Source organism: Anomaloglossus baeobatrachus, chromosome 6 (genome assembly GCF_048569485.1).
Source record: "Anomaloglossus baeobatrachus isolate aAnoBae1 chromosome 6, aAnoBae1.hap1, whole genome shotgun sequence".
Taxonomy (NCBI): domain Eukaryota; kingdom Metazoa; phylum Chordata; class Amphibia; order Anura; family Aromobatidae; genus Anomaloglossus; species Anomaloglossus baeobatrachus.
The window spans coordinates 1,571,779-1,860,136 of NC_134358.1; the positions used below are offsets into that span (position 1 = coordinate 1,571,779).

The 288,358-nt window shown below is 52.8% G+C and overlaps 2 protein-coding genes across 2 annotated transcripts in view; one reads left to right on the forward strand and one right to left on the reverse strand.

The window, feature by feature from the left end:
- Positions 1-11,824: 11,824 nt before the first annotated feature.
- RHPN1 (rhophilin Rho GTPase binding protein 1) lies at positions 11,825-108,146 on the forward strand. Its single transcript, XM_075315971.1, has 15 exons — positions 11,825-11,869; positions 21,442-21,557; positions 50,388-50,516; positions 52,933-53,008; positions 53,108-53,185; positions 57,470-57,594; positions 57,742-57,908; positions 57,987-58,174; positions 59,052-59,208; positions 90,564-90,683; positions 95,536-95,730; positions 97,453-97,529; positions 99,170-99,316; positions 99,406-99,564; positions 106,929-108,146. The coding sequence occupies exons 1-15, from the start codon at positions 11,825-11,827 to the stop codon at positions 107,133-107,135; spliced, it is 1,986 nt and encodes a 661-aa protein (XP_075172086.1). The 3' UTR covers positions 107,136-108,146.
- Positions 108,147-156,275: 48,129 nt separating this feature from the next.
- Positions 156,276-288,358, reverse strand: part of LOC142316900 (1-phosphatidylinositol 4,5-bisphosphate phosphodiesterase gamma-1-like) — a 157,246-nt gene continuing 25,163 nt past the window's right edge. Inside the window, 22 exon segments of the mRNA XM_075352668.1 lie at positions 156,276-156,699; positions 156,895-157,078; positions 159,839-159,928; positions 160,374-160,467; positions 160,469-160,536; positions 167,724-167,838; positions 168,071-168,219; positions 171,228-171,452; positions 191,584-191,680; positions 231,561-231,724; positions 231,803-231,887; positions 231,971-232,067; positions 236,512-236,615; positions 236,695-236,772; positions 236,898-237,081; positions 244,603-244,722; positions 246,584-246,784; positions 253,998-254,185; positions 261,532-261,639; positions 262,066-262,185; positions 263,721-263,889; positions 263,966-264,086. Coding sequence (XP_075208783.1) covers positions 156,648-156,699; positions 156,895-157,078; positions 159,839-159,928; positions 160,374-160,467; positions 160,469-160,536; positions 167,724-167,838; positions 168,071-168,219; positions 171,228-171,452; positions 191,584-191,680; positions 231,561-231,724; positions 231,803-231,887; positions 231,971-232,067; positions 236,512-236,615; positions 236,695-236,772; positions 236,898-237,081; positions 244,603-244,722; positions 246,584-246,784; positions 253,998-254,185; positions 261,532-261,639; positions 262,066-262,185; positions 263,721-263,889; positions 263,966-264,086 — 2,813 coding nt within the window. The 3' untranslated portion in view covers positions 156,276-156,647.

Sequence of the window (288,358 nt, forward strand, 5' to 3'; positions counted from 1 at the left end):
TATAGAGCAGCACGGGGGCTCAGTGGTCAGTACTGTACTGTATATAGAGCAGCACGGGGGCTCAGTGGTCAGTACTGTACTGTATATAGAGCAGCACGGGGGCTCAGTGGTCAGTACTGTACTGTATATAGAGCAGCACGGGGGCTCAGTGGTCAGCACTGTACTGTATATAGAGCAGCACGGGGGCTCAGTGGTCAGTACTGTACTGTATATAGAGCAGCACGGGGGCTGAGTGGTCAGTACTGTACTGTATATAGAGCAGCACGGGGGCTCAGTGGTCAGTACTGTACTGTATATAGAGCAGCACGGGGGCTCAGTGGTCAGTACTGTACTGTATATAGAGCAGCACGGGGGCTCAGTGGTCAGTACTGTACTGTATATAGAGCAGCACGGGGGCTCAGTGGTCAGCACTGTACTGTATATAGAGCAGCACGGGGGCTCAGTGGTCAGTACTGTACTGTATATAGAGCAGCACGGGGGCTCAGTGGTCAGTACTGTACTGTATATAGAGCAGCACGGGGGCTCAGTGGTCAGTACTGTACTGTATATAGAGCAGCACGGGCAGCACGGGGGCTCAGTGGTCAGTACTGTACTGTATATAGAGCAGCACGGGGGGGTCAGTACTGTACTTGTATATAGAGCAGCACGGGGGCTCAGTGGTCAGTACTGTACTGTATATAGAGCAGCACGGGGGCTCAGTGGTCAGCACTTGTACTGTATATAGAGCAGCACGGGGGCTCAGTGGTCAGACTGTACTGTACTGTATATAGAGCAGCACGGGGGGCTCAGTGGTCAGTACTGTACTGTATATAGAGCAGCACGGGGGCTCAGTGGTCAGTACTGTACTGTATATAGAGCAGCACGGGGGCTCAGTGGTCAGCTACTGTACTGTATATAGAGCAGCACGGGGGCTCAGTGGTCAGTACTGTACTGTATATAGAGCAGCACGGGGGCTCAGTGGTCAGCACTGTACTGTATATAGAGCAGCACGGGGGCTCAGTGGTCAGCTACTGTACTGTATAGAGCAGCACGGGGCTCAGTGGTCAGTACTGTACTGATAGAGCAGCACGGGGGCTCAGTGGTCAGTACTGTACTGTATATAGAGCAGCACGGGGGCTCAGTGGTCAGTACTGTACTGTATATAGAGCAGCACGGGGGCTCAGTGGTCAGTACTGTACTGTATATAGAGCAGCACGGGGGCTCAGTGGTCAGCACTGTACTGTATATAGAGCAGCACGGGGGCTCAGTGGTCAGTACTGTACTGTATATAGAGCAGCACGGGGGCTCAGTGGTCAGCACTGTACTGTATATAGAGCAGCACGGGGGCTCAGTGGTCAGTACTGTACTGTATATAGAGCAGCACGGTGGCTCAGTGGTCAGTACTGTACTGTATATAGAGCAGCACGGGGGCTCAGTGGTCAGTACTGTACTGTATATAGAGCAGCACGGGGGCTCAGTGGTCAGTACTGTACTGTATATAGAGCAGCACGGGGGCTCAGTGGTCAGCACTGTACTGTATATAGAGCAGCACGGGGGCTCAGTGGTCAGCACTGTACTGTATATAGAGCAGCACGGGGCTCAGTGGTCAGTACTGTACTGTATATAGAGCAGCACGGGGGCTCAGTGGTCAGTACTGTACTGTATATAGAGCAGCACGGGGGCTCAGTGGTCAGTACTGTACTGTATATAGAGCAGCACGGGGGCTCAGTGGTCAGTACTGTACTGTATATAGAGCAGCACGGGGGCTCAGTGGTCAGCTACTGTACTGTATATAGAGCAGCACGGGGGCTCAGTGGTCAGTACTGTACTGTATATAGAGCAGCACGGGGCTCAGTGGTCAGCTACTGTACTGTATATAGAGCAGCACGGGGGCTCAGTGGTCAGTACTGTACTGTATATAGAGCAGCACGGGGGCTCAGTGGTCAGTACTGTACTGTATATAGAGCAGCACGGGGGCTCAGTGGTCAGTACTGTACTGTATATAGAGCAGCACGGGGGCTCAGTGGTCAGTACTGTACTGTATATAGAGCAGCACGGGGGCTCAGTGGTCAGTACTGTACTGTATATAGAGCAGCACGGGGGCTCAGTGGTCAGTACTGTACTGTATATAGAGCAGCACGGGGGCTCAGTGGTCAGCTACTGTACTGTATATAGAGCAGCACGGGGGCTCAGTGGTCAGTACTGTACTGTATATAGAGCAGCACGGGGGCTCAGTGGTCAGTACTGTACTGTATATAGAGCAGCACGGGGGCTCAGTGGTCAGTACTGTACTGTATATAGAGCAGCACGGGGGCTCAGTGGTCAGTACTGTACTGTATATAGAGCAGCACGGGGGCTCAGTGGTCAGTACTGTACTGTATATAGAGCAGCACGGTGGCTCAGTGGTCAGTACTGTACTGTATATAGAGCAGCACGGGGGCTCAGTGGTCAGTACTGTACTGTATATAGAGCAGCACGGGGGCTCAGTGGTCAGTACTGTACTGTATATAGAGCAGCACGGGGGCTCAGTGGTCAGTACTGTACTGTATATAGAGCAGCACGGGGCTCAGTGGTCAGTACTGTACTGTATATAGAGCAGCACGGGGGCTCAGTGGTCAGTACTGTACTGTATATAGAGCAGCACGGGGGCTCAGTGGTCAGTACTGTACTGTATATAGAGCAGCACGGGGGCTCAGTGGTCAGTACTGTACTGTATATAGAGCAGCACGGGGGCTCAGTGGTCAGTACTGTACTGTATATAGAGCAGCACGGGGGCTCAGTGGTCAGTACTGTACTGTATATAGAGCAGCACGGGGGCTCAGTGGTCAGTACTGTACTGTATATAGAGCAGCACGGGGGCTCAGTGGTCAGTACTGTACTGTATATAGAGCAGCACGGGGGCTCAGTGGTCAGCTACTGTACTGTATATAGAGCAGCACGGGGGCTCAGTGGTCAGTACTGTACTGTATATAGAGCAGCACGGGGGCTCAGTGGTCAGTACTGTACTGTATATAGAGCAGCACGGGGGCTCAGTGGTCAGTACTGTACTGTATATAGAGCAGCACGGGGGCTCAGTGGTCAGTACTGTACTGTATATAGAGCAGCACGGGGGCTCAGTGGTCAGTACTGTACTGTATATAGAGCAGCACGGGGGCTCAGTGGTCAGTACTGTACTGTATATAGAGCAGCACGGGGGCTCAGTGGTCAGTACTGTACTGTATATAGAGCAGCACGGGGGCTCAGTGGTCAGTACTGTACTGTATATAGAGCAGCACGGGGCTCAGTGGTCAGTACTGTACTGTATATAGAGCAGCACGGGGGCTCAGTGGTCAGTACTGTACTGTATATAGAGCAGCACGGGGGCTCAGTGGTCAGTACTGTACTGTATATAGAGCAGCACGGGGGCTCAGTGGTCAGTACTGTACTGTATATAGAGCAGCACGGGGGCTCAGTGGTCAGCTACTGTACTGTATATAGAGCAGCACGGGGGCTCAGTGGTCAGTACTGTACTGTATATAGAGCAGCACGGGGGCTCAGTGGTCAGTACTGTACTGTATATAGAGCAGCACGGGGCTCAGTGGTCAGTACTGTACTGTATATAGAGCAGCACGGGGGCTCAGTGGTCAGTACTGTACTGTATATAGAGCAGCACGGGGGCTCAGTGGTCAGTACTGTACTGTATATAGAGCAGCACGGGGGCTCAGTGGTCAGTACTGTACTGTATATAGAGCACGGGGCTCAGTGGTCAGTACTGTACTGTATATAGAGCAGCACGGGGGCTCAGTGGTCAGTACTGTACTGTATATAGAGCAGCACGGGGCGGGTCAGCACTGTACTGTATATAGAGCAGCACGGGGGCTCAGTGGTCAGTACTGTACTGTATATAGAGCAGCACGGAGGCTCAGTGGTCAGTACTGTACTGTATATAGAGCAGCACGGGGGCTCAGTGGTCAGTACTGTACTGTATATAGAGCAGCACGGGGGCTCAGTGGTCAGTACTGTACTGTATATAGAGCAGCACGGGGGCGGTCAGTACTGTACTGTATATAGAGCAGCACGGGGGCTCAGTGGTCAGTACTGTACTGTATATAGAGCAGCACGGGGCTCAGTGGTCAGTCACTGTACTGTATATAGAGCAGCACGGGGGCTCAGTGGTCAGTACTGTACTGTATATAGAGCAGCACGGGGGCTCAGTGGTCAGTACTGTACTGTATATAGAGCAGCACGGGGGCTCAGTGGTCAGTACTGTACTGTATATAGAGCAGCACGGGGGCTCAGTGGTCAGTACTGTACTGTATATAGAGCAGCACGGGGGCTCAGTGGTCAGTACTGTACTGTATATAGAGCAGCACGGGGGCTCAGTGGTCAGTACTGTACTGTATATAGAGCAGCACGGGGGCTCAGTGGTCAGTACTGTACTGTATATAGAGCAGCACGGGGGCTCAGTGGTCAGTACTGTACTGTATATAGAGCAGCACGGGGGCTCAGTGGTCAGTACTGTACTGTATATAGAGCAGCACGGGGGCTCAGTGGTCAGCACTGTACTGTATATAGAGCAGCACGGGGGCTCAGTGGTCAGTACTGTACTGTATATAGAGCAGCACGGGGGCTCAGTGGTCAGTACTGTACTGTATATAGAGCAGCACGGGGGCTCAGTGGTCAGTACTGTACTGTATATAGAGCAGCACGGGGGCTCAGTGGTCAGTACTGTACTGTATATAGAGCAGCACGGGGGCTCAGTGGTCAGTACTGTACTGTATATAGAGCAGCACGGGGGCTCAGTGGTCAGTCACTGTACTGTATATAGAGCAGCACGGGGGCTCAGTGGTCAGCACTGTACTGTATATAGAGCAGCACGGGGGCTCAGTGGTCAGTACTGTACTGTATATAGAGCAGCACGGGGCTCAGTGGTCAGTACTGTACTGTATATAGAGCAGCACGGGGGCTCAGTGGTCAGTACTGTACTGTATATAGAGCAGCACGGGGGCTCAGTGGTCAGTACTGTACTGTATATAGAGCAGCACGGGGCTCAGTGGTCAGTACTGTACTGTATATAGAGCAGCACGGGGGCTCAGTGGTCAGTACTGTACTGTATATAGAGCAGCACGGGGGCTCAGTGGTCAGCACTGTACTGTATATAGAGCAGCACGGGGGCTCAGTGGTCAGCACTGTACTGTATATAGAGCAGCACGGGGGCTCAGTGGTCAGTACTGTACTGTATATAGAGCAGCACGGGGGCTCAGTGGTCAGTACTGTACTGTATATAGAGCAGCACGGGGGCTCAGTGGTCAGTACTGTACTGTATATAGAGCAGCACGGGGGCTCAGTGGTCAGTACTGTACTGTATATAGAGCAGCACGGGGGCTCAGTGGTCAGTACTGTACTGTATATAGAGCAGCACGGGGGCTCAGTGGTCAGTACTGTACTGTATATAGAGCAGCACGGGGGCTCAGTGGTCAGTACTGTACTGTATATAGAGCAGCACGGGGGCTCAGTGGTCAGCACTGTACTGTATATAGAGCAGCACGGGGCTCAGTGGTCAGTACTGTACTGTATATAGAGCAGCACGGGGGCTCAGTGGTCAGTACTGTACTGTATATAGAGCAGCACGGGGGCTCAGTGGTCAGTACTGTACTGTATATAGAGCAGCACGGGGGCTCAGTGGTCAGTACTGTACTGTATATAGAGCAGCACGGGGGCTCAGTGGTCAGTACTGTACTGTATATAGAGCAGCACGGGGCTCAGTGGTCAGTACTGTACTGTATATAGAGCAGCACGGGGGCTCAGTGGTCAGTACTGTACTGTATATAGAGCAGCACGGGGGCTCAGTGGTCAGTACTGTACTGTATATAGAGCAGCACGGGGGCTCAGTGGTCAGTACTGTACTGTATATAGAGCAGCACGGGGGCTCAGTGGTCAGTACTGTACTGTATATAGAGCAGCACGGGGGCTCAGTGGTCAGTACTGTACTGTATATAGAGCAGCACGGGGGCTCAGTGGTCAGTACTGTACTGTATATAGAGCAGCACGGGGGCTCAGTGGTCAGTACTGTACTGTATATAGAGCAGCACGGGGGCTCAGTGGTCAGTACTGTACTGTATATAGAGCAGCACGGGGGCTCAGTGGTCAGTACTGTACTGTATATAGAGCAGCACGGGGGCTCAGTGGTCAGCTACTGTACTGTATATAGAGCAGCACGGGGGCTCAGTGGTCAGGACTGTACTGTATATAGAGCAGCACGGGGGCTCAGTGGTCAGTACTGTACTGTATATAGAGCAGCACGGGGCTCAGTGGTCAGTACTGTACTGTATATAGAGCAGCACGAGGGCTCAGTGGTCAGCACTGTACTGTATATAGAGCAGCACGAGGGCTCAGTGGTCAGTACTGTACTGTATATAGAGCAGCACGGGGGCTCAGTGGTCAGCACTGTACTGTATATAGAGCAGCACGGGGGCTCAGTGGTCAGCACTGTACTGTATATAGAGCAGCACGGGGGCTCAGTGGTCAGTACTGTACTGTATATAGAGCAGCACGGTGGCTCAGTGGTCAGTACTGTACTGTATATAGAGCAGCACGGGGGCTCAGTGGTCAGTACTGTACTGTATATAGAGCAGCACGGGGGCTCAGTGGTCAGTACTGTACTGTATATAGAGCAGCACGGGGGCTCAGTGGTCAGTACTGTACTGTATATAGAGCAGCACGGGGGCTCAGTGGTCAGCACTGTACTGTATATAGAGCAGCACGGGGGCTCAGTGGTCAGCACTGTACTGTATATAGAGCAGCACGGGGGCTCAGTGGTCAGCACTGTACTGTATATAGAGCAGCACGGGGCTCAGTGGTCAGCACTGTACTGTATATAGAGCAGCACGGGGGCTCAGTGGTCAGTACTGTACTGTATATAGAGCAGCACGGGGGCTCAGTGGTCAGCACTGTACTGTATATAGAGCAGCACGGGGGCTCGAGTGGTCAGTACTGTACTGTATATAGAGCAGCACGGGGGCTCAGTGGTCAGTACTGTACTGTATATAGAGCAGCACGGGGGCTCAGTGGTCAGCACTGTACTGTATATAGAGCAGCACGGGGGCTCAGTGGTCAGCACTGTACTGTATATAGAGCAGCACGGGGGCTGAGTGGTCAGCACTGTACTGTATATAGAGCAGCACGGGGGCTCAGTGGTCAGCACTGTACTGTATATAGAGCAGCACGGGGGCTCAGTGGTCAGCACTGTACTGTATATAGAGCAGCACGGGGGCTCAGTGGTCAGCACTGTACTGTATATAGAGCAGCACGGGGGCTCAGTGGTCAGCACTGTACTGTATATAGAGCAGCACGGGGGCTCAGTGGTCAGTACTGTACTGTATATAGAGCAGCACGGGGGCTCAGTGGTCAGCACTGTACTGTATACAGAGCAGCACGGTGGCTCAGTGGTCAGCACTGTATTGTATATAGAGCAGCACGGTGGCTCAGTGGTCAGCACTGTACTGTATATAGAGCAGCACGGGGGCTCAGTGGTCAGTACTGTACTGTATATAGAGCAGCACGGGGGCTCAGTGGTCAGTACTGTACTGTATATAGAGCAGCACGGGGGCTCAGTGGTCAGTACTGTACTGTATATAGAGCAGCACGGGGGCTCAGTGGTCAGTACTGTACTGTATATAGAGCAGCACGGGGGCTGAGTGGTCAGTACTGTACTGTATATAGAGCAGCACGGTGGCTCAGTGGTCAGTACTGTACTGTATATAGAGCAGCACGGGGGCTCAGTGGTCAGTACTGTACTGTATATAGAGCAGCACGGTGGCTCAGTGGTCAGTACTGTACTGTATATAGAGCAGCACGGGGGCTCAGTGGTCACTACTGTACTGTATATAGAGCAGCACGGGGGCTCAGTGGTCACTACTGTACTGTATATAGAGCAGCACGGGGGCTCAGTGGTCAGTACTGTACTGTATATAGAGCAGCACGGGGGCTCAGTGGTCAGTACTGTACTGTATATAGAGCAGCACGGGGGCTCAGTGGTCAGTACTGTACTGTATATAGAGCAGCACGGGGGCTCAGTGGTCAGTACTGTACTGTATATAGAGCAGCACGGTGGCTCAGTGGTCAGCACTGTACTGTATATAGAGCAGCACGGTGGCTCAGTGGTCAGTACTGTACTGTATATAGAGCAGCACGGGGGCTCAGTGGTCAGTACTGTACTGTATATAGAGCAACACGGGGGCTCAGTGGTCAGTACTGTACTGTATATAGAGCAGCACGGGGGCTCAGTGGTCAGTACTGTACTGTATATAGAGCAGCACGGGGGCTCAGTGGTCAGTACTGTACTGTATATAGAGCAGCACGGGGGCTCAGTGGTCAGTACTGTACTGTATATAGAGCAGCACGGGGGCTCAGTGGTCAGTACTGTACTGTATATAGAGCAGCACGGGGGCTCAGTGGTCAGTACTGTACTGTATATAGAGCAGCACGGGGGCTCAGTGGTCAGCACTGTACTGTATATAGAGCAGCACGGGGGCTGAGTGGTCAGTACTGTACTGTATATAGAGCAGCACGGGGGCTCAGTGGTCAGTACTGTACTGTATATAGAGCACACGGGGGCTCAGTGGTCACTACTGTACTGTATATAGAGCAGCACGGGGGCTCAGTGGTCAGTACTGTACTGTATATAGAGCAGCACGGGGGCTCAGTTGGTCAGTACTGTACTGTATATAGAGCAGCACGGGGGCTCAGTGGTCAGTACTGTACTGTATATAGAGCAGCACGGGGGCTCAGTGGTCAGTACTGTACTGTATATAGAGCAGCACGGGGGCTCAGTGGTCAGTACTGTACTGTATATAGAGCAGCACGGGGGCTCAGTGGTCAGTACTGTACTGTATATAGAGCAGCACGGGGGCTCAGTGGTCAGTACTGTACTGTATATAGAGCAGCACGGGGCTCAGTGGTCAGTACTGTACTGTATATAGAGCAGCACGGTGGCTCAGTGGTCAGCACTGTACTGTATATAGAGCAGCACGGGGGCTCAGTGGTCAGCACTGTACTGTATATAGAGCAGCACGGGGTCTCAGTGGTCAGTACTGTACTGTATATAGAGCAGCACGGGGGCTCAGTGGTCAGTACTGTACTGTATATAGAGCAGCACGGGGGCTCAGTGGTCAGTACTGTACTGTATATAGAGCAGCACGGGGGCTCAGTGGTCAGCACTGTACTGTATATAGAGCAGCACGGGGGCTCAGTGGTCAGCACTGTACTGTATATAGAGCAGCACGGGGGCTCAGTGGTCAGTACTGTACTGTATATAGAGCAGCACGGTGGCTCAGTGGTCAGTACTGTACTGTATATAGAGCAGCACGGGGGCTCAGTGGTCAGTACTGTACTGTATATAGAGCAGCACGGGGGCTCAGTGGTCAGTACTGTACTGTATATAGAGCAGCACGGGGGCTCAGTGGTCAGCACTGTACTGTATATAGAGCAGCACGGTGGCTCAGTGGTCAGTACTGTACTGTATATAGAGCAGCACGGGGGCTCAGTGGTCAGTACTGTACTGTATATAGAGCAACACGGGGGCTCAGTGGTCAGTACTGTACTGTATATAGAGCAGCACGGGGGCTCAGTGGTCAGTACTGTACTGTATATAGAGCAGCACGGGGGCTCAGTGGTCAGTACTGTACTGTATATAGAGCAGCACGGGGGCTCAGTGGTCAGTACTGTACTGTATATAGAGCAGCACGGGGGCTCAGTGGTCAGTACTGTACTGTATATAGAGCAGCACGGGGGCTCAGTGGTCAGTACTGTACTGTATATAGAGCAGCACGGGGGCTCAGTGGTCAGTACTGTACTGTATATAGAGCAGCACGGGGGCTCAGTGGTCACTACTGTACTGTATATAGAGCAGCACGGGGGCTAAGTGGTCAGCACTGTACTGTATATAGAGCAGCACGGGGGCTCAGTGGTCAGTACTGTACTGTATATAGAGCAGCACGGGGGCTCAGTGGTCAGTACTGTACTGTATATAGAGCAGCACGGGGGCTCAGTGGTCAGTACTGTACTGTATATAGAGCAGCACGGGGGCTCAGTGGTCAGTACTGTACTGTATATAGAGCAGCACGGGGGCTCAGTGGTCACTACTGTACTGTATATAGAGCAGCACGGGGGCTCAGTGGTCAGCACTGTACTGTATATAGAGCAGCACGGGGGCTCAGTGGTCAGCACTGTACTATACTGTATATGTGTGTGTGTGTGTGTGTGTGTGTGTATTTTCTTCTACCTATGCCTCTGCTCTCTGGTGTAGTTGGGCCCCCCCCGGCCGTACACTGACCGCACTGTGTAATATCTCTTCTATCTCCGGTGTAGTTGGGGCCCCCCCGGCCGTACACTGACCGCACTGTGTAATATCTCTTCTATCTCCGGTGTAGTTGGGGCCCCCCCGGCCGTACACTGACCGCGCTGTGTAATATCTCTTCTATCTCTGGTGTAGTTGGGGCCCCCCGGCCGTACACTGACCGCGCTATGTAATATCTCTTCTATCTCTGGTGTAGTTGGGGCCCCCCGGCCGTACACTGACCGCGCTGTGTAATATCTCTTCTATCTCCGGTGTAGTTGGGGCCCCCCGGCCGTACACTGACCGCGCTGTGTAATATCTCTTCTATCTCTGGTGTAGTTGGGGCCCCCCGGCCGTACACTGACCGCGCTATGTAATATCTCTTCTATCTCTGGTGTAGTTGGGGCCCCCCGGCCGTACACTGACCGCGCTGTGTAATCTTTCTCTTGTATGGGCTGGTGATGCAGTGCGGGGTTTATATTCTTGGGTTGGATCCATCGGCCGGTTCTTCCTCATCTGTAGAGTTTGTTTTTTCTCCGTGTTTGTTTCCTCCGATTTCCTCTCACACCCCAAAGACGGATGGGAATGTAGACTGTGAGCCCCGATGGGGACCGTGATGATCTGTAAGGGGCAGTAGAATATGATGGAGCTATATAGGCTATATAGGGTTTCTCGCTCTCGCGCCCTCGTTTTGTCGCTCTCGCGCCCTCGTTTTGTCGCTCTCGCGCCCTCGTTTTGTCGCTCTCGCGCCCTCGTTTTGTCGCTCTCGCGCCCTCGTTTTGTCACTCTCGCGCCCTCGTTTTGTCACTCTCGCGCCCTCGTTTTGTCACTCTCGCGCCCTCGTTTGTTCGCTCTCGCGCCCTCGTTTGTTCGCTCTCGCGCCCTCGTTTTGTCGCTCTCGCGCCCTCGTTTTGTCGCTCTCGCGCCCTCGTTTTGTCGCTCTCGCGCCCTCGTTTTCTCGCTCTCGCGCCCTCGTTTTGTCGCTCTCGCGCCCTCGTTTTCTCGCTCTCGCGCCCTCGTTTTCTCGCTCTCGCGCCCTCGTTTTCTCGCTCTCGCGCCCTCGTTTTCTCGCTCTCGCGCCCTCGTTTTCTCGCTCTCGCGCCCTCGTTTTCTCGCTCTCGCGCCCTCGTTTTCTCGCTCTCGCGTCCCCTCATTTTGCCCGTGTTTCCCCCTGTTTTCGGCAGACTCTCCTGGTCAGCGCTTGTCTTCGGCTGCGTCCACCATCAGTGTCAGCAGTGTTGGTTGCTTGTGTCGTCGCTGCGTTGTACAGTGGATGGATTCTAGCGATCCCGTGCCCTCTGTGCTTGTATTTTGCGCAGCAGACACTGACCTGCGCAGCGTCTTTCCAGAGCGCAGCATGACAATTGTTCTCTGCAGTCGCTTGCATCCTCCATAAGGAGAACAGAAGCGAGAGACCGCAGCGCACCGAGCCCTGATCGTGGGCACAGGCAGCTGCGGTCTCCTGCAGATGAGACGCGGCCCCGGAGGTCAGGACCCGCTGCTTCCAGGACATGCCCTTACGTGGCGTTCATGGAGATGTTTTATCATTTGTGTTTTATTATTTTGGCCCTTTTGGTAATTATCCTGCGGTCTCTGCCCCCATAGATGTGGTGCTCTGTTATCCTGCGGTCTCTGCCCCCATAGATGTGGTGCTCTGTTATCCCGCGGTCTCTGTCCCCATAGATGTGGTGCTCTGTTATCCCGCGGTCTCTGCCCCCATAGATGTGGTGCTCTGTTATCCCGTGGTCTCTGTCCCCATAGATGTGGTGCTCTGTTATCCTGCGGTCTCTGCCCCCATAGATGTGGTGCTCTGTTATCCCGTGGTCTCTGTCCCCATAGATGTGGTGCTCTGTTATCCCGCGGTCTCTGCCCCCATAGATGTGGTGCTCTGTTATCCTGCGGTCTCTGTCCCCATAGGTGTGGTGCTTTGTTATCCCGCGGTCTCTGTCCCCATAGATGTGGTGCTCTGTTATCCTGCGGTCTCTGTCCCCATAGATGTGGTGCTCTGTTATCCCGCGGTCTCTGTCCCCATAGATGTGGTGCTCTGTTATACCGCGGTCTCTGCCCCCATAGATGTGGTGCTCTGTTATACCACGGTCTCTGCCCCCATAGATGTGGTGCTCTGTTATCCCGTGGTCTCTGTCCCCATAGATGTGGTGCTCTGTTATCCCGCGGTCTCTGCCCCCATAGGTGTGGTGCTCTGTTATCCCGCGGTCTCTGTCCCCATAGATGTGGTGCTCTGTTATCCCGTGGTCTCTGCCCCCATAGATGTGGTGCTCTGTTATCCCGCAGTCTCTGCCCCCATAGATGTGGTGCTCTGTTATCCTGCGGTCTCTGCCCCCATAGATGTGGTGCTCTGTTATCCTGCGGTCTCTGCCCCCATAGGTGTGGTGCTTTGTTATCCTGCGGTCTCTGCCCCCATAGATGTGGTGCTCTGTTATCTCGTGGTCTCTGCCCCCATAGATGTGGTGCTCTGTTATCCTGCGGTCTCTGCCCCCATAGATGTGGTGCTCTGTTATCCCGTGGTCTCTGCCCCCATAGATGTGGTGCTCTGTTATCCCGTGGTCTCTGCCCCCATAGATGTGGTGCTCTGTTATCCCGCGGTCTCTGTCCCCATAGATGTGGTGCTCTGTTATCCTGCGGTCTCTGCCCCCATAGATGTGGTGCTCTGTTATCCCGCGGTCTCTGCCCCCATAGATGTGGTGCTTTGTTATCCCGCGGTCTCTGCCTTCATAGGTGTGGTGCTCTGTTATCCCGTGGTCTCTGCCTTCATAGGTGTGGTGCTCTGTTATCCCGCGGTCTCTGCCCCCATAGATGTGGTGCTTTGTTATCCCGCGGTCTCTGCCTTCATAGGTGTGGTGCTCTGTTATCCCGTGGTCTCTGCCTTCATAGATGTGGTGCTCTGTTATCCCGCGGTCTCTGTCCCCATAGATGTGGTGCTCTGTTATCCCGCGGTCTCTGCCCCCATAGATGTGGTGCTTTGTTATCCCGCGGTCTCTGTCCCCATAGATGTGGTGCTCTGTTATCCCGCGGTCTCTGCCCCCATAGATGTGGTGCTCTGTTATCCCGCGGTCTCTGTCCCCATAGATGTGGTGCTCTGTTATCCCGCGGTCTCTGTCCCCATAGATGTGGTGCTCTGTTATCCCGCGGTCTCTGCCCCCATAGGTGTGGTGCTTTGTTATCCCGCGGTCTCTGTCCCCATAGGTGTGGTGCTTTGTTATCCCGCGGTCTCTGTCCCCATAGATGTGGTGCTCTGTTATCCCGCGGTCTCTGCCCCCATAGGTGTGGTGCTCTGTTATCCCGCGGTCTCTGCCCCCATAGGTGTGGTGCTCTGTTATCCTGCGGTCTCTGCCCCCATAGGTGTGGTGCTCTGTTATCCCGCGGTCTCTGCCCCCATAGGTGTGGTGCTCTGTTATCCTGCGGTCTCTGCCCCCATAGATGTGGTGCTCTGTTATCCTGCGGTCTCTGCCCCCATAGGTGTGGTGCTTTGTTATCCTGCGGTCTCTGCCCCCATAGATGTGGTGCTCTGTTATCTCGTGGTCTCTGTCCCCATAGATGTGGTGCTCTGTTATCCCGCGGTCTCTGTCCCCATAGATGTGGTGCTCTGTTATCCCGCGGTCTCTGTCCCCATAGATGTGGTGCTCTGTTATACCGTGGTCTCTGCCCCCATAGATGTGGTGCTCTGTTATCCCGCGGTCTCTGCCCCCATAGATGTGGTGCTCTGTTATCCCGCGGTCTCTGCCCCCATAGATGTGGTGCTCTGTTATCCCGCGGTCTCTGCCCCCATAGATGTGGTGCTCTGTTATCCTGCGGTCTCTGTCCCCATAGATGTGGTGCTCTGTTATCCCGTGGTCTCTGCCTTCATAGATGTGGTGCTTTGTTATCCCGCGGTCTCTGCCCCCATAGATGTGGTGCTCTGTTATCCCGCGGTCTCTGCCCCCATAGATGTGGTGCTCTGTTATCCCGCGGTCTCTGCCCCCATAGATGTGGTGCTCTGTTATCCCGCGGTCTCTGTCCCCATAGATGTGGTGCTCTGTTATCCCGCGGTCTCTGTCCCCATAGATGTGGTGCTCTGTTATCCTGCGGTCTCTGCCCCCATAGATGTGGTGCTCTGTTATCCCGTGGTATCTGTCCCCATAGATGTGGTGCTCTGTTATCCTGCGGTCTCTGTCCCCATAGGTGTGGTGCTCTGTTATCCTGCGGTCTCTGTCCCCATAGGTGTGGTGCTCTGTTATCCTGCGGTCTCTGCCCCCATAGATGTGGTGCTCTGTTATCCCGCGGTCTCTGCCCCCATAGATGTGGTGCTCTGTTATCCCGCGGTCTCTGCCCCCATAGATGTGGTGCTCTGTTATCCCGCGGTCTCTGTCCCCATAGGTGTGGTGCTCTGTTATCCTGCGGTCTCTGCCCCCATAGATGTGGTGCTCTGTTATCCCGCGGTCTCTGCCCCCATAGATGTGGTGCTCTGTTATCCCGCGGTCTCTGCCCCCATAGATGTGGTGCTCTGTTATCTCGCGGTCTCTGCCCCCATAGATGTGGTGCTCTGTTATCCCGCGGTCTCTGCCCCCATAGATGTGGTGCTCTGTTATCCCGCGGTCTCTGTCCCCATAGATGTGGTGCTTTGTTATCCCGCAGTCTCTGCCCCCATAGATGTGGTGCTCTGTTATCCCGCGGTCTCTGTCCCCATAGATGTGGTGCTCTGTTATCCCGCGGTCTCTGTCCCCATAGATGTGGTGCTCTGTTATCCTGCGGTCTCTGTCCCCATAGATGTGGTGCTCTGTTATCCCGTGGTCTCTGCCTTCATAGATGTGGTGCTCTGTTATCCCGTGGTCTCTGTCCCCATAGATGTGGTGCTCTGTTATCCTGCGGTCTCTGCCCCCATAGATGTGGTGCTCTGTTATCCCGCGGTCTCTGTTCCCATAGATGTGGTGCTCTGTTATCCCGCGGTCTCTGTCCCCATAGATGTGGTGGTCTGTTATCCCGTGGTATCTGTCCCCATAGGTGTGGTGCTCTGTTATCCCGCGGTCTCTGTCCCCATAGGTGTGGTGCTCTGTTATCCTGCGGTCTCTGTCCCCATAGATGTGGTGCTCTGTTATCCCGCGGTCTCTGCCCCCATAGATGTGGTGCTTTGTTATCCCGCGGTCTCTGCCCCCATAGATGTGGTGCTCTGTTATCCCGCGGTCTCTGCCCCCATAGATGTGGTGCTTTGTTATCCCGCGGTCTCTGTCCCCATAGATGTGGTGCTCTGTTATCCCGCGGTCTCTGCCCCCATAGATGTGGTGCTTTGTTATCCCGCGGTCTCTGTCCCCATAGATGTGGTGCTCTGTTATCCCGCGGTCTCTGTCCCCATAGATGTGGTGCTCTGTTATCCCGCGGTCTCTGTCCCCATAGATGTGGTGCTCTGTTATCCTGCGGTCTCTGTCCCCATAGATGTGGTGCTCTGTTATCCTGCGGTCTCTGCCCCCATAGATGTGGTGCTCTGTTATCCTGCGGTCTCTGTCCCCATAGATGTGGTGCTCTGTTATCCTGCGGTCTCTGTCCCCATAGATGTGGTGCTCTGTTATCCCGTGGTCTCTGTCCCCATAGATGTGGTGCTTTGTTATCCCGCGGTCTCTGCCCCCATAGATGTGGTGCTCTGTTATCCCGCGGTCTCTGTCCCCATAGATGTGGTGCTCTGTTATCCTGCGGTCTCTGTCCCCATAGATGTGGTGCTCTGTTATCCCGCGGTCTCTGTCCCCATAGATGTGGTGCTCTGTTATCCTGCGGTCTCTGCCCCCATAGATGTGGTGCTCTGTTATCCCGCGGTCTCTGTCCCCATAGATGTGGTGCTCTGTTATCCCGCGGTCTCTGTCCCCATAGATGTGGTGCTCTGTTATCCTGCGGTCTCTGCCCCCATAGATGTGGTGCTCTGTTATCCTGCGGTCTCTGCCCCCATAGATGTGGTGCTCTGTTATCTCGTGGTCTCTGCCCCCATAGATGTGGTGCTCTGTTATCCCGCGGTCTCTGCCCCCATAGATGTGGTGCTCTGTTATCCTGCGGTCTCTGTCCCCATAGATGTGGTGCTCTGTTATCCCGCGGTCTCTGCCCCCATAGATGTGGTGCTCTGTTATCCCGCGTTCTCTGCCCCCATAGGTGTGGTGCTTTGTTATCCTGCGGTCTCTGTCCCCATAGGTGGGGTGCTCTGTTATCCCGCGGTCTCTGTCCCCATAGATGTGGTGCTCTGTTATCCCGTGTTCTCTGCCCCCATAGGTGGGGTGCTCTGTTATCCCGCGGTCTCTGCCCCCATAGGTGGGGTGCTCTGTTATCCCGCGGTCTCTGCCCCCATAGGTGTGGTGCTCTGTTATCCCGCGGTCTCTGCCCCCATAGGTGTGGTGCTTTGTTATCCTGCGGTCTCTGTCCCCATAGGTGGGGTGCTCTGTTATCCCGCGTTCTCTGCCCCCATAGGTGTGGTGCTTTGTTATCCTGCGGTCTCTGTCCCCATAGGTGGGGTGCTCTGTTATCCCGCGGTCTCTGTCCCCATAGATGTGGTGCTCTGTTATCCCGTGTTCTCTGCCCCCATAGGTGGGGTGCTCTGTTATCCCGCGGTCTCTGCCCCCATAGGTGGGGTGCTCTGTTATCCCGCGGTCTCTGCCCCCATAGGTGTGGTGCTCTGTTATCCCGCGGTCTCTGCCCCCATAGGTGTGGTGCTTTGTTATCCTGCGGTCTCTGTCCCCATAGGTGGGGTGCTCTGTTATCCCGCGGTCTCTGCCCCCATAGGTGTGGTGCTCTGTTATCCCGCGTTCTCTGCCCCCATAGATGTGGTGCTCTGTTATCCCGCGGTCTCTGCCCCCATAGGTGTGGTGCTTTGTTATCCTGCGGTCTCTGTCCCCATAGGTGGGGTGCTCTGTTATCCCGTGTTCTCTGCCCCCATAGGTGGGGTGCTCTGTTATCCCGCGGTCTCTGCCCCCATAGGTGGGGTGCTCTGTTATCCCGCGGTCTCTGTCCCCATAGATGTGGTGCTCTGTTATCCCGCGGTCTCTGCCCCCATAGATGTGGTGCTTTGTTATCCCGCGGTCTCTGTCCCCATAGGTGTGGTGCTTTGTTATCCCGCGGTCTCTGCCCCCATAGGTGTGGTGCTTTGTTATCCTGTGGTGACCTTGTTTGTTCCTTATTTTCGGCAGCCCCCACATTCCCGTGTGTGCAGCCCCCGCCTCTGCCACCCGCCCCCTCTGACTTTGATGTGAGGGCCCTGCTGTCCTCTGCTTTTGTTCTCGTCCACACAAAATCCCAACATCTCAGCCCCCAATTATGTGACCCAATCCCCCGCTCCCGTCACCGACCCCCCCCCCCCCGGAGAGAGGCCTCTGTGCCCAGATTCCGATGGGCGAGTTCTGGACCCCCCCGATCTGTAAAGTCTGGATTGTAATGTTCTCACTTCTTCATAAAGATATTAATATACAGTGCCTTGCGAAAGTATTCACCCCCTTTGAATTTTTCAGCCTTTTCCCACATTTCAGGCTTCATAAAGATAAAATGTGAATGTTCTGGTGAAGAATCTACAACAAGTGACACAATTGTGAAGAGGAAGGAAATTTATTGCTTATTTTACACTTTTATAAAAATAAATACCTGTAAATTGTGGCGTGCAATATTATTCACCCCCTTTAGGTTAATACTTTGCAGCGCCCCCTTTTGCTGTGATTACAGCTGCAGTCTCTTGGGGTCTGTGTCTATCAGTCTTGCACATGGAGAGGTGAAATTCTCGCCCATTCTTTGTAAACAGCTGGAGCTGAGTGAGGTTGGATGGAGGCGTTTGTGAACAGCAGTTTTCAGCTCTTTCCACAGATTCTCGATTGGGTTCAGGTCTGGACTGTGACTTGGCCATTCTAACACCTGGATACGGTTATTTGTGAACCATTCCATTGTAGATGTTGCTTTATGTTTGGGATCATTGTCTTGTTGGAAGACAAATCTCCGTCCCCGTCTCAGGTCTTTTGCAGACTCCAACAGGTTTTCTTCCAGAATGGTCCTGTATTTGGCTTCATCCATCTTCTCATCAATTTTACCATCTTCCCTGTCCCTGCTGAAGAAAAGCAGGTCCAAACCATGATGCTGCCTCCACCATGTTTGACAGTGGGAATGGTGTGTTCAGGGCGATGAGCTGTGTTGCTTTTATACCTTCTTCCACATGTTTGGTGTCTCTGGTGGCTTGTGGAAACTTTACACAACACTTGTTATAGATATCATTGAGAAATGGCTTCTTTTTGCCACTCTCCCATAAAGGCCAGATTTGTGCAGTGTACAGTGGCTGATTGTTGTGCTATGGACAGACTCTCCCACCTCAGCTGTAGATCTCTGCAGATCATCCAGAGGGATCATGGGCCTCTTGGCTGCGTCTCTGATCAGTCTTCTCCTTGTGTGAGATGACAGTTTGGATGGAGGCCGGGTCTTGGTAGATTTGCAGTGTATGATGCTCCTTCCATTACAATATGATCGCTTGCACAGGGCTCCTTGGGATGTTTAAAGTTGTGGAAATCTTTTTGTAACCAAATCCGGCTTTAAACTTCTCCACAACAGTATCCTGGACCTGCCTGTTGTGTTCCTTGGTCTTCATGATGCTCTCTGCGCTTTACACAGAACCTGAGGCTATCACAGAGCAGGGGCATTATACGGAGACTTGTTACACACAGGGGCTTATATTTATCATCATCAGTCATTTAGGACAACATTGCATCATTCAGAGACCCTCAATCACCTTCTGGAGGGAGTTTCTGCACTGACAGTAAAGGGGGTGAATAATATTGCACGCCCCAATTTACAGGTATTTATTTCTTATAAAAGTGTAAAATAAGCAATAAATTTCCTTCCTCTTCACAATTGTGTCACTTGTTGTAGATTCTTCACCAGAACATTCACATTTTATCTTTATGTTTGAAGCCTGAAATGTGGCAAAAGGGTGAAAAATTCAAGGGGCTGAATACTTTCACAAGGCATGTCTCCTCCATCCTCAGTATTCAGTGACCGCCCGTCTCCTCCGTCCTCCGTATCCAGTGACCGCCCGTCTCCTCCGTCCTCAGTATTCAGTGACCACCCGTCTCCACCGTCCTCAGTATTCAGTGACCACCCGTCTCCTCCATCCTCAGTATTCAGTGACCGTCCGTCTCCTCCATCCTCAGTATTCAGTGACCGTCCGTCTCCTCCGTCCTCAGTATTCAGTGACCACCCGTCTCCACCGTCCTCAGTATTCAGTGACCACCCGTCTCCTCCATCCTCAGTATTCAGTGACCGTCCGTCTCCACCGTCCTCAGTATTCAGTGACCACCCGTCTCCTCCATCCTCAGTATTCAGTGACCGCCCGTCTCCACCGTCCTCAGTATTCAGTGACCGTCCGTCTCCTCCATCCTCAGTATTCAGTGACCACCCGTCTCCACCGTCCTCAGTATTCAGTGACCGTCCGTCTCCTCCATCCTCAGTATTCAGTGACCGCCCGTCTCCTCCATCCTCAGTATTCAGTGACCGCCCGTCTCCTCCATCCTCAGTATTCAGTGACCGTCCGTCTCCTCCATCCTCAGTATTCAGTGACCGCCCGTCTCCTCCGTCCTCAGTATCCAGTAACCGCCCGTCTCCTCCGTCCTCAGTATCCAGTGACCTCCCGTCTCCTCCGTCCTCAGTACTCAGTGACCTCCCGTCTCCTCCGTCCTCAGTATCCAGTGACCGCCCGTCTCCTCCGTCCTCAGTACTCAGTGACCTCCCGTCTCCTCCGTCCTCAGTATCCAGTGACCGCCCGTCTCCTCCGTCCTCAGTATCCAGTGACCGCCCGTCTCCTCCGTCCTCAGTATTCAGTGACCGCCCGTCTCCTCCGTCCTCAGTATTCAGTGACCGCCCGTCTCCTCCGTCCTCAGTATTCGGTGACCGCCCGTCTCCTCCGTCCTCAGTATTCGGTGACCGCCCGTCTCCTCCGTCCTCAGTATTCGGTGACCGCCCGTCTCCTCAGTATTCAGTGACTGCCCATCTCATCCGTCCTCAGTATTCGGTGACCGCCCGTCTCCTCAGTATTCAGTGACTGCCCATCTCCTCCGTCCTCAGTATTCGGTGACTGCCCGTCTCCTCAGTATTCAGTGACTGCCCATCTCCTCCGTCCTCAGTATTCAGTGACCGCCCGTCTCCTCCGTCCTCAGTATTCGGTGACCGCCCGTCTCCTCAGTATTCAGTGACTGCCCATCTCCTCCGTCCTCAGTATTCAGTGACCGCCCGTCTCCTCCGTCCTCAGTATTCGGTGACCGCCCGTCTCCTCAGTATTCAGTGACCGCCCGTCTCCTCCGTCCTCAGTATTCGGTGACCGCCCGTCTCCTCCGTCCTCAGTATTCGGTGACCGCCCGTCTCCTCAGTATTCAGTGACCGCCCGTCTCCTCCGTCCTCAGTATTCGGTGACCGCCCGTCTCCTCCGTCCTCAGTATTCAGTGACCGCCCGTCTCCTCCGTCCTCAGTATTCGGTGACCGCCCGTCTCCTCAGTATTCAGTGACTGCCCATCTCCTCCGTCCTCAGTATTCGGTGACCGCCCGTCTCCTCAGTATTCAGTGACTGCCCATCTCCTCCGTCCTCAGTATTCGGTGACTGCCCGTCTCCTCAGTATTCAGTGACTGCCCATCTCCTCCGTCCTCAGTATTCAGTGACCGCCCGTCTCCTCCGTCCTCAGTATTCGGTGACCGCCCGTCTCCTCAGTATTCAGTGACTGCCCATCTCCTCCGTCCTCAGTATTCAGTGACCGCCCGTCTCCTCCGTCCTCAGTATTCGGTGACCGCCCGTCTCCTCAGTATTCAGTGACCGCCCGTCTCCTCCGTCCTCAGTATTCGGTGACTGCCCGTCTCCTCCGTCCTCAGTATTCAGTGACCGCCCATCTCCTCAGTATCCAGTGACCGCCCGTCTCCTCCGTCCTCAGTATCCAGTGACCGCCCGTCTCCTCCATCCTCAGTATCCAGTGACCGCCCGTCTCCTCCGTCCTCAGTATTCAGTGACCGCCCGTCTCCTCCGTCCTCAGTATTCAGTGACCGCCCGTCTCCTCAGTGTTCGGTCAGTCTGGGCAGCAGTGAGGGGGGGCACATACTTTGTACATGCTTGTGTCTGTGGAGGTCTCCCCGATATTCAGTGCCCCCCGCTTGTGTCTCGGCAGGGATGTGACCCGTTTGCACAGACGCAGCGCAGTAAGCTCCAGCACCGCCGCGCCAGGATCAACCAGCAGATCAACAAGGAGATGAGGATGAGAGCCGGAGCCGAGAACCTCTTCCGGTCAGTGGGGGGCGCCGCGAGGACGAGCAGAGACACCGGGGTCTGAGCCGAGCGCGGGAGGGGGGAGAAGAGAGGGAGGATGATCATTTTACTTCCTCCTCATCCTCCTCACCAGTGATCTCTCATCATCCGCCTCATGCAATGCTGCGCCTGCGCGGGCCCAATGTTTCAGCCTCCTGCCCCCCCCAAGTAGATGATGTTTGGTGGTGACAGGAGGGGGGCACATGGCTCTGGAGGGAGGGAGGGGACAGGGCTCCGGGGGGAGAGAGGCGGGGGGGGTGCAGGGCTCTGGAGGGAGAGAGGCGGGGGGGGTGCAGGGCTCTGGAGGGAGAGAGGCGGGGGGGGTGCAGGGCTCTGGAGGGAGAGAGGCGGGGGGGGTGCAGGGCTCTGGGGGGAGAGAGGCGGGGGGGGTGCAGGGCTCTGGGGGGAGAGAGGCGGGGGGTGCAGGGCTCTGGAGGGAGAGAGGCGGGGGGGGTGCAGGGCTCTGGAGGGAGAGAGGCGGGGGGGTGCAGGGCTCTGGAGGGAGAGAGGCGGGGGGGGTGCAGGGCTCTGGGGGGAGAGAGGCGGGGGGGTGCAGGGCTCTGGGGGGAGAGAGGCGGGGGGGTGCAGGGCTCTGGAGGGAGAGAGGCGGGGGGGTGCAGGGCTCTGGGGGGGAGAGAGGCGGGGGGGTGCAGGGCTCTGGGGGGAGAGAGGCGGGGGGGTGCAGGGCCCTGGGGGGAGAGAGGCGGGGGGGGTGCAGGGCTCTGGGGGAGAGAAGCGGGGGGTACAGGGCTCTGGGGGGAGAGAGGCGGGGGGGGTGCAGGGCTCTGGGGGGAGAGAGGCGGGGGGGTGCAGGGCTCTGGGGGGAGAGAGGCGGGGGGGTGCAGGGCTCTGGGGGAGAGAGGCGGGGGGGGTGCAAAGCTCTGGGGGAGAGAGGCGGGGGGGTGCAGGCGGGGGGGTGCAGGGCTCTGGAGGGAGAGAGGCGGGGGGGTGCAGGGCTCTGGGGGGAGAGAGGCGGGGGGGTGCAGGGCTCTGGGGGGAGAGAGGCGGGGGGGTGCAGGGCTCTGGAGGGAGAGAGGCGGGGGGGTGCAGGGCTCTGGGGGGAGAGAGGCGGGGGGGTGCAGGGCTCTGGGGGGAGAGAGGCGGGGGGGGTGCAGGGCTCTGGGGGGGAGAGAGGCGGGGGGGTGCAGGGCTCTCGTCTCCCGTATTCCTCTTATTCCGTTACATAGCTCCATATAACATCTCTCTTATCCCTATAATCCCAAAATAAATCACCTGATCCCATCAATCGCAGCTCAGAGCCACATCCGGATCCAGAGCCGCACTGACACACTGCGACGGAAGACAGGAGCACACAGTACACCACACCGGCAGTCCCATGTAACACCACAGATAACACAGTGATATCTCTGAGTACAGATAATGTAGTAGATGTCACCTGCAGTCCTATGTAACACCACAGATAACACAGTGATATCTCTGAGTACAGATAATGCAGTGATGTCACCTGCAGTCCTATGTAACACCACAGATAACACAGTGATATCTCTGAGTACAGATAATGTAGTAGATGTCTCCTGCAGTCCTATGTAACACCACAGATAACACAGTGAGATCTCTGAGTACAGATAATGTAGTAGATGTCACCTGCAGTCCTATGTAACACCACAGATAACACAGTGATATCTCTGAGTACAGATAATGTAGTAGATGACACCTGCAGTCCTATGTAACACCACAGATAACACAGTAATATCTCTGAGTACAGATAATGTAGTAGATGTCACCTGCAGTCCTATGTAACACCACAGATAACACAGTGATATCTCTGAGTACAGATAATGTAGTAGATGTCACCTGCAGTCCTATGTAACACCTCAGATAACACAGTGATATCTCTGAGTACAGATAATGTAGTAGATGTCACCTGCAGTCCTATGTAACACCACAGACAACACAGTGATATCTCTGAGTACAGATAATGTAGTAGATGTCACCTGCAGTCCTATGTAACACCACAGATAACACAGTGATATCTCTGAGTACAGATAATGTAGTAGATGTCACCTGCAGTCCTATGTAACACCACAGATAACACAGTGATATCTCTGAGTACAGATAATGTAGCAGATGTCACCTGCAGTCCTATGTAACATCACATATAACACAGTGATATCTCTGAGTACAGATAATGTAGTAGATGTCACCTGCAGTCCTATGTAACACCTCAGATAACACAGTGATATCTCTGAGTACAGATAATGTAGTAGATGTCACCTGCAGTCCTATGTAACACCACAGATAACACAGTGATATCTGAGTACAGATAATGTAGTAGATGTCACCTGCAGTCCTATGTAACACCACAGATAACACAGTGATATCTCTGAGTACAGATAATGTAGTAGATGTCACCTGCAGTCCTATGTAACACCACAGATAACACAGTGATATCTCTGAGTACAGATAATGTAGTAGATGTCACCTGCAGTCCTATGTAACACCACAGATAACACAGTGATATCTCTGAGCACAGATAATGTAGTAGATGTCACCTGCAGTCCTATGTAACACCACAGATAACACAGTGATATCTCTGAGCACAGATAATGTAGTAGATGTCACCTGCAGTCCTATGTAACACCACAGATAACACAGTGATATCTCTCTGAGTACAGATAATGTAGTAGATAACACCTGCAGTCCTATGTAACACCACAGATAACACAGTGATATCTCTCTGAGTACAGATAATGTAGTAGATGTCACCTGCAGTCCTATGTAACACCACAGATAACACAGTGATATCTCTCTGAGTACAGATAATGTAGTAGATGTCACCTGCAGTCCCATGTAACACCACAGATAACACAGTGATATCTCTGAGTACAGATAATGTAGTAGATGTCACCTGCAGTCCTATGTAACACCACAGATAACACAGTGATATCTCTGGGTACAGATAATGTAGTAGATGTCACCTGCAGTCCTATGTAACACCACAGATAACACAGTGATATCTCTGGGTACAGATAATGTAGTAGATGTCACCTGCAGTCCTATGTAACACCACAGATAACACAGTGATATCTCTGAGTACAGATAATGTAGTAGATGTCACCTGCAGTCCCATGTAACACCACAGATAGCACAGTGATATCTCTGAGTACAGATAATGTAGTAGATGTCACCTGCAGTCCTATGTAACACCACAGATAACACAGTGATATCTCTGAGTACAGATAATGTAGTAGATGTCACCTGCAGTCCTATGTAACACCTCAGATAACACAGTGATATCTCTGAGTACAGATAATGTAGTAGATGTCACCTGCAGTCCTATGTAACACCACAGATAACACAGTGATATCTCTGAGTACAGATAATGTAGTAGAGGTCACCTGCAGTCCTATGTAACACCACAGATAACAGTGATATCTCTGAGTACAGATAATGTAGTAGATGTCTCCTGCAGTCCTATGTAACACCACAGATAACACAGTGATATCTCTATGAGTACAGATAATGTAGTAGATGTCACCTGCAGTCCTATGTAACACCACAGATAACACAGTGATATCTCTATAAGTACAGATAATGTAGTAGATGTCACCTGCAGTCCTATGTAACACCACAGATAACACAGTGATATCTCTGAGTACAGATAATGTAGTAGATGTCACCTGCAGTCCTATGTAACTCCACAGATAACACAGTGATATCTCTGAGTACAGATAATGTAGTAGATGTCGCCTGCAGTCCTATGTAACACCACAGATAACACAGTGATATCTCTGAGTACAGATAATGTAGTAGATGTCACCTGCAGTCCTATGTAACACCACAGATAACACAGTGATATCTGAGTACAGATAATGTAGTAGATGTCACCTGCAGTCCTATGTAACACCACAGATAACACAGTGATATCTCTGAGTACAGATAATGTAGTAGATGTCACCTGCAGTCCTATGTAACACCACAGATAACACAGTGATATCTCTGAGTACAGATAATGTAGTAGATGTCACCTGCAGTCCTATGTAACACCACAGATAACACAGTGATATATCTGAGTACAGATAATGCAGTAGATGTCACCTGCAGTCCTATGTAACACCACAGATAACACAGTGATATCTCTGAGTACAGATAATGTGGTAGATGTCACCTGCAGTCCTATGTAACACCACAGATGACACAGTGATATCTCTGAGTACAGATAATGTAGTAGATGTCACCTGCAGTCCTATGTAACACCACAGATAACAGTGATATCTCTGAGTACAGATAATGTGGTAGATGTCACCTGCAGTCCTATGTAACACCACAGATGACACAGTGATATCTCTGAGTACAGATAATGTAGTAGATGTCACCTGCAGTCCTATGTAACACCACAGATAACACAGTGATATCTCTGAGTACAGATAATGTAGTAGATGTCACCTGCAGTCCTATGTAACACCACAGATAACACAGTGATATCTCTGAGTACAGATAATGTAGTAGATGTCACCTGCAGTCCTATGTAACACCACAGATAACACAGTGATATCTCTGGGTACAGATAATGTAGTAGATGTCACCTGCAGTCCTATGTAACACCACAGATAACACAGTGATATCTCTGAGTACAGATAATGCAGTAGATGTCACCTGCAGTCCTATGTAACACCACAGATAACACAGTGATATCTCTGAGTACAGATAATGTAGTAGATGTCACCTGCAGTCCTATGTAACACCACAGATAACACAGTGATATCTCTGGGTACAGATAATGTAGTAGATGTCACCTGCAGTCCTATGTAACACCACAGATAACACAGTGATATCTCTGAGTACAGATAATGTAGTAGATGTCACCTGCAGTCCTATGTAACACCACAGATAACACAGTGATATCTCTGAGTACAGATAATGTAGTAGATGTCACCTGCAGTCCTATGTAACACCACAGATAGCACAGTGATATCTCTGAGTACAGATAATGTAGTAGATGTCTCCTGCAGTCCTATGTAACACCACAGATAACACAGTGATATCTCTCTGAGTACAGATAATGTAGTAGATGTCACCTGCAGTCCTATGTAACACCACAGATAACACAGTGATATCTCTGAGTACAGATAATGTAGTAGATGTCACCTGCAGTCCTATGTAACACCACAGATAACACAGTGATATCTCTGAGTACAGATAATGTAGTAGATGTCACCTGCAGTCCTATGTAACACCACAGATAACACAGTGATATCTCTGAGTACAGATAATGTGGTAGATGTCACCTGCAGTCCTATGTAACACCACAGATGACACAGTGATATCTCTGAGTACAGATAATGTAGTAGATGTCACCTGCAGTCCTATGTAACACCACAGATAACACAGTGATATCTCTGAGTGCAGATAATGCAGTAGATGTCACCTGCAGTCCTATGTAACACCACAGATAACACAGTGATATCTCTGAGTACAGATAATGTAGTAGATGTCTCCTGCAGTCCTATGTAACACCACAGATAACACAGGGATATCTCTGAGTACAGATAATGTAGTAGATGTCTCCTGCAGTCCTATGTAACACCACAGATAACACAGGGATATCTCTGAGTACAGATAATGTAGTAGATGTCACATGCAGTCCTATGTAACACCACAGATAACAGTGATATCTCTGAGTACAGATAATGTAGTAGATGTCACCTGCAGTCCTATGTAACACCACAGATAACACAGTGATATCTCTGAGTACAGATAATGTAGTAGATGTCACCTGCAGTCCTATGTAACACCACAGATAACACAGTGATATCTCTGAGTACAGATAATGCAGTAGATGTCACCTGCAGTCCTATGTAACACCACAGATAACACAGTGATATCTCTGAGTACAGATAATGTAGTAGATGTCACCTGCAGTCCTATGTAACACCACAGATAACACAGTGATATCTGAGTACAGATAATGTAGTAGATGTCACCTGCAGTCCTATGTAACACCACAGATAGCACAGTGATATCTCTGAGTACAGATAATGTAGTAGATGTCACCTGCAGTCCTATGTAACACCACAGATAACACAGTGATATCTCTGAGTACAGATAATGTAGTGGATGTCACCTGCAGTCCTATGTAACACCACAGATAGCACAGTGATATCTCTGAGTACAGATAATGTAGTAGATGTCACCTGCAGTCCTATGTAACACCACAGATAACACAGTGATATCTCTGAGTACAGATAATGTAGTAGATGTCACCTGCAGTCCTATGTAACACCACAGATAACAGTGATATCTCTGAGTACAGATAATGTAGGAGATGTCACCTGCAGTCCTATGTAACACCACAGATAACACAGTGATATCTCTGAGTACAGATAATGTAGGAGATGTCACCTGCAGTCCTATGTAACACCGCAGATAACACAGTGATATATCTGAGTACAGATAATGTAGTAGATGTCACCGGCAGTCCCATGTAACACCACAGATCACACAGTGATATCTCTGAGTATAGATAATGTAGTAGATGTCACCTGCAGTCCTATGTAACACCACAGATAACACAGTGATATCTCTCTGAGTACAGATAATGTAGTAGATGTCACCTGCAGTCCTATGTAACACCACAGATAACACAGTGATATCTCGGAGTACAGATAATGTAGTAGATGTCACCTGCAGTCCTATGTAACACCACAGATAACAGTGATATCTCTGAGTACAGATAATGTAGTAGATGTCACCTGCAGTCCTATGTAACTCCACAGATAACACAGTGATATCTCTGAGAACAGATAATGTAGTAGATGTCACCTGCAGTCCTATGTAACACCACAGATAACACAGTGATATCTCTGAGTACAGATAATGTAGTAGATGTCACCTGCAGTCCTATGTAACACCACAGATAACACAGTGATATCTCTGAGTACAGATAATGTAGTAGATGTCACCTGCAGTCCTATGTAACACCACAGATAACACAGTGATATCTCTGAGTACAGATAATGCAGTAGATGTCACCTGCAGTCCTATGTAACACCACAGATAACACAGTGATATCTCTGAGTACAGATAATGTAGTAGATGTCACCTGCAGTCCCATGTAACACCACAGATAACACAGTGATATCTCTGAGTACAGATAATGTAGTAGATGTCACCTGCAGTCCTATGTAACACCACAGATAACAGTGATATCTCTGAGTACAGATAATGTAGTAGATGTCACCTGCAGTCCTATGTAACACCACAGATAACACAGTGATATCTCTGAGTACAGATAATGTAGTAGATGTCACCTGCAGTCCTATGTAACACCACAGATAACACAGTGATATATATGAGTACAGATAATGTAGTAGATGTCACCTGCAGTCCTATGTAACACCACAGATAACAGTGATATATCTGAGTACAGATAATGTAGTAGATGTCACCTGCAGTCCTATGTAACACCACAGATAACACAGTGATATCTCTGAGTACAGATAATGTAGTAGATGTCACCTGCAGTCCTATGTAACACTACAGATAACACAGTGATATCTCTGAGTACAGATAATGTAGTAGATGACACCTGCAGTCCTATGTAACACAACAGATAACACAGTGATATCTCTGAGTACAGATAATGTAGTAGAGGTCACCTGCAGTCCCATGTAACACCACAGATAACACAGTGATATCTCTGAGTACAGATAATGTAGTAGATGTCACCTGCAGTCCTATGTAACACCACAGATAACACAGTGATATCTATGAGTACAGATAATGTAGTAGATGTCACCTGCAGTCCTATGTAACACCACAGATAACACAGTGATATCTCTGAGTACAGATAATGTAGTAGATGTCACCTGCAGTCCTATGTAACACCACAGATAACAGTGATATCTCTGAGTACAGATAATGTAGTAGATGTCACCTGCAGTCCTATGTAACACCACAGATGACACAGTGATATCTCTGAGTACAGATAATGTAGTAGATGTCTCCTGCAGTCCTATGTAACACCACAGATAACACAGTGATATCTGAGTACAGATAATGTAGTAGCTGTCACCTGCAGTCCTATGTAACACCACAGATAACACAGTGATATCTCTGAGTACAGATAATGTAGTAGATGTCACCTGCAGTCCTATGTAACACCACAGATAACACAGTGATATCTCTGAGTACAGATAATGTAGTAGATGTCACCTGCAGTCCTATGTAACACCACAGATAACACAGTGATATCTCTGAGTACAGATAATGTAGTAGATGTCACCTGCAGTCCCATGTAACACCACAGATAGCACAGTGATATCTCTGAGTACAGATAATGTAGTAGATGTCACCTGCAGTCCTATGTAACACCACAGATAACACAGTGATATCTCTGAGTACAGATAATGTAGTAGATGTCACCTGCAGTCCTATGTAACACCACAGATAACAGTGATATCTCTGAGTACAGATAATGTAGTAGATGTCACCTGCAGTCCTATGTAACACCACAGATAACACAGTGATATCTCTGAGTACAGATAATGTAGTAGATGTCACCTGCAGTCCTATGTAACACCACAGATAACACAGTGATATCTCTGAGTACAGATGATGTAGTAGATGTCACCTGCAGTCCTATGTAACACCACAGATAACACAGTGATATCTCTGAGTACAGATAATGTAGTAGATGCCACCTGCAGTCCTATGTAACACCACAGATAACACAGTGATATCTCTCTGAGTACAGATAATGTAGTAGATGTCACCTGCAGTCCTATGTAACACCACAGATAACACAGTGATATCTCTCTGAGTACAGATAATGTAGTAGATGTCTCCTGCAGTCCCATGTAACACCACAGATAACAGTGATATCTCTGAGTACAGATAATTAAGTAGATGTCTCCTGCAGTCCTATGTAACACCACAGATAACACAGTGATATCTGAGTACAGATAATGTAGTAGATGTCACCTGCAGTCCCATGTAACACCACAGATAACACAGTGATATCTCTGAGTACAGATAATGTAGTAGATGTCACCTGCAGTCCTATGTAACACCACAGATAACACAGTGATATCTCTGAGTACAGATAATGTAGTAGATGTCACCTGCAGTCCTATGTAACACCACAGATAACACAGTGATATCTCTGAGTACAGATAATGTAGTGATGTCACCTGCAGTCCTATGTAACACCACAGATAACACAGTGATATCTCTGAGTACAGATAATGTAGTAGATGTCACCTGCAGTCCTATGTAACACCACAGATAACACAGTGATATCTCTCTGAGTACAGATAATGTAGTAGATGTCACCTGCAGTCCTATGTAACACCACAGATAACACAGTGATATCTCTCTGAGTACAGATAATGTAGTAGATGTCACCTGCAGTCCTATGTAACACCACAGATAACACAGTGATATCTCTGAGTACAGATAATGCAGTAGATGTCACCTGCAGTCCTATGTAACACCACAGATAACACAGTGATATCTCTGAGTACAGATAATGTAGTGATGTCACCTGCAGTCCTATGTAACACCACAGATAACACAGTGATATCTCTGAGTACAGATAATGTAGTAGATGTCACCTGCAGTCCTATGTAACACCACAGATAACACAGTGATATCTCTGAGTACAGATAATGTAGTAGATGTCACCTGCAGTCCTATGTAACACCACAGATAACACAGTGATATCTCTGAGTACAGATAATGTAGTAGATGTCACCTGCAGTCCTATGTAACATCACAGATAACACAGTGATATCTCTGAGTACAGATAATGCAGTAGATGTCACCTGCAGTCCTATGTAACACCACAGATAACAGTGATATCTGAGTACAGATAATGTAGTAGATGTCTCCTGCAGTCCTATGTAACACCACAGATAACACAGTGATATCTGAGTACAGATAATGTAGTAGATGTCACCTGCAGTCCCATGTAACACCACAGATAACAGTGATATATCTGAGTACAGATAATGTAGTAGATGTCACCTGCAGTCCTATGTAACACCACAGATAACACAGTGATATCTCTGAGTACAGATAATGTAGTAGATGTCACCTGCAGTCCTATGTAACACCACAGATAACACAGTGATATCTCTCTAAGTACAGATAATGTAGTAGATGTCACCTGCAGTCCTATGTAACACCACAGATAACACAGGGATATCTCTCTGAGTACAGATAATGTAGTAGATGTCACCTGCAGTCCTATGTAACACCACAGATAATACAGTGATATCTCTGAGTACAGATAATGTAGTGGATGTCACCTGCAGTCCTATGTAACACCACAGATAACACAGTGATATCTCTGAGTACAGATAATGTAGTAGATGTCACCTGCAGTCCTATGTAACACCACAGATAACACAGTAATATCTCTGAGTACAGATAATGTAGTGGATGTCACCTGCAGTCCTATGTAACACCACAGATAACACAGTGATATCTCTGAGTACAGATAATGTAGTAGATGTCACCTGCAGTCCTATGTAACACCACAGATAACACAGTGATATCTCTGAGTACAGATAATGTAGTAGAGGTCCCCTGCAGTCCTATGTAACACCTCAGATAACACAGTGATATCTCTGAGTACAGATAATGTAGTAGATGTCACCTGCAGTCCTATGTAACACCACAGATAACAGTGATATCTCTGAGTACAGATAATGTAGTAGATGTCCCCTGCAGTCCTATGTAACACCACAGATAACACAGTGATATCTCTGAGTACAGATAATGTAGTAGAGGTCCCCTGCAGTCCTATGTAACACCACAGATAACACAGTGATATCTCTCTGAGTACAGATAATGTAGTAGAGGTCACCTGCAGTCCCATGTAACTCCACAGATAACACAGTGATATCTCTGAGTACAGATAATGTAGTAGATGTCACCTGCAGTCCTATGTAACACCACAGATAACAGTGATATCTCTGAGTACAGATAATGTAGTAGATGTCACCTGCAGTCCTATGTAACACCACAGATAACACAGTGATATCTCTGAGTACAGATAATGTAGTAGATGTCACCTGCAGTCCTATGTAACACCACAGATAACACAGTGATATCTCTGAGTACAGATAATGTAGTAGATGTCACCTGCAGTCCTATGTAACACCACAGATAACACCGTGATATCTCTGAGCACAGATAATGTAGTGGATGTCACCTGCAGTCCTATGTAACACCACAGATAACACAGTGATATCTCTGGGTACAGATAATGTAGTAGATGTCACCTGCAGTCCTATGTAACACCACAGATAACACAGTGATATCTCTGAGTACAGATAATGTAGTAGATGTCACCTGCAGTCCTATGTAACACCACAGATAACACCGTGATATCTCTGAGCACAGATAATGTAGTGGATGTCACCTGCAGTCCTATGTAACACCACAGATAACACAGTGATATCTCTGAGTACAGATAATGTAGTAGATGTCACCTGCAGTCCTATGTAACACCACAGATAGCACAGTGATATCTCTGAGTACAGATAATGTAGTAGATGTCTCCTGCAGTCCTATGTAACACCACAGATAACACAGTGATATCTCTGAGTACAGATAATGCAGTAGATGTCACCTGCAGTCCCATGTAACACCACAGATAACAGTGATATCTCTGAGTACAGATAATGTAGTAGATGTCACCTGCAGTCCTATGTAACACCACAGATAACACAGTGATATCTCTGAGTACAGATAATGTAGTAGATGTCTCCTGCAGTCCTATGTAACACCACAGATAACAGTGATATCTCTGAGTACAGATAATGTAGTAGATGTCACCTGCAGTCCTATGTAACACCACAGATAACACAGTGATATCTCTGAGTACAGATAATGTAGTAGATGTCACCTGCAGTCCTATGTAACACCACAGATAACACAGTGATATCTCTGAGTACAGATAATGTAGTAGATGTCACCTGCAGTCCTATGTAACACCACAGATAACACAGTGATATCTCTGAGTACAGATAATGTAGTAGGTGTCACCTGCAGTCCTATGTAACACCACAGATAACACAGTGATATCTCTGAGTACAGATAATGTAGTAGATGTCACCTGCAGTCCTATGTAACACCACAGATAACAGTGATATCTCTGAGTACAGATAATGTAGTAGATGTCACCTGCAGTCCTATGTAACACCACAGATAACACAGTGATATCTCTGAGTACAGATAATGTAGGAGATGTCACCTGCAGTCCTATGTAACTCCACAGATAACACAGTGATATCTCTGAGTACAGATAATGTAGTAGATGTCACCTGCAGTCCTATGTAACACCACAGATAACACAGTGATATCTCTGAGTACAGATAATGTAGTAGATGTCACCTGCAGTCCTATGTAACACCACAGATAACACAGTGATATCTCTGAGTACAGATAATGTAGTAGATGTCACCTGCAGTCCCATGTAACACCACAGATAACACCGTGATATCTCTGAGTACAGATAATGTAGTAGATGTCACCTGCAGTCCTATGTAACACCACAGATAACAGTGATATCTCTGAGTACAGATAATGTAGTAGATGTCACCTGCAGTCCTATGTAACACCACAGATAACACAGTGATATCTCTGAGTACAGATAATGTAGGAGATGTCACCTGCAGTCCTATGTAACTCCACAGATAACACAGTGATATCTCTGAGTACAGATAATGTAGTAGATGTCACCTGCAGTCCTATGTAACACCACAGATAACACAGTGATATCTCTGAGTACAGATAATGTAGTAGATGTCACCTGCAGTCCTATGTAACACCACAGATAACACAGTGATATCTCTGAGTACAGATAATGTAGTAGATGTCACCTGCAGTCCCATGTAACACCACAGATAACACAGTGATATCTCTGAGTACAGATAATGTAGTAGATGTCACCTGCAGTCCTATGTAACACCACAGATAACACAGTGATATCTCTGAGTACAGATAATGTAGTAGATGTCACCTGCAGTCCTATGTAACACCACAGATAACACAGTGATATCTCTGAGTACAGATAATGCAGTAGATGTCACCTGCAGTCCTATGTAACACCACAGATAACACAGTGATCTCTGAGTACAGATAATGTAGTAGATGTCACCTGCAGTCCTATGTAACACCACAGATAACAGTGATATCTCTGAGTACAGATAATTTAGTAGATGTCACCTGCAGTCCTATGTAACACCACAGATAACAGTGATATCTCTGAGTACAGATAATGTAGTAGATGTCTCCTGCAGTCCTATGTAACACCACAGATAACACAGTGATATCTGAGTACAGATAATGTAGTAGATGTCACCTGCAGTCCCATGTAACACCACAGATAACACAGTGATATCTCTGAGTACAGATAATGTAGTAGGTGTCACCTGCAGTCCTATGTAACACCACAGATAACACAGTGATATCTCTGAGTACAGATAATGTAGTAGATGTCACCTGCAGTCCTATGTAACACCACAGATAACACAGTGATATCTCTGAGTACAGATAATGTAGTAGATGTCACCTGCAGTCCCATGTAACACCACAGATAACACCGTGATATCTCTGAGCACAGATAATGTAGTAGATGTCACCTGCAGTCCTATGTAACACCACAGATAACACAGTGATATCTCTGAGTACAGATAATGTAGTAGATGTCACCTGCAGTCCTATGTAACACCACAGATAACAGTGATATCTCTGAGTACAGATAATGTAGTAGATGTCACCTGCAGTCCTATGTAACACCACAGATAACAGTGATATCTCTGAGTACAGATAATGTAGTAGATGTCTCCTGCAGTCCTATGTAACACCACAGATAACACAGTGATATCTGAGTACAGATAATGTAGTAGATGTCACCTGCAGTCCCATGTAACACCACAGATAACAGTGATATATCTGAGTACAGATAATGTAGTAGATGTCACCTGCAGTCCTATGTAACACCACAGATAACACAGTGATATCTCTGAGTACAGATAATGTAGTAGATGTCACCTGCAGTCCTATGTAACACCACAGATAACACAGTGATATCTCTGAGTACAGATAATGTAGTAGAGGTCACCTGCAGTCCCATGTAACACCACAGATAACAGTGATATCTCTGAGTACAGATAATGTAGTAGATGTCACCTGCAGTCCTATGTAACACCACAGATAACACAGTGATATCTCTCTGAGAACAGATAATGTAGTAGATGTCACCTGCAGTCCTATGTAACACCACAGATAACTGATATCTCTGAGTACAGATAATGTAGTAGATGTCTCCTGCAGTCCTATGTAACACCACAGATAACAGTGATATCTCTGAGTACAGATAATGTAGTAGATGTCACCTGCAGTCCTATGTAACACCACAGATAACAGTGATATATCTGAGTACAGATAATGTAGTAGATGTCACCTGCAGTCCTATGTAACACCACAGATAACACAGTGATATCTCTGAGTACAGATAATGTAGTAGATGTCACCTGCAGTCCTATGTAACACCACAGATAACACAGTGATATCTCTGAGTACAGATAATGTAGTAGATGTCACCTGCAGTCCTATGTAACACCACAGATAACACAGTGATAGCTCTGAGTACAGATAATGTAGTAGATGTCACCTGCAGTCCCATGTAACAGCTCAGCTAGTCTGGCTGTGCTCCCCTTTGTTCTGTGACCCCTGGGTCCGGGCCGCGCTGCGGTGTCGTTCCTTTGTGTCTGTCATGCGGTGGCTGATATTTCATATCTGACATTAAACATTCAGCAGTCGCATGGAGGACAATGGTCGGAGCGCCGTCTGTCAGTGTGCATTGTGCGCACAGATGACTCCGGGACATCGGTCATGTCCGCGCTCGGGGCCTTTGTGTGTGTGAATGGTGCCCCCCGCGGTCTTATCTGCAGCCGCAGCTGTCCTGACCTGTGACGGTGTGATGGAGGTGTCTGCAGAGCATCGCGCACAATGTGAGATAAGCTGCAGACGCTTACACCTATAATGCTCACCACGGAGAAAGGAAGCGAGGCGGAAAGATGGAAGTCACCGGGCGGAGGCGTCACTGATCTGCACGGGGGGAAACATGGTCACCCCATCATCAACCTCCCATGTGTCCTCGTGCAGAAATCCCGGCACCTCCAGTTTCGGCCGCCGTCACTGAGGATACGAGGGGCTGCTGATAAGTCTTTACCCAGAAGGGCACGAGCTAGGCTGATGAGGCTTTCCACTTATTCCACACTCTCCACTGATGACATCACACTTCTTACATCTAGTAAAAAGGCTTGTGCCTCCCCCCGGCCTCCGCAGCAGCCTTGCATCAGACGTGGGGTGACATTTGGTGCCTTGAGGTGTTTCTTCAGGTTTGGGCACAGATGATAGTCGGAGGGCGCTAGATCTGGTGAATAGGGTGGGTGGTCACCAGCTGGAAGCCCGGCTCTGCCAGTGTTGCCGTGGTCACTTGTGCAGTGTGAGCGGAGGCGTTGTCTTGTAGGATAAGATTCCTTTGGACAACTTGCCGCACCTTTCGGCCTTCAGAGCTGTAATACCTTGCATTGATGGTGGAACCCTTTTGAAGGTAGTCCACTAGCGGCACACCCTCCTCACCCCAGAACACAGACGCCAGCACCTTAGTGGCTGATTTTTGCCCCCTGAACTTCTTTGGACGAGGTGAACCCCTGCGCCTCCAGTCGTTTGACTGCTCCTTGTTTTCAGGGTCATACAAATAAATGCCGGTCTCATCCATAGTGACCGGTCGCTCCAGGAGGTTCTTATCAGTCCGGAAACGCTGACAAATGGAGCGGGGAGGTTGTCACTCGCTGCTTCTCTGATCTGTGGTCAGACATTTGTGGATCCACTTTGCAGAAGCTTCCTCATGTCCAAATGTTCATGGAGAATGACACAAACACGATCCCGGGAAATCCCCCTGATGTCTGCTATTGCATTACCTGGAATTGGTGGATTCTCCAGTATGAGTTTGTGCGCAGCATCAACGATCTCCGGAACAACGACCACTTTCGGGCGTCCAGGACGTTCCTCATCATTGGGGCTGAGGGGCCCAGTTTACATTTGGTGACCCAGTTCTTATCTGTGGAATATGAAGGGCATTGATCCCCCAATGTCTGCGACATATCACCATAAATATCCACCGCGGACTTTCCTTGCAAAGACTCCGCCATATTGTTTTCCCGCGTGTGCAGAACACTGTTGCCATAAGCAACAAACAAAATTTTGAAAACAAATATTAGACACAATGTTTTTTTGTGATGTAACATTCGTTACCATAGAAACAAAAAAGACCACAAGGCCAAAGACTTATCAGCAGCCCCTCGTATTACTAGTTGTCTGAGGAAGGTTCTGCCACTGAATGCGCAAATTATCAAGATCCTCTGACGGCAGCTCCGGTGTCATCACCGACCAATGACGTCCTCTATGTGCTCGATGCAGACACCGTGGCCCCGGGAGACGAGTCCGGAGACGCTGCAGCCACGGGAGACTAGTCCAGAGACACCGCGGCCCCAGGAGACGAGTCCAGAGACACCGCGGCCCCAGGAGACGAGTCCGGAGACGCCGCGGCCCCGGGAGACGAGTCCGGAGACGCCGCGGCCCCGGGAGACGAGTCCGGAGACGCCGCGGCCCCGGGAGACGAGTCCAGAGACGCTGCGGCCCCGGGAGACGAGTCCGGAGACTCCGCGGCCCCGGGAGACGAGTCCGGAGACGCCGCGGGCCCCGGGAGACGAGTCCAGAGACGCTGCAGCCCCGGGAGACGAGTCCGGAGACGCCGCGGCTCCCGGAGACGAGTCCAGAGACGCTGCGGCCCCGGGAGACGAGTCCGGAGACGCCGCGGCCCCGGGAGACGAGTCCGGAGACGCCGCGGCTCCCGGAGACGAGTCCAGAGACGCTGCAGCCCCGGGAGACGAGTCCGGAGACGCCGCGGCCCCCGGGAGACGAGTCCGGAGACACCGCGGCCCCGGGAGACTAGTCCGAAGGCACCGCAACCCCGGAAGACGAGTCCGGAGACACCGCGGCCCCAGGAGACGAGTCCGGAGACACCGCGGCCCCGGGAGACGAGTCCGGAGACACCGCGGCCCCGGGAGACTAGTCCGAAGGCACCGCAACCCCGGAAGACGAGTCCGGAGACACCGCGGCCCCGGGAGACGAGTCCGGACGCTCAGCTGCCACGGGAGACGAGTCCAGAGACACCGCGGCCCCGGGAGACGAGTCCGGAGACACCGCGGCCCCCAGAGACAAGTCCGGACGCTCAGCTGCCACGGGAGACGAGTCCAGAGACACCGCGGCCCCGGGAGACGAGTCCGGAGACACCGCGGCCCCCGGGAGTCGAGTCCGGAGACACCGCGGGCCCGGGAGATGAGTCCGGAGACGCAGCTGCCCCGGGAGGAGAGTTTGGAGACACCGCGGCCCCGGTAGACGAGTCCGGAGACACCGCGGCCCCCAGAGACAAGTCCGGACGCTCAGCTGCCACGGGAGACGAGGCCGGAGACGCAGCTGCCCCTGGAGACGTGTGAGGAACACGTGGCCTGGGGTTGTGCTGGTGAAACCCATTTCCTGGGACACTTCGGAGAAATGACCGCACCTCTGGCTCCAGTCCCTACAGCACCGGGCAGTCAGTGACCTGGAACGAAGAGCAGAGGGGTGCCGCTGCCACATATCATGTCACACACACATGACGACAGGTGCCACGTTCCCTCATATAAGCCTTTTATCACTGCGCTGCCCACGTGGATTCCAGACCGTTTTCCGACTATCATTGTATCCAAGATGAAAGCAAACTCATTGCTGTAGAGGACAGACCAGCCTCCTTTCCTACCTGCCTCCATTCCTACCTGCCTCCATTCCTACCTGCCTCCATTCCTACCGGCCTCTATTCCTACTGCCTCCATTCCTGCCAGCCTCCATTCCTGCCAGCCTCCATTCCTACCGGCCTCCATTCCCACCAGCCTCCATTCCTACCGGCCTCCATTCCTACCGACCTCCATTCCTGCCAGCCTCCATTCCCACCAGCCTCCATTCCTGTCCTGCTCTGCACCATGGTGACCTTTGTGATCAGTGGTGTGAGGTCAGTAGACCCCTGTAGCTGGACGTCCGGCTCGTAGCCCGCTGTCGGCAGCCTCTGGTGGATTGTGTAGACCCTGTGTGACGCCTCAGGCTCGGTGTGTGACGTCCAATGTCTCTTGCAGCTCAGAACGGGTTAATCCTGGAACCAGCAGTGCAGCCATTTCTCCAAATTGACGCAGGAGCCGTCCCAACATGAGCGCTCCAGGCCACGCAGTCATCATGCTATTGTGAGCAGCCTGCGTGGCCCACACCGGCTCCCGTGGCTGCAGTGTTTCTAGACTTCTCTCCCGTAGCTGCAGAACCTTTGAACTGCTCCAGTGGCTGCAGTGTCTCCAGATTTGACTGCTAATGTATTGTTTCCAGACTTCTCTCCCATATCTGCAGCGTCTCCGGACTTGTCTCCCGTGGCTACAGCACCTCCAGGCTTATCTCCTGTGGCTGCAGCGTCTCCGGACTCGTCTCCAGTGGCTGCAGCGTCTCCGGACTTGTCTCCAGTGGCTGCAGCGTCTCCGGACTTGTCTCCAGTGGCTGCAGCGTCTCCGGACTTGTCTCCCATGGCTGCCGCGTCTCCAGACTTTTCTCCCGTGGCTGCAGCGTCTCCGGACTAGTCTCCAGTGGCTGCAGCGTCTCCAGACTTCTCTCCCATATCTGCAGCGTCTCCGGACTTGTCTCCAGTGGCTGTAGTGTCTCCAGACTTGTCTCCAGTGGCTGCAGCGTCTCCGGACTTGTCTCCAGTGGCTGTAGTGTCTCCAGACTTGTCTCCAGTGGCTGCAGCGTCTCCGGACTCGTCTCCAGTGGCTGCAGCGTCTCCAGACTCGTCTCCAGTGGCTGTAGTGTCTCCAGACTTGTCTCCAGTGGCTGCAGCGTCTCCGGACTTGTCTCCCATGGCTGCCGCGTCTCCAGACTTTTCTCCCGTGGCTGCAGCGTCTCCGGACTAGTCTCCAGTGGCTGCAGCGTCTCCAGACTTCTCTCCCATATCTGCAGCGTCTCCGGACTTGTCTCCAGTGGCTGTAGTGTCTCCAGACTTGTCTCCAGTGGCTGCAGCGTCTCCGGACTTGTCTCCAGTGGCTGTAGTGTCTCCAGACTTGTCTCCAGTGGCTGCAGCGTCTCCGGACTCGATCCAGTGGCTGCAGCGTCTCCGGACTCGTCTCCAGTGGCTGCAGTGTCTCCGGACTCGTCTCCAGTGGCTGCCGCGTCTCCAGACTTTTCTCCCGTGGCTGCAGCGTCTCCGGACTAGTCTCCAGCACGTAGAGGACGTCATTGGTCGATGATTGCACAGGAGCTGCCGGCAGAGGATCTTGATGATTTGTACACGCAGCGGCAGAAGCTTCCTCAGACGACCATTGATAACCTCAGTGCAGGCGGCCGAGGCTGGAGGTGCCGGGATTTCTGCACGAGGCTCAGACTCCGGAGGTTTTGATGATGGGGTGTCCATGTTTCCCCAGTTGCAGATCGGTGACGCCTGTGTCCGGGGATTTCCATCTTTCCGTTCCTCTTCCTTCTCTCGGTGCTGATGAGTAGAGATGTAAATGTCTGCAGCTTATCTCACCTTGTGTGCGATGCTCTGCGGCTCCAGGGGATATGGTGCTGATGGGGCGGGGGATGGGGGCTCCTGCAGGGTCCCGGCACATGTACAGGGGGATATGGTGCTGATGACCAGATAAGCTGCAGACATTTACATATCTCACCTTGTGTGCGATGCTCTGCGGCTCCGGACCCCGAATGTCTCCATTTACTTGTGATCTCTGTGATTGGCCGATAATATCGCTGCCGACAGTAGAAGCCAAAGTCAGGAAATTACTGGACGTGCCGTCCACGACGTGTACGAGGGGGGAGATAGCGCTGACGGGACGGAGGATGGGGGACAGCCGGGGGGAGATGGCGCTGACGGGATAGAGGATGGGGGACAGCCGGGGGGAGATGGTGCTGACAGGACGGAGGATGGGGACAGCCGGGGGGAGATGGTGCTGACAGGACGGAGGATGGGGGACAGCCGGGGGGAGATGGGGCTGACGGGATAGAGGATGGGGGACAGCCGGGGGGAGATGGTGCTGACAGGACGGAGGATGGGGACAGCCGGGGGGAGATGGTGCTGACAGGACGGAGGATGGGGACAGCCGGGGGGAGATGGGGCTGACGGGATAGAGGATGGGGGACAGCCGGGGGGAGATGGTGCTGACAGGACGGAGGATGGGGGACAGCCGGGGGGAGATGGCGCTGACGGGATAGAGGATGGGGGACAGCCGGGGGGAGATGGGGCTGACGGGATGGAGGATGGGGGACAGCCGGGGGGAGATGGCGCTGACGGGATAGAGGATGGGGGACAGCCGGGGGGAGATGGTGCTGACGGGACGGAGGATGGGGGACAGCCGGGGGGAGATGGTGCTGACGGGATAGAGGATGGGAGACAGCCGGGGGGAGATGGTGCTGACAGGACGGAGGATGGGGACAGCCGGGGGGAGATGGGGCTGATGGGATAGAGGATGGGGGACAGCCGGTGGGAGATGGCGCTGACGGGATAGAGGATGGGGGACAGCCGGGGGGAGATGGCGCTGACGGGATAGAGGATGGGGGACAGCCGGGGGGAGATGGCGCTGACGGGATAGAGGATGGGGGACAGCCGGGGGGAGATGGTGCTGACAGGACGGAGGATGGGGACAGCCGGGGGGAGATGGGGCTGATGGGATAGAGGATGGGGGACAGCCGGTGGGAGATGGTGCTGACAGGACGGAGGATGGGGACAGCCGGGGGGAGATGGGGCTGATGGGACGGAGGATGGGGACAGCCGGGGGGAGATGGTGCTGACAGGACGGAGGATGGGGACAGCCGGGGGGAGATGGGGCTGATGGGACGGAGGATGGGGACAGCCGGGGGGAGATGGTGCTGACAGGACGGAGGATGGGGACAGCCGGGGGGAGATGGGGCTGATGGGACGGAGGATGGGGACAGCCGGGGGGAGATGGTGCTGACAGGACGGAGGATGGGGACAGCCGGGGGGAGATGGGGCTGATGGGATAGAGGATGGGGGACAGCCGGGGGAGATGGTGCTGACAGGACGGAGGATGGGGACAGCCGGGGGGAGATGGGGCTGATGGGATAGAGGATGGGGGACAGCCGGGGGGAGATGGTGCTGACAGGACGGAGGATGGGGACAGCCGGGGGGGAGATGGGGCTGATGGGACGGAGGATGGGGACAGCCGGTGGGAGATGACACTGACAGGATGGAGGATGGGGACAGCCAGGGGGAGATGGCGCTGACGGGATAGAGGATGGGGGACAGCCGGGGGGAGATGGCGCTGACGGGATAGAGGATGGGGACAGCCGGGGGGAGATGGCGCTGACGGGATAGAGGATGGGGGACAGCCAGGAGGAGATGGTGCTGACGGGAAGGAGGATGGGGACAGCCGGGGGGAGATGGCGCTGACGGGATAGAGGATGGGGACAGCCGGGGGGAGATGGGGCTGACGGGACGGAGGATGGGGGACAGCCGGGGGAGATGGGGCTGACGGGACGGAGGATGGGGGACAGCCGGGGGGAGATGGGGCTGACGGGACGGAGGATGGGGGACAGCCGGGGGGAGATGGGGCTGACGGGACGGAGGATGGGGGACAGCCGGGGGGAGATGGTGCTGACGGGACGGAGGATGGGGGACAGCCGGGGGGAGATGGCGCTGACGGGATAGAGGATGGGGACAGCCGGGGGGAGATGGTGCTGACGGGACGGAGGATGGGGGACAGCCGGGAGGAGATGGCGCTGACGGGATAGAGGATGGGGACAGCCGGGGGGAGATGGTGCTGACGGGATAGAGGATGGGGGACAGCCGGGGGGAGATGGTGCTGACGGGATAGAGGATGGGGGACAGCCGGGGGGAGATGGTGCTGACGGGATAGAGGATGGGGGACAGCCGGGGGGAGATGGTGCTGACGGGATAGAGGATGGGGGACAGCCGGGGGGAGATGGCGCTGACGGGAAGGAGGATGGGGACAGCCGGGGGGAGATGGTGCTGACGGGACGGAGGATGGGGGACAGCCGGGGGGAGATGGCGCTGACGGGATAGAGGATGGGGGACAGCCGGGGGGAGATGGGGCTGACGGGACGGAGGATGGGGGACAGCCGGGGGGAGATGGCGCTGACGGGATAGAGGATGGGGGACAGCCGGGGGGAGATGGGGCTGACGGGACGGAGGATGGGGGACAACCGGGGGGAGATGGTGCTGACGGGACGGAGGATGGGGGACAGCCGGGGGGAGATGGCGCTGACGGGATAGAGGATGGGGACAGCCGGGGGGAGATGGTGCTGACGGGATAGAGGATGGGGACAGCCGGGGGGAGATGGTGCTGACGGGACGGAGGATGGGGGACAGCCGGGAGGAGATGGCGCTGACGGGATAGAGGATGGGGACAGCCGGGGGGAGATGGTGCTGACGGGATAGAGGATGGGGACAGCCGGGGGGAGATGGTGCTGACGGGATAGAGGATGGGGGACAGCCGGGGGGAGATGGTGCTGACGGGATAGAGGATGGGGGACAGCCGGGGGGAGATGGTGCTGATGGGATAGAGGATGGGGGACAGCCGGGGGGAGATGGTGCTGACGGGATGGAGGATGGGGGACAGCCGGGGGGAGATGGTGCTGATGGGATAGAGGATGGGGGACAGCCGGGGGGAGATGGTGCTGACGGGATAGAGGATGGGGACAGCCGGGGGGAGATGGTGCTGACGGGATAGAGGATGGGGGACAGCCGGGGGAGATGGTGCTGACGGGATAGAGGATGGGGACAGCCGGGGGGAGATGGTGCTGACGGGATAGAGGATGGGGGACAGCCGGGGGGAGATGGTGCTGACGGGATAGAGGATGGGGGACAGCCGGGGGGAGATGGTGCTGACGGGATAGAGGATGGGGGACAGCCGGGGGGAGATGGTGCTGATGGGATAGAGGATGGGGGACAGCCGGGGGGAGATGGTGCTGACGGGATGGAGGATGGGGGACAGCCGGGGGGAGATGGTGCTGATGGGATAGAGGATGGGGGACAGCCGGGGGGAGATGGTGCTGATGGGATAGAGGATGGGGGACAGCCGGGGGGAGATGGTGCTGACGGGATGGAGGATGGGGGACAGCCGGGGGGAGATGGTGCTGATGGGATAGAGGATGGGGGACAGCCGGGGGGAGATGGCGCTGACGGGATAGAGGATGGGGACAGCCGGGGGGAGATGGTGCTGACGGGACGGAGGATGGGGGACAGCCGGGAGGAGATGGCGCTGACGGGATAGAGGATGGGGGACAGCCGGGGGGAGATGGTGCTGACGGGATAGAGGATGGGGGACAGCCGGGGGGAGATGGTGCTGACGGGATAGAGGATGGGGGACAGCCGGGGGGAGATGGTGCTGACGGGATAGAGGATGGGGGACAGCCGGGGGGAGATGGTGCTGACGGGATAGAGGATGGGGGACAGCCGGGGGGAGATGGCGCTGACGGGAAGGAGGATGGGGACAGCCGGGGGGAGATGGTGCTGACGGGACGGAGGATGGGGGACAGCCGGGGGGAGATGGCGCTGACGGGATAGAGGATGGGGGACAGCCGGGGGGAGATGGGGCTGACGGGACGGAGGATGGGGGACAGCCGGGGGGAGATGGCGCTGACGGGATAGAGGATGGGGGACAGCCGGGGGGAGATGGGGCTGACGGGACGGAGGATGGGGGACAACCGGGGGGAGATGGTGCTGACGGGACGGAGGATGGGGGACAGCCGGGGGGAGATGGCGCTGACGGGATAGAGGATGGGGACAGCCGGGGGGAGATGGTGCTGACGGGATAGAGGATGGGGACAGCCGGGGGGAGATGGTGCTGACGGGACGGAGGATGGGGGACAGCCGGGAGGAGATGGCGCTGACGGGATAGAGGATGGGGACAGCCGGGGGGAGATGGTGCTGACGGGATAGAGGATGGGGACAGCCGGGGGGAGATGGTGCTGACGGGATAGAGGATGGGGGACAGCCGGGGGGAGATGGTGCTGACGGGATAGAGGATGGGGGACAGCCGGGGGGAGATGGTGCTGATGGGATAGAGGATGGGGGACAGCCGGGGGGAGATGGTGCTGACGGGATGGAGGATGGGGGACAGCCGGGGGGAGATGGTGCTGATGGGATAGAGGATGGGGGACAGCCGGGGGGAGATGGTGCTGACGGGATAGAGGATGGGGACAGCCGGGGGGAGATGGTGCTGACGGGATAGAGGATGGGGGACAGCCGGGGGAGATGGTGCTGACGGGATAGAGGATGGGGACAGCCGGGGGGAGATGGTGCTGACGGGATAGAGGATGGGGGACAGCCGGGGGGAGATGGTGCTGACGGGATAGAGGATGGGGGACAGCCGGGGGGAGATGGTGCTGACGGGATAGAGGATGGGGGACAGCCGGGGGGAGATGGTGCTGATGGGATAGAGGATGGGGGACAGCCGGGGGGAGATGGTGCTGACGGGATGGAGGATGGGGGACAGCCGGGGGGAGATGGTGCTGATGGGATAGAGGATGGGGGACAGCCGGGGGGAGATGGTGCTGATGGGATAGAGGATGGGGGACAGCCGGGGGGAGATGGTGCTGACGGGATGGAGGATGGGGGACAGCCGGGGGGAGATGGTGCTGATGGGATAGAGGATGGGGGACAGCCGGGGGGAGATGGCGCTGACGGGATAGAGGATGGGGACAGCCGGGGGGAGATGGTGCTGACGGGATAGAGGATGGGGACAGCCGGGGGGAGATAGTGCTGACGGGATAGAGGATGGGGGACAGCCGGGGGGAGATGGTGCTGACGGGATAGAGGATGGGGGACAGCCGGGGGGAGATGGTGCTGACGGGATAGAGGATGGGGGACAGCCGGGGGGAGATGGTGCTGATGGGATAGAGGATGGGGGACAGCCGGGGGGAGATGGTGCTGACGGGATGGAGGATGGGGGACAGCCGGGGGGAGATGGTGCTGATGGGATAGAGGATGGGGGACAGCCGGGGGGAGATGGTGCTGACGGGATAGAGGATGGGGACAGCCGGGGGGAGATGGTGCTGACGGGATAGAGGATGGGGGACAGCCGGGGGAGATGGCGCTGACGGGATAGAGGATGGGGACAGCCGGGGGGAAATGGCGCTGACGGGATAGAGGATGGGGGCTCCTGGCACATACTGATGCGGTGTGCAGCGGTGCTGGGGGCTTCAGAGCAGGGGGGCAGCGTCACTGCCCCTTTGATGATATCGCGGGTGCGGATATTTCCAGGCTGATCGCCGGCTCTTCCTGTTTTGGGAGAAATCCTTTATTTTCTGTCAGCGCTGGAAATCCGATAACACGAGCCCCTCCCCCGACATACGAGGACGGGGGACCCCACATAGCAGAACATCCCACACTGTACTACAGCCCCCATCATTTACCCCCCCCCGACATACGAGGACGGGGGACCCCACATAGCAGAACGTCCCACCCTGTACTACAGCCCCCATCATTTACCCCCCCCCCGACATACGAGGACGGGGGACCCCACATAGCAGAACGTCCCACCCTGTACTACAGCCCCCATCATTTACCCCCCCCGACATACGAGGACGGGGGACCCCACATAGCAGAACGTCCCACCCTGTACTACAGCCCCCATCATTTACCCCCCCCGACATACGAGGACGGGGGACCCCACATAGCAGAACATCCCACCCTGTACTACAGCCCCCATCATTTACCCCCCCCCGACATACGAGGACGGGGGACCCCACATAGCAGAACGTCCCACCCTGTACTACAGCCCCCATCATTTACCCCCCCCGACATACGAGGACGGGGGACCCCACATAGCAGAACGTCCCACCCTGTACTACAGCCCCCATCATTTACCCCCCCCCCGACATACGAGGACGGGGGACCCCACATAGCAGAACATCCCACCCTGTACTACAGCCCCCATCATTTACCCCCCCGACATACGAGGACGGGGGACCCCACATAGCAGAACATCCCACCCTGTACTACAGCCCCCATCATTTACCCCCCCCCGACATACGAGGACGGGGGACCCCACATAGCAGAACATCCCACCCTGTACTACAGCCCCCATCATTTACCCCCCCGACATACGAGGACGGGGGACCCCACATAGCAGAACATCCCACCCTGTACTACAGCCCCCATCATTTACCCCCCCCCCCCCCGACATACGAGGGCGGGGGACCCCACATAGCAGAACATCCCACCCTGTACTACAGCCCCCATCATTTACCCCCCCCCCCCCCGACATACGAGGGCGGGGGACCCCACATAGCAGAACATCTCACCCTGCACTACAGCCCCCATCATTTACCCCCCTCCCCCCGGTCACCTTGCGAACCTCTGTTCTAAAAGTAAAGGGGGTTAGGAGTGCAGTGATTGTGGCTCCGGAGATGACTGGAGGAGTGCAGTGATTGTGGCTCCGGAGGTGACTGGAGGAATGCAGTGATTGTGGCTCCGGAGGTGACTGGAGGAATGCAGTGATTGTGGCTCCGGAGGTGACTGGAGGAGTGCAGTGATTGTGGCTCCGGAGGTGACTGGAGGAGTGCAGTGATTGTGGCTCCGGAGGTGACTGGAGGAATGCAGTGATTGTGGCTCCGGAGGTGACTGAAGGAGTGCAGTGATTATGGCTCCGGAGGTGACTGGAGGACTGCAGTGATTGTGGCTCCGGAGGTGACTGGAGGAGTGCAGTGATTGTGGCTCCGGAGGTGACTGAAGGAGTGCAGTGATTATGGCTCCGGAGGTGACTGGAGGACTGCAGTGATTGTGGCTCCGGAGGTGACTGGAGGAGTGCAGTGATTTGCAGCTTTGGAGGTGACTGGAGGAGTGCAGTGATTGTGGCTCCGGAGGTGACTGGAGGAGTGCAGTGATTTGCAGCTTTGGAGGTGACTGGAGGAATGCAGTGATTGTGGCTCCGGAGGTGACTGGAGGAGTGCAGTGATTGTGGCTCCGGAGGTGACTGGAGGAGTGCAGTGATTGTGGCTCTGAAGGTGACTGGAGGAGTGCAGTGATTGCAGTTTTGGAGGTGACTGGAGGAGTGCAGTGATTGTGGCTCCGGAGGTGACTGGAGGAGTGCAGTGATTGTGGCTCCGGAGGTGACTGGAGGAGTGCAGTGATTGTGGCTCCGGAGGTGACCGGAGGAATGCAGTGATTGTGGCTCCGGAGGTGACTGGAGGAGTGCAGTGATTGTGGCTCTGGAGGTGACTGGAGGAGTGCAGTGATTGTGGCTCCGGAGGTGACTGGAGGAGTGCAGTGATTGTGGCTCCGGAGGTGACTGGAGGAGTGCAGTGATTGTGGCTCCGGAGGTGACTGGAGGAATGCAGTGATTGTGGCTCCGGAGGTGACTGGAGGAGTGCAGTGATTGTGGCTCCGGAGGTGACTGGAGGAGTGCAGTGATTGTGGCTCCGGAGGTGACTGAAGGAGTGCAGTGATTGTGGCTCCGGAGGTGACTGGAGGAGTGCAGTGATTATGGCTCCGGAGGTGACTGGAGGAGTGCAGTGATTGCGGCTCTGGAGGTGACTGGAGGAGTGCAGTGATTGCAGCTCCGGAGGTGACTGGAGGAGTGCAGTGATTGTGGCTCCGGAGGTGACTGGAGGAGTGCAGTGATTGTGGCTCCTGAGGTGACCGGAGGAATGCAGTGATTGTGGCTCCGGAGGTGACCGGAGGAATGCAGTGATTGTGGCTCCGGAGGTGACCGGAGGAGTGCAGTGATTGTGGCTCTGGAGGTGACTGGAGGAGTGCAGTGATTGTGGCTCCGGAGGTGACTGGAGGAGTGCAGTGATTGTGGCTCCGGAGGTGACTGGAGGAGTGCAGTGATTGTGGCTCCGGAGGTGACCGGAGGAATGCAGTGATTGTGGCTCCGGAGGTGACCGGAGGAATGCAGTGATTGTGGCTCCGGAGGTGACTGGAGGAGTGCAGTGATTGTGGCTCTGGAGGTGACTGGAGGAGTGCAGTGATTGTGGCTCCGGAGGTGACTGGAGGAGTGCAGTGATTGTGGCTCCGGAGGTGACTGGAGGAGTGCAGTGATTGCGGCTCCGGAGGTGACTGGAGGAGTGCAGTGATTGCGGCTCTGGAGGTGACTGGAGGAGTGCAGTGATTGTGGCTCCGGAGGTGACTGGAGGAGTGCAGTGATTGTGGCTCCGGAGGTGACTGGAGGAGTGCAGTGATTGTGGCTCCGGAGGTGACTGGAGGAGTGCAGTGATTGTGGCTCCGGAGGTGACTGGAGGAGTGCAGTGATTGTGGCTCCGGAGGTGACCGGAGGAATGCAGTGATTGTGGCTCCGGAGGTGACCGGAGGAATGCAGTGATTGAGGCTCCGGAGGTGACTGGAGGAGTGCAGTGATTGCGGCTCTGGAGGTGACTGGAGGAGTGCAGTGATTGCAGCTCCGGAGGTGACCGGAGGAATGCAGTGATTGTGGCTCCGGAGGTGACCGGAGGAATGCAGTGATTGAGGCTCCGGAGGTGACTGGAGGAGTGCAGTGATTGCGGCTCTGGAGGTGACTGGAGGAGTGCAGTGATTGCAGCTCCGGAGGTGACTGGAGGGTAACACCGGCTGAAAGGGCAAATGTTTTTGTCTGATTTATTTTTCCTGGTTTTTCGTTGCATATTTCTTGATATTTGCGCCATCGGATCAGGCTTCTGATTGGCCGGCACACAGGGGGCGTGGCTTCCAGTGGCGCTCTTGTTACCGTGCCGTTATCGTTCCAGGGCCACCACCAATCACAAGGTGAAGGAGACGGTGGCGCTGGAGCTCAGCTACGTCAACTCCACCCTGCAGCTGCTGAAAGAGGAGCTGGAGGAGCTGAACAGCGCGGTGGAGGTCTACCAGAACGACAGGTACCGGGACCACCACAGCCCACTGCATGACTATAGGGGGTCCTCCGTGTATGGGGGTCCTCTATGTACGGGGGGGTCCTCTATGCACGGGGGTCCTCCATGCAGGGGGTCCTCCATGCAGGGGGTCCTCCATGTACGGGGGTCCTCCATGTACGGGGGTCCTCCATGTACGGGGGTCCTCCATGTATGGGGGGTCCTCCATGCACGGGGGTCCTCCATGTACGGGGATCCTCCATGTACGGGGGTCCTCCATGTATGGGGGTCCTCCATGTACGGGGCTCCTCCTCCATGTACGGGGCTCCTCCTCCATGCACGGGGCTCCTCCATGCACGGGGGTCCTCCATGTACGGGGGTCCTCCATGCACGGGGGTCCTCCATGCACGGGGGTCCTCCATGCACGGGGGTCCTCCATGCACGGGTCTCCTCCATGCACGGGGCTCCTCCATGCACGGGGGGTCCTCCATGTACGAGGGTCCTCCATGCATGGGGTTCTCCTCCATGCACGGGGGGTCCTCCATGTACGGGGGTCCTCCATGCACGGGGGGTCCTCCATGCACGGGGGGTCCTCCATGTACGGGGGGTCCTCCATGTACGGGGGGTCCTCCATGTACGGGGGGTCCTCCATGTACGGGGGTCCTCCATGTACGGGGGGTCCTCCATGTACGGGGGTCCTCCATGTACGAGGGTCCTCCATGCACGGGGGTCCTCCATGCACGGGGCTCCTCCATGCACGGGGCTCCTCCATGTACGGGGGTCCTCCATGTACGGGGAGTCCTCCATGTACGGGGAGTCCTCCATGTACGAGGGTCCTCCATGCACGGGGGTCCTCCATGTACGGGGGTCCTCCATGTACGGGGGTCCTCCATGTACGGGGGTCCTCCATGTATGGGGGGTCCTCCATGCACGGGGGTCCTCCATGTACGGGGATCCTCCATGTACGGGGGTCCTCCATGTACGGGGCTCCTCCTCCATGTACGGGGCTCCTCCTCCATGCACGGGGCTCCTCCATGCACGGGGGTCCTCCATGTACGGGGGTCCTCCATGCACGGGGGTCCTCCATGCACGGGGGTCCTCCATGCACGGGGGTCCTCCATGCACGGGTCTCCTCCATGCACGGGGCTCCTCCATGCACGGGGGGTCCTCCATGTACGAGGGTCCTCCATGCATGGGGTTCTCCTCCATGCACGGGGGGTCCTCCATGTACGGGGGTCCTCCATGCACGGGGGGTCCTCCATGTACGGGGGGTCCTCCATGTACGGGGGGTCCTCCATGTACGGGGGGTCCTCCATGTACGGGGGTCCTCCATGTACGGGGGGTCCTCCATGTACGGGGGTCCTCCATGTACGAGGGTCCTCCATGCACGGGGGTCCTCCATGCACGGGGCTCCTCCATGTACGGGGGTCCTCCATGTACGGGGAGTCCTCCATGTACGGGGAGTCCTCCATGTACGAGGGTCCTCCATGCACGGGGGTCCTCCATGTATAGGAGTCCTCCATGTACGGGGGTCCTCCATGTACGGGGGTCCTCCATGTACGGGGGTCCTCCATGTACGGGGGTCCTCCATGTACGAGGATCCTCCATGCACGGGGGTCCTCCATGCACGGGGCTCCTCCATGCACGGGGCTCCTCCATGCACGGGGCTCCTCCATGCACGGGGGTGCTCCATGCACGGGGGTCCTCCATGCACGGGGGTCCTCCATGTACGGGGAGTCCTCCATGTACGAGGGTCCTCCATGCACGGGGGTCCTCCATGCACGGGGGTCCTCCATGCACGGGGGTCCTCCATGTACGGGGGTCCTCCATGTACGGGGGTCCTCCATGTACGAGGGTCCTCCATGTACGGGGGTCCTCCATGCACGGGGGTCCTCCATGTACGGGGGTCCTCCATGCATGGGGTTCTCCTCCATGCACGGGCGTCCTCCATGTACGGGGGTCCTCCATGTATAGGAGTCCTCCATGTACGGGGGTCCTCCATGTACGAGGGCTCCTCCATGTACGGGGGTCCTCCATGTACGGGGGCTCCTCCATGTACGGGGGCTCCTCCATGCACGGGGCTCCTCCATGTACGGGGGTCCTCCATGCACGGGGCTCCTCCATGCACGGGGGGTCCTCCATGTACGAGGGTCCTCCATGCACGGGGGGTCCTCCATGTACGAGGGTCCTCCATGCATGGGGTTCTCCTCCATGCACGGGGGGTCCTCCATGTACGAGGGTCCTCCATGCACGGGGGTCCTCCATGTATAGGAGTCCTCCATGTACGGGGGTCCTCCATGTACGAGGGCTCCTCCATGTACGGGGGTCCTCCATGTACGGGGGCTCCTCCATGCACGGGGCTCCTCCATGTACGGGGGTCCTCCATGTACGGGGGGGTCTGTCCTGCTCATCGTGGTGATTTCTGCTCCGGGTTGTGTTGCAGCGAGGTGATCAGCGTGCCCATGATCCCACTCGGCTTAAAGGAGACAAAAGATCTGGACCTGATGGACCCCCTGAAGGTGAGAGCCCCCCGGACTCCTCCACCAGCGGCCACTGCTGCTCTCCCAGAATGCAGTGCGGCAGGGGGCCCCTCTGATAACCGTTTCCTCTCTCCGCAGGACTTCATCGTGGATCACTATGGGGAGGACGCCGGCCCCTACGAGAAGGAGATCAATGAATTCATGGACCTGCGACAGGTGAGGACCAAAGAGAACACCCCGAAATCTGACCCAAGACCACACCTCCAGACCACTACAGTGTGACTTGTAACCTCCAGAGCTGCACTCACTATGCTGCTGTTACATCGTGTCTTATCCTCCAGAGCTGCACTCACTATGCTGCTGTTACATCATGTCTTATCCTCCAGAGCTGCACTCACTATGCTGCTGTTACATCATGTCTTATCCTCCAGAGCTGCACTCACTTTGCTGCTGTTACATCGTGTCTTATCCTCCAGAGCTGCACTCACTATGCTGATGTTACATCGTGTCTTATCCTCCAGAGCTGCACTCACTATGCTGCTGTTACATCGTGTCTTATCCTCCAGAGCTGCACTCACTATGCTGCTGTTACATCGTGTCTTATCCTCCAGAGCTGCACTCACTATGCTGCTGTTACATCGTGTCTTATCCTCCAGAGCTGCACTCACTATGCTGCTGTTACATCGTGTCTTATCCTCCAGAGCTGCACTCACTATGCTGATGTTACATCGTGTCTTATCCTCCAGAGCTGCACTCACTATGCTGCTGTTACATCATGTCTTATCCCCCAGTCACCACCACAGCTGCACTCACTATTCTGCTGTTACATCATGTCTAATCCCCCAGTCACCTCCAGAGCTGCACTCACTATGCTGCTGTTACATCGTGTCTTATCCTCCAGAGCTGCACTCACTATGCTGCTGTTACATCGTGTCTTATCCTCCAGAGCTGCACTCACTATGCTCCTGTTATATCGTGTCTTATCCTCCAGAGCTGCACTCACTATGCTGCTGTTACATCATGTCTTATCCTCCAGAGCTGCACTCACTATGCTGCTGTTACATCGTGTCTTATCCTCCAGAGCTGCACTCACTATGCTGATGTTACATCGTGTCTTATCCTCCAGAGCTGCACTCACTATGCTGCTGTTACATCGTGTCTTATCCTCCAGAGCTGCACTCACTATGCTGCTGTTACATCGTGTCTTATCCTCCAGAGCTGCACTCACTATGCTGCTGTTACATCGTGTCTTATCCTCCAGAGCTGCACTCACTATGCTGCTGTTACATCGTGTCTTATCCTCCAGAGCTGCACTCACTATGCTGATGTTACATCGTGTCTTATCCTCCAGAGCTGCACTCACTATGCTGCTGTTACATCATGTCTTATCCCCCAGTCACCACCACAGCTGCACTCACTATTCTGCTGTTACATCATGTCTAATCCCCCAGTCACCTCCAGAGCTGCACTCACTATGCTGCTGTTACATCGTGTCTTATCCTCCAGAGCTGCACTCACTATGCTGCTGTTACATCGTGTCTTATCCTCCAGAGCTGCACTCACTATGCTGCTGTTACATCGTGTCTTATCCTCCAGAGCTGCACTCACTATGCTGCTGTTACATCGTGTCTTATCCTCCAGAGCTGCACTCACTATGCTGCTGTTACATCGTGTCTTATCCTCCAGAGCTGCACTCACTATGCTGCTGTTACATCGTGTCTTATCCTCCAGAGCTGCACTAAAATTCTGCTGTTACATCATGTCTTATCCCCCAGTCACCTCCAGAGCTGCACTCACTATTCTGCTATTACATCGTGTCTTATCCTCCAGAGCTGCACTCACTATTCTGCTGTTACATCATGTCTTATCCCCCAGTCACCTCCAGAGCTGCACTCACTATTCTGCTGTTACATAGTGTCTTATCCCCCAGTCACCTCCAGAGCTGCACTCACTATGCTGCTGTTACATCGTGTCTTATCCTCCAGAGCTGCACTGACTATTCTGCTGTTACATTGTGTCTTATCCCCCAGTCACCTCCAGAGCTGCACTGACTATTCTGCTGTTACATCATGTTTTATCCCCCAGTCACCTCCAGAGCTGCACTCACTATGCTGCTGTTACATCGTGTCTTATCCTCCAGAGCTGCAGTCACTATTCTGCTGTTACATTGTGTCTTATCCTCCAGTCACCTCCAGAGCTGCACTTACTATTCTGCTGTTACATCATGTCTTATCCCCCAGTCATCTCCAGAGCTGCACTCACTATTCTGCTATTACATCATGTCATCCTCCAGTCATCTCCAGAGCTGCACTCACTATTCTGCTGTTACATCGTGTCTTATCCTCCAGAGCTGCACTGACTATTCTGCTGTTACATTGTGTCTTATCCCCCAGTCACCTCCAGAGCTGCACTGACTATTCTGCTGTTACATCATGTTTTATCCCCCAGTCACCTCCAGAGCTGCACTCACTATGCTGCTGTTACATCGTGTCTTATCCTCCAGAGCTGCAGTCACTATTCTGCTGTTACATTGTGTCTTATCCTCCAGTCACCTCCAGAGCTGCACTTACTATTCTGCTGTTACATCATGTCTTATCCCCCAGTCATCTCCAGAGCTGCACTCACTATTCTGCTATTACATCATGTCATCCTCCAGTCATCTCCAGAGCTGCACTCACTATTCTGCTGTCACATCGTGTCTTATCCTCCAGAGCTGCAGTCACTATTCTGCTGTTACATCGTGTCTTATCCTCCAGAGCTGCACTCACTAGTCTGCTGTTACATCATGTTTTATCCCCCAGTCACCTCCAGAGCTGCACTGAAATTCTGCTGTTACATCATGTCTTATCCCCCAGTCACCTCCAGAGCTGCACTCACTATTCTGCTGTTACATCGTGTCTTATCCTCCAGAGCTGCACTCACTATGCTGCTGTTACATCGTGTCTTATCCTCCAGAGCTGCACTCACTATTCTACTGTTACATCATGTCTTATCCCCCAGTCACCTCCAGAGCTGCACTCACTATTCTGCTATTACATCGTGTCTTATCCTCCAGAGCTGCACTCACTATGCTGCTGTTACATCGTGTCTTATCCTCCAGAGCTGCACTGAAATTCTGCTGTTACATCATGTCTTATCCCCCAGTCACCTCCAGAGCTGCACTCACTATGCTGCTGTTACATCGTGTCTTATCCTCCAGAGCAGCAGTCACTATTCTGCTGTTACATTGTGTCTTATCCTCCAGTCACCTCCAGAGCTGCACTTACTATTCTGCTGTTACATCATGTCTTATCCCCCAGTCATCTCCAGAGCTGTACTCACTATTCTGCTATTACATCATGTCATCCTCCAGTCATCTCCAGAACTGCACTCACTATTCTGCTGTCACATCGTGTCTTATCCTCCAGAGCTGCAGTCACTATTGTGCTGTTACATCGTGTCTTATCCTCCAGAGCTGCACTGAAATTCTGCTGTTACATCATGTCTTATCCCCCAGTCACCTCCAGAGCTGCACTCACTATGCTGCTGTTACATCGTGTCTTATCCTCCAGAGCAGCAGTCACTATTCTGCTGTTACATTGTGTCTTATCCTCCAGTCACCTCCAGAGCTGCACTTACTATTCTGCTGTTACATCATGTCTTATCCCCCAGTCATCTCCAGAGCTGTACTCACTATTCTGCTATTACATCATGTCATCCTCCAGTCATCTCCAGAACTGCACTCACTATTCTGCTGTCACATCGTGTCTTATCCTCCAGAGCTGCAGTCACTATTGTGCTGTTACATCGTGTCTTATCCTCCAGTCACCTCCAGAGCTGCACTCACTATTCTGCTGTTACATTGTGTCTTATCCTCCAGTCACCTCCAGAGCTGCACTCACTATTCTGCTGTTACATCGCGTCTTATCCTCCAGTCACCTCCCGAGCTGTAGTCACTATTCTGCTGTTACATTGTGTCTGATCCACCAGTGACCTCCAGAGCTGCACTCACTATTCTGTTGTTACATCATGTCTTATTCTCCAGAGCTGCTGTCACTATTCTGCTGTTACATCGTGTCTTATCCTCCAGTCACCTCCAGAGCTGCACTCACTATTCTGCTGTTACATCATGTCTTATTTTCCAGAGCTGCACTCACTATTCTGCTTTTACATTGTGTTTTGTCCTCTAGTTACCTCCAGAGCTGCAGTCACTATTCTGCTGTTACATTGTGTCTTATCCTCCAGTCACCTCCAGAGCTGCACTCACTATTCTGCTGTTACATCATGTCTTATTCTCCAGAGCTGCACTCACTATTCTGCTTTTTACATTCTGTTTTGTCCTCTAGTTACCTCCAGAGCTGCAGTCACTATTCTGCTGTTACATCGTGTCTTATCCTCCAGTCACCTCCAGAGCTGCACTCACTATGCTGCTGTTACATCATGTCTTATCCTCCAGAGCTGCACTCACAATTCTGCTGTTGTAATTCGGAGCTTTCTTGTGTGCGGCCCCCTGTTCTTTAGGCAATGAGGACCCCGAGTCGCAGTGAGTCCGGGCTGGAGCTGTTGATGGAGTACTACAATCAGCTGTACTTCCTGGAGCAGCGCTTCTTCCCCTCGCACCGCTCGCTGGGCGTCTTCTTCCACTGGTCAGTATGTGGTCATAGCGGTCCGGGTCAGCAGCGGTCCTGATCATCACTGGGGCTGTAGGATGTGGCGCCGCTGTCTGTACTCCGCACACAGTGCTATGGACCTATGCAGAGCGCTCCGTACCTGACTGCTGGCGTTTCGTGCAGGTACGACTCTCTCACGGGCGTTCCCTCCTGTCAGCGGGCGCTGGCGTTTGAGAAGGGGAGCGTGCTGTTCAATATGGGAGCCCTGTACACCCAGATCGGGGCGAGGCAGGACCGCCAGACGCTGCCGGGGGTGAAGACGGCCATCGATGCCTTCCAGAAGGCGGCAGGTGCGTGCTGTGCTGCCCGTGCTCGGCTCCCTGTGCCCGGTCCGGGGGATTCTTATCACCACTTCTCTTACTCTTCAGGATGCTTCAACTTCTTAAAGGAAAACTTCACCAACGCCCCGAGCCTGGACATGAGCGCGGCCTCGCTGCACATGCTGGAGCGCCTGATGGTGGCGCAGGTGCAGGAGGGCGTCTTCCAGAAGCTCCTCCTGGAGAGCGCACAGCACACCTTCACCTCCCACCTGCAGATGGCACAGGAGGCCGCCCGGGTGAGTGCCCCCTACTGGAGGGTGAGTGCCCCCTGCTGGATAGTCCGGGGGTAGGTGAGGAGGCAGCGAGGGTGAGTGCCCCCTGCTGGAGGGTGAGTGCCCCCTGCTGGAGCATCCGGGGGTAGGTGAGATGTCAAGAGGTACCACCTCTGCGTAGCCGGCTAAGTTCACACATCCTGTGTTTTGCATCAGTCACAATCCGTAGCCTTGAGGAATTACGGAATCCTGCAAAATATTTTGCAGGAATCCTGTATTTCCCCATAGACTTCTATTAGTGACGGATTGCGACTGATGACCCTGCGTTGCATCCGCTGCGTCGCGGTCCGTCGTTTTTGACTGACCGCCGAGCGGGGAGCAACGCAGAATGTAACGTTTTTCGGGCCGTCAAAATTAACGCGCCGCGCAGGAATCCGTCGCCATCCGTCAAGCTTGTAATGCATGTCTATGGTGCTGGATTCCGTCGTAATCCGTCTTACAACGGAATCCAGCGCAGGATTCCGTCATGCTCTACTGAGCATGCCCAGCATGCTTGGCACGCCCACTGGGCTGTCCCAAACACAAACGGATCATGACTGATCCGTCAAAAAACGGACGCACAGCGGATGTAACGGACGCAACTGATCCGTTTTTTCACAGGATTCCTGTGAAAGGAATCCTGTGAAAAACACATCAGTTGCATCAGTTGACATCTTGAAAATGACTGATCCGTTGCTGACGGACCTGACGGATTGAAAACACAGGATGTGTGAACTTAGCCTTATCTGCCAGGACCCCCTCTGCTAGTGCCCCCCTCCCGCTGCTCCGGGTCCCCTCTGCTAGTGCCCCCCTATTATATTGCCCCTTCCTGTGGTGACGGTCTCTTTCCTGTCTTCTGCAGGTGGAGGACGTGTACTCGCTCGTATACAGGACCATGCTGCATCCGCCGGTGCAGGATTATGTCCCCTTCTCATGGACGACCATGGTCCGTGTCAAAGCCGAACACTTCAAAGCACTTTCCCATTACCACGCGGCCAGCGCCCTGTGCGACCACTCCAGTGAGTACACACCCGCAGCATGCACCGCCCGACACTACATACAGGAGCTCCCCCTAGTGGTGGCTGCAGACAGGATCTTATCATGTATCTCTGTATACAGGGAGCTCCCCCTAGTGGTGGCTGCAGACAGGATCTTATCATGTATCTCTGTATACAGGGAGCTCCCCCTAGTGGTGGCTGCAGACAGGATCTTATCATGTATCTCTGTATACAGGGAGCTCCCCCTAGTGGTGGCTGCAGACAGGATCTTATCATGTATCTCTGTATACAGGGAGCTCCCCCTAGTGGTGGCTGCAGACAGAATCTTATCATGTATCTCTGTATACAGGGAGCTCCCCCTAGTGGTGACTGCAGACAGGATCTTATCATGTATCTCTGTATACAGGGGGCTCCCCCTAGTGGTGGCTGCAGACAGGATCTTATCATGTATCTCTGTATACAGGGATCTCCCCCTAGTGGTGGCTGCAGACAGGCTCTTATCATGTATCTCTGTATACAGGGAGCTCCCCCTAGTGGTGGCTGCAGACAGGATCTTATCATGTATCTCTGTATACAGGGAGCTCCCCCTAGTGGTGACTGCAGACAGGATCTTATCATGTATCTCTGTATACAGGGAGCTCCCCCTAGTGGTGGCTGCAGACAGGACCTTATCATGTATCTCTGTATACAGGGAGCTCCCCCTAGTGGTGGCTGCAGACAGGATCTTATCATGTATCTCTGTATAGAGGGAGCTCCCCCTAGTGGTGGCTGCAGACAGGATCTTATCATGTATCTCTGTATACAGGGAGCTCCCCCTAGTGGTGGCTGCAGACAGGATTTTATCATGTATCTCTGTATACAGGGAGCTCCCCCTAGTGGTGGCTGCAGACAGGATCTTATCATGTATCTCTGTATACAGGGAGCTCCCCCTAGTGGTGGCTGCAGACAGGATCTTATCATGTATCTCTGTATACAGGGAGCTCCCCCTAGTGGTGGCTGCAGACAGGATCTTATCATGTATCTCTGTATACAGGGAGCTCCCCCTAGTGGTGGCTGCAGACAGGATCTTATCATGTATCTCTGTATACAGGGAGCTCCCCCTAGTGGTGGCTGCAGACAGGATCTTATCATGTATCTCTGTATACAGGGAGCTCCACCTAGTGGTGACTGCAGACAGGATCTTATCATGTATCTCTGTATACAGGGGGCTCCCCCTAGTGGTGGCTGCAGACAGGATCTTATCATGTATCTCTGTATACAGGGATCTCCCCCTAGTGGTGGCTGCAGACAGGCTCTTATCATGTATCTCTGTATACAGGGAGCTCCCCCTAGTGGTGGCTGCAGACAGGATCTTATCATGTATTTCTGTATACAGGGAGCTCCCCCTAGTGGTGGCTGCAGACAGGATTTTATCATGTATCTCTGTATACAGGGAGCTCCCCCTAGTGGTGGCTGCAGACAGGATCTTATCATGTATCTCTGTATACAGGGAGCTCCCCCTAGTGGTGGCTGCAGACAGGATCTTATCATGTATCTCTGTATACAGGGAGCTCCCCCTAGTGGTGGCTGCAGACAGGATCTTATCATGTATCTCTGTATACAGGGAGCTCCCCCTAGTGGTGGCTGCAGACAGGATCTTATCATGTATCTCTGTATACAGGGAGCTCCCCCTAGTGGTGGCTGCAGACAGGATCTTATCATGTATCTCTGTATACAGGGAGCTCCACCTAGTGGTGACTGCAGACAGGATCTTATCATGTATCTCTGTATACAGGGGGCTCCCCCTAGTGGTGGCTGCAGACAGGATCTTATCATGTATCTCTGTATACAGGGAGCTCCCCCTAGTGGTGGCTGCAGACAGGACCTTATCATGTATCTCTGTATACAGGGAGCTCCCCCTAGTGGTGGCTGCAGACAGGATCTTATCATGTATCTGTATACAGTGAGCTCCCCCTAGTGGTGGCTGCAGACAGGATCTTATCATGTATCTCTGTATACAGGGAGCTCCCCCTAGTGGTGGCTGCAGACAGGATCTTATCATGTATCTCTGTATACAGGGAGCTCCCCCTAGTGGTGGCTGCAGACAGGATCTTATCATGTATCTCTGTATACAGGGAGCTCCCCCTAGTGGTGGCTGCAGACAGGATCTTATCATGTATCTCTGTATACAGGGAGCTCCCCCTAGTGGTGGCTGCAGACAGGATCTTATCATGTATCTCTGTATACAGGGAGCTCCCCCTAGTGGTGACTGCAGACAGGATCTTATCATGTATCTCTGTATACAGGGAGCTCCCCCTAGTGGTGGCTGCAGACAGGATCTTATCATGTATCTGTGTATACAGGGAGCTCCCCCTAGTGGTGGCTGCAGACAGGATCTTATCATGTATCTGTATACAGGGAGCTCCCCCTAGTGGTGACTGCAGACAGGATCTTATCATGTATCTCTGTATACAGGGAGCTCCCCCTAGTGGTGGCTGCAGACAGGATCTTATCATGTATCTCTGTATACAGGGAGCTCCCCCTAGTGGTGACTGCAGACAGGATCTTATCATGTATCTCTGTATACAGGGAGCTCCTCCTAGTGGTGGCTGCAGACAGGATATTATCATGTATCTCTGTATACAGGGAGCTCCCCCTAGTGGTGGCTGCAGACAGGATCTTATCATGTATCTCTGTATACAGGGAGCTCCCCCTAGTGGTGACTGCAGACAGGATCTTATGTATCTCTGTATACAGGGAGCTCCCCCTAGTGGTGACTGCAGACAGGATCTAATCATGTATCTCTGTATACAGGGAGCTCCCCCTAGTGGTGGCTGCAGACAGGATCTTATCATGTATCTGTATACAGGGAGCTCCCCCTAGTGGTGACTGCAGACAGGATCTTATCATGTATCTCTGTATACAGGGGGCTCCCCCTAGTGGTGGCTGCAGACAGAATCTTATCATGTATCTCTGTATACAGGGAGCTCCCCCTAGTGGTGGCTGCAGACAGGATCTTATCATGTATCTCTGTATACAGGGAGCTCCCCCTAGTGGTGGCTGCAGACAGGATCTTATCATGTATCTCTGTATACAGGGAGCTCCCCCTAGTGGTGGCTACAGACAGGATCTTATCATGTATCTCTGTATACAGGGAGATCCCCCTAGTGGTGGCTGCAGACAGGATCTTATCATGTGTCTCTGTATACAGGGAGCTCCTCCTAGTGGTGGCTGCAGACAGGATATTATCATGTATCTCTGTATACAGGGAGCTCCCCCTAGTGGTGACTGCAGACAGGATCTTATCATGTATCTCTGTATACAGGGAGCTCCCCCTAGTGGTGGCTGCAGACAGGATCTTATCATGTATCTCTGTATACAGGGAGCTCCCCCTAGTGGTGGCTGCAGACAGGATCTTATCATGTATCTCTGTATACAGGGAGCTCCCCCTAGTGGTGACTGCAGACAGGATCTTATCATGTATCTCTGTATATAGGGAGCTCCCCCTAGTGGTGGCTGCAGACAGGATCTTATCATGTATCTCTGTATACAGGGAGCTCCCCCTAGTGGTGGCTGCAGACAGGATCTTATCATGTATCTCTGTATACAGGGAGCTCCCCCTAGTGGTGACTGCAGACATGATCTTATCATGTATATCTGTATACAGGGAGCTCCCCCTAGTGGTGGCTGCAGACAGGATCTTATCATGTATCTCTGTATACAGGGAGCTCCCCCTAGTGGTGACTGCAGAGAGGATCCTATCATGTATCTCTGTATACAGGGAGCTCCCCCTAGTGGTGGCTGCAGGCAGGATCTTATCGTGTATCTCTGTATACAGGGAGCTCCTCCTAGTGGAGGCTGCAGGCAGGATCTTATCATGTATCTCTGTATACAGGGAGCTCCCCCTAGTGGTGGCTGCAGACAGGATCTTATCATGTATCTCTGTATACAGGGAGCTCCCCCTAGTGGTGGCTGCAGACAGGATCTTATCGTGTATCTCTGTATACAGGGAGCTCCCCCTAGTGGTGGCTGCAGACAGGATCTTATCGTGTATCTCTGTATACAGGGGGCTCCCCCTAGTGGTGGCTGCAGACAGGATCTTATCATGTATCTCTGTATACAGGGAGCTCTCCCTAGTGGTGGCTGCAGACAGGATCTTATCGTGTATCTCTGTATACAGGGAGCTCCTCCTAGTGGAGGCTGCAGGCAGGATCTTATCATGTATCTCTGTATACAGGGAGCTCCCCCTAGTGGTGGCTGCAGACAGGATCTTATCATGTATCTCTGTATACAGGGAGCTCCCCCTAGTGGTGGCTGCAGACAGGATCTTATCGTGTATCTCTGTATACAGGGAGCTCCCCCTAGTGGTGGCTGCAGACAGGATCTTATCATGTATCTCTGTATACAGGGAGCTCCCCCTAGTGGTGGCTGCAGACAGGATCTTATCGTGTATCTCTGTATACAGGGAGCTCTCCCTAGTGGTGGCTGCAGACAGGATCTTATCATGTATCTCTGTATACAGGGAGCTCCCCCTAGTGGTGACTGCAGACAGGATCTTATCCTGTATCTCTGTACACAGGGAGCTCCCCCTAGTGGTGACTGCAGACAGGATCTTATCATGTATCTGTATATACAGGTAGCTCCCCCTAGTGGTGACTGCAGACAGGATCTTATCATGTATCTCTGTATACAGGGAGCTCCCCCTAGCGGTGACTGCAGACAGGATCTTATCATGTATCTCTGTATACAGGGAGCTCTCCCTAGTCGTGGCTGCAGACAGGATCTTATCTTGTATCTCTGTATACAGGGAGCTCCCCCTAGTGGTGGCTGCAGACAGGATCTTATCATGTACCTGTATACAGGGAGCTCCCCCTAGTGGTGACTGCAGACAGGATCTTATCATGTATCTCTGTATACAGGGGGCTCCCCCTAGTGGTGGCTGCAGACAGGATCTGATCATGTATCTCTGTATACAGGGAGCTCCCCCTAGTGGTGACTGCAGACAGGATGTTATCATGTATCTCTGTATACAGGGAGCTCCCCCTAGTGGTGGCTGCAGACAGGATCTTATCATGTATCTCTGTATACAGGGAGCTCCCCCTAGTGGTGGCTGCAGACAGAATGTTATCATGTATCTCTGTATACAGGGAGCTCCCCCTAGTGGTGACTGCAGACAGGATCTTGTCATGTATCTCTGTATACAGGGAGCTCCCCTTAGTGGTGGCTGCAGACAGGATCTTATCATGTATCTCTGTATACAGGGAGCTCCCCCTAGTGGTGGCTACAGACAGGATCTTATCATGTATCTCTGTATACAGGGAGCTCCCCCTAGTGGTGGCTGCAGACAGGATCTTATCATGTATCTCTGTATACAGGGAGCTCCCCCTAGTGGTGACTGCAGACAGGATCTTATCATGTATCTGTATACAGGGAGCTCCCCCTAGTGGTGACTGCAGACAGGATCTTATCATGTATCTCTGTATACAGGGAGCTCCCCCTAGTGGTGGCTGCAGACAGGATCTTATCATGTATCTCTGTATACAGGGAGCTCCCCCTAGTGGTGACTGCAGACAGGATCTTATCATGTATCTCTGTATACAGGGAGCTCCTCCTAGTGGTGGCTGCAGACAGGATATTATCATGTATCTCTGTATACAGGGGGCTCCCCCTAGTGGTGGCTGCAGACAGGATCTTATCATGTATCTCTGTATACAGGGAGCTCCCCCTAGTGGTGACTGCAGACAGGATCTTATCATATATCTCTGTATACAGGGAGCTCCCCCTAGTGGTGACTGCAGACAGGATCTTATCATGTATCTCTGTATACAGGGAGCTCCCCCTAGTGGTGGCTGCAGACAGGATCTTATCATGTATCTGTGTATACAGGGAGCTCCCCCTAGTGGTGGCTGCAGACAGGATCTTATCATGTATCTCTGTATACAGGGAGCTCCCCCTAGTGGTGGCTGCAGACAGAATCTTATCATGTATCTCTGTATACAGGGAGCTCCCCCTAGTGGTGGCTGCAGACAGGATCTTATCATGTATCTCTGTATACAGGGAGCTCCCCCTAGTGGTGGCTGCAGACAGGATCTTATCATGTATCTCTGTATACAGGGAGCTCCCCCTAGTGGTGGCTACAGACAGGATCTTATCATGTATCTCTGTATACAGGGAGATCCCCCTAGTGGTGGCTGCAGACAGGATCTTATCATGTATCTCTGTATACAGGGAGCTCCCCCTAGTGGTGGCTGCAGACAGGATCTTATCATGTGTCTCTGTATACAGGGAGCTCCCCCTAGTGGTGGCTGCAGACAGGATCTTATCATGTATCTCTGTATACAGGGAGCTCCCCCTAGTGGTGGCTGCAGACAGGACCTTATCATGTATCTCTGTATACAGGGAGCTCCCCCTAGTGGTGGCTGCAGACAGGATCTTATCATGTATCTCTGTATACAGGGAGCTCCCTCTAGTGGTGGCTGCAGACAGGATCTTATCATGTATCTCTGTATACAGGGAGCTCCCCCTAGAGGTGACTGCAGACAGGATCTTATCATGTATCTCTGTATACAGGGAGCTCCCCCTAGTGGTGGCTGCAGACAGGATCTTATCATGTATCTCTGTATACAGGGAGCTCCCCCTAGTGGTGACTACAGACAGGATCCTATCATGTATCTCTGTATACAGGGAGCTCCCCCTAGTGGCGGCTGCAGACAGGGTCTTATCATGTATCTCTGTATACAGGGAGCTCCCCCTAGTGGTGGCTGCAGACAGGATCTTATCATGTATCTCTGTATACAGGGAGCGCCCCCTAGTGGTGGCTGCAGACAGGATCTTATCCTGTATCTCTGTATACAGGGAGCTCCCCCTAGTGGTGGCTGCAGACAGGATCTTATCATGTATATCTGTATACAGGGAGCTCTCCCTAGTGGTGGCTGCAGACAGGATCTTATCATGTATCTCTGTATACAGGGAGCTCCCTCTAGTGGTGGCTGCAGACAGGATCTTATCATGTATCTGTATACAGGGAGCTCCCCCTAGTGGCGACTGCAGACAGGATCCTATCATGTATCTCTGTATACAGGGAGCTCCCCCTAGTGGCGGCTGCAGACAGGATCTTATCATGTATCTCTGTATACAGGGAGCTCTCCCTAGTGGTGGCTGCAGACAGGATCTTATCATGTATCTCTGTATACAGGGAGCTCCCCCTAGTGGTGGCTGCAGACAGGATCTTATCATGTATCTCTGTATACAGGGAGCTTCCCCTAGTGGTGGCTGCAGACAGGATCTTATCATGTATCTCTGTATACAGGGAGCTCCCCCTAGTGGTGGCTGCAGACAGGATCTTATCATGTATCTCTGTATACAGGGAGCTCCCCCTAGTGGTGGCTGCAGACAGGATCTTATCATGTATCTCTGTATACAGGGAGCTCCCCCTAGTGGTGACTGCAGACAGGATGTTATCATGTATCTCTGTATACAGGGAGCTCCCCCTAGTGGTGACTGCAGACAGGATGTTATCATGTATCTCTGTATACAGGGAGCTCCCCCTAGTGGTGACTGCAGACAGGATCTTATCATGTATCTCTGTATACAGGGAGCTCCCCCTAGTGGTGGCTGCAGACAGGATCTTATCATGTATCTCTGTATACAGGGAGCTTCCCCTAGTGGTGGCTGCAGACAGGATCTTATCATGTATCTCTGTATACAGGGAGCTCCCCCTAGTGGTGGCTGCAGACATGATCTTATCATGTATCTCTGTATACAGGGAGCTCCCCCTAGTGGTGGCTGCAGACAGGATCTTATCATGTATCTCTGTATACAGGGAGCTCCCCCTAGTGGTGACTGCAGAGAGGATCTTATCATGTATCTCTGTATACGGGGAGCTCCCCCTAGTGGTGACTGCAGACAGGATCTTATCATGTATCTCTGTATACAGGGAGCTCCCCCTAGTGGTGGCTGCAGACAGGATCTTATCATGTATCTCTGTATACAGGGAGCTCCCCCTAGTGGTGACTGCAGACAGGATCTTATCATGTATCTCTGTATACAGGGAGCTCCCCCTAGTGGTGGCTGCAGACAGGATCTTATCATGTATCTCTGTATACAGGGAGCTCCCCCTAGTGGTGACTGCAGAGAGGATCCTATCATGTATCTCTATATACAGGGAGCTCCCCCTAGTGGTGGCTGCAGACAGGATCTTATCATTTATCTCTGTATACAGGGAGCTCCCCCTAGTGGTGGCTGCAGACAGGATCTTATCATTTATCTCTGTATACAGGGAGCTCCCCCTAGTGGTGGCTGCAGACAGGATCTTATCATGTATCTCTGTATACAGGGAGCTCCCCCTAGTGGTGACTGCAGACAGGATCTTATCATGTATCTCTGTATACAGGGAGCTCCCTCTAGTGGAGGCTACAGACAGGATCTTATCATGTATCTCTGTATACAGGGAGCTCCCCCTAGTGGTGACTGCAGACAGGGTCTTATCATGTATCTCTGTATACAGGGAGCTCCCCCTAGTGGTGGCTGCAGACAGGAAATTATCATGTATCTCTGTATACAGGGATCTCCCCCTAGTGGTGACTGCAGACAGGATCTTATCATGTATCTCTGTATACAGGGATCTCCCCCTAGTGGTGGCTGCAGACAGGATCTTATCATGTACCTCTGTATACAGGGAGCTCCCCCTAGTGGTGACTGCAGACAGGATCTTATCATGTATCTCTGTATACAGGGAGCGCCCCCTAGTGGTGACTGCAGACAGGATCTTATCATGTATCTCTGTATACAGGGAGCTCCCCCTAGTGGTGACTGCAGACAGAATCTTATCATGTATCTCTGTATACAGGGAGCTCCCCCTAGTGGTGACTGCAGACAGGATCTTATCATGTATCTCTGTATACAGGGAGCTCCCCCTAGTGGAGGCTACAGACAGGATCTTATCATGTATCTCTGTATACAGGGAGCTCCCCCTAGTGGTGACTGCAGACAGGGTCTTATCATGCATCTCTGTATACAGGGAGCTCCCCCTAGTGGTGACTGCAGACAGAATCTTATCATGTATCTCTGTATACAGGGAGCTCCCCCTAGTGGTGACTGCAGACAGGATCTTATCATGTATCTCTGTATACAGGGATCCCCCCCTAGTGGAGGCTGCAGACAGGATCTTATCATGTATCTCTGTATACAGGGAGCTCCCCCTAGTGGTGGCTGCAGACAGGATCTTATCATGTATCTCTGCATACAGGGAGCTCCCCCTAGTGGTGGCTGCAGACAGGATCTTATCATGTATCTCTGTATACAGGGAGCTCCCCCTAGTGGTGGCTGCAGACAGGGTCTTATCATGTATCTCTGTATACAGGGAGCTCCCCCTAGTGGTGGCTGCAGACAGGAGCTTATCATGTATCTCTGTATACAGGGAGCTCCCCCTAGTGGTGGCTGCAGACAGGATCTTATCATGTATCTCTGTATACAGGGAGCTCCCCCTAGTGGTGGCTGCAGACAGGGTCTTATCATGTATCTCTGTATACAGGGAGCTCCCCCTAGTGGTGGCTACAGACAGGAGCTTATCATGTATCTCTGTATACAGGGAGCTCCCCCTAGTGGTGGCTGCAGACAGGATCTTATCATGTATCTCTGTATACAGGGAGCTCCCCCTAGTGGTGGCTGCAGACAGGATCTTATCATTTATCTCTGTATACAGGGAGCTCCCCCTAGTGGTGACTGCAGACAGGATCTTATCATTTATCTCTGTATACAGGGAGCTCCCCCTAGTGGTGGCTGCAGACAGGATCTTATCATTTATCTCTGTATACAGGGAGCTCCCCCTAGTGGTGGCTGCAGACAGGATCTTATCATTTATCTCTGTATACAGGGAGCTCCCCCTAGTGGTGGCTGCAGACAGGATCTTATCATGTATCTCTGTATACAGGGATCCCCCCTAGTGGTGACTGCAGACAGGATCTTATCATGTATCTCTGTATACATGGAGCTCCCCCTAGTGGAGGCTGCAGACAGGCTCTTATCATGTATCTCTGTATACAAGGAGCTCCCCCTAGTGGTGGCTGCAGACAGGATCTTATCATGTATCTCTGCATACAGGGAGCTCCCCCTAGTGGTGGCTGCAGACAGGATCTTATCATGTATCTCTGTATACAGGGAGCTCCCCCTAGTGGTGGCTGCAGACAGGATCTTATCATGTATCTCTGTATACAGGGAGCTCCCCCTAGTGGTGGCTGCAGACAGGAGCTTATCATGTATCTCTGTATACAGGGAGCTCCCCCAGTGGTGACTGCAGACAGGATCTTATCATGTATCTCTGTATACAGGGAGCTCCCCCTAGTGGTGGCTGCAGACAGGATCTTATCATGTATCTCTGTATACAGGGAGCTCCCCCTAGTGGAGGCTGCAGACAGGATCTTATCATGTATCTCTGTATACAGGGTGCTCCTCCTAGTGGTGACTGCAGACAGGATCTTATCCTGTATCTCTGTATACAGGGAGCTCCCCCTAGTGGTGACTGCAGATAGGATCTTATCATATATCTCTGTATACAGGGAGCTCCCCCTAGTGGTGGCTGCAGACAGGATCTTATCATGTATCTCTGTATACAGGGAGCTCCCCCTAGTGGTGGCTGCAGACAGGATCTTATCATGTATCTCTGTATACAGGGACCTCCCCCCTAGTGGTGACTGCAGACAGGAGCTTATCATGTATCTCTGTATACAGGGAGCTCCCCCTAGTGGTGACTGCAGACAGGATCTTATCATGTATCTCTGTATACAGGGAGCTCCCCCTAGTGGTGGCTGCAGACAGGATCTTATCATGTATCTCTGTATACAGGAAGCTCCCCCTAGTGGTGGCTGCAGACAGGTTATTATCATGTATCTCTGTATACAGGGAGCTCCCCCTAGTGGTGACTGCAGACAGGATCTTATCATGTATCTCTGTATACAGGGAGCTCCCCCTAGTGGAGACTGCAGACAGGATCTTATCATGTATCTCTGTATACAGGGAGCTCCCCCTAGTGGTGGCTGCAGACAGGATCTTATCATGTATCTCTGTATACAGGGAGCTCCCCCTAGTGGTGGCTGCAGACAGGCTCTTATCATGTATCTCTGTATACAGGGAGCTCCCCCTAGTGGAGACTGCAGACAGGATCTTATCATGTATCTCTGTATACAGGGAGCTCCCCCTAGTGGTGGCTGCAGACAGGATCTTATCATGTATCTCTGTATACAGGGAGCTCCCCCTAGTGGTGGCTGCAGACAGGATCTTATCATGTATCTCTGTATACAGGGAGCTCCCCCTAGTGGTGGCTGCAGACAGGATCTTATCATGTATCTGTATACAGGGAGCTCCCCCTAGTGGTGGCTGCAGACAGGATCTTATCATGTATATCTGTATACAGGGAGCTCCCCCTAGTGGTGGCTGCAGACAGGATCTTATCATGTATTTCTGTATACAGGGAGCTCCCCCTAGTGGTGACTGCAGACAGGATCTTATCATGTATCTCTGTATACAGGGAGCTCCCCCTAGTGGTGACTACAGACAGGATCTTATCATGTATCTCTGTATACAGGGAGCTCCCCCTAGTGGTGACTGCACACAGGACCTTATCATGTATCTCTGTATACAGGGAGCTCCCCCTAGTGGTGACTGCAGACAGGATCTTATCATGTATCTCTGTATACAGGGAGCTCCCCCTAGTGGTGACTACAGACAGGATCTTATCATGTATCTCTGTATACAGGGAGCTCCCCCTAGTGGTGACTACAGACAGGATCCTATCATGTATCTCTGTATACAGGGAGCTCCCCCTAGTGGCGGCTGCAGACAGGGTCTTATCATGTATCTCTGTATACAGGGAGCTCCCCCTAGTGGTGGCTGCAGACAGGATCTTATCATGTATCTCTGTATACAGGGAGCGCCCCCTAGTGGTGGCTGCAGACAGGATCTTATCATGTATATCTGTATACAGGGAGCTCTCCCTAGTGGTGGCTGCAGACAGGATCTTATCATGTATCTCTGTATACAGGGAGCTCCCTCTAGTGGTGGCTGCAGACAGGATCTTATCATGTATCTGTATACAGGGAGCTCCCCCTAGTGGCGACTGCAGACAGGATCCTATCATGTATCTCTGTATACAGGGAGCTCCCCCTAGTGGCGGCTGCAGACAGGATCTTATCATGTATCTCTGTATACAGGGAGCTCTCCCTAGTGGTGGCTGCAGACAGGATCTTATCATGTATCTCTGTATACAGGGAGCTCCCCCTAGTGGTGGCTGCAGACAGGATCTTATCATGTATCTCTGTATACAGGGAGCTTCCCCTAGTGGTGGCTGCAGACAGGATCTTATCATGTATCTCTGTATACAGGGAGCTCCCCCTAGTGGTGGCTGCAGACAGGATCTTATCATGTATCTCTGTATACAGGGAGCTCCCCCTAGTGGTGGCTGCAGACAGGATCTTATCATGTATCTCTGTATACAGGGAGCTCCCCCTAGTGGTGACTGCAGACAGGATGTTATCATGTATCTCTGTATACAGGGAGCTCCCCCTAGTGGTGACTGCAGACAGGATCTTATCATGTATCTCTGTATACAGGGAGCTCCCCCTAGTGGTGGCTGCAGACAGGATCTTATCATTTATCTCTGTATACAGGGAGCTTCCCCTAGTGGTGGCTGCAGACAGGATCTTATCATGTATCTCTGTATACAGGGAGCTCCCCCTAGTGGTGGCTGCAGACATGATCTTATCATGTATCTCTGTATACAGGGAGCTCCCCCTAGTGGTGGCTGCAGACAGGATCTTATCATGTATCTCTGTATACAGGGAGCTCCCCCTAGTGGTGACTGCAGAGAGGATCTTATCATGTATCTCTGTATACGGGGAGCTCCCCCTAGTGGTGACTGCAGACAGGATCTTATCATGTATCTCTGTATACAGGGAGCTCCCCCTAGTGGTGGCTGCAGACAGGATCTTATCATGTATCTCTGTATACAGGGAGCTCCCCCTAGTGGTGACTGCAGACAGGATCTTATCATGTATCTCTGTATACAGGGAGCTCCCCCTAGTGGTGGCTGCAGACAGGATCTTATCATGTATCTCTGTATACAGGGAGCTCCCCCTAGTGGTGACTGCAGAGAGGATCTTATCATGTATCTCTGTATACAGGGAGCTCCCCCTAGTGGTGACTGCAGACAGGATCTTATCATGTATCGCTGTATACAGGGAGCTCCCCCTAGTGGTGACTGCAGAGAGGATCTTATCATGTATCTCTGTATACAGGGAGCTCCCCCTAGTGGTGACTGCAGACAGGATCTTATCATGTATCTCTGTATACAGGGAGCTCCCTCTAGTGGAGGCTACAGACAGGATCTTATCATGTATCTCTGTATACAGGGAGCTCCCCCTAGTGGTGACTGCAGACAGGGTCTTATCATGTATCTCTGTATACAGGGAGCTCCCCCTAGTGGTGGCTGCAGACAGGAAATTATCATGTATCTCTGTATACAGGGAGCTCCCCCTAGTGGTGACTGCAGACAGGATCTTATCATGTACCTCTGTATACAGGGAGCTCCCCCTAGTGGTGACTGCAGACAGGATCTTATCATGTATCTCTGTATACAGGGAGCTCCCCCTAGTGGTGGCTGCAAAGAGGATCTTATCATGTAGCTCTGTATACAGGGAGCTCCCCCTAGTGGTGACTGCAGACAGGATCTTATCATGTATCTCTGTATACAGGGAGCTCCCCCTAGTGGTGACTGCAGACAGGATCTTATCATGTATCTCTGTATACAGGGAGCTCCCCCTAGTGGTGACTGCAGACAGAATCTTATCATGCATCTCTGTATACAGGGAGCTCCCCCTAGTGGTGACTGCAGACAGGATCTTATCATGTATCTCTGTATACAGGGAGCTCCCCCTAGTGGAGGCTACAGACAGGATCTTATCATGTATCTCTGTATACAGGGAGCTCCCCCTAGTGGTGACTGCAGACAGGGTCTTATCATGCATCTCTGTATACAGGGAGCTCCCCCTAGTGGTGACTGCAGACAGAATCTTATCATGTATCTCTGTATACAGGGAGCTCCCCCTAGTGGTGACTGCAGACAGGATCTTATCATGTATCTCTGTATACAGGGATCCCCCCCTAGTGGAGGCTGCAGACAGGATCTTATCATGTATCTCTGTATACAGGGAGCTCCCCCTAGTGGTGGCTGCAGACAGGATCTTATCATGTATCTCTGCATACAGGGAGCTCCCCCTAGTGGTGGCTGCAGACAGGATCTTATCATATATCTCTGTATACAGGGAGCTCCCCATAGTGGTGACTGCAGACAGGATCTTATCATGTATCTCTGTATACAGGGAGCTCCCCCTAGTGGTGGCTGCAGACAGGGTCTTATCATGTATCTCTGTATACAGGGAGCTCCCCCTAGTGGTGGCTGCAGACAGGAGCTTATCATGTATCTCTGTATACAGGGAGCTCCCCCTAGTGGTGGCTGCAGACAGGATCTTATCATGTATCTCTGTATACAGGGAGCTCCCCCTAGTGGTGGCTGCAGACAGGGTCTTATCATGTATCTCTGTATACAGGGAGCTCCCCCTAGTGGTGGCTACAGACAGGAGCTTATCATGTATCTCTGTATACAGGGTGCTCCCCCTAGTGGTGGCTGCAGACAGGATCTTATCATGTATCTCTGTATACAGGGAGCTCCCCCTAGTGGTGGCTGCAGACAGGATCTTATCATTTATCTCTGTATACAGGGAGCTCCCCCTAGTGGTGACTGCAGTCAGGATCTTATCATTTATCTCTGTATACAGGGAGCTCCCCCTAGTGGTGGCTGCAGACAGGATCTTATCATTTATCTCTGTATACAGGGAGCTCCCCCTAGTGGTGGCTGCAGACAGGATCTTATCATTTATCTCTGTATACAGGGAGCTCCCCCTAGTGGTGGCTGCAGACAGGATCTTATCATGTATCTCTGTATACAGGGATCCCCCCCTAGTGGTGACTGCAGACAGGATCTTATCATGTATCTCTGTATACATGGAGCTCCCCCTAGTGGAGGCTGCAGACAGGCTCTTATCATGTATCTCTGTATACAAGGAGCTCCCCCTAGTGGTGGCTGCAGACAGGATCTTATCATGTATCTCTGCATACAGGGAGCTCCCCCTAGTGGTGGCTGCAGACAGGATCTTATCATGTATCTCTGTATACAGGGAGCTCCCCCTAGTGGTGGCTGCAGACAGGATCTTATCATGTATCTCTGTATACAGGGAGCTCCCCCTAGTGGAGGCTGCAGACAGGATCTTATCATGTATCTCTGTATACAGGGTGCTCCTCCTAGTGGTGACTGCAGACAGGATCTTATCCTGTATCTCTGTATACAGGGAGCTCCCCCTAGTGGTGACTGCAGATAGGATCTTATCATATATCTCTGTATACAGGGAGCTCCCCCAGTGGTGACTGCAGACAGGATCTTATCATGTATCTCTGTATACAGGGAGCTCCCCCTAGTGGAGGCTGCAGACAGGATCTTATCATGTATCTCTGTATACAGGGTGCTCCTCCTAGTGGTGACTGCAGACAGGATCTTATCCTGTATCTCTGTATACAGGGAGCTCCCCCTAGTGGTGACTGCAGATAGGATCTTATCATATATCTCTGTATACAGGGAGCTCCCCCTAGTGGTGGCTGCAGACAGGATCTTATCATGTATCTCTGTATACAGGGAGCTCCCCCTAGTGGTGGCTGCAGACAGGATCTTATCCTGTATCTCTGTATACAGGGACCTCCCCCCTAGTGGTGACTGCAGACAGGAGCTTATCATGTATCTCTGTATACAGGGAGCTCCCCCTAGTGGTGACTGCAGACAGGATCTTATCATGTATCTCTGTATACAGGGAGCTCCCCCTAGTGGTGGCTGCAGACAGGATCTTATCATGTATCTCTGTATACAGGAAGCTCCCCCTAGTGGTGGCTGCAGACAGGTTATTATCATGTATCTCTGTATACAGGGAGCTCCCCCTAGTGGTGACTGCAGACAGGATCTTATCATGTATCTCTGTATACAGGGAGCTCCCCCTAGTGGAGACTGCAGACAGGATCTTATCATGTATCTCTGTATACAGGGAGCTCCCCCTAGTGGTGGCTGCAGACAGGATCTTATCATGTATCTCTGTATACAGGGAGCTCCCCCTAGTGGTGGCTGCAGACAGGCTCTTATCATGTATCTCTGTATACAGGGAGCTCCCCCTAGTGGAGACTGCAGACAGGATCTTATCATGTATCTCTGTATACAGGGAGCTCCCCCTAGTGGTGGCTGCAGACAGGATCTTATCATGTATCTCTGTATACAGGGAGCTCCCCCTAGTGGTGGCTGCAGACAGGATCTTATCATGTATCTCTGTATACAGGGAGCTCCCCCTAGTGGTGGCTGCAGACAGGATCTTATCATGTATCTGTATACAGGGAGCTCCCCCTAGTGGTGGCTGCAGACAGGATCTTATCATGTATATCTGTATACAGGGAGCTCCCCCTAGTGGTGGCTGCAGACAGGATCTTATGTATCCCTGTATACAGGGAGCTCCCCCTAGTGGTGGCTGCAGACAGGATCTTATCATGTATTTCTGTATACAGGGAGCTCCCCCTAGTGGTGACTGCAGACAGGATCTTATCATGTATCTCTGTATACAGGGAGCTCCCCCTAGTGGTGACTACAGACAGGATCTTATCATGTATCTCTGTATACAGGGAGCTCCCCCTAGTGGTGACTGCACACAGGACCTTATCATGTATCTCTGTATACAGGGAGCTCCCCCTAGTGGAGGCTGCAGACAGGATCTTATCATGTACCTCTGTATACAGGGAGCTCCCCCTAGTGGTGACTGCAGACAGGATCTTATCATGTATCTCTGTATACAGGGAGATCCCCCTAGTGGAGGCTGCAGACAGGATCTTGTCATGTATCTCTGTATACAGGGAGCTCCCCCTAGTGGTGGCTGCAGACAGGATCTTATCATGTATCTCTGTATACAGGGAGCTCCCCCTAGTGGTGGCTGCAGACAGGATCTTATCATGTATCTCTGTATACAGGGAGCTCTCCCTAGTGGTGGCTGCAGACAGAATCTTATCATGTATCTCTGTATACAGGGAGCTCCCCCTAGTGGTGACTGCAGACAGGATCTTATCTTGTATCTCTGTATACAGGGAGCTCCCCCTAGTGGTAGCTGCAGACAGGATCTTATCATGTATCTCTGTATACAGGGAGCTCCCCCTAGTGGTGACTGCAGATAGGATCTTATCATGTATCTCTGTATACAGGGAGCTCCCCCTAGTGGTGGCTGCAGACAGGATCTTATCGTGTATCTCTGTATACAGGGAGCTCCCCCTAGTGGTGGCTGCAGACAGGATCTTATCATGTATCTGTATACAGGGAGCTCCCCCTAGTGGTGGCTGCAGTCAGGATCTTATCATGTATCTCTGTATACAGGGAGCCCCCCCTAGTGGTGGCTGCAGACAGGATCTTATCATGTATCTCTGTATACAGGGAGCTCCCCCTAGTGGTGGCTGCAGACAGGATCTTATCCTGTATCTCTATACAGGGACCTCCCCCCTAGTGGTGACTGCAGACAGGAGCTTATCATGTATCTCTGTATACAGGGAGCTCCCCCTAGTGGTGACTGCAGACAGGATCTTATCATGTATCTCTGTATACAGGGAGCCCCCCTAGTGGTGACTGCAGACAGGATCTTATCATGTATCTGTATACAGGGAGCTCCCCCTAGTGGTGGCTGCAGACAGGATCTTATCATGTATCTCTGTATACAGGGAGCCCCCCCTAGTGGTGGCTGCAGACAGGATCTTATCATGTATCTCTGTATACAGGGAGCTCCCCCTAGTGGTGGCTGCAGACAGGATCTTATCCTGTATCTCTATACAGGGACCTCCCCCCTAGTGGTGACTGCAGACAGGAGCTTATCATGTATCTCTGTATACAGGGAGCTCCCCCTAGTGGTGACTGCAGACAGGATCTTATCATGTATCTCTGTATACAGGGAGCTCCCCCTAGTGGTGGCTGCAGACAGGATCTTATCATGTATCTCTGTATACAGGGAGCTCCCCCTAGTGGTGGCTGCAGACAGGATCTTATCATGTATCTCTGTATACAGGAAGCTCCCCCTAGTGGTGGCTGCAGACAGGTTATTATCATGTATCTCTGTATACAGGGAGCTCCCCCTAGTGGAGACTGCAGACAGGATCTTATCATGTATCTCTGTATACAGGGAGCTCCCCCTAGTGGAGACTGCAGACAGGATCTTATCATGTATCTCTGTATACAGGGAGCTCCCCCTAGTGGAGACTGCAGACAGGATCTTATCATGTATCTCTGTATACAGGGAGCTCCCCCTAGTGGTGGCTGCAGACAGGATCTTATCATGTATCTCTGTATACAGGGAGCTCCCCCTAGTGGTGGCTGCAGACAGGATCTTATCATGTATCTCTGTATACAGGGAGCTCCCCCTAGTGGTGGCTGCAGACAGGATCTTATCATGTATCTGTATACAGGGAGCTCCCCCTAGTGGTGGCTGCAGACAGGATCTTATCATGTATATCTGTATACAGGGAGCTCCCCCTAGTGGTGGCTGCAGACAGGATCTTATGTATCCCTGTATACAGGGAGCTCCCCCTAGTGGTGGCTGCAGACAGGATCTTATCATGTATCTCTGTATACAGGGAGCTCCCCCTAGTGGTGACTGCAGACAGTATCTTATCATGTATCTCTGTATACAGGGAGCTCCCCCTAGTGGTGACTACAGACAGGATCTTATCATGTATCTCTGTATACAGGGAGCTCCCCCTAGTGGTGACTGCACACAGGACCTTATCATGTATCTCTGTATACAGGGAGCTCCCCCTAGTGGTGACTGCAGACAGGATCTTATCATGTATCTCTGTATACAGGGAGCTCCCCCTAGTGGTGACTACAGACAGGATCTTATCATGTATCTCTGTATACAGGGAGCTCCCCCTAGTGGTGGCTGCAGACAGGATCTTATCATGTATCTCTGTATACAGGGAGCTCCCCCTAGTGGTGACTGCACACAGGACCTTATCATGTATCTCTGTATACAGGGAGCTCCCCCTAGTGGAGGCTGCAGACAGGATCTTATCATGTGCCTCTGTATACAGGGAGCTCCCCCTAGTGGTGACTGCAGACAGGATCTTATCATGTATCTCTGTATACAGGGAGCTCCCCCTAGTGGAGGCTGCAGACAGGATCTTGTCATGTATCTCTGTATACAGGGAGCTCCCCCTAGTGGTGGCTGCAGACAGGATCTTATAATGTATCTCTGTATACAGGGAGCTCCCCCTAGTGGTGGCTGCAGACAGGATCTTATCATGTATCTCTGTATACAGGGAGCTCCCCCTAGTAGAGGCTGCAGACAGGATCTTATCATGTATCTCTGTATACAGGGAGCTCCCCCTAGTGGTGACTGCAGACAGGATCTTATCATGTATCTCTGTATACAGGGAGCTCCCCCTAGTGGTGGCTGCAGACGGAATCTTATCATGTATCTCTGTATACAGGGAGCTCCCCCTAGTGGTGACTGCAGACAGGATCTTATCTTGTATCTCTGTATACAGGGAGCTCCCCCTAGTGGTGGCTGCAGACAGGAGCTTATCATGTATCTGTATACAGGGAGCTCCCCCTAGTGGTGACTGCAGATAGGATCTTATCATGTATCTCTGTATACAGGGAGCTCCCCCTAGTGGTGGCTGCAGACAGGATCTTATCGTGTATCTCTGTATACAGGGAGCTCCCCCTAGTGGTGGCTGCAGACAGGATCTTATCATGTATCTCTGCATACAGGGAGCTCCACCTAGTGGTGACTGCAGACAGGATCTTATCATGTATCTGTATACAGGGAGCTCCCCCTAGTGGTGGCTGCAGACAGGATCTTATCATGTATCTCTGTATACAGGGAGCCCCCCCTAGTGGTGGCTGCAGACAGGATCTTATCATGTATCTCTTTATACAGGAAGCTCCCCCTAGTGGTGGCTGCAGACAGGATCTTATCATGTATCTCTGTATACAGGGAGCTCCCCCTAGTGGTGGCTGCAGACAGGATCTTATCATGTATCTCTGTATACAGGGAGCTCCCCCTAGTGGTGGCTGCAGACAGGATCTTATCATGTATCTCTGTATACAGGAATCTCCCCCAAGTGGAGGCTGCAGGCAGGATCTTATCATGTATCTCTGTATACAGGGAGCTCCCCCTAGTGGTGGCTGCAGACAGGATCTTATCATATATCTCTGTATACAGGGAGCTCCCCCTAGTGATGGCTGCAGACAGGATCTTATCATGTATCTCTGTATACAGGGAGCTCCCCCTAGTGGTGGCTGCAGACAGGATCTTATCATGTATCTCTGTATACAGGGAGCTCCCCCTAGTGGTGACTGCAGACAGGATCTTATCATGTATTTCTGTATACAGGGAGCTCCACCTAGTGGTGACTGCAGACAGGATCTTATCATGTATCTGTATACAGGGAGCTCCCCCTAGTGGTGGCTGCAGACAGGATGTTATCATGTATCTCTGTATACAGGGAGCTCCCCCTAGTGGTAGCTGCAGACAGGATCTTATCATGTATCTCTGTATACAGGGAGCTGCCCCTAGTGGTGACTGCAGACAGGGTCTTATCATGTATCTCTGTATACAGGGAGCTCCCCCTAGTGGTGGCTGCAGACAGGATCTTATCATGTATCTCTGTATACAGGGAGCTCCCCCTAGTGGTGGCTGCAGACAGGATCTTAACATGTATCTGTATACAGGGAGCTCCCCCTACTGGTGACTGCAGACAGGATCTTATCATGTATCTGTATACAGGGAGCTCCCCCTAGTGGTGGCTGCAGACAGGATCTTATCATGTATCTCTGTATACAGGGAGCTCCCCCTAGTGGTGGCTGCAGACAGGATCTTATCATGTATCTCTGTATACAGGGAGCTCCCCCTAGTGGTGGCTGCAGACAGGATCTTATCATGTATCTCTGTATACAGGGTGCTCCCCCTAGTGGTGGCTGCAGACAGGATCTTATCATGTATCTCTGTATACAGGGAGCTCCCCCTAGTGGTGGCTGCAGACAGGATCTTATCATGTATCTCTGTACACAGGGAGCTCCCCCTAGTGGTGACTGCAGACAGGATCTTATCATGTATCTCTGTATACAGGGTGCTCCCCCTAGTGGTTGCTGCAGACAGGATCTTATCATGTATCTCTGTATACAGGGAGCTCCCCCTAGTGGTGACTGCAGACAGGATCTTATCATGTATCTCTGTATACAGGGTGCTCCCCCTAGTGGTGGCTGCAGACAGGATCTTATCATGTATCTCTGTATACAGGGAGCTCCCCCTAGTGGTGGCTGCAGACAGGATCTTATCATGTATCTCTGTACACAGGGAGCTCCCCCTAGTGGTTGCTGCAGACAGGATCTTATCATGTATCTCTGTATACAGGGAGCTCCCCCTAGTGGTGACTGCAGACAGGATCTTATCATGTATCTCTGTATACAGGGAGCTCCCCCTAGTGGTGACTGCAGACAGGATCTTATCATGTATCTCTGTATACAGGGAGCTCCCCCTAGTGGTGGGTGCAGACAGGATCTTATCATGTTTCTCTGTATACAGGGAGCTCCCCCTAGTGGTGGCTGCAGACAGGATCTTATCATGTATCTCTGTATACAGGGAGCTCCCCCTAGTGGTGGCTGCAGACAGGATCTTATCATGTATCTCTGTATACAGGGAGCTCCCCCTAGTGGTGGCTGCAGACAGGATCTTATCATGTATCTCTGTATACAGGGAGCTCCCCCTAGTGGTGACTGCAGACAGGATCTTATCATGTATCTGTATACAGGGAGCTCCCCCTAGTGGTGGCTGCAGACAGGATCTTATCATGTTTCTCTGTATACAGGGAGCTCCCCCTAGTGGTGGCTGCAGACAGGATCTTATCATGTATCTCTGTATACAGGGAGCTCCCCCTAGTAGTGGCTGCAGACAGGATCTTATCATGTATCTCTGTATACAGGGCGCTCCCCCTAGTGGTGGCTGCAGACAGGATCTTATCATGTATCTCTGTATACAGGGAGCTCCCCCTAGTGGTGGCTGCAGACAGGATCTTATCATGTATCTCTGTATACAGGGAGCTCCCCCTAGTGGTGGCTGCAGACAGGATCTTATCATGTATCTCTGTATACAGGGAGCTCCCCCTAGTGGTGGCTGCAGACAGGATCTTATCATGGATCTCTGTATACAGGGAGCTCCCCCTAGTGGTGGCTGCAGACAGGATATTATCATGTATCTCTGTATACAGGTAGCTCCCCCTAGTGGTGGCTGCAGACAGGATCTTATCATGTATCTCTGTATACAGGGAGCTCCCCCTAGTGGTGGCTGCAGACAGGATCTTATCATGTATCTCTGTATACATGGAGCTCCCCCTAGTGGAGGCTACAGACAGGATCTTATCATGTATCTCTGTATACAGGGAGCTCCCCCTAGTGGTGACTGCAGACAGGATCTTATCATATATCTCTGTATACAGGGAGCTCCCCCTAGTGATGACTGCAGATAGGATCTTATCATGTATCTCTGTATACAGGGAGCTCCCCCTAGTGGAGGCTACAGACAGGATCTTATCATGTATCTCTGTATACAGGGAGCTCCCCCTAGTGGTGACTGCAGACAGGGTCTTATCATGTATCTCTGTATACAGGGAGCTCCCCCTAGTGGTGACTGCAGACAGGATCTTATCATGTATCTCTGTATACAGGGAGCCCCCCCTAGTGGAGGCTGCAGACAGGATGTTATCATGTATCTCTGTATACTGAGAGCTCCCCCTAGTGGTGGCTGCAGACAGGATCTTATCATGTATCTCTGAATACAGGGAGCTCCCCCTAATGGTGGCTGCAGACAGGATCTTATGTATCTCTGTATACAGGGAGCTCCCCCTAGTGGTGGCTGCAGACAGGATCTTATCATGTATCTCTGTATACAGGGAGCTCCCCCTAGTGGTGACTGCATTTCAGGATCTTATCATGTATCTCTATATACAGGGAGCTCCCACTAGTGGTGGCTGCAGACAGGATCTTATCATGTATCTCTGTATACAGGGAGCTCCCCCTAGTGGTGACTGCATTTCAGGATCTTATCATGTATCTCTATATACAGGGAGCTCCCACTAGTGGTGGCTGCAGACAGGATCTTATCATGTATCTCTGTATACAGGGAGCTCCCCCTAGTGGAGGCTGCAGACAGGATCTTATCATGTATCTCTGTATACAGGGAGCTCTCCCTAGTGGTGGCTGCAGACAGGATCTTATCATGTATCTCTATATACAGGGAGCTCCCCCTAGTGGTGGCTGCAGACAGGATCTTATCATGTATCTCTGTATACAGGGAGCTCCCCCTAGTGGAGGCTGCAGACAGGCTCTTATCATGTATCTCTGTATACAGGGAGCTCCCCCTAGTGGTGGCTGCAGACAGGATCTTATCATGTATCTCTGTATACAGGGAGCTCCCCCTAGTGGTGGCTGCATACAGGATCTTATCATGTATCTCTGTATACAGGGAGCTCCCCCTAATGGTGGCTGCAGACAGGATCTTACCATGTATCTCTGTATACAGGGAGCTCCCCCTAATGGTGGCTGCAGACAGGATCTTATCATGTATCTCTGTATACAGGGAGCTCCCCCTAGTGGTGGCTGCAGACAGGATCTTACCATGTATCTCTGTATACAGGGAGCTCCCCCTAGTGGTGACTGCAGACAGGATCTTATGTATCTCTGTATACAGGGAGCTCCCCCTAGTGGTGGCTGCAGACAGGATCTTATCATGTATCTCTGTATACAGGGTGCTCCCCCTAGTGGTGGCTGCAGACAGGATCTTATCATGTATCTCTGTATACAGGGAGCTCCCCCTAGTGGTGGCTGCAGACAGGATCTTATCATGTATCTCTGTATACAGGGAGCTCCCCCTAGTGGTGACTGCAGACAGGATCTTATAATGTATCTCTGTATACAGGGAGCTCCCTCTAGTGGTGGCTGTAGACAGGATCTTATCATGTATCTCTGTATACAGGGAGCTTCCCCTAGTGGTGGCTGCAGACAGGATCTTATCATGTATCTCTGTATACAGGGAGCTCCCCCTAGTGGTGGCTGCAGATAGGATCTTATCATGTATCTCTGTATACAGGGAGCTCCCCCTAGTGGTGGCTGTAGACAGGATCTTATCATGTATCTCTGTATACAGGGAGCTCCCCCTAGTGGTGGCTGCAGATAGGATCTTATCATGTATCTCTGTATACAGGGAGCTCCCCCTAGTGGTGGCTGCAGACAGGATCTTATCATGTATCTCTGTATACAGGGAGCTCCCCCTAGTGGTGGCTGCAGACAGGATCTTATCATGTATCTGTATACAGGGAGCTCCCCCTAGTGGTGGCTGCAGACAGAATCTTATCATGTATCTCTGTATACAGGGAGCTCCCCCTAGTGGTGGCTGCAGACAGGATCTTATCATGTATCTGTATACAGGGAGCTCCCCCTAGTGGTGGCTGCAGACAGGATCTTATCATGTATCTCTGTATACAGGGAGCTCCCCCTAGTGGTGGCTGCAGACAGGATCTTATCATATATCTCTGTATACAGGGAGCTCCCCCTAGTGGTGGCTGCAGACAGGATCTTATCATGTATCTCTGTATACAGGGAGCTCCCCCTAGTGGTGGCTGCAGACAGGATCTTATCATGTATCTCTGTATACAGGGAGCTCCCCCTAGTGGTGGCTGCAGACAGGATCTTATCATGTATCTCTGTATACAGGGAGCTCCCCCTAGTGGTGGCTGCAGACAGGATCTTATCATGTATCTCTGTATACAGGGGGCTCCCCCTAGTGGTGGCTGCAGACAGGATCTTATCATGTATCTCTGTATACAGGGAGCTCCCCCTAGTGGTGGCTGCAGACAGGATCTTATCATGTATCTCTGTATACAGGGTGCTCCCCCTAGTGGTGGCTGCAGACAGGATCTTATCATGTATCTCTGTATACAGGGAGCTCCACCTAGTGGTGACTGCAGACAGGATCTTATCATGTATCTCTGTATACAGGGGGCTCCCCCTAGTGGTGGCTGCAGACAGGATCTTATCATGTATCTCTGTATACAGGGAGCTCCCCCTAGTGGTGGCTGCAGACAGGATCTTATCATGTATCTCTGTATACAGGGTGCTCCCCCTAGTGGTGGCTGCAGACAGGATCTTATCATGTATCTCTGTATACAGGGAGCTCCACCTAGTGGTGACTGCAGACAGGATCTTATCATGTATCTCTGTATACAGGGAGCTCCCCCTAGTGGTGACTGCAGACAGGATCTTATCATGTATCTGTATACAGGGAGCTCCCCCTAGTGGTGGCTGCAGACAGGATCTTATCATGTATCTCTGTATACAGGGAGCTCCCCCTAGTGGTGACTGCAGACAGGGTCTTATCATGTATCTCTGTATACAGGGAGCTCCCCCTAGTGGTGACTGCAGACAGGATCTTATCATGTATCTGTATACAGGGAGCTCCCCCTAGTGGTGGCTGCAGACAGGATCTTATCATGTATCTCTGTATACAGGGTGCTCCCCCTAGTGGTGGCTGCAGACAGGATCTTATCATGTATCTCTGTATACAGGGAGCTCCCCCTAGTGGTGGCTGCAGACAGGATCTTATCATGTATCTCTGTACACAGGGAGCTCCCCCTAGTGGTGGCTGCAGACAGGATCTTATCATGTATCTCTGTATACAAGGAGCTCCCCCTAGTGGTGGCTGCAGACAGGATCTTATCATGTATCTCTGTATACAGGGAGCTCCCCCTAGTGGTGGCTGCAGACAGGATCTTATCATGTATCTCTGTATACAGGGAGCTCCCCCTAGTGGTGGCTGCAGACAGGATCTTATCATGTATCTCTGTATACAGGGAGCTCCCCCTAGTGGTGGCTGCAGACAGGATCTTATCATGTATCTCTGTATACAGTGATCTCCCCCTAGTGGTGGCTGCAGACAGGATCTTATCATGTATCTCTGTATACAGGGAGCTCCCCCTAGTTGTGACTGCAGACAGGATCTTATCATGTACCTCTGTATACAGGGAGCTCCCCCTAGTTGTGGCTGCAGACAGGATCTTATCATGTATCTCTGTATACAGGGCGCTCCCCCTAGTGGTGGCTGCAGACAGGATCTTATCATGTATCTCTGTATACAGGGAGCTCCCCCTAGTGGTGGCTGCAGACAGGATCTTATCATGGATCTCTGTATACAGGGAGCTCCCCCTAGTGGTGACTGCTGACAGGATCTTATCATGTATCTCTGTATACAGGGAGCTCCCCCTAGTGGTGGCTGCAGACAGGATATTATCATGTATCTCTGTATACAGGGAGCTCCCCCTAGTGGTGACTGCAGACAGGATCTTATCATGTATCTCTGTATACAGGTAGCTCCCCCTAGTGGTGGCTGCAGACAGGATCTTATCATGTATCTCTGTATACAGGGAGCTCCCCCTAGTGGTGGCTGCAGACAGGATCTTATCATGTATCTCTGTATACAGGGAGCTCCCCCTAGTGGTGACTGCAGACAGGATCTTATCATGTATCTCTGTATACAGGGAGCTCCCCCTAGTGGTGACTGCAGACAGGATCTTATCATATATCTCTGTATACAGGGAGCTCCCCCTAGTGGAGGCTACAGACAGGATCTTATCATGTATCTCTGTATACAGGGAGCTCCCCCTAGTGGTGACTGCAGACAGGGTCTTATCATGTATCTCTGTATACAGGGAGCTCCCCCTAGTGGTGACTGCAGACATGATCTTATCATGTATCTCTGTATACTGAGAGCTCCCCCTAGTGGTGGCTGCAGACAGGATCTTATCATGTATCTCTGTATACAGGGAGCTCCCCCTAGTGGTGGCTGCAGACAGGATCTTATCATGTATCTCTGTATACAGGGAGCTCCCCCTAGTGGTGGCTGCAGACAGGATCTTATCATGTATCTCTGTATACAGGGAGCTCCCCCTAGTGGTGGCTGCAGACAGGATCTTATCATGTATCTCTGTATACAGTGATCTCCCCCTAGTGGTGGCTGCAGACAGGATCTTATCATGTATCTCTGTATACAGGGAGCTCCCCCTAGTTGTGACTGCAGACAGGATCTTATCATGTACCTCTGTATACAGGGAGCTCCCCCTAGTTGTGGCTGCAGACAGGATCTTATCATGTATCTCTGTATACAGGGCGCTCCCCCTAGTGGTGGCTGCAGACAGGATCTTATCATGTATCTCTGTATACAGGGAGCTCCCCCTAGTGGTGGCTGCAGACAGGATCTTATCATGGATCTCTGTATACAGGGAGCTCCCCCTAGTGGTGACTGCTGACAAGATCTTATCATGTATCTCTGTATACAGGGAGCTCCCCCTAGTGGTGGCTGCAGACAGGATATTATCATGTATCTCTGTATACAGGGAGCTCCCCCTAGTGGTGACTGCAGACAGGATCTTATCATGTATCTCTGTATACAGGTAGCTCCCCCTAGTGGTGGCTGCAGACAGGATCTTATCATGTATCTCTGTATACAGGGAGCTCCCCCTAGTGGTGGCTGCAGACAGGATCTTATCATGTATCTCTGTATACAGGGAGCTCCCCCTAGTGGTGACTGCAGACAGGATCTTATCATGTATCTCTGTATACAGGGAGCTCCCCCTAGTGGTGACTGCAGACAGGATCTTATCATATATCTCTGTATACAGGGAGCTCCCCCTAGTGGAGGCTACAGACAGGATCTTATCATGTATCTCTGTATACAGGGAGCTCCCCCTAGTGGTGACTGCAGACAGGGTCTTATCATGTATCTCTGTATACAGGGAGCTCCCCCTAGTGGTGACTGCAGACATGATCTTATCATGTATCTCTGTATACAGGGAGCCCCCCCTAGTGGAGGCTGCAGACAGGATGTTATCATGTATCTCTGTATACTGAGAGCTCCCCCTAGTGGTGGCTGCAGACAGGATCTTATCATGTATCTCTGTATACAGGGAGCTCCCCCTAGTGGAGGCTTCAGACAGGATCTTGTCATGTATCTCTGTATACAGGGAGCTCCCCCTAGTGGTGGCTGCAGACAGGATCTTATCATGTATCTCTGAATACAGGGAGCTCCCCCTAGTGGTGGCTGCAGACAGGATCTTATCATGTATCTCTGTATACAGGGAGCTCCCCCTAGTGGTGACTGCAGACAGGATCTTATCATGTATCTCTGTATACAGGGAGCTCCCCCTAGTGGTGGCTGCAGACAGGATCTTATCATGTATCTCTGTACACAGGGAGCTCCCCCTAATGGTGGCTGCAGACAGGATCTTATGTATCTCTGTATACAGGGAGCTCCCCCTAGTGGTGACTGCAGACAGGATCTTATCATGTATCTCTGTATACAGGGAGCTCCCCCTAGTGGTGGCTGCAGACAGGATCCTATCATGTATCTCTGAATACAGGGAGCTCCCCCTAGTGGTGGCTGCAGACAGGATCTTATCATGTATCTCTGAATACAGGGAGCTCCCCCTAGTGGTGACTGCTGACAGGATCTTATGTATCTCTGTATACAGGGAGCTCCCCCTAGTGGTGACTGCAGACAGGATCTTATCATGTATCTCTGTATACAGGGAGCTCTCCCTAGTGGTGGCTGCAGACAGGATCTTATCATGTATCTCTATATACAGGGAGCTCCCCCTAGTGGTGGCTGCAGACAGGATCTTATCATGTATGTCTGTATACAGGGAGCTTCCCCTAGTGGTGGCTGCAGACAGGATCTTATCATGTATCTCTGTATACAGGGAGCTCCCCCTAATGGTGGCTGCAGACAGGATCTTATGTATCTCTGTATACAGGGAGCTCCCCCTAGTGGTGGCTGCAGAGAGGATCTTGTCATGTATCTCTGTATACAGGGAGCTCCCCCTAGTGGTGGCTGCAGACAGGATCTTATCATGTATCTCTGTATACAGGGAGCTTCCCCTAGTGGTGGCTGCAGACAGGATCTTATCATGTATCTCTGTATACAGGGGGCTCCCCCTAGTGGTGGCTGTAGACAGGATCTTATCATGTATCTCTGTATACAGGGAGCTCCCCCTAGTGGTGGCTGCAGACAGGATCTTATCATGTATCTGTGTATACAGGGAGCTCCCCCTAGTGGTGGCTGCAGACAGGATCTTATCATGTATCTCTGTATACAGGGAGCTCCCCCTAGTGGTGGCTGCAGACAGGATCTTATCATGTATCTCTGTATACAGGGAGCTCCCCCTAGTGGTGGCTGCAGACAGGATCTTATCATGTATCTCTGTATACAGGGAGCTCCCCCTAGTGGTGGCTGCAGACAGGATCTTATCATGTATCTCTGTATACAGGGAGCTCCCCCTAGTGGTGGCTGCAGACAGGATCTTATCATGTATCTCTGTATACAGGGAGCTCCCCCTAGTGGTGGCTGCAGACAGGATCTTATCATGTATCTCTGTATACAGGGAGCTCCCCCTAGTGGTGACTGCAGACAGGATCTTATCATGTATCTCTGTATACAGGGAGCTCCCCCTAGTGGTGGCTGTAGACAGGATCTTATCATGTATCTCTGTATACAGGGAGCTCCCCCTAGTGGTGGCTGCAGACAGGATCTTATCATGTATCTCTATATACAGGGAGCTTCCCCTAGTGGTGGCTGCAGACAGGATCTTATCATGTATCTCTGTATACAGGGAGCTCCCCCTAGTGGTGGCTGCAGACAGGATCTTATCATGTATCTCTGTATACAGGGAGCTTCCCCTAGTGGTGACTGCAGACAGGATCTTATCATGTATCTCTGTATACAGGGAGCTCCCCCTAGTGGTGACTGCAGACAGGATCTTATCATGTATCTCTGTATACAGGGAGCTCCCTCTAGTGGTGGCTACAGACAGGATCTTATCATGTATCTCTGTATACAGGGAGCTCCCCCTAGTGGTGGCTGCAGACAGGATCTTATCATATATCTCTGTATACAGGGAGCTCCCCCTAGTGGTGACTGCAGACAGGATCTTATCATGTATCTCTGTATACAGGGATCCCCCCCTAGTGGAGGCTGCAGACAGGATCTTATCATGTATCTCTGTATACATGGAGCTCCCCCTAGTGGTGACAGCACACAGGATCTTATCATGGATCTCTGTATACAGGGAGCTCCCCCTAGTGGTGACTACAGACAGGATCTTATCATGTATCTCTGTATACAGGGAGCTCCCCCTAGTGGTGACTGCAGACAGGATCTTATCATGTATCTCTGTATACAGGGAGCTCCCCCTAGTGGTGGCTGCAGACAGGATCTTATCATGTATATCTGTATACAGGGAGCTCTCCCTAGTGGTGGCTGCAGACAGGATCTTATCATGTATCTCTATATACAGGGAGCTCCCCCTAGTGGTGGCTGCAGACAGGATCTTATCATGTATCTCTGTATACAGGGAGCTCCCCCTAGTGGTGACTGCAGACAGGATCTTATCATGTATCTCTGTATACAGGAAGCTCCCCCTAGTGGTGACTGCAGACAGTATCTTATCATGTATCTCTGTATACAGGGAGCTCCCCCTAGTGGTGGCTGCAGACAGGATCTTATCATGTATCTCTGTATACAGGGAGCTCCCCCTAGTGGTGACTGCAGACAGGATCTTATCATGTATCTCTGAATACAGGGAGCTCCCCCTAGTGGTGGCTGCAGACAGGATATTATCATGTATCTCTGTATACAGGGAGCTCCCCCTAGTGGTGGCTGCAGGCAGGATCTTATCCTGTATCTCTGTATACAGGGAGCTCCCCCTAGTGGTGGCTGCAGGCAGGATCTTATCATGTATCTCTGTATACAGGGAGCTCCCCCTAGTGGTGACTGCAGACAGGATCTTATCATGTATCTCTGTATATAGGGAGCTCCCCCTAGTGGTGGCTGCAGACAGGATCTTGTACTTCTGTTATGTGGGGGTGCTGTGATGGGAGTAGTGATTTTCTCAGTGGTCTTCTTGGAGGAGTAAAGCCTTTTGTTACAGAGCTCAGCATTACGGGGGATATTACAGGGGATATTACGGGGGATATTTCGGAGACTCCTGTGTTACTGAGCTGCGGCACAATAACCCCCATTATTTCCTGATCCTGAGCCGCAGGGTAAATCCCGGATTATCAGCTGCAATCTGTTTATGTGAATTTCTTTTGCCGTGTTATATAATACAGATCTCGGGTGGTCCTCGGGGGTCTCCGATGTTGGGGGATGGAGGGCGCGTTCTACTGTCGTGTTTTGTTTCAGCTGCCCCGGGACTCGAACTAATAGAACACGAGAAGGTTTTCCTGCAGTTCCACGCCTCGCCACCAGAGGGCGCCACCATCAGCCGCCTGCTGCAGGACCAGGAGGAGCGACGGAAGCTGGGTAACACCTGGTGCCGCCCGCTGCTATGTATAGATATATATACAGTATATACCCACACCTGGTGCCGCCCGCTGCTATGTATAGATATATATACAGTATATACCCACACCTGGTGCCGCCCGCTGCTATGTATAGATATATATACAGTATATACCCACACCTGGTGCCGCCCGCTGCTATGTATAGATATATATATACAGTATATACCCACACCTGGTGCTGCCCGCTGCTATGTATAGATATATATATATATACAGTATATACCCACACCTGGTGCCGCCCGCTGCTATGTATAGATATATATACAGTATATACCCACACCTGGTGCCGCCCGCTGCTATGTATAGATATATATACAGTATATACCCACACCTGGTGCCGCCCGCTGCTATGTATAGATAGATATATATACAGTATATACCCACACCTGGTGCCGCCCGCTGCTATGTATAGATAGATATATATACAGTATATACCCACACCTGGTGCTGCCCGCTGCTATGTATAGATAGATATATATACAGTATATACCCACACCTGGTGCCGCCCGCTGCTATGTATAGATATATATACAGTATATACCCACACCTGGTGCCGCCCGCTGCTATGTATAGATAGATATATATACAGTATATACCCACACCTGGTGCTGCCCGCTGCTATGTATAGATAGATATATATACAGTATATACCCACACCTGGTGCCGCCCGCTGCTATGTATAGATATATATACAGTATATACCCACACCTGGTGCCGCCCGCTGCTATGTATAGATAGATATATATACAGTATATACCCACACCTGGTGCCGCCCGCTGCTATGTATAGATAGATATATATACAGTATATACCCACACCTGGTGCTGCCCGCTGCTATGTATAGATAGATATATATACAGTATATACCCACACCTGGTGCCGCCCGCTGCTATGTATAGATATATATATACAGTATATACCCACACCTGGTGCTGCCCGCTGCTATGTATAGATATATATATATACAGTATATACCCACACCTGGTGCTGCCCGCTGCTATGTATAGATAGATATATACAGTATATACCCACACCTGGTGCCGCCCGCTGCTATGTATAGATATATATATACACAGTATATACCCACACCTGGTGCTGCCCGCTGCTATATATAGATATATATATACAGTATTTACCCACACCTGGTGCTGCCCGCTGCTATGTATAGATATATATATACAGTATATACCCACACCTGGTGCTGCCCGCTGCTATGTATAGATAGATATATATACAGTATATACCCACACCTGGTGCTGCTCGCTGCTATGTATAGATATATATATATATACAGTATATACCCACACCTGGTGCCGCCCGCTGCTATATATAGATATATATATACAGTATTTACCCACACCTGGTGCTGCCCGCTGCTATGTATAGATATATATATACAGTATATACCCACACCTGGTGCTGCCCGCTGCTATGTATAGATAGATATATATACAGTATATACCCACACCTGGTGCTGCCCGCTGCTATGTATAGATATATATATATATACAGTATATACCCACACCTGGTGCTGCCCGCTGCTATATATAGATATATATATACAGTATTTACCCACACCTGGTGCTGCCCGCTGCTATGTATAGATATATATATACAGTATATACCCACACCTGGTGCTGCCCGCTGCTATGTATAGATATATATATACAGTATATACCCACACCTGGTGCTGCCCGCTGCTATGTATAGATAGATATATATACAGTATATACCCACACCTGGTGCTGCCCGCTGCTATGTATAGATATATATATATACAGTATATACCCACACCTGGTGCTGCCCGCTGCTATATATAGATATATATATACAGTATTTACCCACACCTGGTGCTGCCCGCTGCTATGTATAGATAGATATATATACAGTATATACCCACACCTGGTGCCGCCCGCTGCTATGTATAGATATATATATACAGTATATACCCACACCTGGTGCTGCCCGCTGCTATGTATAGATAGATATATATACAGTATATACCCACACCTGGTGCTGCCCGCTGCTATATATAGATATATATATACAGTATATACCCACACCTGGTGCCGCCCGCTGCTATGTATAGATAGATATATATACAGTATATACCCACACCTGGTGCTGCCCGCTGCTATGTATAGATAGATATATATACAGTATATACCCACACCTGGTGCTGCCCGCTGCTATGTATACATATATATATATACAGTATATACCCACACCTGGTGCTGCCCGCTGCTATGTATAGATAGATATATATACAGTATATACCCACACCTGGTGCTGCCCGCTGCTATGTATACATATATATATATACAGTATATACCCACACCTGGTGCTGCCCGCTGCTATGTATAGATAGATATATATACAGTATATACCCACACCTGGTGCTGCCCGCTGCTATGTATAGATATATATACAGTATATACCCACACCTGGTGCCGCCCGCTGCTATGTATAGATAGATATATATACAGTATATACCCACACCTGGTGCCGCCCGCTGCTATGTATAGATAGATATATATACAGTATATACCCACACCTGGTGCCGCCCGCTGCTATGTATAGATAGATATATACAGTATATACCCACACCTGGTGCCGCCCGCTGCTATGTATAGATAGATATATACAGTATATACCCACACCTGGTGCTGCCCGCTGCTATGTATAGATATATATATATATACAGTATATACCCACACCTGGTGCTGCCCGCTGCTATGTATAGATATATATATATACAGTATATACCCACACCTGGTGCCGCCCGCTGCTATGTATAGATATATATATACAGTATATACCCACACCTGGTGCCGCCCGCTGCTATGTATAGATAGATATATATACAGTATATACCCACACCTGGTGCTGCCCGCTGCTATGTATAGATAGATATATATACAGTATATACCCACACCTGGTGCTGCCCGCTGCTATGTATAGATAGATATATATACAGTATATACCCACACCTGGTGCTGCCCGCTGCTATGTATACATATATATATATACAGTATATACCCACACCTGGTGCTGCCCGCTGCTATGTATAGATAGATATATATACAGTATATACCCACACCTGGTGCTGCCCGCTGCTATGTATACATATATATATATACAGTATATACCCACACCTGGTGCCGCCCGCTGCTATGTATAGATAGATATATACAGTATATACCCACACCTGGTGCTGCCCGCTGCTATGTATAGATAGATATATACAGTATATACCCACACCTGGTGCCGCCCGCTGCTATGTATAGATAGATATATACAGTATATACCCACACCTGGTGCTGCCCGCTGCTATGTATAGATATATATATACAGTATATACCCACACCTGGTGCCGCCCGCTGCTATGTATAGATATATATATACAGTATATACCCACACCTGGTGCCGCCCGCTGCTATGTATAGATAGATATATACAGTATATACCCACACCTGGTGCCGCCCGCTGCTATGTATAGATAGATATATATACAGTATATACCCACACCTGGTGCCGCCCGCTGCTATGTATAGATAGATATATACAGTTTATACCCACACCTGGTGCCGCCCGCTGCTATGTATAGATAGATATATACAGTAAATACCCACACCTGGTGCCGCCCGCTGCTATATATAGATATATATATACAGTATATACCCACACCTGGTGCTGCCCGCTGCTATGTATAGATATATATATATATATATACACAGTATATACCCACACCTGGTGCTGCCCGCTGCTATGTATAGATATATATATACAGTATATACCCACACCTGGTGCTGCCCGCTGCTATGTATAGATATATATATATATATACAGTATATACCCACACCTGGTGCTGCCCGCTGCTATGTATAGATATATATATATACAGTATATACCCACACCTGGTGCTGCCCGCTGCTATGTATAGATATATATATATACAGTATATACCCACACCTGGTGCCGCCTGCTGCTATGTATAGATAGATATATACAGTATATACCCACACCTGGTGCTGCCCGCTGCTATGTATAGATATATATATATACAGTATATACCCACACCTGGTGCCGCCTGCTGCTATGTATAGATATATATATATACAGTATATACCCACACCTGGTGCCGCCCGCTGCTATGTATAGATATATATATATACAGTATATACCCACACCTGGTGCCGCCCGCTGCTATGTATAGATATATATATATATACAGTATATACCCACACCTGGTGCCGCCCGCTGCTATGTATAGATATATATATATATACAGTATATACCTACACCTGGTGCCGCCCGCTGCTATGTATAGATAGATATATATACAGTATATACCCACACCTGGTGCCGCCCGCTGCTATGTATAGATAGATATATACAGTATATACCCACACCTGGTGCCGCCCGCTGCTATGTATAGATAGATATATACAGTATATACCCACACCTGGTGCCGCCCGCTGCTATGTATAGATAGATATATACAGTATATACCCACACCTGGTGCCGCCCGCTGCTATGTATAGATATATATACAGTATATACCCACACCTGGTGCCGCCCGCTGCTATGTATAGATAGATATATACAGTATATACCCACACCTGGTGCCGCCCGCTGCTATGTATAGATATATATATACAGTATATACCCACACCTGGTGCCGCCCGCTGCTATGTATAGATATATATATATATATATACAGTATATACCCACACCTGGTGCTGCCCGCTGCTATGTATAGATATATATATATATATATACAGTATATACCCACACCTGTGTCCCGCCAGGTAAAGCGCACCTAAAGAAAGCGGTGATACAACACGAGGAGGCGATGAGGATCCACGACTTGTGCAAGATCCTGCGGAAGATGGACATCCTCCAGGAAGTGCTGACGCTGGCGCACAAGAGGTCCCTCAATAAATACTCCCACATCGACCACGAAGAAGATTTTTTTGAGACGGGCGAGGCCCCGGACATTCAGCGTAAGATTAACTACTACAGTGCCCACATGCGGCAGAGCAAGCCTGGCGTTCACCAGCCGGGGGCCGGTGGGTGCGGTGCCCTCGGCTATCCTGCGTCCTCTGCTATTCTCCACCTTCATCGATCCTGTGCCCTTAGACATTCTGCGCTTTGGCTATCTCGCGCCCTCGGCTATCCCTCGACTCTCTTGCCACCTCGGCTATCCCTCAGCTCTCCCACCCACTCGGCTATCCCTCGGCTCTCCCACCCCCTCGGCTATCCCTCGGCTCTCCCACCCCCTCGGCTATCCCTCGGCTCTCCCGCCCCCTTGGCTATCCTGCGCCTTCCGCTTTCCCGCCCCCTCGGCTATCCCTCGGCTCTCCTGCCCCCTTGGCTCTCCCACCCCCTCGGCTATCCCTCAGCTCTCCCACCCCTCGGCTATCCCTCGGCTCTCCTGCCCCCTTGGCTATCCTGCGCCTTTGGCTCTCCTGCCCCCTCGGCTATCCCTCGGCTCTCCTGCCCCTTTGGCTCTCTTGCCACCTCGGCTATCCCTCGGCTCTCCTGCCCCCTTGGCTCTCTTGCCACCTCGGTTATCCCTCGGCTCTCCCGCCCCCTCGGCTATCCCTCGGCTCTCCTGCCCCCTTGGCTCTCTTGCCACCTCGGCTATCCCTCGGCTCTCCCGCCCCCTCGGCTATCCCTCGGCTCTCCTGCCCCCTTGGCTCTCTTGCCACCTCGGCTATCCCTCGGCTCTCCCGCCCCCTCGGCTATCCCTCGGCTCTCCTGCCCCCTTGGCTCTCTTGCCACCTCGGCTATCCCTCGGCTCTCCCGCCCCCTCGGCTATCCCTCGGCTCTCCCGCCCCCTTGGCTATCCCTCGGCTCTCCCACCCTCTCGGCTATCCCTCGGCTCTCCTGCCCCCTCGGCTTTCATATATCTGCTGACACATGAGCCCCCCCATCTGACAGGCACAAGTATCCTTCTTACAGCAGCTGGTCGCGGTCCCATAGTTGTTCCAATGTCATCCATTGTGGACAGTCTTCTCGGAGAATGTCTTCTGTTACAATGTATCAGTTCAGGCTGTTTATCCCTCTGAGGGTTTGGTGGATACAATTGTAACAAACCTGCAGCAGAGAAGTATCTGATCCCTGAGGTTATCGGCTGCGGTGAGGAGGATGTTCTATTCACTGATGGCAAACAGAGATCTTGAAAGTCTTGAGGAATTGAAATGAAAAGTTTGAGGAAGTTGAAGAAACTTTCACTTCTCTATTAGTTCCTCCTCATGTTTCTTACACTGGACGCTGGCCCTTTAAGGTTGTCCGATCGGTTTGGTTATCAGAGTTCCCATGTAACATTTGGTAGAAGGTCGGTGACTCTCCCGTTATGTGCGCAGCATCGTTCTGTGCCGGAGCCGTGTGCGCAGCATCGTTCTGTGCCGGAGCCGTGTGCGCAGCATCGTTCTGTGCCGGAGCCATGTGCGCAGCATCGTTCTGTGCCGGAGCCGTGTGCGCAGCATCGTTCTGTGCCAGAGCCGTGTGCGCAGCATCATTCTGTGCCGGATCCTTGTGCGCAGCATCGTTCTGTGCCGGAGCCGTGTGCGCAGCATCGGTCTGTGCCGGAGCCGTGTGCGCAGCATCGTTCTGTGCCGGAGCCGTGTGCGCAGCATCATTCTGTGCCGGAGCCGTGTGCGCAGCATCGTTCTGTGCCGGAGCTGCTCCTCCATTGTTCTCCTCTTGTTCATTTCTTTCAGCAAAAACTCATCAGAAGCCGGAAGTCACGATCCCGATGTTCTCCAAGATGAAGGTCCAGGACATATTCCACCGGCTGGTGAGCGGCAGAACGTCCAGGGCCGATCCCGTCAGGGAGGGGGCTCCGCTGGGGCCGGTCAGGCAGGGGGCTCCGCTGGGGCCAGTCAGGCAGGGGGCTCCGCTGGGGCCGGTCAGGCAGGGGGCTCCGCTGGGGCCGGTCAGGCAGGGGGCTCCGCTGGGGCCGGTCAGGCAGGGGGCTCCGCTGGGGCCGGTCAGGGAGGGGGCTCCGCTGGGGCCGGTCAGGGAGGGGGCTCCTCTGGGGCCGGTCAGGGAGGGGGCTCCTCTGGGGCCGGTCAGGGAGGGGGCTCCTCTGGGGCCGGTCAGGGAGGGGGCTCCTCTGGGGCCGGTCAGGGAGGGGGCTCCTCTGGGGCCGGTCAGGCAGGGGGCTCCGCTGGGGCCGGTCAGGCAGGGGGCTCCGCTGGGGCCGGTCAGGCAGGGGGCTCCGCTGGGGCCGGTCAGGCAGGGGGCTCCGCTGGGGCCGGTCAGGGAGGGGGCTCCGCTGGGGCCGGTCAGGGAGGGGGCTCCTCTGGGGCCGGTCAGGGAGGGGGCTCCTCTGGGGCCAGTCAGGGAGGGGGCTCCTCTGGGGCCGGTCAGGGAGGGGGCTCCTCTGGGGCCGGTCAGGCAGGGGGCTCCGCTGGGGCCGGTCAGGCAGGGGGCTCCGCTGGGGCCGGTCAGGCAGGGGGCTCCGCTGGGGCCGGTCAGGCAGGGGGCTCCGCTGGGGCCGGTCAGGCAGGGGGCTCCGCTGGGGCCGGTCAGGGAGGGGGCTCCTCTGGGGCCGGTCAGGGAGGGGGCTCCTCTGGGGCCGGTCAGGGAGGGGGCTCCTCTGGGGCCGGTCAGGGAGGGGGCTCCTCTGGGGCCGGTCAGGGAGGGGGCTCCTCTGGGGCCGGTCAGGGAGGGGGCTCCGCTCGGGCCGGTCCCGTTGTGCAGCTCCGCAGTTACATCACCCTGGCGGCTCCATGCTCAGCCGTGTGCTCGGCGGTCACGTCGCCCTGGCGGCTCGGCGGTCACGTCGCCCTGGCGGCTCGGCGGTCACGTCGCCCTGGCGGCTCGGCGGTCACGTCGCCCTGGCGGCTCGGCGGTCACGTCGCCCTGGCGGCTCGGCGGTCACGTCGCCCTGGCGGCTCGGCGGTCACGTCGCCCTGGCGGCTCCGCAGTCACATCGCCCTGGCGGCTCCGCAGTCACATCGCTCTGGCGGTTCTGCGATCACATCACCCTGGCGGCTCGGCGGTTACATCACCCTAGCGGCTCGGCGGTTACGTCACCCTGGCGGCTCGGCGGTTACGTCACCCTGGCGGCTCGGCGGTCACATCTCCCTGGCTCGGCGGTCACATCTCTCTGGCGGCTCAGCGGTCACATCTCCCTGGCGGCTCAGCGGTCACATCTCCCTGGCGGCTCAGCGGTCACATCTCCCTGGCGGCTCGGCAGTCACATCTCCCTGGCGGCTCGGCAGTCACATCTCCCTGGCGGCTCGGCAGTCACATCTCCCTGGCGGCTCGGCAGTCACATCTCCCTGGCGGCTCAGCGGTCACATCTCCCTGGCGGCTCAGCGGTCACATCGCCCTGGCGGCTCCGCGGTCATGTCACCCTGGCGGCTCTTGGCGGCAGCTCTGGATGTGTGTGGAGTACAAGGCTCATCTCCCCCTTTGTTCGTCTTGCAGGGTCCCGTCTCGGTCTTCTCGGCTAAGCATCGGTGGCGGCCGGCGCAGAAGGTTCACCTGGACCCGGGAGATGGCGGCTTCGGCTTTACCCTGAGAGGCGACTCCCCGGTTCTTATCGCTGGAGTGGTCCCCGGGGGCTGCGCGGCCGTACGTACATGACCCGGGAAAGCTGGGTGATATCACCGCCATCCTCGGGCACCCAGCTTTCCCGGAGCTGACCGGGCTCTCTGTCGCAGGGTGCCGGGGTGAAGGAGGGCTCCTACATCGTGGCCGTGAACCGCGAGGACTGCCGCTGGGCCAAACATTCACAGGTGGTGCAGCTGCTGAAGAGCGCGGGGGACGACGGAGCCGACATAGAGGTGGTGACCTTCCAGAGCGCGGACCCCCAGAACACGGTGAGACCCCGCCAATTACATACTAAAGCTCTCTGCTGATTCCTCTGTGCTGCTGTGACCTCCAGCTAGAGTCTGCTAATCCTCCATGTCTGCAGAGTATTGCCGCTAATTCAGACTCCCCTGATGCACGCTCACTGCTGATACATCAGCCCTGACATTACAGATGCCACGGACCACCAGGGCCCGGACATTACAGATGCCACGGACCACCAGGGCCCGGACATTACAGATGCCACGGACCACCAGGGCCCGGTCATTACAGATGCCACGGACCACCAGGGCCCGGACATTACAGATGCCACAGACCACCAGGGCCCGGACATTACACATGCCACGGACCACCAGGGCCCGGATATTACAGATGCCACGGACCACCAGGGCCCGGACATTACACATGCCACGGACCACCAGGGCCCGGACATTACACATGCCACGGACCACCAGGGCCCGGACATTACACATGCCACGGACCACCAGGGCCCGGACATTACACATGCCATGGACCACCAGGGCCCGGACATTACACATGCCACGGACCACCAGGGCCCGGACATTACACATGCCACGGACCACCAGGGCCCGGACATTACACATGCCACGGACCACCAGGGCCCGGACATTACACATGCCACGGACCACCAGGGCCCGGACATTACACATTCCACGGACCACCAGGGCCCGGACATTACAGATGCCACGGACCACCAGGGCCCGGACATTACACATGCCACGGACCACCAGGGCCCGGACATTACAGATGCCACGGACCACCAGGGCCCGGACATTACAGATGCCACGGACCACCAGGGCCCGGACATTACAGATGCCACGGACCACCAGGGCCCGGACATTACACATGCCACGGACCACCAGGGCCAGGACATTATAGATGCCACGGACCACCAGGGCCCGGACATTACACATGCCACGGACCACCAGGGCTCGGACATTACAGATGCCACGGACCACCAGGGCCTGGACATTACAGATGCCACGGACCACCAGGGCCCGGACATTACAGATGCCACGGACCACCAGGGCCCGGACATTACACATGCCACGGACCACCAGGGCCAGGACATTATAGATGCCACGGACCACCAGGGCCCGGACATTACACATGCCACGGACCACCAGGGCTCGGACATTACACATGCCACGGACCACCAGGGCCCGGACATTACACATGCCACGGACCACCAGGGCCCGGACATTACACATGCCACGGACCACCAGGGCCCGGACATTACACATGCCACGGACCACCAGGGCCCGGACCGCCGGCCGCTCATTACACAAACAGTCCTGGGGCAATCAATGTTCCCGAGAAGCCACGTGACAGACGGCGGCAGGCGCGGGAGCAGGGGGGGCAAATAATTCTGCGCAATATTCATATTTACAGATTAGTTACCATTATTGTATATTATTTGTATCACTTAATATTAAGCAGAATTAAGTATGCCGACACCCCTATATACAGCAAGACGCCTACATAACCCCCTATATACAGCATGAGCCCCCACATAACCTACTATATTCAGCATGAGCCCCCACATAACCCCCTATATACAGCATGAGCCCCCACATAACCCCCTATATTCAGCATGAGCCCCCACATAACCCCCTATATACAGCATGAGCCCCCACATAACCCCCTATATACAGCATGAGCCCCCACATAACCCCCTATGTACAGCATGAGCCCCCACATAACCCCCTATATACAGCATGAGCCCCCACATAACCCCCTATATTCAGCATGAGCCCCCACATAACCCCCTATATACAGCATGAGCCCCCACATAACCCCCTATATTCAGCATGAGCCCCCACATAACCCCCTATATTCAGCATGAGCCCCCACATAACCCCCTATATTCAGCATGAGCCCCCGCATAACCCCCTATATTCAGCATGAGCCCCCACATAACCCCCTATATTCAGCATGAGCCCCCACATAACCCCCTATATACAGCATGAGCCCCCACATAACCCCCTATATACAGCATGAGCCCACACATAACCCCCTATATACAGCATGAGCCCCCACATAACCCCCTATATTCAGCATGAGCCCCCACATAACCCCCTATATACAGCATGAGCCCCCACATAACCCCCTATATACAGCATGAGCCCCCACATAACCCCCTATATACAGCATGAGCCCACACATAACCCCCTATATACAGCAAGATGCCTACATAACCCCCTATATACAGCATGAGCCCCCACATAACCCCCTATATACAGCATGAGCCCACACATAACCCCCTATATACAGCAAGACGCCTACATAACCCCCTATATATAGCATGAGCCCCCACATAACCCCCTATATACAGCATGAGCCCCCATATAACCCCCTATATACAGCATGAGCCCCCACATAACCCCCTATATACAGCATGAGCCCCCACATAACCCCCTATATACAGCATGAGCCCACACATAACCCCCTATATACAGCAAGACGCCTACATAACCCCCTATATATAGCATGAGCCCCCACATAACCCCCTATATACAGCATGAGCCCCCACATAACCCCCTATATATAGCATGAGCCCCCACATAACCCCCTATATATAGCATGAGCCCCCACATAACCCCCTATATACAGCATGAGCCCCCACATAACCCCCTATATACAGCATGAGCCCACACATAACCCCCTATATACAGCATGAGCCCCCACATAACCCCCTATATACAGCATGAGCCCCCACATAACCCCCTATATACAGCATGAGCCCCCACATAACTCCCTATATACAGCATGAGCCCCCACATAGTCCCCTAGATTCAGCATGAGCCCCCCACATAGTCCCCTATATTCAGCATGAGCCCCTACATAGCCCCCTATATACAGTATGAGCCCTCACATAGCAGGGATCTGTACTGGGAGCAGTGGGGACCGCAGGGATCTGTACTGGGAGCAGTGGGGATCGCAGGGATCTGTACTGGGAGCAGTGGGGGCCGCAGGGATCTGTACTGGGAGCAGGGGGACCGCAGGGATCTGTACTGGCAGCAGTGGGGGCCGCAGGGATCTGTACTGGCAGCAGTGGGGATCGCAGGGATCTGTACTGGGAGCAGTGGGGACCGCAGGGATCTGTACTGGGAGCAGTGGGTACCGTAGGGATCTGTGCTGGGAGCAGTGGGGACCGCAGGGATCTGTGCTGGGAGCAGTGGGGGCCGCAGGGATCTGTACTGGGAGCAGTGGGGACCGCAGGGATCTGTACTGGGAGCAGTGGGGGCCGCAGGGATCTGTACTGGGAGCAGTGGGGACCGCAGGGATCTGTACTGGGAGCAGTGGGGACCGCAGGGATCTGTACTGGGAGCAGACACTGGACAGGGGAGATGTAATGTTGATAAATGTGGAGTAATGCACCGAGGATGGAGTCATCCTATAGCTGCATATACAGAGGGTACAGAAAGTATTCACACCCCTTTACATTTTTCTTTGTTTCATTGCAGCCTTTTGTAAATTCTCAGTAATGTGCACTCTGCCCCATCCCCCGTCTTCACAGGAAAAAACAGAAATGTAGAAATTTTTGCAAATTTATTAAAAAAGAAAAACTGAAATCTCCCATGATCATAAGTATTCAGCCCCTTTGTTCAGTATATCACATGGGCATAAGTATTCAGCCCCTTTGCTCAGTATAACACATGGTCATAAGTATTCAGCCCCTTTGCTCAGTATTGAGTAGAGGCACCCTCCCTTTTGAGCTGGTGCAGCCATGAGTCTTCTTGGGATCCTGGATTTGGGGATCCTCGGCCATTTTTCCTTGCAGATCCTCTCCAGTTCCGTCAGGTTGGATGGTGAACGTTGGTGGACACCATTTTCAGGTCTCTCCAGAGATGCTCAGTTGGGTTTAGGTCAGGGCTCTGGCTGGGCCGGTCAGGAATGGTCACAGAGTTGTTCTGAAGCCGCTCCTTTGTTATTTTAGCTTTGTGCTTAGGGCCATTGTCTTGTTGGAAGGTGCAGCTTCGGCCAAGTCTGAGGTCCAGAGCGTCTGGAGGAGGTTTTCTTCCAGGATCTCTCTGTACTTGGCCGCATTCATCTTTCCTTCAATTGTAACCAGTCGTCCTGTCCCTGCCCCATAGCATGATGCTGCCTCCACCATGTCTCACTGTGGGGATTGTATTGGGCAGGTGATGAGCAATGCCTGGCTTTCTCCACACATACCGCTTACAATTATCACCAGAAAGTTCTATCTTCATCTCATCAGAGCAGAGAATCTTATTTCTCATAGTCTGGGATCCTTCATGTGTTTCTTGTAAACTCTATGCGGCTTTCATATTGTGACGGGGTGTACATCAGAGCAAAGAGAGACAACAGGCCGAGGATGATCCAACAGGTTTATTCACAAGAACACTGGAACAGCACACGATAAGTCCACGTAAAACAGATTCGGGGGCCCTTCCCGACAATCCTCGGACCGGATAACAAAGCAATCGTCCTTACAGTAGTCCAAAGAGTTCCACACAATCCCACGTGGCCGCAGATCTCCAGTCTGTAACAGTCCACACACACAGACCCCAGGATCCAGCCTCAGCTATGGATCCTAGTCCTATTCCAGCCGAGCTCCAACTAACTGAACTAACCTGGGATCAGCCCCTTAGGTGGGCACACCTCCCCCTGGCCATTTGATGCATGAATGGACTTTAGACTGCTGGCTCTGTTCTGTTTACCAAGTTGTGGTTGGAGAAGTCCCATGCTGAGAAGAACAATATATATATGCAACCCCCACCAAATCAATGACAATAGCTACTGCTGAAGCCTGATTGCAATATGATACAGTCTGGGGGAAGGTATGGTCACTTACATCCCAAGACATAGTATTACAGCAAATACAGAGAGAAGGTAAAATACATCACATGGCATCTTATACAAAAATATGGAATGGAGAAAACTACATATATCATGACACATATGCCTTGCACTGAGGAGAGGCTTCTGTCGGCCACTCTGCCATAAAGGCCGGACTGGTGGAGGCTGCAGTAACGGGCCACTCTGCCATAAAGGCCGGACTGGTGGAGGCTGCAGTAACGGGCCACTCTGCCATAAAGGCCGGACTGGTGGAGGCTGCAGTAACGGGCCACTCTGCCATAAAGGCCGGACTGGTGGAGGCTGCAGTAACGGGCCGCTCTGCTATAAAGGCCTGACTGGTGGAGGCTGCAGTAACGGGCCACTCTGCCATAAAGGCCGGACTGGTGGAGGCTGCAGTAACTGGCCACTCTGCCATAAAGGCCGGACTGGTGGAGGCTGCAGTAACGGGCCACTCTGCCATAAAGGCCGGACTGGTGGAGGCTGCAGTAACGGGCCACTCTGCCATAAAGGCCGGACTGGTGGAGGCTGCAGTAACGGGCCACTCTGCCATAAAGGCCGGACTAGTGGAGGCTGCAGTAACGAGCCACTCTGCCATAAAAGCCGGACTGGTGGAGGCTGCAGTAACGGGCCACTCTGCCATAAAGGCAGGACTGGTGGAGGCTGCAGTAACGGGCCACTCTGCCATAAAGGCAGGACTGGTGGAGGCTGCAGTAACGGGCCACTCTGCCATAAAGGCCGGACTAGTGGAGGCTGCAGTAACGAGCCACTCTGCCATAAAAGCCAGACTGGTGGAGGCTGCAGTAACGGGCCACTCTGCCATAAAGGCAGGACTGGTGGAGGCTGCAGTGATAGGAGAAAGTGCCACAAAGTCAACTATCTCCCTCCTGCATCTCTGGAGCTCAGCCGCAGTGATCTTGGGGTTCTTCTTTACCTCTCACCAAGGCTCTTCTGCCACGACTGCTCAGTTTGGCTGGACGGCCGGGTCTAGGGAGAGTTCTGCTGGTCCCAAACTTCTTCCATTTAAGCATTATGGAGGCCACTGTGCTCTTAGGAACCTTGAGCACTGCAGAAATTCTTTTGTAACCTTGGCCAGATCTGTGCCTTGCCACAATTCTGTCTCTGAGCTCCTTGGGCCGTTCCTTTGACCTCATGATCCTCATTTGGTGTGACATGCAGTGTGAGCTGTGAGGTGTTATATAGACAGGGCGTGATTTGGAAAGGCGCACACCTATCAGTGTAATTACACACAGCTGGACCCCAATGAAGGAGCAGAACCATCTCAAGGAGGATCACAAGGAAATGGACAGCATGGGACTTACATATGAGTGTCTGAGCAAAGGGGCTGAATACTTATCACCATGTGATATACTGAGCAAAGGGGCTGAATACTTATCACCATGTGTTATACTGAGCAAAGGGGCTGAATAATTATGACCATGTGTTATACTGAGCAAAGGGGCTGAATACTTATCACCATGTGTTATACTGAGCAAAGGGGCTGAATACTTATGACCATGTGTTATACTGAGCAAAGGGGCTGAATACTTATCACCATGTGATATACTGAGCAAAGGGGCTGAATACCTATCACCATGTGTTATACTGAGCAAAGGGGCTGAATAATTATGACCATGTGTTATACTGAGCAAAGGGGCTGAATACTTATCACCATGTGATATACTGAGCAAAGGGGCTGAATACTTATCACCATGTGATATACTGAGCAAAGGGGCTGAATACTTATCACCATGTGAGATTTCAGTTTTTCTTGCTTAATAAATTTGAAATAATTTGTACATTTTTGTCTTTTTTCTGTGGAGATGGGGGATGGGGCAGAGTGTACATTAATGAGAATTTACCAAATGGTTGCAATGAAACAAAGTGAAAAATGTAAAGGGGTGTGAATACTTTCTGTACCCACTGTAAATAAATCAATCGGTGTAGGGCCCCCGTATTCTGATACCGGCACATATAAAGATATCTTAGCTGTGCATTGATATAGGAGGAACCACATGCGGCTTTTTTTTTTAATTATTTAAATAATTTTAAAACCTGACGTGCGGTCCCTCCCAATTTTGATTCCCAGCCATGATAAAGCCAACTGCTGGGGGCTGGTATTCTCAGGCTGGGGGGAACCATGGTTATTGGGTCCCCAGCTTAAAAATAGTAGCCTGCAGCCCCCAGGATTGCCACATCCATTATATGTGACAGTCCCAACACTTTGCCCGTCACGTCCCGATTTCCCTGGTGCGGTGGCAATCGGGGTAATAAGGGGTTAATAACAGCTCACAGCTGCCACTAAGCCCTAGATTAGTAATGGAAGGCATCTATGAGCCCCTCATCACTAATCTGTAAGGGAAAAGAAATAAACACAAGTCAGTTCTTATATTCTGCCAGCAGGAGGATTCTCTGGATTATCAGACATCTGGTAATGCAGAATGATTAGTGATCCCCCAGTCCCTGCTGCCCTCCTGCAGGACCCCGGAGTGTCGGGGGCCGACCTCCATATAACGCCCTCTGTCATCTCCAGGCACCCGACAAGAAGTCGTCCATGCTGACGTCCAGCGAGATCCTGAAGGGGAATAAGGAGAACAGGAAGACTGTGGTGGCCGGGAAAGGCTCCAGCGCCCTGCTGCTCTGGAAGAAGAGCGCCACCAAGAGGAGCCCCCACACCGCCAGCATCAGCGCCCTCCAGCTGCCGTTCAGTGCAGTGCAGAGTAACGAGTCCATGTACTGAGCCCGCCAGATCGTGCAGCCCACCCGCCTGGAGACACCAGGATCGCCCTGTATCCCTCCTGCCTGGAGACACCGGGACCGCCCTGTATCCCACCCGCCTGGAGACACCGGGACCGCCTTGTATCCCACCCGCATGGAGACACCAGGACCGCCCTGTATCCCACCCGCCTGGAGACACCAGGACCGCCCAGAATCCCACCTGCCTGGAGAACACCAGGACCGCCTTGTATCCCACCCGCCTGGCGACACCAGGACCGCCCTGTATCCCTCCCGCCTGGAGACACCAGTACCGCCCTGTATCCCACCCGCCTGGAGACACCAGGACCGCCCAGAATCCCACCCACCTGGAGACAATGGGACCGACCTGTGCCCCGAATGTAACCTGTCTGGAAACAACGGGACCCCACTGTACTCAACTGCCAGGACCACTCTACGCCCCAGATATCACTGCCCCAAGGAGCTGATGGGACTATATTGTCTCCTGAGCCCACTGCCCCTGGAGATGGGACCACTTTCCATCCCGAGGGGAGTACGGGACCACCCTGCGCCCTGGACTATGTATCAAGGGGACGCCCCTGTGCCCTGGACTCTGTCCCGAGGAGATGACGGGACCCCCTGTGCCCTGGACTCTATACTGAGGGGATGACGGGACCCCCTGTACCCTGGACTCTATACTGAGGGGATGACGGGACCGCCCTGTGCCCTGGACTCTGTCCCGAGGGGATGACGGGACCCCCCTGTGCCCTGGACTCTGTCCCGAGGGGATGACGGGACCCCCTGTGCCCTGGACTCTATACTGAGGGGATGACGGGACCCCCTGTGCCCTGGACTCTATACTGAGGGGATGACGGGACCCCCCTGTGCCCTGGACTCTATACTGAGGGGATGACGGGACCCCCCTGTGCCCTGGACTGTATACTGAGGGGATGACGGGACCCCCCTGTGCCCTGGACTCTATACTGAGGGGATGACGGGACCCCCCTGTGCCCTGGACTCTATACTGAGGGGATGACGGGACCCCCCTGTGCCCTGGACTCTATACTGAGGGGATGACGGGACCCCCTGTGCCCTGGACTCTATACTGAGGGGATGACGGGACCGCCTGTGCCCTGGACTCTATACTGAGGGGATGACGGGACCCCCCTGTGCCCTGGACTCTATACTGAGGGGATGACGGGACCCCCCTGTGCCCTGGACTCTATACTGAGGGGATGACGGGACCCCCCTGTGCCCTGGACTCTATACTGAGGGGATGACGGGACCCCCTGTGCCCTGGACTCTATACTGAGGGGATGACGGGACCGCCTGTGCCCTGGACTCTATACTGAGGGGATGACGGGACCCCCCTGTGCCCTGGAATCTATACTGAGGGGATGACGGGACCCCCCTGTGCCCTGGACTCTATACTGAGGGGATGACGGGACCCCCCTGTGCCCTGGACTCTATACTGAGGGGATGACGGGACCCCCTGTGCCCTGGACTCTATACTGAGGGGATGACGGGACCCCTCTGTGCCCTGGACTCTATACTGAGGGGATGACTGGACCCCCCTGTGCCCTTGACTCTATACTGAGGGGATGACGGGACCCCCTGTGCCCTGGACTCTATACTGAGGGGATGACTGGACCCCCCTGTGCCCTTGACTCTATACTGAGGGGATGACGGGACCCCCCTGTGCCCTGGACTCTATACTGAGGGGATGACGGGACCCCCTGTGCCCTGGACTCTATACTGAGGGGATGACGGGACCCCCTGTGCCCTGGACTCTATACTGAGGGGATGACGGGACCCCCCTGTGCCCTGGACTCTATACTGAGGGGATGACTGGACCCCCCTGTGCCCTGGACTCTATACTGAGGGGATGACTGGACCCCCTGTGCCCTGGACTCTATACTGAGGGGATGACTGGACCCCCGTGTGCCCTGGACTCTATACTGAGGGGATGATGGGACCCCCCTGTGCCCTGGACTCTATACTGAGGGGATGACGGGACCCCCTGTGCCCTGGACTCTATACTGAGGGGATGACGGGACCCCCCTGTGCCCTGGACTCAAAACTGAGGGGATGACTGGACCCCCCTGTGCCCTGGACTCTATACTGAGGGGATGACGGGACCCCCCTGTGCCCTGGAGTCTATACTGAGGGCATGACGGGACCCCCCTGTGCCCTGGACTCTATACTGAGGGGATGACGGGACCCCCTGTGCCCTGGACTCTATACTGAGGGGATGACTGGACCCCCGTGTGCCCTGGACTCTATACTGAGGGGATGATGGGACCCCCCTGTGCCCTGGACTCTATACTGAGGGGATAACGGGACCCCCCGTGCCCTGGACTCTATACTGAGGGGATGACGGGACCCCCCTGTGCTCTGGACTCTATACTGAGGGGATGACGGGACCCCCCTGTGCCCTGGAGTCTATACTGAGGGGATGACGGGACCCCCCTGTGCCCTGGACTCTATACTGAGGGGATGACGGGACCCCCTGTGCCCTGGACTCTATACTGAGGGGATGACGGGACCCCCCTGTGCCCTGGACTCTATACTGAGGGGATGACTGGACCCCCCTGTGCCCTGGACTCTATACTGAGGGGATGACTGGACCCCCCTGTGCCCTGGACTCTATACTGAGGGGATGACGGGACCCCCCTGTGCCCTGGACTCTATACTGAGGGGATGACGGGACCCCCCTGTGCCCTGGACTCTATACTGAGGGGATGACGGGACCCCCCTGTGCTCTGGACTCTATACTGAGGGGATGACGGGACCCCCTGTGCCCTGGACTCTATACTGAGGGGATGACTGAACCCCCGTGTGCCCTGGACTCTATACTGAGGGGATGATGGGACCCCCTGTGCCCTGGACTCTATACTGAGGGGATGACGGGACCCCCTGTGCCCTGGACTCTATACTGAGGGGATGACGGGACCCCCTGTGCTCTGGACTCTATACTGAGGGGATGACGGGACCCCCCTGTGCCCTGGACTCTGTACTGAGGGGATGATGGGACCCCCCTGTGCCCTGGACTCTATACTGAGGGGATGACGGGACCCCCCTGTGCCCTGGACTCTATACTGAGGGGATGACGGGACCCCCTGTGCCCTGGACTCTATACTGAGGGGATGACGGGACCCCCCTGTGCCCTGGACTCTATACTGAGGGGATGACGGGACCCCCCTGTGCCCTGGACTCTGTCCCGAGGGGATGACGGGACCCCCCTGTGCCCTGGACTCTATACTGAGGGGATGACGGGACCCCCCTGTGCCCTGGACTCTATACTGAGGGGATGACGGGACCCCCCTGTGCCCTGGACTCTATACTGAGGGGATGACGGGACCCCCCTGTGCCCTGGACTCTGTCCCGAGGGGATGACGGGACCCCCTGTGCCCTGGACTCTATACTGAGGGGATGACGGGACCCCCCTGTGCCCTGGACTCTATACTGAGGGGATGACGGGACCCCCCTGTGCCCTGGACTCTATACTGAGGGGATGACGGGACCCCCCTGTGCCCTGGACTCTATACTGAGGGGATGACGGGACCCCCCTGTGCCCTGGACTCTGTCCCGAGGGGATGACGGGACCCCCCTGTGCCCTGGACTCTATACTGAGGGGATGACGGGACCCCCCTGTGCCCTGGACTCTGTCCCGAGGGGATGATGGGACCCCCTGTGCCCTGGACTCTATACTGAGGGGATGACGGGACCCCCCTGTGCCCTGGACTCTATACTGAGGGGATGACGGGACCCCCCTGTGCCCTGGACTCTGTCCCGAGGGGATGACGGGACCCCCCTGTGCCCTGGACTCTATACTGAGGGGATGACGGGACCCCCCTGTGCCCTGGACTCTGTCCCGAGGGGATGACGGGACCCCCTGTGCCCTGGACTCTATACTGAGGGGATGACGGGACCCCCCTGTGCCCTGGACTCTATACTGAGGGGATGACGGGACCCCCCTGTGCCCTGGACTCTGTCCCGAGGGGATGACGGGACCCCTGTGCCCTGGACTCTATACTGAGGGGATGACGGGACCCCCCTGTGCCCTGGACTCTATACTGAGGGGATGACGGGACCCCCCTGTGCCCTGGACTCTATACTGAGGGGATGACGGGACCCCCCTGTGCCCTGGACTCTGTCCCGAGGGGATGACGGGACCCCCCTGTGCCCTGGACTCTATACTGAGGGGATGACGGGACCCCCCTGTGCCCTGGACTCTGTCCCGAGGGGATGACGGGACCCCTGTGCCCTGGACTCTATACTGAGGGGATGACGGGACCCCCCTGTGCCCTGGACTCTATACTGAGGGGATGACGGGACCCCCCTGTGCCCTGGACTCTATACTGAGGGGATGACGGGACCCCCCTGTGCCCTGGACTCTGTCCCGAGGGGATGACGGGACCCCCCTGTGCCCTGGACTCTATACTGAGGGGATGACGGGACCCCCCTGTGCCCTGGACTCTGTCCCGAGGGGATGACGGGACCCCCCTGTGCCCTGGACTCTATACTGAGGGGATGACGGGACCCCCTGTGCCCTGGACTCTATACTGAGGGGATGACGGGACCCCCCTGTGCCCTGGACTCTATACTGAGGGGATGACGGGACCCCCCTGTGCCCTGGACTCTGTCCCGAGGGGATGACGGGACCCCCTGTGCCCTGGACTCTATACTGAGGGGATGACGGGACCCCCCTGTGCCCTGGACTCTATACTGAGGGGATGACGGGACCCCCCTGTGCCCTGGACTCTATACTGAGGGGATGACGGGACCCCCCTGTGCCCTGGACTCTATACTGAGGGGATGACGGGACCCCCTGTGCCCTGGACTCTATACTGAGGGGATGACGGGACCCCCCTGTGCCCTGGACTCTATACTGAGGGGATGACGGGACCCCCCTGTGCCCTGGACTCTATACTGAGGGGATGACGGGACCCCCCTGTGCCCTGGACTCTGTCCCGAGGGGATGACGGGACCCCCCTGTGCCCTGGACTCTATACTGAGGGGATGACGGGACCCCCCTGTGCCCTGGACTCTGTCCCGAGGGGATGACGGGACCCCCCTGTGCCCTGGACTCTGTCCCGAGTGGATGACGGGACCCCCCTGTGCCCTGGAGTCTATACTGAGGGGGTGACGGGACCCCCCTGTGCCCTGGACTCTGTCCCGAGGGAATGACGGGACCCCCTGTGCCCTGGACTCTGTCCCGAGGGGATGACTGGACCCCCCTGTGCCCTGGACTCTATACTGAGGGGATTACGGGACCCCCCTGTACCCTGGACTCTGTCCCGAGGGGATGACGGGACCCCCCTGTGCCCTGGACTCTATACTGAGGGGATGACGGGACCCCCCTGTGCCCTGGACTCTATACTGAGGGGATGACGGGACCCCCCTGTGCCCTGGACTCTATACTGAGGGGATGACGGGACCCCCTGTGCCCTGGACTCTGTCCCGAGGGGATGACGGGACCCCCTGTGCCCTGGACTCTATACTGAGGGGATGACGGGACCCCCCTGTGCCCTGGACTCTATACTGAGGGGATGACGGGACCCCCCTGTGCCCTGGACTCTGTCCCGAGGGGATGACGGGACCCCCCTGTGCCCTGGACTCTATACTGAGGGGATGACGGGACCCCCCTGTGCCCTGGACTCTGTCCCGAGGGGATGACGGGACCCCCTGTGCCCTGGACTCTATACTGAGGGGATGACGGGACCCCCCTGTGCCCTGGACTCTATACTGAGGGGATGACGGGACCCCCCTGTGCCCTGGACTCTGTCCCGAGGGGATGACGGGACCCCCCTGTGCCCTGGACTCTATACTGAGGGGATGACGGGACCCCCCTGTGCCCTGGACTCTATACTGAGGGGATGACGGGACCCCCCTGTGCCCTGGACTCTATACTGAGGGGATGACGGGACCCCCCTGTGCCCTGGACTCTGTCCCGAGGGGATGACGGGACCCCTGTGCCCTGGACTCTATACTGAGGGGATGACGGGACCCCCCTGTGCCCTGGACTCTATACTGAGGGGATGACGGGACCCCCCTGTGCCCTGGACTCTATACTGAGGGGATGACGGGACCCCCCTGTGCCCTGGACTCTTTCCCGAGGGGATGACGGGACCCCCCTGTGCCCTGGACTCTATACTGAGAGGATGACGGGACCCCACTGTGCCCTGGACTCTGTCCCGAGGGGATGACGGGACCCCTGTGCCCTGGACTCTATACTGAGGGGATGACGGGACCCCCCTGTGCCCTGGACTCTATACTGAGGGGATGACGGGTCCCCCCTGTGCCCTGGACTCTATACTGAGGGGATGACGGGACCCCCCTGTGCCCTGGACTCTGTCCCGAGGGGATGACGGGACCCCCCTGTGCCCTGGACTCTATACTGAGGGGATGACGGGACCCCCCTGTGCCCTGGACTCTGTCCCGAGGGGATGACGGGACCCCCCTGTGCCCTGGACTCTATACTGAGGGGATGACGGGACCCCCTGTGCCCTGGACTCTATACTGAGGGGATGACGGGACCCCCCTGTGCCCTGGACTCTATACTGAGGGGATGACGGGACCCCCCTGTGCCCTGGACTCTGTCCCGAGGGGATGACGGGACCCCCTGTGCCCTGGACTCTATACTGAGGGGATGACGGGACCCCCCTGTGCCCTGGACTCTATACTGAGGGGATGACGGGACCCCCCTGTGCCCTGGACTCTATACTGAGGGGATGACGGGACCCCCCTGTGCCCTGGACTCTATACTGAGGGGATGACGGGACCCCCTGTGCCCTGGACTCTATACTGAGGGGATGACGGGACCCCCCTGTGCCCTGGACTCTATACTGAGGGGATGACGGGACCCCCCTGTGCCCTGGACTCTATACTGAGGGGATGACGGGACCCCCCTGTGCCCTGGACTCTGTCCCGAGGGGATGACGGGACCCCCCTGTGCCCTGGACTCTATACTGAGGGGATGACGGGACCCCCCTGTGCCCTGGACTCTGTCCCGAGGGGATGACGGGACCCCCCTGTGCCCTGGACTCTGTCCCGAGTGGATGACGGGACCCCCCTGTGCCCTGGAGTCTATACTGAGGGGGTGACGGGACCCCCCTGTGCCCTGGACTCTGTCCCGAGGGAATGACGGGACCCCCTGTGCCCTGGACTCTGTCCCGAGGGGATGACTGGACCCCCCTGTGCCCTGGACTCTATACTGAGGGGATTACGGGACCCCCCTGTACCCTGGACTCTGTCCCGAGGGGATGACGGGACCCCCCTGTGCCCTGGACTCTATACTGAGGGGATGACGGGACCCCCCTGTGCCCTGGACTCTGTCCCGAGGGGATGACGGGACCCCCCTGTGCCCTGGACTCTATACTGAGGGGATGACGGGACCCCCCTGTGCCCTGGACTCTATACTGAGGGAATGACGGGACCCCCCTGTGCCCTGGACTCTGTCCCGAGAGGATGACGGGACCCCCGGTGCCCTGGACTCTATACTGAGGGGATGACGGGACCCCCCTGTGCCCTGGAGTCTATACTGAGGGCATGACGGGACCCCCCTGTGCCCTGGACTCTATACTGAGGGGATGACGGGACCCCCCTGTGCCCTGGACTCTGTCCCGAGGGGATGACGGGACCCCCCTGTGCCCTGGACTCTATACTGAGGGGATGACGGGACACCCTGTGCCCTGGACTCTATACTGAGGGGATGACGGGACCCCCCTGTGCCCTGGAGTCTATACTGAGGGGATGACGGGACCTCCCTGTGCCCTGGAGTCTATACTGAGGGGATGACGGGACCCCCCTGTGCCCTGGACTCTATACTGAGGGGATGACGGGACCCCCTGTGCCCTGGACTCTATACTGAGGGGATGACGGGACCCCCTGTGCCCTGGACTCTATACTGAGGGGATGACGGGACCCCCTGTGCCCTGGACTCTATACTGAGGGGATGACGGGACCCCCCTGTGCCCTGGACTCTGTCCCGAGGGGATGACGGGACCCCCCTGTGCCCTGGACTCTATACTGAGGGGATGACGGGACCCCCTGTGCCCTGGACTCTATACTGATGGGATGACGGGACCCCCCTGTGCCCTGGACTCTATACTGAGGGGATGACGGGACCCCCCTGTGCCATGGACTCTGTCCCGAGGGGATGACGGGACCCCCCTGTGCCCTGGACTCTATACTGAGGGGATGACGGGACCCCCTGTGCCCTGGACTCTATACTGAGGGGATGCCGGGACCCCCCTGTGCCCTGGACTCTATACTGAGGGGATGACGGGACCCCGCTGTGCCCTGGACTCTATACTAAGGGGATGACGGGACCCCCCTGTGCCCTGGACTCTATACTGAGGGGATGACGGGACCCCCCTGTGCCCTGGACTCTGTCCCGAGGGGATGACTGGACCCCCCTGTGCCCTGGACTCTATACTGAGGGGATGACGGGACCCCCCTGTGCCCTGGACTCTGTCCCGAGGGGATGACTGGACCGCCCTGTGCCCTGGACTCTATACTGAGGGGATGACGGGACCCCCTGTGCCCTGGACTCTGTCCCGAGGGGATGACGGGACCCCCCTGTGCCCTGGACTCTATACTGAGGGGATGACGGGACCCCCCTGTGCCCTGGACTCTGTCCCGAGGGGATGACGGGACCCCCCTGTGCCCTGGACTCTGTCCCGAGGGGATGACGGGACCCCCTGTGCCCTGGACTCTATACTGAGGGGATGACGGGACCCCCCTGTGCCCTGGACTCTATACTGAGGGGATGACGGGACCCCCTTGTGCCCTGGACTCTATACTGAGGGGATGACGGGACCCCCCTGTGCCCTGGACTCTATACTGAGGGGATGACGGGACCCCCTGTGCCCTGGACTCTATACTGAGGGGATGACGGGACCCCCCTGTGCCCTGGACTCTATACTGAGGGGATGACTGGACCCCCCTGTACCCTGGACTCTGTCCCGAGGGGATGACAGGACCCCCCTGTGCCCTGGATTCTATACTGAGGGGATGACGGGACCCCCCTGTGCCCTGGACTCTATACTGAGGGGATGACGGGACCCCCCTGTGACCTGGACTCTGTCCCGAGGGGATGACGGGACCCCCCTGTGCCCTGGACTCTATACTGAGGGGATGACGGGACCCCCCTGTGCCCTGGACTCTATACTGAGGGGATGATGGGACCCCCCTGTGCCCTGGACTCTATACTGAGGGGATGACGGGACCCCCCTGTGCCCTGGACTCTATACTGAGGGGATGACGGGACCCCCCTGTGCCCTGGACTCTGTCCCGAGGGGATGACGGGACCCCCCTGTGCCCTGGACTCTGTCCCGAGGGGATGACGGGACCCCCTGTGCCCTGGACTCTATACTGAGGGGATGACGGGACCCCCCTGTGCCCTGGACTCTATACTGAGGGGATGACGGGACCCCCCTGTGACCTGGACTCTGTCCCGAGGGGATGACGGGACCCCTGTGCCCTGGACTCTATACTGAGGGGATGACGGGACCCCCCTGTGCCCTGGACTCTATACTGAGGGGATGACGGGACCCCCCTGTGCCCTGGACTCTATACTGAGAGGATGACGGGACCCCCCTGTGCCCTGGACTCTATACTGAGGGGATGCCGGGACCCCCCTGTGCCCTGGACTCTATACTAAGGGGATGACGGGACCCCCTGTGCCCTGGACTCTATACTGAGGGGATGACGGGACCCCCCTGTGCCCTGGACTCTATACTGAGGGGATGACGGGACCCCCTGTGCCCTGGACTCTATACTGAGGGGATAACGGGATCCCCCTGTGCTCTGGACTCTATACTGAGGGGATGACGGGACCCCCCTGTGCCCTGGACTCTATACTGAGGGGATGACAGGACCCCTCTGTCCCCTGGACTCTATACTGAGGGGATGCCGGGACCCCCCTGTGCCCTGGACTCTATACTGAGGGGATGCCGGGACCGCCCTGTGCCCTGGACTCTATACTGAGGGGATGACGGGACCCCCCTGTGCCCTGGACTCTATACTGAGGGGATGACGGGACCCCCCTGTGCCCTGGACTCTATACTAAGGGGATGACGGGACCCCCTGTGCCCTGGACTCTATACTGAGGGGATGACGGGACCCCCCTGTGCCCTGGACTCTATACTGAGGGGATGACGGGACCCCCCTGTGCCCTGGACTCTATACTGAGGGGATGACGGGAACCCCATGTGCCCTGGACTCTATACTGAGGGGATGCCGGGACCCCCCTGTGCCCTGGACTCTATACTAAGGGGATGACGGGACCCCCTGTGCCCTGGACTCTATACTGAGGGGATGACGGGACCCCCCTGTGCCCTGGACTCTATACTGAGGGGATGACGGGACCCCCCTGTGCCCTGGACTCTATACTGAGGGGATGACGGGACCCCCTGTGCCCTGGACTCTATACTGAGGGGATGACGGGACCCCCCTGTGCCCTGGACTCTATACTGAGGGGATGACGGGACCCCCCTGTGCCCTGGACTCTGTCCCGAGGGGATGACGGGACCCCCCTGTGCCCTGGACTCTATACTGAGGGGATGACGGGACCCCCTGTGCCCTGGACTCTATACAGAGGGGATGACGGGACCCCCCTGTGCCCAGGACTCTATACTGAGGGGATGACGGGACCCCCCTGTGCTCTGGACTCTATACTGAGGGGATGACGGGACCCCCTGTGCCCTGGACTCTATACTAAGGGGATGACGGGACCCCCCTGTGCCCTGGACTCTATACTGAGGGGATGACGGGACCCCCCTGTGCCCTGGACTCTATACTGAGGGGATGACGGGACCCCCCTGTGCCCTGGACTCTATACTGAGGGGATGACGGGACCCCCCTGTGCCCTGGACTCTATACTGAGGGGATGACGGGACCCCCCTGTGCCCTGGACTCTATACTGAGGGGATGACGGGACCCCCTGTGCCCTGGACTGTATACTGAGGGGATGACAGGACCCCCTGTGCCCTGGACTCTATACTGAGGGGATGACGGGACCCCCTGTGCCCTGGACTCTATACTGAGGGGATGACGGGACCCCCCTGTGCCCTGGCCTCTATACTGAGGGGATGACTGGACCCCCCTGTGCCCTGGACTCTATACTGAGGGGATGACGGGACCGCCTGTGCCCTGGCCTCTATACTGAGGGGATGACGGGACCCCCCTGTGCCCTGGACTCTACTGAGGGGATGACGGGACCCCCCTGTGCCCTGGACTCTATACTGAGGGGATGACGGGACCCCCCTGTGCCCTGGACTCTATACTGAGGGGATGACGGGACCCCCCTGTGCCCTGGACTCTATACTGAGGGGATGACGGGACCCCCCTGTGCTCTGGACTCTATACTGAGGGGATGACGGGACCGCCTGTGCCCTGGACTCTATACTGAGGGGATGACGGGACCGCCTGTGCCCTGGACTCTATACTGAGGGGATGACGGGACCGCCTGTGCCCTGGCCTCTATACTGAGGGGATGACGGGACCGCCTGTGCCCTGGACTCTATACTGAGGGGATGACGGGACCGCCTGTGCCCTGGACTCTATACTGAGGGGATGACGGGACAGCCTGTGCCCTGGACTCTATACTGAGGGGATGACGGGACCCCCCTGTGCCCTGGACTCTATACTGAGGGGATGACGGGACCCCCCTGTGCCCTGGACTCTATACTGAGGGGATGACGGGACCACCTGTGCCCTGGCCTCTATACTGAGGGGATGACGGGACCGCCTGTGCCCTGGACTCTATACTGAGGGGATGACGGGACCCCTCTGTGCCCTGGACTCTATACTGAGGGGATGACGGGACCGCCTGTGCCCTGGCCTCTATACTGAGGGGATGACGGGACCCCCCTGTGCCCTGGACTCTATACTGAGGGGATGACGGGACCCCCCTGTGCCCTGGACTCTATACTGAGGGGATGACGGGACCCCCCTGTGCCCTGGACTCTATACTGAGGGGATGACGGGACCGCCTGTGCCCTGGCCTCTATACTGAGGGGATGACGGGACCCCCCTGTGCCCTGGACTCTATACTGAGGGGATGACGGGACCACCTGTGCCCTGGCCTCTATACTGAGGGGATGACGGGACCGCCTGTGCCCTGGACTCTATACTGAGGGGATGACTGGACCCCCCTGTGCCCTGGACTCTATACTGAGGGGATGACGGGACCGCCTGTGCCCTGGCCTCTATACTGAGGGGATGACGGGACCCCCCTGTGCCCTGGACTCTATACTGAGGGGATGACGGGACCCCCCTGTGCCCTGGACTCTATACTGAGGGGATGACGGGACCCCCCTGTGCCCTGGACTCTATACTGAGGGGATGACGGGACCCCCCTGTGCTCTGGACTCTATACTGAGGGGATGACGGGACCGCCTGTGCCCTGGACTCTATACTGAGGGGATGACGGGACCGCCTGTGCCCTGGCCTCTATACTGAGGGGATGACGGGACCGCCTGTGCCCTGGACTCTATACTGAGGGGATGACGGGACCGCCTGTGCCCTGGCCTCTATACTGAGGGGATGACGGGACCGCCTGTGCCCTGGACTCTATACTGAGGGGATGACGGGACCCCCTGTGCCCTGGACTCTATACTGAGGGGATGACGGGACCGCCTGTGCCCTGGACTCTATACTGAGGGGATGACGGGACAGCCTGTGCCCTGGACTCTATACTGAGGGGATGACGGGACCCCCCTGTGCCCTGGACTCTATACTGAGGGGATGACGGGACCCCCCTGTGCCCTGGACTCTATACTGAGGGGATGACGGGACCACCTGTGCCCTGGCCTCTATACTGAGGGGATGACGGGACCGCCTGTGCCCTGGACTCTATACTGAGGGGATGACGGGACCCCCTGTGCCCTGGACTCTATACTGAGGGGATGACGGGACCCCCTGTGCCCTGGACTCTATACTGAGGGGATGACGGGACCCCCCTGTGCCCTGGACTCTATACTGAGGGGATGACGGGACCGCCTGTGCCCTGGACTCTATACTGAGGGGATGACGGGACCGCCTGTGCCCTGGCCTCTATACTGAGGGGATGACGGGACCCGCCTGTGCCCTGGCCTCTATACTGAGGGGATGACGGGACCCCTCCTGTGCCCTGGACTCTATACTGAGGGGGATGACGGGACCACCTGTGCCCTGGCCTCTATACTGAGGGGATGACGGGACCGCCTGTGCCCTGGACTCTATACTGAGGGGATGACGGGACCCCCTGTGCCCTGGACTCTATACTGAGGGGATGACGGGACCCCCTGTGCCCTGGACTCTATACTGAGGGGATGACGGGACCCCCCTGTGCCCTGGACTCTATACTGAGGGGATGACGGGACCGCCTGTGCCCTGGACTCTATACTGAGGGGATGACGGGACCGCCTGTGCCCTGGCCTCTATACTGAGGGGATGACGGGACCGCCTGTGCCCTGGACTCTATACTGAGGGGATGACGGGACCGCCTGTGCCCTGGCCTCTATACTGAGGGGATGACGGGACCGCCTGTGCCCTGGCCTCTATACTGAGGGGATGACGGGACCCCCCTGTGCCCTGGACTCTATACTGAGGGGATGACGGGACCGCCTGTGCCCTGGACTCTATACTGAGGGGATGACGGGACCGCCCTTCGCCCCGGACCTTGCGAGCGCACAATGTACATAAATGTATGAGATAATTTATATGACGAGGACGTTGCTTAGTAATAAATCCTCGTTCTCTGCAGTCGCGGTCACGTTCCGCCCTCGCGGTGATGGCCGCACCCGTCACTGATAGGTTCCCGCGCTCTGATGACCTCTAGTCGCCGTAATCCTCCATGATGGGTCGCCATGGTAACAGAGCAAACACGGCCCTGTAATCTCCTGCAGGTGGGAAGAAGTGAAGACAAAGGGGAGGAGCTGGCTGCAGGGGCGGAGCAAGGAAGGATCGTCTGTTACCATGGAGACTCAAAGCTCTGCAGACAAGCCAAATAGCAAATCACCTGTATTAATCAGCCAGCTCCTGAAATCCTCTCCTGTGTGATACTGTGTGCTGAGCCGTGTATCTAATCCTATCCTGTGTGATACTGTCTGCTGAGCCGTGTATCTAATCCTCTCCTGTGTGATACTGTCTGCTGAGCCGTGTATCTAATCCTCTCCTGTGTGATACTGTCTGCTGAGCAGTGTATCTAATCCTCTCCTGTGTGATACTGTCTGCTGAGCCGTGTATCTAATCCTCTCCTGTGTGATACTGTCTGCTGAGCTGTGTATCTAATCCTCTCCTGTGTGATACTGTCTGCTGAGCCGTGTATATAATCCTCTCTGTGTGATACTGTCTGCTGAGCTGTGTATCTAATCCTCTCCTGTGTGATACCGTCTGCTGAGCTGTGTATCTAATCCTCTCCTGTGTGATACTGACTGCTGAGCTGTGTATCTAATCCTCTCCTGTGTGATACTGTCTGCTGAGCTGTGTATCTAATCCTCTCCTGTGTGATACTGACTGCTGAGCTGTGTATCTAATCCTCTCCTGTGTGATACTGTCTGCTGAGCTGTGTATCTAATCCTCTCCTGTGTGATACTGTCTGCTGAGCCGTGTATCTAATCCTCTCCTGTGTGATACTGTCTGCTGAGCTGTGTATCTAATCCTATCCTGTGTGATACTGTCTGCTGAGCCGTGTATCTAATCCTCTCCTGTGTGATACTGTCTGCTGAGCCGTGTATCTAATCCTCTCCTGTGTGATACTGACTGCTGAGCCGTGTATCTAATCCTCTCCTGTGTGATACTGTCTGCTGAGCTGTGCATCTAATCCTCTCCTGTGTGATACTGTCTGCTGAGCCGTGTATCTAATCCTCTCCTGTGTGATACTGTCTGCTGAGCTGTGTATCTAATCCTCTCCTGTGTGATACTGTCTGCTGAGCTGTGCATCTAATCCTCTCCTGTGTGATACTATCTGCTGAGCCGTGTATCTAGTCCTCTCCTGTGTGATACTGTCTGCTGAGCTGTGTATCTATTCCTCTCCTGTGTGATACCGTCTGCTGAGCTGTGTATCTAATCCTCTCCTGTGTGATACTCTCTGCTGAGCTGTGTATCTAATCCTATCCTGTGTGATACTGTCTGCTGAGGCTGTGTATCTAATCCTATCCTGTGTGATACTGTCTGCTGAGCTGTGTATCTTATCGTCTCCTGTGTGATACTGTCTGCTGAGCCGTGTATCTTATTCTCTCCTGTGTGATACTGTCTGCTGAGCCGTGTATCTAATCCTATCCTGTGTGATACTGTCTGCTGAGCTGTGCATCTAATCCTCTCTTGTGTTATACTGTCTGCTGAGCTGTGTATCTAATCCTCTCCTGTGTGATACTCTCTGCTGAGCTGTGTATCTAATCCTCTCCTGTGTGACACTGTCTGCTGAGCTGTGTATCTAATCCTCTCCTGTGTGATACTGTCTGCTGAGCCGTGTATCTAGTCCTCTCCTGTGTGATACTGTCTGCTGAGCCGTGGATCTAATCCACTCCTGTGTGATACTGTCTGCTGAGCCGTGTATCTACTCCTCTACTGTGTGATACTGTTGCTGAGCCGTGTATCTAATCCTCTCCTTTGTGATACTGTCTGCTGAGCCGTGTATCTAATCCTTTCCTTTGTGATACTGTCTGCTGAGCCGTGTATCTAATCCTCTCCTGTGTGATACCGTTTGCTGAGCCGTGTATCTAATCCTCTCCTGTGTTATACCGTCTGCTGAGCCGTGTACCTAATCCTCTCCTGTGTGATACCGTCTGCTGAGCCGTGTATCTAATCCTCTCCTGTGTTATACCGTCTGCTGAGCCCGTGTATCTAATCCTCTCCTGTGTGATACTGTCTGCTGAGCTGTGTATCTAATCCTCTCCTGTGTGATACTGTCTGCTGAGCCGTGTATCTAATCCTATCCTTGTGATACTGTCTGCTGAGCCGTGTATCTAATCCTCTCCTTTGTGATACTGTCTGCTGAGCCGTGTATCTAATCCTCTCCTTTGTGATACTGTCTGCTGGGCCGTGTATCTAATCCTATCCTGTGTGACACTGTCTGCTGAGCCGTGTATCTAATCCTCTCCTTTGTGATACTGTGTGCTGAGCTGTGTATATAATCCTCTCCTGTGTGATACTGTCTGCTGAGCCGTGTATCTAATCCTCTCCTGTGTGATACTGTCTGCTGAGCTGTGTATCTAATCCTCTCCTGTGATACTGTCTGCTGAGCCGTGTATCTAATCCTCTCCTTTGTGATACTGTCTGCTGAGCCGTGTATCTAATCCTCTCCTGTGTGATACTGTCTGCTGAGCCGTTTATCTAATCCTCTCCTTTGTGATACTGTCTGCTGAGCTGTGTATCTAATCCTCTCCTTTGTGATACTGTCTGCTGAGCCGTGTATCTAATCCTCTCCTTTGTGATACTGTCTGCTGAGCCGTGTATCTAATCCTATCCTGTGTGATACTGTCTGCTGAGCTGTGTATCTAATCCTCTCCTGTGTGGTACTGTCTGCTGAGCCGTGTATCTAATCCTATCCTGTGTGATACTGTCTGCTGAGGCCGTGTATCTAATCCTCTCCTGTGTGATACTGTCTACTTGAGTGGAGTATCTAATCCTCTCCTGTGTGATACTGTCTGCTGAGCCGTGTATCTAATCCTCTCCTGTGTGATACTGTCTGCTGAGCCGTGTATCTAATCCTCTCCTGTGTGATACTGTCTGCTGAGCCGTGTATCTAATCCTCTCCTGTGTGATACTGTCTGCTGAGCCGTGTATCTAATCCTCTCCTGTGTGATACTGTCTGGTGAGCCGTATATCTAATCCTCTCCTGTGTGATACTGTCTGCTGAGCCGTATATTTAATCCTCTCCTGTGTGATACTGTCTGCTAAGCTGTGTATCTAATCCTCTCCTGTGTGATACTGTCTGCTGAGCCGTGTATCTAATCCTCTCCTGTGTGATACTCTGTGCTGAGCCATGTATCTAATCCTCTCCTGTGTGATACTGTCTGCTGAGCCATGTATCTAATCCTCTCCTGTGATACTGTCTGCTGAGCCGTGTATCTTATCCTCTCCTGTGTGATACCGTCTGCTGAGCTGTGTATCTTATCCTCTCCTGTGTGATACTGTCTGCTGAGCCGTGTATCTTATCCTCTCCTGTGTGATACCGTCTGCTGAGCTGTGTATCTAATCCTCTCCTGTGTGATACTGTCTGCTGAGCCGTGTATCTAATCCTTTCCTGTGTGATACTGTCTGCTGAGCTGTGTATCTTATCCTCTCCTGTGTGATACTGTCTGCTGAGCCGTGTATCTAATCCTTTCCTGTGTGATACTGTCTGCTGAGCCGTGTATCTAATCCTCTCCTGTGTGATACTGTCTGCTGAGCCGTATATCTAATCCTCTCCTGTGTGATACTGTCTGCTGAGCCGTGTATCTAATCCTCTCCTGTGTGATACTGTCTGCTGAGCTGTGTATCTAATCCTCTCCTGTGTGATACTCTGTGCTGAGCCATGTATCTAATCCTCTCCTGTGTGATACTGTCTGCTGAGCCGTGTATCTAATCCTCTCCTGTGTGATACAGTCTGCTGAGCTGTGTATCTAATCCTCTCCTGTGTGATACTGTCTGCTGAGCCGTGTATCTAATCCTTTCCTGTGTGATACTGTCTGCTGAGCTGTGTATCTTATCCTCTCCTGTGTGATACTGTCTGCTGAGCCGTGTATCTAATCCTTTCCTGTGTGATACTGTCTGCTGAGCCGTGTACCTAATCCTCTCCTGTGTGATACTGTCTGCTGAGCCGTATATCTAATCCTCTCCTGTGTGATACTGTCTGCTGAGCCGTGTATCTAATCCTCTCCTGTGTGATACTGTCTGCTGAGCTGTGTATCTAATCCTCTCCTGTGTGATACTCTGTGCTGAGCCATGTATCTAATCCTCTCCTGTGTGATACTGTCTGCTGAGCCGTGTATCTAATCCTCTCCTGTGTGATACAGTCTGCTGAACCGTGTATCTTATCCTCTCCTGTGTGATACTGTCTGCTGAGCCGTGTATCTAATCCTTTCCTGTGTGATACTGTCTGCTGAGCCGTGTATCTAATCCTCTCCTGTGTGATACTGTCTGCTGAGCCGTATATCTAATCCTCTCCTGTGTGATACTGTCTGCTGAGCGGTGTATCTAATCCTCTCCTGTGTGATACTGTCTGCTGAGCTGTGTATCTAATCCTCCTGTGTGATACTCTGTGCTGAGCCATGTATCTTATCCTCTCCTGTGTGATACTGTCTGCTGAGCCGTGTATCTAATTTTTTTCCTGTGTGATACTGTCTGCTGAGCCGTGTATCTAATCCTCTCCTGTGTGATACTGTCTGCTGAGCCGTATATCTAATCCTCTCCTGTGTGATACTGTCTGCTGAGCCGTGTATCTAATCCTCTCCTGTGTGATACTGTCTGCTGAGCCGTATATTTAATCCTCTCCTGTGTGATACTGTCTGCTGAGCTGTGTATCTAATCCTCTCCTGTGTGATACTGTCTGCTGAGCCGTGTATCTAATCCTCTCCTGTGTGATACTCTGTGCTGAGCCATGTATCTAATCCTCTCCTGTGTGATACTGTCTGCTGAGCCGTGTATCTAATCCTCTCCTGTGTGATACTGTCTGCTGAGCCGTGTATCTTATCCTCTCCTGTGTGATACCGTCTGCTGAGCTGTGTATCTTATCCTCTCCTGTGTGATACTGTCTGCTGAGCCGTATATCTAATCCTCTCCTGTGTGATACTGTCTGCTGAGCCGTGTATCTAATCCTCTCCTGTGTGATACTGTCTGCTGAGCTGTGTATCTAATCCTCTCCTGTGTGATACTGTCTGCTGAGCTGTGTATCTAATCCTCTCCTGTGTGATACTCTGTGCTGAGCCATGTATCTTATCCTCTCCTGTGTGATACTGTCTGCTGAGCCGTGTATCTAATCCTTTCCTGTGTGATACTGTCTGCTGAGCCGTGTATCTAATCCTCTCCTGTGTGATACTGTCTGCTGAGCCGTATATCTAATCCTCTCCTGTGTGATACTGTCTGCTGAGCCGTGTATCTAATCCTCTCCTGTGTGATACTGTCTGCTGAGCTGTGTATCTAATCCTCTCCTGTGTGATACTGTCTGCTGAGCTGTGTATCTAATCCTCTCCTGTGTGATACTCTATGCTGAGCCATGTATCTAATCCTCTCCTGTGTGATACTGTCTGCTGAGCCGTGTATCTAATCCTCTCCTGTGTGATACCGTCTGCTGAGCTGTGTATCTAATCCTCTCCAGTGTGACTACTGTCTGCTGAGCCGTGTATCTATTCCTCTCCTGTGTGATACTGTCTTCTGAGCCGTGTATCTAATCCTCTTCTGTGTGATACTGTCTGCTGAGCTGTGTATCTTATCCTCTCCTGTGTGATACCGTCTGCTGAGCTGGGTATCTAATCCTCTCCTGTGTGATACCGTCTGCTGAGCTGTGTATCTAATCCTCTCCTGTGTGATACCGTCTGCTGAGCCGTGTATCTAATCCTATCCTGTGTGATACCGTCTGCTGAGCCGTGTATCTAATCCTCTCCTGTGTGATACTGTCTGCTGAGCCATGTATCTAATCCTATCCTGTGTGATACTGTCTGCTGAGCCGTGTATCTAATCCTCTCCTGTGTGATACTGTCTGCTGAGCTGTGTATCTAATCCTCTTCTGTGTGATACTGTCTGCTGAGCTGTGTATCTAATCCTCTCCTGTGTGATACTCTGTGCTGAGCCATGTATCTAATCCTCTCCTGTGTGATACTGTCTGCTGAGCTGTGTATCTATGCCCTGGACTCTATACTGAGGGGATGACGGGACCCCCCTGTGCCCTGGAGTCTATACTGAGGGGATGACGGGACCCCCTGTGCCCTGGACTCTGTCCCGAGGGGATGACGGGACCCCCTGTGCCCTGGACTCTATACTGAGGGGATGACGGGACCCCCTGTGCCCTGGACTCTATACTGAGGGGATGACGGGACCCCCCTGTGCCCTGGACTCTATACTGAGGGGATAACGGGACCCCCCTGTGCCCTGGACTCTATACTGAGGGGATGACGGGACCCCCCTGTTCCCTGGACTCTATACTGAGGGGATAACGGGATCCCCCTGTGCTCTGGACTCTATACTGAGGGGATGACGGGACCCCTCTGTCCCCTGGACTCTATACTGAGGGGATGCCGGGACCCCCCTGTGCCCTGGACTCTATACTGAGGGGATGCCGGGACCGCCCTGTGCCCTGGACTCTATACTGAGGGGATGACGGGACCCCCCTGTGCCCTGGACTCTATACTGAGGGGATGACGGGACCCCCCTGTGCCCTGGACTCTATACTGAGGGGATGACGGGACCGCCTGTGCCCTGGACTCTGTACTGAGGGGATGACGGGACCCCCCTGTGCCCTGGACTCTATACTGAGGGGATGACGGGACCCCCCTGTGCCCTGGACTCTATACTGAGGGGATGACGGGACCCCCTGTGCCCTGGACTCTATACTGAGGGGATGACGGGACCCCCTGTGCCCTGGACTCTATACTGAGGGGATGACGGGACCCCCTGTGCCCTGGACTCTATACTGAGGGGATGACAGGACCCCCCTGTGCCCTGGACTCTGTCCCGAGGGGATGACGGGACCCCCCCTGTGCCCTGGACTCTATACTGAGGGGATGACGGGACCCCCTGTGCCCTGGACTCTATACTGAGGGGATGACGGGACCCCCTGTGCCCTGGACTCTATACTGAGGGGATGACGGGACCCCCCTGTGCCCTGGACTCTATACTGAGGGGATGACGGGACCCCCTGTGCCCTGGACTCTATACTGAGGGGATGACGGGACCCCCCTGTGCTCTGGACTCTATACTGAGGGGATGACGGGACCCCCCTGTGCCCTGGACTCTATACTGAGGGGATGACGGGACCCCCCTGTGCTCTGGACTCTATACTGAGGGGATGACGGGACCCCCTGTGCCCTGGACTCTATACTAAGGGGATGACGGGACCCCCCTGTGCCCTGAACTCTATACTAAGGGGATGACGGGACCGCCTGTGCCCTGGCCTCTATACTGAGGGGATGACGGGACCCCCCTGTGCCCTGGACTCTATACTGAGGGGATGACGGGACGCCCCTATGCCCTGGACTCTATACTGAGGGGATGACGGGACCCCCCTGTGCCCTGGACTCTATACTGAGGGGATGACGGGACCCCCTGTGCCCTGGACTCTATACTAAGGGGATGACGGGACCCCCCTGTGCCCTGAACTCTATACTAAGGGGATGACGGGACCGCCTGTGCCCTGGCCTCTATACTGAGGGGATGACGGGACCCCCCTGTGCCCTGGCCTCTATACTGAGGGGATGACGGGACCCCCCTGTGCCCTGGACTCTATACTGAGGGGATGACGGGACCCCCCTGTGCCCTGGACTCTATACTGAGGGGATGACGGGACCCCCCTGTGCCCTGGACTCTATACTGAGGGGATGACGGGACGCCCCTATGCCCTGGCCTCTATACTGAGGGGATGACGGGACCCCCCTGTGCCCTGGCCTCTATACTGAGGGGATGACGGGACCCCCCTGTGCCCTGGACTCTATACTGAGGGGATGACGGGACCCCCCTGTGCCCTGGACTCTATACTGAGGGGATGACGGGACCCCCTGTGCCCTGGACTCTATACTGAGGGGATGACGGGACCCCCCTGTGCCCTGGACTCTATACTGAGGGGATGACGGGACCCCCCTGTGCCCTGGACTCTATACTGAGGGGATGACGGGACCGCCTGTGCCCTGGACTCTATACTGAGGGGATGACGGGACCGCCTGTGCCCTGGACTCTATACTGAGGGGATGACGGGACCCCCCTGTGCCCTGGACTCTATACTGAGGGGATGACGGGACCCCTCTGTGCCCTGGACTCTATACTGAGGGGATGACGGGACCCCCCTGTGCCCTGGCCTCTATACTGAGGGGATGACGGGACCCCCCTGTGCCCTGGACTCTATACTGAGGGGATGACGGGACCCCCCTGTGCCCTGGACTCTATACTGAGGGGATGACGGGACCGCCTGTGCCCTGGCCTCTATACTGAGGGGATGCCGGGACCCCCCTGTGCCCTGGCCTCTATACTGAGGGGATGACGGGACGCCCCTATGCCCTGGACTCTATACTGAGGGGATGACGGGACCCCCCTGTGCCCTGGACTCTATACTGAGGGGATGACGGGACGCCCCTATGCCCTGGACTCTATACTGAGGGGATGACGGGACCCCCTGTGCCCTGGACTCTATACTGAGGGGATGACGGGACCGCCTGTGCCCTGGCCTCTATACTGAGGGGATGACGGGACCGCCTGTGCCCTGGCCTCTATACTGAGGGGATGACGGGACCGCCTGTGCCCTGGCCTCTATACTGAGGGGATGACGGGACCGCCTGTGCCCTGGCCTCTATACTGAGGGGATGACGGGACCGCCTGTGCCCTGGACTCTATACTGAGGGGATGACGGGACCCCCCTGTGCCCTGGACTCTATACTGAGGGGATGACGGGACCGCCCTGTGCCCTGGACTCTATACTGAGGGGATGACGGGACCCCCCTGTGCCCTGGACTCTATACTGAGGGGATGACGGGACCCCCTGTGCCCTGGACTCTATACTGAGGGGATGACGGGACCCCCCTGTGCCCTGGACTCTATACTGAGGGGATGACGGGACCGCCTGTGCCCTGGACTCTATACTGAGGGGATGACGGGACCGCCCTTCGCCCCGGACCTTGCGAGCGCACAATGTACATAAATGTATGAGATAATTTATATGACGAGGACGTTGCTTAGTAATAAATCCTCGTTCTCTGCAGTCGCGGTCACGTTCCGCCCTCGCGGTGATGGCCGCACCCGTCACTGATAGGTTCCCGCGCTCTGATGACCTCTAGTCGCCGTAATCCTCCATGATGGGTCGCCATGGTAACAGAGCAAACACGGCCCTGTAATCTCCTGCAGGTGGGAAGAAGTGAGGACAAAGGGGAGGAGCTGGCTGCAGGGGCGGAGCAAGGAAGGATCGTCTGTTACCATGGAGACTCAAAGCTCTGCAGACAAGCCAAATAGCAAATCACCTGTATTTAATCAGCCAGCTCCTGAAATCCTCTCCTGTGTGATACTGTGTGCTGAGCTGTGTATCTAATCCTCTCCTGTGTGATACTGTCTGCTGAGCTGTGTATCTAATCCTATCCTGTGTGATACTGTCTGCTGAGCCGTATATCTAATCCTCTCCTGTGTGATACTGTCTGCTGAGCCGTGTATCTAATCCTCTCCTGTGTGATACTGTCTGCTGAGCAGTGTATCTAATCCTCTCCTGTGTGATACTGTCTGATGAGCCGTGTATCTAATCCTCTCCTGTGTGATACTGTCTGCTGAGCTGTGTATCTAATCCTCTCCTGTGTGATACTGTCTGCTGAGCTGTGTATCTAATCCTCTCCTGTGTGATACTGTCTGCTGAGCCGTGTATCTAATCCTCTCCTGTGTGATACTGTCTGCTGAGCTGTGTATCTAATCCTCTCCTGTGTGATACTGTCTGCTGAGCTGTGTATCTAATCCTCTCCTGCGTGATACTGTCTGCTGAGCCGTGTATCTAATCCTCTCCTGTGTGATACTGTCTGCTGAACCGTGTATCTAATCCTATCCTGTGTGATACTGTCTGCTGAGCTGTGTATCTAATCCTATCCTGTGTGATACTGTCTGCTGAGCTGTGTATCTAATCCTATCCTGTGTGATACTGTCTGCTGAGCCGTGTATCTAATCCTCTCCTGTGTGATACTGTCTGCTGAGCTGTGTATCTAATCCTATACTGTGTGATACTGTCTGCTGAGCTGTGTATCTAATCCTATCCTGTGTGATACTGTCTGCTGAGCCGTGTATCTAATCCTCTCCTGTGTGATACTGTCTGCTGAGCCGTGTATCTAATCCTCTCCTGTGTGATACTGTCTGCTGAGCCGTGTATCTAATCCTCTCCTGTGTGATACTGTCTGCTGAGCTGTGTATCTAATCCTATCCTGTGTGATACTGTCTGCTGAGCTGTGTATCTAATCCTATCCTGTGTGATACTGTCTGCTGAGCCGTGTATCTAATCCTCTCCTTTGTGATACTGTCTGCTGAGCAGTGTATCTAATCCTCTCCTGTGTGATACTGTCTGCTGAGCCGTGTATCTAATCCTCTCCTGTGTGATACTGTCTGCTGAGCTGTGTATCTAATCCTATCCTGTGTGATACTGTCTGCTGAGCCGTGTATCTAATCCTATCCTGTGTGATACTGTCTGCTGAGCCGTGTATCTAATCCTCTCCTGTGTGATAGTCTGCTGAGCCGTGTATCTAATCCTCTCCTGTGTGATACTGTCTGCTGAGCCGTGTATCTAATCCTCTCCTGTGTGATACTGTCTGCTGAGCCGTGTATCTAATCCTCTCCTGTGTGATACTGTCTACTGAGCTGTGTATCTAATCCTCTCCTGTGTGATACTGTCTGCTGAGCCGTGTATATAATCCTCTCCTGTGTGATACTGTCTGCTGAGCTGTGTATCTAATCCTCTCCTGTGTGATACCGTCTGCTGAGCTGTGTATCTAATCCTCTCCTGTGTAATACTGACTGCTGAGCTGTGTATCTAATCCTCTCCTGTGTGATACTGTCTGCTGAGCTGTGTATCTAATCCTCTCCTGTGTGATACTGTCTGCTGAGCCGTGTATCTAATCCTCTCCTGTGTGATACTGTCTGCTGAGCTGTGTATCTAATCCTATCCTGTGTGATACTGTCTGCTGAGCCGTGTATCTAATCCTCTCCTGTGTGATACTGTCTGCTGAGCCGTGTATCTAATCCTCTCCTGTGTGATACTCTCTGCTGAGCCGTGTATCTAATCCTCTCCTGTGTGATACTGTCTGCTGAGCTGTGTATCTAATCCTCTCCTGTGTGATACTGTCTGCTGAGCTCTGCATCTAATCCTCTCCTGTGTGATACTGTCTGCTGAGCCGTGTATCTAATCCTCTCCTGTGTGATACTGTCTGTTGAGCCGTGTATCTTATCCTCTCCTGTGTGATACTGTCTGCTGAGCCGTGTATCTAATCCTCTCCGGTGAGATTCTGTCTGCTGAGCTGTGTATCTAATCCTATCCTGTGTGATACTCTCTGCTGAGCTGTGTATCTAATCCTCTCCTGTGTGACACTGTCTGCTGAGCTGTGTATCTAATCCTCTCCTGTGTGATACTGTCTGCTGAGCCGTGTATCTAGTCCTCTCCTGTGTGATACTGTCTGCTGAGCCGTGTATCTAATCCACTCCTGTGTGATACTGTCTGCTGAGCCGTGTATCTACTCCTCTACTGTGTGATACTGTCTGCTGAGCTGTGTATCTAATCCTGTCCTGTATGATCCTGTCTGCTGAGCACTGTATCTAATCCCCTCCTGTGTGATACCGTCTTCTGAGCTGTGTATCTTATCCTCTCCTGTGTGATACTGTGTGCTGAGCCGTGTATCTAATCCTTTCCTTTGTGATACTGTCTGCTGAGCCGTGTATCTAATCCTCTCCTGTGTGATACTGTCTGCTGAGCTGTGTATCTAATCCTCTCCTTTGTGATACTGTCTGCTGAGCCGTGTATCTAATCCTCTCCTGTGTGATACTGTCTGCTGAGCCGTGTATCTAATCCTCTCCTTTGTGATACTGTCTGCTGAGCCGTGTATCTAATCCTTTCCTGTGTGATACTGTCTGCTGAGCCGTGTATCTAATCCTCTCCTGTGTGATACTGTCTGCTGAGCCGTGTATCTAATCCTTTCCTTTGTGATACTGTCTGCTGAGCCGTGTATCTAATCCTCTCCTGTGTGATACCGTCTGCTGAGCCGTGTACCTAATCCTCTCCTGTGTGATACCGTCTGCTGAGCCGTGTATCTAATCCTCTCCTGTGTTATACCATCTGCTGAGCCGTGTATCTAATCCTCTCCTGTGTGATACTGTCTGCTGAGCCGTGTATCTAATCCTTTCCTGTGTGATACTGTCTGCTGAGCCGTGTATCTAATCCTCTCCTGTGTGATACTGTCTGCTGAGCCGTATATCTAATCCTCTCCTGTGTGATACTGTCTGCTGAGCGGTGTATCTAATCCTCTCCTGTGTGATACTGTCTGCTGAGCTGTGTATCTAATCCTCCTGTGTGATACTCTGTGCTGAGCCATGTATCTTATCCTCTCCTGTGTGATACTGTCTGCTGAGCCGTGTATCTAATTTTTTTCCTGTGTGATACTGTCTGCTGAGCCGTGTATCTAATCCTCCCCTGTGTGATACCGTCTGCTGAGCCGTGTATCTAATCCTCTCCTGAGTGATACTGTCTGCTGAGCTGTGTATCTAATCCTCTCCTGTGTGATACTGTCTGCTGAGCTGTGTATCTATTCCTCTCCTGTGTGATACTCTCTGCTGAGCTGTGTATCTAATCCTCTCCTGTGTGATACTGTCTGCTGAGCTGTGCATCTAATCCTCTCCTGTGTGATACTGTCTGCTGAGCTGTGTATCTAATCCTATCCTGTGTGATACTGTCTGCTGAGCCGTGTATCTAATCCTCTCCTGTGTGATACTGTCTGCTGCGCCGTGTATCTAATCCTATCCTGTGTGATACTGTCTGCTGAGCCGTGTATCTAATCCTCTCCTGTGTGATACTGTCTCCTGTGCCGTCTATCTAATCCTCTCCTTTGTGATACTGTCTCCTGTGCCGTGTATCTAATCCTCTCCTTTGTCATACTGTCTGTTGAGCCGTGTATCTAATCCTCTCCTGTTGGATACTGTCTGCTGAGCAGTGTATCTAATCCTCTCCTGTGTGATACCGTCTGCTGAGCCGTGTATCTAATCCTCTCCTGTGTGATACCGTCTGCTGAGCCGTGTATCTAATCCTCTTCTGTGTGATAGCCTGCTGAGCCGTGTATCTAATCCTCTCCTGTGTGATACCGTCTACTGAGCTGTGTATCTAATCCTATCCTGTGTGATACTGTCTGCTGAGCTGTGTATCTAATCCTCTCCTTTGTGATACTGTCTGCTGAGCTGTGTATCTAATCCTCTCCTGGTTGATACTGTGTGCTGAGCCGTGTATCTAATCCTCTCCTTTGTGATACTGTCTGCTGAGCCGTGTATCTAATCCTTTCCTGTGTGATACTGTCTGCTGAGCCGTGTATCTAATCCTCTCCTTTGTGATACTGTCTGCTGAGCCGTGTATCTAATCCTTTCCTGTGTGATACCGTCTGCTGAGCCGTGTATCTAATCCTCTCCTGTGTTATACCGTCTGCTGAGCCGTGTATCTAATCCTCTACTGTGTGATACCGTCTGCTGAGCCGTGTATCTAATCCTCTCCTGTGTGATACCGTCTGCTGAGCCGTGTATCTAATCCTCTCCTGTGTGATACCGTCTGCTGAGCCGTGTACCTAATCCTCTTCTGTCTGATACCGTCTGCTGAGCCGTGTATCTAATCCTCTCCTGTGTGATACCGTCTGCTGAGCCGTGTATCTAATCCTCTCCTGTGTGATACTGTCTGCTGAGCCGTGTATCTAATCCTCTCCTTTGTGATACTGTCTGCTGAGCCGTGTATCTAATCCTATCCTGTGTGATACTGTCTGCTGAGCTGTGTATCTAATCCTCTTTTGTGTGATACTGTTTGCTGAGCTGTGTATCTAATCCTATCCTGTGTGACACTGTCTGCTGAGCCGTGTATCTAATCCTCTCCTTTGTGATACTGTCTGCTGAGCTGTGTATCTAATCCTCTCCTGGTTGATACTGTGTGCTGAGCCGTGTATCTAATCCTCTCCTTTGTGATACTGTCTGCTGAGCCGTGTATCTAATCCTTTCCTGTGATACTGTCTGCTGAGCCGTGTATCTAATCCTTTCCTTTGTGATACTGTCTGCTGAGCCGTGTATCTAATCCTCTCCTGTGTGATACTGTCTGCTGAGCTGTGTATCTAATCCTCTCCTTTGTGATACTGTCTGCTGAGCCGTGTATCTAATCCTCTCCTGTGTGATACTGTCTGCTGAGCCGTGTATCTAATCCTCTCCTTTGTGATACTGTCTGCTGAGCCGTGTATCTAATCCTTTCCTGTGTGATACTGTCTGCTGAGCCGTGTATCTAATCCTCTCCTTTGTGATACTGTCTGCTGAGCCGTGTATCTAATCCTTTCCTTTGTGATACTGTCTGCTGAGCCGTGTATCTAATCCTCTCCTGTGTGATACCGTCTGCTGAGCCGTGTACCTAATCCTCTCCTGTGTGATACCGTCTGCTGAGCCGTGTATCTAATCCTCTCCTGTGTTATACCGTCTGCTGAGCCGTGTATCTAATCCTCTCCTGTGTGATACTGTCTGCTGAGCTGTGTATCTAATCCTCTCCTGTGTGATACTGTCTGCTGAGCTGTGTATCTAATCCTTTCCTGTGTGATACTGTCTGCTGAGCTGTGTATCTAATCCTCTCCTGTGTGATACTGTCTGCTGAGCTGTGTATCTAATCCTATGCTGTGTGGTCCTGTCTGCTGAGACGTATATCTAATCCTCTACTGGGTGATACTGTCTGCTGAGCCGTGTATCTAATCCCCTCCTGTGTGATACCGTCTGCTGAGCCGTGTATCTAATCCTCTCCTGTGTGATACCGTCTGCTGAGCCGTGTATCTAATCCTCTCCTGTGTGATACTGTCTGCTGAGCTGTGTATCTAATCCTCTTCTGTGTGATACTGTCTGCTGAGCTGTGTATCTAATCCTCTCCTGTGTGATACTCTGTGCTGAGCCATGTATCTAATCCTCTCCTGTGTGATACTGTCTGCTGAGCCGTGTATCTAATCCTCTCTAGTGTGATACTGTCTGCTGAGCTGTGTATCTAATACTCTACTGTGTGATACTGTCTGCTGAGCCGTGTATCTAATCCTCTCCTGTGTGATACTGTCTGCTGCGCCGTGTATCTAATCCTATCCTGTGTGATACTGTCTGCTGAGCCGTGTATCTAATCCTCTCCTGTGTGATACTGTCTCCTGTGCCGTCTATCTAATCCTCTCCTTTGTGATACTGTCTCCTGTGCCGTGTATCTAATCCTCTCCTTTGTGATACTGTCTGTTGAGCCGTGTATCTAATCCTCTCCTGTTGGATACTGTCTGCTGAGCCGTGTATCTAATCCTCTCCTGTGTGATACCGTCTGCTGAGCCGTGTATCTAATCCTCTCCTGTGTGATACCGTCTGCTGAGCCGTGTATCTAATCCTCTTCTGTGTGATAGCCTGCTGAGCCGTGTATCTAATCCTCTCCTGTGTTATACCGTCTACTGAGCTGTGTATCTAATCCTATCCTGTGTGATACTGTCTACTGAGCCGTGTATCTAATCATCTGTGTGATACTGTCTGCTGAGCCGTGTATCTAATCCTTTCCTGTGAGATACTGTCTGCTGAGCCGTGTATCTAATCCTGTCCTGTGTGTTACTGTCTGCTGAGCCGTGTATCTAATCCTCTCCTGTGTCATACCGTCTGCTGAGCCGTGTATCTTATCCTCTCCTGTGTCATACCGTCTGCTGAGCTGTGTATCTAATCCTCTCCTGTGTCATACCATCTGCTGAGCTGTGTATCTAATCCTCTCCTGTGTGATACCGTCTGCTGAGCTGTGTATCTAATCCTCTACTGTGTGATACCGTCTGCTGAGCCGTGTATCTAATCCTCTCCTGTGTGATACCGTCTGCTGACCCGTGTATCTAATCCTCTCCTGTGTGATACCGTCTGCTGAGCCGTGTACCTAATCCTCTCCTGTCTGATACCGTCTGCTGAGCCGTGTATCTAATCCTCTCCTGTGTGATACCGTCTGCTGAGCCGTGTATCTAATCCTCTCCTGTGTGATACTGTCTGCTGAGCCGTGTATCTAATCCTCTCCTTTGTGATACTGTCTGCTGAGCCGTGTATCTAATCCTATCCTGTGTGATACTGTCTGCTGAGCTGTGTATCTAATCCTCTTTTGTGTGATACTGTTTGCTGAGCTGTGTATCTAATCCTATCCTGTGTGACACTGTCTGCTGAGCCGTGTATCTAATCCTCTCCTTTGTGATACTGTCTGCTGAGCTGTGTATCTAATCCTCTCCTGGTTGATACTGTCTGCTGAGCCGTGTATCTAATCCTTTCCTGTGATACTGTCTGCTGAGCCGTGTATCTAATCCTCTCCTTTGTGATACTGTCTGCTGAGCCGTGTATCTAATCCTTTCCTGTGTGATACTGTCTGCTGAGCCGTGTATCTAATCCTCTCCTGGGTGATACTGTGTGCTGAGCTGTGTATCTAATCCTCTCCTGTGTGATACTGTCTGCTGAGCCGTGTATCTAGTCCTCTCCTGTGTGATACTGTCTGCTGAGCCGTGTATCTACTCCTCTACTGTGTGATACTGTCTGCTGAGCTGTGTATCTAATCCTGTCCTGTATGATACTGTCTGCTGAGCACTGTATCTAATCCCCTCCTGTGTGATACCGTCTGCTGAGCTGTGTATCTTATCCTCTCCTGTGTGATACTGTGTGCTGCGCCGTGTATCTAATCCTTTCCTTTGTGATACTGTCTGCGGAGCCGTGTATCTAATCCTCTCCTGTGTGATACTGTCTGCTGAGCTGTGTATCTAATCCTCTCCTTTGTGATACTGTCTGCTGAGCCGTGTATCTAATCCTCTCCTGTGTGATACCGTCTGCTGAGCCGTGTATCTAATCCTCTCCTTTGTGATACTGTCTGCTGAGCCGTGTATCTAATCCTTTCCTGTGTGATACTGTCTGCTGAGCCGTGTATCTAATCCTCTCCTTTGTGATACTGTCTGCTGAGCCGTGTATCTAATCCTTTCCTTTGTGATACTGTCTGCTGAGCCGTGTATCTAATCCTCTCCTGTGTGATACCGTCTGCTGAGCCGTGTACCTAATCCTCTCCTGTGTGATACCGTCTGCTGACCTGTGTATCTAATCCTCTCCTGTGTTATACCGTCTGCTGAGCCGTGTATCTAATCCTCTCCTGTGTGATACTGTCTGCTGAGCTGTGTATCTAATCCTCTCCTGTGTGATACTGTCTGCTGGGCTGTGTATCTAATCCTTTCCTGTGTGATACTGTCTGCTGAGCTGTGTATCTAATCCTCTCCTGTGTGATACTGTCTGCTGAGCTGTGTATCTAATCCTATGCTGTGTGGTCCTGTCTGCTGAGACGTATATCTAATCCTCTACTGGGTGATACTGTCTGCTGAGCCGTGTATCTAATCCCCTCCTGTGTGATACCGTCTGCTGAGCCGTGTATCTAATCCTCTCCTGTGTGATACCGTCTGCTGAGCCGTGTATCTAATCCTCTCCTGTGTGATACCGTCTGCTGAGCCGTGTATCTACTCCTCTACTGTGTGATACTGTCTGCTGAGCTGTGTATCTAATCCTGTCCTGTATGATCCTGTCTGCTGAGCACTGTATCTAATCCCCTCCTGTGTGATACCGTCTTCTGAGCTGTGTATCTTATCCTCTCCTGTGTGATACTGTGTGCTGAGCCGTGTATCTAATCCTTTCCTTTGTGATACTGTCTGCTGAGCCGTGTATCTAATCCTCTCCTGTGTGATACTGTCTGCTGAGCTGTGTATCTAATCCTCTCCTTTGTGATACTGTCTGCTGAGCCGTGTATCTAATCCTCTCCTGTGTGATACTGTCTGCTGAGCCGTGTATCTAATCCTCTCCTTTGTGATACTGTCTGCTGAGCCGTGTATCTAATCCTTTCCTGTGTGATACTGTCTGCTGAGCCGTGTATCTAATCCTCTCCTTTGTGATACTGTCTGCTGAGCCGTGTATCTAATCCTTTCCTTTGTGATACTGTCTGCTGAGCCGTGTATCTAATCCTCTCCTGTGTGATACCGTCTGCTGAGCCGTGTACCTAATCCTCTCCTGTGTGATACCGTCTGCTGACCTGTGTATCTAATCCTCTCCTGTGTTATACCGTCTGCTGAGCCGTGTATCTAATCCTCTCCTGTGTGATACTGTCTGCTGAGCTGTGTATCTAATCCTCTCCTGTGTGATACTGTCTGCTGGGCTGTGTATCTAATCCTTTCCTGTGTGATACTGTCTGCTGGCTGTGTATCTAATCCTCTCCTGTGTGATACTGTCTGCTGAGCTGTGTATCTAATCCTATGCTGTGTGGTCCTGTCTGCTGAGACGTATATCTAATCCTCTACTGGGTGATACTGTCTGCTGAGCCGTGTATCTAATCCCCTCCTGTGTGATACCGTCTGCTGAGCCGTGTATCTAATCCTCTCCTGTGTGATACCGTCTGCTGAGCCGTGTATCTAATCCTCTCCTGTGTGATACCGTCTGCTGAGCCGTGTATCTACTCCTCTACTGTGTGATACTGTCTGTTGAGCTGTGTATCTAATCCTGTCCTGTATGATCCTGTCTGCTGAGCACTGTATCTAATCCCCTCCTGTGTGATACCGTCTTCTGAGCTGTGTATCTTATCCTCTCCTGTGTGATACTGTGTGCTGAGCCGTGTATCTAATCCTTTCCTTTGTGATACTGTCTGCTGAGCCGTGTATCTAATCCTCTCCTGTGTGATACTGTCTGCTGAGCTGTGTATCTAATCCTCTCCTTTGTGATACTGTCTGCTGAGCCGTGTATCTAATCCTCTCCTGTGTGATACTGTCTGCTGAGCCGTGTATCTAATCCTCTCCTTTGTGATACTGTCTGCTGAGCCGTGTATCTAATCCTCTCCTGTGTGATACTGTCTGCTGAGCCGTGTATCTAATTGTCACAAACCACCGGGGGGGTCACTCAGAAATCCCCCGCGCTGGCTACCAGTACGTCACAATCGGGGGGTAACAAGTGGGGGTCACCCCTCCTTTATACCTCCCGACCGACAGACAGAGCACGTGACGCGCTCTCTAGCGCCCCTCTTATAGTCAGGCCAATTATGGAATTGCCCGACAATAAGCAAGGAGGCCGCTATACTACTTATGCCGATTATTGAAGGGTCCCCGGTGAGAGTAGGGTATATATTCCCCCGACCTCCGCGGGCGGAATATATAAAATCTCCCCGAATCTCACTGGCCTCCCCACAATAATCCTTGGCACAACTCGCTGCCACCAACCGATTTACGGTAACTATTAGCCGAACACACAGACGTGGGATTCAAGATCGAGATAACAGAACAGCCCAAGATTAATTATATAATTTAATCAGCCTAAAGCACACTAGAAACTACAATATATACAATAGGGAATCTACAGAATATACATATGTCAGAGTACAGTTACAATCAAAGCATGGGTTACAAACAGGCATACACAGTTCCAGCAGTTACCTTGTTGCGTCTGGCCACAGGGGGGCGCTGTAGACCAGGTTTCCAGGAACTCCCACAGATGTTTCCTACACGTGCCCCCAGCGAAAGAACACTGGAAAATGGCCGAAGTAGGGTTATCAACCTGGACAAATCCAGGTCCCCTCCTACCTTCGTGACCTCACAGGGAGCACTGCTCCACCCCTGGCTGGAGTTATGGACAATCCACAACATGGAATATGGGCCATAACTTTGCCTGGGAGCGTCGTAGGCGGACGCCAATGCTCTCATTGTGACAGTTATGAATTTAGCTACAGAACGAGGGGACTCATGACCTGTCTGCCAGTTCCCCATTGGCTGATATCACGCCTGGGGCATTTCCCAATGTCCTGCTCCCATAAAAAGGGTGTGCCAGCATCGTCCGCATGCGGAGACACCATTTTTATGGTTGCCATATTTATCGGAAATATGGCTTGCGAGATATGAACCATTTTTTACTGGAGTCGTTCTGTCTGGCTATTTCCATAGCCTTGCTAACTAGCTAGCAGCTCCTACTACAGGGTCACGGCAGGGAGTCATCCTGTGTCCATTGTCCCTAAGCCACCTAATTTCCATATCACAGGACATGGCCATGGAGGTGTAAGTGGAACACTGAGAACAAGAAGGGAGGGGGCACTGCCAGGGAGTGATGAGGGATTATGACTGGAGTCATAATTCATCTTCATATCCCGGGATTTGCCTCACACTAATCCTTTCCTTTGTGATACTGTCTGCTGAGCCGTGTATCTAATCCTCTCCTGTGTGATACCGTCTGCTGAGCCGTGTACCTAATCCTCTCCTGTGTGATACCGTCTGCTGAGCCGTGTATCTAATCCTCTCCTGTGTTATACCGTCTGCTGAGCCGTGTATCTAATCCTCTCCTGTGTGATACTGTCTGCTGAGCCGTGTATCTAATCCTTTCCTGTGTGATACTGTCTGCTGAGCCGTGTATCTAATCCTCTCCTGTGTGATACTGTCTGCTGAGCCGTATATCTAATCCTCTCCTGTGTGATACTGTCTGCTGAGCGGTGTATCTAATCCTCTCCTGTGTGATACTGTCTGCTGAGCTGTGTATCTAATCCTCCTGTGTGATACTCTGTGCTGAGCCATGTATCTTATCCTCTCCTGTGTGATACTGTCTGCTGAGCCGTGTATCTAATTTTTTTCCTGTGTGATACTGTCTGCTGAGCCGTGTATCTAATCCTCCCCTGTGTGATACCGTCTGCTGAGCCGTGTATCTAATCCTCTCCTGAGTGATACTGTCTGCTGAGCTGTGTATCTAATCCTCTTCTGTGTGATACTGTCTGCTGAGCTGTGTATCTAATCCTCTCCTGTGTGATACTCTGTGCTGAGCCATGTATCTAATCCTCTCCTGTGTGATACTGTCTGCTGAGCCGTGTATCTAATCCTCTCTAGTGTGATACTGTCTGCTGAGCTGTGTATCTAATCCTCTACTGTGTGATACTGTCTGCTGAGCCGTGTATCTAATCCTCTCCTGTGTGATACTGTCTGCTGCGCCGTGTATCTAATCCTATCCTGTGTGATACTGTCTGCTGAGCCGTGTATCTAATCCTCTCCTGTGTGATACTGTCTCCTGTGCCGTCTATCTAATCCTCTCCTTTGTGATACTGTCTCCTGTGCCGTGTATCTAATCCTCTCCTTTGTCATACTGTCTGTTGAGCCGTGTATCTAATCCTCTCCTGTTGGATACTGTCTGCTGAGCAGTGTATCTAATCCTCTCCTGTGTGATACCGTCTGCTGAGCCGTGTATCTAATCCTCTCCTGTGTGATACCGTCTGCTGAGCCGTGTATCTAATCCTCTCCTGTGTGATACCGTCTACTGAGCTGTGTATCTAATCCTATCCTGTGTGATACTGTCTGCTGAGCTGTGTATCTAATCCTCTCCTTTGTGATACTGTCTGCTGAGCTGTGTATCTAATCCTCTCCTGGTTGATACTGTGTGCTGAGCCGTGTATCTAATCCTCTCCTTTGTGATACTGTCTGCTGAGCCGTGTATCTAATCCTCTCCTTTGTGATACTGTCTGCTGAGCCGTGTATCTAATCCTTTCCTGTGTGATACCGTCTGCTGAGCCGTGTATCTAATCCTCTCCTGTGTTATACCGTCTGCTGAGCCGTGTATCTAATCCTCTACTGTGTGATACCGTCTGCTGAGCCGTGTATCTAATCCTCTCCTGTGTGATACCGTCTGCTGAGCCGTGTATCTAATCCTCTCCTGTGTGATACCGTCTGCTGAGCCGTGTACCTAATCCTCTTCTGTCTGATACCGTCTGCTGAGCCGTGTATCTAATCCTCTCCTGTGTGATACCGTCTGCTGAGCCGTGTATCTAATCCTCTCCTGTGTGATACTGTCTGCTGAGCCGTGTATCTAATCCTCTCCTTTGTGATACTGTCTGCTGAGCCGTGTATCTAATCCTATCCTGTGTGATACTGTCTGCTGAGCTGTGTATCTAATCCTCTTTTGTGTGATACTGTTTGCTGAGCTGTGTATCTAATCCTATCCTGTGTGACACTGTCTGCTGAGCCGTGTATCTAATCCTCTCCTTTGTGATACTGTCTGCTGAGCTGTGTATCTAATCCTCTCCTGGTTGATACTGTGTGCTGAGCCGTGTATCTAATCCTCTCCTTTGTGATACTGTCTGCTGAACCGTGTATCTAATCCTTTCCTGTGATACTGTCTGCTGAGCCGTGTATCTAATCCTTTCCTTTGTGATACTGTCTGCTGAGCCGTGTATCTAATCCTCTCCTGTGTGATACTGTCTGCTGAGCTGTGTATCTAATCCTCTCCTTTGTGATACTGTCTGCTGAGCCGTGTATCTAATCCTCTCCTGTGTGATACTGTCTGCTGAGCCGTGTATCTAATCCTCTCCTTTGTGATACTGTCTGCTGAGCCGTGTATCTAATCCTTTCCTGTGTGATACTGTCTGCTGAGCCGTGTATCTAATCCTCTCCTTTGTGATACTGTCTGCTGAGCCGTGTATCTAATCCTTTCCTTTGTGATACTGTCTGCTGAGCCGTGTATCTAATCCTCTCCTGTGTGATACCGTCTGCTGAGCCGTGTACCTAATCCTCTCCTGTGTGATACCGTCTGCTGAGCCGTGTATCTAATCCTCTCCTGTGTTATACCGTCTGCTGAGCCGTGTATCTAATCCTCTCCTGTGTGATACTGTCTGCTGAGCTGTGTATCTAATCCTCTCCTGTGTGATACTGTCTGCTGAGCTGTGTATCTAATCCTTTCCTGTGTGATACTGTCTGCTGAGCCGTGTATCTAATCCCCTCCTGTGTGATACCGTCTGCTGAGCCGTGTATCTAATCCTCTCCTGTGTGATACCGTCTGCTGAGCCGTGTATCTAATCCTCTCCTGTGTGATACTGTCTGCTGAGCTGTGTATCTAATCCTCTTCTGTGTGATACTGTCTGCTGAGCTGTGTATCTAATCCTCTCCTGTGTGATACTCTGTGCTGAGCCATGTATCTAATCCTCTCCTGTGTGATACTGTCTGCTGAGCCGTGTATCTAATCCTCTCTAGTGTGATACTGTCTGCTGAGCTGTGTATCTAATACTCTACTGTGTGATACTGTCTGCTGAGCCGTGTATCTAATCCTCTCCTGTGTGATACTGTCTGCTGCGCCGTGTATCTAATCCTATCCTGTGTGATACTGTCTGCTGAGCCGTGTATCTAATCCTCTCCTGTGTGATACTGTCTCCTGTGCCGTCTATCTAATCCTCTCCTTTGTGATACTGTCTCCTGTGCCGTGTATCTAATCCTCTCCTTTGTGATACTGTCTGTTGAGCCGTGTATCTAATCCTCTCCTGTTGGATACTGTCTACTGAGCCGTGTATCTAATCCTCTCCTGTGTGATACCGTCTGCTGAGCCGTGTATCTAATCCTCTCCTGTGTGATACCGTCTGCTGAGCCGTGTATCTAATCCTCTTCTGTGTGATAGCCTGCTGAGCCGTGTATCTAATCCTCTCCTGTGTGATACCGTCTACTGAGCTGTGTATCTAATCCTATCCTGTGTGATACTGTCTACTGAGCCGTGTATCTAATCATCTGTGTGATACTGTCTGCTGAGCCGTGTATCTAATCCTTTCCTGTGAGATACTGTCTGCTGAGCCGTGTATCTAATCCTGTCCTGTGTGTTACTGTCTGCTGAGCCGTGTATCTAATCCTCTCCTGTGTCATACCGTCTGCTGAGCCGTGTATCTTATCCTCTCCTGTGTCATACCGTCTGCTGAGCTGTGTATCTAATCCTCTCCTGTGTCATACCATCTGCTGAGCTGTGTATCTAATCCTCTCCTGTGTGATACCGTCTGCTGAGCTGTGTATCTAATCCTCTACTGTGTGATACCGTCTGCTGAGCCGTGTATCTAATCCTCTCCTGTGTGATACCGTCTGCTGACCCGTGTATCTAATCCTCTCCTGTGTGATACCGTCTGCTGAGCCGTGTACCTAATCCTCTCCTGTCTGATACCGTCTGCTGAGCCGTGTATCTAATCCTCTCCTGTGTGATACCGTCTGCTGAGCCGTGTATCTAATCCTCTCCTGTGTGATACTGTCTGCTGAGCCGTGTATCTAATCCTCTCCTTTGTGATACTGTCTGCTGAGCCGTGTATCTAATCCTATCCTGTGTGATACTGTCTGCTGAGCTGTGTATCTAATCCTCTTTTGTGTGATACTGTTTGCTGAGCTGTGTATCTAATCCTATCCTGTGTGACACTGTCTGCTGAGCCGTGTATCTAATCCTCTCCTTTGTGATACTGTCTGCTGAGCTGTGTATCTAATCCTCTCCTGTGTGATACTGTCTGCTGAGCCGTGTATCTAATCCTCTCCTTTGTGATACTGTCTGCTGAGCTGTGTATCTAATCCTCTCCTGGTTGATACTGTCTGCTGAGCCGTGTATCTAATCCTTTCCTGTGATACTGTCTGCTGAGCCGTGTATCTAATCCTCTCCTTTGTGATACTGTCTGCTGAGCCGTGTATCTAATCCTTTCCTGTGTGATACTGTCTGCTGAGCCGTGTATCTAATCCTCTCCTTTGTGATACTGTCTGCTGAGCTGTGTATCTAATCCTCTCCTGTGTGATACTGTCTGCTGAGCCGTGTATCTAGTCCTCTCCTGTGTGATACTGTCTGCTGAGCCGTGTATCTACTCCTCTACTGTGTGATACTGTCTGCTGAGCTGTGTATCTAATCCTGTCCTGTATGATACTGTCTGCTGAGCACTGTATCTAATCCCCTCCTGTGTGATACCGTCTGCTGAGCTGTGTATCTTATCCTCTCCTGTGTGATACTGTGTGCTGCGCCGTGTATCTAATCCTTTCCTTTGTGATACTGTCTGCTGAGCCGTGTATCTAATCCTCTCCTGTGTGATACTGTCTGCTGAGCTGTGTATCTAATCCTCTCCTTTGTGATACTGTCTGCTGAGCCGTGTATCTAATCCTCTCCTGTGTGATACCGTCTGCTGAGCCGTGTATCTAATCCTCTCCTTTGTGATACTGTCTGCTGAGCCGTGTATCTAATCCTTTCCTGTGTGATACTGTCTGCTGAGCCGTGTATCTAATCCTCTCCTTTGTGATACTGTGTGCTGAGCCGTGTATCTAATCCTCTCCTTTGTGATACTGTCTGCTGAGCCGTGTATCTAATCCTTTCCTGTGTGATACCGTCTGCTGAGCCGTGTATCTAATCCTCTCCTGTGTTATACCGTCTGCTGAGCCGTGTACCTAATCCTCTCCTGTGTGATACCGTCTGCTGAGCCGTGTATCTAATCCTCTCCTGTGTTATACCATCTGCTGAGCCGTGTATCTAATCCTCTCCTGTGTGATACTGTCTGCTGAGCTGTGTATCTAATCCTCTCCTGTGTGATACTGTCTGCTGAGCTGTGTATCTAATCGTTTCCTGTGTGATACTGTATGCTGAGCTGTGTATCTAATCCTATGCTGTGTGGTCCTGTCTGCTGAGACGTATATCTAATCCTCTACTGGGTGATACTGTCTGCTGAGCCGTGTATCTAATCCCCTCCTGTGTGATACCGTCTGCTGAGCCGTGTATCTAATCCTCTCCTGTGTGATACCGTCTGCTGAGCCGTGTATCTAATCCTCTCCTGTGTGATACCGTCTGCTGAGCCGTGTATCTAATCTTCTCCTGTGTGATACTGTCTGCTGAGCTGTGTATCTAATCCTCTTCTGTGTGATACTGTCTGCTGAGCTGTGTATCTAATCCTCTCCTGTGTGATACTCTGTGCTGAGCCATGTATCTAATCCTCTCCTGTGTGATACTGTCTGCTGAGCCGTGTATCTAATCCTCTCCTGTGTGATACCGTCTGCTGAGCCGTGTATCTAATCCTCTCCTGTGTGATACCGTCTGCTGAGCCGTGTATCTAATCCTCTCCTGTGTGATACTGTCTGCTGAGCTGTGTATCTAATCCTCTTCTGTGTGATACTGTCTGCTGAGCTGTGTATCTAATCCTCTCCTGTGTGATACTCTGTGCTGAGCCATGTATCTAATCCTCTCCTGTGTGATACTGTCTGCTGAGCCGTGTATCTAATCCTCTCTAGTGTGATACTGTCTGCTGAGCCGTGTATCTAATCCTCTCCTGTGTGATACTGTCTGCTGAGCTGTGTATCTTATCCTCTCCTGTGTGATACCGTCTGCTGAGCTGTGTACCTAATCCTCTCCTGTGTGATACCGTCTGCTGAGCCAAGTATCTAATTCTCTCCTGTGTGATACCGTCTGCTGAGCTGTGTATCTAATCCTATGCTGTGTGGTCCTGTCTGCTGAGACGTATATCTAATCCTCTCCTGTGTGATACTGTCTGCTGAGCTGTGTATCTAATCCTCTCCTTTGTGATATTGTCTGCTGAGCCGTGTATCTAATCCTCTCCTGTGTGATACTGTCTGCTGAGCCGTGTATCTAATCCTCTCCTTTGTGATACTGTCTGCTGAGCCGTGTATCTAATCCTATCCTGTGTGATACTGTCTGCTGAGCTGTGTATCTAATCCTCTTTTGTGTGATACTGTTTGCTGAGCTGTGTATCTAATCCTATCCTGTGTGACACTGTCTGCTGAGCCGTGTATCTAATCCTCTCCTTTGTGATACTGTCTGCTGAGCTGTGTATCTAATCCTCTCCTGGTTGATACTGTGTGCTGAGCCGTGTATCTAATCCTCTCCTTTGTGATACTGTCTGCTGAGCCGTGTATCTAATCCTTTCCTGTGATACTGTCTGCTGAGCCGTGTATCTAATCCTCTCCTTTGTGATACTGTCTGCTGAGCCGTGTATCTAATCCTTTCCTGTGTGATACTGTCTGCTGAGCCGTGTATCTAATCCTCTCCTGGTTGATACTGTGTGCTGAGCCGTGTATCTAATCCTCTCCTTTGTGATACTGTCTGCTGAGCCGTGTATCTAATCCTTTCCTGTGTGATACTGTCTGCTGAGCCGTGTATCTAATCCTCTCCTTTGTGATACTGTCTGCTGAGCCGTGTATCTAATCCTTTCCTGTGTGATACTGTCTGCTGAGCCGTGTATCTAATCCTCTCCTTTGTGATACTGTCTGCTGAGCCGTGTATCTAATCCTTTCCTGTGTGATACTGTCTGCTGAGCCGTGTATCTAATCCTCTCCTTTGTGATACTGTCTGCTGAGCCGTGTATCTAATCCTCTCCTGTGTGATACCGTTTGCTGAGCCGTGTATCTAATCCTCTCCTGTGTTATACCGTCTGCTGAGCCGTGTACCTAATCCTCTCCTGTGTGATACCGTCTGCTGAGCCGTGTATCTAATCCTCTCCTGTGTTATACCGTCTGCTGAGCCGTGTATCTAATCCTCTCCTGTGTGATACTGTCTGCTGAGCTGTGTATCTAATCCTCTCCTGTGTGATACTGTCTGCTGAGCTGTGTATCTAATCCTTTCCTGTGTGATACTGTCTGCTGAGCTGTGTATCTAATCCTCTCCTGTGTGATACTGTCTGCTGAGCTGTGTATCTAATCCCCTCCTGTGTGATACCGTCTGCTGAGCCGTGTATCTAATCCTCTCCTGTGTGATACCGTCTGCTGAGCCGTGTATCTAATCCTGTCCTGTGTGTTACTGTCTGCTGAGCCGTGTATCTAATCCTCTCCTGTGTGATACTGTCTGCTGAGCTGTGTATCTAATCCTCTTCTGTGTGATACTGTCTGCTGAGCTGTGTATCTAATCCTCTCCTGTGTGATACTCTGTGCTGAGCCATGTATCTAATCCTCTCCTGTGTGATACTGTCTGCTGAGCCGTGTATCTAATCCTCTCTAGTGTGATACTGTCTGCTGAGCTGTGTATCTAATCCTCTACTGTGTGATACTGTCTGCTGAGCCGTGTATCTAATCCTCTCCTGTGTGATACTGTCTGCTGAGCCGTGTATCTAATCCTCTCCTGTGTGATACTGTCTCCTGTGCCGTGTATCTAATCCTCTCCTTTGTGATACTGTCTGTTGAGCCGTGTATCTAATCCTCTCCTGTTGGATACTGTCTGCTGAGCCGTGTATCTAATCCTCTCCTGTGTGATACTGTCTGCTGAGCTGTGTATCTAATCCTCTCCTGTGTGATACTGTCCGCTGAGCTGTGTATCTAATCCTATCCTGTGTGATACTGTCTGCTGAGCCGTGTATCTAATCCTCTCCTGTGTGATACTGTCTGCTGAGCCGTGTATCTAATCCCCTCCTGTGTGATACCGTCTGCTGAGCCGTGTATCTAATCCTCTCCTGTGTGATACTGTCTGCTGAGCCGTGTATCTAATCCTCTCTAGTGTGATACTGTCTGCTGAGCCGTGTATCTAATCCTCTCCTGTGTGATACTGTCTGCTGAGCTGTGTATCTTATCCTCTCCTGTGTGATACCGTCTGCTGAGCTGTGTACCTAATCCTCTCCTGTGTGATACTGTCTGCTGAGCCAAGTATCTAATCCTCTCCTGTGTGATACCGTCTGCTGAGCTGTGTATCTAATCCTATGCTGTGTGGTCCTGTCTGCTGAGACGTATATCTAATCCTCTCCTGTGTGATACTGTCTGCTGAGCTGTGTATCTAATCCTCTCCTTTGTGATATTGTCTGCTGAGCTGTGTATCTAATCCTCTCCTGGTTGATACTGTGTGCTGAGCCGTGTATCTAATCCTCTCCTTTGTGATACTGTCTGCTGAGCCGTGTATCTAATCCTCTCCTTTGTGATACTGTCTGCTGAGCCGTGTATCTAATCCTTTCCTGTGTGATACTGTCTGCTGAGCCGGGTATCTAATCCTCTCCTGTGTGATACCGTCTGCTGAGCCGTGTAACTAATCCTCTCCTGTCTGATACCGTCTGCTGAGCCGTGTATCTAATCCTCTCCTGTGTGATACCGTCTGCTGAGCCGTGTATCTAATCCTCTCCTGTGTGATACTGTCTGCTGAGCCGTGTATCTAATCCTCTCCTTTGTGATACTGTCTGCTGAGCCGTGTATCTAATCCTATCCTGTGTGATACTGTCTGCTGAGCTGTGTATCTAATCCTCTTTTGTGTGATACTGTTTGCTGAGCTGTGTATCTAATCCTATCCTGTGTGACACTGTCTGCTGAGCCGTGTATCTAATCCTCTCCTTTGTGATACTGTCTGCTGAGCTGTGTATCTAATCCTCTCCTGGTTGATACTGTGTGCTGAGCCGTGTATCTAATCCTCTCCTTTGTGATACTGTCTGCTGAGCCGTGTATCTAATCCTTTCCTGTGATACTGTCTGCTGAGCCGTGTATCTAATCCTCTCCTTTGTGATACTGTCTGCTGAGCCGTGTATCTAATCCTTTCCTGTGTGATACTGTCTGCTGAGCCGTGTATCTAATCCTCTCCTGGGTGATACTGTGTGCTGAGCCGTGTATCTAATCCTTTCCTTTGTGATACTGTCTGCTGAGCCGTGTATCTAATCCTCTCCTGTGTGATACTGTCTGCTGAGCTGTGTATCTAATCCTCTCCTTTGTGATACTGTCTGCTGAGCTGTGTATCTAATCCTCTCCTGGTTGATACTGTGTGCTGAGCCGTGTATCTAATCCTCTCCTTTGTGATACTGTCTGCTGAGCCGTGTATCTAATCCTTTCCTGTGTGATACTGTCTGCTGAGCCGTGTATCTAATCCTCTCCTTTGTGATACTGTCTGCTGAGCCGTGTATCTAATCCTTTCCTGTGTGATACCGTCTGCTGAGCCGTGTATCTAATCCTCTCCTGTGTTATACCGTCTGCTGAGCCGTGTACCTAATCCTCTCCTGTGTGATACCGTCTGCTGAGCCGTGTATCTAATCCTCTCCTGTGTTATACCATTTGCTGAGCCGTGTATCTAATCCTCTCCTGTGTGATACTGTCTGCTGAGCTGTGTATCTAATCCTCTCCTGTGTGATACTGTCTGCTGAGCTGTGTATCTAATCCTTTCCTGTGTGATACTGTATGCTGAGCTGTGTATCTAATCCTCTCCTGTGTGATACTGTCTGCTGAGCTGTGTATCTAATCCTATGCTGTGTGGTCCTGTCTGCTGAGACGTATATCTAATCCTCTACTGGGTGATACTGTCTGCTGAGCCGTGTATCTAATCCCCTCCTGTGTGATACCATCTGCTGAGCCGTGTATCTAATCCTCTCCTGTGTGATACCGTCTGCTGAGCCGTGTATCTAATTCTCTCCTGTGTGATGCCGTCTGCTGAGCCGTGTATCTAATCCTCTCCTGTGTGATACTGTCTGCTGAGCTGTGTATCTAATCCTCTTCTGTGTGATACTGTCTGCTGAGCTGTGTATCTAATCCTCTCCTGTGTGATACTCTGTGCTGAGCCATGTATCTAATCCTCTCCTGTGTGATACTGTCTGCTGAGCCGTGTATCTAATCCTCTCTAGTGTGATACTGTCTGCTGAGCCGTGTATCTAATCCTCTCCTGTGTGATACTGTCTGCTGAGCTGTGTATCTTATCCTCTCCTGTGTGATACCGTCTGCTGAGCTGTGTACCTAATCCTCTCCTGTGTGATACCGTCTGCTGAGCCAAGTATCTAATCCTCTCCTGTGTGATACCGTCTGCTGAGCTGTGTATCTAATCCTATGCTGTGTGGTCCTGTCTGCTGAGACGTATATCTAATCCTCTCCTGTGTGATACTGTCTGCTGAGCTGTGTATCTAATCCTCTCCTTTGTGATATTGTCTGCTGAGCTGTGTATCTAATCCTCTCCTGGTTGATACTGTGTGCTGAGCCGTGTATCTAATCCTCTCCTTTGTGATACTGTCTGCTGAGCCGTGTATCTAATCCTTTCCTGTGTGATACTGTCTGCTGAGCCGTGTATCTAATCCTCTCCTTTGTGATACTGTCTGCTGAGCCGTGTATCTAATCCTTTCCTGTGTGATACTGTCTGCTGAGCCGTGTATCTAATCCTCTCCTTTGTGATACTGTCTGCTGAGCCGTGTATCTAATCCTTTCCTTTGTGATACTGTCTGCTGAGCCGTGTATCTAATCCTCTCCTGTGTGATACCGTTTGCTGAGCCGTGTATCTAATCCTCTCCTGTGTTATACCGTCTGCTGAGCCGTGTACCTAATCCTCTCCTGTGTGATACCGTCTGCTGAGCCGTGTATCTAATCCTCTCCTGTGTTATACCGTCTGCTGAGCCGTGTATCTAATCCTCTCCTGTGTGATACTGTCTGCTGAGCTGTGTATCTAATCCTCTCCTGTGTGATACTGTCTGCTGAGCTGTGTATCTAATCCTTTCCTGTGTGATACTGTCTGCTGAGCTGTGTATCTAATCCTCTCCTGTGTGATACTGTCTGCTGAGCTGTGTATCTAATCCTATGCTGTGTGGTCCTGTCTGCTGAGACGTATATCTAATCCTCTACTGGGTGATACTGTCTGCTGAGCCGTGTATCTAATCCCCTCCTGTGTGATACCGTCTGCTGAGCCGTGTATCTAATCCTCTCCTGTGTGATACCGTCTGCTGAGCTGTGTATCTAATCCTTTCCTGTGTGATACTCTGTGCTGAGCCATGTATCTAATCCTCTCCTGTGTGATACTGTCTGCTGAGCCGTGTATCTAATCCTCTCTAGTGTGATACTGTCTGCTGAGCTGTGTATCTAATCCTCTACTGTGTGATACTGTCTGCTGAGCCGTGTATCTAATCCTCTCCTGTTGGATACTGTCTGCTGAGCCGTGTATCTAATCCTCTCCTGTGTGATACTGTCTGCTGAGCTGTGTATCTAATCCTCTCCTGTGTGATACTGTCCGCTGAGCTGTGTATCTAATCCTATCCTGTGTGATACTGTCTGCTGAGCCGTGTATCTAATCCTCTCCTGTGTGATACCGTCTGATGAGCCGTGTATCTAATCCTCTCCTGTGTGATACCGTCTGCTGAGCCGTGTATCTAATCCTCTTCTGTGTGATAGCCTGCTGAGCCGTGTATCTAATCCTCTCCTGTGTGATACCGTCTACTGAGCTGTGTATCTAATCCTATCCTGTGTGATACTGTCTACTGAGCCGTGTATCTAATCATCTGTGTGATACTGTCTGCTGAGCCGTGTATCTAATCCTGTCCTGTGTGTTACTGTCTGCTGAGCCGTGTATCTAATCCTCTCCTGTGTCATACCGTCTGCTGAGCCGTGTATCTTATCCTCTCCTGTGTCACACCGTCTGCTGAGCTGTGTATCTAATCCTCTCCTGTGTCATACCGTCTGCTGAGCTGTGTATCTAATCCTCTCCTGTGTGATAGTCTGCTGAGCTGTGTATCTAATCCTCTACTGTGTGATACCGTCTGCTGAGCCGTGTATCTAATCCTCTCCTGTGTGATACCGTCTGCTGAGCCGTGTATCTAATCCTCTCCTGTGTGATACCGTCTGCTGAGCCGTGTATCTAATCCTCTCCTGTGTGATACTGTCCGCTGAGCTGTGTATCTAATCCTATCCTGTGTGATACTGTCTGTTGAGCCGTATATCTAATCCTCTCCTGTGTGATACTGACTGCTGAGCCGTGTATCTAATCCTCTCCTGTGTGATACTGTCTGCTGAGCCGTGTATCTAATCCTCTTCTATGTGATACTGTCTGCTGAGCCGTGTATCTAATCCTTTCCTTTGTGATACTGTCTGCTGAGCCGTGTATCTAATCCTCTCCTATGTGATACTGTCTGCTGAGCCGTGTATCTAATCCTCTCCTGTGTGATACTGTCTGCTGAGCTGTGTATCTAATCCTCTCCTGTGTGATACTGTCTGCTGAGCTGTGTATCTAATCCTCTCCTGTGTGATACTGTCTGCTGAGCTGTGTATCTAATCCTTTCCTTTGTGATACTGTCTGCTGAGCTGTGTATCTAATCCTCTCCTGTGTGATACTGTCTGCTGAGCTGTGTATCTAATCCTCTCCTGTGTGATACTGTCCGCTGAGCTGTGTATCTAATCCTATCCTGTGTGATACTGTCTGCTGAGCCGTGTATCTAATCCTCTCCTGTGTGATACTGTCTGTTGAGCCGTATATCTAATCCTCTCCTGTGTGATACTGTCCGCTGAGCTGTGTATCTAATCCTATCCTGTGTGATACTGTCTGTTGAGCCGTATATCTAATCCTCTCCTGTGTGATACTGACTGCTGAGCCGTGTATCTAATCCTCTCCTGTGTGATACTGTCTGCTGAGCCGTGTATCTAATCCTGTCCTGTGTGATACTGTCTGGTGAGCTGTGTATCTAATCCTCTCCTGGGTGATACTGTCTGCTGAGCTGTGTATCTAATCCTGTCCTGTGTGATACTGTCTGCTGAGCTGTGTATCTAATCCTATCCTGTGTGATACTGTCTGTTGAGCCGTATATCTAATCCTCTCCTGTGTGATACTGACTGCTGAGCTGTGTATCTAATCCTCTCCTGTGTGATACTGTCTGCTGAGCCGTGTATCTAATCCTGTCCTGTGTGATACTGTCTGGTGAGCTGTGTATCTAATCCTCCTCCTGGGTGATACTGTCTGCTGAGCTGTGTATCTAATCCTGTCCTGTGTGATACTGTCTGCTGAGCTGTGTATCTAATCCTCTCCTGTGTGATACTGTCTGCTGAGCTGTGTATCTAATCCTCTCCTGGGTGATACATCATAGAAGCACAGACCATGGGGAGATTTAACTCTTTATTATCCGCTTGTTGCGATTCTATTGGATGATACTTTGCGCTGTTTCGCAGCGTTTCGCCTCCTCTTCGCGTCGCCCCATTAACCCTCTGTGGGGCGTAAGGCACTCCAGTGTATTTACTTTAACGGGAGGTGTCGTCCGACAGCTGAGATCACAGGGGGTAAGGAACTGCCCGGGCGGAGGAGCCAGTGACTTTCTGTGAGACCGCTGCAGTCCATCTGGGAGGTCAGATCGCAGGTGGGTAAGGCACTGCCTGGGCGGAGGAGCCGGTGACGTCCCGTGAGACCGCTGCAGTCCATCCAGGAGGTTAGATCACAGGGGGTAAGGCACTGCCCGGGCGGAGGAGCCAGTGACTTCCCGAGAGCCCGCTGCAGTCCATCCGTGACGTCAGATCGCAGGTGGGTAAGGCACTGCCCAGGTGGAGGAGCCAGTGACTTCCCGTGAGACCGCTGCAGTCCATCCGGGAGGTCAGATTTCAGGTGGGTAAAGCACTGCCCGGGCGGGAGGAGCTGGCGACTTCCTGTGAGACCGCTGCAGTCCATCCGGTAGGGCAGATCACAGGTGGGTAAGGCACTGCCCGGGCGGAGTAGCCGGTGACTTCCTGTCAGACCGCTGCAGTCCATCCAGGAGGGTGGATCACAGGTGGGTAAGGCACTGCCCGGGCGGAGGAGCCGGTGACTTCCTGTGAGACCGCTGCAGTCCATCGGGGAGGGTAGATCACAGGTGGGTAAGGCACTGCCCGGGCGGAGGAGCCGGTGACTTCCTGTGAGACTGCTGCAGTCCATCTGGGAGGGTAGATCACAGGTGGGTAAGGCACTGCCTGGGCGACTTCCTGTGAGACCACTGCGCTCTATTCGGGAGGTCACTGACTGACGCTGCCCTCGGCCTGTGACTACTGGTATTACATGTCCAGCTGCTCGGCTCCTGCGGTGCGGCCGGGGCTGTCGGGTATTTGTGACGATGCGGCCACGTGTCACCGCTGTATATGCACCTCTCTTCTGTCCAGACTGATACATTGTAACAACCTCATCAGCTGTGAGCAGCGCATTCACTGACAGCAAGCAGAGGAATGGAGACGTAAAGCTGCAGAACTCGGAGGGAACGAGTGTGATGGCCGGAGAATGGCGGAGAGTGACGCTCCGGGGGCCGCGCCTCGGCCGTCACTGAACAGCTCCACGCATTTGGTTGATTTATCGGGTGTTAGAGTGACATGGTCCAGACGGACCCCCCGACAGCCCCGGCCCGGAATCCCCGACAAGCCCCGGCCCGGACCCTTGACAGCCCCGGCCCGGACCCTCGACAGCCCCGGCCCGGACCTCCGACAGCCCCGCCCGGACTCCCCGACAGCCCCGGCCCGGACCCCTCGACAGCCCCGGCCCGGACCCTCTGACAAGCCCCGGCCCGGACTCCCCGACAGCCCCGGCCCGGACCCTCGACAGCCCCGGCCCGGACTTCCGACAGCCCCTGACCACCAATAGCCCCGGCCCGGACCCTCGACAGCCCCGGCCCGGACTCCCTGACGGCCCCCGGCCCGGACTCCCTGACGGCCCCCCCGGCCCGGACTCCCTGACGGCCCCGGCCCGGCCCGGACACCCGACAGCCCCGGCCCGGACCTCCGACAGCCCCAGACCACCAATAGCCCCGGCCCGGACTCCCCGACAGCCCCCGACCCGGACCCCCGACCCGGACCTCCGACAGCCCAGGCCCCGGAGCCCCGACCCGGACCCCCCGACAGCCCCGGCCCGGACTCCCCGACAGCCCCGGTCCGGACCCCTGACCCGAGCCCTGCATCCCATTGTTAGTCCGCGCTGTTCACAGGACAAGCTCCCGGGCATTAGCGTGCAGTTCGGGGGGCTCCGTCCTTCGCGGCCCTCATATATATATATATATGTACAGTATACATCTGTTCTTTGCTTATACGTTGTGTTTACGGTAAAAAGCGAATATCAGAGACCCGCGGCGCAGAGCGCGGACCCTCATCTAAGCGGTCAGGATCTCGCCAGTTCCTGCAGAGCCGCGACCCCTGCACACATATATAGGAGCAGGACCGCTGCCGTCATGGCGTCTCCGGCCCCGCGCTCAGGTCCGCTTGTTCGCCAGCTGACGGTCTCGCCTCTTCTTTTCCATAAGCCTGGAAAGTAATAAAGAATCATCAGGGATTGGCTGCTACCAGAGGAAAACAACGGGTAGGACATCCAGATCCAGACCAGCTTTTAAATCTTTTTTTATGCTACGGCCATGCTTTACACTGCAGGCTGCATCCAGGAGAAAGTGCAGACCGCGAGGCGGTGCTCCGGGCAATGGCCGCTGCGGGGCGAGGACTTACTTCCGGTTGCGCACCTCGGTGAGCTCCAGCAGCCTCTCCTGGGCGGCGCGCAGCTCCTCGAGTCGCTGCTGGTAGCGGGAGTCGCAGTTGTTGGCGCGCTCGTAGCTGCACACTTGGCTGGATAACTCGCTGGCGCGGTCCCGCAGCTGCTGGATGGACGTGTAGAGATTCTCCTCATCCTCCTCCTGCGCAGAGGACCCGAAAGCAGACATTAACCCACCGCCAAAAAAACGGCACCTACAGACAGAGCAGCGCGGTGTGTGTCCACCACCTCCACCACCCACCACCGGGACCACCACCACCACCACCACCAGCACCTCCAGCACCTCCACCACCGGGACCACCACCTCCACCACCAGCACCTCCACCACCAGCACCACCTCCACCACCAGCACCTCCACCACCGGGACCACCACCACCACCACCAGCACCTCCACCACCACCACCGGGACCTCCACCACCAGCACCTCCACCACCACCACCAGCACCTCCACCACCAGCACCTCCACCACCGGGACCCACCACCACCAGCACCTCCACCACCAGCACCTCCACCACCACCACCACCTCCACCACCGGGACCTCCACCACCAGCACCTCCACCACCACCACCACCTCCAGCACCTCCACCACCAGCACCTCCACCACCACCAGCACCTCCAGCACCTCCACCACCGGGACCACCACCTCCACCACCAGCACCTCCAGCACCTCCACCACCGGGACCACCACCACCACCTCCACCTCCACCACCAGCACCTCCACCACCAGCACCACCTCCACCACCAGCACCTCCAGCACCTCCACCACCGGGACCACCACCACCACCACCAGCACCTCCACCACCAGCACCTCCACCCACCCCACCGGGACCTCCACCACCAGCACCTCCACCACCGGGACCACCACCACCACCACCAGCACCTTCCACCACCAGCACCTCCACCACCACCACCACCCTCCACCACCGGGACCCTCCACCACCAGCACCTCCACCACCACCACCACCTCCACCACCAGCACCTCCACCACCACCACCACCAGCACCTCCACACCACCAGCACCTCACCACCACCAGCACCTCACCACCAGCACCTCCACCACCAGCACCTCCACCACCACCACCACCCACCACCCTCCAGCACCTCCACCGGGACCACCACCACCAGCACCTCCACTTCCACCACCAGCACCTCCACCACCACCACCACCTCCACCACCAGCACCTCCACCACCACCTCCACCACCACCACCGGACCACCAGCACCTCCACCACCACCACCACCTCCACCACCAGCACCTCCACCACCACCAGCACCTCCACCACCACCCACCGGACCACCACCACCACCCAGCACCTCCACCACCACCACCAGCACCTCCACCACCACCACCACCAGCACCTCCACCCACCAGCACCTCACCACCACCACCACCGGGACCACCACCACCAGCACCTCCACCACCGGGAGCACTACTGCCCTCAGCATCCTCCACAATATCGCTCAACCGCGCTCCACCCCCCCCCATCCTCACCGCGCTTCTCCCCCCCTCATCCTCCCCGCGCTTTCTCCTCCCCTCATCCTCACCGCGCTTCCCTTCCTCATTCTCCCCCCCTCATCCTCACCCGCGCTTCTCCCCCCCCCTCATCCCTCACCGCGCTTCTCCCCCCCTCATCCTCACCGCGCTTCCCTTCCTCATTCTCCCCCCCTCATCCTCACCCGCGCTTCTCCCCCCCTCATCCTCACCGCGCTTCCTCTCCCCCCTCATCCTCACCGCGCTTCTCCCCCCCTCATCCTCACTTCCCCCCCCATCCTCCCGCGCTTCTCCCCCTTCATTCTCACTTCACCCCCCCTCATCCTCACTCCCCCCCATCCTCACCGCGCTTCTCCCCCCTCATCCTCACCGCGCTTCTCCCCCCTCATCCTCACTGCGCTTCTCCCCCCTCATCCTCACCGCGCCTTCCCCCCCTCATCCTCACCGCGCTTCTTCTCCCCTCATCCTCACCGCGCTTCCCCCCCCTCATCCTCACCGCGCTCCCTTCATCCTCACCTCCCTCCCCCTTCATCCTCACCTCCCTCCCCCTCATCCTCACCACGCTGCTCCCCCTCATCCTCACCTCCCTCCCTCATCCTCACCGCGCTTCTCCCCCTCATCCTCACCGCACTTCTCCCCCCTCATTCTCACCGCGCTCCCCTCATCCTCACCTCCCTCCCCCTCATCCTCACCTCCCTCCCCCTCATCCTCACCTCCCCCCCCATTCCTCACCGCGCTTCTCCCCCTCATCCTCACCTCCCCCCCCCATCCTCACCACGCTTCTCCCCCTCATCCTCACCTCCTCCCCCCCATCCTCACCACGCTTCTCCCCCTCATCCTCACCTCCCTCCCCCTCATCCTCACCTCCCTCCCCCCCTCATCCTCACCGCGCTTCTCCCCCCCTTATCCTCACCACGCTCCCCCCCTCATCCTCACCGCGCTTCTCCCCCCTCATTCTCACCACGCTTCTCCCCCCCTCATTCTCACCACGCTTCTCCCACTCATCCTCACCGCGCTTCCCCCCCTCATCCTCACCTCCCTTCTCCCCCTCATCCTCACCTCCCTTCTCCCCCCTCATCCTCACCTCCCCTTCTCTCCCCTCATCCTCAACCTCCCTTCTCCCCCCCCTCATCCTCACCGCGCTTCTCCCCCCCTCATCCTCACCTCCCTTCTCCCCCCTCATCCTCACCTCCCTTCTCCCCCCCTCATCCTCACCTCCCTTCCCCCCCTCATCCTTACCGTGGTTCTCCCCCCTCATCCTCACCCGCGATTCTCCCCCCCTCATCCTCACCGCGGTCCCCCTCTCATCCTCACCGCGCTCCCCTCCTCCTCCTCACCGCGGTTCTCCCCCCTCATCCTCACCACCCTTCCCCCCCTTATCCTCGCCGCCTCTCCTTTGACACTGCACCCTTGGCATTGACGATCTCTATGTGCACCAGCAGGGCGGCGAGCTCCAGCTCCTCACTATAGCTGTTTCTTAAAGGCACAGAGCGATAACCTGGAGGTAGAATGTAAAGAATGCATTAATGTCCGGACCCTATGGGACAATCCGCACATATAATGGTGAACTCCGCGGCCCGGTGTAGTATAGAAACCTCTAGGCACCGCCCGCGGGCCGTACCACACTCGTCCCCAGGATGTCGCCTACATCTTTCCATTATTAAGTTGGCTAAATTATAACAAAGAGTATTTTGCTCTTCCCCTTTGTGAAACTCCACCCCCGAGGAGCCGGCGCTTCATGTATAATACACTAAGTGCATGGGAATGGTAGATTGATAAATACATGACACCATTCTGGGGTCACTGGAGGGGTGGGAACGCTGGCACCAAACACCCCTCCCCCAAGTGCCACATACTCTGGGTAGCGGTACTTTCAGGAGCTGGTGCTCTGGGTGGGGGGTTTATAGTAAGTGGGCACTGGACGTGGGCATTATGTGTCTCACCCGTCTTCAGGGCCTTTACAGGGAACGTGGCCTGCGCCAGGAAGTTGGGGTCGCTGAACATGTCCTCCTCGTACACCACGAACCTCAGGAAGGCCAAACTCGGGGTTATTGATGTCGAAGACGAACTCCTTCATCGTCCAGACGGGGTTCAGACCGTTATCAGCTGCGGAGGGAGAAAACGCCATCAGTTCGACTGCAAGGGGCGCGGACTCTCCAGAGACCGGACCCCGAAAATTCAGGAGTGCGGGGGCTGACTCTCCAGACACCCGGACCCCGAAATTCAGGAGCGCGGGGGCTGACTCTGCAGAGACCGGACCCTGTAATTCAGGAGCGCGGTGGCTGACTCTCCATAGACCGGTCCCTGTAATTCAGGAGCGCGGGGGCTGACTCTCCAGAGACCGGACCCCGAAATTCAGGAGCGCGGGGGCTGACTCTCCAGAGACCGGACCCTGTAATTCAGGAGCGCGGTGGCTGACTCTCCAGAGACCGGTCACCTGTAATTCAGGAGCGCGGGGGCTGACTCTCCAGAGACCGGACCCTGTAATTCAGGAGCGCGGGGGCTGACTCTCCAGAGACCGGTCCCTGTAATTCAGGAGCGCGGGGGCTGACTCTCCAGAGACCGGACCCCGAAATTCAGGAGCGCAGGGTCTGACTCTCCAGAGACCGGACCCTATAATTCAGGAGCGTGGGGGCTGACGCTCCAGAGACAGGACCCTATAATTCAGGAGCGTGGGGGCTGACGCTCCAGAGACAGGACCCTATAATTCAGGAGCGTGGGGGCTGACGCTCCAGAGACCGGGCCCTGTAATTCAGGAGAGTGGGGACTGACTCTCCAGAGACCGGACCCTGTAATTCAGGAGCACAGGCGCTGACTCTCCAGAGACCGGACCCTATAATTCAGGGGGCGTGGGGGCTGACGCTCCAGAGACCGGACCCTATAATTCAGGAGCGTGGGGGCTGACTCTCCAGAGACCGGTCCCTGTAATTCAGGAGCACGGGGGCTGACTCTCCAGAGACTGGACCCTGTAATTCAGGAGCGCGGGTGCTGACTCACCAGAGACCGGACCCTGTAATTCAGGAGCACAGGCGCTGACTCTCCAGAGACCAGACCATGTAATTCAGGAGCGCGGGGGCTGACTCTCCAGAGACCAGACCCCGTAATTGAGGAGCGCGTGACGCTGACTCTCCAGAGACCGGTCCCCGTATTCAGGAGCGCGGGGGCTGACTCTCCAGAGATTGGACCCTTGTAATTCAGGAGCGCGGGGGCTGACACTCCAGAGACTGGACCTCGTAATTCAAGAGCGCGGGGCTGACTCTCCAGAGACTGTACCCTGTAATTCAGGAGCGCCGGGCGCTGACTCTCCAGGACACCAAACCCTGTAATTCAGGAGCGCGGGCGCTGACCTCTCCAGAGACTGGTCCCTGTAATTTAGGCGCACAGGGGCTGACTCTCCAGACACCAAACCCTGTAATTCAGGAGCGCGGGCGCTGACTCTCCAGAGACCAGAGCCCGTAATTCAGGAGCGCGGAGGGGCTGACTCTCCAGTGACCGGTCCCCTGTAATTCAGGGAGCGCGGGGGCTGACTCTCCAGAGATCGCTCCCTGTAATTCAGGAGCGCGGGGGGCTGACTCTCCAGAGATCGCTCCCTGTAATTCAGGAGCGCGGGGGTTGACTCTCCAGAGACCGGACCCCGAAATTCAGGAGCGCGGGGGCTGACTCTCCAGAGACCGGACCCTGTAATTCAGGAGCGCAGGCACTGACTCTCCAGAGACCGGACCCTGTAATTCAGGAGCGCGGGGGCTGACTCTCCAGAGACCATTCCCTGTAATTCAGGAGCGCGGGGGCTCACTCTCCAGAGACCGGACCCTGTAATTCAGGAGCACAGGCGCTGACTCTCCAGACACCAGACCCTGTAATTCAGGAGCACGGGCGCTGACTCTCCAGAGACCAGAGCCCGTAATTCAGGAGCGCGGGGGCTGACTCTCCAGAGACCGATCCCTGTAATTCAGGAGCGCGGGGGCTGACTCTCCAGAGACCGGACCCTGTAATTCAGGAGCGCGGGGGCTGACTCTCCAGAGACTGGACCCTGTAATTCAGGAGCGCGGGGGCTGACTCTCCAGAGACCAGACCCCGTAATTCAGGAGCGCGGACGCTGACTCTCCAGAGACCGGTCCCCGTATTCAGGAGCGCGGGGGGCTGACTCTCCAGAGATTGGACCCTGTAATTCAGGAGCGCGGGGGCTGACTCTCCAGAGACCGGACCCTGTAATTCAGGAGCGCAGGCACTGACTCTCCAGAGACCGGACCCTGTAATTCAGGAGCACAGGCGCTGACTTTCCAGAGACTGTACCCTGTAATTCAGGAGCGCGGGGGCTGGACTCTCCAGAGACCATTCCCTGTAATTCAGGAGCACGGGGGCTGACTCTCCAGAGATCGCTCCCTGTAATTCAGGAGCACAGGCGCTGACTCTCCAGACACCAGACCCTGTAATTCAGGAGCGCGGGCGCTGACTCTCCAGAGACCAGAGCCCGTAATTCAGGAGCGCGGGGGCTGACTCTCCAGAGACCGATCCCTGTAATTCAGGAGCGCGGGGGGCTGACTCTCCAGAGACCGGACCCTGTAATTCAGGAGCGCGGGGGGCTGACTCTCCAGTGACCGGGCCCTGTAATTCAGGAGAGTGGGGGACTGACTCTCCAGAGACCGGACCCCTGTAATTCAGGAGCGCGGGGGCTGACTCTCCAGAGACCGGACCCTGTAATTCAGGAGCGCGGGGGCTGACTCTCCAGAGACCGGGCCCTGTAATTCAGGAGCGCGGGGGCTGACTCTCCAGAGACTGGACCCTGTAATTCAGGAGCGCAGGCGCTGACTCTCCAGAGACCGGGCCCTGTAATTCAGGAGCGCGGGTGCTGACTCTCCAGAGACTGGACCCCATAATTTAGGAGCGCGGCGGCTGACTCTCCAGAGACTGGACCCCGTAATTTAGGAGCGCGGGGGCTGACTCTCCAGAGACTGTACCCTGTAATTCAGGAGCGCGGGGGCTGACTCTCCAGAGATCGCTCCCTGTAATTCAGGAGCACGGGGGCTGACTCTCCAGAGACCGGACCCCGTAATTCAGGAGCGCGGGGGCTGACTCTCCAGACACCAGACCCTGTAATTCAGGAGCATGGGGGCTGACTCTCCAGAGACCGGTCCCTGTAATTCAGGAGAATGGGGGCTGACTCTCCAGAGACCGGTCCCTGTAATTCAGGAGCGCGGTAGCTGACTCTCCAGAGACCGGACCCTGTAATTCAGGAGCGTGGGCGCTGACTCTCCAGACACTGGACCCCGTAATTCAGGAGCGCAGGGGCTGACTCTCCAGAGACTGGCCCCTGTAATTCAGGAGCGCGGGGGCTGACTCTCCAGACACTGGACCCCGTAATTCAGGAGCGCGGGGCCTGACTCTGCAGAGACCGGACCCTGTAATTCAGGAGCGCGGGGGCTGACTCTCCAGAGACCGGCCCCTGTAATTCAGGAGCGCGGTGGCTGCCTCTCCAGAGACCGGGCCCTGTAATTCAGGAGAGTGGGGACTGACTCTCCAGAGACCGGACCCTGTAATTCAGGAGCGCGGGGGCTGACTCTCCAGAGACCGGGCCCTGTAATTCAGGAGAGTGGGGACTGACTCTCCAGAGACCGGACCCTGTAATTCAGGAGCGCAGGGGCTGACTCTCCAGAGACCGGACCCTGTAATTCAGGAGCGTGGGGGCTGACTCTCCAGAGACCGGGACCCTGTAATTCTGGAGCGTGGGGGCTGACTCTCCAGAGACCGGTCCCTGTAATTCCGGAGCGCGGGGGCTGACTCTCCAGAGACCGGGCCCTGTAATTCAGGAGCGCAGCGGCTGACTCTCCAGAGACCGGACCCTGTAATTCAGGACCGCGGGGGCTGACTCTCCAGAGACTGGCCCATGTAATTCAGGAGCGCGGGGGCTAACTCTCCAGAGACTGGCCCCTGTAATTCAGGAGCGCGGGGGCTGACTCTCCAGACACTGGACCCCGTAATTCAGGAGCGCGGGGGCTGACTCTCCTGAGACTGGACCCTGTAATTCAGGAGCGCGGGGGCTGACTCTCCAGAGACGGGTCCCTGTAATTCAGGAGCGCAGGCGCTGACTCTCCTGAGACTGTACCCTGTAATTCAGGAGCGCGGGGGCTGACTCTCCTGAGACTGGACCCCGTAATTCAGGAACGCGGGGGCTGACTCTCCAGAGACCGGACCCTGTAATTCCGGAGCGCGGGGGCTGACTCTCCAGAGACCGGGCCCTATAATTCAGGAGCGCGGGGGCTGACTCTCCAGAGACCAGTCCCTGTAATTCAGGAGCGCGGGGGCTGACTCTCCAGAGACCGGGCCCTATAATTCAGGAGCGCGGGGGCTGACTCTCCAGAGACCGGTCCCTGTAATTCAGGAGCGCGGGGGCTGACTCTCCAGAGACGGGTCCCTGTAATTCAGGAGCGCAGGGGCTGACTCTCCAGAGACCAGACCCTGTAATTCAGGAGCGGGGGGGCTGACTATCCAGAGACCGGTCCCTGTAATTCAGGAGAATGGGGGCTGACTCTCCAGAGACCGGTCCCTGTAATTCAGGAGCGTGGGGGCTGACTCTCCAGAGACGAATCCCTGTAATTCAGGAGCATGGGGGCTGACTCTCCAGAGACCGGACCCTGTAATTCAGGAGCATGGGGGCTGACTCTCCAGAGACCGGACCCTGTAATTCAGGAGCGTGGGGGCTGACTCTCCAGAGACCGGACCCTGTAATTCAGGAGCGCGGGGGCTGACTCTCCAGAGACCGGGCCCTGTAATTCAGGAGCGCAGGGGCTGACTCTCCAGAGACCGGACCCTGTAATTCAGGAGCGCGGGTGCTGACTCTCCAGAGACTGGACCCCGTAATTTAGGAGCGCGGGGGCTGACTCTCCAGAGACTGGACCCCGTAATTTAGGAGCGCGGGGGCTGACTCTCCAGAGACTGTACCCTGTAATTCAGGAGCGCGGGGGCTGACTCTCCAGAGATCGCTCCCTGTAATTCAGGAGCACGGGGGCTGACTCTCCAGAGATCACTCCCTGTAATTCAGGAGCGCGGGGGCTGACTCTCCAGAGACCGGGCCCTGTAATTCAGGAGCGTGGGGGCTGACTTTCCAGAGACCGGTCCCTGTAATTCAGGAGCATGGGGGCTGACTCTCCAGAGACCGGACCCTGTAATTCAGGAGCATGGGGGCTGACTCTCCAGAGACCGGTCCCTGTAATTCAGGAGCGGGGGGGCTGACTCTCCAGAGACTGGACCCTGTAATTCAGGAACGGGGGGCTGACTCTCCAGAGACTGGACCCTGTAATTCAGGAGCGCGGGGGCTGACTCTCCAGAAACCGGTCCCTGTAATTCAGGAGCGCGGGGGCTCACTCTCCAGAGACGGGGCCTTGTAATTCAGGAGCGCGGGGGCTGACTCTCCAGAGACCGGACCCTGTAATTCAGGAGCGCAGGCGCTGACTCTCCAGAGACCGGGCCCTGTAATTCAGGAGCGCGGGTGCTGACTCTCCAGAGACTGGACCCCGTAATTTAGGAGCGCGGGGGCTGACTCTCCAGAGACTGGACCCCGTAATTTAGGAGCGCGGGGGCTGACTCTCCAGAAACCGGTCCCTGTAATTCAGGAGCGCGGGGGCTGACTCTCCAGAGACGGGGCCTTGTAATTCAGGAGCGCGGGGGCTGACTCTCCAGAGACCGGTCCCTGTAATTCAGGAGCGGGGGGCTGACTCTCCAGAGACTGGACCCTGTAATTCAGGAACGGGGGGCTGACTCTCCAGAGACTGGACCCTGTAATTCAGGAGCGCGGGGGCTGACTCTCCAGAAACCGGTCCCTGTAATTCAGGAGCGCGGGGGGCTCACTCTCCAGAGACGGGGCCTTGTAATTCAGGAGCGCGGGGGCTGACTCTCCAGAGACCGGACCCTGTAATTCAGGAGCGTGGGGGCTGACTCTCCAGAGACCGGTCCCTGTAATTCAGGAGCAGGGGGCTGACTCTCCAGAGACCGGTCCCTGTAATTCAGGAGCAGGGGGCTGACTCTCCAGAGACCGGTCCCTGTAATTCTGGAGCATGGGGGCTGACTCTCCAGAGACCGGACCCTGTAATTCAGGAGCATGGGGGCTGACTCTCCAGAGACCGGACCCTGTAATTCAGGAGCGTGGGGGCTGACTCTCCAGAGACCGGACCCTGTAATTCAGGAGCGCGGGGGCTGACTCTCCAGAGACCGGGCCCTGTAATTCAGGAGCGCGGGGGCTGACTCTCCAGAGACTGGACCCTGTAATTCAGGAGCGCAGGCGCTGACTCTCCAGAGACCGGGCCCTGTAATTCAGGAGCGCGGGTGCTGACTCTCCAGAGACTGGACCCCGTAATTTAGGAGCGCGGGGGCTGACTCTCCAGAGACTGGACCCCGTAATTTAGGAGCGCGGGGGCTGACTCTCCAGAAACCGGTCCCTGTAATTCAGGAGCGCGGGGGCTGACTCTCCAGAGACGGGGCCTTGTAATTCAGGAGCGCGGGGGCTGACTCTCCAGAGACCGGTCCCTGTAATTCAGGAGCGGGGGGCTGACTCTCCAGAGACCGGTCCCTGTAATTCAGGAGCGGGGGGCTGACTCTCCAGAGACCGGACCCTGTAATTCAGGAACGCAGGGGCTGACTCTCCAGAGACTGGACCCTGTAATTCAGGAGCGCGGGGGCTGACTCTCCAGAAACCGGTCCCTGTAATTCAGGAGCGCGGGGGCTGACTCTCCAGAGACCGGACCCTGTAATTCAGGAACGCAGGGGCTGACTCTCCAGAGACTGGACCCTGTAATTCAGGAGCGCGGGGGCTGACTCTCCAGAAACCGGTCCCTGTAATTCAGGAGCGCGGGGGCTGACTATCCAGAGACCGGTCCCTGTAATTCAGGAGCGCGGGGTCTGACTCTCCAGAGATCGCTCCCTGTAATTCAGGAGCGCGGGGTCTGACTCTGCAGAGACCGGACCCTGTAATTCAGGAGCATGGAGGCTGACTCTCCAGAGACCGGACCCTGTAATTCAGGAGCGCGGGTGCTGACTCTCCAGAGACTGGACCCCGTAATTTAGGAGCGCGGGGGCTGACTCTCCAGAGACTGGACCCCGTAATTTAGGAGCGCGGGGGCTGACTCTCCAGAGACCGGACCCTGTAATTCAGGAGCGGGGGGCTGACTCTCCAGAGACCGGACCCTGTAATTCAGGAGCGCGGGGGCTGACTCTCCAGAGACCGGACCCCGAAATTCAGGAGCGCGGGGGCTGACTCTGCTTCGCTGTACATGGCGGCGGGGGAAGGGCGCGGTGCTCACCTACGACGTCGCTCTTGTTTTTGCTGTTGTCGTACTCCGATCCGCAGACCTCCACTTCAATGAAAGGACACACAATGCTCCGGCCATTTTTCGGAAGGTGTCTTGCGCCCAGAATCTGGAATTAATATATAAGACCTTTATGCTTTACACTGCAGCTCTGCTCCATAAGGAAACCATACTGATCACTTAACTGCATTCCTGTCTCATCAGAAGCTTTGTCTGTCCCCTGTGCTTTACCCTGCAGCTTATCAGGAGGTGATGGGTAGCTGGGACCCCCATACAGTTATATGTGCCCTGTGGGGGTCCGGGACCCCCCTCTGCACCCCGCATGATACCTCACCACTCGCCTGGATCTGCACCGTGATCGGCTCCACAATCCTCAGGCTGCTTTTTTCAAAAGGGTCAAAGAAATCGTCTCTCATGATGTCCGGCTGCAGCACGAAACCGCTGTGCCCCCCGAGCACGAAGAGCGCCTGGTTCAGCTGCATGGGCTTATCTGCAGGGAGGGAGAAGGGCATGCTGAGACTTGTGGTTCTGCTACAGGTAGACTGCACTGAGCAGAAGCGTATACTGTGCCTGCAGCTCCGGATGTGACCGGAGCGTAATATAGGGTGTAATATACAGAACTGTGCCTGCAGCTCCGGGTGTGACCGGAGTGTAATATAGGGTGTAATATACAGAACTGTGCCTGCAGCTCCGGATGTGACCAGAGCGTAATATAGGGTGTAATATACAGAACTGTGCCTGCAGCTCCGGATGTGACCGGAGTGTAATATAGGGTGTAATATACAGAACTGTGCCTGCAGCTCCGAATGTGACCGGAGTGTAATATAGGGTGTAATATACAGAACTGTGCCTGCAGCTCCGGACGTGACCGAAGCGTAATATAGGGTGTAATATACAGAACTGTGCCTGCAGCTCCGGATGTGACCAGAGCGTAATATAGGGTGTAATATACAGAACTGTGCCTGCAGCTCCGGATGTGACCGGAGTGTAATATAGGGTGTAATATACAGAACTGTGCCTGCAGCTCCGGATGTGACCAGAGCGTAATATAGGGTGTAATATACAGAACTGTGCCTGCAGCTCCGGATGTGACCGGAGTGTAATATAGGGTGTAATATACAGAACTGTGCCTGCAGCTCCGGATGTGACCGGAGTGTAATATAGGGTGTAATATACAGAACTGTGCCTGCAGCTCCGGACGTGACCGAAGCGTAATATAGGGTGTAATATACAGAACTGTGCCTGCAGCTCCGGATGTGACCAGAGCGTAATATAGGGTGTAATATACAGAACTGTGCCTGCAGCTCCGGATGTGACCGGAGTGTAATATAGGGTGTAATATACAGAACTGTGCCTGCAGCTCCGGATGTGACCGGAGTGTAATATAGGGTGTAATATACAGAACTGTGCCTGCAGCTCTGGATGTGACTGGAGCGTAATATAGGGTGTAATATACAGAACTGTGCCTGCAGCTCCAGATGTGACCGGAGTGTAATATAGGGTGTAATATACAGAACTGTGCCTGCAGCTCTGGATGTGACCGTAGTGTAATATAGGGTGTAATATACAGAACTGTGCCCGCAGCTCCAGATGTGACCGGAGTGTAATATAGGGTGTAATATACAGAACTGTGCCCGCAGCTCCAGATGTGACCGGAGTGTAATATAGGGTGTAATATACAGAACTGTGCCTGCAGCTCTGGATGTGACCGTAGTGTAATATAGGGTGTAATATACAGAACTGTGCCCGCAGCTCCAGATGTGACCGGAGTGTAATATAGGGTGTAATATACAGAACTGTGCCCGCAGCTCCGGATGTGACCGGAGTGTAATATAGGGTGTAATATACAGAACTGTGCCTGCAGCTCCGGATGTGACTGGAGTATAATACAGGGTGTAATATACAGAACTGTGCCTGCAGCTCCGAATGTGACCGGAGCGTAATATAGGGTGTAATATACAGAACTGTGCCCGCAGCTCCGGATGTGATTGGAGTGTAATATAGGGTGTAATATACAGAACTGTGCCTGCAGCTCCGAATGTGACCGGAGCGTAATATAGGGTGTAATATACAGAACTGTGCCCACAGCTCCGGATGTGATTGGAGTGTAATATAGGGTGTAATATACAGAACTGTGCCTGCAGCTCCGGATGTGACCAGAGCGTAATATAGGGTGTAATATACAGAACTGTGCCTGCAGCTCTGGATGTGACTGTAGTGTAATATAGGGTGTAATATACAGAACTGTGCCCGCAGCTCCAGATGTGACCAGAGTGTACTATAGGGTGTAATATACAGAACTGTGCCCGCAGCTCCGGATGTGACCGGAGTGTAATATAGGGTGTAATACACAGAACTGTGCCTGCAGCTCCAGATGTGACCGGAGTGTAATATAGGGTGTAATATACAGAACTGTGCCTGCAGCAACGGATGTGACTGGAGTGTAATACAGGGTGTAATATACAGAACTGTGCCTGCAGCTCCGAATGTGACCGGAGCGTAATATAGGGTGTAATATACACAACTGTGCCCGCAGCTCCGGATGTGATTGGAGTGTAATATAGGGTGTAATATACAGAACTGTGCCTGCAGCTCCGGATGTGATCAGAGTGTAATATAGGGTGTAATATACAGAACTGTGCCTGCAGCTCTGGATGTGACCAGAGCGTAATATAGGATGTAATATACAGAACTGTGCCCGCAGCTCCGGATGTGACCGGAGTGTAATATAGGGTGTAATATACAGAACTGTGCCTGCAGCTCTGGATGTGACTGGAGCGTAATATAGGGTGTAATATACAGAATTGTGCCCGCAGCTCCAGATGTGACCGGAGTGTAATATAGGGTGTAATATACAGAACTGTGCCCGCAGCTCCGGATGTGACCGGAGTGTAATATAGGGTGTAATATACAGAACTGTGCCTGCAGCTCTGGATGTGACTGGAGCGTAATACAGGGTGTAATATACAGAACTGTGCCTGCAGCTCCGGATGTGATCGGAGTGTAATATAGGGTGTAATATACAGAACTGTGCCTGCAGCTCTGGATGTGACCGGAGTGTAATATAGGGTGTAATATACAGAACTGTGCCTGCAGCTCTGGATGTGACTGGAGCGTAATATAGGGTGTAATATACAGAATTGTGCCCGCAGCTCCAGATGTGACCGGAGTGTAATATAGGGTGTAATATACAGAACTGTGCCCGCAGCTCCGGATGTGACCGGAGTGTAATATAGGGTGTAATATACAGAACTGTGCCTGCAGCTCTGGATGTGACTGGAGCGTAATACAGGGTGTAATATACAGAACTGTGCCTGCAGCTCCGGATGTGATCGGAGTGTAATATAGGGTGTAATATACAGAACTGTGCCTGCAGCTCTGGATGTGACCGGAGTGTAATATAGGGTGTAATATACAGAACTGTGCCTGCAGCTCTGGATGTGACCGGAGTGTAGGGTCACAATCCCTCCCTCCCCCCACAGAGGGCGCCATTATTACCGGGGGTCTGGAAGTTCAGGGCCACCAGCTGACTCCCACAGATCCACATGGGCAGGGGGTCGTAGTTGGAGGAGTCCAGGCGCTGCCCTTTGGGGTAGACGCGGCTCAGCTGGCGGCGGTTGTACTGCAGGAATCGCTTCCCCTTGCTGCGGCTGGCGTACTTCTCTGCCTTGGTCTCAGGGAATGACGACATGTCCCGGTAACAAGTCTTCTCCGTGCCGATCTCTGCAGATAGGTAGAGATATATACTATATACTGTGCATATATATATATATTAGTGCGGACACACATCAGGCATCTCCCCGCTCTCCCCGTCTGTCTCCCGCTCTCCCCGTCTGTCTCCCGCTCTCCCCGTCTGTCTCCCGCTCTCCCCGTCTGTCTCCCGCTCTCCCCGTCTGTCTCCCGCTCTCCCCGTCTGTCTCCCGCTCTCCCCGTCTGTCTCCCGCTCTCCCCGTCTGTCTCCCGCTCTCCCCGTCTGTCTCCCGCTCTCCCCGTCTGTCTCCCGCTCTCCCCGTCTGTCTCCCGCTCTCCCCGTCTGTCTCCCGCTCTCCCCGTCTGTCTCCCGCTCTCCCCGTCTGTCTCCCGCTCTCCCCGTCTGTCTCCCGCTCTCCCCGTCTGTCTCCCGCTCTCCCCGTCTGTCTCCCACTCCCCCTGTCTGTCTCCCCGTCTGTCTCCCGCTCTCCCCGTCTGTCTCCCGCTCTCCCCGTCTGTCTCCCCCTCTCCCCGTCTGTCTCCCGCTCTCCCCGTCTGTCTCCCCCTCTCCCCGTCTGTCTCCCGCTCTCCCCGTCTGTCTCCCGCTCTCCCCGTCTGTCTCCCGCTCTCCCCGTCTGTCTCCCGCTCTCCCCGTCTGTCTCCCGCTCTCCCCGTCTGTCTCCCTCTTTCCCCGTCTGTCTCCCCCTCTCCCCGTCTGTCTCCCTCTTTCCCCGTCTGTCTCCCCCTCTCCCCGTCTGTCTCCCACTCCCCCTGTCTGTCTTCCACTCCCCCTGTCTGTCTCCCGCTCTCCCCGTCTGTCTCCCCCTCTCCCCGTCTGTCTCCCGCTCTCCCCGTCTGTCTCCCGCTCTCCCCGTCTGTCTCCCGCTCTCCCCGTCTGTCTCCCGCTCTCCCCGTCTGTCTCCCGCTCTCCCCGTCTGTCTCCCGCTCTCCCCGTCTGTCTCCCGCTCTCCCCGTCTGTCTCCCGCTCTCCCCGTCTGTCTCCCGCTCTCCCCGTCTGTCTCCCGCTCTCCCCGTCTGTCTCCCGCTCTCCCCGTCTGTCTCCCGCTCTCCCCGTCTGTCTCCCGCTCTCCCCGTCTGTCTCCCGCTCTCCCCGTCTGTCTCCCGCTCTCCCCGTCTGTCTCCCGCTCTCCCCGTCTGTCTCCCGCTCTCCCCGTCTGTCTCCCGCTCTCCCCGTCTGTCTCCCACTCTCTCTGTCTGTCTCCCACTCTCCCTGTCTCTCTCCCACTCTCCCTGTCTCTCTCCCACTCTCCCTGTCTCCCGCTCTCCCTCTGTCTCCCACTCTCCCTGTCTCCCACTCTCCCTGTCTGTCTCCCACTCTCCCTCTGTCTCCCACTCTCCCTGTCTCCCACTCTCCCTGTCTCCCGCTCTCCCTGTCTCCCCCTCTCCCGCTCTCCCTGTCTGTCTCCCACTCTCCCTGTCTCCCGCTCTCCCTGTCTGTCTCCCACTCTCCCCGTCTGTCTCCCACTCTCCCCGTCTGTCTCCCACTCTCCCCGTCTGTCTCCCACTCTCCCCGTCTGTCTCCCTCTCTCCCCGTCTGTCTCCCTCTCTCCCTGTCTCCCTCTCTCCCCGTCTGTCTCCCTCTCTCCTCGTCTGTCTCCCACTCCCCCTGTCTGTCTCCCACTCTCCCTGTCTCCCCGTCTGTCTCCGTCTCCCCGTCTGTCTCCCGCTCTCCCCGTCTGTCTCCCGCTCTCCCCGTCTGTCTCCCGCTCTCCCCGTCTGTCTCCCGCTCTCCCCGTCTGTCTCCCGCTCTCCCTGTCTGTCTCCCACTCTCTCTGTCTGTCTCCCACTCTCCCTGTCTCTCTCCCACTCTCCCTGTCTCTCTCCCACTCTCCCTGTCTCTCTCCCACTCTCCCTGTCTCCCGCTCTCCCTCTGTCTCCCGCTCTCCCTGTCTCCCGCTCTCCCTGTCTGTCTCCCGCTCTCCCTGTCTGTCTCCCGCTCTCCCTGTCTGTCTCCCGCTCTCCCTGTCTCCCGCTCTCCCTGTCTGTCTCCCGCTCTCCCTGTCTGTCTCCCGCTCTCCCTGTCTCCCACTCTCCCTGTCTCCCGCTCTCCCCGTCTGTCTCCCGCTCTCCCTGTCTGTCTCCCGCTCTCCCTGTCTCCCGCTCTCCCTGTCTCCCACTCCCCCTGTCTGTCTCCCACTCTCCCCGTCTGTCTCCCACTCTCCCCGTCTGTCTCCCTCTCTCCCCGTCTGTCTCCCTCTCTCCTCGTCTGTCTCCCACTCCCCCTGTCTGTCTCCCACTCTCCCTGTCTCCCCGTCTGTCTCCCTGTCTCCCCGTCTGTCTCCCGCTCTCCCCGTCTGTCTCCCGCTCTCCCCGTCTGTCTCCCGCTCTCCCCGTCTGTCTCCCGCTCTCCCCGTCTGTCTCCCGCTCTCCCCGTCTGTCTCCCGCTCTCCCCGTCTGTCTCCCGCTCTCCCCGTCTGTCTCCCGCTCTCCCCGTCTGTCTCCCGCTCTCCCCGTCTGTCTCCCGCTCTCCCCGTCTGTCTCCCGCTCTCCCCGTCTGTCTCCCGCTCTCCCCGCCTGTCTCCCACTCTCCCCGTCTGTCTCCCACTCTCCCCGTCTGTCTCCCACTCTCCCCGTCTGTCTCCCACTCTCCCCGTCTGTCTCCCACTCTCCCCGTCTGTCTCCCTCTCTCCCCGTCTGTCTCCCACTCCCCCTGTCTGTCTCCCACTCTCCCTGTCTCCCCGTCTGTCTCCCGCTCTCCCCGTCTGTCTCCCTCTTTCCCCGTCTGTCTCCCCCTCTCCCCGTCTGTCTCCCACTCCCCCTGTCTGTCTCCCACTCTCCCTGTCTGTCTCCCACTCTCCCCGTCTGTCTCCCGCTCTCCCCGTCTGTCTCCCGCTCTCCCCGTCTGTCTCCCGCTCTCCCCGTCTGTCTCCCGCTCTCCCCGTCTGTCTCCCGCTCTCCCCGTCTGTCTCCCGCTCTCCCTGTCTGTCTCCCACTCTCTCTGTCGGTCTCCCACTCTCCCTGTCTCTCTCCCACTCTCCCTGTCTCTCTCCCACTCTCCCTGTCTCTCTCCCACTCTCCCTGTCTCTCTCCCACTCTCCCTGTCTCCCGCTCTCCCTCTGTCTCCCACTCTCCCTGTCTCCCACTCTCCCTGTCTCCCGCTCTCCCTGTCTCCCGCTCTCCCTGTCTGTCTCCCACTCTCCCTGTCTCCCCCTCTCCCTGTCTCCCACTCCCCCTGTCTCCCACTCCCCCTGTCTGTCTCCCACTCTCCCTGTCTCCCGCTCTCCCTGTCTGTCTCCCACTCTCCCCGTCTGTCTCCCACTCTCCCCGTCTGTCTCCCTCTCTCCCCGTCTGTCTCCCGCTCTCCTAGTCTGTCTCCCACTCCCCCTGTCTGTCTCCCACTCTCCCTGTCTCCCCGTCTGTCTCCCTGTCTCCCCGTCTGTCTCCCGCTCTCCCCGTCTGTCTCCCGCTCTCCCCGTCTGTCTCCCGCTCTCCCCGTCTGTCTCCCGCTCTCCCCGTCTGTCTCCCGCTCTCCCCGTCTGTCTCCCGCTCTCCCCGTCTGTCTCCCGCTCTCCCCGTCTGTCTCCCGCTCTCCCCGTCTGTCTCCCGCTCTCCCCGTCTGTCTCCCGCTCTCCCTGTCTGTCTCCCACTCTCTCTGTCTGTCTCCCACTCTCCCTGTCTCTCTCCCACTCTCCCTGTCTCTCTCCCACTCTCCCTGTCTCTCTCCCACTCTCCCTGTCTCCCTCTGTCTCCCGCTCTCCCTCTGTCTCCCGCTCTCCCTGTCTCCCGCTCTCCCTGTCTGTCTCCCGCTCTCCCTGTCTCCCACTCTCCCTGTCTGTCTCCCGCTCTCCCTGTCTCCCACTCCCCCTGTCTGTCTCCCACTCTCCCTGTCTCCCGCTCTCCCTGTCTGTCTCCCGCTCTCCCTGTCTCCCACTCTCCCTGTCTCCCGCTCTCCCTGTCTCCCGCTCTCCCCGTCTGTCTCCCGCTCTCCCTGTCTGTCTCCCGCTCTCCCTGTCTCCCGCTCTCCCTGTCTCCCACTCCCCCTGTCTCCCGCTCTCCCTGTCTGTCTCCCACTCTCCCTGTCTGTCTCCCACTCTCCCCGTCTGTCTCCCACTCTCCCCGTCTGTCTCCCTCTCTCCCCGTCTGTCTCCCTCTCTCGTCTGTCTCCCACTCCCCCTGTCTGTCTCCCACTCTCCGTCTCCCCGTCTGTCTCCCGCTCTCCCCGTCTGTCTCCCGCTCTCCCCGTCTGTCTCCCACTCTCCCCGTCTGTCTCCCTCTCTCCCCGTCTGTCTCCCACTCCCCCTGTCTGTCTCCCACTCTCCCTGTCTCCCCGTCTGTCTCCCGCTCTCCCCGTCTGTCTCCCGCTCTCCCCGTCTGTCTCCCTCTTTCCCCGTCTGTCTCCCACTCCCCCTGTCTGTCTTCCACTCCCCCTGTCTGTCTCCCACTCTCCCTGTCTCCCCGTCTGTCTCCCGCTCTCCCCGTCTGTCTCCCGCTCTCCCCGTCTGTCTCCCGCTCTCCCCGTCTGTCTCCCTCTTTCCCCGTCTGTCTCCCACTCCCCCTGTCTGTCTTCCACTCCCCCTGTCTGTCTCCCACTCTCCCTGTCTCCCCGTCTGTCTCCCGCTCTCCCCGTCTGTCTCCCGCTCTCCCTGTCTGTCTCCCGCTCTCCCTGTCTGTCTCCCGCTCTCACCGTCTGTCTCCCGCTCTCCCCGTCTGTCTCCCGCTCTCCCTGTCTCTCTCCCACTCTCCCTGTCTCTCTCCCACTCTCCCTGTCTCCCGCTCTCCCTCTGTCTCCCGCTCTCCCTGTCTCCCACTCTCCCTGTCTCCCGCTCTCCCTGTCTCCCCCTCTCCCCGTCTGTCTCCCGCTCTCCCTGTCTATCTCCCGCTCTCCCTGTCTCCCGCTCTCCCTGTCTCCCACTCCCCCTGTCTGTCTCCCACTCTCCCTGTCTCTCTCCCACTCTCCCTGTCTCCCGCTCTCCCTCTGTCTCCCGCTCTCCCTGTCTCCCACTCTCCCTGTCTCCCGCTCTCCCTGTCTGTCTCCCGCTCTCCCTGTCTCCCGCTCTCCCTGTCTCCCCCTCTCCCCGTCTGTCTCCCGCTCTCCCTGTCTGTCTCCCGCTCTCCCTGTCTCCCGCTCTCCCTGTCTCCCACTCCCCCTGTCTGTCTCCCACTCCCCCTGTCTGTCTCCCACTCTCCCTGTCTCCCGCTCTCCCTGTCTGTCTCCCACTCTCCCCGTCTGTCTCCCACTCTCCCCGTCTGTCTCCCACTCTCCCCGTCTGTCTCCCTCTCTCCCCGTCTGTCTCCCTCTCTCCTCGTCTGTCTCCCACTCCCCCTGTCTGTCTCCCACTCTCCCTGTCTCCCCGTCTGTCTCCCTGTCTCCCCGTCTGTCTCCCGCTCTCCCCGTCTGTCTCCCGCTCTCCCCGTCTGTCTCCCGCTCTCCCCGTCTGTCTCCCGCTCTCCCCGTCTGTCTCCCGCTCTCCCCGTCTGTCTCCCGCTCTCCCCGTCTGTCTCCCGCTCTCCCCGTCTGTCTCCCGCTCTCCCCGTCTGTCTCCCGCTCTCCCCGTCTGTCTCCCGCTCTCCCCGTCTGTCTCCCGCTCTCCCCGTCTGTCTCCCGCTCTCCCCGTCTGTCTCCCACTCTCCCCGTCTGTCTCCCTCTCTCCCCGTCTGTCTCCCACTCCCCCTGTCTGTCTCCCACTCTCCCTGTCTCCCCGTCTGTCTCCCGCTCTCCCCGTCTGTCTCCCTGTCTCCCCGTCTGTCTCCCTGTCTCCCCGTCTGTCTCCCTGTCTCCCCGTCTGTCTCCCGCTCTCCCCGTCTGTCTCCCGCTCTCCCCGTCTGTCTCCCGCTCTCCCCGTCTCTCTCCCGCTCTCCCCGTCTGTCTCCCTCTCTCCCCGTCTGTCTCCCACTCTCCCTGTCTCCCCGTCTGTCTCCCGCTCTCCCCGTCTGTCTCCCGCTCTCCCCGTCTGTCTCCCTGTCTCCCCATCTGTCTCCCGCTCTCCCCGTCTGTCTCCCGCTCTCCCTGTCTCTCTCCCGCTCTCCCTGTCTCTCTCCCACTCTCCCTGTCTCCTGCTCTCCCTGTCTCCCGCTCTCCCTGTCTCCCGCTCTCCCTGTCTGTCTCCCGCTCTCCCTGTCTCCCGCTCTCCCTGTCTCCCGCTCTCCCTGTCTCCCGCTCTCCCTGTCTCCCACTCCCCCTGTCTGTCTCCCACTCTCCCTGTCTCCCGCTCTCCCTGTCTGTCTCCCGCTCTCCCTGTCTCCCGCTCTCCCTGTCTCCCACTCCCCCTGTCTGTCTCCCACTCCCCCTGTCTGTCTCCCACCCTCCCTGTCTGTCTCCCGCTCTCCCCGTCTGTCTCCCGCTCTCCCCGTCTGTCTCCCCCTCTCCCCGTCTGTCTCCCCCTCTCCCCGTCTGTCTCCCCCTCTCCCCGTCTGTCTCCCCCTCTCCCCGTCTGTCTCCCCCTCTCCCCGTCTGTCTCCCCCTCTGTCTCCCCCTCTCCCCGTCTGTCTCCCACTCTCCCTGTCTTTCTCCCACTCTCCCCGTCTGTCTCCCTCTCTCCCCGTCTGTCTCCCCCTCTCCCCGTCTGTCTCCCCCTCTGTCTCCCCCTCTCCCCGTCTGTCTCCCACTCTCCCTGTCTTTCTCCCACTCTCCCCGTCTGTCTCCCTCTCTCCCCGTCTGTCTCCCCCTCTCCCCGTCTGTCTCCCCCTCTGTCTCCCCCTCTCCCCGTCTGTCTCCCCCTCTCCCCGTCTGTCTCCCACTCTCCCCGTCTGTCTCCCACTCTCCCTGTTTGTCTCCCCCTCTTTCTACACTATATCAACAGGGTTATTATGCGGCCGTTGATCCAATTCTTTTGATGGCCATTGGGCGACCCTGTGTCATAAATTTTGGAGAGCCAGCAAAAAAAAAAAAAAAAAGTTTTTTTCAGGGCTACAATTTTTATTTTCAAACACAGTTTTGCAGACGTGGGAATGACTAACACGCTCATGCACAAGCCCTGGCTTCTTGTCCCACTTTGCAGGGGGCGTGGGACAACCCTCAAAGCCAGACCAGTGCGAGCGGGGTGTGGGCTGGAGGGCAGATAACGCTTCCAGGCTGGGTCCCAGCACCAGCTTTTCTTCGCTTCCAGGCTGGGTCCCAGCACCAGCTTTTCTTAGTGAAGAGTCTGGAGCACATAATCCTCACCCTGATCCTCCGTCCTCCACTATGGTGAGTCCCAGGAGACAAGTGACCCCACAATGGACACTCCGAGGAGTGAGTCTGTACATTTTCATCGATTGTTTCCGGCCTCTGACGATGCAGATTATTAGAGGGACATGAGGAGATCGTGTGCAGAGATGCCTAAATACTTGAGCAGCCATGGTCAGAAGAAGAAGATGACTGTGTGTAACGGTAATCCATGTCTCGAGTGTTTGATGATGAGACACAGTTCCCAACAAGTCGTATTGTAAGTCAACAAATTTGGAGGACCAGAGTGTGGAAGTGGAAGACGAGGTGGTGGACGATGAAGTCACTGCCACATCCTGGAAAGGTGCAATGCAGAGCGAGGACAGCAGCGCAGAGGGGTCCGCAACAGGCAGAAAGAGGCAGTGGTGGGGCAGAGGGAGAAGGCGGACAACTGTCCCCAGAGCATCCACACATGGCCAGATCCCAGGCCAAGGGTTAGGGGATTTTTTTTCTGGTGTTTTCCCATGCACACCTTCCCACCCAAAAAAGGGTATACAGTTCATGGTTTAACTATTATTTTTCTTGCCCTCCTCCTTCACAAATATAAACAGGATCACCATTCAGCCCTCGCCCCAAACTTTTAGAGGGTCATCAGGCGACCCTCAGTGATAAATTTAGGAGGGCCATCAGGTGCCCCTCAGTCATAAATTTAGGAGGGCAGTAAGGCGGCCCTCAGTTATAAATTTAGGAGGGCCGTCAGGCGACTCTCAGTCATAAATTTAGGAGGGTCCTCAGACGGCCCTCAGTCATAAATTTAGGAGGGCCGTCAGGCGGCCCTCAGTCATAAATTTAGGAGGGCCGTCAGGCGACTCTCAGTCATAAATTTAGGAGGGCCATCAGGCGGCCTTCAGTCATAAATTTAGGAGGGCCGTCAGGCGGCCCTCAGTCATAAATTTAAGAGGGCCGTCAGGCGTCCCTCAGTCAAAAATTTAGGTGGGCCGTCAGGCGGCCCTCAGTCATAAATTTAGGTGGGCCATCAGGCGGCCCTCAGTCATAAATTTAGGAGGGTCATCAGGCGCCACTCAGTCATAAATTTAGGAGGGTCAGCAGGTGGCCCTCAGTCCTAAATTTAGGAGGGCCATCAGGATCCATATTACACATGTTGGCCAGGCTGTGAGCAGCAGAGGACAGGAGTTGAAGACCAGATACATGTCCGTTGGGCTTCCAATCAGCCTCCGCACATAAGAGCCGATGAGCGGCCTTGAATGTCTGCAGCCTGTGCTGTTCTACAAAACTTTGAGGAATCAGCCAAGATGGTGAGCGGTGATGTCCACACTCACTGCTGCAAAACAAACCTACTTCTCATCCCTCATATCCTCTCTCTCTCACAACCCTAAACAGCTATTCCACACTTTCACCTCTCTCCTCCGTCCCCCGGAACCACCTCCCTCTCCTCTCCTCCGTCCTCCAGCACCACCTCCCTCTCCTCTCATCTCCTCCGTCCCCCGGAACCACCTCCCTCTCCTCTCCTCCGTCCTCCAGCACCACCTCCCTCTCCTCTCCTCTCAGCTGAAGACTTTGCCCCTTTCTTCAAGCAGAAGATTGACAACATCAGAGCAAGTTTTGGCCCACAATCACCCTCATCATCACCCACATCAGGCTCTCATCATAGCTACTCAGCCCTCTTCCTCCAAATCCAGCTTCTCCACCATGATAGATCATCTTTCCACTCTATTCTCAAGATCACATCTAACCACCTGTGCACTGGACCCGCTCCCATCGCACCTCATCCCCAACATCACCACAGTCCTCATTCCAGCCCTAAACCATCGCTTCAACCTATCACTAACAACTGGTGTATTCCCTTCATGCTTTAAACATGCCTCTATTACACCCATCCTCAAAAATCCCTCCCTTGACCCATCCTCTGTGTCAAACTATCGCCCCATATCCCTACTCCCCGATGCCTCAAAACTACTGGAACAGCATGTCCATCTTGAACTGTCTTCACACCTCTCATCCTGCTCCCTCTTTGACCAACTACAATCTGGCTTCCGACCGCATCATTCCACTGAAACTGCCCTAACTAAAGTCACTAATGACCTACTAACCGCCAAAGCAAAGCGTCACTACTCTATCCTCCTCCTCCTCGACCGGTCCTCTGCCTTCGACACAGCAGACCATTCCCTCCTACTACAGATTCTCTCATCTCTGGGCATCACAGACTTGGCCCTATCTTGGATCTCCTCATACCTAACCGACTGAACTTTTAGTGTCTCCTATTCTCACACCACTTCCTCATCTCGCCCCCTATCTGTTGGTGTCCCCCAAGGCTCAGTTCTTGGACCCCTGCTGTTCTCCATCTACACCTTCGGCCTGGGACAGCTCATAGAGTCCCACGCCTTCCAGTATCATCTCTATGCTGATGACACACAGATCTATCTCTCTGGACCTGACATCACCGCTCTACTAACCAGAATCCCACAATGTCTGTCTGCTATTTCATCCTTCTTCTCTGCGCGATTCCTAAAACTGAACATGGACAAAACAGAGTTCATTGTCTTTCCTCACTCATCTCCTCCAACAAGCCTTTCCATTAAACTTTATGGTTGCTCACTCTCCCCAGTCTCACAAGCTCGTTGCCTTGGAGTAACCCTCGACTCTGCTCTATCCTTCAAGCCACACATCCAAGCCCTCTTCAACTCATGCCGATTACAACTCAAAAATATCTCCCGGATCCGCGTCAATCAGCCTCTCCTGCAGACAGTCACCACCGTCTGCCAACCTTGCTCTTGGTGCCCGGGCCACGTACCCGGACACGGTCAGTCTGCTCCTCTACTACTTTACTCCTCTCGCTTTCACTCTCTGAACTACTCAACTGCCTTCCTTTCCCGCCTCCAGGACTGTGAACTCCTCGGTGGGTGGGGCCAACCACCTGGCTCCACCCCACCTGGTGTGGACATCAGCTCCTGGAGGGAGGCAACAAGGATTTGTGTGTGACTGGTGTGCCTATCTCGGGGTGTGGGGTGTGTTGTTGCAGTACCTGTGACGACCTGGCTTGTCCAGGATGCCACACTTTCCTTAACCAAAAATCAGCAAAACTATTAGTGCATGCCCTCATCTCCCGCCTCGACCACTGCAACCTCCTGCTCTCTGGCCTCCCTTCCAACACTCTTGCACCCCTCCAATCTATCCTAAACTCTGCAGCCCACTTAATCCACCTCTCCCCCCGCTACTCCCCGACCTCTCCTCTCTGCCAATCCCTTCACTGGCTTCCCATCACCCAACGACTCCAGTTCAAAACATTAACCATGACATACAAAGCCATGCACAACCTGTCTCCTCCCTACATCTGTGACCTAGTCTCCCGATACCTACCTGCACGCAACCTCAGATCCTCACAAGATCTCCTTCTCTGCTCCTCTCTTATCTCCTCTTCCCACAATCGCGTACAAGATTTCTCCCGTGCATCCCCCATACTCTGGAACGCTCTACCACAGCATATCAGACTCTCCCCTACCGTGGAAAGCTTCAAGAGGAACCTCAAGACCCACCTCTTCCAACAAGTCTACAACCTACAATAGCCCTCAGTCCAGAAGACCACTGCACAACCAGCTCTGTCCTCACCTATTGTACCACCACCCATTCCCTGTAGACTATGAGCCCTCGCGGGCAGGGTCCTCTCTCCTCCTGTAGACTGTGAAACCTCGCGGGCAGGGTCCTCTCTCCTCCTGTAGACTGTGAGCCCTCGCAGGCAGGGTCCTCTCTCCTCCTGTAGACTGTGAGCCCTCGCGGGCAGGGTCCTCTCTCCTCCTGTAGACTGTGAGCCCTCGCGGGCGGGGTCCTCTCTCCTCCTGTAGACTGTGAGCCCTCACGGGCGGGGTCCTCTCTCCTCCTGTAGACTGTGAGCCCTTGCGGGCAGGGTCCTCTCTCCTCCTGTAGACTGTGAGCCCTCGCAGGCAGGGTCCTCTCTCCTCCTGTAGACTGTGAGCCCTCGCGGGCAGGGTCCTCTCTCCTCCTGTAGACTGTGAGCCCTTGCGGGCACGGTCCTCTCTCCTCCTGTAGACTGTGAGCCCTTGCGGGCAGGGTCCTCTCTTCTCCTATACCAGTCTGTTTTGTACTGTTAATGATTGTTGTATGTATACCCTCTTTCACTTGTAAAGCGCCATGGAATAAATGGCGCTATAATAATAAATAATAATAATAATGGCCATAATCGGGGTCACCATCCGGCTTCAGTAGCTACTACCGTCCTCCAGCAAAATCTCTCCGCAGTCCCTACACCACTTTTGGGTGAAGTGCGCCAAGCATGGCCTCACCGGGTCTTATATAGAGCCGATGGCGCTATGTGGCCGGCCAATCGCAGCAATGCCAGTAACTAACATGGCTCTGGCCTTACCGTCATTGGCAGGAAATCCCTGCATGTTTAGTGGCTGAAAATCAGCAGTGAAACATGGGGCGGAGGATCGAGCATGGCGCCGGGGTACGAGAATACTCCATCGAGTACCAGGCAGTGCCGGACACACTCGCCCATCACTTCATTTATGGACATCTATGGTGATTTCTTTCCTGTGTGGAGTGGACGGGTTGTTACTGACATCTGGTGAGAAATTCATGTCAGTAGCAGCTTTAGAAGTAGATTTACTTAGAATATGGCAGAGTTGCTCCTAGCAACCAGGAAAATGGCGGCTGTAAGAAGAAGGAGGGAAATAGGAGAGCAGGAAAGACCGGACAGAGGGTGGTGAAAGGGGCTCTATAATTAGAGGACAGACAGAGGGTGGTGAAAGGGGCTCTATAAGGGGACAGACAGAGGGTGGTGGTAGGGGGCTCTATAAATAGAGGACAGACAGATGGTGGTGAAAGGGGCTCTATAATAAGGGGACAGACAGAGGGTGGTGGTAGAAGGCTCTATAATAAGGGGACAGACAGATGGTGGTGGTAGGGGACACTATAATTAGAGGACAGACAGATGGTGGTGGTAGGGGGCTCTATAATTAGAGGACAGACAGAGGGTGGTGGTAGGGGGCTGTATAATTAGAGGACAGACAGAGGGTGGTGGTAGGGGGCTCTATAATAAGGGGACAGACAGAGGGTGGTGGTAGGGGGCTCTATAATAAGGGGACAGACAGATGGTGGTGGTAGGGGGCTCTATAATTAGAGGACAGACAGAGGGTGGTGGTAGAAGGCTCTATAATAAGGGGACAGACAGAGGGTGGTGGTAGGGGACACTATAATTAGAGGACAGACAGATGGTGGTGGTAGGGGGCTCTATAATTAGAGGACAGACAGAGGGTGGTGGTAGGGGGCTGTATAATAAGGGGACAGACAGAGGGTGGTGGTAGGGGGCTCTATAATAAGGGGACAGACAGATGGTGGTGGTAGGGGGCTGTATAATTAGAGGACAGACAGAGGGTGGTGGTAGGGGGCTTTATAATAAGGGGACAGACAGATGGTGGTGGTAGGGGACTCTATAATTAGAGGACAGACAGGGTCATCTGTCGCCGAGACCGTGAATGCCGACCAGTGTGTTGTCTGCCGGGTGCTCGGGTTCGGCATATTGCGGATCGGATAGACAGATTGCTGGGTGGGGCTGGGGAAAACCCAGCGGTCATGGTGCACATTGGTACTAATGACAAAGTTAGAGGCAGGTGGAAGGTCCATAAAAATGATTACAGGAAACTAGGAGAGAAGCTGAAGTCCAGGACCTCCAAGGTGGTGTTTCCAGAAATACTACCGCTGCCACGAGCGTCACTAGAAAGACAGAGGGAGCTTAGGGAGATAAATACGTGGTGCAGAGATTGGTGCAGGAAGGAAGGGTTCATGGAGAACTGGGCTGACTTCTCAGTCACTACAGGCTCTACAGTAGGGACGGGCTGCACCTTAATGGGGAGGGAGCAGCTGTGCTGGGGGAGGGATAAAAATGGAGCAGTGGGGACCGCAGGGTTCTGTACTGGGAGCAGTGGGGGCCGCAGGGATCTATACTGGGAGCAGTGGGGACCGCGGGGATCTGTACTGGGAGCAGTGGGGACCGCAGGGATCTGTACTGGGAGCAGTGGGGTGCTGCGGGGATCTGTGCTAGGACCGATTCTTTTTAATCTCTTTATTAATGACCTTGTGGATGGGATTGATAGTAAAGTGTCATCCTATAGCTGCATATACATTAAATGGAACTGACCTCCAGACTACAGAACAGGAGGAGCAGGGGATTCTGGGTACAATTAACCGAGCAGCAGCGGCTCAATGTCAGGCAGCAGCTGCAAAAGGGAGGAGGAAAAAAAGAAGAGATCCCAACGTATTGTTACTGTACTGCCCTGGTGTTAGTCGGGGTGCTCGGATCTGGGGTGGCCGTGGCTCGAGGGGTCCAGACCTGGGTTCGGCACTCGCTCCGATCCTTGAAAGGGGATTATTTACAGGGGAGAAGTTTGTGACTCCAGTCTGCCTGACCCCTAGGTGGGTGGCTCTATTCCAGCTTAACCAGCCCACTGGTGTGTCTGACAGGTCATGATGTGAGGTGTTTATTGGGATTTGTGCTGATGGTAGTGACACCGGTTTCTTAGGAACCTGGAACCATGGGGGGGGTAGGTCCTGCACCCTGGGTGACAGTATTGCAGTACCCTGTGGCACCCTGATATATTCAGGGGTGCCACATTCCCCCTTGGTTAAACGTAGCTCGTCCCCAAGCTACAGGGCACACAAAAGGTTTTATTGAACTGGAACTGAAAAAGATAACATTTTATATATTAGATACTCTTCCCACACAGGGGAGGCAATACACTTAAATGTTACTAACTCACAGAGTACAACAGTAAAACACTTGGGAACGCTATCGGTTGTAGCGGTAGCCGTAAACTCAGCCTACTCTGCTGCAGCTTATTTCTGCGACAGTCCATTCCCATTGTCCCTTTCCCTTCAGCCCGCCACCCAAAACACCTGAACCCTGGTGCCACCGCTAGCCATGGTGTCGCACCACCCCGAGTTCCTTGCAGTGTCCATGGTGACAGGATTGAAGTCCTGATGGTTCAGGAGACGACTCTGGTAGGCACACTAGGTGCAACTATTTACAATCCGGGAGTCATTACCCTTGCGCCACCCTCCACTAGGGTCTCGGGTACCACCTCCGAGTGGCGCACCATCCAGGACCCTGATGGCCTTTGTATCTTTAACAGAGCAATATAAAAAGGTTCAACAAGGATGGCACATACACTTGCTAAACATTAACTTCCTTGCCGCCCTCCACCGGGGACCCCTGGGATCATCTTGCAGCCCCCAGGCCCCTGATGGCCTTTCCCACCTGAACATAACACTGTGGGAAGGTTCAACAAGGGCGACAAGGCCCATATTCAACGTTCAAACCTTAAACTTCTTAACGGACTCACGGGTAGTGATCCAGGTTAAGCTACCACTGCTGCATTCAGATTCCCATGGCCCCGGCAGCTACCGGGGGGCCGCGCTGCAGTGGAACCTGCATGTTGGTGGGCTCCTCCTGTGCAGTGGTAACGAGATGACCCGGCTGTTCCGCAGCCGGTGTAGCAGGTCCGGGTGCAACTTACCGAGATAAAGGCCCGGGGATGCGGCCGGGTCTGGTCTGGCCGTGGATGGTACCGGAGGCGTTGCGGCCTGGTCTGGTCTGGCCGGTGGTAGGGCTGGAGGCGTTGCAGCCTGCTCGTTGTCCGTGGGGGCTGGAGGCGCCGGTGTCGGGGTCAGCGGCTCGGCTACAGCTTCAGCCGAGGGTGGAGGAGGTGGCATAGCTGTTGTGGTGGCCGGGGGCAGACCGGGTTCCGTAGCCGGGTAGGCCGGATCAACCGGAACTGGGCTTCTGCTTACCCGCTCCACACGCAGGGCTTCCACTTCACGGGCCCGCACCGCCGCGGCCACACTCCTCATCTCGATCCTCCAGTCGTCCAGCAGGAACAGGAATTGCGTCCGCATCCTCCTGCAGAGCCGCTCCGTCTCCTCTTCGATCCATGCAGCCATCTCGGGAGCTGAATGCTCAGGCGACCAGTCTCTTGGCACCAACATCCTGCTGCTCTCTCTGTTCCAGGAACTTTTGTACAGAGTCCTGGTGTCCCTGCGCCAATCTCCGCCCTCACATCCTGTTACTCCCAGGGGGCGGAGCTCCGGCTTTGCGCCCTTTTGCTGGGGATGATGGCGCAGTTGTTGTTTTTAGACGCCAAAATGGCGGGCAAGATGGCGGCAATTCAAACGGACAGCCACGGCACAATTTGGGACAGTTCTGGAAGGTGCACGTCACCCAGTTTAGTGGGTCCAGGCCTTATCCTGTTCGTGACGCCAGAAAGAATTAGAGGTGTTCCGCCCTGGCGCAGACCGGGGTGCTCGGATCCGGGGTGGCCGTGGCTCAAGGGGTCCGAATCCAGGCTCGGCACTCGCTCCGATCCTTGAAAGCGGATTATTTACAGGGGAGAAGTTCGAGACGCCACCTGCGGGTTGCGGTAATGGGAGTACCGCCGCTGCTGTAAGGAGTACCGGGGCAGATGGTGTGGGGCAGCAAGGTGTCAGTCCCTCCACAGGTAGGGAAGGCCCCGGCCTCTGGGGTTTTGGTGGATATTTGGGGGCGCAGGGTAGCCAGGTTACTCACTGTGGCTAGTCGTGGTGCAGGATGAGGATTATAAAGCAGACACTCGCACTAAGGCTATGTGCGCACTAGAGCTTTTTACCTGCGGATTTACCCGCGGATTTGCCCCGGAAATTTCTTGAGAAATGTCTGCAATCTTTGTGCAGACATTTCCCATGAAATTCAATGAGAAAAAAAAATAGCTGTGCGCACTGTGTGGATTTTTCTCAAGAAAATTTCTTGAGAAAATTTTCTCGAGAAACTTTCTTGAGAAAATGTGCATGTCCATTAATTTCCGCAGGTACCTGCGGTATTCCGGGGGTATTCCACAGGTAGCAATGATGTGCGGTATACCACCGGAATAGCCGCGAATTACCTGCGGGAATGCTCAGCGCTGCCTGCGGTTTTGCAGGAAGCGATGTCATTATGCCAGGAAGAGGAGGCGGAGAAGAGTAAACAGACGTCACATTCCCTGGACGCCGCACAGAAGCACTTCCGTGCGACCTCCAGGTGCCCGTGCAGTCTGTGTCCTGCTCCGGCCTCGCGGCTGCCTGCACTGCAGTGTCAGTGTCTGCCCGCAGTGTCAGCAGCCTGTCACGCGGCAGCGCAGGCAGACACTGACACAGGCAGACACTGACACTGCACTGCAGTGTCAGTGTCTGCCCGCAGTGTCAGCAGCTTGTCACGCGGCAGCGCAGGCAGACACTGACATCCTGCAGTGCTGGCAGCCGTGGGGATGACGATCGCTGCTGTCAGGAGGTGAGATCATTACCTGCTGTGACGATCTCCTGCCTCCTGACGTCACCGCGGTCACTGCTGTCTATGCCCGTCTCGCGAGCGGCCCGAGACTGTCACTAGCGGTGGCGTCACTGGCTCTCGCGATACTTCTGACAACGCGGCGGGCATAGAAGTCAGTGACAGCGCTGACGTCAGCAGTACAGGAGATGATCACAGCAGGTAATGATCTCATCTATGCTCCTGAAGTCGGCGCTCGTCATCCCCTGCAGTGACCTGAGCTGACCTATTGATGTTAGCTCAGGTCACTGCATTGCTCTCCCAGCCAATGGGGAACATTCTGTTCTTCATTGACTGGGACAGCGACTATGGTATGGATCGCCGTGCCCCCCTTCCTTATTGGATTACGCCGGACGTGGAATTGATTGTTCTTTTCAATAAATTGGTTAAAGAGGGAATGTTTTGGGGAGTGTTTTTTCAAATAAAACTTTTTTTGTTGTCTATTTTTTAATTATTACTGACTGGGTTGGTGATGTCGGGTATCTGATAGACGCCTGACCTCATCAACCCCAGGGCTTGATGCCAGGTGACATTACACATCTGGCATCAACCCCATATATTACCCCGTTTGCCAACGCACCAGGGCGCGGGATGAGCTGGGGCAAAGCGCCAGGATTGGCACGTCTAATGGATGCGCCACTTCTGGGGCGGCTGCGGCCTGCTATTTTTAGGCTGGGGAGTGTCCAATAACAGTGGACCTCCCTAGTCTGAGAATATCAGACCCCAGCTGTCCGCTTTACCTTGGCTGGTGATCCAATATGGGGGGGACCGCACGTTTTTTGTTTTAAATTATTCATATAATTTAAAATAACAGCGTGGGGTGCCCACTGTTTTGGATTATCAGCCAAGGTGAAGCTGCCAGCGGTGGTCTGCAGGCTGCAGCCGTCTGCTTTACCCTAGCTGGCTACAAAAAATGGGGGGACCTCACGTCGTTTTTTTTTAATTATTTATTTATTTTATGGCTAAATACAAGGCTAAGCACCCTTTAGTGCCACATGAAAGTCACTAAAGGGTGCCAGCTTAGAAAATGCAGGGAGGTAGAACATTATATAGGTTTTTCTCATCTATCTATCTATCTATCTATCTATCTATCTATCTATCTATCCCTCTATCTATCTATCTATCTATCCCTCTATCTATCTATCTATCCCTCTATCTATCCCTCTATCTATCTATCTATCCCTCTATCTATCTATCTATCCCTCTATCTATCTATCTATCTATCTATCCCTCTATCTATCTATCTATCCCTCTATCTATCTATCTATCTATCCCTCTATCTATCTATCTATCTAGCCCTCTATCTATCTATCTAGCCCTCTATCTATCTATCTATCTATCTATCCCTCTATCTATCTATCTATCTATCTATCCCTCTATCTATCTATCTATCCATCTATCTATCTATCTATCCCTCTATCTATCTATCTATCTATCTATCTATCCCTCTATCTATCTATCTATCTAGCCCTCTATCTATCTATCCCTCTATCTATCTATCCCTCTATCTATCTATCTATCTATCCCTCTATCTATCCCTCTATCTATCTATCTATCTATCTATCTATCTATCTATCCCTCTATCTATCTATCTATCTATCTATCTATCTATCTATCTATCTATCTATCTATCTATCTATCTATCCCTCTATCTATCTATCTATCTATCTATCCCTCTATCTATCTATCTATCTATCTATCTATCTATCTATCTATCTATCTATCTATCTATCCCTCTATCTATCTATCTATCTAGCCCTCTATCTATCTATCTATCTATCCATCCATCTATCTATCTATCCCTCTATCTATCTATCCCTCTATCTATCTATCTATCTAGCCCTCTATCTATCTATCTATCTATCCCTCTATCTATCCCTCTATCTATCTATCTATCTATCTATCTATCTATCTAGCCCTCTATCTATCTATCCCTCTATCTATCCCTCTATCTATCTATCTATCTATCTATCTATCTATCTATCTATCTATCTATCTATCTATCTATCTATCTATCTATCCCTCTATCTATCTATCTATCCCTCTATCTATCTATCTATTCATCTATTCATCTATCCATCTATCCATCTTTCCATCTATCCATTATCTGTCTATCGATTATCTTTATTATTTATTGCAGGGACAAACCTGCGGTAAATCCGCGGCAAATCCGCGGCAAAACCGCATGCGGATTTGGTGCGGATTTTTTCCGCAGGTCCGGAAATCTTTCACTGGCAGAAGTTTCTCAAGAAATTTTCTTGAGAAACTTCACATTTCTAGTGCGCACATAGCCTAAAGGTAAACCAGAGTCTCTGTGCCTCACAGTCACTGCGGGGAGCCCGTCCAGGTGTCCGCTCCCACCGGTGTCACTGGGTAATCCGGAGCTGCCTCCGTGCACAATTTAGTTGTCCATTGTGGCCCCTTGGCTTGAAGCTGTTGGGGCCTCGCTACCTATATGTAGTGTAGCTGTGCTCTTGATGGCTGGCACTTGGGATTTTAGTGGGCCACGTTACTGGAAAGCCCTGTCCCCCGCGTGTGCTGACGCCTTCAATCTCTGAGCTCCTAGGGAAGTTCATGAAGATCCTCTCCCTCCTAAGTTAATTATCAGGATGTTGAATCGGCTCCTGACCTAGGGTCCTGTACCCCGTCGTGCTCGGTACCTGTCAGTTATTTTGGGTTTCTGATGCCGACCTTTCTCCTAGACTATTTCCATTGCACCCTTCCAATGTCACTGCCACCGGTCCCCGACTCCTCTGGTCCAGGACCACCATCTGCGACCCAACCTGAGTAACGGAGGCCGCCCGTATGATGAGTAACGGAGGCCGCCCGTATGATGAGTAACGGAGGCCGCCCGTATGATGAGTAACGGAGGCCGCCCGTATGATGAGTAACGGAGGCCGCCCGTATGATGAGTAACGGAGGCCGCCCGTATGATGAGTAACGGAGGCCGCCCGTATGATGAGTAACGGAGGCCGCCCGTATGATGAGTAACGGAGGCCGCCCGTATGATGAGTAACGGAGGCCGCCCGTATGATGAGTAACGGAGGCCGCCCGTATGATGAGTAACGGAGGTCGCCCGTATGATGAGTAACGGAGGCCGCCCGTATGATGAGTAACGGAGGCCGCCCGTATGATGAGAGGTGGAGTAAAGACGTCTCAGAGGAGATGTCATTTATATGTATAAATACATGTGTGGTCAATATAAAGGACTGGCACATGACTTTTTTCTTCCACAGACAATACTAAGGACCAGGGGCACTCACTGCGGGGGGCACTCACTGCGGGGGGCACTCACTGCGGGGGGGGGGCAGTCACTGCGGGGGAAGACATTCCGGCAGCTGAATAGGAAAGGGTTCTTTACAGTTAGAGCAGTCAGACTGTGGAATGCGACCACAAGAGGCAGTAATGGCAGATACTAGAACAGCTTTATATCAGGGCGGAGGATTCCTCTGTGCACAGCATTGTGGGTATAGATGGTTCAGTGATGAGATGTGGAATGGTGGGGGACGGCTGTGGTAGACGGAGCGGGGGCTTCATTCTACCTATATAACTATGGTGATGTGTTCAATACTCATTTCCCCCACTGTGTATATATGTAGAGACACACACACACAGTGTACACATCAGCCAGGGTGTATATACACCTGCAGTCTGTACATATGTATGGATGCAGTAAAAGATCTGTCTCTTACTTTCTTCATCGAAGGGCACGGGTCGGCAGTAGACCACCAGCTCCGACAGCTCCAGCGCAATCTTCTTCCTTCGCTCCATGATCTTCCCTTCCTGCATCTGTAAGAACCAGACATCACATCACACCCGACCCGATCGTTACATACTAGTATCTGATGTAGTGGAGCCTGCGCTGCGGTGATGTCAGAGCTGTGCTGTGTGCTCTGAGCCAATGAGAGGTCTCCTGCACGTTCCTGCCCCTCCCCTGCAGAGCACATGATGTACACTGGAGATGAGAGCACAGCACAATCTCCTGCCCCTCCCCTGCAGAGCACATGATGTACACTGGAGATGAGAGCACAGCACAATCTTCTGCCCCTCCCCTGCAGAGCACATGATGTACACTGGAGATGAGAGCACAGCACAATCTTCTGCCCCTCCCCTGCAGAGCACATGATGTACACTGGAGATGAGAGCACAGCACAATCTTCTGCCCCTCCCCTGCAGAGCACATGATGTACACTGGAGATGAGAGCACAGCACAATCTCCTGACCCTCCCCTGCAGAGTACATGATACACACTGGAGATGAGAGAACAGCGCAATCTCCTGCCCCTCCCCTGCAGAGCACATGATGTACACTGGAGATGAGAGCACAGCACAATCTCCTGCCCCTCCCCTGCAGAGCACATGATACACACTGGAGATGAGAGAACAGCACAATCTCCTGCCCCTCCCCTGCAGAGCACATGATGTACACTGGAGATGAGAGAACAGCACAATCTTCTGCCCCTCCCCTGCAGAGCACATGATGTACACTGGAGATGAGAGAACAGCGCAATCTTCTGCCCCTCCCCTGCAGAGCACATGATGTACACTGGAGATGAGAGCACAGCAGAATCTCCTGCCCCTCCCCTGCAGAGCACATGATGTACACTGGAGATGAGAGAACAGCAGAATCTCCTGCCCCTCCCCTGCAGAGCAAATGATGTACACTGGAGATGAGAGAACAGCAGAATCTCCTGCCCCTCCCCTGCAGAGCACATGATGTACACTGGAGATGAGAGAACAGCGCAATCTCCTGCCCCTCCCCTGCAGAGCAAATGATGTACACTGGAGATGAGAGAACAGCAGAATCTCCTGCCCCTCCCCTGCAGAGCACATGATGTACACTGGAGATGAGAGAACAGCGCAATCTCCTGCCCCTCCCCTGCAGAGCACATGATGTACACTGGAGATGAGAGCACAGCACAATCTCCTGCCCCTCCCCTGCAGAGCACATGATGTACACTGGAGATGAGAGAACAGCAGAATCTTCTGCCCCTCCCCTGCAGAGCACATGATACACACTGGAGATGAGAGAACAGCACAATCTCCTGCCCCTCCCCTGCAGAGCACATGATGTACACTGGAGATGAGAACAGCACAATCTCCTGCCCCTCCCCTGCAGAGCACATGATGTACACTGGAGATGAGAACAGCACAATCTCCTGCCCCTCCCCTGCAGAGCACATGATGTACACTGGAGATGAGAACAGCACAATCTCCTGCCCCTCCCCTGTAGAGCACATGATGCACACTGGAGATGAGAGAACAGCACAATCTCCTGCCCCTCCCCTGCAGAGCACATGATGTACACTGGAGATAAGAGCACAGCACACTCTCCTGCCCCTCCCCTGCAGAGCACATGATGCACACTGGAGATGAGAGAACAGCACAATCTCCTGCCCCTCCCCTGCAGAGCACATGATATACACTAGAGATGCGAGAACAGCACAGTCTTCTGCCCCTCCCCTGCAGAGCACAGGATGTAGACTAGAGATGAGAGAACAGCACAGTCTCCTGCCCCTCCCCTGCAGAGCACATGATGTACACTGGAGATGAGAGCACAGCACAATCTCCTGCCCCTCCCCTGCAGAGCACATGATGCACACTGGAGATGAGAGCACAGCACAATCTCCTGCCCCTCCCCTGCAGAGCACATGATGTACACTGGAGATGAGAGAACAGCGCGATCAACTGCCCCTCCCCTGCAGAGTACATGATGTACACTGGAGATGAGAGAACAGCGCAATCTCCTGCCCCTCCCCTGCAGAGCACATGATGTACACTGGAGATGAGAGAACAGCACAATCTCCTGCCCCTCCCCTGCAGAGCACATGATGTACACTGGAGATGAGAGCACAGCACAATCTCCTGCCCCTCCCCTGCAGAGCACATGATGTACACTGCAGATGAGAGAACAGCGCAATCTCCTGCCCCTCCCCTGCAGAGGACATGATGGACACTGGAGATGAAAGAACAACGCGATCTCCTGCCCCTCCCCTGCAGAGCACATGATGTACACTGGAGATGAGAGCACAGCACAATCTCCTGCCCCTCCCCTGCAGAGCACATGATGTACACTGGAGATGAGAGAACAGCACAATCTCCTGCCCCTCCCCTGCAGAGCACATGACTTACACTGGAGATGACAGCACAGCACAATCTCCTGCCCCTCCCCTGCAGAGCACATGATGCACACTGGAGATGAGAGCACAGTGCAATCTCCTGCCCCTCCTCTGCAGAGCACATGATGTACACTGGAGATGAGAGCACAGCACAATCTCCTGTCCCTCCCCTGCAGAGCACATGATGTATACTAGAGATGAGAGAAAAGCCCGATCTCCTGCCCCTCCCCTGCAGAGCACATGATGCACACTGGAGATGAGAGCACAGCACAATCTCCTGCCCGTCCCCTGCAGAGCACATGATGCACACTGGAGATGGAAATGAAAGAACAGCACAATCTCCTGCCCCTCCCTTGCAGAGCACATGATGCACACTGGAGATGAGAGAACAGCACAATCTCCTGCCCCTCCCCTGCAGAGCACATGATGTACACTGGAGATGAGAGAACAGCACAATCTCCTGCCCCTCCCCTGCAGAGCACATGATGTACACTGGAGATGAGAGCACAGCACAATCTCCTGCCCCTCCCCTGCAGAGCACATGATGCACACTAGAGATGAGAGCACAGCAGAATCTCCTGCCCCTCCCCTGCAGAGCACATGATGTACACTGGAGATGAGAGCACAGCACAATCTCCTGCTCCTCCCCTGCAGAGCACATGATGTACACTGGAGATGAGAGAACAGCACAATCTCCTGCCCCTCCCCTGCAGAGCACATGATGCACACTAGAGATGAGAGAACAGCACAATCTCCTGCCCCTCCCCTGCAGAGCACATGATGCACACTGGAGATGAGAGCACAGTGCAATCTCTTGCCCCTCCCCTGCAGAGCACATGATGTACACTGGAGATGAGAGCACAGCACAATCTCCTGCCCCTCCCCTGGCACATGATGTATACTAGAGATGAGAGAACAGCCCGATCTCCTGCCCCTCCCCTGCAGAGCACATGATGCACACTGGAGATGAGAGCACAGCACAATCTCCTGCTCCCTCCCCTGCAGAGCACATGATGCACACTAGAGATGAGAGAACAGCACAATCTGCTGACCCTCCCCTGCAGAGTACATGATGCACACTGGAGATGAGAGAACAGCACAATCTCCTGCTCCCTCCCCTGCAGAGCACATGATGCACACTAGAGATGAGAGAACAGCACAATCTGCTGACCCTCCCCTGCAGAGCACATGATGCACACTGGAGATGGAAATGAAAGAACAGCACAATCTCCTGCCCCTCCCTTGCAGAGCACATGATGCACACTGGAGATGAGAGAACAGCACAATCTCCTGCCCCTCCCCTGCAGAGCACATGATGTACACTGGAGATGAGAGAACAGCACAATCTCCTGCCCCTCCCCTGCAGAGCACATGATGTACATTGGAGATGAGAGAACAGCACAATCTCCTGCCCCTCCCCTGCAGAGCACATGATGTACACTGGAGATGAGAGAACAGCACAATCTCCTGCCCCTCCCCTGCAGAGCACATGATGTACACTGGAGATGAGAGAACAGCACAATCTCCTGCCCCTCCCCTGCAGAGCACATGATGTACATTGGAGATGAGAGAACAGCACAATCTCCTGCCCCTCCCCTGCAGAGCACATGATGTACACTGGAGATGAGAGAACAGCACAATCTCCTGCCCCTCCCCTGCAGAGCACATGATGTACACTGGAGATGAAAATGAGAGAACAGCGCAATCTCCTGCGTGCTGCGCTCCTTGTGTCCTCTGTGATCCTCTCCTCACAGGAGGAAACTGCAGAATTCTCCGCTTATTTCATACAGGGAATTTATTGTAAAGCAAATAATAAAAATGTAACTGAGATAAATGTAAAAAAACCCGAATCCTAATTAGAGAACACAGATCCCAATTAGAGAACACGGATCATAATTAGAGAACGCGGATCATAATTAGAGAATGTGGATCACAATTGGAGAACGTGGATCACTATTAGAGAATGCGGATCACAATTAGAGAACACCGATCACAACTAGAGAACGCGGATTACAATAAGAGAACACGGATCACAATTAGAGAACGTGGATCACAATTAGAGAACGCAGATCACAATTAAAACACAGGGATCACAATTAGTGGACACAGATCACAATTAGAGAACACAGATTACAATTAGAGAACAGGGATCACAATTAGAGAACAGGGATCACAATTAGAGAACAGGGATCACAATTAGAGAACACAGATCACAATTAGAGAACACAGATCACAATTAGAGAACACTCTCAGATCCCTGCAAGTTATTGATGTTAATCTGCACCTCGTGCTAATTTCCTTCATTATCTGACAACCCCTATGTAACTGGCAGCTGAACTTTCCAGTTTGCACTGACTTTGAAAAAATGGTGTGCCATTCTAAAGTGACCAAGAGGAAGAGACCTGAGATGTCTCGAAAGCTTGCTTTATAACATCATATTTTATTTTTATCTTAGTTAGCCATTAAAAGGTATCAGAACTACAAAATTTTATTTTTGTTTCTCTCACTGAGAGCAATCAATCATTCTAAAGTGACTGAAACCCTCCAGCAGTAGGTTATCCAGATCAAGGCCAAAGGGGTGACCCTATCAGCCATAGCAAGAGAAGTTGATCGTTCCAAGTCTGTGATTTTAAAAATATTGTATCTTTACAACATCACAAACTCAAGTCCCCAAGAAGGCTGGTTGCCCTTGAAAGTCAAATGCCAGAGAGGATGGGAAAATGCGGAGACTCTCCATGGGTAATCATTCCCATATTGCAGTTGGAATTGCTGTCAGTTCAGCACTGAACAGGGTAAGGATCTGTCTCGTCATACAGTGTCATGACGTGTAAGAGCATTTGGACTGAAAGCCCACTCTGCAGTGACCAAACCTCTCATTAGCAGAAAGAATCACAAGGCCAGACTCACCTTTGGTGAGGAGCATGTTGTGTGGACAGAGGAGAAGTGGCCACAGGTCATTCTAGTGATGGAAGCAAGTTTAATTTATTTGGGTCTGATGGGAAACATTATGTTCATCCACAAACTGGGGAAAGACTGAACCCAAAGTGTATTAAGACGTCAGTGAATTGCGGTGGAGGAAGTGTCATTGTTTGGGGAATGATTTCTGCAGCAGGAGTTGGACCTCTCATACAGCTACATGGCAGAGTGATACAAGTGTGGATCAGAACCTTCTTCACAACACGCGGCTCCTAACTTGTGTCCATCACTCAATCAGACAGCAATTTTCATGCAGGACAATAACCCCTGTCACACAGCAAAATGGGGAAAGCCAACCCTGGAAACAATGAAATGGCCACAGCCCAGAGTCCTGATCTAAACCAAATAGAAACCTATGGAAAATCCTCAATCACAAAGTTATGGCCAAGAAACCAAAACAGTCAAAGAACTGTGGAAGAGACTGGAAGAAGAGTGGACCAAAATCCCCCCAGAGCAGTGTGAGAGACTAGTGATGTCATGTGGAAGAGACTGGAAGAAGAGTGGGCCAAAATCCCACCAGAGCAGTGTGAGAGACTAGTGATATCCTGTGGAAGAGACTGGAAGAAGAGTGGACCAAAATCACCCCAGAGCAGTGTGAGAGACTAGTGATGTCCTGTGGAAGTGACTGGAGGAAGAGTGGGCCAAAATCCCCCCAGAGCAGTGTGAGAGACTAGTGATGTCATGTGGAGAGACTGGAAGAAGAGTGGACCAAAATCCCCCCAGAGCAGTGTGAGGGACTAGTGATGTCCTGTGGAAGAGACTGGAAGAAGAGTGGACCAAAATCCCCCCAGAGCAGTGTGAGAGACTAGTGATGTCCTGTGGAAGAGAATGGAAGAAGATCTGGACAAAAATCCCCCCAGAGCAGTGTGAGGGACTAGTGATGTCCTGTGGAGAGACTGGAAGAAGAGTGGACCAAAATCCCCCCAGTGCAGTGTGAGAGACTAGTGATGTCCTGTGGAAGAGACTGGAAGAAGAGTGGACCAAAATCCCCCCAGAGCAGTGTGAGAGAATAATGATGTCCTGTGGAGGAGACTGGAAGAAGAGTGGACCAAAATCCCCCCAGAGCAGTGTGAGAGACTAGTGATGTCCTGTGGAAGAGAATGGAAGAAGATCTGGACAAAAATCCCCCCAGAGCAGTGTGAGAGACTAGTGGTGTCCTGTGGAAGAAACTGGAAGAAGAGTGGACCAAAATCCCCCCAGAGCAGTGTGAGAGACTAGTGATGTCCTGTGGAGAGACTGGAAGAAGAGTAGACCAAAATCCCCCCAGAGCAGTGTGAGAGACTAGTGATGTCCTGTGGAAGAGACTGGAAGAAGAGTGGACCAAAATCCCCCCAGAGCAGTGTGAGAGAATAATGATGTCCTGTGGAGGAGACTGGAAGAAGACTGGGCCAAAATCCCCCCAGAGCAGTGTGAGAGGCTAGTGATGTCCTGTGGAAGAGACTGGAGGAAGAGTGGACCAAAATCCCCCCAGAGCAGTGTGAGAGACCAGTGATGTCCTGTGGAAGTGACTGGAGGAAGAGTGGGCCAAAATCCCCCCAGAGCAGTGTGAGAGACTAGTGATGTCATGTGGAGAGACTGGAAGAAGAGTGGACCAAAATCCCCCCAGAGCAGTGTGAGGGACTAGTGATGTCCTGTGGAAGAGACTGGAAGAAGAGTGGACCAAAATCCCCCCAGAGCAGTGTGAGAGACTAGTGATGTCCTGTGGAAGAGAATGGAAGAAGATCTGGACAAAAATCCCCCCAGAGCAGTGTGAGGGACTAGTGATGTCCTGTGGAGAGACTGGAAGAAGAGTGGACCAAAATCCCCCCAGTGCAGTGTGAGAGACTAGTGATGTCCTGTGGAAGAGACTGGAAGAAGAGTGGACCAAAATCCCCCCAGAGCAGTGTGAGAGAATAATGATGTCCTGTGGAGGAGACTGGAAGAAGAGTGGACCAAAATCCCCCCAGAGCAGTGTGAGAGACTAGTGATGTCCTGTGGAAGAGAATGGAAGAAGATCTGGACAAAAATCCCCCCAGAGCAGTGTGAGAGACTAGTGGTGTCCTGTGGAAGAAACTGGAAGAAGAGTGGACCAAAATCCCCCCAGAGCAGTGTGAGAGACTAGTGATGTCCTGTGGAGAGACTGGAAGAAGAGTAGACCAAAATCCCCCCAGAGCAGTGTGAGAGACTAGTGATGTCCTGTGGAAGAGACTGGAAGAAGAGTGGACCAAAATCCCCCCAGAGCAGTGTGAGAGAATAATGATGTCCTGTGGAGGAGACTGGAAGAAGACTGGGCCAAAATCCCCCCAGAGCAGTGTGAGAGGCTAGTGATGTCCTGTGGAAGAGACTGGAGGAAGAGTGGACCAAAATCCCCCCAGAGCAGTGTGAGAGACCAGTGATGTCCTGTGGAAGAGACTGGAAGAAGAGTGAGCCAAAATCCCCCGAGAAAAGCGTGAGAGACTAGTGATGTCCTGTGGAAGAGACTGGAAGAAGAGTGGGCCAAAATCCCCCCAGAGCAGTGTGAGGGACTAGTGATGTCCTGTGGAAGAGACTGGAAGAAGAGTGGACCAAAATCCCCCCAGAGCAGTGTGAGAGACTAGTGATGTCCTGTGGAAGAAACTGGAAGAAGAGTGGACCAAAATCCCCCCAGAGCAGTGTGAGAGACTAGTGATGTCCTGTGGAAAAGACTGGAAGAAGAGTGGACCAAAATCCCCCCAGAGCAGTGTGAGAGACTAGTGATGTCCTGTGGAAGAGAATGGAAGAAGATCTGGACAAAAATCCCCCCAGAGCAGTGTGAGAGACTAGTGATGTCCTGTGGAAGAGACTGGAAGAAGAGTGGGCCAAAATCCCACCAGAGCAGTGTGAGAGACTAGTGATGTCCTGTGGAAGAGACTGGAAGAAGAGTGGGCCAAAATCCCCCCAGAGCAGTGTGAGAGACCAGTGATGTCCTATGCAAGAGACTGGAAGAAGAGTTGACCAAAATCCCCCCAGAGCAGTGTGAGAGACTAGTGATGTCCTGTGGAAGAGACTGGAAGAAAAGTGGACCAAAATCCCCCAGAGCAGTGTGAGAGACTAGTGATGTCCTGTGGAAGAGACTGGAAGAAAAGTGGACCAAAATCCCCCCAGAGCAGTGTGAGAGACTAGTGATGTCCTGTGGAAGAGACTGGAAGAAGAGTGGACCAAAATCCCCCCAGAGCAGTGTGAGAGACTAGTGATGTCCTGTGGAAGAGACTGGAAGAAAAGTGGACCAAAATCCCCCCAGAGCAGTGTGAGAGACTACTGATGTCCTGTGGAAGAGACTGGAAGAAGAGTGGACCAAAATCCCCCCAGAGCAGTGTGAGAGACTAGTGATGTCCTGTGGAAGAGACTGGAAGAAGAGTGGACCAAAATCCCCCCAGAGCAGTGTGAGAAACTAGAGATGTCCTGTGGAGGAGACTGGAAGAAGAGTGGGCCAAAATCCCCCCAGAGCCAGTGTGAGAGACTAGTGATGTCCTGTGGAGGAGACTGGAAGAAGAGTGGGCCAAAATCCCCCCAGAGCAGTGTGAGAGACTAGTGATGTCCTGTGGAGAGACTGGAAGAAGAGTGGGCCAAAATCCCCCCAGAGCAGTGTGAGAGACTAGTGATGTCCTGTGGAGGAGACTGGAAGAAGAGTGGGCCAAAATCCCCCCAGAGCAGTGTGAGAAACTAGTGATGTCCTGTGGAAGAGACTGGAAGAAGAGTGGGCCAAAATCCCCCGAGAAAAGCGTGAGAGACTAGTGATGTCCTGTGGAAGAGACGGGAAGAAGAGTGGGCCAAAATCCCCCCAGAGCAGTGTGAGGGACTAGTGATGTCCTGTGGAGGAGACTGGAAGAAGAGTGGGCCAAAATCCCCCCAGAGCAGTGTGAGAGACTAGTGATGTCCTGTGGAAGAGACTGGAAGAAGAGTGGGCCAAAATCCCCCCAGAGCAGTGTGAGAGACTAGTGATGTCCTGTGGAGGAGACTGGAAGAAGAGTGGGCCAAAATCCCCCAGAGCAGTGTGAGAAACTAGTGATGTCCTGTGGAAGAGACTGGAAGAAGAGTGGGCCAAAATCCCCCGAGAAAAGCGTGAGAGACTAGTGATGTCCTGTGGAAGAGACGGGAAGAAGAGTGGGCCAAAATCCCCCCCAGAGCAGTGTGAGGGACTAGTGATGTCCCTGTGGAAGAGACTGGAAGAAGAGTGGACCAAAATCCCCCCAGAGCAGTGTGAGAGACTAGTGATGTCCTGTGGAGGAGACTGGAAGAAGAGTGGACCAAAATCCCCCCAGAGCAGTGTGAGAGACTAGTGATGTCCTGTGGAGAGACTGGAAGAAGAGTGGGCCAAAATCCCCCCAGAGCAGTGTGAGAGACTAGTGATGTCCTGTGGAAGAGACTGGAAGAAGAGTGGACCAAAATCCCCCCAGAGCAGTGTGAGAGACTAGTGATGTCCTGTGGAAGAGACTGGAAGAAGAGTGGACCAAAATCCCCCCAGAGCAGTGTGAGAGACTAGTGATGTCCTGTGGAAGAGACTGGAAGAAGAGTGGGATAAAATCCCCCCAGAGCAGTGTGAGGGACTAGTGATGTCCTGTGGATGAGACTGGAGGAAGAGTGGGGCCAAAATCCCCCCAGAGCAGGTGTGAGAGACTAGTGATGTCCTGTGGAAGAGACTGGAAGAAGAGTGGGATAAAATCCCCCCAGAGCAGTGTGAGGGACTAGTGATGTCCTGTGGATGAGACTGGAGGAAGAGTGGGCCAAAATCCCCCCAGAGCAGTGTGAGGGACTAGTGATGTCCTGTGGAAGAGACTGGAAGAAGAGTGGACCAAAATCCCCCCAGAGCAGTGTGAGAGACTAGTGATGTCCTGTGGAAGAGACTGGAAGAAGAGTGGGATAAAATCCCCCCAGAGCAGTGTGAGGGACTAGTGATGTCCTGTGGAAGAGACTGGAAGAAGAGTGGGATAAAATCCCCCCAGAGCAGTGTGAGGGACTAGTGATGTCCTGTGGATGAGACTGGAGGAAGAGTGGGATAAAATCCCCCCAGAGCAGTGTGAGGGACTAGTGATGTCCTGTGGAAGAGACTGGAAGAAGAGTGGACCAAAATCCCCCCAGAGCAGTGTGAGAGACTAGTGATGTCCTGTGGAAGAAACTGGAAGAAGAGTGGGCCAAAATCCCCCTAGAGCAGTGTGAGAGACTAGTGATGTCCTGTGGAAGAGACTGGAAGAAGATCTGGACCAAAATCCCCCCAGAGCAGTGTGAGAGACTAGTGATGTCCTGTGGAAGAGACTGGAAGAAGAGTGGACCAAAATCCCCCCAGAGCAGTGTGAGAGACGAGTGATGTCCTGTGGAAGAGACTGGAAGAAGAGTGGGCCAAAATCCCCCCAGAGCAGTGTGAGGGACTAGTGATGTCCTGTGGAAGAGACTGGAAGAAGAGTGGACCAAAATCCCCCCAGAGCAGTGTGAGAGACGAGTGATGTCCTGTGGAAGAGACTGGAAGAAGAGTGGGCCAAAATCCCCCCAGAGCAGTGTGAGAGACTAGTGATGTCCTGTGGAAGAGAATGGAAGAAGATCTGGACAAAAATCCCCCCAGAGCAGTGTGAGAGACTAGTGATGTCCTGTGGAAGAGACTGGAAGAAGAGTGGGCCAAAATCCCACCAGAGCAGTGTGAGAGACTAGTGATGTCCTGTGGAAGAGACTGGAAGAAGAGTGGGCCAAAATCCCCCCAGAGCAGTGTGAGAGACCAGTGATGTCCTATGCAAGAGACTGGAAGAAGAGTTGACCAAAATCCCCCCAGAGCAGTGTGAGAGACTAGTGATGTCCTGTGGAAGAGACTGGAAGAAAAGTGGACCAAAATCCCCCAGAGCAGTGTGAGAGACTAGTGATGTCCTGTGGAAGAGACTGGAAGTAAAGTGGACCAAAATCCCCCCAGAGCAGTGTGAGAGACTAGTGATGTCCTGTGGAAGAGACTGGAAGAAGAGTGGACCAAAATCCCCCCAGAGCAGTGTGAGAGACTAGTGATGTCCTGTGGAAGAGACTGGAAGAAAAGTGGACCAAAATCCCCCCAGAGCAGTGTGAGAGACTACTGATGTCCTGTGGAAGAGACTGGAAGAAGAGTGGACCAAAATCCCCCCAGAGCAGTGTGAGAGACTAGTGATGTCCTGTGGAAGAGACTGGAAGAAGAGTGGACCAAAATCCCCCCAGAGCAGTGTGAGAAACTAGAGATGTCCTGTGGAGGAGACTGGAAGAAGAGTGGGCCAAAATCCCCCCAGAGCAGTGTGAGAGACTAGTGATGTCCTGTGGAGGAGACTGGAAGAAGAGTGGGCCAAAATCCCCCCAGAGCAGTGTGAGAGACTAGTGATGTCCTGTGGAAGAGACTGGAAGAAGAGTGGGCCAAAATCCCCCCAGAGCAGTGTGAGAGACTAGTGATGTCCTGTGGAGGAGACTGGAAGAAGAGTGGGCCAAAATCCCCCCAGAGCAGTGTGAGAAACTAGTGATGTCCTGTGGAAGAGACTGGAAGAAGAGTGGGCCAAAATCCCCCGAGAAAAGCGTGAGAGACTAGTGATGTCCTGTGGAAGAGACGGGAAGAAGAGTGGGCCAAAATCCCCCCAGAGCAGTGTGAGGGACTAGTGATGTCCTGTGGAAGAGACTGGAAGAAGAGTGGACCAAAATCCCCCCAGAGCAGTGTGAGAGACTAGTGATGTCCTGTGGAGGAGACTGGAAGAAGAGTGGACCAAAATCCCCCCAGAGCAGTGTGAGAGACTAGTGATGTCCTGTGGAGAGACTGGAAGAAGAGTGGGCCAAAATCCCCCCAGAGCAGTGTGAGAGACTAGTGATGTCCTGTGGAAGAGACTGGAAGAAGAGTGGACCAAAATCCCCCCAGAGCAGTGTGAGAGACTAGTGATGTCCTGTGGAAGAGACTGGAAGAAGAGTGGGATAAAATCCCCCCAGAGCAGTGTGAGGGACTAGTGATGTCCTGTGGATGAGACTGGAGGAAGAGTGGGCCAAAATCCCCCCAGAGCAGTGTGAGAGACTAGTGATGTCCTGTGGAAGAGACTGGAAGAAGAGTGGGATAAAATCCCCCCAGAGCAGTGTGAGGGACTAGTGATGTCCTGTGGATGAGACTGGAGGAAGAGTGGGCCAAAATCCCCCCAGAGCAGTGTGAGGGACTAGTGATGTCCTGTGGAAGAGACTGGAAGAAGAGTGGACCAAAATCCCCCCAAAGCAGTGTGAGAGACTAGTGATGTCCTGTGGAAGAGACTGGAAGAAGAGTGGGATAAAATCCCCCCAGAGCAGTGTGAGGGACTAGTGATGTCCTGTGGAAGAGACTGGAAGAAGAGTGGGATAAAATCCCCCCAGAGCAGTGTGAGGGACTAGTGATGTCCTGTGGATGAGACTGGAGGAAGAGTGGGATAAAATCCCCCCAGAGCAGTGTGAGGGACTAGTGATGTCCTGTGGAGAGACTGGAAGAAGAGTAGACCAAAATCCCCCCAGAGCAGTGTGAGAGACTAGTGATGTCCTGTGGAAGAGACTGGAAGAAGAGTGGACCAAAATCCCCCCAGAGCAGTGTGAGAGAATAATGATGTCCTGTGGAGGAGACTGGAAGAAGACTGGGCCAAAATCCCCCCAGAGCAGTGTGAGAGGCTAGTGATGTCCTGTGGAAGAGACTGGAGGAAGAGTGGACCAAAATCCCCCCAGAGCAGTGTGAGAGACCAGTGATGTCCTGTGGAAGAGACTGGAAGAAGAGTGAGCCAAAATCCCCCGAGAAAAGCGTGAGAGACTAGTGATGTCCTGTGGAAGAGACTGGAAGAAGAGTGGGCCAAAATCCCCCCAGAGCAGTGTGAGGGACTAGTGATGTCCTGTGGAAGAGACTGGAAGAAGAGTGGACCAAAATCCCCCCAGAGCAGTGTGAGAGACTAGTGATGTCCTGTGGAAGAAACTGGAAGAAGAGTGGACCAAAATCCCCCCAGAGCAGTGTGAGAGACTAGTGATGTCCTGTGGAAAAGACTGGAAGAAGAGTGGACCAAAATCCCCCCAGAGCAGTGTGAGAGACTAGTGATGTCCTGTGGAAGAGAATGGAAGAAGATCTGGACAAAAATCCCCCCAGAGCAGTGTGAGAGACTAGTGATGTCCTGTGGAAGAGACTGGAAGAAGAGTGGGCCAAAATCCCACCAGAGCAGTGTGAGAGACTAGTGATGTCCTGTGGAAGAGACTGGAAGAAGAGTGGGCCAAAATCCCCCCAGAGCAGTGTGAGAGACCAGTGATGTCCTATGCAAGAGACTGGAAGAAGAGTTGACCAAAATCCCCCCAGAGCAGTGTGAGAGACTAGTGATGTCCTGTGGAAGAGACTGGAAGAAAAGTGGACCAAAATCCCCCAGAGCAGTGTGAGAGACTAGTGATGTCCTGTGGAAGAGACTGGAAGAAAAGTGGACCAAAATCCCCCCAGAGCAGTGTGAGAGACTAGTGATGTCCTGTGGAAGAGACTGGAAGAAGAGTGGACCAAAATCCCCCCAGAGCAGTGTGAGAGACTAGTGATGTCCTGTGGAAGAGACTGGAAGAAAAGTGGACCAAAATCCCCCCAGAGCAGTGTGAGAGACTACTGATGTCCTGTGGAAGAGACTGGAAGAAGAGTGGACCAAAATCCCCCCAGAGCAGTGTGAGAGACTAGTGATGTCCTGTGGAAGAGACTGGAAGAAGAGTGGACCAAAATCCCCCCAGAGCAGTGTGAGAAACTAGAGATGTCCTGTGGAGGAGACTGGAAGAAGAGTGGGCCAAAATCCCCCCAGAGCAGTGTGAGAGACTAGTGATGTCCTGTGGAGGAGACTGGAAGAAGAGTGGGCCAAAATCCCCCCAGAGCAGTGTGAGAGACTAGTGATGTCCTGTGGAAGAGACTGGAAGAAGAGTGGGCCAAAATCCCCCCAGAGCAGTGTGAGAGACTAGTGATGTCCTGTGGAGGAGACTGGAAGAAGAGTGGGCCAAAATCCCCCCAGAGCAGTGTGAGAAACTAGTGATGTCCTGTGGAAGAGACTGGAAGAAGAGTGGGCCAAAATCCCCCGAGAAAAGCGTGAGAGACTAGTGATGTCCTGTGGAAGAGACGGGAAGAAGAGTGGGCCAAAATCCCCCCAGAGCAGTGTGAGGGACTAGTGATGTCCTGTGGAGGAGACTGGAAGAAGAGTGGGCCAAAATCCCCCCAGAGCAGTGTGAGAGACTAGTGATGTCCTGTGGAAGAGACTGGAAGAAGAGTGGGCCAAAATCCCCCCAGAGCAGTGTGAGAGACTAGTGATGTCCTGTGGAGGAGACTGGAAGAAGAGTGGGCCAAAATCCCCCCAGAGCAGTGTGAGAAACTAGTGATGTCCTGTGGAAGAGACTGGAAGAAGAGTGGGCCAAAATCCCCCGAGAAAAGCGTGAGAGACTAGTGATGTCCTGTGGAAGAGACGGGAAGAAGAGTGGGCCAAAATCCCCCCAGAGCAGTGTGAGGGACTAGTGATGTCCTGTGGAAGAGACTGGAAGAAGAGTGGACCAAAATCCCCCCAGAGCAGTGTGAGAGACTAGTGATGTCCTGTGGAGGAGACTGGAAGAAGAGTGGACCAAAATCCCCCCAGAGCAGTGTGAGAGACTAGTGATGTCCTGTGGAGAGACTGGAAGAAGAGTGGGCCAAAATCCCCCCAGAGCAGTGTGAGAGACTAGTGATGTCCTGTGGAAGAGACTGGAAGAAGAGTGGACCAAAATCCCCCCAGAGCAGTGTGAGAGACTAGTGATGTCCTGTGGAAGAGACTGGAAGAAGAGTGGACCAAAATCCCCCCAGAGCAGTGTGAGAGACTAGTGATGTCCTGTGGAAGAGACTGGAAGAAGAGTGGGATAAAATCCCCCCAGAGCAGTGTGAGGGACTAGTGATGTCCTGTGGATGAGACTGGAGGAAGAGTGGGCCAAAATCCCCCCAGAGCAGTGTGAGAGACTAGTGATGTCCTGTGGAAGAGACTGGAAGAAGAGTGGGATAAAATCCCCCCAGAGCAGTGTGAGGGACTAGTGATGTCCTGTGGATGAGACTGGAGGAAGAGTGGGCCAAAATCCCCCCAGAGCAGTGTGAGGGACTAGTGATGTCCTGTGGAAGAGACTGGAAGATGAGTGGACCAAAATCCCCCCAGAGCAGTGTGAGAGACTAGTGATGTCCTGTGGAAGAGACTGGAAGAAGAGTGGGATAAAATCCCCCCAGAGCAGTGTGAGGGACTAGTGATGTCCTGTGGAAGAGACTGGAAGAAGAGTGGGATAAAATCCCCCCAGAGCAGTGTGAGGGACTAGTGATGTCCTGTGGATGAGACTGGAGGAAGAGTGGGATAAAATCCCCCCAGAGCAGTGTGAGGGACTAGTGATGTCCTGTGGAAGAGACTGGAAGAAGAGTGGACCAAAATCCCCCCAGAGCAGTGTGAGAGACTAGTGATGTCCTGTGGAAGAAACTGGAAGAAGAGTGGGCCAAAATCCCCCTAGAGCAGTGTGAGAGACTAGTGATGTCCTGTGGAAGAGACTGGAAGAAGATCTGGACCAAAATCCCCCCAGAGCAGTGTGAGAGACTAGTGATGTCCTGTGGAAGAGACTGGAAGAAGAGTGGACCAAAATCCCCCCAGAGCAGTGTGAGAGACGAGTGATGTCCTGTGGAAGAGACTGGAAGAAGAGTGGGCCAAAATCCCCCCAGAGCAGTGTGAGGGACTAGTGATGTCCTGTGGAAGAGACTGGAAGAAGAGTGGACCAAAATCCCCCCAGAGCAGTGTGAGAGACGAGTGATGTCCTGTGGAAGAGACTGGAAGAAGAGTGGGCCAAAATCCCCCCAGAGCAGTGTGAGAGACTAGTGATGTCCTGTGGATGAGACTGGAGGAAGAGTGGGCCAAAATCCCCCCAGAGCAGTGTGAGAGACTAGTGATGTCCTGTGGAAGAGACTGGAAGAAGAGTGGGATAAAATCCCCCCAGAGCAGTGTGAGGGACTAGTGATGTCCTGTGGATGAGACTGGAGGAAGAGTGGGCCAAAATCCCCCCAGAGCAGTGTGAGGGACTAGTGATGTCCTGTGGAAGAGACTGGAAGAAGAGTGGACCAAAATCCCCCCAGAGCAGTGTGAGAGACTAGTGATGTCCTGTGGAAGAAACTGGAAGAAGAGTGGGCCAAAATCCCCCTAGAGCAGTGTGAGAGACTAGTGATGTCCTGTGGAAGAGACTGGAAGAAGATCTGGACCAAAATCCCCCCAGAGCAGTGTGAGAGACTAGTGATGTCCTGTGGAAGAGACTGGAAGAAGAGTGGACCAAAATCCCCCCAGAGCAGTGTGAGAGACGAGTGATGTCCTGTGGAAGAGACTGGAAGAAGAGTGGGCCAAAATCCCCCCAGAGCAGTGTGAGGGACTAGTGATGTCCTGTGGAAGAGACTGGAAGAAGAGTGGACCAAAATCCCCCCAGAGCAGTGTGAGAGACTAGTGATGTCCTGTGGAAGAGACTGGATGAAGAGTGGGATAAAATCCCCCCAGAGCAGTGTGAGGGACTAGTGATGTCCTGTGGAAGAGACTGGAAGAAGAGTGGGATAAAATCCCCCCAGAGCAGTGTGAGGGACTAGTGATGTCCTGTGGATGAGACTGGAGGAAGAGTGGGATAAAATCCCCCCAGAGCAGTGTGAGGGACTAGTGATGTCCTGTGGAGAGACTGGAAGAAGAGTAGACCAAAATCCCCCCAGAGCAGTGTGAGAGACTAGTGATGTCCTGTGGAAGAGACTGGAAGAAGAGTGGACCAAAATCCCCCCAGAGCAGTGTGAGAGAATAATGATGTCCTGTGGAGGAGACTGGAAGAAGACTGGGCCAAAATCCCCCCAGAGCAGTGTGAGAGGCTAGTGATGTCCTGTGGAAGAGACTGGAGGAAGAGTGGACCAAAATCCCCCCAGAGCAGTGTGAGAGACCAGTGATGTCCTGTGGAAGAGACTGGAAGAAGAGTGAGCCAAAATCCCCCGAGAAAAGCGTGAGAGACTAGTGATGTCCTGTGGAAGAGACTGGAAGAAGAGTGGGCCAAAATCCCCCCAGAGCAGTGTGAGGGACTAGTGATGTCCTGTGGAAGAGACTGGAAGAAGAGTGGACCAAAATCCCCCCAGAGCAGTGTGAGAGACTAGTGATGTCCTGTGGAAGAAACTGGAAGAAGAGTGGACCAAAATCCCCCCAGAGCAGTGTGAGAGACTAGTGATGTCCTGTGGAAAAGACTGGAAGAAGAGTGGACCAAAATCCCCCCAGAGCAGTGTGAGAGACTAGTGATGTCCTGTGGAAGAGAATGGAAGAAGATCTGGACAAAAATCCCCCCAGAGCAGTGTGAGAGACTAGTGATGTCCTGTGGAAGAGACTGGAAGAAGAGTGGGCCAAAATCCCACCAGAGCAGTGTGAGAGACTAGTGATGTCCTGTGGAAGAGACTGGAAGAAGAGTGGGCCAAAATCCCCCCAGAGCAGTGTGAGAGACCAGTGATGTCCTATGCAAGAGACTGGAAGAAGAGTTGACCAAAATCCCCCCAGAGCAGTGTGAGAGACTAGTGATGTCCTGTGGAAGAGACTGGAAGAAAAGTGGACCAAAATCCCCCAGAGCAGTGTGAGAGACTAGTGATGTCCTGTGGAAGAGACTGGAAGAAAAGTGGACCAAAATCCCCCCAGAGCAGTGTGAGAGACTAGTGATGTCCTGTGGAAGAGACTGGAAGAAGAGTGGACCAAAATCCCCCCAGAGCAGTGTGAGAGACTAGTGATGTCCTGTGGAAGAGACTGGAAGAAAAGTGGACCAAAATCCCCCCAGAGCAGTGTGAGAGACTACTGATGTCCTGTGGAAGAGACTGGAAGAAGAGTGGACCAAAATCCCCCCAGAGCAGTGTGAGAGACTAGTGATGTCCTGTGGAAGAGACTGGAAGAAGAGTGGACCAAAATCCCCCCAGAGCAGTGTGAGAAACTAGAGATGTCCTGTGGAGGAGACTGGAAGAAGAGTGGGCCAAAATCCCCCCAGAGCAGTGTGAGAGACTAGTGATGTCCTGTGGAGGAGACTGGAAGAAGAGTGGGCCAAAATCCCCCCAGAGCAGTGTGAGAGACTAGTGATGTCCTGTGGAAGAGACTGGAAGAAGAGTGGGCCAAAATCCCCCCAGAGCAGTGTGAGAGACTAGTGATGTCCTGTGGAGGAGACTGGAAGAAGAGTGGGCCAAAATCCCCCCAGAGCAGTGTGAGAAACTAGTGATGTCCTGTGGAAGAGACTGGAAGAAGAGTGGGCCAAAATCCCCCGAGAAAAGCGTGAGAGACTAGTGATGTCCTGTGGAAGAGACGGGAAGAAGAGTGGGCCAAAATCCCCCCAGAGCAGTGTGAGGGACTAGTGATGTCCTGTGGAGGAGACTGGAAGAAGAGTGGGCCAAAATCCCCCCAGAGCAGTGTGAGAGACTAGTGATGTCCTGTGGAAGAGACTGGAAGAAGAGTGGGCCAAAATCCCCCCAGAGCAGTGTGAGAGACTAGTGATGTCCTGTGGAGGAGACTGGAAGAAGAGTGGGCCAAAATCCCCCCAGAGCAGTGTGAGAAACTAGTGATGTCCTGTGGAAGAGACTGGAAGAAGAGTGGGCCAAAATCCCCCGAGAAAAGCGTGAGAGACTAGTGATGTCCTGTGGAAGAGACGGGAAGAAGAGTGGGCCAAAATCCCCCCAGAGCAGTGTGAGGGACTAGTGATGTCCTGTGGAAGAGACTGGAAGAAGAGTGGACCAAAATCCCCCCAGAGCAGTGTGAGAGACTAGTGATGTCCTGTGGAGGAGACTGGAAGAAGAGTGGACCAAAATCCCCCCAGAGCAGTGTGAGAGACTAGTGATGTCCTGTGGAGAGACTGGAAGAAGAGTGGGCCAAAATCCCCCCAGAGCAGTGTGAGAGACTAGTGATGTCCTGTGGAAGAGACTGGAAGAAGAGTGGACCAAAATCCCCCCAGAGCAGTGTGAGAGACTAGTGATGTCCTGTGGAAGAGACTGGAAGAAGAGTGGACCAAAATCCCCCCAGAGCAGTGTGAGAGACTAGTGATGTCCTGTGGAAGAGACTGGAAGAAGAGTGGGATAAAATCCCCCCAGAGCAGTGTGAGGGACTAGTGATGTCCTGTGGATGAGACTGGAGGAAGAGTGGGCCAAAATCCCCCCAGAGCAGTGTGAGAGACTAGTGATGTCCTGTGGAAGAGACTGGAAGAAGAGTGGGATAAAATCCCCCCAGAGCAGTGTGAGGGACTAGTGATGTCCTGTGGATGAGACTGGAGGAAGAGTGGGCCAAAATCCCCCCAGAGCAGTGTGAGGGACTAGTGATGTCCTGTGGAAGAGACTGGAAGAAGAGTGGACCAAAATCCCCCCAGAGCAGTGTGAGAGACTAGTGATGTCCTGTGGAAGAGACTGGAAGAAGAGTGGGATAAAATCCCCCCAGAGCAGTGTGAGGGACTAGTGATGTCCTGTGGAAGAGACTGGAAGAAGAGTGGGATAAAATCCCCCCAGAGCAGTGTGAGGGACTAGTGATGTCCTGTGGATGAGACTGGAGGAAGAGTGGGATAAAATCCCCCCAGAGCAGTGTGAGGGACTAGTGATGTCCTGTGGAAGAGACTGGAAGAAGAGTGGACCAAAATCCCCCCAGAGCAGTGTGAGAGACTAGTGATGTCCTGTGGAAGAAACTGGAAGAAGAGTGGGCCAAAATCCCCCTAGAGCAGTGTGAGAGACTAGTGATGTCCTGTGGAAGAGACTGGAAGAAGATCTGGACCAAAATCCCCCCAGAGCAGTGTGAGAGACTAGTGATGTCCTGTGGAAGAGACTGGAAGAAGAGTGGACCAAAATCCCCCCAGAGCAGTGTGAGAGACGAGTGATGTCCTGTGGAAGAGACTGGAAGAAGAGTGGGCCAAAATCCCCCCAGAGCAGTGTGAGGGACTAGTGATGTCCTGTGGAAGAGACTGGAAGAAGAGTGGACCAAAATCCCCCCAGAGCAGTGTGAGAGACGAGTGATGTCCTGTGGAAGAGACTGGAAGAAGAGTGGGCCAAAATCCCCCCAGAGCAGTGTGAGAGACTAGTGATGTCCTGTGGAAGAGAATGGAAGAAGATCTGGACAAAAATCCCCCCAGAGCAGTGTGAGAGACTAGTGATGTCCTGTGGAAGAGACTGGAAGAAGAGTGGGCCAAAATCCCACCAGAGCAGTGTGAGAGACTAGTGATGTCCTGTGGAAGAGACTGGAAGAAGAGTGGGCCAAAATCCCCCCAGAGCAGTGTGAGAGACCAGTGATGTCCTATGCAAGAGACTGGAAGAAGAGTTGACCAAAATCCCCCCAGAGCAGTGTGAGAGACTAGTGATGTCCTGTGGAAGAGACTGGAAGAAAAGTGGACCAAAATCCCCCAGAGCAGTGTGAGAGACTAGTGATGTCCTGTGGAAGAGACTGGAAGTAAAGTGGACCAAAATCCCCCCAGAGCAGTGTGAGAGACTAGTGATGTCCTGTGGAAGAGACTGGAAGAAGAGTGGACCAAAATCCCCCCAGAGCAGTGTGAGAGACTAGTGATGTCCTGTGGAAGAGACTGGAAGAAAAGTGGACCAAAATCCCCCCAGAGCAGTGTGAGAGACTACTGATGTCCTGTGGAAGAGACTGGAAGAAGAGTGGACCAAAATCCCCCCAGAGCAGTGTGAGAGACTAGTGATGTCCTGTGGAAGAGACTGGAAGAAGAGTGGACCAAAATCCCCCCAGAGCAGTGTGAGAAACTAGAGATGTCCTGTGGAGGAGACTGGAAGAAGAGTGGGCCAAAATCCCCCCAGAGCAGTGTGAGAGACTAGTGATGTCCTGTGGAGGAGACTGGAAGAAGAGTGGGCCAAAATCCCCCCAGAGCAGTGTGAGAGACTAGTGATGTCCTGTGGAAGAGACTGGAAGAAGAGTGGGCCAAAATCCCCCCAGAGCAGTGTGAGAGACTAGTGATGTCCTGTGGAGGAGACTGGAAGAAGAGTGGGCCAAAATCCCCCCAGAGCAGTGTGAGAAACTAGTGATGTCCTGTGGAAGAGACTGGAAGAAGAGTGGGCCAAAATCCCCCGAGAAAAGCGTGAGAGACTAGTGATGTCCTGTGGAAGAGACGGGAAGAAGAGTGGGCCAAAATCCCCCCAGAGCAGTGTGAGGGACTAGTGATGTCCTGTGGAAGAGACTGGAAGAAGAGTGGACCAAAATCCCCCCAGAGCAGTGTGAGAGACTAGTGATGTCCTGTGGAGGAGACTGGAAGAAGAGTGGACCAAAATCCCCCCAGAGCAGTGTGAGAGACTAGTGATGTCCTGTGGAGAGACTGGAAGAAGAGTGGGCCAAAATCCCCCCAGAGCAGTGTGAGAGACTAGTGATGTCCTGTGGAAGAGACTGGAAGAAGAGTGGACCAAAATCCCCCCAGAGCAGTGTGAGAGACTAGTGATGTCCTGTGGAAGAGACTGGAAGAAGAGTGGGATAAAATCCCCCCAGAGCAGTGTGAGGGACTAGTGATGTCCTGTGGATGAGACTGGAGGAAGAGTGGGCCAAAATCCCCCCAGAGCAGTGTGAGAGACTAGTGATGTCCTGTGGAAGAGACTGGAAGAAGAGTGGGATAAAATCCCCCCAGAGCAGTGTGAGGGACTAGTGATGTCCTGTGGATGAGACTGGAGGAAGAGTGGGCCAAAATCCCCCCAGAGCAGTGTGAGGGACTAGTGATGTCCTGTGGAAGAGACTGGAAGAAGAGTGGACCAAAATCCCCCCAAAGCAGTGTGAGAGACTAGTGATGTCCTGTGGAAGAGACTGGAAGAAGAGTGGGATAAAATCCCCCCAGAGCAGTGTGAGGGACTAGTGATGTCCTGTGGAAGAGACTGGAAGAAGAGTGGGATAAAATCCCCCCAGAGCAGTGTGAGGGACTAGTGATGTCCTGTGGATGAGACTGGAGGAAGAGTGGGATAAAATCCCCCCAGAGCAGTGTGAGGGACTAGTGATGTCCTGTGGAGAGACTGGAAGAAGAGTAGACCAAAATCCCCCCAGAGCAGTGTGAGAGACTAGTGATGTCCTGTGGAAGAGACTGGAAGAAGAGTGGACCAAAATCCCCCCAGAGCAGTGTGAGAGAATAATGATGTCCTGTGGAGGAGACTGGAAGAAGACTGGGCCAAAATCCCCCCAGAGCAGTGTGAGAGGCTAGTGATGTCCTGTGGAAGAGACTGGAGGAAGAGTGGACCAAAATCCCCCCAGAGCAGTGTGAGAGACCAGTGATGTCCTGTGGAAGAGACTGGAAGAAGAGTGAGCCAAAATCCCCCGAGAAAAGCGTGAGAGACTAGTGATGTCCTGTGGAAGAGACTGGAAGAAGAGTGGGCCAAAATCCCCCCAGAGCAGTGTGAGGGACTAGTGATGTCCTGTGGAAGAGACTGGAAGAAGAGTGGACCAAAATCCCCCCAGAGCAGTGTGAGAGACTAGTGATGTCCTGTGGAAGAAACTGGAAGAAGAGTGGACCAAAATCCCCCCAGAGCAGTGTGAGAGACTAGTGATGTCCTGTGGAAAAGACTGGAAGAAGAGTGGACCAAAATCCCCCCAGAGCAGTGTGAGAGACTAGTGATGTCCTGTGGAAGAGAATGGAAGAAGATCTGGACAAAAATCCCCCCAGAGCAGTGTGAGAGACTAGTGATGTCCTGTGGAAGAGACTGGAAGAAGAGTGGGCCAAAATCCCACCAGAGCAGTGTGAGAGACTAGTGATGTCCTGTGGAAGAGACTGGAAGAAGAGTGGGCCAAAATCCCCCCAGAGCAGTGTGAGAGACCAGTGATGTCCTATGCAAGAGACTGGAAGAAGAGTTGACCAAAATCCCCCCAGAGCAGTGTGAGAGACTAGTGATGTCCTGTGGAAGAGACTGGAAGAAAAGTGGACCAAAATCCCCCAGAGCAGTGTGAGAGACTAGTGATGTCCTGTGGAAGAGACTGGAAGAAAAGTGGACCAAAATCCCCCCAGAGCAGTGTGAGAGACTAGTGATGTCCTGTGGAAGAGACTGGAAGAAGAGTGGACCAAAATCCCCCCAGAGCAGTGTGAGAGACTAGTGATGTCCTGTGGAAGAGACTGGAAGAAAAGTGGACCAAAATCCCCCCAGAGCAGTGTGAGAGACTACTGATGTCCTGTGGAAGAGACTGGAAGAAGAGTGGACCAAAATCCCCCCAGAGCAGTGTGAGAGACTAGTGATGTCCTGTGGAAGAGACTGGAAGAAGAGTGGACCAAAATCCCCCCAGAGCAGTGTGAGAAACTAGAGATGTCCTGTGGAGGAGACTGGAAGAAGAGTGGGCCAAAATCCCCCCAGAGCAGTGTGAGAGACTAGTGATGTCCTGTGGAGGAGACTGGAAGAAGAGTGGGCCAAAATCCCCCCAGAGCAGTGTGAGAGACTAGTGATGTCCTGTGGAAGAGACTGGAAGAAGAGTGGGCCAAAATCCCCCCAGAGCAGTGTGAGAGACTAGTGATGTCCTGTGGAGGAGACTGGAAGAAGAGTGGGCCAAAATCCCCCCAGAGCAGTGTGAGAAACTAGTGATGTCCTGTGGAAGAGACTGGAAGAAGAGTGGGCCAAAATCCCCCGAGAAAAGCGTGAGAGACTAGTGATGTCCTGTGGAAGAGACGGGAAGAAGAGTGGGCCAAAATCCCCCCAGAGCAGTGTGAGGGACTAGTGATGTCCTGTGGAGGAGACTGGAAGAAGAGTGGGCCAAAATCCCCCCAGAGCAGTGTGAGAGACTAGTGATGTCCTGTGGAAGAGACTGGAAGAAGAGTGGGCCAAAATCCCCCCAGAGCAGTGTGAGAGACTAGTGATGTCCTGTGGAGGAGACTGGAAGAAGAGTGGGCCAAAATCCCCCCAGAGCAGTGTGAGAAACTAGTGATGTCCTGTGGAAGAGACTGGAAGAAGAGTGGGCCAAAATCCCCCGAGAAAAGCGTGAGAGACTAGTGATGTCCTGTGGAAGAGACGGGAAGAAGAGTGGGCCAAAATCCCCCCAGAGCAGTGTGAGGGACTAGTGATGTCCTGTGGAAGAGACTGGAAGAAGAGTGGACCAAAATCCCCCCAGAGCAGTGTGAGAGACTAGTGATGTCCTGTGGAGGAGACTGGAAGAAGAGTGGACCAAAATCCCCCCAGAGCAGTGTGAGAGACTAGTGATGTCCTGTGGAGAGACTGGAAGAAGAGTGGGCCAAAATCCCCCCAGAGCAGTGTGAGAGACTAGTGATGTCCTGTGGAAGAGACTGGAAGAAGAGTGGACCAAAATCCCCCCAGAGCAGTGTGAGAGACTAGTGATGTCCTGTGGAAGAGACTGGAAGAAGAGTGGACCAAAATCCCCCCAGAGCAGTGTGAGAGACTAGTGATGTCCTGTGGAAGAGACTGGAAGAAGAGTGGGATAAAATCCCCCCAGAGCAGTGTGAGGGACTAGTGATGTCCTGTGGATGAGACTGGAGGAAGAGTGGGCCAAAATCCCCCCAGAGCAGTGTGAGAGACTAGTGATGTCCTGTGGAAGAGACTGGAAGAAGAGTGGGATAAAATCCCCCCAGAGCAGTGTGAGGGACTAGTGATGTCCTGTGGATGAGACTGGAGGAAGAGTGGGCCAAAATCCCCCCAGAGCAGTGTGAGGGACTAGTGATGTCCTGTGGAAGAGACTGGAAGATGAGTGGACCAAAATCCCCCCAGAGCAGTGTGAGAGACTAGTGATGTCCTGTGGAAGAGACTGGAAGAAGAGTGGGATAAAATCCCCCCAGAGCAGTGTGAGGGACTAGTGATGTCCTGTGGAAGAGACTGGAAGAAGAGTGGGATAAAATCCCCCCAGAGCAGTGTGAGGGACTAGTGATGTCCTGTGGATGAGACTGGAGGAAGAGTGGGATAAAATCCCCCCAGAGCAGTGTGAGGGACTAGTGATGTCCTGTGGAAGAGACTGGAAGAAGAGTGGACCAAAATCCCCCCAGAGCAGTGTGAGAGACTAGTGATGTCCTGTGGAAGAAACTGGAAGAAGAGTGGGCCAAAATCCCCCTAGAGCAGTGTGAGAGACTAGTGATGTCCTGTGGAAGAGACTGGAAGAAGATCTGGACCAAAATCCCCCCAGAGCAGTGTGAGAGACTAGTGATGTCCTGTGGAAGAGACTGGAAGAAGAGTGGACCAAAATCCCCCCAGAGCAGTGTGAGAGACGAGTGATGTCCTGTGGAAGAGACTGGAAGAAGAGTGGGCCAAAATCCCCCCAGAGCAGTGTGAGGGACTAGTGATGTCCTGTGGAAGAGACTGGAAGAAGAGTGGACCAAAATCCCCCCAGAGCAGTGTGAGAGACGAGTGATGTCCTGTGGAAGAGACTGGAAGAAGAGTGGGCCAAAATCCCCCCAGAGCAGTGTGAGAGACTAGTGATGTCCTGTGGATGAGACTGGAGGAAGAGTGGGCCAAAATCCCCCCAGAGCAGTGTGAGAGACTAGTGATGTCCTGTGGAAGAGACTGGAAGAAGAGTGGGATAAAATCCCCCCAGAGCAGTGTGAGGGACTAGTGATGTCCTGTGGATGAGACTGGAGGAAGAGTGGGCCAAAATCCCCCCAGAGCAGTGTGAGGGACTAGTGATGTCCTGTGGAAGAGACTGGAAGAAGAGTGGACCAAAATCCCCCCAGAGCAGTGTGAGAGACTAGTGATGTCCTGTGGAAGAAACTGGAAGAAGAGTGGGCCAAAATCCCCCTAGAGCAGTGTGAGAGACTAGTGATGTCCTGTGGAAGAGACTGGAAGAAGATCTGGACCAAAATCCCCCCAGAGCAGTGTGAGAGACTAGTGATGTCCTGTGGAAGAGACTGGAAGAAGAGTGGACCAAAATCCCCCCAGAGCAGTGTGAGAGACGAGTGATGTCCTGTGGAAGAGACTGGAAGAAGAGTGGGCCAAAATCCCCCCAGAGCAGTGTGAGGGACTAGTGATGTCCTGTGGAAGAGACTGGAAGAAGAGTGGACCAAAATCCCCCCAGAGCAGTGTGAGAGACTAGTGATGTCCTGTGGAAGAGACTGGATGAAGAGTGGGATAAAATCCCCCCAGAGCAGTGTGAGGGACTAGTGATGTCCTGTGGAAGAGACTGGAAGAAGAGTGGGATAAAATCCCCCCAGAGCAGTGTGAGGGACTAGTGATGTCCTGTGGATGAGACTGGAGGAAGAGTGGGATAAAATCCCCCCAGAGCAGTGTGAGGGACTAGTGATGTCCTGTGGAGAGACTGGAAGAAGAGTAGACCAAAATCCCCCCAGAGCAGTGTGAGAGACTAGTGATGTCCTGTGGAAGAGACTGGAAGAAGAGTGGACCAAAATCCCCCCAGAGCAGTGTGAGAGAATAATGATGTCCTGTGGAGGAGACTGGAAGAAGACTGGGCCAAAATCCCCCCAGAGCAGTGTGAGAGGCTAGTGATGTCCTGTGGAAGAGACTGGAGGAAGAGTGGACCAAAATCCCCCCAGAGCAGTGTGAGAGACCAGTGATGTCCTGTGGAAGAGACTGGAAGAAGAGTGAGCCAAAATCCCCCGAGAAAAGCGTGAGAGACTAGTGATGTCCTGTGGAAGAGACTGGAAGAAGAGTGGGCCAAAATCCCCCCAGAGCAGTGTGAGGGACTAGTGATGTCCTGTGGAAGAGACTGGAAGAAGAGTGGACCAAAATCCCCCCAGAGCAGTGTGAGAGACTAGTGATGTCCTGTGGAAGAAACTGGAAGAAGAGTGGACCAAAATCCCCCCAGAGCAGTGTGAGAGACTAGTGATGTCCTGTGGAAAAGACTGGAAGAAGAGTGGACCAAAATCCCCCCAGAGCAGTGTGAGAGACTAGTGATGTCCTGTGGAAGAGAATGGAAGAAGATCTGGACAAAAATCCCCCCAGAGCAGTGTGAGAGACTAGTGATGTCCTGTGGAAGAGACTGGAAGAAGAGTGGGCCAAAATCCCACCAGAGCAGTGTGAGAGACTAGTGATGTCCTGTGGAAGAGACTGGAAGAAGAGTGGGCCAAAATCCCCCCAGAGCAGTGTGAGAGACCAGTGATGTCCTATGCAAGAGACTGGAAGAAGAGTTGACCAAAATCCCCCCAGAGCAGTGTGAGAGACTAGTGATGTCCTGTGGAAGAGACTGGAAGAAAAGTGGACCAAAATCCCCCAGAGCAGTGTGAGAGACTAGTGATGTCCTGTGGAAGAGACTGGAAGAAAAGTGGACCAAAATCCCCCCAGAGCAGTGTGAGAGACTAGTGATGTCCTGTGGAAGAGACTGGAAGAAGAGTGGACCAAAATCCCCCCAGAGCAGTGTGAGAGACTAGTGATGTCCTGTGGAAGAGACTGGAAGAAAAGTGGACCAAAATCCCCCCAGAGCAGTGTGAGAGACTACTGATGTCCTGTGGAAGAGACTGGAAGAAGAGTGGACCAAAATCCCCCCAGAGCAGTGTGAGAGACTAGTGATGTCCTGTGGAAGAGACTGGAAGAAGAGTGGACCAAAATCCCCCCAGAGCAGTGTGAGAAACTAGAGATGTCCTGTGGAGGAGACTGGAAGAAGAGTGGGCCAAAATCCCCCCAGAGCAGTGTGAGAGACTAGTGATGTCCTGTGGAGGAGACTGGAAGAAGAGTGGGCCAAAATCCCCCCAGAGCAGTGTGAGAGACTAGTGATGTCCTGTGGAAGAGACTGGAAGAAGAGTGGGCCAAAATCCCCCCAGAGCAGTGTGAGAGACTAGTGATGTCCTGTGGAGGAGACTGGAAGAAGAGTGGGCCAAAATCCCCCCAGAGCAGTGTGAGAAACTAGTGATGTCCTGTGGAAGAGACTGGAAGAAGAGTGGGCCAAAATCCCCCGAGAAAAGCGTGAGAGACTAGTGATGTCCTGTGGAAGAGACGGGAAGAAGAGTGGGCCAAAATCCCCCCAGAGCAGTGTGAGGGACTAGTGATGTCCTGTGGAGGAGACTGGAAGAAGAGTGGGCCAAAATCCCCCCAGAGCAGTGTGAGAGACTAGTGATGTCCTGTGGAAGAGACTGGAAGAAGAGTGGGCCAAAATCCCCCCAGAGCAGTGTGAGAGACTAGTGATGTCCTGTGGAGGAGACTGGAAGAAGAGTGGGCCAAAATCCCCCCAGAGCAGTGTGAGAAACTAGTGATGTCCTGTGGAAGAGACTGGAAGAAGAGTGGGCCAAAATCCCCCGAGAAAAGCGTGAGAGACTAGTGATGTCCTGTGGAAGAGACGGGAAGAAGAGTGGGCCAAAATCCCCCCAGAGCAGTGTGAGGGACTAGTGATGTCCTGTGGAAGAGACTGGAAGAAGAGTGGACCAAAATCCCCCCAGAGCAGTGTGAGAGACTAGTGATGTCCTGTGGAGGAGACTGGAAGAAGAGTGGACCAAAATCCCCCCAGAGCAGTGTGAGAGACTAGTGATGTCCTGTGGAGAGACTGGAAGAAGAGTGGGCCAAAATCCCCCCAGAGCAGTGTGAGAGACTAGTGATGTCCTGTGGAAGAGACTGGAAGAAGAGTGGACCAAAATCCCCCCAGAGCAGTGTGAGAGACTAGTGATGTCCTGTGGAAGAGACTGGAAGAAGAGTGGACCAAAATCCCCCCAGAGCAGTGTGAGAGACTAGTGATGTCCTGTGGAAGAGACTGGAAGAAGAGTGGGATAAAATCCCCCCAGAGCAGTGTGAGGGACTAGTGATGTCCTGTGGATGAGACTGGAGGAAGAGTGGGCCAAAATCCCCCCAGAGCAGTGTGAGAGACTAGTGATGTCCTGTGGAAGAGACTGGAAGAAGAGTGGGATAAAATCCCCCCAGAGCAGTGTGAGGGACTAGTGATGTCCTGTGGATGAGACTGGAGGAAGAGTGGGCCAAAATCCCCCCAGAGCAGTGTGAGGGACTAGTGATGTCCTGTGGAAGAGACTGGAAGAAGAGTGGACCAAAATCCCCCCAGAGCAGTGTGAGAGACTAGTGATGTCCTGTGGAAGAGACTGGAAGAAGAGTGGGATAAAATCCCCCCAGAGCAGTGTGAGGGACTAGTGATGTCCTGTGGAAGAGACTGGAAGAAGAGTGGGATAAAATCCCCCCAGAGCAGTGTGAGGGACTAGTGATGTCCTGTGGATGAGACTGGAGGAAGAGTGGGATAAAATCCCCCCAGAGCAGTGTGAGGGACTAGTGATGTCCTGTGGAAGAGACTGGAAGAAGAGTGGACCAAAATCCCCCCAGAGCAGTGTGAGAGACTAGTGATGTCCTGTGGAAGAAACTGGAAGAAGAGTGGGCCAAAATCCCCCTAGAGCAGTGTGAGAGACTAGTGATGTCCTGTGGAAGAGACTGGAAGAAGATCTGGACCAAAATCCCCCCAGAGCAGTGTGAGAGACTAGTGATGTCCTGTGGAAGAGACTGGAAGAAGAGTGGACCAAAATCCCCCCAGAGCAGTGTGAGAGACGAGTGATGTCCTGTGGAAGAGACTGGAAGAAGAGTGGGCCAAAATCCCCCCAGAGCAGTGTGAGGGACTAGTGATGTCCTGTGGAAGAGACTGGAAGAAGAGTGGACCAAAATCCCCCCAGAGCAGTGTGAGAGACGAGTGATGTCCTGTGGAAGAGACTGGAAGAAGAGTGGGCCAAAATCCCCCCAGAGCAGTGTGAGAGACTAGTGATGTCCTGTGGAAGAGAATGGAAGAAGATCTGGACAAAAATCCCCCCAGAGCAGTGTGAGAGACTAGTGATGTCCTGTGGAAGAGACTGGAAGAAGAGTGGGCCAAAATCCCACCAGAGCAGTGTGAGAGACTAGTGATGTCCTGTGGAAGAGACTGGAAGAAGAGTGGGCCAAAATCCCCCCAGAGCAGTGTGAGAGACCAGTAATGTCCTATGCAAGAGACTGGAAGAAGAGTTGACCAAAATCCCCCCAGAGCAGTGTGAGAGACTAGTGATGTCCTGTGGAAGAGACTGGAAGAAAAGTGGACCAAAATCCCCCAGAGCAGTGTGAGAGACTAGTGATGTCCTGTGGAAGAGACTGGAAGAAAAGTGGACCAAAATCCCCCCAGAGCAGTGTGAGAGACTAGTGATGTCCTGTGGAAGAGACTGGAAGAAGAGTGGACCAAAATCCCCCCAGAGCAGTGTGAGAGACTAGTGATGTCCTGTGGAAGAGACTGGAAGAAAAGTGGACCAAAATCCCCCCAGAGCAGTGTGAGAGACTACTGATGTCCTGTGGAAGAGACTGGAAGAAGAGTGGACCAAAATCCCCCCAGAGCAGTGTGAGAGACTAGTGATGTCCTGTGGAAGAGACTGGAAGAAGAGTGGACCAAAATCCCCCCAGAGCAGTGTGAGAAACTAGAGATGTCCTGTGGAGGAGACTGGAAGAAGAGTGGGCCAAAATCCCCCCAGAGCAGTGTGAGAGACTAGTGATGTCCTGTGGAGGAGACTGGAAGAAGAGTGGGCCAAAATCCCCCCAGAGCAGTTTGAGAGACTAGTGATGTCCTGTGGAAGAGACTGGAAGAAGAGTGGGCCAAAATCCCCCCAGAGCAGTGTGAGAGACTAGTGATGTCCTGTGGAGGAGACTGGAAGAAGAGTGGGCCAAAATCCCCCCAGAGCAGTGTGAGAAACTAGTGATGTCCTGTGGAAGAGACTGGAAGAAGAGTGGGCCAAAATCCCCCGAGAAAAGCGTGAGAGACTAGTGATGTCCTGTGGAAGAGACGGGAAGAAGAGTGGGCCAAAATCCCCCCAGAGCAGTGTGAGGGACTAGTGATGTCCTGTGGAAGAGACTGGAAGAAGAGTGGACCAAAATCCCCCCAGAGCAGTGTGAGAGACTAGTGATGTCCTGTGGAGGAGACTGGAAGAAGAGTGGACCAAAATCCCCCCAGAGCAGTGTGAGAGACTAGTGATGTCCTGTGGAGAGACTGGAAGAAGAGTGGGCCAAAATCCCCCCAGAGCAGTGTGAGAGACTAGTGATGTCCTGTGGAAGAGACTGGAAGAAGAGTGGACCAAAATCCCCCCAGAGCAGTGTGAGAGACTAGTGATGTCCTGTGGAAGAGACTGGAAGAAGAGTGGACCAAAATCCCCCCAGAGCAGTGTGAGAGACTAGTGATGTCCTGTGGAAGAGACTGGAAGAAGAGTGGGATAAAATCCCCCCAGAGCAGTGTGAGGGACTAGTGATGTCCTGTGGATGAGACTGGAGGAAGAGTGGGCCAAAATCCCCCCAGAGCAGTGTGAGAGACTAGTGATGTCCTGTGGAAGAGACTGGAAGAAGAGTGGGATAAAATCCCCCCAGAGCAGTGTGAGGGACTAGTGATGTCCTGTGGATGAGACTGGAGGAAGAGTGGGCCAAAATCCCCCCAGAGCAGTGTGAGGGACTAGTGATGTCCTGTGGAAGAGACTGAAAGAAGAGTGGACCAAAATCCCCCCAGAGCAGTGTGAGAGACTAGTGATGTCCTGTGGAAGAGACTGGAAGAAGAGTGGGATAAAATCCCCCCAGAGCAGTGTGAGGGACTAGTGATGTCCTGTGGAAGAGACTGGAAGAAGAGTGGGATAAAATCCCCCCAGAGCAGTGTGAGGGACTAGTGATGTCCTGTGGATGAGACTGGAGGAAGAGTGGGATAAAATCCCCCCAGAGCAGTGTGAGGGACTAGTGATGTCCTGTGGAAGAGACTGGAAGAAGAGTGGACCAAAATCCCCCCAGAGCAGTGTGAGAGACTAGTGATGTCCTGTGGAAGAGACTGGAAGAAGAGTGGGCCAAAATCCCCCTAGAGCAGTGTGAGAGACTAGTGATGTCCTGTGGAAGAGATTCGAAGAAGATCTGGACCAAAATCCCCCCAGAGCAGTGTGAGAGACTAGTGATGTCCTGTGGAAGAGACTGGAAGAAGAGTGGACCAAAATCCCCCCAGAGCAGTGTGAGAGACGAGTGATGTCCTGTGGAAGAGACTGGAAGAAGAGTGGGCCAAAATCCCCCCAGAGCAGTGTGAGGGACTAGTGATGTCCTGTGGAAGAGACTGGAAGAAGAGTGGACCAAAATCCCCCCAGAGCAGTGTGAGAGACGAGTGATGTCCTGTGGAAGAGACTGGAAGAAGAGTGGGCCAAAATCCCCCCAGAGCAGTGTGAGAGACTAGTGATGTCCTGTGGAAGAGACTGGAAGAAGAGTGGACCAAAATCCCCCCAGAGCAGTGTGAGAGACTAGTGATGTCCTGTGGAAGAGACTGGAAGAAGAGTGGGCCAAAATCCCCCCAGAGCAGTGTGAGGGACTAGTGATGTCCTGTGGAGAGACTGGAAGAAGAGTGGACCAAAATCCCCCCAGAGCAGTGTGAGGGACTAGTGATGTCCTGTGGAAGAGACTGGAAGAAGAGTGGACAAAATCCCCCCAGAGCAGTGTGAGAGACTAGTGATGTCCTGTGGAAGAGACTGGAAGAAGAGTGGACCAAAATCCCCCCAGAGCAGTGTGAGAGACTAGTGATGTCCTGTGGAAGAGACTGGAGGAAGAGTGGGCCAAAATCTCCCCAGAGCAGTGTGAGGGACTAGTGATGTCCTGTGGATGAGACTGGAGGAAGAGTGGGATAAAATCCCCCCAGAGCAGTGTGAGGGACTAGTGATGTCCTGTGGATGAGACTGGAGGAAGAGTGGGCCAAAATCCCCCCAGAGCAGTGTGAGGGACTAGTGATGTCCTGTGGATGAGACTGAAAGAAGAGTGGGATAAAATCCCCCCAGAGCAGTGTGAGGGACTAGTGATGTCCTGTGGATGAGACTGGAGGAAGAGTGGGATAAAATCCCCCCAGAGCAGTGTGAGGGACTAGTGATGTCCTGTGGATGAGACTGGAGGAAGAGTGGGCCAAAATCCCCCCAGAGCAGTGTGAGGGACTAGTGATGTCCTGTGGAGAGACTGGAAGAAGAGTGGACAAAATCCCCCCAGAGCAGTGTGAGGGACTAGTGATGTCCTGTGGAAGAGACTGGAAGAAGAGTGGGCCAAAATCCCCCCAGAGCAGTGTGAGAGACTAGTGATGTCCTGTGGAGAGACTGGAAGAAGAGTTGACCAAAATCCCCCCAGAGCAGTGTGAGAGACTAGTGATGTCCTGTGGAGAGACTGGAAGAAGAGTTGACCAAAATCCCCCCAGAGCAGTGTGAGGGACTAGTGATGTCCTGTGGAAGAGACTGGAAGAAGAGTGGGCCAAAATCCCCCCAGAGCAGTGTGAGAGACTAGTGATGTCCTGTGGAGAGACTGGAAGAAGAGTTGACCAAAATCCCCCCAGAGCAGTGTGAGAGACTAGTGATGTCCTGTGGAGAGACTGGAAGAAGAGTGGACCAAAATCCCCCCAGAGCAGTGTGAGAGATTAGTGCTGTCCTGTGGAAGAGACTGGAAGAAGAGTGGACCAAAATCCCCCCAGAGCAGTGTGAGAGACTAGTGATGTCCTGTGGAAGAGACTGGAAGAAGAGTGGGCCAAAATCCCCCCAGAGCAGTGTGAGAGAGACTAGTGATGTCCTGTGGAAGAGACTGGAAGAAGAGTGGGCCAAAATCCCCCCAGAGCAGTGTGAGAGACTAGTGATGTCCTGTGGAAGAGACTGGAAGAAGAGTGGGCCAAAATCCCCCCAGAGCAGTGTGAGAGACTAGTGATGTCCTGTGGAAGAGACTAGAAGAAGAGTGGACCAAAATCCCCCCAGAGCAGTGTGAGAGGCTAGTGATGTTCTGTGGAAGAGACTGGAAGAAGAGTGGGCCAAAATCCCCCCAGAGCAGTGTGAGGGACTAGTGATGTCCTGTGGAAGAGACTGGAAGAAGAGTTGACCAAAATCCCCCCAGAGCAGTGTGAGAGACTAGTGATGTCCTGTGGAGGAGACTGGAAGAAGAGTTGACCAAAATCCCCCCAGAGCAGTGTGAAGAGACTAGTGATGTCCTGTGGAGAGACTGGAAGAAGAGTGGACCAAAATCCCCCCAGAGCAGTGTGAGAGACTAGTGATGTCCTGTGGAGGAGACTGGAAGAAGAGTGGACCAAAATCCCCCCAGAGCAGTGTGAGAGATTAGTGCTGTCCTGTGGAAGAGACTGGAAGAAGAGTGGACCAAAATCCCCCCAGAGCAGTGTGAGAGACTAGTGATGTCCTGTGGAAGAGACTGGAAGAAGAGTGGGCCAAAATCCCCCCAGAGCAGTGTGAGAGAGACTAGTGATGTCCTGTGGAAGAGACTGGAAGAAGAGTGGGCCAAAATCCCCCCAGAGCAGTGTGAGAGACTAGTGATGTCCTGTGGAAGAGACTGGAAGAAGAGTGGGCCAAAATCCCCCCAGAGCAGTGTGAGAGACTAGTGATGTCCTGTGGAAGAGACTAGAAGAAGAGTGGACCAAAATCCCCCCAGAGCAGTGTGAGAGGCTAGTGATGTTCTGTGGAAGAGACTGGAAGAAGAGTGGGCCAAAATCCCCCCAGAGCAGTGTGAGGGACTAGTGATGTCCTGTGGAAGAGACTGGAAGAAGAGTTGACCAAAATCCCCCCAGAGCAGTGTGAGAGACTAGTGATGTCCTGTGGAGGAGACTGGAAGAAGAGTTGACCAAAATCCCCCCAGAGCAGTGTGAGAGACTAGTGATGTCCTGTGGAGAGACTGGAAGAAGAGTTGACCAAAATCCCCCCAGAGCAGTGTGAGGGACTAGTGATGTCCTGTGGAAGAGACTGGAAGAAGAGTTGACCAAAATCCCCCCAGAGCAGTGTGAGAGACTAGTGATGTCCCGTGGAAGAGGCTGGAAGAAGAGTGGACCAAAATCCCCCCAGAGCAGTGTGAGAGGCTAGTGATGTCCTGTGGAAGAGGCTGGAAGAAGAGTGGACCAAAATCCCCCCAGAGCAGTGTGAGAGGCTAGTGATGTCCTGTAGAAGAGACTGGAAGAAGAGTGGGCCAAAATCCCCCCAGAGCAGTGTGAGAGACTAGTGATGTCCTGTGGAAGAGACTGGAAGAAGAGTGGACCAAAATCCCCCCAGAGCAGTGTGAGAGACTAGTGATGTCCTGTGGCCGCAGATGAAGTCATTCCCAGCGACGGCCGGTGCACGTCCTACTGATTGTGACTGTTGTTACCTGCGGAACATTTCCTGATCATCTCTCTACAGTCATTATATACAGGAAAATACAGATATTGCTGCTCTCTAATTATCAGCAAATAAAGGGTTTATGGTGATAAACTTTGGATCTTTTGTAAAACCCTGCTCTAGTGGCACGGTGCGCCCCTTACCCTGCTCTAGTGGCATGGTGCGCCCCTTACCCTGCTCTAGTGGTATGGTGCACCCCTTACCCTGCTCTAGTGGCACGGTGCACCCCTTACCCTGCTCTAGTGGCACGGTGCGCCCCTTACCCTGCTCTAGTGGCATGGTGCGCCCCTTACCCTGCTCTAGTGGCACGGTGCGCCCCTTACCCTGCTCTAGTGGCATGGTGCGCCCCTTACCCTGCTCTAGTGGCATGGTGCACCCCTTACCCTGCTCTAGTGGCATGGTGCACCCCTTACCCTGCTCTAGTGGCATGGTGCACCCCTTACCCTGCTCTAGTGGCATGGTGCGCCCCTTACCCTGCTCTAGTGGCATGGTGCACCCCTTACCCTGCTCTAGTGGCATGGTGCGCCCCTTACCCTGCTCTAGTGGCACGGTGCGCCCCTTACCCTGCTCTAGTGACATGGTGCGCCCCTTACCCTGCTCTAGTGGTATGGTGCGCCCCTTACCCTGCTCTAGTGGCACGGTGCACCCCTTACCCTGCTCTAGTGGCATGGTGCGCCCCTTACCCTGCTCTAGTGGCATGGTGCGCCCCTTACCCTGCTCTAGTGGCATGGTGCGCCCCTTACCCTGCTCTAGTGGCATGGTGCACCCCTTACCCTGCTCTAGTGGCATGGTGCACCCCTTACCCTGCTCTAGTGGCATGGTGCACCCCTTACCCTGCTCTAGTGGCATGGTGCGCCCCTTACCCTGCTCTAGTGGCATGGTGCACCCCTTACCCTGCTCTAGTGGCATGGTGCGCCCCTTACCCTGCTCTAGTGGCACGGTGCGCCCCTTACCCTGCTCTAGTGACATGGTGCGCCCCTTACCCTGCTCTAGTGGTATGGTGCGCCCCTTACCCTGCTCTAGTGGTACGGTGCACCCCTTACCCTGCTCTAGTGACATGGTGCACCCCTTACCCTGCTCTAGTGGCATGGTGCGCCCCTTACCCTGCTCTAGTGGTATGGTGCGCCCCTTACCCTGCTCTAGTGGTACGGTGCACCCCTTACCCTGCTCTAGTGACATGGTGCACCCCTTACCCTGCTCTAGTGGCATGGTGCGCCCCTTACCCTGCTCTAGTGGTATGGTGCGCCCCTTACCCTGCTCTAGTGGTACGGTGCACCCCTTACCCTGCTCTAGTGACATGGTGCACCCCTTACCCTGCTCTAGTGGCATGGTGCACCCCTTACCCTGCTCTAGTGGCACGGTGCACCCCTTACCCTGTTCTAGTGGCATGGTGCACCCCTTACCCTGCTCTAGTGGTACGGTGCACCCCTTACCCTGTTCTAGTGGCACGGTGCACCCCTTACCCTGTTCTAGTGGCACAGTGCACCCTTTACCCTGCTCTAGTGGCACGGTGCACCCCTTACCCTGCTCTAGTGGCATGGTGCACCCCTTACCCTGCTCTAGTGGTATGGTGCACCCCTTACCCTGCTCTAGTGGTATGGTGCACCCCTTACCCTGCTCTAGTGGCATGGTGCGCCCCTTACCCTGCTCTAGTGGTATGGTGCACCCCTTACCCTGCTCTAGTGGCACAGTGCACCCTTTACCCTGCTCTAGTGACATGGTGCACCTTTTACCCTGCTCTAGTGGCATGGTGCGCCCCTTACCCTGCTCTAGTGGCATGGTGCACCCCTTACCCTGCTCTAGTGGCACGGTGCGCCCCTTACCCTGCTCTAGTGGCTTGGTGCACCCCTTACCCTGCTCTAGTGGCACGGTGCGCCCCTTACCCTGCTCTAGTGGTACGGTGCACCCCTTACCCTGCTCTAGTGACATGGTGCACCCCTTACCCTGCTCTAGTGGCATGGTGCGCCCCTTACCCTGCTCTAGTGGCACAGTGCACCCCTTACCCTGCTCTAGTGGTATGGTGCACCCCTTACCCTGCTCTAGTGGCACAGTGCACCCTTTACCCTGCTCTAGTGGCTTGGTGCACCCCTTACCCTGCTCTAGTGGCACGGTGCACCCCTTACCCTGCTTTAGTGGCATGGTGCAACCCTTACCCTGCTCTAGTGGCCAATGGCTTACATGACAGCTGCGGCCATATTGGGGCCTCCATGACAGCTATGGCCATACTGAGGACCCCACGGCAGCTACGGGCCATACTGAGGCCTCCAAGGCAGCTACGGGCCATACTGGGGCCTCCAAGGCAGCTACGGGCCATACTGAGGCCTCCAAGGCAGCTACGGGCCATACTGGGGCCTCCACGACAGCTACAGCCATACGGAGGCTTCCATGACAACTATGGCCATACTGAGGCCTCCAAGACCGCTATGCCCATACTGAGGTCTCCATGACAGCTATGCCCATACTGAGGTCTCCATGACAGCTATGCCCATACTGAGGCCTCCATGACAGCTATGCCCATACTGAGGCCTCCATGACAGCTACAGCCATACTGAGGCTTCCATGACAGACACGGCCATATCGAGGCCTCCATGACAACTATGGCCATACTGAGGCCTCCATGACAACTACGACCATACTGAGGCCTCCATGACAGCTACGCCCATATTGAGGCCTCCATGACAAGTATGGCCATATTGAGGCCTCCATGACAGCTTTGGCCATATTGAGGCCTCAATGACAGCTATGGCCATATTGAGGCCTCCATGACAGCTACGCCCATACTGAGGCCTCCATGACAGCTACAGCCATACTGAGGCTTCCATGACAGCTACGGCCATATTGAGGCCTCCATGACAACTATGGCCATACTGAGACCTCCATGACAACTACGACCATACTGAGGCCTCCATGGCAGCTACGGCCATACTGAAGCCTCCATCACAGCTACGGCCATACTGAGGCCTCCATTACAGCTACGCCCATATTGAGGCCTCCATGACAACTACGCCCATATAGAGAACTCTATGACAGCTACGCCCATACTGAGGCCTCCATGACAGCTATGGCCATACTGAGGCCTCCATGACAGCTATGGCCATACTGAGGCCTCCATGACAGCTATGGCCATACTGAGGCCTCCATGACAGCTGTGCCAATACTGAGGCCTCCATGACCGCTGTGCCCATACTGAGGCCTCCACGGCAGCTATGGTAATACTGAGGCCTCCATGACAGCTACGAGCCATACTGAGGCCTCCACGGCAGCTACGAGCCATACTGAGGCCTCCACGGCAGCTACAGCCATACTGAGGCCTTCACGACAGCTACTGCCATACTGAGGCCTTCACGACAGCTACTGCCATACTGAGGCCTCCACGGCAGCTACGGGCCATACTGAGGCCTCCACGGCAGCTACGGCCATACTGAGGCATCCATGGCAGCTACGGGCTATACTGAGGCCTCCACGGCTGCTCGAGTTATACTGAGGCCTCCACGGCAGCTACGGGCTATACTGAGGCCTCCAGGTCAGCAATGGTCCATACTGAGGCCTCCACGGCAGCTACGGTCATACTGAGGCCTCCACGGCAGCTACGGCCATACTGAGGCCTCCACAGCAGCTACGGTTATATTGAGGCCTCCATGACAGCTACGAGCCATACTGAGGCCTCCACGGCAGCTACGGCCATACTGAGGCCTCCACAACAGCTAATGCCATACTGAGGACCCCACGGCAGCTACGGGTTATACTGAGGCCTCCACGACAGCTACTGCCATACTGAGGACCCCACAGCAGCTACGGCCATACTGAGGCCTCCACGGCAGCTACGGCCATACTGAGGCCTCCATGGCAGCTACGGGCTATACTGAGGCCTCCACGGCAGCTACGGGCCATACTGAGGCCTCCACGGTAGCTACGGGCCATTTTGAAGCCCCCACGGCAGATAGGTGCCATACTGAGGCCTCCACGACAGCTACGGCCATACTGAGGCCTCCACGGCAGCTACGGCCATACTGAGGCCTCCACGGCAGCTATGGCCATATTGAGGCCTTCACGACAGCCATGGTCATACTGAGGCCTCCACAGCAGTTATGGCCATACTGAGGCCTCTATGGTAGCTACGGGCCATACTGAGCCCTCCACGACAGCTATGGTCATACTGAGGCCTCCACGACAGCTATGGTCATACTGAGGCCTTCACAGCAGTAACGCCCATACTGAGGCTTCCAAGGCAGCTACAGCCATACTGAGGCCTCCAGGACAGCTATGGCCATACTGAGGCCTCCAGGACAGCTATGGCCATACTGAGGCCTCCAGGACAGTTATGGCCATACTGAGGCCTCCGTGGCAGCTACGGGCCATACTGATGCATCCATGACAGCTACAGCCATACTGAAACCTCCAAGACAGCAACAGCTACACTGAGGCCTCCATGACAGCTACGGCCATATTGAGGCCCCCACGGGTGGGGGGCTCCTACATTCTTCTCTATGTGACCCAGCAATTGCGTGTCTGTAGGACCCTCCCCAGAGGCCGAGGTCTGACAACTGAGCTTATGATCTGTCAGGATGATGGTTGTCAGGAGCAGCAATTCCTGCTCCTTCTGTGTCCCCATCGTACAGTGGCCACACCGTGGCTTTATCATGGTCTCACCCTGGCGTCGGCGTTCTGCGCAGCTTCACGAATCTTTGAGATCCAGTCGTTCAGCTCCTCCTGTGAATCGGCCGCCACGTCCAGTGCCTGGGAGGGGTGCGACATCTGCTGCGAGTGGATGGTGAACATGTAGGGCCGGGGGCTGCGGCCTTCCTTACATAGGACTGTGGAGAGGGAGGATATGGCGACATTAATCATGGACGCACGGAATCATTAGATCTAAGGTGGATCCCCGGACTCACCAATGTGGCAGGATGGGACATCAATAAAACCCTTCAGGAAGGTCCCCAGCGGACTGTTCTCTGCAGACTGACCGAAAAACAGCGACTGGGGGAGAAAGGGGAGACGTCACCAAGCGAAGCCCCCAAACCCCAAGAGTATTCATCCCCGGGACCATCACCGGATCTGACCGTATCCTCCTGCTCCGACGTCAACGCCGCACTCATCTCCTCCACATAGTTAGCCGGGAACCACAGCTGCTTCTTCCCACCATAGTCACCGCGCCACCTGCAGGACAGAGGGGGAACAGCAGGGTGATAACTAATATCCTCCAAACACAGCGGATATTACATAGGACTGCAGGACAGAGGGGGAACAGCAGGGTGATAACTAATATCCCCCGAACCCAACAGATATTACATAGGACTGCTGGACAGAGGAGGAACAGCAGGGTGATAACTAATATCCTCCAAACACAGCGGATATTACATAGGACTGCAGGACAGAGGGGGAACAGCAGGGTGATAACTAATATCCTCCAAACACAGCGGATATTACATAGGACTGCAGGACAGAGGGGGAACAGCAGGGTGATAACTAATATCCCCCGAACCCAACAGATATTACATAGGACTGCAGGACAGAGGGGGAACAGCAGGGTGATAACTAATATCCCCCGAACCCAACAGATATTACATAGGACTGCTGGACAGAGGAGGAACAGCAGGGTGATAACTAATATCCTCCGAACACAGCAGATATTACATAGGACTGCAGGACAGAGGGGGAACAGCAGGGTGATAACTAATATCCTCCAAACACAGCGGATATTACATAGGACTGCAGGACAGAGGGGGAACAGCAGGGTGATAACTAATATCCCCCGAACCCAACAGATATTACATAGGACTGCAGGACAGAGGGGGAACAGCAGGGTGATAACTAATATCCCCCGAACCCAACAGATATTACATAGGACTGCTGGACAGAGGAGGAACAGCAGGGTGATAACTAATATCCTCCGAACACAGCAGATATTACATAGGACTGCAGGACAGAGGAGGAACATCAGGGACATCACTAATATCCTCCGAACACAGCGGATATTACATAGGACTGCAGGACAGAGGAGGAACAGCAGGGTGATAACTAATATCCTCCGAACACAGCAGATATTACATAGGACTGCAGGACAGAGGAGGAACAGCAGGGTGATAACTAATATCCTCCGAACACAGCGGATATTACATAGGACTGCAGGACAGAGGAGGAACAGCAGGGACATCACTAATATCCTCCGAACACAGCGGATATTACATAGGACTGCAGGACAGAGGAGGAACAGCAGGGACATCACTAATATCCCCCGAACACAGCGGATATTACATAGGACTGCAGGAAAGAGAAGGAACAGCAGGGACATCAGTAATATCCTCCGAACACAGTGGATATTACATAGGACTGCAGGACAGAGGAGGAACAGCAGGGTGATAACTAATATCCTCCGAACACAGCGGATATTACATACGACTGCAGGACAGAGGATGAACAGCAGGGTGATAACTAATATCCTCCGAACACAGCGGATATTACATAGGACTGCAGGACAGAGGAGGAACAGCAGGGTGATAACTAATATCCCCTGAACACAGCAGATATTACATAGGACTGCAGGACAGAGGGGGAACAGCAGGGACATCACTAATATTGCCTGAACACAGCGGATATTACATAGGACTGCTGGACAGAGGAGGAACAGCAGGGACATCACTAATATCCCCCGAACACCGTGGATATTACATAGGACTGCAGGACAGAGGAGGAACAGCAGGGACATCACTAATATCCTCCGAACACAGTGGATCATACATAGGACTGCAGGACAGAGGAGGAACAGCAGGGTGATAACTAATATCCCCTGAACACAGCAGATATTACATAGGACTGCAGGACAGAGGGGGAACAGCAGGGACATCACTAATATCCCCCGAACACAGCGGATATTACATAGGACTGCAGAAAAGAGAAGGAACAGCAGGGACATCACTAATATCCTCCGAACACAGTGGATCATACATAGGACTGCACGACAGAGGAGGAACAGCAGGGTGATAACTAATATCCTCCGAACACAGCGGATATTACATAGGACTGCAGGACAGAGGAGGAACAGCAGGGTGATAACTAATATCCTCCGAACACAGCGGATATTACATAGGACTGCAGGACAGAGGAGGAACAGCAGGGTGATAACTAATATCCCCTGAACACAGCAGATATTACATAGGACTGCAGGACAGAGGGGGAACAGCAGGGACATCACTAATATTGCCTGAATACAGCGGATATTACATAGGACTGCTGGACAGAGGAGGAACAGCAGGGTGATAACTAATATCCCCTGAACACAGCAGATATTACATAGGACTGCAGGACAGAGGGGGAACAGCAGGGACATCACTAATATCCCCCGAACACAGTGGATATTACATAGGACTGCAGGACAGAGGAGGAACAGCAGGGACATCACTAATATCCTCCGAACACAGCGGATATTACATAGGACTGCAGGACAGAGGAGGAACAGCAGGGACATCACTAATATCCTCCGAACACAGTGGATATTACATAGGACTGCAGGACAGAGGAGGAACAGCAGGGTGATAACTAATATCCTCCGAACACAGCGGATATTACATAGGACTGCAGGACAGAGGAGGAACAGCAGGGTGATAACTAATATCCTCCGAACACAGCGGATATTACATAGGACTGCAGGACAGAGGAGGAACAGCAGGGTGATAACTAATATCCTCCGAACACAGCAGATATTACATAGGACTGCAGGACAGAGGGGGAACAGCAGGGTGATAACTAATATCCTCCGAACACAGCAGATATTACATAGGACTGCAGGACAGAGGAGGAACAGCAGGGTGATAACTAATATCCTCCAAACACAGCAGATATTACATAGGACTGCAGGATAGAGGAGGAACAGCAGGGTGATAACTAATATCCTCCGAGCACAGCGGATATTACATAGGACTGCAGGACAGAGGAGGAACAGCAGGGACATCACTAATATCCCCAGAACACAGCGGATATTACATAGGACTGCAGGACAGAGGAGGAACAGCAGGGTGATAACTAATATCCTCCGAACACAGCGGATATTACATAGGACTGCAGGACAGAGGAGGAACAGCAGGGACATCACTAATATCCCCAGAACACAGCGGATATTACATAGGACTGCAGGACAGAGGGGGAACAGCAGGGTGATAACTAATATCGTCCGAACACAGCGGATATTACATAGGACTGCAGGACAGAGGAGGAACAGCAGGGACATCACTAATATCCCCAGAACACAGCGGATATTACATAGGACTGCAGGACAGAGGAGGAACAGCAGGGTGATATCTAATATCCTCCGAACACAGCAGATATTACATAGGACTGCAGGACAGAGGAGGAACAGCAGGGTGATAACTAATATCACCCGAACACAGCGGATATTACATAGGACTGCAGGACAGAGGAGGAACAGCAGGGTGATAACTAATATCTCCAGAACACAGCGGATATTACATAGGACTGCAGGACAGAGGAGGAACAGCAGGGTGATATCTAATATCCTCCGAACACAGCAGATATTACATAGGACTGCAGGACAGAGGAGGAACAGCAGGGTGATAACTAATATCCTCCGAACACAGCGGATATTACATAGGACTGCAGGACAGAGGAGGAACAGCAGGGTGATAACTAATATCCTCCGAACACAGCGGATATTACATAGGACTGCAGGACAGAGGCGGAACAGCAGGGTGATAACTAATATCCCCTGAACACAGCAGATATTACATAGGACTGCAGGACAGAGGGGGAACAGCAGGGACATCACTAATATTGCCTGAATACAGCGGATATTACATAGGACTGCTGGACAGAGGAGGAACAGCAGGGTGATAACTAATATCCCCTGAACACAGCAGATATTACATAGGACTGCAGGACAGAGGGGGAACAGCAGGGACATCACTAATATCCCCCGAACACAGTGGATATTACATAGGACTGCAGGACAGAGGAGGAACAGCAGGGACATCACTAATATCCTCCGAACACAGCGGATATTACATAGGACTGCAGGACAGAGGAGGAACAGCAGGGATATCACTAATATCCTCCGAACACAGTGGATATTACATAGGACTGCAGGACAGAGGAGGAACAGCAGGGTGATAACTAATATCCTCCGAACACAGCGGATATTACATAGGACTGCAGGACAGAGGAGGAACAGCAGGGTGATAACTAATATCCTCCGAACACAGTGGATATTACATAGGACTGCAGGACAGAGGAGGAACAGCAGGGTGATAACTAATATCCTCCAAACACAGCAGATATTACATAGGACTGCAGGATAGAGGAGGAACAGCAGGGTGATAACTAATATCCTCCGAGCACAGCGGATATTACATAGGACTGCAGGACAGAGGAGGAACAGCAGGGACATCACTAATATCCCCAGAACACAGCGGATATTACATAGGACTGCAGGACAGAGGAGGAACAGCAGGGTGATAACTAATATCCTCCGAACACAGCGGATATTACATAGGACTGCAGGACAGAGGAGGAACAGCAGGGTGATAACTAATATCCCCAGAACACAGCGGATGTTACATAGGACTGCCGGTAATGTTGGATGTGGCCTCACCAGCCGCCATCTTGCTTGTCCACGTTGTGGATGATGGCCTGTTTGCAGAAGGAGAGCTCGTCCTCGCGCTGGGCCTTGTAGTCGTACAGCGCTTTCACCAGGCTCTGGGGGACAGACAGGACATATGTGGGGGTCAGGATGGAGGCTTGGGGGTCTCAGTATGGCCTCTTGTATCGCTCTTACCCTGGCACTTGGCATCTTATTGGCCTCCACATACAGGTGGGGGGTCCGGACCTCGTACAGCGCCCCATAGTCCAGGTCCTGGAACAGACACATTTTAGAATATTTTAACCCCCTCCTCACTGATTTGTGACCACAGGGAAGACGGTAGCTCCTTCTCCCAGTCACCCGGCCGTGTCCTCAGCCAGGGTGCGGGGGGCACTCACCGCCGTCCCCATCTTCTCCAGAGCATCCTCATTGATGGGGTAGCGCAGCTTCATCTTTCGGTACAGCGGGTGCCTCTCGTAGTAACTGACCAGGTCCACCAGGCTCTCAAATTCAGCCGAGCTCCCCAGCATGAACAGGCGCCCCTCCTGCTGGATGCGGCAGTGCTTGATCTTCCCTTCAGCTCTAAGGAGAAAGCACCAAACATTGGGGGAACCCCCACAGTCAGGAGGGGTCTGCGGCAAGACGTCCCCTCTATATGTGCATCCTGGGGAGTGACCAAGGGAAAGCATTCCAGGGCACAGGAGCAGCACAGGAGAAGACTCGGAGGGGGAACAGGTTCATTTCATACAGGTCTAACATTGGACATTTAAAATGCCACAGCTGGTCCCACTCGTGCTTTCGGATGAGGTCACATATCACTATCCTTTCCAAAACAGTCTCAAATTTGCCAGAAAAATATACCTAAAAAACCTGGACAATTCCACAAAACTTGGGAACCGAATTGTTATATTATTGGTCCATAATTGATATACGGACGAACACAGTATTATATCTGTAGAGAGCTCCCTCTAGTGGCGGCTGTATAAATCTGTATGTAGTGAGCTCCCCCTGGTGGTGACTGTATAACTCTGTATGTAGTGAGCTCTATCTAGTGGTGGCTGTATAAATCTGTATATAGTGAGCTCCCTCTAGTGGTGGATGTATAAATCTGTATATAGTGAGCTCCCTCTAGTAGTGGCTGTATAGATCTGTATGTAGTGAGCTCCCTCTAGTGGTGGCTGTATAAATCTGTATGTAGTGAGCTCCCTCTAGTGTTGGCTGTATAAATCTGTATGTAGTGAGCTCCCTCTAGTGGTGGCTGTATAAATCTGTATGTAGTGAGCGCCCTCTAGTGGTGGCTGTATAAATCTGTATGTAGTGAGCTCCCCCTAGTGGTGGATGTATAAATCTGTATGTAGTGAGCTCCCCCTAGTGGTGACTGTATAATCTGTATGTAGTGAGTTCCCTCTAGTGGTGGATGTATAAATCTGTATGTAGTGTGCTCCCTCTAGTGGTGGCTGTATAAATCTGTATGTAGTGAGCTCCCCCTGGTGGTGACTGTATAACTCTGTATGTAGTGAGCTCCCTCTAGTGGTGGCTGTATAAATCTGTATGTAGTGAGCTCCCTCTAGTGGTGGCTGTATAAATCTGTATGTAGTGAGCTCCCTCTAGTGGTGGCTGTATAACTCTGTATGTAGTGAGCGCCCTCTAGTGGTGGCTGTATAAATCTGTATGTAGTGAGCTCCCTCTAGTGGTGGCTGTATAAATCTGTATGTAGTGAGCTCCCTCTAGTGGTGGCTGTATAAATCTGTATGTAGTGAGCGCCCTCTAGTGGTGACTGTATAACTCTGTATGTAGTGAGCGCCCTCTAGTGGTGGCTGTATAAATCTGTATGTAGTGAGCTCCCTCTAGTGGTGGCTGTATAAATCTGTATGTAGTGAGCTCCCCCTAGTGGTGGATGTATAAATCTGTATGTAGTGAGCTCCCCCTAGTGGTGACTGTATAATCTATATGTAGTGAGCTCCCTCTAGTGGAGGCTGTATAATCTGTATGTAGTGAGCTCCCCCTAGTGGTGGCTATATAAATCTGTATGTAGTGAGCCCCCTAGTGGTGGCTGTATAAATCTGTATGTAGTGAGCTCCCTCTAGTGGTGGCTGTATAAATCTGTATGCAGTGAGCTCCCTCTAGTGGTGGCTGTATAAATCTGTATGTAGTGAGCTCCCTCTAGTGGTGGCTGTATAAATCTGTATGTAGTGAGCTCCCTCTAGTGGTGGCTGTATAAATCTGTATGTAGTGAGCTCCCTCTAGTGGTGACTGTATAAATCTGAATGTAGTGAGCTCCCTCTAGTGGTGACTGTATAAATCTGTATGTAGTGACCTCCCTCTAGTGGTGGATGTATAAATCTGTATGTAGTGAGCTCCTCCTAGTGGTGACTGTATAATCTGTATGTAGTGTGCTCCCTCTAGTGGTGGCTGTATAATTCTGTATATAGTGAGCTCCCTCTAGTGGTGACTGTATAAATCTGTATGTAGTAAGCTCCCTCTAGTGGTGACTGTATAAATCTGTATGTAGTGAGCTCCCTCTAGTGGTGATGTATAAATCTGTATGTAGTGAGCTCCCTCTAGTGGTGATGTATAAATCTGTATGTAGTGAGCTCCCTCTAGTGGTGGCTGTAAAAATCTGTATGTAGTGAGCTCCCTCTAGTGGTGACTGTATAAATCTGTATGTAGTGAGCTCCCTCTAGTGGTGACTGTATAAATCTGTATGTAGTGAGCTCCCTCTAGTGGTGACTGCATAAATCTGTATGTAGTGAGCTCCCTCTAGTGGTGGCTGTATAAATCTGAATGTAGTGAGCTCCCTCTAGTGGTGGCTGTATAAATCTGTATGTAGTGAACTCCCTCTAGTGGTGGCTGTATAAATCTGTATGTAGTGAGCTCCCTCTAGTGGTGGCTGTATAAATCTGTATATAGTGAGCTCCCTCTAGTGGTGACTGTATAAATCTGTATGTAGTGAGCTCCCTCTAGTGGTGACTGTATAAATCTGTATGTAGTGAGCTCCCTCTAGTGGTGGCTGTATAAATCTGTATGTAGTGAGCTCCCTCTAGTGGTGGCTGTATAAATCTGTATGTAGTGAACTCCCTCTAGTGGTGGCTGTATAAATCTGTATGTAGTGAGCTCCCTCTAGTGGTGACTGTATAAATCTGTATGTAGTGAGCTCCCTCTAGTGGTGGCTGTATAAATCTGTATGTAGTGAACTCCCTCTAGTGGTGACTGTATAAATCTGTATGTAGTGAGCTCCCTCTAGTGATGGCTGTATAATCTGTATGTAGTGAGCTCCCTCTAGTGGTGGCTGTATAAATCTGTATGTAGTGAGCTCTCTCTAGTGGTGACTGTATAAAACTGTATGTAGTGAGCTCCCTCTAGTGGTGACTGTATAAATCTGTATGTAGTGAGCTCCCTCTAGTGGTGGCTGTATAAATCTGTATGTAGTGAGGTCCCTCTAGTGGTGACTGTATAAATCTGTATGTAGTGAGCTCCCTCTAGTGGTGGCTGTATAAATCTGTATGTAGTGAGCTCCCTCTAGTGGTGGATGTATAAATCTGTATGTAGTGACCTCCCTCTAGTGGTGACTGTATAAATCTGTATGTAGTGAGCTCCCTCTAGTGGTGGCTGTATTAATCTGTATGTAGTGAGCTTCCTCTAGTGGTGGCTGTATAAATCTCTATGTAGTGAGCTCCCTCTAGTGGTGGCTGTATAAATCTGTATGTAGTGAGCTTCCTCTAGTGGTGGCTGTATAAATCTCTATGTAGTGAGCTCCCTCTAGTGGTGGCTGTATAAATCTGTATGTAGTGAGCCCCCTCTAGTGGTGACTTTATAAATCTGTATGTAGTGAGCTCCCTCTAGTGGTGACTGTATAAATCTGTATGTAGTGAGCTCCCTCTAGTGGTGGCTGTATAAATCTGTATGTAGTGAGCTTCCTCTAGTGGTGGCTGTATAAATCTGTATGTAGTGAGCTCCCTCTAGTGGTGGCTGTATAAATCTGTATGTAGTGACCTCCCTCTAGTGGTGACTGTATAAATCTGTATGTAGTGAGCTCCCTCTAGTGGTGGCTGTATAAATCTGTATGTAGTGAGCTTCCTCTAGTGGTGGCTGTATAAATCTCTATGTAGTGAGCTCCCTCTAGTGGTGGCTGTATAAATCTGTATGTAGTGAGCTTCCTCTAGTGGTGGCTGTATAAATCTCTATGTAGTGAGCTCCCTCTAGTGGTGGCTGTATAAATCTGTATGTAGTGAGCCCCCTCTAGTGGTGACTTTATAAATCTGTATGTAGTGACCTCCCTCTAGTGGTGACTGTATAAATCTGTATGTAGTGAGCTCCCTCTAGTGGTGGCTGTATAAATCTGTATGTAGTGAGCTTCCTCTAGTGGTGGCTGTATAAATCTGTATGTAGTGAGCTCCCTCTAGTGGTGGCTGTATAAATCTGTATGTAGTGACCTCCCTCTAGTGGTGACTGTATAAATCTGTATGTAGTGAGCTCCCTCTAGTGGTGGCTGTATAAATCTGTATGTAGTGAGCTCCCTCTAGTGGTGGCTGTATAAATCTGTATGTAGTGAGCTTCCTCTAGTGGTGGCTGTATAAATCTCTATGTAGTGAGCTCCCTCTAGTGGTGGCTGTATAAATCTGTATGTAGTGAGCCCCCTCTAGTGGTGACTTTATAAATCTGTATGTAGTGAGCTCCCTCTAGTGGTGGCTGTATAAATCTGTAGGTAGTGAGCTCCCTCTAGTGGTGGCTGTATAAATCTGTATGTAGTGAGCTCCCTCTAGTGGTGGCTGTATAAATCTGTATGTAGTGAGCTCCCTCTAGTGATGGCTGTATAAATCTGTATGTAGTGAGCTCCCTCTAGTGGTGACTGTATAAATCTGTATGTAGTGAGCTCCCTCTAGTGGTGACTGTGTAAATCTGTATGTAGTGAGCTCCCTCTAGTGGTGGCTGTATAAATCTGTATGTAGTGAGCTCCCTCTAGTGGTGGCTGTATAAATCTGTATGTAGTGAGGTCCCTCTAGTGGTGGCTGTATAAATCTGTATGTAGTGAGCTCCCTCTAGTGGTCGCTGTATAAATCTGTATGTACTGAGCTCCCCCTTGTGGTAGCTGTATAATCTGTATGTAGTGAGCTCCCTCTAGTGGAGGCTGTATAAATCTGTATGTAGTGAGCTCCCTCTAGTGGTGACTTTATAAATCTGTATGTAGTGAGCTCCCTCTAATGGTGGCTGTATAAATCTGTATGTAGTGAGCTCCCTCTAGTGGTGGCTGTATAAATCTGTATGTAGTGAGCTCCCTCTAGTGATGGCTGTATAAATCTGTATGTAGTGAGCTCCCTCTAGTGGTGACTTTATAAATCTGTATGTAGTGAGCTCCCTCTAATAGTGGCTGTATAAATCTGTATGTAGTGAGCTCTCTCTAGTGGTGGCTGTATAAATCTGTATATAGAGAGCTCCCTCTAGTGGTGACTGTATAAATCTGTATGTAGTGAGCTCCCTCTAGTGGTGGCTGTATAAATCTGTATGTAGTGAGCTCCCTCTAGTGGTGGCTGTATAAATCTGTATGTAGTGAGCTCCCTCTAGTGGTGCCTGTATAATTAGCTGGTCTACTCTAGGGGGAGAAGCTTTCGTCCGCCTGTGATAAGGGGGTTCTCCTGACATCTGTAGCCCCCTCATGTTGCTGATCAGTGGGTCTGTAGCCCCTTCACCCTCCTGAGCAGTGGGTCTGTAGCCCCCTCACCCTCCTGAGCAGTGGGTCTGTAGCCCCCTCACCCTCCTGAGCAGTGGGTCTGTAGCCCCCTCACCCTCCTGAGCAGTGGGTCTGTAGCCCCCTCACCCTCCTGAGCAGTGAGTCTGTAGCCCCTCACCCTCCTGATCCGTGGGTCTGTAGCCACCTCATCCTGCTGATCAGTGGGTCTGTTGTCCCTCACCCTTCTCATCAGTGGGTCTGTAGCCCCTCACCCTCTTGATCAGTGGGTCTGTAGCTCAAAACCCTCCTGAGCAGTGGGTCTGTAGCCCCCTCACCCTCCTGATCAGTGGGTCTGTAGCCCCCTCACGTTGCTGATCAGTGGGTCTGTAGCCCCCTCACCCTGCTGATCAGTAAGTCTGTAGCTCGAAACCCTCCTGAGCAGTGGGTTTGTAGCCCCCTCACCCTCCTGAGCAGTGGGTCTGTAGCCCCCTCACCCTCCTGATCAGTGAGTCTGTAGCCCCCTCACCCTCCTGATCAGTGGGTCTGTAGCCCCCTCACCCTCCTGAGCAGTGGGTCTGTAGCCCCCTCACCCTCCTGATCAGTGGGTCTGTAGCCCCCTCACCCTCCTGATCAGTGGGTCTGTAGCCCCTCACCCTCCTGATCAGTGGGTCTGTAGCCCCCTCACCCTCCTGATCAGTGGGTCTGTAGCCCCTCACCCTCCTGATCAGTGGGTCTGTAGCCCCTCACCCTCCTGATCAGTAGGTCTGTAGCCCCCTCACCCTCCTGATCAGTGGGTCTGTAGCCCCTCACCCTCCTGATCAGTGGGTCTGTAGCCCCTCACCCTCCTGATCAGTAGGTCTGTAGCCCCTCACCCTCCTGATCAGTGGGTCTGCAGCCCCTCACCCTGCTGATCAGTAGGTCTGTAGCCCCCTCACCCTGCTGATCAGTGGGTCTGTAGCCCCTCACCCTCCTGATTAGTGGGTCTGTAGCCGTCTCACCCTCCTGATCAGTGGGTCTGTAGCCCCTCACCCTCCTGATCAGTAGGTCTGTAGCCCCTCACCCTCCTGATCAGTGGGTCTGCAGCCCCTCACCCTCCTGATCAGTAGGTCTGTAGCCCCCTCACCCTGCTGATCAGTGGGTCTGTAGCCCCTCACCCTCCTGATCAGTGGGTCTGTAGCCCCCTCACCCTCCTGATCAGTGGGTCTGTAGCCCCCTCACCCTCCTGATCAGTGGGTCTGTAGCCCCCTCACCCTCCTGATCAGTGGGTCTGTAGCCCCTCACCCTCCTGATCAGTAGGTCTGTAGCCCCCTCACCCTCCTGATCAGTAGGTCTGTAGCCCCCTCACCCTGCTGATCAGTGGGTCTGTAGTCCCTCACCCTCCTGATTAGTGGGTCTGTAGCCCCCTCACCCTGCTGATCAGTGGGTCTGTAGCCCCCTCACCCTCCTGATCAGTGGGTCTGTAGCCCCCTCACCCTCCTGATCAGTGGGTCTGTAGCCCCCTCACCCTCCTGATCAGTGGGTCTGTAGCCCCTCACCCTCCTGATCAGTAGGTCTGTAGCCCCTCACCCTCCTGATCAGTAGGTCTGTAGCCCCCTCACCCTGCTGATCAGTGGGTCTGTAGCCCCTCACCCTCCTGATCAGTGGGTCTGTAGCCCCCTCACCCTGCTGATCAGTGGGTCTGTAGCCCCTCACCCTCCTGATCAGTAGGTCTGTAGCCCCCTCACCCTGCTGATCAGTGGGTCTGTAGCCCCTCACCCTGCTGATCAGTGGGTCTGTAGCCCCTCACCCTCCTGATCAGTGGGTCTGTAGCCCCTCACCCTGCTTATCAGTGGGTCTGTAGCCCCCTCACCCTCCTGATCAGTGGGTCTGTAGCCCCCTCACCCTCCTGATCAGTGGGTCTGTAGCCCCCTCACCCTCCTGATCAGTGGGTCTGTAGCCCCCTCACCCTCCTGATCAGTGGGTCTGTAGCCCCCTCACCCTCCTGATCAGTGGGTCTGTAGCCCCCTCACCCTCCTGATCAGTGGGTCTGTAGCCCCTCACCCTCCTGATCAGTAGGTCTGTAGCCCCCTCACCCTGCTGATCAGTGGGTCTGTAGCCCCTTACCCTCCTGATCAGTGGGTTTGTAGCCCCCTCACCCTGCTGATCAGTGGGTCTGTAGCCCCTCACCCTCCTGATCAGTAGGTCTGTAGCCCCCTCACCCTGCTGATCAGTGGGTCTGTAGCCCCTCACCCTGCTGATCATTGGGTCTGTAGCCGCTCACCCTCCTGATCAGTGGGTCTGTAGCCCCCTCACCCTCCTGATCAGAGGGTTTGTAGCCCCCTCACCCTCCTGATCAGTGGGTCTGTAGCCCCCTCACCCTCCTGATCAGTGGGTCTGTAGCCCCCTCACCCTCCTGATCAGTGGGTCTGTAGCCCCTCACCTGATCAGGTTCTTACCTGAAGGAAATGGCGTAAGAGTTTGGCTCATTTCGCTTCCGAACCAAAAAGGCGCCATCTCTGGGAACCCTCATCAGCATGTGCTCTGCCTGCAGGCGGGTGAGGCTGGCATGGTACCACCTGCGGAGATAACAGGCAGAGGGGATACACAGCTCAGCAGAAGGTATCACACAATGCAGGCTTGGATACATGGCTCAACAGACAGTATCACACAATGCAGGCTTGGATACATGGCTCAGCAGACAGTATCACACAATGCAGGCTTGGATACATATCTCAGCAGACAGTATCACACAATGCAGGCTTGGATACATATCTCAGCTGACAGTATCACACAATGCAGGCTTGGATACACAGCTTAGCTGACATTATCACACAATGCAGGATTAGATACACAGCTCCAGATGACAGTATTACACAATGCAGGCTTGGATACATATCTCAGCACACAGTACCACACAATGCAGGCTTGGATACACAGCTATACAGACAGTATCACACAATGTAGGATTAGATACACAGCTCAGCTGACAGTATTACACAATGCAGGCTTGGATACATATCTCAGCAGACAGTATCACACAATGCAGGCTTGGATACACAGCTCAGCTGACAGTATCACACAATGCAGGCTTGGATACACAGCTCAGCAGACAGTATCACACAATGCAGGCTTGGATACACAGCTCAGCAGACAGTATCACACAATGCAGGCTTGGATACACAGCTCAGCAGACAGTATCACACAATGCAGGCTTGGATACATATCTCAGCTGACAGTATCACACAATGCAGGCTTGGATACACAGCTCAACAGACAGTATCACACAATGTAGGATTAGATACACAGCTCAGTTGACAGTATTACACAATGCAGGCTTGGATACACAGCTCGGGTATCAGTATCACACAATGCAACAATGCAAGCTTGGATACATGGCTCATCAGACAGTATCACACAATGCAGGCTTGGATACACGGCTCGGCTGTCAGTATCACACAATGCAGGTTTGGATACACAGCTCGGCTGTCAATATCACACAATGCAGGCTTGGGTACACAGCTCAGCTGTCAGTATCACACAATGCAGGCTTGGGTACACAGCTTGGCTGTCAGTATCACACAATGCAGGCTTGGATACATAGCTCAGCTGTCAGTATCACACAATGCAGGCTTGGATACACAGCTTGGCTGTCAGTATCACACAATGCAGGCTTGGATACACGGCTCGGCTGTCAGTATCACACAATGCAGGCTTGGATACGCGGCTCGGCTGTCAGTATCACACAATGCAGGCTTGGATACACGGATCGGCTGTCAGTATCACACAATGCAGGCTTGGATACATGTCTCATCAGACAGTATCACACAATGCAGGCTTGGATACACGGCTCGGCTGTCAGTATCACACAATGCAGGTTTGGATACACAGCTCGGCTGTCAATATCACACAATGCAGGCTTGGGTACACAGCTCGTCTGTCAGTATCACACAATGCAGGCTTGGGTACACAGCTTGGCTGTCAGTATCACACAATGCAGGCTTGGATACACGGCTCGGCTGTTAGTATCACACAATGCAGGCTTGGATACACGGCTTGGCTGTCAGTATCACACAATGCAGGCTTGTATACACGGCTCGGCTGTCAGTATCACACAATACAGGCTTGGATACGCGGCTCGGCTGTCAGTATCACACAATGCAGGCTTGGATACACGGCTCGGCTGTCAATATCACACAATGCAGGCTTGGATACGCGGCTCGGCTGTCAGTATCACACAATGCAGGCTTGGATACACGGATCGGCTGTCAGTATCACACAATGCAGGCTTGGATACACGGCTCGGCTGTCAGTATCACACAATGCAGGCTTGGATACACGGATCGGCTGTCAGTATCACACAATGCAGGCTTGGATACACGGATCGGCTGTCAGTATCACTATACGGTCCAGTACAGGTGGGACGGGACAGTCACTTACTCTTTGCTCTCGTGGGCGTTGGGTTGCGGCACCGGATCCGTCAGTCGCATCTCGAACTCGTTGCAGCGCAGCGGCACCTCCCGGTAGTGGCAGATCAGAGCGTACAGACTCACAAACACCAGGTTGTCCGTCAGGTAGAATTTGGTGGTGCCGGCCTCCTGCCTGGAGTGAATGCGGCAGTGCTGAACCCGGCCGGACCGCCTGCAAAAGATGAGGAAATACGGGGATACGTCTCCCCCATTAATGGCTGCCTCGACCAATCACTGGAAGGCTCCACAGCACAACAGCACATGATATATAACATGGAGGGGGGTCTATAAAAAAACCAAAACTAAAATGTGTGCACTTACTGTTATGCTGGCTTTACACACTGCAACATCGCAAAGGACATCGCTGTAACGTCACCGGTTGTGTGACGTTACAGCGATCTCCCCAGCGACATTGCAGTGTGTGAAACACATCAGCTCCTGGCCCCCGCTGTGAAGTTGTGATCGCTACAAATCGTTCAGGACCATTCCTAGGTCCTTTGTTTCCCGCTGTGCAGCATGATCGCTAGAAAGTCTCAGTGTGTAAAGGGGACTTTAAAAAAAGCAGGTGAACTTCACCCGACTTCATTTAATGCCGCGCGGCTCTGTCTGTGTGCCGTGTAAATAAATAAAGAATTAAAAAAAAACGGCGTGCGGTCCCCCCCTATTTTAATACCAGCCAGATAAAGCCATACGGCTGAAGGCTGGTATTCTCAGGATGGGGAGCTCCACGTTATGGGGAGCCCCCCACCCTAACAATATCAGCCAACAGCCGCCCAGAATTGCCGCATACATTAGATGCGACAGTTCTGGGACTGTACCCGGCTCTTCCCGATTTGCCCTGGTGCGTTGGCAAATCGGGGTAATAAGGAGTTAATGGCAGCCCATAGCTGCCAATAAGTCCTAGATTAATCATGTCAGGCGTCTCCCCGAGATTCCTTCCATGATTAATCTGTAAATTACAGTTAAAAAACACACACACCCGAAAAATCCTTTATTAGAAATAAAAAACACTAACAAATTCCCTCATTACCAATTTATTACCCACAACAAAGCCCTCCTTGTCCGGCGTAATCCACGGTCCTCCACCGTCGCTTCCAGCTCTGCTGCATGCAGGTGACAGGAGCTGCAGAAGACACCGCCGCTCCGGTCACCTCCATGCAGCTAATGAAGACACCGCCGCTCCGGTCACCTCCATGCAGCTAATGAAGAGAGCCGTGTGATCGGCTGAGCTGTCACTGGATCCAGCGGTGGATCCAGCGGTGGCCGCGGGTAACCTCAGTGACAGCTCAGCTGATCGCGCTACTCACCGCCGCTCCGGTCAGCTCCACACAGCAACTGAGGTGAGTATCGCGATCAGCTGAGCTGTCACTGAGGTTACCTGCGGCCACTGCTGCATCCACCGCTGCATCCAGTGACAGCTCAGCCGATCACACGGCTCTCTTCATTAGCTGCATGGAGGTGACCGGAGCGGCGGTGTCTTCTGCAGCTCCTGTCACCTGCATGCAGCAGAGCTGGATGCGACGCTGGAGGACCGTGGATTACGCCGGACAAGGAGGGCTTTGTTGTGGGTAATAAATTGGTAATGAGGGACTTTGTTAGTGTTTTTTATTTCTAATAAAGGATTTTTCGGGTGTGTGTTTTTTAACTGTAATTTACAGATTAATCATGGAAGGAATCTCGGGGAGACGCCTGACATGATTAATCTAGGATTTAGTGGCAGCTATGGGCTGCCATTAACTCCTTATTACCCCGATTTGCCAACGCACTAGGGCAAATCGGGAAGAGCCGGGTACAGCCCCAGAACTGTCGCATATAATGTATGAGGCAATTCTGGGCGTCTGCTGGTTGATATTATTAGGCTGGGGGGCTCCCCATAACGTGGGGCTCCCCATCTTGAGAATACCAGCCTTCAGCCGTATGGCTTTATCTGGCTGGTATTAAAATAGGGGGGACCGCACGCCGGATTTTTTAATTATTTATTTATTTATTTTACTGCACAGTATAGACACGCCCACCGGCTGCTGTGATTGGGTGCAGTGACACAGCTGTCACTCAGCGTGTGGGCGTGTCTCACTGCAACCAATCACATTTGCCGGTGGGCGGGGAAAGAAGGGAATACGAGATTGTTTAATGAGCGGCCGGCTTTTTCAAAAAAGGAAAAGCCGCTGGAACAGAGTGAACGCCGTGCAGCGCCGGTGATCGGGGATCGGTGAGTATGAGAGAGGGGGGGGGGGAAATCACCAGCAAATGAGGTGACTAACGCGATCAGCTGCTGTCACTGAGGTTACCAGCTGCTCTCACTGAGGTTACCCGGTGGCCGCCACTGGATCCAGCGGTGGCCGCGATTAACCTCAGTGACAGCTCAGCTGATCGCGCTACTCACCTCATTGTGGAGCTGACAGGAGCGGCGGTGAGTAGCGCAATCAGCTGAACTGTCACTGAGGTTACCCGCGGCCACCGCTGGATCCACCGCTGGATCCAGGTAACCTCATTGACAGCTCAGCCGATCACAAGGCTCTCTTCATTAGCTGCGTGGAGGTGACAGAAGCGGCTGCGTCTTCTGCTGCTCCTGTCACCTGCATGCAGCAGAGCTGGATGCGACGCTGGAGGACCGTGGATTACGCCGGACAAGGAGGGCTTTGTTGTGGGTAATAAATTGGTAATGAGGGAATTTGTTAGTGTTTTTTATTTCTAATAAAGGATTTTTCGGGTGTGTGTGTTTATTTACTGTAATTTACAGATTAATCATGGAAGGAATCTCGGGGAGACGCCTGACATGATTAATCTAGGACTTATTGGCAGCTATGGGCTGCCAATAACTCCTTATTACCCCGATTTGCCAACGCACCAGGGCAAATCGGGAAGAGCCGGGTACAGTCCCAGAACTGTCGCATATAATGTATGCGGCAATTCTGGGCGGCTGCTGACTGATATTGTTAGGCTGGGGGGCTCCCCATAACGTGGGGCTCCCCATTCTGAGAATACCAGCCTTCAGCCGTATGGCTTTATCTGGCTGGTATTAAAATAGGGGGGGACCGCACGCCGGATTTTTAAATTATTTATTTATTTACATGGCACACAGACAGAGCCGCGCGGCATTAAATGAAGTCGGGTGAAGTTCACTTGCTTTTTTTTTACACGTCCCCAACGACCAGCTAGTCGCTCTGCAGGTCCGGATCGCTGTTTGGTCGTTGGCCAGGTCTGCCTGTTTGACAGCTCACCAGAGACTTTGTAGCGATCCCGGCTAGGTTGAGATCGCAGGTTGGATCGCTAGAAAGTCTCAGTGTGTAAACCCAGCTTTACATACAGTGCCTACAAGTAGTATTCAACCCCCTGCAGATTTATAATATGTACAGTGCCTACAAGTAGTATTCAACCCCCTGCAGATTTATAATATATACAGTGCCTACAAGTAGTCTTCAACCCCCTGCAGATTTATAATATGTACAGTGCCTACAAGTAGTATTCAACCCCCTGCAGATTTATAATATGTACAGTGCCTACAAGTAGTATTCAACCCCCTGCAGATTTATAATATGTACAGTGCCTACAAGTAGTCTTCAACCCCCTGCAGATTTATAATATGTACAGTGCCTACAAGTAGTATTCAACCCCCTGCAGATTTATAATATGTACAGTGCCTACAAGTAGTATTCAACCCCCTGCAGATTTATAATATGTACAGTGCCTACAAGTAGTATTCAACCCCCTGCAGATTTATAATATGTACAGTGCCTACAAGTAGTATTCAACCCCCTGCAGATTTATAATATGTACAGTGCCTACAAGTAGTATTCAACCCCCTGCAGATTTATAATATGTACAGTGCCTACAAGTAGTATTCAACCCCCTGCAGATTTATAATATGTACAGTGCCTACAAGTAGTATTCAACCCCCTGCAGATTTATAATATGTACAGTGCCTACAAGTAGTATTCAACCCCCTGCAGATTTCGCAGGTTTGATAAGATGCAAATAAGTTAGAGGCTGCAAACTTCAAACAAGAGCAGGATTTATTAACAGATGCATAAATCTTACAAGCCAACAAGTTTTGTTGCTCAGTTAAATTTTTATAAATTTTCAACATAAAAGTGTGGGTCAATTATTATTCAACCCCTAGGTTTAATATTTTGTGGAATAACCCTTGTTTGCAATTACAGCTAATAATCGTCTTTTATAAGACCTGATCAGGCCGGCACAGGTCTCTGGAGTTATCTTGGCCCACTCCTCCATGCAGATCTTCTCCAAGTTATCTAGGTTCTTTGGGTGTCTCATGTGGACTTTAATCTTGAGCTCCTTCCACAAGTTTTCAATTGGGTTAAGGTCAGGAGACTGACTAGGCCACTGCAACACCTTGATTTTTTCCCTCTTGAACCAGGCCTTGGTTTTCTTGGCTGTGTACTTTGGGTCGTTGTCTTGTTGGAAGATGAAATGATGACCCATCTTAAGATCCTTGATGGAGGAGCGGAGGTTCTTGGCCAAAATCTCCAGGTAGGCCGTGCTATCCATCTTCCCATGGATGCGGACCAGATGGCCAGGTCCCTTGGTTGAGAAACAGCCCCACAGCATGATGCTGCCACCACCATGCTTGACTGTAGGGATGGTATTCTTGGCGTCGTATGCAGTGCCATCCAGTCTCCAAATGTCACGTGTGTGGTTGGCACCAAAGATCTCTATCTTGGTCTCATCAGACCAGAGAACCTTGAACCAGTCTGTCTCAGAGTCCTCCAAGTGATCATGAGCAAACTGTAGACGAGCCTTGACATGACGCTTTGAAAGTAAAGGTACCTTACGGGCTCGTCTGGAACGGAGACCATTGCGGTGGAGTACGTTACTTATGGTATTGACTGAAACCAATGTCCCCACTGCCATGAGATCTTCCCGGAGCTCCTTCCTTGTTGTCCTTGGGTTAGCCTTCACTCTGCGGGCAAGCCTGGCCTCGGCACGGGTGGAAACTTTCAAAGGCTGTCCAGGCCGTGGAAGGCTAACAGTAGTTCCATAAGCCTTCCACTTCCGGATGATGCTCCCAACAGTGGAGACAGGTAGGCCCAACTCCTTGGAAAGGGTTTTGTACCCCTTGCCAGCCTTGTGACCCTCCACGATCTTGTCTCTGATGGCCTTGGAATGCTCCTTTGTCTTTCCCATGTTGGCCAAGTATGAGTGCTGTTCACAAGTTTGGGGAGGGTCTTAATTAGTCAGAAAAGGCTGGAAAAAGAGATAATTAATCCAAACATGTGAAGCTCATTGTTCTTTGTGCCTGAAATACTTATTAATACTTTAGGGGAACAAAACAGAATTCTGGTGGATTGAGGGGTTGAATAATAAATGACCCTCTGAATAAACTTTTCACTATTTAAAAAAAAAAAAAAAAAAAAAGAAATAACATTCTTTTTTGCTGCATTTCACACTTCCAGGCTGATCTACAGTCCAAATGTCACAATGCCAAGTTATTCCGAATGTGTAAACCTGCTAAATCTGCAGGGGGTTGAAGACTACTTGTAGGCACTGTATGACCCCCAAATGTACATCCACATTAATACAGTCACCACTAGAGGGAGCTCACTACATACAGATTTATAGAGTCACTACTAGAGGGAGCTCACTACATACAGATTTATACAGCCACCACTAGAGGGAGCTCACTACATACAGATTTATACAGTCATCACTAGAGGGAGCTCACTACATACAGATTTATACAGCCACCACTAGAGGGAGCTCACTACATACAGATTTATACAGTCACCACTAGAGGGAGCTCACTACATACAGATTTATACAGCCACCACTAGAGGGAGCTCACTACATACAGATTTATACAGTCACCACTAGAGGGAGCTCACTACATACAGATTTATACAGCCACCACTAGAGGGAGCTCACTACATACAGATTTATACAGTCACCACTAGAGGGAGCTCACTACATACAGATTTATACATCCACCACTAGAGGGAGCTCACTACATACAGATTTATACAGCCACCACTAGAGGGAGCTCACTACATACAGATTTATACATCCACCACTAGAGGGAGCTCACTACATACAGATTTATACATCCACCACTAGAGGGAGCTCACTACATACAGATTTATACAGCCATCATTAGAGGGAGCTCACTACATACAGATATATACAGCCACCACTAGAGGGAGCAGCTCACTACATACAGATTTATACAGCCACCACTAGAAGGAGCTCACTACATACAGATTTATACATCCACCACTAGAGGGAGCTCACTACATACAGATTTATACAGCCACCACTAGAGGGAGCAGCTCACTACATACAGATTTATACAGCCACCACTAGAGGGAGCTCACTACATACAGATTTATACAGCCACAACTAGAGGGAGCCCACTACATACAGATTTATACAGCCACCACTAGAGGGAGCTCACTACATACAGATTTATACAGCCACCACTAGAGGGAGCTCACTACATACAGATTTATACAGCCACCACTAGAGGGAGCGCACTACAAACAGATATATACAGACACCACTAGAGGGAGCTCACTACATACAGATTTATACAGACACCACTAGAGGGAGCTCACTACATACAGATTTATACAGCCACAACTAGAGGGAGCTCACTACATACAGATTTATACAGCCACCACTAGAGAGAGCTCACTACATACAGATTTATACATCACCACTAGAGGGAGCTCACTACATACAGATTTATACAGCCACCACTAGAGGGAGCTCACTACATACAGATTTATACAGCCACCACTAGAGGGAGCGCACTACAAACAGATATATACAGACACCACTAGAGGGAGCTCACTACATACAGATTTATACAGACACCACTAGAGGGAGCTCACTACATACAGATTTATACAGCCACAACTAGAGGGAGCTCACTACATACAGATTTATACAGCCACCACTAGAGAGAGCTCACTACATACAGATTTATACATCACCACTAGAGGGAGCTCACTACATACAGATATATACAGTCACCACTAGAGGGAGCTCACTACATACAGATTTATACAGTCACCACTAGAGGGAGCTCTCTATATACAGATTTATACAGTCACCACTAGAGGGAGCTCTCTATATACAGATTTATACAGCCACCACTAGAGAGAGCTCACTACATACAGATTTATACAGCCACCACTAGAGGGAGCTCACTACATACAGATTTATACAGCCACCACTAGAGGGAGCGCACTACAAACAGATATATACAGACACCACTAGAGGGAGCTCACTACTTACAGATTTATACAGACACCACTAGAGGGAGCTCACTACATACAGATTTATACAGCCACCACTAGAGGGAGCTCACTACATACAGATTTATACAGCCACCACTAGAGGGAGCTCGATAGATACAGAGGTCTCACCAGAAAGACAGCGTGTAGTCCCCCACAAAGGTCTCGCTCTCTCGTACTAGGAAGGTTCCGTCCTTCCCTCCAGTCTCTGTGCAATACTCATGGAGCAGCTTTTCGGCAATATGGCGTCCATCGCGTCCCCCTCCCAGCTTCCCATGGAACCATTTCTCAGTGAAGTGAAGCTCGTTATTATTGATTTCCTGAGAATAAATACAATGACAATCACCATTCTGTGGTGGGAGAGCTGCGGTGCTGTTCACACCTGACGGTTATATAGTGCTCTGCAAACATTGGTATTTTAACCGTTCAGGCTCATGGAAATCGTTCGACGTAGCAGAAGCAGAATCCTAGAGAAATAACAAGAATGTGCCAGAAACCAAATTCAGACAAGACATGGAAACCTATGGGGAGATAAGGTATGCACACCAGTGACTATGTAAGGGGAATACATGGAATAGCAGAAACTGCTGTGTGAATACTGACTTGAAAAATCCAATAGCTATATGTAAAGTGAAAATGTGAAAAATGGAACCTGCATTACTGCCATGAACATATGAATCAAGAGAAATTTAGCTACTGAATTGATCAATGCAATAGAGCCCCAACACTAACGTTTGGAACACCATTCTAAGTCTGAACTGGGTGCAAAAACCTGAAAAAATGGAATGGTGTTCCAAACGTTATCCTTATTGTTAGTATTTTTTCGTTTGGGAACCCTCCCCAACCACACCTATTGCCAATCCATATCATACGCATATATAGCCTGGGTCTCAGCTTCCCATACACGGTAAGTTTTTTACCTGCATGAGAGGACACACACAAGCTAGGGACCCCAACGTAGAGAAATACTTTGGCGTAGTGTTGGGGTCTATTGCATTGATCAATTCAGTAGCTAAATTTCTCTTGATTCATATGTTCATGGCAGTAATGCAGGTTCCATTTTTCACATTTTCACTTTACATATAGCTATTGGATTTTTCAAGTCAGTATTCACACAGCAGATTCTGCTATTCCATGTATTCCCCTTACATAGTCACTGGTGTGCATGCCTTATCTCCCCATAGTGATGTTTTTTTAGGTTTTTGCACCCAGTTCAGACTTGGAATGGTGTTCCAAACGTTATCCTTATTGTAAGACATGGACACCTGACTATGGCGCGTGCATGTACCAGTGTGCCGCCACGCTGCGGCCTTTACAAGCGGCTTCACTCATGTCGTGAATCCTTTATGTCATTTTTACCTTTTTTCCAGTTTTGGAGGCTGCCACATTTTTGTCTTTTATAGCTACGGCTCATGTGCTGTATATTATCATTAGGGGGCGCTATCATCTCTATGGGCTCATGTGGTGTATATTATCATTAGGGGGCGCTATCATCTCTATGGGCTCATGTGCTGTATATTATCATTAGGGGGCACAATCATCTCTATGGGCTCATGTGCTGTATATTATTATTAGGGGGCGCTATCCTCTCTATGGGCTCATGTGCTGTATATTATCATTAGGGGGCGCTATCATCTCTATGGGCTCATGTGCTGTATATTATCATTAGGGTGCGCTATCCTCTCTATGAGCTCATGTGCTGTATATTATCATTAGGGGACGCTATCATCTCTATGGGCTCATGTGCTGTATATTATCATTAGGGGGCGCTATCATCTCTATGGGCTCATGTGCTGTATATTATCATTAGGGTGCGCTATCCTCTCTATGAGCTCATGTGCTGTATATTATCATTAGGGGACGCTATCATCTCTATGGGCTCATGTGCTGTATATTATCATTAGGGGGCGCTATCATCTCTATGGGATCATGTGCTGTATATTATCATTAGGGGACGCTATCATCTCTATGGGCTCATGTGCTGTATATTATCATTAGGGGGCGCTATCCTCTCTATGGGCTCATGTGCTGTATATTATTATTAGGGGGCGCTATCATCTCTATGGGCTCATGTGCTGTATATTATCATTAGGGGGCGCTATCCTCTCTATGGGCTCATGTGCTGTATATTATCATTACGGGGCGCTATCCTCTCTATGGGATCATGTGCTGTATATTATCATTAGGGGGCGCTATCCTCTCTATGGGCTCATGTGATGTATATTATCATTAGGGGGCGCTATCATCTCTATGGGCTCATGTGCTGTATATTATCATTAGGGGGAACTATCATCTCTATGGGCTTATGTGCTGTATATTACCATTAGGGGGGCGCTATCATCTCTATGGGCTCATGTGCTGTATATTCTCATTAGGGGGCGCTATCATCTCTATGGGCTCATGTGCTGTATATTATCATTAGGGGGCGCTATCATCTCTATGGGCTCATGTGGTGTATATTATCATTAGGGGGCGCTATCATCTCTATGGGCTCATGTGCTGTATATTATCATTAGGGGTAACTATCATCTCTATGGGCTCATGTGCTGTATATTATTATTAGGGGGTGCTATCATCTCTATGGGCTTATGTGCTGTATATTACCATTAGGGGGCGCTATCATCTCTATGGGCTCATGTGCTGTATATTATCATTAGGGGGCGCTATCATCTCTATGAGCTCATGTGCTGTAGATTACCATTAGGGGGCGCTATCATCTCTATGGGCTCATGTGCTGTATATTATCATTAGGGGTAACTATCATCTCTATGTGCTCATGTGCTGTATATTATTATTAGGGGGTGCTATCATCTCTATGGGCTCATGTGGTGTATATTATCATTAGGGGGCGCTATCATCTCTATGGGCTCATGTGCTGTATATTATCATTAGGGGGTGCTATCATCTCTATGGGCTCATGTGCTGTATATTATCATTAGGGGGCGCTATCATCTCTATGGGCTCATGTGCTGTATATTATCATTAGGGGACGCTATCATCTCTATGGGCTCATGTGCTGTATATTATTATTAGGGGGTGCTATCATCTCTATGGGCTCATGTGGTGTATATTATCATTAGGGGGCGCTATCATCTCTATGGGCTCATGTGGTGTATATTATCATTAGGGGGCGCTATCATCTCTATGGGCTCATATGCTGTATATTATCATTAGGGGACGCTATCATCTCTATGGGCTCATGTGCTGTATATTATTATTAGGGGGTGCTATCATCTCTATGGGCTCATGTGCTGTATATTATCATTAGGGGGCGCTATCATCTCTATGGGCTCATGTGGTGTATATTATCATTAGGGGGCGCTATCATCTCTATGGGCTCATATGCTGTATATTATCATTAGGGGACGCTATCATCTCTATGGGCTCATGTGCTGTATATTATCATTAGGGGGTGCTATCATCTCTATGGGCTCATGTGCTGTATATTATCATTAGGGAGCGCTATCATCTCTATGGGCTCATGTGGTGTATATTATCATTAGGGGGCGCTATCATCTCTATGGGCTCACTTGCTGTAAATTATCATTAGGGGGCGCTATCATCTCTATGGGCTCATGTGCTGTATATTATCATTAGGGGGCGCTATCATCTCTATGGGCTCATGTGCTGTATATTATCATTAGGGGGCGCTATCATCTCTATGGGCTCATGTGCTGTATATTATCATTAGGGGGCGCTATCATCTCTATGGGCTCATGTGCTGTATATTATCATTAGGGGGCGCTATCATCTCTATGGGCTCATGTGCTGTATATTATCATTAGGGGGTGCTATCATCTCTATGTGCTCATGTGCTGTATATTATCATTAGTGGGCGCTATCATCTCTATGTGCTCATGTGCTGTATATTATCATTAGGGGGTGCTATCATCTCTATGTGCTCATGTGCTGTATATTATCATTAGTGGGCGCTATCATCTCTATGTGCTCATGTGCTGTATATTATTATTAGGGGGCGCTATCCTCTCTATGGGCTCATGTGCTGTATATTATCATTAGGGGGCGCTATCATCTATATGGGCTCATGTGCCTTATATTATCATTAGGGGGTGCTATCCTCTCTATGGGCTCATGTGCTGTATATTATCATTACGGGGCGCTATCCTCTCTATGGGATCATGTGCTGTATATTATCATTAGGGGGCGCTATCCTCTCTATGGGATCATGTGCTGTATATTATCATTAGGGGGCGCTATCATCTCTATGGGCTCATGTGCTGTATATTATCATTAGGGGGCGCTATCATCTCTATGGGCTCATGTGCTGTATATTATCATTAGGGGGCGCTATCATCTCTATGGGCTCATGTGCTGTATATTATCATTAGGGGGCGCTATCATCTCTATGGGCTCATGTGCTGTATATTATCATTAGGGGGCGCTATCATCTCTATGGGCTCATGTGCTGTATATTATCATTAGGGGGCGCTATCATCTCTATGGGCTTATGTAGTGTATATTATCATTAGGGGGCGCTATCATCTCTATGGGCTCATGTAGTGTATATTATCATTAGGGGGCGCTATCATCCTCTATGAGCTCATATGCTGTATATTATCATTAGGGGACGCTATCATCTTTATGGGCTCATGTGCTGTATATTATCATTAGGGGGAACTATCATCTCTATGGGCTTATGTGCTGTATGTTATCATTAGGGGGCGCTATCATCTCTATGGGCTCATGTGCTGTATATTATCATTAGGGGGCGCTATCATCTCTATGGGCTCATGTAGTGTATATTATCATTAGGGGGCGCTATCATCTCTATGAGCTCATGTGCTGTATATTATCATTAGGGGGCGCTATCATCTCTATGGGCTCATGTGCTGTATATTATCATTAGGGGGAACTATCATCTCTATGGGCTTATGTGCTGTATGTTATCATTAGGGGGCGCTATCATCTCTATGGGCTCATGTGCTGTATATTATCATTAGGGGGCGCTATCATCTCTATGGGCTCATGTGCTATATATTATCATTAGGGGGCGCTATCATCTCTATGGGCTCATGTGCTGTATATTATCATTAGGGGGCGCTATCATCTCTATGGGCTCATGTGCTGTATATTATCATTAGGGGGCGCTATCATCTCTATGGGCTCATGTGCTGTATATTATCATTAGGGGGCGCTATCATCTCTATGGGCTCATGTGCTGTATATTATCATTAGGGGGCGCTATCATCTCTATGGGCTCATGTGCTGTATATTATCATTAGGGGGAACTATCATCTCTATGGGCTTATGTGCTGTATGTTATCATTAGGGGGCGCTATCATCTCTATGGGCTCATGTGCTGTATATTATCATTAGGGGGCGCTATCATCTCTATGGGCTCATGTGCTATATATTATCATTAGGGGGCGCTATCATCTCTATGGGCTCATGCGCTGTATATTATCATTAGGGGGCGCTATCATCTCTATGGGCTCATGTGCTGTATATTATCATTAGGGGGCGCTATCATCTCTATGTGCTCATGTGCTGTATATTATCATTAGGGGACACTATCATCTCTATGGGCTCATGTGCTGTACATTATCATTAGGGGGCGCTATCATCTCTATGTGCTCATGTGCTGTATATTATCATTAGGGGGCGCTATCATGTCTATGGGCTCATGTGCTGTATATTATCATTAGGGGGCGCTATCATCTCTATGGGCTCATGTGCTGTATATTATTATTACGGGGTGCTATCATCTCTATGGGCTCATGTGGTGTATATTATCATTAGGGGGCGCTATCATCTCTATGGGCTCATGTGGTGTATATTATCATTAGGGGCGCTATCATCCTCTATGGGCTCATATGCTGTATATTATCATTAGGGGACGCTATCATCTCTATGGGCTCATGTGCTGTATATTATCATTAGGGGACGCTATCATCTCTATGTGCTCATGTGCTGTATATTATCATTAGGGGGCGCTATCCTCTCTATGAGCTCATGTGCTGTATATTATCATTAGGGAGCGCTATCATCTCTATGGGCTCATGTGCTGTATATTATCATTAGGGGACGCTATCATCTCTATGGGCTCATGTGCTGTATATTATCATTAGGGGACGCTATCATCTCTATGGGCTCATGTGCTGTATATTATCATTAGGGAGCGGTATCATCTCTATGGGCTCATGTGCTGTATATTATCATTAGGGGACGCTATCATCTCTATGGGCTCATGTGCTGTATATTATCATTAGGGGGCGCTATCATCTCTATGGGCTCATGTGCTGTATATTATCATTAGGGGATGCTATCATCTCTATGGGTCATGTGCTGTATATTATCATTAGGGGGCGCTATCATCTCTATGGGCTCATGTGCTGTATATTATTATTAGGGGGCGCTATCATCTCTATGGGCTCATGTGCTGTATATTATCATTAGGGGACGCTATCATCTCTATGGGCTCATGTGCTGTATATTATTATTAGGGGGCGCTATCATCTCTATGGGCTCATATGCTGAATATTATCATTAGGGGACGCTATCATCTCTATGGGCTCATGTGCTGTATATTATCATTAGGGGGCGCTATCATCTCTATGGGCTCATGTGCTGTATATTATCATTAGGGGGCGCTATCCTCTCTATGAGCTCATGTGCTGTATATTATCATTAGGGAGCGCTATCATCTCTATGGACTCATGTGGTGTATATGATCATTAGGGGGCGCTATCATCTCTATGAGCTCATGTGCTGTATATTACCATTAGGGGGCGCTATCATCTCTATGGGCTCATGTGCTGTATATTATTATTAGGGGGTGCTATCATCTCTATGTGCTCATATGCTGTATATTATCATTAGGGGGCGCTATCATCTCTATGGGCTCATGTGCCGTATATTATCATTAGGGGGCGCTATCATCTCTATGGGCTCATGTGGTGTATATTATCATTAGGGGGCGCTATCATCTCTATGGGCTCATGTGCTGTATATTATTATTAGGGGGTGCTATCATCTCTATGTGCTCATATGCTGTATATTATCATTAGGGGGCGCTATCATCTCTATGGGCTCATGTGCTGTATATTATCATTAGGGGGCGCAGTCCTCTCTATGAGCTGATGTGCTGTATGTTATCATTAGGGAGCGCTATCATCTCTATGGGCTCATGTGGTGTATATTATCATTAGGGGGCGCTATCATCTCTATGAGCTCATGTGCTGTATATTACCATTAGGGGGCGCTATCATCTCTATGGGCTCATGTGCTGTATATTACCATTAGGGGGCGCTATCATCTCTATGGGCTCACTTGCTGTAAATTATCATTAGGGGGCGCTATCATCTCTATGAGCTCATGTGCTGTATATTACCATTAGGGGGCGCTATCATCCCTATGTGTATATGAATTCATCCCATGACACGAGCTGTGATGTCACCGCAACAGGCAGCTGGTTTATGACATCATCGGTGACTGTTGTGAGGCCGATGTGGTGCAAGGCAATGGTCCAACAAGGTAATGAGCTAGTGCTGCTGACACCGCTGAGCGTTTGTTACAATGTATCAGGGGCGATATTTTGCGTAGCTGCAGCACTTCCTGACACATTGTATCAAGTCCTAATCGGTGTCACGCAGAGGTTAATGTGCTACAATGGAGGCCAGCGGGGCCAGTGAGGGGCTGCCCATACCTCCTTGGGCTCGGACTCCTCCTCGTCCTCATTAGACTGGTACTGCGACGTCTCCTCTGAGTAGTAGATCTTATTGCTTGTGAGAACAAAGTAATGTGGACTCCAGGTCTGCGGAGAGAAGGTGACAATGGCGGGTAGGAGAGTGATGATGGCGGCGTGCACCCGAGAGGTAAACATCTGCCATTCAAGGAAAGCTGGGTTTCATCCCGCAGGGTGAGAACTGGTCACCCAGCTTTAATAATTTAATTTTATTCATTTATATAGCGCTATTAATTCCACAGCGCTTTACTTACATTGGCAACGCTGTCCCCATTGGGGCTCACAATCTAGAGTCCCTATCCGTATGTCTTTGGAGTGTGGGAGGAAACCGGAGACCCCGCAGGAAACCCACGCAAACACGGGGAGAACATACAAACTCCTTGCAGATGGTGTTCTTGGTGGGTTTTGAACCCAGGACCCCAGCGCTGCAAGACTGCAATGCTAACCACTGAGCCACCGTGCCAGAGCTTTCCCTGCATCTCGCTGGCCACCTACATGATCAATGGGGTCCTCCAGGTACAGGATGCCGTTCTTGATGGAGTTGCTGATGTCATTCTCAGAGTAGCTGGCCGTGGACACCTCCTCGTACAGGTTTCCTTCCACCAGCTTCTTGTGCTAAGGAGAAGGGCACGGAGGTGAGGATATGGAGGTGAAGGCACGGAGGTGGACATAGAGGTGAGGACAAGGAGGTGAGGATATGGAGCTGAGGACACGGAGGTGAGGATATGGAGGTGAGGATATGGAGGTGAGGATATGGAGCTGAGGACACGGAGGTGAGGACACGGAGGTGAGGGATGGGAGGTGGACATAGAGGTGAGGACAAGGAGGTGAGGATATGGAGCTGAGGACACGGAGGTGAGGATATGGAGGTGAGGATATGGAGGTGAGGATATGGAGCTGAGGACACGGAGGTGAGGGCACGGAGGTGGGCATAGAGGTGAGGACAAGGAGGTGAGGATATGGAGGCGAGGACATGGAGGTGAGGGAACGGAGGTGAGGGAACGGAGGTGGACATAGAGGTGAGGACAAGGAGGTGAGGATATGGAGCTGAGGACACGGAGGTGAGGACACGGGGGTGAGGACACGGAGGTGAGGGCACGGAGGTGAGGACACGGAGGTGAGGACACGGAGGTGATGACACGGAGGTGAGGGAACGGAGGTGGACATGGAGGTGAGGGCACGGAGGTGAGGGCACGGAGGTGAGGGAACGGAGGTGGACATGGAGGTGAGGACACGGAGGTGAGGACACGGAGGTGATGACACGGAGGTGAGGACACGGGGGTGAGGACACGGAGGTGAGGGCACGGAGGTGAGGACACGGAGGTGAGGACACGGAGGTGATGACACGGAGGTGAGGGAACGGAGGTGGACATGGAGGACAAGGAGGTGAGGGCACGGAGGTGAGGGCACGGAGGTGAGGGAACGGAGGTGGACATGGAGGTGAGGACAAGGAGGTGAGGACACGGAGGTGAGGGCACGGAGGTGAGGGCACGGAGGTGAGGACAAGGAGGTGAGGGAACGGAGGTGGACATGGAGGTGAGGACAAGGAGGTGAGGACACGGAGGTGAGGGCACGGAGGTGAGGACAAGGAGGTGAGGGCACGGAGGTGAAGGCACGGAGGTGAGGGCACGGAGGTGAGGGCACGAAGGTGAGGGCACAGAGGAGAGGGCACGGAGGTGAGGGCACGGAGGTGAGGGCACGGAGGTGAGGGCACAGAGGTGAGGGCACGGAGGTGAGGGCACGGAGGTGAGGGCACGGAGGTGAGGGCACGGAGGAGAGGGCACGGAGGTGAGGGCACGGAGGTGAGGGCACGAAGGTGAAGGCACGGAGGTGAGGGCACGGAGGTGAGGGCACGGAGGTGAAGGCACGGAGGTGAGGGCACGGAGGTGAGGGCACGGAGGTGAGGGCACGGAGGAGAGGGCACGGAGGTGAGGGCACGGAGGTGAGGGCACGGAGGTGAGGGCACGGAGGAGAGGGCACGGAGGTGAGGGCACGGAGGTGAGGGCACGGAGGAGAGGGCACGGAGGAGAGGGCACGGAGGAGAGGGCACGGAGGTGAGGGCACGGAGGTGAGGGCACAGAGGTGAGGGCACAGGCTGAGGGCACCGCCATATGCAGGGAACATCGCCCAAGGCTGCGGTCACGTCTTACCTTTATCAGGATCTTCTTCTTTAGCTGATTCGGTGACGGCAGCTCGTCAGCGTTGATGTCCACCGGCTTGGTGAGCAGCATGTCCCCGAAGACCTTCTTGAAGTAGAAGGCCATGTTCCTCTGCTGCATGACGCTGCAGTGGTCCTCTATGGACAGGATGACCGGGTACCTGCGGCACAACAGCCTTACTGTGTGCCCCGGACGTGCACGGACGCCGCAGCACCGCACAATCACACACATCTTACTCTGAGGTGATGAAGGCGTTCTCCTTAATGGTGTGTAAGACGTCCAGGAACTTGATCTTGGAGGTCAGGGTGTGGCCGTGGTAGATGATCGGCAGGTCGTCCGGCCCGTCCCAGCAATCCACTGGTTAATCAGAAATAACACACACATGAATTACATTTTCAGCAAGAAAAAGGGTCTCTTCTGCCGGATGACCCGACCGTCAATAGTGTCAATAATTGTGTAATACTGCCTTCCTCCTGTGGAGGCGCTGCAGGAAAACTCAGCACCTACCACTGATCAACAAAATAGAAAGGGGAAGAACCAGCATAATGGTGGATACATCCCCCACATCTGTAAGAAAGGGTTAATCAGCAGAAGTGGAGTGACGCGTGTCAGCAGAGCCGGCGGTGAGGACACATCTGCTGATGATTGGTGCCAGATCGGCTGTCTAATATTAATGGTATTTATAACAGCTGCTGGTTATTATATACAGCAAGTGCGGGATCATCCGGGACAGGGAAAACAATCCTCTATATACACAGAGTATATACACAAAGTATATACTGCACTCCACAAGGTCAGGAAGCTTCGGCTTTCAAGTGAACGTAAAACGTATAAAGGTCCCGCTCCAGTTATATTTTATCAGGACAGTCGGCAGTAAGCCGGACCTGAATGGGGACTTCATCATCTCAACAATTAATTGAAACAAAAGCCAATAGCAGCGGTGGGTATACCCCCTCCTCCCTCCTCCCTTCCACCTCTCCACCACTTACCTCCTCACCCCTCCAAACCCCCCCCCCCGTCTACCTGTACCTCTGTACAAACTCCTGGTGGCACTCTAAGCTCAGTGTCCACTTCTCTTCCATTCTCTCTGTGTCTCTGTACAACCTGCTGGTGACACTCTGTGACACTCTAAGCTCAGTGGCCACTTCTCTGTATTTCTGTGACTCTTCCAGTCTCTCTGTGTCTCTGTACAACCTGCTGGTGACACTCTGTGACACTCTAAGCTCAGTGGCCACTTCTCTGTATTTCTGTGACTCTTCCAGTCTCTGTGTCTCTGTACAACCTGCTGGTGACACTCTATGACAGTCTACGCTCAGTGGCCTCTTCTCTGCCTTTCTATAACTCTTCCAGTCTCTCTGTGTCCCTGTACAACCTGCTGGTGACACTCTGTGATACTCTAAGCTCAGTGGCCTCTTCTCTGCCTTTCTATAACTCTTCCAGTCTCTCTGTGTCTCTGTATAACCTGCTGGTGACACTCTGTGACAGTCCACGCTCAGTGGCCTCTTCTCCACCTTTCTGTGACTCTTCCAGTCTCTCTGTGTCTCTGTACAGCCTGCTGGTGACACTCTGTGATGCTCTAAGCTCAGTGGCCACTTCTCTGTATTTCTGTGACTCTTCCAGTCTCTCTGTGTCTCTGTACAACCTGCTGGTGACACTCTGTGACAGTCTACGCTCAGTGGCCTCTTCTCTGTATTTCTGTGACTCTTCCAGTCTCTCTGTGTCTCTGTACAACCTGCTGGTGACACTCTGTGATGCTCTAAGCTCAGTGGCCTCTTCTCCACCTTTCTGTGACTCTTCCAGTCTCTGTGTCTCTGTACAACCTGCTGGTGACACTCTGTGATACTCTAAGCTCAGTGGCCTCTTCTCCACCTTTCTGTGACTCTTCCAGTCTCTCGGTGTCTCTGTACAACCTGCTGGTGACACTCTGTGACAGTCTACGCTCAGTGGCCTCTTCTCCACCTTTCTGTGACTCTTCCAGTCTCTCTGTGTCTCTGTACAACCTGCTGGTGACACTCTGTGACAGTCTACGCTCAGTGGGCTCTTCTCTGCCTTTCTGTGACTCTTCCAGTCTCTCTGTGTCTCTGTACAACCTGCTGGTGACACTCTGTGATGCTCTAAGCTCAGTAGCCTCTTCTCTGTATTTCTGTGACTCTTCCAGTCTCTCTGTGTCTCTGTACAACCTGCTGGTGACACTCTGTGATGCTCTAAGCTCAGTGGCCTCTTCTCCACCTTTCTGTGACTCTTCCAGTCTCTGTGTCTCTGTACAACCTGCTGGTGACACTCTGTGATACTCTAAGCTCAGTGGCCTCTTCTCCACCTTTCTGTGACTCTTCCAGTCTCTCGGTGTCTCTGTACAACCTGCTGGTGACACTCTGTGACAGTCTACGCTCAGTGGCCTCTTCTCCACCTTTCTGTGACTCTTCCAGTCTCTCTGTGTCTCTGTACAGCCTGCTGGTGACACTCTGTGATGCTTTAAGCTCAGTGGCCACTTCTCTGCCTTTCTATGACTCTTCCAGTCTCTCTGTGTCTCTGTACAACCTGCTGGTGACACTCTGTGACAGTCTACGCTCAGTGGCCTCTTCTCTGTATTTCTGTGACTCTTCCAGTCTCTCGGTGTCTCTGTACAACCTGCTGGTGACACTCTGTGATGCTCTAAGCTCAGTGGCCTCTTCTCCACCTTTCTGTGACTCTTCCAGTCTCTCGGTGTCTCTGTACAACCTGCTGGTGACACTCTGTGACAGTCTACGCTCAGTGGCCTCTTCTCCACCTTTCTGTGACTCTTCCAGTCTCTCTGTGTCTCTGTACAACCTGCTGGTGACACTCTGTGATGCTCTAAGCTCAGTGGCCTCTTCTCCACCTTTCTGTGACTCTTCCAGTCTCTCGGTGTCTCTGTACAACCTGCTGGTGACACTCTGTGACAGTCTACGCTCAGTGGCCTCTTCTCCACCTTTCTGTGACTCTTCCAGTCTCTCTGTGTCTCTGTACAACCTGCTGGTGACACTTTGTGACGCTCTAACCTCAGTGGCCACTTCTGTCTGAGAACATGCGGTTTGAAGCCTCACAATGGCGCGGTGCTGATGATCAGTTTTCCGGTGTTGTCTCTGTCTCATGATGATGAGGACGGCTAATACCAATTCTTACTGAACCCTGATATTTATTGGGTCATTCATGGACCAATCACCTGCTGTGAATTTCGCTATTAGCTCCTTGTTAGAGAACAAGTTGTGCAAAAAGTCCAGAGACAATGAACAATGGACATGAGCATCCAGAAGACCAGAGAAGGTCACACTAAGGTCCCCTGAGAAGGCCGAGGGCATTGTAGGGTCATCCGGATATTGCACCCGAAAGACAAATATTCCGGACTTTTTGTGAGTGCACATACAATGCCAATACATACACAAATATATACATCTAGTGTAAGAATATCTATGTGCATACCGTGGCATGAAACATTATCACATGCCACGTGAACTTTCCCACATTTTTTCACCTTACACCCACAAAGTGTTTTATCGGGATTTTTTGTGATACCAACATCAAGTACTTTGTGACGCATAAAGGAAATTATATCTGGCTTCTAAATATTTTAAAAATATGAATCTGAAAATAGTTAAGTGCATTTGTATTCAGCCCCCTGTAGTCTGATAATCCTGAGTGACCGTCGCCCCCAGCGGTCACATAATCCATACACTGCCTCCTCCTGGGTGCTCTCTTCTCAGTATAACTACAGCTGTTCTGTGAAGACCTCAGAGGTTTGTGTGAGAAGATCAGGGATCAAATATCAAGGAACCCACCAGACAGGTCAGGGATAAAGAGGTGGAAATCAGGGTTAGTTTATAGAAAATAGCCGAAGGCATGCACAGCTCACCGATCCCACTGATCAAACCATCATCCAAAAATGAGAGGTGAACTGCAAACATGGTGTCCACAGAGATTGGGGGAGAATCTGTCCACAAGACTCCACAAATCTGCACTGGAAGAGCGGCAAGAACAGACATTTTTGAAAGTAAAACATAAGAAGTCTTGTTTTCCAGTTTGCAAAAAAGCTCTGTAAAGGACACAGCGAGCGGTGGAGGAAGGGGCTCTGGTCATATAGGAACAAAGGAGAACTGCAATAAATACAAAACGCTGTGTGTGGTGGAAACTAACCCTGCACATCACCCTGAGAACACCCCCCCCCACCGTTACACATGGTGGAGGCAGCATCCTGCTGTGGGGAGGCTTTTCTTCAGCAGGGGCAGCGAAGCCAGTGATAGGTGATGGGATGGAGCTAAATACAGAGCAATCCTGGAGGAAAACCTGTTATAGGCTGCAGAAGACCTGAGACCGGGGGTAGGTTCACCTTCCAGCAGCACAACGACCCTCAACATCCTGCAGAGCCACAATGGAGGGTTCAGATCAGGGCATATTCCTGTGTGTGAGCGGCCGAGGCACAGTCCAGACCCAAATCCACCGAGACGTCTCCATCCAATCTCACTGAGCGAGACAAAAGGAAAATGTCACCTCTAGATGAGCAAAGCTGGAGAGACTCTGGGGGCTGAACACTAATGCAAGACAGAGGAAGGTGGTCCTACAAAGTGCTTACTCTGGGGGGCTGAATACAAATGCAAGACAGAGGAAGGTGGTCCTACAAAGTGCTGACTCCGGGGGCTGAACACTAATACAAGACAGGGGAAGGTGGTCCTACAAAGTGCTGACTCTGGGGAGCTGAATACAAATGCAAGACAGAGGAAGGTGGTCCTACAAAGTGCTGACTCTGGGGGGCTGAATACAAATGCAAGACAGAGGAAGGTGGTCCTACAAAGTGCTGACTCTGGGGGGCTGAACACTAATGCAAGACAGAGGAAGGTGGTCCTACAAATTGCTGACTCTGGGGAGCTGAATACAAATGCAAGACAGAGGAAGGTGGTCCTACAAAGTGCTGACTCCGGGGGCTGAACACTAATACAAGACAGGGGAAGGTGGTCCTACAAAGTGCTGACTCAGGGGGGCTGAATACAAATGCAAGACAGAGGAAGGTGGTCCTACAAAGTGCTGACTCTGGGGGGCTGAATACAAATGCAAGACAGAGGAAGGTGCTCCTACAAAGTGCTGACTCTGGGGGGCTGAATACAAATGCAAGACAGAGGAAGGTGTTCCTACAAAGTGCTGACTCTGGGGAGCTGAATACAAATGCAAGACAGAGGAAGGTGGTCCTACAAAGTGCTGACTCTGGGGGGCTGAATACAAATGCAAGACAGAGGAAGGTGGTCCTACAAAGTGCTGACTCTGGGGGGCTGAACACTAATGCAAGACAGAGGAAGGTGGTCCTACAAATTGCTGACTCTGGGGAGCTGAATACAAATGCAAGACAGAGGAAGGTGGTCCTACAAAGTGCTGACTCCGGGGGCTGAACACTAATACAAGACAGGGGAAGGTGGTCCTACAAAGTGCTGACTCTGGGGGGCTGAATACAAATGCAAGACAGAGGAAGGTGGTCCTACAAAGTGCTGACTCTGGGGGGCTGAATACAAATGCAAGACAGAGGAAGGTGCTCCTACAAAGTGCTGACTCTGGGGGGCTGAATACAAATGCAAGACAGAGGAAGGTGGTCCTACAAAGTGCTGACTCTGGGGGGCTGAATACAAATGCAAGACAGAGGAAGGTGGTCCTACAAAGTGCTGACTCTGGGGGGCTGAATACAAATGCAAGACAGAGAAAGGTGGTCCTACAAAGTGCTGACTCTGGGGGGCTGAATACAAATGCAAGACAGAGGAAGGTGGTCCTACAAGGTGCTGACTCTGGGGGGCTGAATACAAATGCAAGACAGAGGAAGGTGGTCCTACAAAGTGCTGACTCCGGGGGCTGAACACTAATACAAGACAGGGGAAGGTGCTCCTACAAAGTGCTGACTCTGGTGGGCTGAATACAAATGCAAGACAGAGGAAGGTGGTCCTACAAAGTGCTGACTCTGGGGGGCTGAATACAAATGCAAGACAGAGGAAGGTGCTCCTACAAAGTGCTGACTCTGGGGGGCTGAATACAAATGCAAGACAGAGGAAGGTGGTCCTACAAAGTACTGACTCCGGGTGCTGAATACTAATGCAAGACAGAGGAAGGTGGTCCTACAAAGTACTGACTCCGGGTGCTGAATACTAATGCACAGCACAATTGTCAGATTTATAGGTCACAGATTCTTGCACTTATTCATGAATCAAATAAAATTCAAACATCATACATTTACGTTTGTGGGTGCAATGTGAAAAGTTGTTTACAGGGTTTGAATATTTTTTCAAGCCACTGCGTATATGTATATTGATCTATACACACACATACAGTAGTATATACACACATGGAAATAGTCGTTCTGACGCTTCTGGTAAATGCGGCTGACATGCGCTGGACCTGACGGCCGTTCACAATCCCACTCTGAGATTTTACTTTTTTCCTTGAGAATTTTGGTGCCACAGAAAACACTACAACAACCTATGAAGGAATTCCTGGGCAGAGGCAAACTGTTCCTGCACCTCGCAGTGAGACCTCTGCACCAGCTGCAGGTATTTTGCGTGACTCCTCATGAGCACACGGCTCCTCGAGTCTCCAGTGTGAAGAAGCCTTGTCCAGACCGCAGGTCTCCGCTCCGTCCACAGATGGTCGGTAGGATTTAGATCAGGGTCTATAGAAGCCTCCTTAGAAGACTCCGATGCTTTGTCTGACTCCTCATGAGTAGACGGCGTCTCGTGTCTTCGGAGTGAAGAAGCCTTGTCCAGACCGCAGGTCTCCGCTCCATCCACAGATGGTCGGTAGGATTTAGATCGGGGCCTATAGAAGCCTCCTCAGAAGACTCCGATGCCTTGTCTGACTCCTCATGAGTAGACGGCGTCTCGTGTCTTCGGAGTGAAGAAGCCTTGTCCAGACTGCAGGTCTCCGCTCCGTCCACAGATGGTCGGTAGTGAGTTGCCCACCACAGTGCTGCAGCGGTCGCCTCTGGGACACTGTGGGGACTTCTCTTTAGGGACCCCTCTGGCAACAGGTAGATCAGGTTGTTTACTTCTGAATCGTGACGCCACTCTCGGTTTTGCGGTCAAGGTGATGGGTGACCACCACTGCAGTTTAGGGAGCGTCTGGGGCTGATGGTGTCTGCAGTTGGATGGTGTGGCTTCCCGAGAGTGAGGCTGATCCCAGGGGCTCGGGTGTATGTGTGTGGAACAACAGGTCGCAGAAGAACTCAGTCTCAGTCCAAAAATGTCTTTCAACTTGTTTACTCACGTTCAGCTGGTTTTGTGAGGTAACCCGGGCGATACTGAGATAGACCAGTGGGAACCAGGTATCCTTCAGGCTGGTATAGGGGTGACTGCTGACTCGCCTTCCTAGCACTTCTTGTTTCAGACAACCCTGACTTAAAGTACTGTGGGATTCATCCAGGGAAGTCGCAGCTGCCTTTTCTCCCCTTTCTGGCCCGTTTGCTGGCAGCGTGGACCAAGGTGGATAGCTTAGGCTCAATCCTCCTTATGGACCCCCTTGTTGCTGCTGATGCTCGGGCTCTGTGTTGGTTGGTGTGGAACCTCTAGTCTCACCACCTGCAGGATTTAGCAGACCAATGGATGTCTGGCTCTAGGGACCTGTTCCCTGTGCGTGCTTCATTACCAGGAGTCCCCGTACTCAACTGCCTCTCTTCAGGTGTCTGTCAGACTAACTTTCTGGTCACTGTACTCCCCCGCTAACAGCTACCACACGTGCAGGGTCTGACTAGCGTGGCTGTACGTCTGCTTCCTTCAGCAACTTCTGTATGTGCCGCCCCCGTGCCAGCATCAAGCGCTGCTCGAATCCGGGCCTTCAGGGGTGGTGGCTCGAGCGTCTCCGGACCCGAGGGTCTCATGGACACGCCGAATAAATGGGGGGGACGTAGATGTACGGGCTAGGCCATAGTAAGTTCGTGAAGCCACCCACGGTGTGTTGTGAGGTGGGACACAACCGCTGCTGTTACGGGGCACCCGGAGGAGATGTTGTGCAACAAGTTGTTAACCCCTCCATGGGCAGGCATGGTGGCCCCGGGACCCGGTGGCTCGGAGCAGGGGATGGTGACCGCAGGGGGTGCTGGTGTACTCACTGTTAGGAAAACACACAAGTCTCTGGTAAACCAAGGTGATGGTGGCCGGTGCCGCGGCCGGTTGTGTTCGGGTCCCCCACCCGGTTGGTGGTCTCTATCCTTTTCCTGCACTGCTTTGTGTAAGATGGACTTTCCTAGTGTGAAACTCAGGAGTCCGCTCCCGGCTCGATGTGGCCTAGGGAGCCGTGCCCGCAGATGCTGGCCCGTGGGATCTATGGGCACTGGCGATGACCTCTTATCCCTAATCGGTGGGCTGTTGTCTTCTATGAGGGACTTTGGGCGGGACAGGACCTCTAGTCCTGGCCTCAATCGGTTAATTAACCAGTTCCGCTCAGTTCCGGTGCTGGCTTCAGGGTCCGAGTACCCCCCTTTCTGCTACAGTTTACAGGTCGGTTCCCCGTGTCGGTACCGGCGGGCTACAACTCTGTCCCGATACACCTCGGTTCCACCGAGCCGTCTTCCCGTCTCCTGCTGACGGAGACCACCGTCTGCCTCCTAGCCAGTGGCACCAGGGCTCCTACCCTGGCACCGTTCAACTTGACTTCACTGCTGGAGCTACCGCTAGCTCCAGCCCACACTCCTCTCCAAACTGAACTTCAGACTAAACTGACTGTTTTTCCCGCCCCTGGGCTGTCTGGACCCCTGGGTGGGTGTGTCCCAACCGCCTGGTCACGCCCACTAGTGTGTCTGTCTTTCCCTAAGGGGGAATGACTAGGGTTTCTGGTTGGCTGTATGTTTCCTAGTGAGAGAACGGTGTAGTGCCTAACTGTGACTACCTGGTTTTGCCAGGGCGTCACATGTACACTGCTCCAGACTGGCTTGCTCCTCCTCCTTTTCTGACTGCCACTGCATCTAGCTTCCAGCCCCTCCACTACACCCCTTGCTGAGAATTGAAAGCTAACCTCTTCAGGGCTACTCAAGGGTCCCCTCTAAAGGTGTGGGAGACCTGGTCACTATGTGTCTGTGCGTACACACCTTACTCAGCCTTTGGGATTACCTGTTTGCACTCACCCACCATGGGTGCAGTACTCAGTGGTGCCTGACCAGGTCAGGGGCGCCACAGTAGCATTTAGATCAGGGTCTATAGAAGCCTCATCAGAAGACTCCAATGCTTTGTCTAACTCCTTCAGTGTGAAGGCACCTTGTCCAGACCGCAGATCTCCGCTACGTCCACAGATGGTTGACAGGATTTACATCAGAGCCTATAGAAGCCTCCTCAGAAGAGTCCGATGCATTATCTCTTTGTCTAACTCCTTCAATGTGAAGGCACCTTGTCCAGACCGCAGATCTCCGCTACGTCCACAGATGGTTGACAGGATTTACATCAGGGCCTATAGAAGCCTCCTCAGAAGAGTCCAATGCTTTGCTCTCGGCTGTTCTTGGATGTTTTTGGCTGAACGACCCATGACGTGCGGCTCAGACCGAGCTTTCTAACACTGGGCGGCACATTTTACTCTGGAATGCCTTGATAGTCTTGATATTTAATTGTCCCCTGCACAGACAAGACCCCCTGTGCCAGATGTAGCAGAGCCCCCAAGAACGTCCCCAAGCCACCTCCATGTGTCATTGCATATAAAATGTTCTGTTTCATTTTTGCGTCTGTGAAGATAGAGCTGATGTGATGCCATAAAACTCCAGTTCTGCGTGCAATAAGTTCTGTCTCATCTATCCACCGGATGGTGTCCCAGGAGCTTTGTGGCTTGACCATATGCATCCTGACAAATTCCAGCATCGTGTTAGGATTTTCTGCCGTGGTTTCCTCCTCAGTTGTTTTCCATGAAGTCTACTTTGGCTCAGACAGTGACGGGCGATCTGACACTGATGGACCTGTACCATGGTGTTTGTGGCGCCCCTGCGGCTTCCGTCGCCACAGAGATATTGCACCTCAGCCAGAGGTGTGATGTCCCATCCTGGGTAAGGACAAGGGTACATGCCGGTGCACAGGCAAATTCACACTACACCCATTGTCAGGCATATTTTGGGACCGGGGATAGGGCAGCTACCCCCATGCTGTAGGCTGGGGGGCCGTAAGACCCATCCCTTCTCCCATAGGGTGGGGCCTAGCAACAGGGAAAATGGGAAGAGCCAACTGAAAGTAAGAGTAGAAACAGGAAGTTCAAGTTCAGACAGTGTGTGAGAGGGAGAAGGAGAGGGAGGTAGTTACCTCAGCAGAGAGGAGAGAAAGTGACTGAAAGAGAAGTTTCCTGGTGGAGATCCTGGGGCCCAGCTAGGCCCAGGTGACACCACAGACAGAGAAGAGAGAATCCCAGGGCCACGGAAGGCTTTTAAGCTCGTGGACTGTTCCACTAGAAGATCGGGTGGAGGGATCTGGCTGCATTCGGGGACGGTCCCCAGACAGAGGGAAAAAAGACATTTCCTCCTAAAGTGACACCGAGGTCCAGGGTGGCTGCAAGCGCCCAGGGCCACAACCTGCCGTAGATCCCCTGGGAAGAGGGCAAGATTCCAGTCAGGCGAGCCCTCTTCACCAGATTCTATGTTAGAGGCCAAGACAAGTTCATCTATAAAAGTCGAGGCTGTGAAGTCAGTCGAGGAAGGAGACATAAAAGTGGTGCACCGGCATTGACTCTAAGAATTACCTGGGATCGGCGGAGGCACCGGATAGTGGATTCCAGCACTCCAACGGCAACCAGTCTGCTGCAGCCCTGGCCACAGTGAGTAAAGACCTTGAAACTGCACCCCTGGTGTCGCTTCCTTTATTCCGCCCTGCACTGCACCATCCACAAAAACACCATAGACTTTAATAAGCACCAACGGTTGTCCCGGGGTACCGCTCCACCTGTGGGGAGCAGAACCATCCCAGCTGCTAATCCATCAGCCCCGGAGGTCTCATCCAGCAGCGGCGGCTCCATAGCCACAATCCACAGGTGGCGTCACGAGTATTTCCACAAACTTTAATTATAATCACCACCCCCACAATCGCCATATTAGTTGACCCCGCCAGGGTCACGGAGCCGGGCCCTGCCACCGCTGACTACCCCCGGACTAGTCCGGCCCGGCACCGGGTGTCCCAGAGCCCTGGGGTGGGCGAGTCAACCTTGGCGTCACGAACAGGATTTCATGCCCGGTCCCACCGGGTACTGTGCGCCTTACAGAACTGTGTGAAAAGACTGTGTTTTACTGTTTGAAAACTGCCGCCATTGAGACTGCTGAGCGCGGGAAGAAGAGGGGCGTGCCTGAAGAAAGAGCGCGAAAAGAAGCCCCGCCCCCTTGTCTTGAGAAAAGAGCGCGAAGTAAGAGCCCGCCTCCGCTATGCAAAGAGGAGACTTGGAAAATGGCGCATAAAGAAGCCGAAAGGCTGGCAAAGTGATCCTAAATGCCAGACCAGAAGACCGCTAGAATGTACTGGATCGTAGGCGGAGTGATGCCGGCCATGGTGGGCTGGGTGCCAGTTTGGCGCCAGGCGCTGGTGCAACCCCCGGCTCCGCCTTCAGAATAAAAAAAGGTGCAGCCGAGTGGCGTGGTCGAGTGCTCGAGCAGTGCAGACGCGAGCAGGAACCAGGCCGGAAGCATGGCGGAACACCTGCAGCCAGGCACCCCAGGGACCAAGCAATTGGACCCCGAGCTAAACCTCCTCCGGGAAGAAGTGGAGCTCCTCACCCGGAGGCTGAGTAACTTACAGGCAGAAGTGGAGAGGCGGATTTATGAAGGAGCTGGAGGGGCAAGTGCCAAGGAGGACCGGGCGACACCCGAGGTCGTGGGCCAGAGAGAGCAGGCCGTAGTAATACACCCGGGTAAGCCGTACGCCGCCCCTACCTGGCCAAGCCCAGGGCGCCATGAAGCACCGCCGCCCAGAACCCCTGCAGGCCTGCAGGAGGTTCCCGCTGACCCCGACAGCGAAGATGGCTCCCTAGACAGTGCAGGCCCCGATCACCTTGTGGGCCCCTTACCGAGCCCTCGCACCGGCATACCTGGTGCGTCCTCGCCGGGGATCAATTGGGACGCCGCACCGGTCCAAGACTTGGGGCTGCGTCGTCCGATACTTCCTGCCTCGACCCCGCTTGCCACCCACATGGCCTGCGCCCGACAGCTGGAACAGTTCCAGTATGAAAGAGAGCGCCGGGAGGAAAAGAGGAGAGCGATAGAGGTAGCTAACCTAGCCTCCAAGGCACGCATCAGAAAAGCATGCAAAGGGTCCCAGGGCCCAGTCAGGAGGGGCCAGGTCCTGGACTTTAGACTGGAGGAGGGCTGGGGCTTCATCCGGGAGCCCTGCCTGGGAAAGGACGTGCTTGTCTCCCGCCGGGATATTGAAGAGCATCTGGAGAGAGGCTACCCAGGGCGCGATGTCCAGCCTGGCAACCTGGTCGAATACATGCAGCTGATGGGAAACCGGGAGTGGTACGCCCTGAATGTTCACGTATTACGGGAGGAAGCAGCCCCGGAGGAGCCAGCGTGGCGCCGTCCCACTCCAGTCAGCAGTCCCACTCCAGTCAGCGGTCCAACAGTCCCACTCCAGCCCGAGCCCAGGTCGCAGGACCCTGCAGCAGACCTGCCACAAGCACACGGGAGTCCCAGACCATGATCTCCTCGGCTTACCTGCTGCCTGGGGCCATGCCAGAATGGGATCCTCGCATTTACCCTCGTGACTGAGTAAAGAAGAAGTCACAGAACTGTAAATAGCCCCTGTTTGTCCCTCATCCTTTGTGAAGATGCCCCCTTTGTCCTGCCCCTTTGTTCTTTTTGAAGAAGTCACCCATCCCTGAATTCCTGCCCCTTTGTGCTTTTTGAAGATGTCACCCCCTTATTGTTTATTTGTTACCGGGCCACTGGACTTGAAAGTGGTCCGCTGTTAAAGGTGTATTTATATGTGTAATGTTTAACCAGGCCACTGGACTTAGTGGCTGGTTCTTCTCCCCTAAGTTAAAGTTAAACAGACGCTTGGGCCACAGGACTATGTGTGGTCAGCCATCCCTATGTAAATATGTTGCACCAGTTGTGCCCCCTACCAGAATTCTGGTGGGAATATCCGCAGCACTTGTGCACTGGACTGTAAAGTGCACCAAAGACTTTAAAGTTTTATTTACATGTTTGCAACGTTCAAGAAAAAAGCATCCCATAAAGGGATGAAATGTTTTAAAGTTTTACTGTTTTATGCATATAAAAATTTTTTTTTGCAGTTTCTTTCCACTGTATTTTCTTGTTTCAGCCCGCGGACGTGCTGGGATTTGCTGTGGGGGAGTGTGGCGCCCCTGCGGCTTCCGTCGCCACAGAGATATTGCACCTCAGCCAGAGGTGTGATGTCCCATCCAGGGTAAGGACAAAGGTACATGCCGGTTCACAGGCAAATTCACACTACACCCATTGTCAGGCATATTTTGGGACCGGGGATAGTGGCAGCTACCCCCATGCTGTAGGCTGGGGAGCCGTAAGACCCATCCCTTCTCCCATAGGTTGGGGCCTAGCAACAGAGAAAGTGGGAGGAGCCAACTGAAAGTAAGAGTAGAAACAGGAAGTTCAAGTTCAGACAGTGTGTGAGAGGGAGAAGGAGAGGGAGGTAGTTACCTCAGGAGAGTGGAGAGAAAGTGACTGAAAGAGAAGTTTCCTGGTGGAGATCCTGGGGCCCAGCTAGGCCCAGGTGACACCACAGACAGAGAAGAGAGAATCCCAGGGCCACGGAAGGCTTTTAAGCTCGTGGCCTGTTCCACTAGAAGATCGGGTGGAGGGGTCTGGCTGCAATCGGGGACGGTCCCCAGACAGAGGGAAGATAGACATTTCCTCCTAAAGTGACACCGAGGCCCAGGGTGGTTGCAAGCGCCCAGGGCCACAACCTGCCGTAGATCCTTGGGAAGAGGGCAAGATTCCAGTCAGGCGAGCCCCCTTGACCAGATTCTATGGTAGAGGCCAAGACAAGTTCATCTATAAAAGTCGAGGCTGTGAAGTGAGTCGAGGAAAGAGACAAAAAAGTGGTGCACCGGCATTGACCGTAAGAATTACCTGGGATCGGCGGAGGCACCGGATAGTGAATTCCAGCACTCCAACGGCAACCAGTCTGCTGCAGCCCTAGCAACAGGGAGTAAAGACCTTGAAACTGGACCCCTGGTGTCGCTTCCTTTATTCCGCACTGCACCGCATCATTCACAAAAACACCATAGACTTTCACAAGCACCAACGGTTGCCCCGGGGTACCGCTCCACCTGTGGGGAGCAGAACCATCCCAGCTGCCGTTACATCAACCCCGGAGGTCTCATCCAGCAGCGGCGGCTCCATAGCCGCAATCCACAGGTGGCGTCACGAATATTTCCACAAACTTTAATTATAATCACCACCCCCACAATCGCCATATTAGTTGACCCCGCCAGGGTCACGGAGCCGGGCCCTGCCACCGCTGACTACCCCCGGACTAGTACGGCCCGGCACAGGGTGTCCCAGAGCCCTGGGGTGGGCGAGTCAGTGTTCACTTCTGATCCCCCTGGAAGTTGTTCTGGGCTCTTTGGTTACCACTCACAATATGCATCTCTTCAGTTTGTCATCAGTTTTCATCTTGTGACCACATCCAGGGAGGTCGGCTACTGTCTCCATACAGGATGTGAGGAGTGTGTGGAAGAATGGACCAAAATCCACCTGAGCAATGCAGGCGACTAGTGTCTCCATACAGGATGTAAGGAGTGTGTGCGGAAGAATGGACCAAAATCCACCTGAGCAATGCAGGCGCCCAGTGTCTCCATACAGGATGTGAGGAGTGTGTGTGCGGAGGAATGGGCCAAAATCCACCTGAGCAATGCAGGCGACTAGTGTCTCCATACAGGATGTGAGGAGTGTGTGGAAGAATGGACCACAATCCACCTGAGCAATGCAGGTGACTAGTGTCTCCATACAGGATGTGAGGAGTGTGTGCAGAAGAATAGGCCAAAATCCACCTGAGCAATGCAGGTGACTAGTGTCTCCATACAGGATGTGAGGAGTGTGTGCGGAAGAATGGCCAAAATCCACCTGAGCAATGCAGGCGACTAGTGTCTCCATACAGGATGTGAGGAGTGTGTGCAGAAGAATAGGCCAAAATCCACCTGAGCAATGCAGGCGACTAGTGTCTCCATACAGGATGTGAGGAGTGTGTGTGCGGAAGAATGGACCAAAATCCACCTGAGCAATGCAGGTGACTAGTGTCTCCATACAGGATGTGAGGAGTGTGTGCGGAGGAATGGGCCAAAATCCACCTGAGCAAAGCAGGTGACTAGTGTCTCCATACAGGATGTGAGGAGTGTGCGGAAGAATGGACCAAAATCCACCTGAGCAATGCAGGGACTAGTGTCTCCATACAGGATGTGAGGAGTGTGTGCGGAAGATTGGGCCAAATCCACCTGAGCAATGCAGGTGACTAGTGTCTCCATACAGGATATAAGGAATGTGTGCGGAAAAATGGGCCAAAATCCAACTGAGCAATGCAGACGACTAGTGTCTCCATACAGGATGTGAGGAGTGTGTGCGGAAGAATGGGCCAAAATCCACCTGAGCAATGCAGGTGACTAGTGTCTCCATACAGGATGTGAGGAGTATGTGTGCGGAAGAATGGACCAAAATCCACCTGAGCAATGCAGGCGACTAGTGTCTCCATACAGGATGTGAAGAGTATGTGTGCGGAAGAATGGACCAAAATCCACCTGAGCAATGCAGGTGACTAGTGTCTCCATACAGAATGTGAGGAGTGTGTGCGGAAGAATGGGCCAAAATCCACCTGAGCAATGCAGGCGACTAGTGTCTCCATACAAGATGCGAGGAGTGTGTGCGGAAGAATGGACCAAAATCCACCTGACCAATGCAGGCGACTAGTGTCTCCATACAGGATGTGAGGAGTGTGTGCGGAAGAATGGGCCAAAATCCACCTGAGCAATGCAGGCGACTAGTGTCTCCATACAGGATGTGAGGAGTGTGTGCGGAAGAATGGACCAAAATCCACCTGAGCAATGCAGGTGACTAGTGTCTCCATACAGAATGTGAGGAGTGTGTGCGGAAGAATGGGCCAAAATCCACCTGAGCAATGCAGGCGACTAGTGTCTCCATACAGTATGTGAGGAGTGTGTGCGGAAGAATGGACCAAAATCCACCTGAGCAATGCAGGTGACTAGTGTCTCCATACAGAATGTGAGGAGTGTGTGCGGAAGAATGGGCCAAAATCCACCTGAGCAATGCAGGCGACTAGTGTCTCCATACAGTATGTGAGGAGTGTGTGCGGAAGAATGGGCCAAAATCCACCTAAGCAATGCAGGCGACAAGTGTCTCCATACAGTATGTGAGGAGTGTGTGCGGAAGAATGGGCCAAAATCCACCTGAGCAATGCAGGCGACTAGTGTCTCCATACAGGATGTGAGGAGTGTGTGCGGAAGAATGGCCCAAAATCCACCTGAGCAATGCAGGTGACTAGTGTCTCCATACAGGATGTGAGGAGTGTGTGCAGAAGAATGGCCCAAAATCCACCTGAGCAATGCAGGAGACTAGTGTCTCCAAACAGGATGTGAGGAGTGTGTGCGGAAGAATGGCCCAAAATCCACCTGAGCAATGCAGGCGACTAGTGTCTCCATACAGGATGTGAGGAGTGTGTGCGGAAGAATGGCCCAAAATCCACCTGAGCAATGCAGGCGACTAGTGTCTCCATACAGGATGTGAGGAGTGTGTGCGGAAGAATGGGACAAAATCCACCTGAGCAATGCAGGTGACTAGTGTCTCCATACAGGATGTGAGGAGTGTGTGCGGAAGAATGGACCAAAATCCACCTGAGCAATGCAGGCGACTAGTGTCTCCATACAGGATGTGAGGAGTGTGTGCGGAAGAATGGGCCAAAATCCACCTGAGCAATGCAGGCGACTAGTGTCTCCATACAGGATGTGAGGAGTGTGTGCGGAAGAGTGGACCAAAATCCACCTGAGCAATGCAGGCGACTAGTGTCTCCATACAGGATGTGAGGAGTGTGTGCGGAAGAATGGGCCAAAAGCCACCTGAGCAATGCAGGTGACTAGTGTCTCCATACAGGATGTGAGGAGTGTGTGCGGAAGAATGAGCCAAAATCCACCTGAGCAATGCAGGCGACTAGTGTCTCCATACAGGATGTGAGGAGTGTGTGCGGAAGAGTGGACCAAAATCCACCTGAGCAATGCAGACGACTAGTGTCTCCATACAGGATGTGAGGAGTGTGTGCGGAAGAATGGGCCAAAAGCCACCTGAGCAATGCAGGTGACTAGTGTCTCCATACAGGATGTGAGGAGTGTGTGCGGAAAAATGAGCCAAAATCCACCTGAGCAATGCAGGCGACTAGTGTCTCCATACAGGATGTGAGGAGTGTGTGCGGAAGAGTGGACCAAAATCCACCTGAGCAATGCAGGCGACTAGTGTCTCCATACAGGATGTGAGGAGTGTGTGCGGAAGAATGGGCCAAAATCCACCTGAGCAATGCAGGCGACTAGTGTCTCCATACAGGATGTGAGGAGTGTGTGCGGAAGAATGGGCCAAATCCACCTGAGCAATCCAGGCGACTAGTGTCTCCATACAGGATGTGAGGAGTGTGAGCAGAAGAATGGGCCACAATCCACCTGAGCAATGCAGGTGACTAGTGTCTCCATACAGGATGTGAGGAGTGTGTGCGGAAGAATGTCCAAAATCCACCTGAGCAATGCAGGTGACTAGTGTCTCCATACAGGATGTGAGGAGTGTGTGCAGAAGAATGGGCCAAAATCCACCTGAGCAATGCAGGTGACTAGTGTCTCCATACAGGATGTGAGGAGTGCGTGTGTAAGAATGGTCCAAAATCCACCTGAGCAATGCAGGTGACTAGTGTCTCCATACAGGATGTGAGGAGTGTGTGCGGAAGAATGGACCAAAATCCACCTGAGCAATGCAGGTGACTAGTGTCTCCATACAGGATGTGAGGAGTGCGTGTGTAAGAATGGTCCAAAATCCACCTGAGCAATGCAGGTGACTAGTGTCTCCATACAGGATGTGAGGAGTGCGTGTGGAAGAATGGGCCAAAATCCTCCTGAGCAATGCAGGCGACTAGTGTCTCCATACAGTATGTGAGGAGTGTGTGCGGAAGAATGGGCCAAAATCCACCTAAGCAATGCAGGCGACAAGTGTCTCCATACAGTATGTGAGGAGTGTGTGCGGAAGAATGGGCCAAAATCCACCTGAGCAATGCAGGCGACTAGTGTCTCCATACAGGATGTGAGGAGTGTGTGCGGAAGAATGGCCCAAAATCCACCTGAGCAATGCAGGCGACTAGTGTCTCCATACAGGATGTGAGGAGTGTGTGCGGAAGAATGGGACAAAATCCACCTGAGCAATGCAGGCGACTAGTGTCTCCATACAGGATGTGAGGAGTGTGTGCGGAAGAATGGCCCAAAATCCACCTGAGCAATGCAGGCGACTAGTGTCTCCATACAGGATGTGAGGAGTGTGTGCGGAAGAATGGGACAAAATCCACCTGAGCAATGCAGGTGACTAGTGTCTCCATACAGGATGTGAGGAGTGTGTGCGGAAGAATGGACCAAAATCCACCTGAGCAATGCAGGCGACTAGTGTCTCCATACAGGATGTGAGGAGTGTGTACGGAAGAATGGGCCAAAATCCACCTGAGCAATGCAGGCGACTAGTGTCTCCATACAGGATGTGAGGAGTGTGTGCGGAAGAGTGGACCAAAATCCACCTGAGCAATGCAGGCGACTAGTGTCTCCATACAGGATGTGAGGAGTGTGTGCGGAAGAATGGGCCAAAAGCCACCTGAGCAATGCAGGTGACTAGTGTCTCCATACAGGATGTGAGGAGTGTGTGCGGAAGAATGAGCCAAAATCCACCTGAGCAATGCAGGCGACTAGTGTCTCCATACAGGATGTGAGGAGTGTGTGCGGAAGAGTGGACCAAAATCCACCTGAGCAATGCAGACGACTAGTGTCTCCATACAGGATGTGAGGAGTGTGTGCGGAAGAATGGGCCAAAAGCCACCTGAGCAATGCAGGTGACTAGTGTCTCCATACAGGATGTGAGGAGTGTGTGCGGAAAAATGAGCCAAAATCCACCTGAGCAATGCAGGCGACTAGTGTCTCCATACAGGATGTGAGGAGTGTGTGCGGAAGAGTGGACCAAAATCCACCTGAGCAATGCAGGCGACTAGTGTCTCCATACAGGATGTGAGGAGTGTGTGCGGAAGAATGGGCCAAAATCCACCTGAGCAATGCAGGCGACTAGTGTCTCCATACAGGATGTGAGGAGTGTGTGCGGAAGAATGGGCCAAATCCACCTGAGCAATGCAGGCGACTAGTGTCTCCATACAGGATGTGAGGAGTGTGTGCAGAAGAATGGGCCACAATCCACCTGAGCAATGCAGGTGACTAGTGTCTCCATACAGGATGTGAGGAGTGTGTGCGGAAGAATGGACCAAAATCCACCTGAGCAATGCAGGTGACAAGTGTCTCCATACAGGATGTGAGGAGTGTGTGCAGAAGAAGGGGCCAAAATCCACCTGAACAATGCAGGCGACCAGTGTTTCCATACAGGATGTGAGGAGTGTGTGCGGAAGAATGGACCAAAATCCACGTGAGCAATGCAGGCGACTAGTGTCTCCATACAGGATGTGAGGAGTGTGTGTGCGGAAGAATGGACCAAAATCCACCTGAGCAATGCTGGTGACTAGTGTCTCCATACAGGATGTGAGGAGTGTGTGCGGAAGAATGGACCAAAATCCACCTGAGCAATGCAGGTGACTAGTGTCTCCATACAGGATGTGAGGAGTGTGTGCAGAAGAATGGACCAAATCCACCTGAACAATGCAGGCGACTAGTGTCTCCATACAGGATGTGAGGAGTGTGTGTGTGGAAGAATGGACCAAAATAAACCTGAGCAATGCAGCCGACTAGTGTCTCCATACAGGATGTGAGGAGTGTGTGCGGAAGAATGGCCCAAAATCCACCTGAGCAATAAAGGCGACTAGTGTCTCCATACAGGATGTGAGGAGTGTGTGCGGAAGAATGGCCCAAAATCCACCTGAGCAATGCAGGCGACTAGTGTCTCCATACAGGATGTGAGGAGTGTGTGCGGAAGAATGGGACAAAATCCACCTGAGCAATGCAGGTGACTAGTGTCTCCATACAGGATGTGAGGAGTGTGTGCGGAAGAATGGACCAAAATCCACCTGAGCAATGCAGGCGACTAGTGTCTCCATACAGGATGTGAGGAGTGTGTACGGAAGAATGGGCCAAAATCCACCTGAGCAATGCAGGCGACTAGTGTCTCCATACAGGATGTGAGGAGTGTGTGCGGAAGAGTGGACCAAAATCCACCTGAGCAATGCAGGCGACTAGTGTCTCCATACAGGATGTGAGGAGTGTGTGCGGAAGAATGGGCCAAAAGCCACCTGAGCAATGCAGGTGACTAGTGTCTCCATACAGGATGTGAGGAGTGTGTGCGGAAGAATGAGCCAAAATCCACCTGAGCAATGCAGGCGACTAGTGTCTCCATACAGGATGTGAGGAGTGTGTGCGGAAGAGTGGACCAAAATCCACCTGAGCAATGCAGACGACTAGTGTCTCCATACAGGATGTGAGGAGTGTGTGCGGAAGAATGGGCCAAAAGCCACCTGAGCAATGCAGGTGACTAGTGTCTCCATACAGGATGTGAGGAGTGTGTGCGGAAAAATGAGCCAAAATCCACCTGAGCAATGCAGGCGACTAGTGTCTCCATACAGGATGTGAGGAGTGTGTGCGGAAGAGTGGACCAAAATCCACCTGAGCAATGCAGGCGACTAGTGTCTCCATACAGGATGTGAGGAGTGTGTGCGGAAGAATGGGCCAAAATCCACCTGAGCAATGCAGGCGACTAGTGTCTCCATACAGGATGTGAGGAGTGTGTGCGGAAGAATGGGCCAAATCCACCTGAGCAATGCAGGCGACTAGTGTCTCCATACAGGATGTGAGGAGTGTGTGCAGAAGAATGGGCCACAATCCACCTGAGCAATGCAGGTGACTAGTGTCTCCATACAGGATGTGAGGAGTGTGTGCGGAAGAATGGACCAAAATCCACCTGAGCAATGCAGGTGACAAGTGTCTCCATACAGGATGTGAGGAGTGTGTGCAGAAGAAGGGGCCAAAATCCACCTGAACAATGCAGGCGACCAGTGTCTCCATACAGGATGTGAGGAGTGTGTGCGGAAGAATGGACCAAAATCCACGTGAGCAATGCAGGCGACTAGTGTCTCCATACAGGATGTGAGGAGTGTGTGTGCGGAAGAATGGACCAAAATCCACCTGAGCAATGCTGGTGACTAGTGTCTCCATACAGGATGTGAGGAGTGTGTGCGGAAGAATGGACCAAAATCCACCTGAGCAATGCAGGTGACTAGTGTCTCCATACAGGATGTGAGGAGTGTGTGCAGAAGAATGGACCAAATCCACCTGAACAATGCAGGCGACTAGTGTCTCCATACAGGATGTGAGGAGTGTGTGTGTGGAAGAATGGACCAAAATAAACCTGAGCAATGCAGCCGACTAGTGTCTCCATACAGGATGTGAGGAGTGTGTGCAGAAGAATGGGCCACAATCCACCTGAGCAATGCAGGTGACTAGTGTCTCCATACAGGATGTGAGGAGTGTGTGCGGAAGAATGGACCAAAATCCACCTGAGCAATGCAGGTGACTAGTGTCTCCATACAGGATGTGAGGAGTGTGTGCAGAAGAAGGGGCCAAAATCCACCTGAACAATGCAGGCGACTAGTGTCTCCATACAGGATGTGAGGAGTGTGTGCGGAAGAATGGGACAAACTCCACCTGAGCAATGCAGGCGACTAGTGTCTCCATACAGGATGTGAGGAGTGTGTGCGGAAGAATGGGCCAAAAGCCACCTGAGCAATGCAGGTAACTAGTGTCTCCATACAGGATGTGAGGAGTGTGTGCGGAAGAATGGGCCAAAATCCAACTGAGCAATGCAGGTGACTAGTGTCTCCATACAGGATGTGAGGAGTGTGTGTGGAAGAATGGGCCAAAATCCACCTGAGCAATGCAGGTGACTAGTGTCTCCATACAGGACGTGAGGAGTGTGTGTGCAGAAGAATGGGCCAAAATCCAACTGAGCAATGCAGGTGACTAGTGTCTCCATACAGGATGTGAGGAGTGTGTGCGGAAGAATGGACAAAAATCCACCTGAGCAATGCAGGTGACTAGTGTCTCCATACAGGATGTGAGGAGTGTGTGCGGAAGAATGGGCCAAAATCCACCTGAGCAATGCAGGCGACTAGTGTCTCCATACAGGATGTGAGGAGTGTGTGCAGAAGAATGAGCCAAAATCCACCTGAGCAATGCAGGTGACTAGTGTCTCCATACAGGATGTGAGGAGTGTGTGCGGAAGAATGGGCCAAAATCCACCTGAGCAATGCAGGCGACTAGTGTCTCCATACAGGATGTGAGGAGTGTGTGCAGAAGAATGGGCCAAAATCCACCTGAGCAATGCAGGGACTAGTGTCTCCATACAGGATGTGAGGAGTGTGTGTGGAAGAATGATCCAAACTCCACCTGAGCAATGCAGGTGACCAGTGTCTCCATACAGGATGTGAGGAGTGTGTGTGCCGAAGAATGGGCCAAAATCCACCTGAGCAATGCAGGTGACTAGTGTCTCCATACAGGATGTGAGGAGTGTGTGTGGAGAATGGGCCAAAATCCACCTGAGCAATGCAGGTGACTAGTGTCTCCATACAGGATGTGAGGAGTGTGTGCGGAGGAATGGGCCAAAATCCACCTGAGCAATGCAGGTGACTAGTGTCTCCATACAGGATGTGAGGAGTGTGTGCGGAAGAATGGGCCAAAATCCACCTGAGCAATGCAGGTGACTAGTGTCTCCATACAGGATGTGAGGAGTGTGTGCAGAAGAATGTGCCAAAATCCACCTGAGCAATGCAGGCGACTAGTGTCTCCATACAGGATGTGAGGAGTGTGCGCAGAAGAATGGGCCAAAATCCACCTGAGCAATGCAGGTGACTAGTGTCTCCATACAGGATGTGAGGAGTGTGCGCAGAAGAATGGGCCAAAATCCACCTGAGCAATGCAGGTGACTAGTGTCTCCATACAGGATGTGAGGAGTGTGTGCGGAAGAATGGGCCAAAATCCACCTGAGCAATGCAGGCGACTAGTGTCTCCATACAGGATGTGAGGAGTGTGTGCGGAAGACTGAACCAAAATCCACCTGAGCAATGCAGGTGACTAGTGTCTCCATACAGGATGTGAGGAGTGTGTGCGGAAGACTGAACCAAAATCCACCTGAGCAATGCAGGTGACTAGTGTCTCCATACAGGATGTGAGGAGTGTGTGTGGAAGAATGGACCAAAATCCACCTGAGCAATGCAGGTGACTAGTGTCTCCATACAGGATGTGAGGAGTGTGTGTGGAAGAATGGGTCAAAATCCACCTGAGCAATGCAGGGGACCAGTGTCTCCATACAGGATGTGATGGGGGGGTGTGCGGAAGAATGGGCCAAAATCCACCTGAGCAATGCAGGTGACTAGGGTCTCCATACAGGATGTGAAGAGTGTGTGCGGAAGAATGGACCAAACTCCACCTGAGCAATGCAGGTGACTAGTGTCTCCATACAGGATGTGAGGAGTGTGTGTGCAGAAGAATGGGCCAAAATCCACCTGAGCAATGCAGGCGACTAGTGTCTCCATACAGGATGTGAGGAGTGTGTGTGCGGAAGAATGGCCCAAAATCCACCTGAGCAATGCAGGTGACTAGTGTCTCCATACAGGACGTGAGGAGTGTGTGTGCAGAAGAATGGGCCAAAATCCAACTGAGCAATGCAGGCGACTAGTGTCTTCATACAGGATGTGAGGAGTGTGTGCGGAAGAATGGACCAAAATCCACCTGAGCAATGCAGGTGACTAGTGTCTCCATACAGGATGTGAGGAGTGTGTGCAGAAGAATGGACCAAATCCACCTGAACAATGCAGGCGACTAGTGTCTCCATACAGGATGTGAGGAGTGTGTGTGTGGAAGAATGGACCAAAATAAACCTGAGCAATGCAGCCGACTAGTGTCTCCATACAGGATGTGAGGAGTGTGTGCAGAAGAATGGGCCACAATCCACCTGAGCAATGCAGGTGACTAGTGTCTCCATACAGGATGTGAGGAGTGTGTGCGGAAGAATGGACCAAAATCCACCTGAGCAATGCAGGTGACTAGTGTCTCCATACAGGATGTGAGAAGTGTGTGCAGAAGAAGGGGCCAAAATCCACCTGAACAATGCAGGCGACTAGTGTCTCCATACAGGATGTGAGGAGTGTGTGCGGAAGAATGGGACAAACTCCACCTGAGCAATGCAGGCGACTAGTGTCTCCATACAGGATGTGAGGAGTGTGTGCGGAAGAATGGGCCAAAAGCCACCTGAGCAATGCAGGTAACTAGTGTCTCCATACAGGATGTGAGGAGTGTGTGCGGAAGAATGGGCCAAAATCCAACTGAGCAATGCAGGTGACTAGTGTCTCCATACAGGATGTGAGGAGTGTGTGTGGAAGAATGGGCCAAAATCCACCTGAGCAATGCAGGTGACTAGTGTCTCCATA

Coding starts and splice junctions, on each gene's coding strand:
- RHPN1 (XM_075315971.1), top strand. CDS start 11,825: ATGGAGATGTTTTATCATTTGTGTTTTATTATTTTGGCCCTTTTG. Junction 21,558..50,387: donor GGAGCCGAGAACCTCTTCCG/GTCAGTGGGGGG, acceptor TTATCGTTCCAG/GGCCACCACCAATCACAAGG. Junction 57,909..57,986: donor TGCCTTCCAGAAGGCGGCAG/GTGCGTGCTGTG, acceptor CTTACTCTTCAG/GATGCTTCAACTTCTTAAAG.